Source organism: Vicugna pacos, chromosome 32 (genome assembly GCF_048564905.1).
Source record: "Vicugna pacos chromosome 32, VicPac4, whole genome shotgun sequence".
Classification (NCBI taxonomy): domain Eukaryota; kingdom Metazoa; phylum Chordata; class Mammalia; order Artiodactyla; family Camelidae; genus Vicugna; species Vicugna pacos.
In genome coordinates this window covers 16,201,302-16,457,196 of record NC_133018.1, presented here as the reverse complement: position 1 = coordinate 16,457,196, position 255,895 = coordinate 16,201,302, and the positions used below count along the sequence as shown (strand labels likewise).

Here is a 255,895-nt window from a genome sequence, read left to right as displayed (position 1 = left end):
ATCGCACATTTCAAATCTCCCTAGGTTTGGACTGTGTACCCTTTATTTTGTGTGCTCATTGCTTAAAACTAGAAATGACATTAAATGAGGACATGTGAACTATTTCCATGTTAAGGATGAAAGGCTTTCAGGAAACAATAACATTTAAATTGCAACTGATCTCATTAACCTATCCAGCTACTATTCCTTCGAGAAGCCACCTTGGAAGACACAAGGGGAAGTCCTTTCTGCCTTGCCTCTTTTGAGAAGCCCTTTGTGGCATAATAAACAATACATTTCTTCTTCATCCCTGGTTCCTGGCACGGGGCTCCTAAAGGCCCTTGGAATTTCCTGAATTCCTTGGGACTGCACCTGTGTTTATGATGCTAATAAGGTGATGGGGGAGGGTGTTGAGATTGCATCAGGATGGGGCTGGTCACCAGAGAGATCAAAGATGCAGTTGGTTCAAGGATCTAGAACATTGGCCATCTGTGAGGGGAGAGGCCTGAAGACTGGGCTATAAAAACTCTTGAAAGAGATTCAGGGAATCTTCTAGTTTGACGGATACATTGTTGTTCTGGGCTGGAAACTCTCCACCACCCCCTGTCTATCTTGCTCTATGCATCTCTTCCATTTGGCTTTTCCTGACTTGTATCCTTTGTAATAAACTGGTAAATAAAAGTAAAGTGCCTTTCTGAGTTCTGTGAGTCATTCTAGTGTGTTATCAAACCCAAGGAGGGGGTCATGGAACACCTGAATTTAGGGTCAGGTAGGTAGTGAGTAGCTTGAATACCCCATTTGTGACTGGCATCTGAAGGTGGAGGCAGTCTTGTAGAACTGAACCCTTAAACCTGTGGGGTCTGACTCCAGCTGTAGGTAGTTAGTGTCAGAATTGAATTGTGGACACCTGGTTAGCTAATTTGGCGACTCAGTCCTGGTTGGCAAACAGAAAAGACCACACACCCAGGTACGTGAAACACGGACACATCTGCTGTCTTCACTGCATCAGTTTACCGCAGAAGGACCCTCATGGGGGGTCCTCTATGCTCTGAGATTTCTTGGAAGAACTGCATCAGGCTCAGTTGGCAGCGGAGGATGTTGATTTCCAAGATCACAGATTTGAAGCCTTAGCTGAGAGCTCGTCTTCTAGGTGAACCCAAGGATGCTGAAATTGCCAGGTAAGAACCTCCACCCAGTGTCCCCTTCTCTTCTGATTAAATGTATTAAATTTATTCTTTGAAATTTGGGGAGGGCCTGGGAGGCTAAAGTTTTTTTTTTTTCGAACAAGCAGGCAGAAGCCCTGGTGGGGTGGAGTTTGTCCCAGGAAGCCCCCATAGGGTCCTGTTCGGTTACATTTCCCACCTCCTCTTAACCCTGGCCCAAGTTCAAGAACTTTTTGTCATAATGAAGCCTCAAGTTGAATCTCTGTTGTAGGCAAACCACCTATTTCTAATGTTGATTTCCTCAAGATATGTAACACAATCTTGCCATTTTCCTTAGATTTCTAGGGAGGAAATATAATACTAATGTGTGTCTAACTGACTTGGGATAGGATGTGGGCAATACAGATGGGAAAAAAGCTAAGTACTTCAAAATTATACTGCCCATTTGTCTTAGGTTGCTTATTTTCCTCATTCAAAATTTGTTAATAAGTGAACTACCATGAGACAGGATATGGATTAAGATGGGTCATTTATTGAATCCTGAATTGGGAGTTCAGGAAAAATTTCTGTGGAAAGATTTTATTGACTGTGGAAAGAGCAGAGATAAACCAACTTAAATGCAAAAGGAATATATGGGCGCCTGCTCTGATTGGGCCATGCATTCTGTCTACCTGCTCAATTATTTTCACTTTCCACTGGCTAGAGAGATCCAGTGACAACCTCAGGATTTCTGACAACCTGAGGAGTGTCCAATGTTGGCATTCATTTCCAACAGAATTAGAAAGCCTTCAACCTGACACTTCTTGTGTGTGTGTGCATGCGTGTGTGTAGATAGATGGATGGATGTCAGCGACAATCTGCTGGGGTCTTTTTTCTTTGTTTGTTTGATGGGGGTGGTTAGGTTTCTTTATTTTTGACAGAGGTACTTGGGATTGAACCCAGGTCCATGTGTATGCTAAGAATGCACTCTACCACTGAGCTCTACCCTCCCCCTGAACATGACACATTTTAATTGACTTGCGAAAAAAATCAAAGGTAAAGAAAAATCTTGAAAGCAGTCAGTTATACATAAAAGAATGTCAGTTTCAAGACCTGTGATTTCTCACCTGAAAACAGAAGCGGGAATAAGGTCTTTCAACAACTGAAAGAAAAGAACTAGTAACCCAGGACACTAATGTAGCAAAGATCTCCTCCAAAATTGACGGCAAAACAAACGTGAAAATAAAGCCAAGTCTGGTGAAGGTGAAACAAAAAAGTTCATTATCGGGTAACTCAATACAAAATGATGAGAAAGGAACTTCTTCAGGTTGAAGTCAAGTGACACAAGAGTTTCTAAAATCAGAGCTTCAGGAGGAAAGGAACAAAGCACCAGAAGTACCATCTGGATAAATGAGATAGCCTATTTTTCTCCTCTGCAATTCTTTTATTATATATGTGACATTTGAATTAAAAAGTGATACCCCAGTCTCAGAAGGTGAAGTTCAGTTCATGTTGATATATTACACATGGCTACTATAACATAAAGGCCAAAGGGTAAGAAAGTCTATATTGCTGTAAGTCTTCTACCCTTTACTTTCATCAAAGCAAAAATTGCACCCAAGAAAGTTTAAACAGACAAGGAAGATGATATCTAAGGCTATTGCAATAAGGGGAAAAGGCCAGGACTCAGTCTGAGCTCAGCTTCCCTGAAACAAAAGGCAGGGGAGTTTTCAGTGCTGAGGTGAGGTTGATCTATGGAGTGTGTCCAGCACATTGAGTTATGCCCGAGTTTGCAATGGTTTTTCTTGGTGATGAAGACATCTCTCTGTGCTATTTAGTACCCATCAAAGTTAGGCTCCTGCTCTCCCACAGACACTGGGAAATATATATAGTATATATGTCCCTCCCAGGCTACCCCAGCCGCCACTTCAGTTGCCACCCTAGCAGGATCTCGGTGGCATGGGCACTTCTGAGCGGCGTTCCCCTCCGATGGCACCCAGGGAAAGGGCGAGAGGATGGACAGGCGCTGATGCCAAAGCTGCTACCTTCTGCAGCGGCCGCTGAGCCAGGTACCCTGCTCCCCAGCAATTCCCGCTCTGCCGGGGGGCGGGGCGGGGTGGGGGGGCGTCCTGTACAGTTAGTTCCCAGACAGCTCTGGGGCCCTGCCAGGGTAGACGCTCATCGTCCTCAAGGCAAAAGCCTCTAATTCACGGACTGCAGGAGACTCAGAAGCGCCAAAGGGTCGGGGGAAGGGTGGGCGGGGTGGGGTGTGGGCACATCCCCACGTATACAGCCCTGGGCCACCCCCCACCCCCTACCGTGTCTTCTGCGCATGCGCCGTCCCGCGTGGGCCCTGTGCACAAGCGCACATTCTATGCTCACAGGTTACAGAGCTGCGTCCCGGCAACAGGCCAGTGTGCTTGGCCTTTGACAAAGTTGGCAGCTAAAGGGCAGAGCTCAGAGCCCAATTCTCTATCCAAGGACTGACCTTATCCAAGTGCTCTATAGGCAGTTACTTGGGCAGATCTTGCCCCTCGGCCCTGCCCGGGGCACCGGGGGGCCAGCACCTGCCAGGAGGGCTCGGCTGCCTCTAGCCCGCTCCCCCTGCTCGCCGATTTCCCCCGGCTTGTCCAGGTCACCCAGCTGTCCATGAGCTGCTAGCCACTTGCAGGCCAGCCTATAAGTATCCAGTGACTTTGCATCCACGCTTGGTCATAGCATCTCTGAGACCACATTCGATGATCTCGCAGACCCTGCGCTCCTTTCTGGGCATACTTAGCTCCATCTGCAGGCGAGGCCATCAGAGGAAGGCGGTGCTATGTGCTCAGACCTCCATGATGTCCTGCAGCTCAGTGACTTCAGTGGGCACAGTTACTGTCTGTGCTGTGCAGGAACAGCTACTCACCCCTAAGCTGCCCACATCACCCAGGTGTGCCCGGGACTCGTGCGCGGAGATGATATGGAGGGCCCTTGGTAAGAGCAGGAAAGGGATGGCCAAGCAGGAGAAAGACCCGGCAATCAGAGAGGAAGGAGGATCAGAGGAGCCCACATGGCACTAGGGGTGAACAACCTGAAATGAGGCACCTGTGGGTCCAAGAGGCCTCTCTTGCTTCACATGTCAAGTCCTGGGTCTCTACAGAGAAACCTCCACACCAAGAGCTTAGAAGACAGATCCAACAAGAAATCCCAGACCTCCTCTATGAACTCCTCTGCCAAAGAAATGCCATCAGGGGCTCATACAGTTCCACCCGAGGCTTCCCGCCAGTGCAGAGGAAGAGGGGTCCTGCACACACCTGGTTGCCCCCAAAGTCCTCAAAGAAAAGAAGAGAGGAGAGCCCTCAGCCTCCCTCTGCAGCTCAGGTGGTTTCCCAGCAGAAGAACCAGCCTGACTAGGATGCACATGGAACAAGAGGGCAGAAAAGAGCCTGAAAGAACTGCTCACTCACATCTGATGGGCCCAGGCCCTGAAGACGCAGGATTCCTGTTGCCACACAGGCAAGAGGAGCCCCTGAGGCTGCCCCTACCCTCTGAACTGGGTTTCTGAGTCACCGCTGAAGACCTAGACTTGGAGAAGGAAGCCAGCATTCCAGCACATCAACAGCTATGCTGCGGGGTGAGACCCAGGCCATTTGGGGCTGCGGCACCAGCACCGCACAACCTTCCTGTTCCTTCCTCCTGCCTGCCTCAGAGGCTGCTCCTCTGCCCGCTGTCCCTCCAGCCCCCAGCAGGAATCCACCGCTAGAGGGATGCAGGGGGAGGCAGGACCCCCCCCCAGCCCCAGTGAACATCCGGGCATCTGCTGGAGGGGCCACCTCGGTGCATCCTTTGTCTGAGAGGAAGCACAGCTCACCAGGCCTCCTCCTCTCCCTGTCACAGCCCCTTCCAGGCACCTCTTCACACTCACAGCCCTCAGCCCCACTCGCCTTGTTGACCTGGTGTCAGACAGGGCTGACCTGTCTGTTGGGCCCCCAGGCCCCTCGGGCTCTGCTCCCCCTCTGCCCCAGGCCTGGCAGCTGCTGACTGGCTTGCTCCCGCTGCTGCTAGGCTTCCCTCCTCCGCTTCAAGTTGAAGCCCATCTGGGAGCCTCCTAAGAAGGGGGCAGGAGGAGGCCCTTTACCACCCAAGGCCACTGTCCCCGCTGCAGTCGGTGCCATATCTGCCTTCCCTGCAGCCCCCAGCACCTCCAGAACGGAGTCCCCCTCACCCATGTGTATAGACTCTCCTGTCCTCGCCTCACAGAGTCCCCGCCATCACCAACCCTAGTGCCCCTCCCCCCACCAGCCTGCTGATCACCTCTGCTGTCAGTTCCAGCCCCTGGACCAGTACCTCTGCAGACCTGGCTCCTCCGCCAGCTCCACACACTGAGGTCACACCCATGGACACCACTCCACACTCCCAGCATCTCTCCTCTTGAGGGCTCCCCCTGCCTCTAGTGGAAGCATCTTCCCATCTATGCAGGCTCTGCAGACGCCCGCAGTGATAGCATGGACTTAGTCACCACCGCTCTGGACACTGAGGTCACCCCCATGGACAATACCCCACCCTCCCAGCATCTCCTCTTGGGGGCTCTCCCTACCTCTGATGGGAGCATCTTCCCATCTATGCAGACCTGCAGACATCCCCCAGTGATAGCATGGACTTAGTCACCACTGCTCTGAACACTGAGGTCACCCCAATGGACAATACCCCACCCTCCCAGCATCTCCTCTTGGGGGCTCTCCCTATCTCTGATGGGAGCATCTTCCCATCTATGCAGACCCTGCAGACATCCCCCAGTGGTAGCATGGACTTAGTCACCACCGCTCTGGACACTGAGGTCACCCCCATGGACACTACCCCACCCTCCCAGCATCTCCTCTTGGGGGCTCTCCCTATCTCTGATGGGAGCATCTTCCCATCTATGCAGACCCTGCAGACATCCCCCAGTGATAGCATGGACTTAGTCACCACCGCTCTGGACACTGAGGTCACTCCCATGGACAATACCCCACCCTCCCAGCATCTCCTCTTGGGGGCTCTCCCTATCTCTGATAGGAGCATCTTCCCATCTATGCAGACCCTGCAGACATCCCCCAGTGATAGCATGGACTTAGTCACCACCGCTCTGGACACTGAGGTCACTCCCATGGACAATACCCCACCCTCCCAGCATCTCCTCTTGGGGGCTCTCCCTATCTCTGATGGGAGCATCTTCCCATCTATGCAGACCCTGCAGACATCCCCCAGTGGTAGCATGGACTTAGTCACCACTGCTCTGGACACTGAGGTCACTCCCATGGACAATACCCCACCCTCCCAGCATCTCCTCTTGGGGGCTCTCCCTATCTCTGATGGGAGCATCTTCCCATCTATGCAGACCCTGCAGACATCCCCCAGTGGTAGCATGGACTTAGTCACCACCGCTCTGAACACTGAGGTCACCCCAATGGACACCACTCCACCCTCCCAACCTCTTGTTTTGGGGGCTCCCCCTATCTCCAGTGGGAGCACCTTCCCATCTATGCAGTCCCTGCAGACACCCCCAGTGATGGTATAGCCTTAGTCACCCTCACTGCCTGCCTGTTTGCGCTCATGTTATACGAACCCAGCCCACCTTTGAGACTTCCTGTTACCCCTGGAGCCTCTGCCGAGCCCATCTTTGCAGCCCCTGATGGGCAGCAGCGCAGAGCCACTGCCTGTGACAGCTGTCCCCAGTACGGAAAATGGCCAGCTCCAGCCCCAACCTGGGACGCATTCTCTGCTCCAGGTCCGCTACCCTTGCCCCCCCTCAAGCATCTTCTGATGCTCCATCACCCACAAACTCCTCTGTGGGCACCCGCGCCAGCACCCAACCGATCTTTGCTGCCACCTCGACTGTATTCCCCCCGGCTCTGCAGCTGCCACCTACGTGCCCAGCACTGTGACCAGGGCTGGACCCCACACTTGCGGGCACTGCTCAACATCTGCCATCTCAAGCCCAGCCCCCTTCAGGTTCGAGGTCTCGGCAGCATCTAAAGGCTTCAGGAGCCAAGTGGCCGACCTAGATCTGAGCTGCCCCTTTGCAGCTCTCAGCATTACAGGAGGAGCAAAGGGGAACCCGAGCACCACACACTGCTGCAGGGGAAGCGTGGGCCTGAGCGCCCAGGGCCCTCCTCGCCAGAGCACCCCCATGCTGCCCACAGGACCCAGCACTAAGAACCAGCCTGGATGTGGAGGCCCCACTGCCCCCATCTTAAGTCACATGCCCGGGGGCGCACCCAGGCAGAGCCCCTTTACTGCCAGCCGAGGGACGGCACCACCCCCAGCAAGGCTGCCCTTAGGGGCGTGTCTGTCCTGGCCTCTGCCAGCAGCCCTGCCTCCTCAGCGGGCCCAGCAAGGAGCAGTCTTGCTGTGAGGGCCCCCTCATCACCCGTCCAGGCCTTGGTTGGACACAAAACTGCTGAGCGGCCAACCAAGTCAGTTTCCTCCAGCTTGGGATCCACTCCCTTGGGGTCGAAGAGGCGAGTGATGGCCTGAACTGTTAACTCTGGGGAGAGGCATCAGTGTCCATCCTCCTTCCAGGCTGGACCTTGTGTAGGCCCCATTTGGATGTGAAGCACAAGTCTAGTCCTAACCTCGGTAATCCTGGGGCAGCCTGGGCACCCTCTGTACAGCATTCTGTGCCCGCTCCCTGCCTACGATCTTGTTCCCAAAGATGCTTGATTTGAGGCTGTTGTCTCATCCCAGTGGTCAGAGTGCTCAGGACAAAGGCCCTTGTCCTGTCCCCTCGGGTCCTAGAGCGGGGGGACACCCCTGTTGCCTACAGCTGACTCCTCCCCTCTCCCCATTTTCCCCCCACGACCCTCGTGTCGCCTTTATAACTTATAATAAAGTTTTGTTCTTGTTCTTTTGCATAATTCTCAGTCTGCAGTCTGTCGATCAAATGTGAAAAAGCACTGGCTTGTATGAGTGGTGACACGGGAAACCAGACGTGTTTACAGTCTCCTGTGACCCGGCTCATGGGGTGTGGAGAGAAGCACAGCTGATGGCTAGAAGGACTAACACGTGGACATTAAAAGTGTGTTTGGGCTTTAAAAGATGCAGCCCAGGATAATGTGGGCCCAGGGGGAGGGGTAAGCAGGGAGGATCATCCTGGTCTGTTGGAATTGCTGTTTCTCACCCACCTCTCTGACCTGGAGGAGGCTGGACCATCCCGACTGTACACCAGGAGCCCACATTCCACATGTTTACTGTTTTCTAACGTAGCAGTTTGACTTTTTGTTGCTTTCAATAAGTCTTAGGCAAATCATGTATACATACATCTTACCCAGCAAGTACATGTCCATACTACCCAAGCAGTCTGCAGATTCAGTGCAATCCCTATCAAAATTCCAATGGCATTTTTTTTTTACATAAGCAGAAAAAACAATCCCCAAATTTGTACAGAACTGCAGTAGATTTCGAATAGCCACAGCAATCCTGAGAACAAAGCTGGAGGCATTGCTTTCCTGATTTCAAACTATACTGGAAAGTTACAGTAATCAAAATAGTATGGTACTGGCATGAATACTGACACAGACACCAATGGGACAGAATTAACAGCCCAGAAATAAACCCACACAGGTGCAACTAATTGACAAGGGATCTCTGAGAATACTCAACAGAGAAAAGACAGTCTTTTCAGTAAATGATGCTGGGAAGACTGGACAGCCACATGCCAAAGAATGAAACTGGACCACTATCTAACACCACCTATAAAAATTGTCTTAAGGGGGAGGGTATAGCTCAAGTGGTAGAGCACATGCTTAGCATGCACAAGGTCGTGGGTTCAATCCCCAGCACCTCCTCTAAAAATAAGCAAATAAATTGCCTCCACCAAAAATTTTTTTTAAAAATTAACTTGCCATGGTTTGAAGACTTAAATGTAAGCCCTGAAACTGGAAAACTCCTAGAAGAGAGTGTAAAGAAAAAGCTCCTTAACTTTGGTCTTGGTGATAGTTTTTTGGATATGACACCAAAAGCACAAGCAATAAAAACAAAAAGCAATGTTACTCTGTCAAACTGAAAAGCTTCTGGAGAGCGAGCTAAACAATCAACAAAATGAAAAAGCAACCTAGGAAAGGGAAAAAATATTTGCAAATCGTGTATACGGTAAGAGGTGAATATCCCAAATCTACAAGGAACTCATACAAATCAACAGCAAAAAAAAAAAAAATCTGATTTTAAAGTGGGCAAATCAAGACATGGAAACAACTTAGTGTCCATCAACACATGAACAGATAAAGGAGAGGTGGTGTATATATACACGATGGAATTTTATTCACCACATAAAAAGGAGGAAATCCTGCCATTTGTGACAACACCGATCGATCCTCGAGGGCATTATGCTAAGTGCATTAAGTCAAACGGAGAAAGAAAAATAGTGTATGAAATAGCTTATATGTACAACCTTAAAAAAGGAAAAGAAAACAACCTCATAGATACATAGAACAGATCAGTGGTTGCCAGAGGTGGGAAGTGGTTGAAGTAGCTGGAAGTGGTCAAACGGTACAAACTTCTAGTTATAAGCTAAATAAGTCCTGGGGGTGTACTGTTCAGCGTGGTGACTATAGTTTACAATACTGTGTTGTGTATTTGAAAGTTTCAAAGAGAGTAGATCTTAAAAGCTCTCATCACAAGAAAAATAATAGTAATTTGTAACTATGGGTGGTAATGGATGAAGCTGGTGGTGATGGATGAAGCTGGTGGTGATGAAAAAACATGGAGGAAGCTTAAATGCCTATTGCTAATTGAAAGAAGCCAGTCTGAAAAGACTGCACACTGAATGATTCCAACTATATGACATTCTGGGAAAGGCAAAATGACGAAAACAAGAGGACATGTGCCCTCAGTGGGCAGCACTGTCTCTCCTTCCCCTCCTGCCTGGAGGGGAGCAGCACTGCTCAGCAGCTGGTGGACCCTGGCAGATACAGGGTCTTCTCTAAAGTGAGTGTCCGGGTGCTGCAGACATTCCCTCCCGAGATCCAGGCCTTCATGATGGACTCCAGCCACCAGAGCAAGCCTTATGGCATGGGCCCTGATGACTCCAGCTGTGACTTGGAAAAGAACACTGAAGAGGCTGGAGGACCTTATGTGGAGGATAAACTGTGCCATCAAAATAGCCTCTCAGACCTGCACCTCAAGGATTGTGACACCATCACACTTGTTAAGAGAGGCCACAAGTCCCCATGAGTGCCTACAGTCGGGCTGCTCGTGATGTAGACTTCCATGGTCCTGTCCCCCTGCCCACCCCTTTCTCCCCAGGCTACTGTGCTCTTTCTGAAGCATAAATATGAACATAACCCTCACCTGCTTAAAAAAATCTGCCAATGTGCGTTCCCTGGAGAGAGGAAAGAGCTTGACATGGTCTGAAACTGACCGATTGGGTTTCAAGGCAGGGAAACGAATGGAATCTCACTTTAGAAGCTTATTGCGTTGTCCAGGGGGAGGTGATAATGAGTTGGGCCAGGGGAGGCTGGGAGGTGAAAAGAAGTAGATGAATTCAAGGCCTATGGCTGATGGTTAGAATGTGGGACAGGAGGGAAAGAGGGAAATCAAAGCTGTCTCTCCGTTCTCAGTAGCGGGTTACTGATAAGCACGCAGTTGAAGGGCCCCTGCTGAGATACTAGAAGTGGTTTCTTATCTTGATCTGAGTGGTGGCTACAGGGGCATATGCAAATGCATAAACTCTACCCAGCCATACATCCAGGTGTCTTAGATCGAGTTCCCAGAGAAACAGATTCTGAGATGAACACGTACGTACAGGAAGTTTACTAGAGGGTAATTCTCAGGAGCAACACCTGGAAAAGATGTGAAAGAAACGGGACTGAGCAGAAAGAAAAGCTGAAGTGTGTTACAGTCACAGCAAAGACTTCAGCCAACCCACAGGAGCACTGGAGCTGTGTGATGGCCGTTCTGAGTTGTGCTCAGCTGAAGCAAGGGACCAGACCTCTAAACCCCTAATGCCAGTCAGTCATTACATGCAAGCAGCCCCAGGAAAAAGGGTATCACCATGGACAAAGCAGCCTCCCTTTAACTGAGGGTGATGCTCAAGCAGGGACCCAAGTGAGCGTTGTCAGCAGCAACACTCCCGCCAGCCGAGGAGGTGAATGTCTCAGTCCTGAAGCGGGGATCTGGGTGGCGCATAACAGTATCCACTACACTTCAAGTCTGTGCACTTCATCGTGTGTAAGTTACATCCGCTGGAATAATCAAGGAAATGGAAGGACACTCAGATTTCTAGCCACGTCTGGTGGATGGTGTACCCTGTGATTTTTGCTATTCATACTCATATCATTAGCAATTCTGATTTGAGGTTCATCTCCCCTACTGTAATAACAGCTCACATTTATTGAACATTCACTATGTACTGGGCATTAACTGAGTACTTTTCAGCCGTCATTTCATTGGAGCATCATTATAGCCCTAGGATGTAGGTATTCTTATTATCGCCACTTTTTACAGGTGGAAGGAGCTGTTATTGGCTCCTTCCCCTGCCCTCTCCAAGCTCACCTTTCATATCCCAGGGTAGAGGAAGAGGGATTTCTCTAGAGCTGTATCCTCTCTGGTCTGGGGCCAAAATGGCAAAAACAGAGAATGGATTTTGTAGTAGCAACTGCTCTCCTCCCTCCCCACATTCTTTTCTCCTCTTCTTCCACAGCAGCAGAGTTTTTAGGTAGGCACATCGCCAGAGTCTGAAGACTACATTTCCCAATCTCCCCTGTGACCATGTGACTAAGTTATGACAATGGCATTCACTTGTATTTCATGCATGAATTTGCATGTTCAACCTCGACAACCTTCATTTGTCTGTTGGGTCCAGAGTCCCCATGAGCTATCTCCCTCCTGCTTTACATCTGGCAAAGAGGATGGAAAAAAATGTTGTGATATTAGGCATTTGGCAGAATTTGGGTGAAAGCTCCTGTCCCCTGAGTAAGCTTTAAGACTGGGTATGGCTTTCCTTCATGGAGAAGGCTCCTAAGAGCCACAAGTCCAACAGAGCTACATCTTGTCTGAATACAAGATGAATGATGAAGATGAGCAGGTAACGGGCTCCCTAGTTTTCGTACCTTTCAATGGGGGAGTGTTCAGAGCTCTGCGGACCTCTGGGTGCCTGGAAGGAAACGGGCTGATATGAGGTAACATGGGTTCAACATTGCTGAGGGAGATCAGGAGTCAACCCATGAATTTGACCCAGTTCCAAGAAGAGAGTCAGAGAAGGAAACCCTAGTGTTTCGAGAAGGAAGGACCTTGAACTACCCACCCTTCCATTTCCTCTCCACCATGGATTTAATTCCTTTTCTAACCAGCCTAGACCCCACGATCAAGGCTACAAGTCACTCATTAGTTGATGTCTTCATCTTTCCTGCCCATTTGTCCATGTAGTCCATTCAGTTTTGGATCAGCAAAGACCCCTTTTGTTGCAAGTGGTAGAGACCCAATTCCAATTAGTCTAAGCAAAAATAAGTAGACTGTAATGGCCCATAAGAGTCTAGGGGTAGCTAATGTCAGGCACAGGTGATTCTCAGAATCCAGATGATGCCAAAAGTTGTGTCAGTTAGTTTATGCCACCTAACAAACCATCCCCCAAAACCCATTAATTTGCTTGTGGTTCTGTGGATCAGCCAAGCAGTTTTTCTGCTCTGAGCTGGCTCCCCCGAAGCTGAAGGTCTACAACATCCTCACTAACATGTCTGGCAATTGGCTCAATATCAACTGGAAAAACAGGAATGCCTTAACTACTTGTTCTTCATTATCCAACAGGCTAATGTGGGCTGGTTCAATGGTTACTGGGTTGTATAAGTAGCAAGAGAAAGGGCAAGCCCCAAAATAAGCCTCTTCTTGCATCATGTTTGCTGATGTCTCACTGGTCAAAACAAGTCACGTTCCCAAGCCCTGCTTCAAGGGATGGAGAAATAGGCTCTACCTCGTGAAGAAAGGAACTGCAAAGTCAGCATTGCAGAGGGGTGCATACAGGAATGGGAAAAATTTGAGAAGCTTGTTTAAAATTTCTTGGATAATCTCTCTCCACTTAGCATAGAAAATGACCCTGCTCTCTACGGGGCATTCTCCGCTGCTCCAGAGGAGCCTCTGTTGGCATCCACTCAGCCATCAGGATGCACAGCAGACATGGATGTTCCAGGGAGTTAACACCCCAGGGGGCAAGCCTTGACCAATGGAAAGACAGGAACCAGTGAGTGCATACTCCCCTCTTCCACTGCTCTTCCACCTCTCTGGTGTATAATTTTGAGGCACATTCTGCTTGGCTCCTCAGAGGGTCCCCAGTGGGATCAAACCTCAGCTGCCCACAGTAGTAATCAATTTCATAATATTTCTTGGATTGGTTTTTCCCTCCTTCTCAATTCCCCAGCCCTGTCCAACGGGATCATTTCCCAAAACAAGTCTCATATAAATCCTTGTCTCAGACTCTGCATTTGGAAGAACCCACACTCAGATAACACTCATCTTTATTTCCCTCCTTGCCAAAACCTAGTCCACACCCTCCCTACCAACTAGCTCTTCTGCCACTCCCATAGAAATGTACTCAGCTGGGTGGCATTTTGACAAACCATAAAGCCAGCATACAGCCGACTCCATGATCCCTTTTTAAATCTTGAAAGCTGCTGAACTCCCAGAGATTTCATGAAGATGAATCCAAATTAATATGTGAGGTCTCTTGAACAAGGTGGTAGTTACCAGTGGGGAAAGGAAGGGGGAGGGGCAAGATAGGCATAAGGGATTAAGAGGTACTGTGTATAAAATAAATAAGCTACAAAGATATATTGTACAGCACAGGGATTACAGCCAATATATTTTAATAACTTTAAATCGAGTATAACCTATAAAAATATTGAATCACTAAGTTGGACACCTGAAACCAATATAATATTGTAAATCAATTATGCTTAAAAAAATTTAACCAATATGTAAGGTCTGAATGTTTATTGTTGGAATAACTTTTATATTGCCTTGAATTTCATTATTTGTCATTATAAACACATGGCAAATGTTTAGAGTCTCACTTTATTGTTGACCTACATTTGTGAAATTGCTACTACTCTTCAAACTCTTATAATATGGGACTATTTAAGGACCAAACACAGGAAACAGGGGGACTTACAGAATTTGTCATTAAAAAGATGATTCTTTCCATCTGGGGTTAGCCGGTTTGAAAACAAATTGAAACGTGTCATGATTGAGCTTTGTTTTTTTTCAAAATAGTGTTCAAAACAATAAACCTATCTCTTCCTCTAGCTCACGCCCTGTCTTTGTCCTCCCTTTCATGAAACTTCTTGAAAGGATTCTCTACACTTCTGCTGCTAGAGGAAGTGCTGGGAATGAATGAGTGAATAGCACTCCCAGATTCAGGAGTGAATGGCCAGTCCAGGTAGATCTCTCACCTCCCCACTCCTTCCCCTCCCCCAAGACAGATCTGACAGCTGAGTCCTGGGCCACACCCTTCTCAGCCTTATCCTCTGCTGTGCCCTCTGCCTCCTGGCTGCATCCCCAGTCTTTTAAGACTCATCTTAAGCAGGTGTCCACTAACACCACAGGTGACCCAAAGGAAACTCTTCTGCCTGAATTTCCACCAGGTCTCTGTGCCTTTTTTTCTACCTAGCACAGGTGACACTGGATTCTCAGAGTCTCTTGGCTGCTCTGGGAGCCCTTTGGGATAGGAACCACGTCTTCTTTTGTCTTCTTAGCATCGTGTCTGGCACCCAGGGGGCACTCAATAGATGTTTATTGACTGAATAATAATACTTGCACTTACTTAACACTTTCTCTGCTAACTGTTCTCATGCATAATCTGCACAGCAACCTTTCGGATAAGGATTATTATTATTAAACCTATTTTAAGGATTAATTATGTAAGGATCAAAGAATTTAAGAGTCTGGTAAAAGGCAGACTGGAATTCCAGAGCTCGTTTTGTGTGACCCTAGAATTCCCACTGTTCAGCCCAGCCTTGAGCAAGTCCTTCCTCTTTGGGACCTGTATCGTATGACAAGGTGGGGCGATTGGATTGCGGATACCATCCAGCTCCCATCTGCTGGGGAAGTTGCCTCATCCGGGGCCAAACTCAAGCCAGTTTCAGTTTCCAAATCATAAAAAGGAAACTAAAACTTTAGAAATGAAACCTTCAGTGGAAAGGCTGAGCGAAAGCCACTCCTGTTAAGGTGGCCCCAGACCTTCCAGGCTAAACTCGGTGTCCTTCAGTGCCCCTGCTGCAGTGGACGCTCTCCAAAAAGAGGTGCCCCAGGTCAGCCAGACACCCTGGTGTCCTCTGCACTCTGGTCCTTTATTCCACAGGGTGCCGGAGGTCAGCTGAAGAGGAGCCCCCTTAAAGAAGAGGGTGTGTGCCACGAGCTGCGTAGGTGTGTGGCTATATATCTCCAACACTGGTACCCTCAGGACAGAGATGGCACTGCCACAGGAGCTGTTTGACACCCCTGCTTCCAAGCTGACTGCCTTCGTGCATCACTGCCTGCACCCCAGTCAGGAGTGGAAAAAGGAGGTGCTGGAGGTTGTGAGGACTGTGGGGCATTCCCTGAGAAAGAACTGCTTCCAGAGGAAGAGCAGCCTGGACAAGGAGGTGCGGGTGCAGAAGGTGATCAAGGTGAGACTGGTGCCCTCCATCCCTGGGCCACGCACAACCGAGCATGAGGGTCCACGTCCCTGAGGATGCTGGCAGACCTCTTGCCTCATTATCCCTAGCCCATGCCACTGACATCTCAAGACCTTCCACCTAGCTGCCGGCACCCCAATGCACTGCTGCCTTGAGCAGAATGAGTCCAGTAAGGAAGCCAATGATAATAGTTCACTTTTTTGGATGCACTAGCCTAGCCCCTTAACATGTATTATCTCTAATTTGCGTACCCTGTGTGGTATGTATTACTCTTTCCCCATTTTACAGATGAGCAAAATGGAAACTCAGTGACGACAAGGTTCGTAACAACCAAATGCAATGCAAGGTCTCTGATTGGATCTTAGTGTGAATGGACCATCTGTGAAATATAATTTGAGGACAGCTGGGAAATTTCAATATGGCCTGAATATTAGATAACATATATAAGGGAATTTTTTTTAAGGTGTAGTAGTTTTGTGGTTATGGGGGGAAATGTTCTCTTTGTTGGACCCAAATGCTAAAGTATTTAGGGACTAAGTTCCTTAGTGTCTGTATTTACTTTAAAGTGGCTTCGTTGAAACAAGTGTAGCAAAAAATTTAGACTTGTTGAATCTGACTGTTTGGCGCTATAAGTGTTCATTGTATTTGCTTTCTATTTTTCTATGTTTAAATTTTTTGATAATGAAAAGTTTTTCTTTACTGAAAGCTCAGAGAGGTAAGTTAACTTGCCCAAGGTCACACAATTAGTGGTGAAGCTAGGATTTGAACCAAGATCTATCTTACTCCACTCCAGGCTGCCTCCATGGAGATTTTTTTCCCCCAAGTCCTTCCTCCAGCTGCTTCATGTCACCTCCCCTAGCTAGGATCATAATTCAAGAGGGTCAAGCAATTAGAAAGGTGTGATGAGAAAAACAACTTTTAAGGAAAATAATTTTGCTTTCCTCGCATTTTACAGTATGATGACCCAACTCATACCCAGAATCTGGACACTTAGATAAGGGCTTGAGTTTAGGATGCCCCCGCAAGTCCCTGCTTTGCCTTTCCTGGGGCACCTTTTAAAATAACCACTTTAGAGTTAAGCTTGTGAAAAGCTGGTAACCTCCACCCCAACCACCTTATAAGTAACAGGTGCTTCTACCCTGCTCTGTGGCTCATTTCTGGCTGGGACAGAGGACTGCTCTTTCCCTGGCTCACTTGCGTCTCCTGACTTTTGGGATCTGTAAGTAATCAATCTTACGACTACTTTCCTTGTATGGGTGTATTGAAACTGGGCCTTCCATCCAAACAACTGGGTAGGTTTCATTTCCCCACAGAGGGAGTTTGGATGCTAAGGGAGCTACCTGCCCACACTGTGTGGGTGGCTTGTGCCCCCTCATTCATCAGGTCATAATCTACATATTCTTTTGGGGTTTTTCCCCCCTTTTTGGGGGGGATGCAGTAATTAGGTTTCTTTACTGATTAATTATTTCTCTATTTTAATGAAGGTACCGGGGATTGACCCCAGGACCTTGTGCATGCTAAGCACACACACTAGCTATACCCTCCCACCAACATATTCTTAATTCAATCACCAGCTCCAGTTTCCCAACACAAAAGGCCCTGGAGACAGACTATCTTGGCCAATCCTGCACGTAAACACTAAGGAAACAGAGGCACAGAGAGGGTGAGCGACTTCCCAAGTTCACACAGCGAGCTGGGGACAAAGGCAAGACTCTCATTAGGACTCCTGATTCCCAGCTCAATGCTCTAGTTCTGCCTTGAAGCTTCAGGGCCAAATCACTTCTTTACTCTTATCCTTAGCACCTGGATCCTGAAGCCATACAATTTAAGTGAGAAACCATACATTTTGACATCAGAAGTGGGTTTGACTCTTGGCATCTTCTCTTACAGCTGTGTGACCTTAGATTTACGATCTTTTCTCTCAAACCCTTAGTCTTCTCATCTGTAATTGGGGTGACACTGTCATCACCTTCATCATCTGTCTCTCATCAAGTAAATGGGGTGATGCAGGCTACAAGATTAGTCAATGCTCAAAAACAAAAACATCGATATAAGTTCTTGTTCGAACTTTCTTCTGGGCCTGGGACATCAGTGTGACTCATGTAGACCCTCCCAGACCACCCCCATGAAAACCCTGAGAATAATGGGGTTGGAGTGGGGGATGTCTGGGGATGAGAGGATACCTCAAACAATATGAGGTTTGAAGGCAGGAAGTGGTATTTACCCATCCCTCAGATCCTGACTGCAGACCACAGCCATTTCTTCATCCTTGAAACCAATCGGTAATAGAGACACCCAAAAAGCAATGGTCAATGAGAAGTTAACATTTTATTTGGGCTCTAAACCCTCCCCTCAACCCCTGAAAATCTGGTGAGCTGTGCTGGTCCACATGAGTGCGTGCTTGTCTTTAAATAGTTTAGATTCTAACTGAAGCAACTCATGAAGCCTATGCTAGAATACCCTTCTCTCTCTGCCTGTATCTTAGTACAGGGAAAGGCAAGGAGGGCAGCCTAGGAACAGCCTTCAAGGGGGATGTGCCCTTCATCCACACACAGGGTGCCGTCCCCGGCCCTCTCACATAGGGTGGAAACCCTGAGTCTGGATGCAATTGGAGAAAGAAAATGGAAAACGAAGAGGGAAAAAAAAGATGGCAGACTCCTCCTCCACAGAAGTGGGGTCTGGCACGTAGGCTTGTGTCACAGGGAAGAAAGAAGTAGAGAAACCACACCGTGTGCTCTGACCCTCTATCTGACCGTGGCTATGAGTCCTGGCTATGAGTCCATGGCAAGATGGTTAACCCCCAACTTCCTCCCTTTTCTTATCTGTACCAGGAGGATAATGATACTAGTTCCCCCACCTCAATCAGTGGGGATGAGGGTAAAAGATATCAGATGTATAAAGGGCTTTCAGTAGTGCCAGACAGTGAGGGCTCAGCTGCTGACAGCTGGGTTAGGATCAACTCCACCCACCAGCAGAGGAAGCCGACCTGAGGTCTGATGTATCCCTGGAAAATTTCACCTCCCGACCTGGAGTGAGAAAGAGAGAAGGACAGAGAGTTGGAGGGCTTTGTATATTAGAGGAAACAGGTTTGGAGAGCAAGTCTAGAATCTCAGAGCATGAAAAGGATCCCTTAAAAAATCATCCAGCTCAGGCTCCTTCTGTTCAGATGGGAAAGTTGAATCCCAGGCAGCAGAAGAGCTGATCTAAGTCAGCAAGATGAAGAGCAGGAAGAGAGATGTATTGCTGACTTTCTGAGGGCTGGGCACCACGATCTTTTCTAATCCTCCCAATAACCTGGTGACTCACACTCCATCATTTCACGTTACAGAAGGATCCCACAGCTGAGAAACAGGTGCCAGAGGCGAGGTCAAAATCGGGCTGCCCCATTCCCCAGCCCATGGCTGTTATCCATCAGGCAATCCTGTGCCCCGCTATTTAATGTCATAAAATTGCTCAGACCCCTCACTTCCCACACCCCAGGATCCTCAAACCACTCTGTGGAGTAGACAAGTCTGTTCGCTCAGAAAGGGATCACTCCTCAAATAAGGTGGAGTCTCAGAAGCAGAGCAGGGTAGGGAATAAGAAACCTGGCTGTGGTAAGTCAGAAACAGAAAGAAAAATACCATATGATATCATTTATATTTGGAATCTTAAAAAAAAAGAAAGAAAAAGATGAACGTATTTACAAAACAGAGACAGACTCAAAGACATAGGATCAAATTCTTGGTTCCCAGAGGGGAAAGGGAGTGGGAAGAGATAGACTGGGAGTTCAGGATTTGTAGATACTAACTACTATATATAAACATAGATGAACAACAAGGCCCTACTGTATAGCACAGGGAACTATATTTAATACCTTGTAATGGCCTATAATGAAAAAGAATATGAAAAGGAATATATATGTATAAATGAATCATTATACTGTACACCAGAAATTAACACAACATTGTAAACTGACTGATTTCAATTCAATTTTCTTTTTTAAAAGCAGGGGAGGGGAGAGTATAGCTCAGTAGTAGATTGGTCCTAGGTTCAATCCCCAGTACCTCAATTTAAAAAAAACAAATAAACCTACTTACTGCCCCCCTCAAAAGAGGAAAATATAGGCTGTGGAGTCAGCCTACTTGGGTTCAGACCACCCCTGTGTGACCCTGGACAAGCTGCTTGTCCTCTAGAGATCTCTTGTTTTCTCCTCTTTGAAGAGGGATGTTAGCAGTAACCACCCATCCCTGAGGGCGGTGGTGGGCATTAAACAGGATAATTCGTCCGGGTAGAGAGCCTCAGGGATTGCCTGGTCCAGGTAGAGGCCTTGGGGTGATGGGACTCTTTGTTCCGCAGGTGGGCTCCTTCGGGAATGGCACCGTGCTCAGAAACACCACGGAGGTGGAGCTGGTGGTGTTCCTGAGCTGTTTCCGCAGCTTCCAGGAGGAGGCCAAGCACCACCAGCGCATTCTGAACCTGATTTATGAAAAGCTGCTGTATTGCCAGGACCTGCTGGCCCTCCAGCTCCAGGACCTCAGGCTGGTCCGGGGAAACCCCTGTGAAGTTGTCTCCTTCACCGTGCAGACCAGGGAGACTGGAGAGCCCATCACCGTCACCCTCGTGCCTGCCTTCGGGGCGCTGAGTAAGCGGAGGGGAACCCACCCGACTCACATTCCCGCCCTCCCTGCAGGACCCTCAGCTCCCTCAGCTCCCGGTCATGGCCACGTGCAGACACCCGCATTCACGCGTTCAGCCCATGTCCTGCGCTGGGCGCTGTGCCCCCCGCAGTGCCTGGGACTGACCCAACTGTGGCTGTCCCGTGGCTCAACTTGGGAAACAGAGGTATCAAAGAATCACGCACTTAAATATATGCTTGGAGAGGAGGTGAGACCCAGGGAGGGAAAGGAGTAAGCGCAGCCCCGGCTGCTCCCGGAGCGTTCCCGGGGCAAGGGGGCGGGGCACGGCCCGGGCTCTCCCGCAGGCCGACCCTGAGACCCGGGTCTGAGGCTAAGCAGGCCCAGCCAACGCTGTCAGCGGAGTCAGGCAGTGAGACGGCAGGGAAGGAGCATTGTAAGGTGCACACCGAAAAAGTCAGCGTGGTCAGCCCCTGGGCTTGTGACCCTGGAGAACTGCGGTCAAAGTACGGAGCACCGCTCAACCGACCGTGTCCCACGTGGGATGTCGGAATGTTCCGCCCACCAGCTTCGCAGCCGTTGGCTGAGGGAGCGGGAGCCGTTAGCGGTAGTGACACCTGCCCACCTTTGAGCACATGGGCTATCTCCCAGCCCAGCTCTCTTATCTGGAACTGGTTCTCCCCTGTGATGATGGAGGTTCCAAATCACTGAGAGAGCGCGATCCAAAACAAACATTAAGGGAAACTGAGGGTGTTGGGCACAGCAAGAAAAGAGGACAGTCCTTGAGTTGCCTGACGAATAGAAAACCCACTTTTGATTCTCCCTAAAAGGACAATCGAGAAGGGAAACCTTTAGTCTCTTAGGCTATGTGGTCCCAGGCTCCCCTGGAGAGAAACTCCAGTGAATTAGGCTCTCCCCCACCAGCTAACTCATCAACCTGGGGCTTCCTAAGCCCTTACTCTCTCCCTTTTGCCTCCTCTCTCCTCAGAGCCTTATCATCCCAAATATCAGCCCCCGCCAGAGGTCTATGTGAGTCTGATTAAGGCCTGCAATGTCCCTGGAAATTTCTCCCCATCCTTCAGTGAGCTGCAGAAAATCTTCATCAAACACCGGCCAGCAAAGCTAAAGAGCCTCCTGCGGCTGGTAAAACACTGGTACCTGGAGGTGAGGCGGCTACTAGGATGAGGGCAGGAGGGGAAGATGGAGGAGGGAGGGTAAGAAAAGGCAGGAGTGATGTCTGTCATCTCAGCAAACAGCACCCAGGGGCGATGGAGGTGGGGTGGGAGAGAATGCTAGTCATTTGAAATGTTCAGTGAAATATGGGAAGAAGATGGAAATGAAGGAGGATAAGAAGAGGGAGAGGAGACAGAAACAGAGAAGGAAGGAGAAAAATAAGGAGCGTACAGTATTTCAACAAACAGTCCTTGTAATGGTCCGGCTACAGTCCAGTGCTGGCTAATGTTAGCTTCTCTGGGTTCTCTGGATGTTAATCTCAGCTGAGTCAGAACTAACAAGAGGAAAGATTCATTTAAGTCCATCCTGCACCTATTCCCCCTTCCAAATGATTGGAGTAGCATCCTGTCTCCTGACCCTTACTGAGTGAGCACATTCAGACAACAGCTTCTTTTTGGATTTTTATATTTGAGATCTGCATAGTGTCTGCCAAGTGTATTTCAAAATACCCAGATGGACAGAGTCATCTGGACTTGTGAAAGGAAGACTCAGAAACAGACAAAAAAAAGAAAAGAAAAGAAAAGAGACGCTTTCTTATTTTAAAAAATGATGAGTTGGATTTTAGAAAGACTGGCTTGATTAAAAAAGAAAAAAAAGTATTTAAAGATAAAAATCAGAAAATTACCAAAGTTAGTTTACAGTTAGTACGTTCATGATAGAAAAACAGCAGTTTTCTCACATGATTATCGCCTCAACCAAGGTTGTGATGTATCTTCAAAAATTAGCATCACCAAAGCCAAGAATGAAATTGGTTTCTTTGGTCAGGCACATAACAGCAAACGACCCTAGGTTCTGCTGGATTTGGAAAACGAGAACTCAACAAAATGATGGGGTGCTTTGCTTGTTTGTTTGACTAAGGGTACATATAATATGCACATTTATGCTAATGTCCACAGAACAACACACCAATTTTACTTCTATAGCTCTTCCTTTGTTCAAATCTTTGCTTCTAAGACAAGAATTTGACTACATATGGTTTTGTGAAACAGTTTTTTGATTCACTATTATTAATTTGACGTTTTCTTTTATGTGAGTTTTATTTAGCTAGGTGTTACAAGATGTGTTAATCAATACACAAGGACACAAAGAGTTTATATTATGCATGTTAAACAAAACTAGAGTCCTCTGATGTTAAAAAGGTTACTAGTTCATTTTTGGCTGCAGACTTCATAACGTCCTAGGAGTTGTCATTTACCTTCATGGTTCAAAAGTATTTCATGGTTCTTACCAATTCATCTGCTGGGGTCAGGGACCAAGGAACATGTAAGTTAGCATCTCTGGGTTCTATCTGCCAAATCTTACCTGTAAGCGGATATCACTGATTTCAGAAATGCCCAAGTTTATTCATGCTTGTGACCTACCAAAAAAAGTGTTCTTTTGACTGTCTGCAGTGCTGGGCTTTCAAAAGCTTTGCAACAGTAACAGTTTCCAAGAGAGACTTTATAAGAATCATTTCCACATCAAAAGAGTTGTCCTTGATTTTTTTGTTTTTTGGGTTTGGGTTTTGGTTTGTTTTTTATTTATCAACAAACTGATGTTTATTTTCAATCTTTTGAAGTAGTTAATTTAATGCCATTCTGGGAACAAGATGAGACTTTGGTTTTTTTTTGTTAATTTGTTTTGTCATTTTAAGTGTACAATTTAGTGGCATTAATTGCATTCACAATGTTGTATAAATATCACCACTATCTATTTCCAGAATTTTTTTTTTTTATCATCCCAGACAGAAACTCCTCTTTCTATCCTCCCCCTGGTCATGATAATGTCTGTTATATTTTCTGTCTCTATGAATTTGGCTACTCTAAGTACCTCTTATAGGTGGAGTCATGCACTATTTGTCCTTTGGTGTCTGATTCTTAATCATGAGATTAGCAATACCTAATTGAGATTTCTGACATGAATACAAATTTACTTATAAATTAGATGTATTGATTTATCTAATCATATCCTAGTAGGAAGGAGGACAAATTTTTCTGAACGTACATCAACACTACATAGTCCTGAAAAGGATCTTAATATAAAGACACTTTGTGAATATTCAACCATCATTCTAAATAGTTTTGTAAGCAAAACCAACTTAGATATGCTATTATTTTACAGAATAATTATATTTGTTTTCCTGAGGATTTGTTACTTCATGATCTATACTAGGAATTTGTATGGGGATTTTCAGATTCTGAGGTGTCAGGTAGAATGATCTATCATCTAAAGAATGTATCTTAGCTTGTACATGGATAGCTGTATATTGATGGTAGGAGATTCAGCAGAAACAAAGGGTTTTTTCTTCTTCTCCTATAGCCATTAAAAATAGAGCATTAACCTGGGTGATTAATTCTCATTTTGTTAAGCAATCTGCTTTTATGAATTCATCTCCCTTTTTTAAAACTAACTTATTTTATAGACTTGTTTTTTGTTTTGTGTGTATGATTTTTCTTTGGAGGGAGAGGTAATTAGGTTTTTGTTTACTGATTTTAATGGAGGTACTGGGGATTGAACTCAGGTTTGAGCATGCTAAGCACACACTCTACCAATGAGCTATAGACCCTCCCCACCCCAAGTCACCTACTTCTGAACTAAAACATTCTGGTAAATTCAAAAGTCCCTTTGGCAGCCATATGAATCTTTATCTACAAATTTATTACACTCCATTAATTTCCTATAGTGGAGTTGTGAGGAAGAGGTCTTTCTGCAGATATAGTATATCGTAATGAGACCACTCTTTTGTGAAATGCTTTTTTCACTTATGTACACAAAGACAAAAGGAACTGACAGCTTTGGTTTTACTACTTTAATTATGGGTCCAAAATAAACACAGCATAATATCTAATAGTCCATCAGCTCCTAATTTTATAGGGCTGTTTTTCAGGAGTCGTGAACACACATACACAGACACACACACACACACACACACCAATTTTTGAGTGATTTAAATTTGTAATGGCATGAAAGACAACAATAATGGAGCTCCCAGGAGATATCTGAATTCTCAAGACAAACAGACCGAAAGAGAGAGAGAGAAACACAAAAATACAAATTCTCATTAACTGCCACCCAGCAGAGATTGATTAAAAAAAAATACAAGTACAATCAAATGAATAAAGGCGTTAGATGTCTAATCACTCTACCCAGGTCAAGAAACAGAGCACTGCAGTCATCTTTCCTCCCCTCCCCAGTGTCCCCCACTGCTATGCTGGAGTCAAAACTCTCTCCCTTCTGTGGATAACCACCATCTTGATTCCCATGATAGTAACTGTCTTCCCAGCAGAGAGTCAATTCCTACCATCTGTCTCCGAGCAGAGGCCACCAGATGATCAAACCATCAAACCAGAGTCCCAGGTTGTAGTCATCAACAGGGACATAAGTGGCCCAACACAATTAAGTACAAGAACCAGAATCAGACTTGACCAAGAATCAGATTTCATCTAGAATCAGAAAGAAAACCAGAGCAGAGGTGGGGAGGGAGTAGAGCAAGTCAGAAGAGTAAAAGCTGTGGTTGTCACCCTCCAAGTTGAAACGGTGGGGCACCTTTGAATCTAAACAGCCCATGGGGTGCATTTCTCAGGCAATGTGGTTTCCTCAGCTTTGGAAATAAGTCCTCTGAAACCGTCTCAGTGGGACCTCCAACTGCAAAAAGAAACTAAGATAAAAATCATATATTAAATCAGAGAAGTTGCCAGGGAATCAGGCTGCAGAAGGAAAGTCTTGATTCAATTAAACAAATACAATAGGTGTTTAAAGAAAAAATGATCACCAAGATTACTGGCTTTAGAGCATCTCTGTTGATGCTGGGGAAAATAGTGATTTTTCTCACATGCTTATATCTGGAAAGGTCATGACACACTGTAACTTCACAAGAGTCAGAGAAATCCAAAACATGAAGAAATCAGAGCATTACTGAACATCAGCACTGGAAGGGAACAGAAATCCTTTCTTCTTTTGTTCTTAATGGACCATTAAATAGTCTATTTAAGATCCTAGAAGGAATGAGTGGCTCATTTTTCCTAAGGCTTATATCTTATGATTATAGGCATTCTGCATTTTCTTTATCATCTAAGTTTTAAGAATCTCATTAGTAAAATCTCACCAGTATTTGAATTGTATTGTCATGAGTTTAAATTCTTTTAAAAAATTATTTTATTAGTGAAGATTTACAGGTTTGTTAGGTGTGAACTCACAAAATGTTACAAAAACAAATTAATTTATAAATACATTTGAATTTCATTTAAAAGATTTTTAAAGTCAAAGATAAAGTTGTTTTTGTTAGTGAGTCAATAACTTACAGGCAAGGGGTGAGGTTTCATTTATTTGGGGGGCTAGAACTAGACAAGATGACCCTGTTCTGTTTGTTTCAAGGTCAAAGTGGGGTTTTGTCCCTTTGACTGTGGGGTGTGATACAATACTTATTTGTAATGGCCAGTGGACAAGATGTCAGTTTTGCTTCCACAAACCAAATAGCTGGAAGTTTGACAGAAATTTTCATTTCCTAGCTCAATGTTAGAGAGGTTTCTAGGCAGGAAGTGACTGATATCAGTTAAGATGCTTTCTTCTGCAATTAACACACACCAAAAAAAAAAGAAAAGAAAAGAAAAGAAAAAAACAGAAAAACCAACTCATACTGGCATAACAAAGAGAATTATCAGCTCATGTGTGAAAACCCACAACAGTGAAGAGGGGACTTCAGATGCTGTTTGGTGAAGACTCCAGCTCTGTTTATAGTACTCTCAGCTTCTCTCAATTCTTACATCACCTTGGTGCTCAGGCTGGTTTCCCTCATGGTGGCAAAATGGCCACATCTGTTCCTGCCCTCACATCCACATACAAGAGGGGACTTTTCTTCCTTCAACCACTGAACAAAAGAATTAGGCTTGACTCAAATTGAGCCAACTTAGATCACAAGGCTTCTCTTGAACCAATCACTTGGCAAGGGGAATAGGTTTGTACTGATGATCCTGTCCAGTTAAGGCCAGCCCTGCAGATGAGGGGCAGATCAATCCCATTCAAACAGCAAGACTACTATACAATGGAGAAGGAAGAAACACCTGTTAGAGAGGCAACCCTGATGCTCACCATAGATTCTCAGCTACTACCTAGTCCTGTAGTCCCCCAACACACACACTATTTTTTGTCTTTTTGGCTAAGAAGACTTTTCTTTAAAGGAAACCTTTCAGAAACCCAAATAAATTTAAATGGAGCTGCTTAGTCTGGGGTGCTGATGGCAGACCCCAACCTGCTCACTCTTTGGGACACCTCTTCATCACTCCATTCCAGGAGTAACATCTATCACAGTCTGAAACCAACTAGACTAACCCAGTCACTTAAATTCTAAAGTAGAGAAACCCATTTAGAGCCAGAGAGGGAAGGTCACTTGGCCAAGTAGGTAGCAGAGCTGGGACAAGAATTTGGATTTTCCAGCTTCTGGTCCAATGTCATCTTTACAAGGAATCTTGGGGTCTCTTCTCTTTCCATGTCTTTCAACAGTACGTGAAAGCTCTGTGCCCCAGGGCCAACCTGCCGCCTCTCTATGCCCTCGAGCTACTGACCATCTATGCCTGGGAAGTGGGTACTCAGGAAAATGAGAATTTCAGACTGGACAGAGGCCTGGTCACTGTGATGAGCCTGCTCAAGGAGTATCAGTCCCTCTGTATCTTCTGGACCAAGTACTACACATTCCAGAACACGATCATCGAGGATTTTGTCAGAAAAGAGCTCAAAAATGAGAGGTACTAGATCACCACATGCCAACCACATCTCAAAGAGGAAAGAAAGAGAGTTGAAGGAAAGGTGGCATCAGGTTTTATGGGTGGGCTTTATTCAGTAGGAAAGCTGACATCTCTCCCCAACAAGGATGACAGCTCAACTTGACTGCCTTTCAAAATTACCAGGGCCTTAGGGGCTAATCCTTTTCCTTGTTCCTGAAGCCACCACTCCACCCTACTTTAGCCCTCTTGCCCTCAGATAATTTCAGTGCTTTTTAGTGACAGTGTGGAAAAGTGGAAAGAATCATGGAGACTCAAGTGTAATCCCAGCTCTGCCATTTTCTCATCTCTGTGAGCCTCCATTCCTCACCTGCAAGACAGGAATGACTGGTATCAGTTACTGTTGCGAGAGCTAGAGGAAATATATGTAGAGGGCCTACGGTATCCAGACTATGGGAGATGCCGGATAAATGTTCAATATTATAGCACACGCTGCCAGTGCCCACTCATACTCCCTGGGCCTTTACCATTTCAAGAAAGACTGGTTCAACCTCCAACTGTCAGCACCTTCGTCCCTTTGTCTGTGGTTTTTCAAGTTCCCCCAGTGACTGGTGGAAGTTGGCATGTAAACACCCCAGCTCCCTCCCATCTCAGATGGAAAGACTCTCTCTGGGTCACATATTCTATACTGGTTCCCAGAGTCCACCCAGTGGGACTAACCCCCAGTTGCTCACAGTGGTAATCACCTTGATTCATGCCTTGTGTTGTCTCACTTTGCCAGTCCCTCACTGGTGCTTCCTGGTATCTCCTTCCAAATAAATGACCTGCACTCAAATTCGTATCCTGGGATCTGCTTCTGGGGGAACCTAGCTAGAGACAACTCTTTATATTAGAAGCAAGCAGTATCACAAGAATGTTTACTGTTCCGTTATGTGACTGTTTTTTACAAGGAAGAAAAATCAGGTCTTCTTATAAAAAGCCTTATTGTAGGGATGCTCAGAAAATTGACCTTGGAAAACCACTGGGACCTGAGCAAACGCATGGACTCCCTCTCTCTCTTTTTGCCACACAGTCCCTTTCCTCTCGCTGCCTCTGCCTCTCTCTCCACACCTGCCCTGCTCCCCTCTTACTCTTAGTTGATGAGGTTGACTCCCATCATCCCCGGTCCAAATTCCAGAGGGAACCAGTCTGTTCACTGGGCACTGGCCCTGCACGTCAGGTCACCTGGTGGGTCACTTTGAGTCAGGTGACCCTACCCCATAGGACAGCCTGGCACTGCTCCCTGACTCCTTTAGGCAGGACCATTTCAGGAAGCCAGGAATGTTGGGAGTTGAGAGCATGGAGCCTAAAGTGTCCAGTTCACAGCAATAACCTTCTGTCACATTCTGTCACATAGATAAGGTAGCAATGCGCACCTGAGTCAAAAGCTCCCAGAGTACAAGGGCCGGGTCTTGATCATGGGTTTGACATCCAACACATGTGGTCACCCTGAGCAGCCCAAGTCGGCTATTAGACCTCCTTCAAGCCAACATTCTTTAAAATATTTATTCATTTACCTAGAGGAGAGATGCTTAGAGGCAGCCCAACCTGTCATCTGTTGAGGCAGGAGAGATGGGTACAAGTCCCATCTTCAGGTTGGGAGAACCTAAGGAGGTTTGTGCTTCAGTTTCCTCATCTGTAAAGTGGGGGAAATCATCATCATCATCATCACCATAGCTCCTTCCTTACAGACTTGTTGTAGGAATTAGAATAGGTTCATTCAGAGTTTGGCCCAGTGCCTCAATAGCCCCCAGTAAATGGCACTGGTGGTATTACTATCATCCAAAGCAGTTCAGCAGCCCTAGCCTCAGCTCACTTATGTAGCCTGCCCAGCAAAACAAAAGCTCTGAACTTAAGAGGCCCACCTGCCTGAGTAGGGTCTACAACTCAAAAATTCCTTGCAAACACTTACAGTACGCTCTCCAAGAGGAATTCTTGGAAATAGAATCCTCCCTGTTCTGTTACTCTCTGGCGATGTTTTGGGGGCCCTCCTGGACTGACTGCTCTGGGCTCTGGACATAGCAGAAGCACAGAGGCTGGAGTAGATGATTGCCAAGAAGGCTTCTTCCTGGCTTACAGGCCCTCAAACTAGAGCGAGCCTGCACACCCTCTCTCTGCATTGCAGGCCCATCATCCTGGATCCGGCTGACCCCACCCACAATGTGGCGAGAGGCTACAAATGGGAAACAGTCGCTCAGAAGGCCAGACAGTGCCTGAAACAAAACTGTTGCTGTGACAACAAGGACCGAGTCTGCAGCTGGAACGTGAAGGTAATGGCTCTTCTCTGGGCTGCCAGGGGCTTGAAGCTCAGAATGAGATAACCACATAGTATTTACTTATTTACTTTGGTGTCAGTGGAGCCAATAGGGCGTGAGTGTCAGCTTGAGGCCTGGCTGCACCACCCACCAGCTCTGTGAACTTGGGGAAATTATTCAACTCTCTGAGCCTCAGATTCCTTATCTTCGAATTCTTGTTTCCCTGTTCTTTCTTCTTTCTGTAACTTTCCAAAGAATCATTGGGATTCTTTGCTGTCAATCATTCTTTGCATAAGTTGAGCCCACACAAGTCAATTCAATCAGCTGTTCTGTGCCAGCACTGGGCTGATGGGAGGTGGCCAATGGGCAACACTGGTACAGAAATAAGGCCTGGCCCCTGCCTGAAGAAACTCACCAGATTTTGTCAGGAAGCAAGTCCATGACACAAACCTGTACGAAACTGCAAATCAGAATCACCAGGGAAGACACTCAGAAAACAAAAAAATGCCATTATAATATTATAATGTGATGCCAAACCTATGGTACAAGTAAAGATTGTAATAATCTATTTTCATCACATTGTGCTTTACAATTTGCAGAGCACTTGTCCAGCAACAGTTCTGCAAAATAGAAAGGTCAAGTACTATTATTATCATTATCTTTAACATTATTATCCCCACTTTACAGATGAGGAAACTGAGGCTCAGAGAAATTAAGGTGATTAACCAAGGTCACACTGCTAAGAAGCAGCAGAGCCAGGATTCACATCCAGGTCTTTGTGGGGCTGTGGAATCAAAAAACAAATGTCATCAGAAGTCACCAAGGAAGATTCCTTGAAGTGAGGGCTTGAGGTGGGCCCTAAAAGCCAGGGAGGGATGTAGACTCAGAATGAAGGGCCCTCCATCCAGGTAGAGGGTCAGGGCAAAGGACTGGAGGAGTGTGCAAAAGACTAAGCTACTTGGAGCAGAAGGCAGAAGCAGACTCCGAGGATCAGGCACAGACATTACAAACTGGGGCCATACCAGCCAGAGGAGGCCCACAGATGGGCTAAAAAGTATATCCCTTTGCATTTTTCCTGAATATAAAAACCCTCATGCATAGATTTTCATCTTGAAAAATCAGAAGAGTTGGCAACGCTAGGCCTCTTCCTTCCTGAAAGAAAAAAGGATCAGCTTGAACGGATCAGCTAGGGGTCTGCCTACCATCCCCCTCCCCCAGCACCTTCCAGATGGTGTTCTTCTGCCACCTGGGGCTCTCGGGCCCTTGAGTGTGGCCTCAGGTGGTGATGAACAGACTTTGGAGTCTGACTGACCTCAGTTCAGATAACCTGCTCTGCTCCTTGCTCCTTTTGTAATAGGAATTGTTAGTAAATAACTTAACCCTGCTCAACCATGGTTTCTTCATCTGTAAAATGGGCTAATAGAACCAACCTCACAGGGCCGTCGCAAGAATAAAATGTGTTAAGAAGACTATGAATGGTGCCCAGCCCAGAGCCTGGAAAGGGGTTGGCATCCCCTAAATGTGTGCTGCTGCTGCTGTTGTTGCAACGATGAGGACAGGTGAAGGGAACTTTTGCACTCAGACAGGGATGTGGACTTAACCCATCTCTCTCCTCTCCCTTCCAGAGCACACGAGACATCCAAGTGACAGTGGAGCAGTGGGGTTACCCTGATTTAACTCTCACGGTGAACCCTTACGAGCCCATAAAGAAGGTTAAAGAGGAGATCCAGGAGACATTGGGCTCCTCGGCTGTACTGCGTCTGTCCTTCCAGGAGCCCAGCGGGGAGCGGCAGCTTCTCAGGAGCCGCGACTCCTTGGCCAGTTATGGGATCTTCTCCAACACCCGCATCTGTCTGCTGGAGACCGTCCCTCCTGAGATCCAGCTCTTTGTGGAGAATCCCAGTGGTTGGAGCCACTCCTATGCTGTTGACCCCAACAGCCTCATCCTGGATCTGAAGCAGCAGATTGAACAGAAGGAGGGGCTGTTCATAGAGGAGCAACAGCTGGAGTTCCAAGGCCAAGTCCTGCAAGATTGGTGGAGGTTGGGGATCTGTGGGTTCCAAGACAGTAGCACCCTTATCCTCTCCAAGAAGAAAGCTGGGGAGGCTCACTTTCTACCCAGATAGTGTCCTCTGGGAGACCTCTCTGTGCATTTCTGCCATGTAATCCAGGTCCCACCAGCTTCCCCTTACCTCGCCAGTGAACAAATGAGGAGGCATATGAGAGACTAGATGCACAAACTGACAATGGCAAGACTGCATTTGACGATAGAATTCTGACCCACCACCTCAGCAGCCACCAGCCAGGAAGCCAAACCACAACCTCTGCATCAGTCAACCCCAAACCATCAGGATTTGGTCAATAACTGCCAGCTTCCCATTTCCCCCCTTCCAACTTAGGACCAACCAAAGAAAGCCAAACATGCTCCCGAACCAATCACATAGGATGCCCTGCTTCTAGTTAGCCCGCCTCCAGCTTCCCCATACAAACAACCACAATTAGGATATACCTGAAGCCGTCCCTTTTCCCCAGTACGAAGCTTCCCCATTGCCCTGACTGTCTTGGAGTCTTTGCCAAACACAAGTGATGGTGGCTGACTCCCTTGCTATTGCAACTTGGAAATAAATAACCTTTGTTCATTCTCTTCTGGGTGGTCTTCATTTCTTTCCACAGGTGCTAAGGCTGTCCTAAGGGGTTAATGTTTAGTCACTTGAGCCTCTCAACTCTGGAAGGTGAAGACCGTGGGGAAACTGAGATGAAGACAGGCAAAGTCTGGGAGAGCGAGGATGACGCAGTGTTAAAAATCCGCTCAATTCCTGAAACAAACACACACAAACAGTACCGAATGCTCCAAGGACTTAAGGAAAGTAATAGCATCTTTATTGTCAAAGGACATCATGTGATTAGGTTTACTCCAATCAACCCATAAAAATTCCCTTTTTTCCCTTCCCCTTTTGCCCTGTTTTCTAATGGACTACTCACCATAATGGTTAAAAAAAAAAGATACTTCATAATTGGTTCTCAATAGTCTTTGGGCACTTTATCAATAATAATCTGTTTCCCACCTCTTCCGGGGCAGAAAGAGTGCCACTTTTCCTTGGGGTAGACAGGCTAGCCCACATCTTTGCATCCCTCATAACACCCAGTACAGCCCACGTTGTAGACAGTGGGCCGATTCTTGTTTCATAAAATGATGAATAAGTCGCCTTCCTCTCTTTCTTAATAGAAAAGCTGAAGCCAGAGAGTTTATTTTAAAAGTGATTTTTACACAACTTCAAATATAAAATGAAAAGAAAAGCATTACGAAGACAAAAGTGATTTCGTTCATCTTTCACAGTGGAGTATCTTAATTGTGGAGATTCTAATGTGTTGGTCTTGGGTGGATCTTAGGAGTCAGTATTTAAAAGTTTCCCAGACGTTTCCCGTGTGCAGGCAGAGTGAAGTCTTGATGTTAGAAAACCGCAGAATGTTTCCCAAACCAAACTGTGCATCAGAATCACCTAGGAGAGTGCCTCTCAAACTTTAATGTGCACACAAATCACCTGGAGGTCTTGTGTAAAGGCAAGTTCTGATTCAGTAGTTCTGGGCTGATGCCAAGATTCTGCATCTGTAACAAGTTCCCATGAGTTTCCAATGCTGCTGTTTCACAGACTGTACCAAATAGTCAACGCCCTAGAATATTGGAGGAAATACAGATTCCTGAGTCCCACCACTTGGAGACTCTGATTCGGTTAGTTTTAGTGAGACTCAACAATGTGCATTTTAATGAGTTCCCTGAAGTTCTTCCAATGCCCAGATGGATTTCGGAATTACTGGAATAAATGGAAATACTGAAAGTGCCCTGGATCAAAACCTGCAAACCAATCCTGGCTCTGTCATTAACCCCTTGCGTGACCTTAGGCGATTCCTTCCCCTGGGTAGGTCTCATTTTCCTCATCAAGAAAAGGATGCATAAAAATATAACACACAGGATTACAAAGAAAACTAATGAAACTGAAATTCAGTTGTCATTAATAGTAAAAAGTCACATTTGGGATATTACTATGTATGAGTCTTCATCCATGCATTAAAGAAGAGATTAAATCATGCATTAAATAAGAGATTAAGTCGATCTCTTAGGCCCTCCTAGCTCTCACGTTTGAGGAAACCTCCAAGACCTTCCGCGACCAATGGCGGCCTGAGGCTGAGAACTACAATCCCCACAATGCCTTGCGCTTCTCCGCTCTCTTGTAGGGTCGTGGAGGCGCTCCCCACAGTCCTTTGCGGTGGTTCAAGGTGGCGGCGCCCAATGGCACCATGAGCGATTTGGAAAGCAGCAGCAGCAGCGACGCGGAGGAGGTGGAACGATGTCGCGAGGCGGCGATGCCGGCCTGGGGCTTGGAGCAGCGCCCGAGGGGGCCGGTGAAGCCAACAGCCGGTAGGGGACTGTGTTCAGGGAGTCTGGCCGAAGGGCGTAGGATCTTCCCCTGCGGCCTAAGAGGATGGATGGTGAGGAGGGAATCACCAGGATTCGACTTCTTTCCCCGAGAAGTCTCCAGGGTTGGGAGGGGTTCAGATTCAAAGCGCGGACAAGTGCAGCCGGGAGGGTTGCTCCATTATCCCAGGGTAAGCAAGGCAACTGAGCGCCTCTTGACTGTGCTTCCTTACGTCCATCTTCACTGTCACACGCTGGGCAGCCCGCCCCCTCTCCAAAATGACTGCTACAGCCCCCTTCCTGGATTCAGGCTTTCCTAGCCTCCAACACATTCTCACATCCTGTGGCTGCCGGAGACCTGGGTCCTACACGTGTCTCTGACCGTGACTCCCTTGTGCCCTGGGAATAAATCCAAATTCCCTTAACATAGGAGTCATGGATAGAATCCGGAGGGTCCATGAATTTGGAGTGGGAAAAATGCTGCATCTTTACTCTCGTTAATCTTTATTTGAAATTTAGCGTCTCTTTCCATTATGCATGTGAGGTGCAAGCCATAGGAGTTTTGGTAACATCTGTTAGTTTGTCTTAACAAAAGTCACACATTTTTATAACCTGTTACAGTCTTTGCAGATATATCAAAAATATCATTTTCCTCACTATAAAATGTTGGGAAAAAATCATTTACACTCATCCCTGCTTTAAAATTACAGTAATTTTTCAACCCATTAGTAGATCTTATTTAATGCATGGGTGAAGAAGCACACATTAATATCCCAAATTTGGCTTTTTACTGTTAATGATAACTGAATTTCAGTATCATTGGTTTTCTTTGTTATATTTTATGCATCTAAACATTATTCTGAGAAAGACTTCTAGACTGCCAGAGCAGATCATGGTAAAGCAAGCTTAAGAACCTCTGCTTTTGTTTCAAAGGACTTATGAGCCCTTTGGTAATCCATTCCCTGCCTGCCTCTCCCTTCTTGTTCTGCCGCACTGTACTTCCTGCAGGTAGGCTCCAAACTGTACTATGCCCTCTCATCTCTGGGCCCCATAACTCTGCAGTTTTCTCTTCCGGTTCTATATACAGAAATGCCTTTCTGTCTCTGTCACTCACCAGTGGTAGGAATTTGGGCAGATACTTAAATCTCACTGTACCTAAATTTCCTCATCTGTAAAGTGAGCCTAACATAGTTCCCACCCCATAAGGTTGAGGAGTAACTGAGATGAGGCATCTGCAGTGCTTGGCACGTATTCAAGGCCCAATAAACGGCTGCAGTGATGTGGTTGGTCTCTCTTTACAGACTGCTTTCCCCCTCCTGCCTAACTCCCATGCATCCTTTAATACAGACGAGATACCATCTCTTTGGGAAAAGCTGGGGTACATGCCTTCTCTCTGCCATCGTCATACTTTGGGTGATTCCTTTCATCTGTAGTGCTTTCCTTTTCTCTACAGTTGCCTTTTTACTTATCTTGTGTTTTTTCCTTTCATCCCTGCATCCCTAGCACCCAGAGTCAACTCCATCCCATCCTTGCTCCACAAATATATATTGACTGAGAGGTTACAGGATATGATCTTCATGAGGGCTGGGATCCCTTCACCGCTGTATCCCCAGAGCCTACACAGTGCTCAGGAAAACAGCTCTCAAGTGTATGAACTTGCCGGAGAGGGACCCCTAACGAACGAGAAGGCTGAGACTCCAGCCATACTCTCAGTCCAGTTGCTTCTGCCTTGACAGAATGGATTCTGTATGGCAGTGGAAGGAAGACTTGATATGAAGTGCCAGCTCTGATACTGGCCTGGGACAAATAACATAAGTTTGGGAGCCACAGTTTCCTCAGCTATAAAATGCAGGTAGAGATAGCTTAGTGGTAGAGCACATGCTTAGCATGAGCGAGGTCATGGATTCAATCCCCAGTACCTCCATTTAAAAAAAGGAAAAAAAAATGCAGATGGGCTGTTGTGAATCTCAAACACAAACAAGCTTTGACCAACACATGAGGAGATAAACACGAGAAGTGGTATCAGCTTTACAGCTCATTGTATTGTGACATCGTAAATCGCCTGCTGATCAAAGTAGTTGTAGCTGCTGATAATAAGTGGTGGTATTTATCAAGCACCTACTGTGTGCCTGGCAAGATAATGGACACTTGATAGCCATTCTTGGGCAATTCTAATAATCACAGCGACCATGAGTTGACCCGTCCCTATGTGCCCTGTTCTAAGCATTTGCCTTTGTTGCCTGGTTTAATTTTTCCAGCAATTCTGCAAAGAGGGAACTGTTAGCCCCATTTTACAGATGAGAAAGCTGATGCTCAGAAAGATGAAATAACATGGCCAAGGTCATCCAGCTTGTAAATGGCAAAACCAGGCATAAATCCAGGTCTCTCTGACTCCAGACCCACGCTGTTTGCTGCTGCCATGCGACTCCCTGCCACGTACAAGGGCCCCTTGTGGGCAGAACTCCCACCCATTGGTCCATGACTATGTGGAAATGTGGGTCACTATTTTACTAATGTAACCTCTAGGTAGAGCTCTTTAATCCACTGATGAGGAACTGGTCGTCCAAACCCTCAGACCCCTTTAATTTTAGGGCAATGTACACTTTTGACTCCTTTTTGCAACATATATTTCACACCAAGGCACTATGCCGAGAGCTGGAGATAAGATAAAAAGAAGCAGACCGTGTACTCCAGTAGCTTACAAATCCAGGGAGAGAATGGACATGCAAACGGAGTGTCCGAAACAACATAAAACTTCATTATGTCCTCAGACTCACCCTGGAAGGTCAGTAATCTATCCCCATTTTATAGATTAGAAAAAACAAAGGCTTGGGAGGTAACATGACTTGTTCAAGGTCATCAGTAGAGGAGCCAGGGCTCAGCTGAACTCTGTCATCTGGGGCCGGGTCTGACTGCTTCTGTTCCGTGACAGAACCTCACATCCACTGGTCTGCGGTCGTGACAGAAGAAATCCTCTTATTCCTGTGATCACTCAAGAAGAAGGACCAGGTCTTTAAAGACCGTGTATCCCAGGCTTCCAAATTCCTCAAGTCCAGGAGCTTCGGGCACTTCACATCCTGCATTGTGCTCCAGAGCCGGCGACACAGACCACAGTGTCAGCTGTGTCCCCTGGAGTGTTTGATGCGCTGTGGCCCTGCTTTGGGTCGAATTACCAAGTGTCCATTTGGCTCAGTTGGCCTCTTAAAAACACAAGCACATTTTGTCCCAGGATTCACAAAGCTCAGAGCCATCTTTCACTCATCTCTCACACTGTCTGTCTAGACCATCAGCAAAATCCCATTGATCCATCTTCAAAATACTCACATCCCGAGTCCTGCCACGTCTCACCATCTCAGTCACTGCAGCAGTCCTCCGCCTGCTTCCGCCCTTGTCCCTCTACAGTCTGGCTCCTCACAGCAGCCCCAGAGATTCTGTAAAATCCTGAATGCATGTGTGTCCCTCCTCAGTGCGCAGCCTTCCAGTGGCCCCTCACCTCCCTCAAGGCCCAAGTCATCATGTGGTCTGGCCCCTACTAGTTCTCCATTTCTGCTGTTACCCCCGCTCCCTGGGCTTCAGCCACACTGGCCTCATTGCTGGTTCTGAAACACACCAGACAGGCCCCTGCCTCAGGGCCTTTGCAGCTGCTCTTCCCTCTACCTGCAAGACTCTCCTGGATAGCCATGGTCTCCAATCTCTGCTCACGTGTCACCTGTCAGTGAAGCTGTCTGCCCACTTTTATAAAGTGATCCCCAACCAGCACTCCTTACCTCCCTCCCCTGCTTTGTGTGTTTTCTCTGTACCTGTTATCTAATTTTGTGTTTTAATTGTGTGTGTTTTTTGTCATCTGTTTCCACCAACTAGAATGTCAGCTCCATGAGGGCTGGGATCTTCATCTAAGTTGTTCAGCAGCTGGAACACCAGCCGGGTAATATTAGACCTTCAGTGTTTGGTTGAGCAGGTGACCACCAGGCCAGGCATCCCCAGTGTCTTAGCTTGAAAAATGTGATCAGCATAACTGAGTCCCCTTCTCTCTCCTCCACAGCACTCAGCACACAGCCAGGTACGTACTAAGTACTCAATAAATACTGAAATCAAATGATCCTTAGACTTGCCTGTTCAACATGGTGGCTAAGAGCAGGGCTCTAGGGCCAGACAGCCTGGGTCCTCAACTCTGCCACTTATGAGCTGTTTGACTCTGGCTCAGCTCTTTTACATCTCCTTGCCTCAGTTTCCTCTTCTGCAAAATGGGGATAATTGTGACCCCTCCCCCATGAGGTTGTTAGGAAGATTCAGTGAGTTACACATGTAAATCACATAAAATACAGCACTTGACAATTGTTACTGTCATTTCCTCTATAAATGCCTCAGTGTTCTGTTTTTCCACAGGTGCTGCAAATACTCAGTTGCCAACCACCCAGCCGAGCTTCAGGTACCGTACATTGTGGGTTCAGGTTTCATGTATTTGTTCACTGATGTTGCTCCCCTGCTGTGTGGCTGAGGCTGGGTGAGACCCTGGGATGTCAGAGTAAACCAGACATACATTGTCCCTGCCCTCATGGGGACAGCTTCTAAGCTTGCAGGAAGTGAGCCTTTTTGTGTGTGTTGTAGGCACAAGGCGGATGAGCACGAACAAGATGGCAATGAGCTTCAGACCACCCCCGAATTCCGAGCCCACGTAGCTAAGCAGCTGGGAGTCCTGCTGGACAGGTAACCAGAAGCTTCTGTTCTCTTCTCCCGCCCTCCTCAATCAATACGCACAGTAATGGCTCCCGTGGGCTGGCATCCGTCACCTCACCGCTTTCATAATCACCCTGCCACATAGGGTCTGTCCAAATGTAGAAATAGAGGCTCCCCTCTGAGTAGAAGCACTTGCTTGAAGTCATAGGAAGGAAGGAGCAGAGTGGCTTTGACTCTGAAGGCCATGCTCTTAACCACTGCGCCCGGCCACTAGCAGAGTAAGAGGGGAGCCCGAGATGCGCAAGTTCCTTCCCACCGCAAGAGGGCAAGGGACCGACAAAATTACTGCTTCTTGGGTGCTTTGTGTATGCCAGGCACTGAGAGAACACAATCTGTAAAGATCCAGGCCAGCGTTCCTAAAGTGGGGGCCAAGGAACGCGAGTCTGGAGCGTGGCTCTCGACAGAACGGGTCTAGCAACAAAGAGGCTGGGAAATGCTGCACTCTGCGTGCCCCCCGTGCCCTGGAGATTTGGATTCCTTGTAGTATAGTCAAGGCTCTGAGAAGCCCTGCTGTAGAGACCTGTGTGACTTTGTGTAGCTCAGCGTCTTCCAGAGTCATGTGGCCACAGTGCCTCTGTTCTACAGGGGACCCATAGCGGGGCATGGGGCACGTTTCAGGACAGGCTGGTCTAGACCTGTCTCCGGTGGACAGAGGCCTAGCAGGATTTAAAAGGAAGATGAGGACATCCAGGTCTTTCAATTTGAAGTAGCCATCTAAAAGGACAAATGAGCCTCCCAGAGTGCACAGTGGCTGCTCCTCTGAGACAGAATGGTGGGCCAGGCCTCAGCAGGCTGCACCCCACATTAGTGCTCGTCCCCTGACCCGAGAGTGTGCTGAACGTGTTGAGGAAGGACAATTGGCATTTCAGCCCATGAGAGCGGTTTTTCTCCACCTGGCATTGCAGTGACCTACATCGGCCGTTTCCCCAGGTAGAAATCCGGCAGGATGCTAGTTACACACGGTCAGAATATTCCCTGCAGCATTTCTGTATTTCTCTCTAAAGAAATGGTGCTCCAGTTGGTCCTGTGTTACATCAGGGTTTCTCAGCCTTGGCACTATGGACATTTGGGACTGGAGCTTTCTGGGTTGTGGGGCCATACTGTGTGCTGCAGGATGGTCAGCAGCATTCCTGGCCTCTACCCACTAGACCCTAGTGGCATTCCCCCTCATCTTTTGTGACAACCAGATATATCTCTAGACATAGCCTGATGTCCCTTACGGACCAACCTTGAACCACTGCTAGATGCTCAGGTCAGAGTCAGCACTTGGTTGGCATCATCTCCAGTTTTATGTGAGGGGTCCTGTGAAGCTCATTTTTTATTTCTACGACAGTAATCGTCTTCATCCTTGTCATAGCTGCTGTTTACTGAGCACCTGCTTACAGCCAGGCTCTGTGCTGAGTGCCTCGTATCCCCTATCTCATTTCATCCTTGTGACAGCTGTAAGAGGCAGGGACTGTGACCATTCCCAGTGTACAGATGGGTAACAGAGACTCAGAGAGATGAAGTCCCTTGTTAAGTGACAAAGTCAGGATTCAAAACCCAGGTCTGACGTCTGAAAAAGGTCCATGGATTGTAGCAAAGTCGGTTTCCTGGTTGTGATGATGGACGCTAGTCACGCCCAGTATTATCACAGGGAGAAACTGGGTGACGAGTATGTGGGATCTTCCTCTGTGTTGTTTCTTGGCACTGCACGTCATGTCAGTCTGCAATTCTCTCAAGCTTTTTAAAAATTTGAAAATTAAAAACAAAAACCAAATAAAACAGGTTTGCCCTGCTCTAGGCACTAACCTCAGAACCATTTTTTCTAGATTAGTCATATTTCCTTCTTCCTGCTTGCTGCCAGGAAGCTCAGAACGCAGTGTGTGCCCTCTGTCTAGCAAGTGTATGGGACTTCCTGACCACACTCCTGGTTCATTCTGTCCCTTGTGCTCTTATTTTCTCTTTGCCTCATTTAAAATCGCACTCTTCTGTTGGACTGTGAATATTTTCAAAACTTCTTCAGCACTTTCTGGAATCAAGTAGGGTTTAAACAAATGAGGCACTGCAGTGGGAGCTAGCAAGGGCTGTAAGCATGAGCGTCTTTATCGAGCCAGTGTGCTCTCTCCTTTTGCACTTAACATCACATTACCCTGTCCCCTCCACTTAAAAAAAAAAAGGTTTAATTAAAGTTTTTTTCTTCTTGTCACCCCAGATCACATCCTAAATCAACCATCTCCTCTTTCTTCTTCCCTTAGCTCCATTACCATCTCAGTAGTGAAGGAGCCAAGAAAGGCTGAAGTACAGAGAGTCGCCCCAGAGGATGACGGTGAGCAGTTATACTATTAATAACAGCTCTCGTCTATTAAGCACCTGCTGTGAGTCTGGAGCCGGGAATACAGTTTTGTATGTTACCTTCTTTCATCCCTGCAGCCCCTGTCTGCGGCTGGTATTGTGCTGACACTGTTTACAGGGGGAGCTGTGAGGGAGGCTGGGGCTCCAACAAGTGCAGGCACTTGCCTGAGGTGACCTCGTCTGTCTGGCCCTGAGCAGGAGCGCCTCACCAGTGCATGCTACAGACGTCCTGCAGGGGTTTCTGTCCCATGCCCGAGTCATCTGCCACTTGGGAAACTGCCTGAGGCAGGAGGCTCAACTGCTGCCTTCCGGAAGCCTTAGAGGGTGTGCTGAGCTGATTTGGCAGCTGGCCTCCTCTCAAGCACCCCCTCCTCTCGCTCCAGCAGGCAATAAGCGTGCCCCTCATACTGTGAGGCACCATTCCCTGTGGACTGGGAGCTCCTTGAGGGCAGAGGCAGGGCAGCTGAGGCAGGGCAGCCTCGGCACCCGGGGAGGGGGCCCCTGGGATGCTGACTCCGCCCCTTTGGATTTCAGGCTTCCGGCTCTTCTTCACATCCATCCCCGGAGGCTCTGAGAAGGAGGCCACCCCCCAGCCCCAACGGAAACGGTTGCCTTCCAGCTCCAGGTGAGACGGCACACCCTCTTCTCAAGTGCCCTCGCTTTGGTCTGTGTTCTGAATTGGCCAGTTCTGCACCCCACCGCCTGCCTCCCCCGAATAGTCTAGCCGACTCTGGTCAGGTCCAGAAGGACCCGGTCAGGCAGCTGGAGAAATAGTGCATCAGTGGGAGGGGAAGAGTTTCCGCTGGGAGTTGGCTTTGGATGTTTGCTGCTTCTTGAGCACCCATCTTGTGCCAGACACCTCACTCCCGGGATATCCCTGGGAGCCCTGGGCTCTGTTAAGATCCTCATTTTATAGATGAAGACACTGAGGATCAGAGAGGTTAAGTCACTTAATGAGGCCACACAGCTGGGAAACAGAGAAGCCAGTACTGGAACCCAGGTCTGCTTACTGAGCTCTCTGACTGCTGCCCTCTCTGTGGCCTTTCTGGTGGCTTTGACTGAGGCAGCAAGAGACAGCCTTGGGGCCCCATCCCGACTCCAGCTGACCCGGCCTGCCCTCCCCTTGCAGCAGTGACGATGGCGGCGAGGAGTTGCAGCGGTGCCGGGAGGCGGCTGTGTCAGCCTCCGACATTCTGCAGGAGTCTGCCATCCATAGCCCTGTCAACATGGAGGAAAAGGCAAAGAAGAAGAAAAAGAAGTTGAAAAAGAAAGCCAAGAAGGAGGCCAGCACCGACATCGTCACCGCCACCACCACCACAAGCAAGGCCGCCGTCAGGAAGCAGGAACAGGAGTCCGCTGAGCTCAACGGAGACCAGGTGCCACTTGGAACCAAAAAGAAGAAAAGGAAGAAAAAGGCAAAGAGGGCCAGTGAGGCCTCCCCATTCCCGCCAGCAAGGAGTGCAACAGCTGTGCCTGCAAACTGAGCCCAGCCCGACTAGGGGCGCCCACTGGGGACAAGATATTTCCACGCCCTGCCTCCCTCTCCCAGTTCAAGGACTTGGCTGGTAAGTCCAGACTCTGCCCATGACTGGGGCTTGCCCCAGGGCCAGGGCAAAGGCGTAGCTGTAGGGCCAGAAGCCTGAGCTGAGCCCTGCCCTTCCGGGCTCCCACTGGGGCTGGGGCTGGAGCCGGCCTGTGGTACCAGAGCATTCCATGGCCTCGGGAAGCAAGAGGAGCCTCCAGTTACCCAAGCTGATGGCCAAGTTGTAGAGCTTCCACCTCCCCAGTCCTGTCTGAGGAGAGCAAGTCAGGGGAGACCTTTTCCTTCTCCTCCACCTCCTCCACCTGGTGTGGGAGATGATCTGAAGAAGACAAGGGAGGGGGACCCCGAGATGCAGAGGCCTGGAACGAGTTTTGTGCTTCTCCTGCCAAGCAACACAGACTTGATATAACATTGCCTGAAAAAGAAGGAGAGAGATTTCCCCCTCCCCTGGTTTTCCAGAATCCCCTTTCTCCACATGGGTGAATACACCACACAAGATCATGTCTCTGAGCCAACCAGATTATGGAAAATAAATTGTCAAGGGACCTAGCATGCAACAGAGTGATTTGGGTGCTGCCTCCCTGTCAGTGCTAAATCTTAATGAGCCATTTTAAGTAAGCATCACATGGGTGGGGTCTTCCTGCCTACATCCCAAGGAGTGTTCCTGCACCCCAGCTTCAATGAAGTGTCACAGCCCTTGTGGATTGGGATTCATGGACCAGAGTATTCTGCAGGAAGGAGCAGAAGTTCAAGGTGAAGGTAAAGTTCTGGCTTCATCACCTTGCCTTGGAGATTCAGCAGAGCAAGAAAGACAGGTGGGCTGTGAGAGTGTGTGTGCTAGACTCAAGCCCCCGGGTCCCTCTGCTCCCCTCTGCCTACCCATCCCACTCTGGGCAATGTGTGGACACACAAGAAGTTTCTGCTACGTTCCTCATTTGCTTTACTAAAAGTTAAATAAATGTACAGGCTCGCCCTTAGCCAGCTGCAAGCTGCAGGGGTGTCAGCTCTCCCCCTGCACCGGATGGAGGCTGTCCACGAGGGCCAGGTTATCTGCAGCAGCCCTGGGATGATGAGGGCACATGAGCCCTGGGTTTCCACGGCTGCCTTGTCCCTCAGGGCCTCAGGTTCCGGGGCGCTGTGAATGCGTGGACCTCTCCCCATCGCCTCAGCCAGCCAGGCTCCAGGCTTCCAGGCGGCAGCCTCTCCACCAGTCTTGCCTCTCCTCCCTCTGGGCACCTCAGCTCTGCCAGCTGCTCCTGCCTTACTGCCTCCTGAGCTCAGCAGCTTCTCCTCCAAACCAAGGAAGGGTCTGCTGCCCCAGGACCTCGACTTCACACCAGGCTCAGAGTCACGAGGCTCCCATAGGAATGAGGATGACGTCTAGCCCTTAGGGGGGCTTTCCAGCAGCAGCAGGATGCCAGGCTAGCATCAGAAGGCTTGATGCTCGGGGAGGGGGATGTATGTCCAAGAAAACTGGAGGTCACAGGGGCGGGGAGAGGGATGGCTCAGGACGAGGGAAGCTGGTGAGGCCTGCTTGCCCTGGGCCCCTGGCACAGAGTAGCCACTCAGACGATGCTGATGTGAGTTGGGGACAGGGGTGGGTCCAAATGGGGGTTCATAGCAGGAAGAGAGGCTGGGCAGAGTGGCCTGGTCGGGGCATAGGTGACAGAATAGGGCCATGTTGATCCATGACCTCTGTCCCTTGTGTCCTGAGAAGTGTGGCTGGCAATTTCCTTCAGGATACCAGGGCTCTTCACAGGCCCAGCCTTGGGGTACCAGAGTCCAAAGGCTGCCCCCTTTCTGTTCCAAGTGATAAGATGTACCCTGAGCGTCAGGGACAGTCCCTACCGTGTCGCACTGGGAACAAACTGCTTCCCAGCTCTCCACAGTCCCCTCTTGTGCACTGAAGCAGCCTTCTTCGGGTTGGGGCACCTCAGAATCCCCATCTCTGATGCTGGCAGAGCAGGGTGGGGACCGAGGCACCGTTTTCCAGGGGAGAGCAGCAGCCCCGTGACAGCGGAAGTTTTGCAGGCTCAGATGTTCTCATCACCCCTCAAGCAGGCTGTGGAGGCTCCAGGGCCCAGTCCATGGGAGGCGGTTGCCATGGTTACTGGGAAGAAGAGGCCATCTGCGTGGAGATGAAGGTCTCGATGACGCTGTGGTTGGACGGCAGCAGGTGGCTGTGGCCGTTGGTGGAGTCGGAGCTCTGGTACAGCACCAGGCTGCTGGAGGACACTGCAGAGGCAGGTGAAGCTGTTGGATTGCACACCAAGGCCAGCCTGACCCCTCCGGACCCACAGGGTACTCAGGATGGGAACATGGGGCCTCGCCTCCTCCTGAGTCTTAGCAGGTAGCTAGAACCCCAAAGTCAAACCTCTACCCTCAGGCCTTGTTAACCCCCAGCCAGGTTCCAGGGCCTCCCAGGAAGTGGCCTCAGCACGTTTTAGTGGAAACATCAGAAAAGCCTTGGTGAGACAGTGGTGGTGAGTTTTATGCGTCACCTTGGCTGGTGTTTGGTACCCAGTCACTTAGCCAAATGCCAATCCAAGTGTTGCTGTGAAGGGTTTTGTAGATGTGGTTACCACCTGCGTCAGTTGATGTTAAGCAAAGGGTATTTCCCTCAATAATGTATCTGGGCCTTGTCCAAGCAGTTCAAGGCCTTAAGAGCAAAAGCTAAGGTTTCCCAGGGAAGGAATTCTGCCTCAGGACTGCAGTATTAACTCCTACCCTGCCCTGCAGCTTTCAGACTTGCCAGTCGTGTGAGCCATTTCCTTCAATACATGTATGAGTGTGTGTGTGTGTGTGTGTACATGTTCTTACTGGTTCTGCGTCTCAGGAGAACCTGACTGATTCAGACGGTTGAGAGAATGAGCTTTGAGTTTGAAGCAGCCTGGGTTCAAGTCCCGGCCCCATTACCTAGTAGCTGTCGGGGGCACAGCCAAGGCCCTCTCCTTGAGTGCTTTCTCATCTGCAGAATGGGGATGATGACACACACCTCAAGGGCAGAGCATGGAGCCTGGGCCATGGAGCCCTCGGTGACTGTCCCTGCAGCCACTAGGGCTGGATGCAAGGCCTGAGGCTCACAGGGGAGTAACTTGCCCAGAGTGACACTCAGCAAGCGGCCGCTCCAGGCCTCAGAGCCTGGCAGCCTGATTCCAGAGTGCCTGCTCTTCACTGTGACATGGGGGCTGCAGACTCGGGGCGTCGGGGTGGAAAGGTGCGGGTTGGGTGGGACGTGGTGGGCTGGAGAGCCCACACTCTGTGGTTGCTATGTGGGAGCATGAGTCCTTCCGATTTTCCAAGAGAAGTCAGAAATCTGTGAAAACTCTTAATTTTTAACTGTTGGCAAGGAGTTCAAAAAATGCTAAGCCGTGAGCCAAGGCAGCACATCCCTGAGTCACTTCTGGCCCACAGCCAGCCCAGTTCTCACCTCCTGATTGCCCTTTACTGCCTCTTCCGGTTTTTTTTCCTCAACTGAGTTAATAGATGTTCCTGTGAGATAGGCCCGTTTCCTGTGGTTTCCCATCCACTCGGGCTCACTCTGGGGGAGTGCAGGTGCCCCTCCATTTACACCCGTCTGCTGCCCACAGCTTCCTCCCCAGCTGTGGAAGCAGCAAGGAAGGGGGCAGGGAAAGGCTGCTCACCGGTGGGGCTGGCACTGAGCCGATGGGTGGGCTGCAGGTGCTGGATGCCAGCAGGGTCCTGGCTTGGGATGTGGATGGTGGTGGCCTGAGATGCCGGCGTGTGAAGCCCGGACTCGCTGGAAGCCTCAGCATCTGAGGTAAAGACCTGGAGGAACAGCGGCCTCCTGAGCCCCCAGGGTGTGTGCTGGGGCTGGGCCCAGGAGGGGCCGAGGCAGGTCGGGGCCTTACCTGCTTGGTGGGTGTGAGGCTGGCCAGGGCGCTCAGGTTGGTGGTGTCGGTGATGAGCATGGTCTGCGGAAGCAGGCCTGTGTGGGTGTACTGGGCCACCTCTGGCTTGTGGCTGTAGAGGGCTGGCCAGGAGGGAGAAGAGAGGAGGATGCACACATGGCACCTGGGCTGGGGTGGACCCCTCCCCGGAGGGCCTCAAGGCAGGGGAGGGGGTCTCGGGGGTAAGGGGAGTGTGGGCCTGGTGAACACCCAGTGGGATGTTGGGGACTCAGGGCTAATTTCCAAAACTGGGAGCTCCAGATGGAGGGGTTGGATGCTTTCCCCAGCTACGGGGGCTGCTCCGCCTGTCTCGGTGATGAGTAGCCTGGGGGAGACCAGGAACCCAAACCCAGGTCCTCCCATCACCTGGAGACAACAGGGGTGAAAGGGACCGGGAGGCACAGATACTGCTGTACCAAGTACCAGCCTTGGAGGGAAAGGCCGGTGCCTCTGTTAGGAGGTGAGGCGGGCAGCACATCTCCGCCTCGAGGACCCCTCGCCGCAGTGTAACCCAGCCTTTCACCGGCGGTGCCCAGCCCCACAGAAACAGACGCCAGCAGAAAAAGCAACATAAACTGCATTGTCTCACGTGGACCCAGATAAAAACACAACTACCCATGTGCACACATAAATGATGCTCTTAGCCACAGATACTCAGGTCCACGATCCCTTGTTCATGATTCCAAATTCCAAAAAGGTCTGAAAGCCAACAGGTTTTTGTCAGGTTGGCGCTAAAGCTCACTTGGTGGCAAAATCTGACCTGAACGTGATGTGAGGCTATGTGAGTCTTTATTAGTCTACTTCGTGGAATTCTGCCTTTTGATGCAGGAATCGTGGTGTTTGATGACAGGGTGTTGCCCCAACCCTGCTGGGAGCATTGTGTAATTCATGCTATGACCACCATGTTACCTTTCTAAAGGCTGAGCAACAGTGAACCCTGAAATACATATGGCCCCAAGGGCACACATCCACTCCCCCAAACCCACGTGCGCACACACATGGCCACGCACATTCACACAGTGAAACGTGTTCTGGCCCACAGACACTCGCCTGGGCCCCTGGAGAGCCCCCCGTCAGAGAAGCACTCGCACTTGTACCAGACAGACACGCAGGCCACATCTGCTAAGCCGCCCCCTTCCCTTAAGCCAACCTCTCCCACCACCTCCCCCAGCGTGGGGCCAGGGGGCGCTTACCGTGGGGGCTCTGTAGCTGGGCCATGGTGGCCATGAAGGGGCTCTGGGCCACATGGCTCTGCACCGAGGGCATGAGCGGCTGCTGGTAGGACGGGTGCAGGGGCTGCGAGAACTGGACTGGTTGCAGGGTGGTCAGGCTGCTGCCCATGCTGTTGATGACCGGCACGCTCTGGGCCTGAGTGGAGGCCAGGCCTGGAGCGAGAGGGGCGGGAGTCAGCCAGGTCTGCCACCACTGTGGCCTCCCCGGACCCAGCCCAAACCCACTGAGGGCACCCTCCCTCCTTCCTAGAGCCAGTGTGCTGGGGGGAGGGACAAGGCAGTCGGGAAACACCCTTGCACTAGGAACTGTCACTAACCTACATGGCCCTGGCAAGCAACTCCCCTTCTCTGGGCAGGGGGTGTGTCAAACTAGATTCCCTGGAGGGATTCCACAGCAGTGCAAAGGCCCTGGGGTTAACTCTGTACCCCTCTCCTAGCAGCTCCCTATGTGTCATATATATTGAGCTTCTGCATGATAATTCCCACAAATAAAAGTCTTCCTGGACTTAAAAAAAAAAAAAAAAGAAATACCTACAACCTAGAAAACGTCAGTCCTCCTTACCGCTCTGTTTTCCCATAGCTGTCTACCTTCTAAGGCGCTCTGTGTATAATTTATGTATTACACTTGCTGTCTTCCACCCCAGTTGGGCCTCTGAGATTTTGGACTGTTTGGTTCCTGTGTGTATTGCTGATGGAGCACGGGGTGGGCACTCAGTAAATACACAAATGAATGAGTCCTGGGGCTCTAACAGTTCCTGTATTCCATGGGAGCCCCATGAGCCCCTCTCCCAGGTGCTCTCCCACCCCCACCAGCTTACCAATGACCAGGGTGGAGGCGCCTGTGTTGGTGAACGTGGGGCCCAGGGAGGCCGGCTCACCAGGCCCGATGGCCATGACCCCGGGGAGTGAGGCCATGATGAGGTTCTGGGGCTGCTGGTTAAGGCCTGGGGATGTCTGCTCCAAGCTGTGCAGTGCCGTCAGAGTGCTGACAGGGGGCAGGGGGCCCCCAGCGGCTGAGACCTTGGAGGGGAAGCCGAACTGCGTCAGGCTGAGGCCCCACCCTGCCTCCCTGGAGACTGCTCCAGAATCTCCCAGCCAAGGGGAGGTGGGGTTAGAAAGGTCTCCCCCACAATGGGGATGGAGGAGACACTCACCAGCTTGGCTTCTGTGCTCAGCAGACTGTGACTCGGCTCCAGGCCTGTGGGGGACACTTGGTGCAAGGGTGCAGACACTGTCACCAAGGGACCGCCACTGCTTGAGGGCACTTCTGCCCCCTCACTGGTTGCAGACTGTCCATAGCGCACACCTGCAGTGGAAGCAGTGTCCAGCCTCAGCACTCCACTTGCCTACCCGCCTCCAGGGCCCCCATCGCTCCACACTGCATAGGTTTGCGAAGGCCCCTTGTCCCATCTCTCTTCATGCAGCCAGCGAACTTTGCTTGAGCATCCACTTCCCGCCAGGCCCTGCGCTGGCTGCCTCCAGATCCTTGAACACAAGGGCTGTGTTTAATGAGCTCTGTGGCCCCCACTGCCTAGTGCTGTACCTGACTCGTTAGTGCCCTAGGTGCTTAAAGGCAACTGAACCAAACTGAACAGAGGCTGATGAAACCGCAGCGAACTGAGTTGAGTAGAATTGGAATTAGTTGAATGAAACTGAAGCTAGTTGAATCAAACCTGAACTGAATTGAGCTTGATTGAGTTGAATTGAATTGAACTGAGCTCTACAAAATTAGCCAGCCAAATTTCCTTGAAATACACTTAGTTAAGCTGAATCGATTGGGAATGGACTGGATCAAACTGTACCAAATTTAAAGGAACCAAATTAGATTATAATGAATTGGATTGAATTGAACTGAAATGAATTGAGTTGATTTGATCTGGAATGAATTGAATTGAAATCAACCAGAGTTGGAGTCAATGGCATGAGTGAAGTTGAGTGGTCAGTGGAGCGGAGAGGAGACCAGAAAGTAATGCAGATAGAATAGAGTGGAGCCCTACTGAAGTGTTGAGAGGTTTGGGTGGCTGCTGCCACTGGGGTGGGGCCCCCCGACTCTCCCACCTACCCCCATATTCCCTCTGCCCACTGTCCTAATACCCTTGCCCGCAAGGCACTCACCGTGGACCTTACTGGGGGAGAGGGCGGGTGGGGGCAGGCCGGGGGAGCTGTGGGCAGGGAGCGTGGAGCCCGGGCCTGGCCCGGGGGGCGGCCCACTGTATGTGTCCATGGCCAGCTTGTGCCGAAAGGCTTCTTCCTTGCGCCGATTGGCAAACCAGTTGTAGACACGCACCTCCGTGACAAGGTTGGAGCCCAGCCCCTGTGCCTGCGATGGTGACACCCCTCTTTGGATGCACTCCGCCCTGCAGGAATGACCACCCGTGAGCCTCCAGGGCGGGTGCAGAAGAACCCTCTCCTGGGGTCTGGGGAGGGTTCTCAGAAGTAGGGCACTACCTGAGTATTTAGGTTCCAATCCAGGCTGTGGTGTGACCTTGAGCAAGTGACTTAGCCTCTCTTAGTCTTTTCAATCATAAAGTGAGCACAGTACGTATAGGTTATAGAAAGGATGAGTGAGACTAGCAGCCACTCAAAGGTTGCTCGGGGTGGTGGGGGAGTGGGTACCAGGAGGTTTTAGACACTGAGCGGGAGTTGAGAACTCCTGGGCCAACAGCAGCCATGTCCCTCAGGACCCAGAGCCTCCCCCTTCCCAGCCTCTCCCCAGGCCTGCTGACCACAAGCCATACTACCTATTGCATTCCTCCACCAATGCCTCTCTCTCCTCCTTGCTGGGGTTCTTCTGCCTCTCATAGGCCTGGAACAGGATCTGCTGGGATGCTGGGCCCCATTTGAAACGATTTCTCCGCCCTTTCTTGGTTGGTAGCTCATCACCTGTGGGCTCTTCAATCAGCCCACCCTGCCCAGCGTGGGTGAACTCTGTAGGCACAGAAAGCCATGAGCAGGACGCTGGCCAATCACACCTTCCCACATCAGCTCACCTGACCGTGCCTCTGATTCTTTCTCACCCCTAGGGTGCTGAGCCAAAGGAGCTTACAGCTGGAACTTAGAAATATCTAATCCAGCAGTGACAAACACACAGCACACGCGCCACCACTTTCTTAACCTGTGTCCAAGGCAGACATCACTGATCAACCCCTGCACACTTTTCTGCTGAGCCACAATATCATCTCACAATCCTTCTCAACACAAGGCTCCAGGTAAGCATCAGCATTTGTCCGTGTTTGACACATATACCACTCCATTCTGCAGATGAAGAAACTGAGGCTCAGGGAGGTTAAATATTTTTCCAGTGTCACACGGTAGAGCAGAAACTTGAACCATATCTCCTGAGTTTGATTCAGAGCTATTTTCAACATTCCAGACTTGAAAGTCAAGCTTAAAGTGCAACTATTAGCCAGGAGAGGAGACCCAGCCACTTTCTCAGTTGGTCCTTTGGTAAAGGGGTCATTTAGCGGCAACTCCAAATAACAGAACAGCAAGCAAGCCTTCAAAGAGCGAGAGGTGGCGGGAATATGTATACATATATAGTTAGTATATTCACACAATATCTCTGCAAGGATACATATGGGACTGAGAATGCCAGTGGCTGCTTTAGGAGAAGGACATCTAATTTTTATCGTAAAAATCTTTATTTTCTTCCAGTTTTAAGCACTTTTAAACCAAGTGTGTATTGCCTTAAAAAAACTGGATAATTAATAAAAGAAACATCAAAAGCATTTTTTTACACTTAGGCTTAAAAGTATGAAAGTGCACCTGGGATTTTGTGGGGTGTGAGGCTTGAGATGTAAAATGCACCCATTCCCTAAATAATAATGTAGGAATAAAAAATTTAGAAATAAGGTTTTCCCGGGTTTGCAATGGAGGATTCCCTGAGCATACTCCTTGCCTCTGAGCCTTTACTCATGCTGTTCCTTCTGCCTGAATCACCCTTCCCTGCATCTTCATAGGTCAAAATTCAACTCACACTTTAAGACTTAGTCAAAAGATCATACTTCTAGCGCGATTCTTCCTAATGCCCCCACCTTCCTGAGGAAGAAGAGATTATTCTCTCCTCCCCCACCGGCTCAAGGCTTGGAAATGCTATCTGTAGTGCTCTGCCCACCCGGGCCAGCACATGGCGAGAAGTCCATAAACACTAGCTTTTGTGGTTGTTGTTATCACATTGTAATACGTGTCTCATCATATTAAAATGATATTTTTCTCCTACTTCCCCTCTACACAGGGAGCTCTTAGGAGGCAGGGACCCAGTTCATCCCTCTTTGGATGCCCAAGACCAACCCTCCTCCCCTCCTGCAGAGTGCCTCGTGCAGAATAGGGGAATAAATGCTGGTTGCATCCTGCCGACTTCCGCTCAGTCTGCCTGTCTGAGCTCCAGCTGGCGAGGCTCCCCACCCCGACCCTCGCGCTGCAGGGCGTCCCAGGCCCTGCCCAGAAGTCGGGGCTGCAGTCAGTCATTACTTACGCTGGGCCACCTCTCGCTGCTTGCGGACGTACCAGGTGTACAGGGCGGCTCGCTTCTGTGTCTTCATGGGGGTGCCCTTGTTGAGGTGCTGGGACAGGTGGGACTGGTTGAGGCCCGTGGTGTCGACCACCTCCCGCTGCGGGATGTTGTGCTGCTGCAGGTAGGACTTGACCATCTTCGCCACGCGCCACGGGTCCTCCCTGGGAGGAGGGCAAGGACAGGGCCTGCTCAGCCAGGGCTGGCGGTGCTGCGGGCCAGAAGCCCTGTCCACTCTGGGGGTGGGGATTGTGGGTGGAAGCAGGCGTGGAGCTGGCGGCCTGCACCCTGACTCAGGGACAAGGAGGTATGGACACTCGCATCAGGACACAAGGACATGGGGACAGAGACTTGTAGACACATACACATGGCAGACATGAGATCACAGGCCCCAAACAATCCCACACAGACATGGGAACAGATAAAGACTTAGACAGACACATGGACACAGATGTTGACATGAACAGACTCCCACCAGAAGCTACACAAGCCAGATGGGGAGGGACCTCACCTCTGAGCCTCCTTTAAAGATATTCCCCTCATTCTACCTAAAAAGGTCATTTGTGGCTGTGTCTTAACCACTGTGAGAGACTGTAAACACCTTGAGGGCAGGAACTGTCTGGTACTAAGCACCCAAAATAGGCCTGACATAGAGTATGCCCTTGATGAGTACATGAATGAATGAGTGTAGAGATGAATAGATGGATGGATGGATGACTTGGTAATGGGTTGATGGTGGATGAGAGGATGGATGAATAGACGGATTGGTAAAGGGCTGATGTTGGATGAGAGGATGGATGGATGGATAGATGGATAAATGGGGTGGCAGGTGGTGGTTGGGTATATAGACGGTTGGTTGGATGGATGAGAGAGACCAACTGGAAAAGAGATTGGGTCTGAAAACAAGAAGAGAAACATGATTCTGCCACTTTACAGCCAGGGCCTCTGAGGCTAAGAGCACCTTTGTCACTTGTATCTCTTGCCCAAGGTCACAGGACCAGCTCAGCAGAATCCCAAATAAAGGGATTCGGCTCTGAGTCAGCCTATCGTGTAAAAATCACACAGGGTCAAAATGCCTCCTGAAAATCTGCACTGAACCCTGGATGGTGGTGTAACCAGTCTTTCCACAGCACGAGGCAGGTGGCCAGTCTCTCCAGAGTCCTAGGGGAAGGGGTTGTGGGCTGGCATTCAGAGGCCTTGTTGTTGAGCATGGAATCCCACTCTGTGAGCTGAAGTTCTCTCACTAGAGGGATTCAAGGGACCGAGGCCACCTGTGGTTCCTACTCCATATGGTCCTCTGCTCACTGTGGGGTAATGGAAGGGGTCAGGTTGCCTGTACGATATAAATTCTCCTCTCCCTCCCTCTCCTGCTCTGGCTCAACCCTCCTCTCTTCCCTTCCCCCTCTCCTGGGCTTCTGTTACAACTGTGTCAGGTACAACCGTGCTGAAACAGGCAGAACCGGGATTTGAACGCAGGTCTGTGAGATCCCAGGGCCTGTGTTCCCACCACCTTGATGCAGCAGTTGGTTTCTAGACTGGGAGCCCTCCCATGCTGGCACGTGTGACAGATGGCGTGTGCAGGAGGCAATTCATCAGCATGTCACTTGCCACAGCCGAAGAGTGGAAACAACCTAAGTGTCCAGCAGAAGGATGCTGATTAACTAAATTGCGGTGCCTCCGTACAAGGCAGCTGTAAAAACCCACTGAGAAAGTTCTGGATAAGCCCTGATGGAACAGTTTGTCTGATAGGTCTGCTGTGCTGTTTGTGTAAAATTTCAGGTGGGATAAGAAAAGATTTCCACATATTTGCTTAGGTTCACATGAAATACCAGAAGGACACAGAGTGACCTGGAGATGCTGACTGGGTGCCAGGGAGCGGGTGAGAAGTGAGAGGGACGTTTTTCTGTTGCTCTTCTGTACTTAGTAAATTACATAATATAGTATCATACTACGTATACATATATAATGTTTTCAACTGAATTCTAAAAAACTGAACTAAAAGCAAAGAAGCTCCCTGGTGCTCTAAAGCCAACCCGCACTGCCTTTTCCCCGGCCCTTCCTTCTCTCCTTTCTCAAAGAACCAGCCTCGCCAGCCCCCTTGACAATGCTCTTCTGAGACAGGAGGCCACAGAGCCTTTCGTCGGCTTTGGCCCTCTGACTTCCTCCTTTTTTTAATTAGCGGTTCCTATCCAGGCAGGGAGGAAGGGAAGGTGTGGACAGAGACAGTTAAAATAATCAGCAGTCAGTCCAGCAAAGTCCCATTTGTATAAAAATGATAGCTGTGGGAATTCTGTTCTCGAGTATTTACGGTGAAGAGGTGGTCATTTAAATCTTAACAATAACCCTAGGAAGCAGGTACTGCTCGTACGCCCATTTCACAGGTGAGACGATTGAGGCTCAGAAAGGTGAGCCCTTGTCCAAAATGACCTAGCTGGGACTTGGGAATATCTCACTTTGCCAAGACCCCCCCGGACCTCTCCCTGAGCTGCATCTCCCTGCTTTCAGGGGCTCCTAGGGGCCTCTCTGCTCCACCTCCCCGACTCTCCAAGTACCAGTCAGAGCTAGGAGGGAAGGGCAGGACAAAGTCCAGCCTTGTGCTCTGTGGCAAACATGTTTATCTGATTCTGGGGCTGGGCTGCCCAATGGCCTCCCCACCCCCCACCCCCACCCCCGCCCCAGAGGCAGTCATCACCCTCCTGAGTGCCCCTCCCTCCCTGTCTCTCTTCTCCAGAGAGAATGAGCCCGATCTTCCTCTCAACAGGGCCCCTCCTGGCTCAGACTAAAGACTTACTATCTGTCCTTGTCCATATGACCCCATATGAGTCTGTCTTTGTTTCTCTCCATCTCTCTTTTCTCCTTCTGTCTCTGTGTTTCTCTGTTTTCTGCTCTCTTCCTCCCACCCACCCCCAACCACTCACACACACATACACACGCGCGCACGCACGCACACGCAGAGTCTCTACCAAGGACGTGGCTCTTTTCAGTTTCCCCAACTCAGAACTAAGGGGCCAGGTCTCCAGGCATCTCCTGCTTTCACTCTAACGGATTTGAGAGTGAAACCAACCTGGGTTCAAATCCCACTGCTGCGACCTGGCACCTGATGTGCAGATGCCCCACATCTCCCCTATAACACGACGGTAAATCCATGCCTACCTCCCAGGGCCGTTGGGAGAACTGAATGAGTTTCTACTAGGATTAAAACGCTGAGGTCAGGGCCTGGCACACAGTAAGAGCTCCGTATGTGGAAAAATATTGTCGTCATCATCAATACGATGTAGTCCTGGGAACTCCCAGCCCCACAGCTGAAGGAAGAGGGCCTGGGAGAGGTGAAAAGTCTGCCCACATCTCCCTCCTCCTGCCTCTGCCAGTCCTGGGGTCAACCAGAAGTTCAAGGCTTTGGGTCTTTTGCTCACTGGTCCCTGGGGTTTCAAGTGGGTCCAAGGTCACAGAGCTGGGAGACCAGCCTGAAGGGCCACTTGACTGGAGGGTGAGCCGAGTTCTCAGTGTGAATCCCAGCTCTGCCACTCAGTCTCCAGGTAGCCCTGGGAAGTTGCTTAATCTCTGTGTGCCTCAGTTTCCTCCACTGTGATATGAGGCTAATAATATTTCATCGGCTGTCAGGAGGAGAAAATAAGTTCAATGCATTCATAAGCCCTTCGTGTAAAATGAGACCACTAATAATAGCAATCGTCTGTTGCACTTATGTGCTATTTAACCCTGTGGGTAAGCATTATTATCAGCTCCACCTGGCAGAGGACCTAGGGCTCAGAAAAGTAAAATCACCTGCTGGAGCTAGAATGGGGCAGAGCTGGGATTTGAGCCCAGGCAGGCTGGTCTCAGTCAGGGGTGTCAGACTGACCCGCTAGCCACTTTCTTCCTGGGTCTCAGTGCCTTGGTGCTGCCTGATGGAGAGGATCAGAGACCCTCAAGGTTGAGGTGTGAGCTGCTCAGGGACGGAAGGACCTAGGAGGACACTCAGGAAGGAGCCTCCCTTAGCCAGAGCAGCAGATGTCCCCAGCGGCTCAGAGAAGCCTAGTCACTCATTCATTCTTGCTGCGTGTCAGCTGCTGGGCTGATATCAGGGGTATAAGTGGTGAACAAGACCCTGCCCTGGAAAAACTTCTGTTCTCATGGCAGGAGATAGAAAACAGACAGACAAATAAGGTAATGATAAGGGACAGGTGAAAATTAATGAAAGTCACGGAAGAGGGAGTGACTAGGGTGGGGCCTACCTTTATTTAGATGGGGTGGTCAGGGAGGACCTCCCTGAGGAGGTGATATTTGAGCAAAAAGGAGAAGGAATTGGCCCCGGGAAGATCTGGAAGAAGAGTTCTAGGCAGAAGGCACAGTGCATGCAAAGGCCCTGAGATGGGAATCAGCAAAGTCAGTGTAACTGAAAGGAAGTGAGGAAGAGAGAGAGGTCCCTCAGAAAGAGGTCAGGAAACCAAGGCTGGGAGTTTGAATTTTATTCATTGTTGAGGTGGGGAAACCGAGGCAGGAGGAGGAAGAAACATTAGCCCAAGGTCACACTTGGTCACATTTAGTTTGTGTGAGAAGTCCTGCCTCTTCACCATCCTTTCTAGCCCGCCTGGGCTTCATCAGGGGTCCCCTACCCTCTCCAGCCTGTGCCCTGGGGCTCGAGGCCCCACTTTTTCCCTTCGGGGCGTTTTCGGATCCCTTTTGTTACCTGAACAATAAGTAACCCAGGTAGTTAGTTATAAACTCCGCAGGAACAAGGAGCTGGTTGATAATTTATAGCAACATCTCAAATTTAAATGGAAAGTAAATAGCATGCTGTTAGCATTAAAGAAAACCCAATCGGGGCGGGAGGGAAGCACTCCAGCCTTCTCTCAGCTTGGGGCACCTCACTCTCTCCCCAGCCCCTTCTCCCAGCTGCCTGTGAGCCCCTCTCCCCTCCCGGCTTCTTGGCTCTGCTCTGCTTCTCCAGGCCCCTCTCTACCCACATCCTGTCTCTTCCTCCATGCCTCCCCTCTCTCCCTCAGCTTCCAGGTCTCTGCTGGTCCCCAGGGAGCACTTTGACCCCTGTTCCCCGCTCAAGTGCTGTGGATCAAGCCTTCCCCTCCACCCACCATCCCACCAAAGGGGCTGCTGGTCAAGAGGCCCCACCCAGCCAGGTAAGGCCTTTGGCACCCCCTGCCCCCACTCCCCCGGAAAGCCCCCAATCCCATCTGGGGCCCTGAGCAGGTCTGGCCCAGCCCCACCCTGTCAGGGCTGCCCTTGCCCTGGGTCTGGCGATGCCTGACTCTTTGCCCCTCCCCTGCAGACGGAGGCCCTTTGCCCTCCTCTTCCTGCCAAGTCAGGGGGCCCTGGCTGCTCCCCTGTCCCCTGCCTAGGCCCTCACGAGGCCTGGCAGACCCTGAAGGCTCCCTGTGGCAGGGATCCAGCCTCCCCCACACCCCAAGCTGGGATCAGGACCTTGGACAGAAAAGAGATGGTCTCTGGGACTCTTTCTCAGTCTCCCCAACCCACCCCCAGCCGGCCCCTGGCCCCCAGTCATGGAGGCAGAGGGCACCAAAGAGAGTGGGTGTGGAGTCCCAGTTGGGTGGCCTTCATCAAGCTACTTCCCCTCTCATTTCCCTCATCTGTGAAGCAGTTATTCATAGCTGCCTCCAGAGTTCATCTCAGTGTTGCCAGAAATCACACATGTGAAACTTTAGCACAGCGCCCACCCGGCTGTTAGGATGGAGGTTACAGAGCTTAGGGGAGGGGCAGTGCTTGAAGCCCCCAGACCCCCTTCCCCTCACCTTTACCCTCCCCATCCCCCAGCCCGCTAGGTGGGAAATTGGTTGGCTCAGGCCTCCCCAGGCCACCAGCCCTACAAGTTAATGATCACAGGCCTTATCAGAGCCTTTTGCCATGTATAAATTTATAAAACAAAAGAGAAATAATAAAGCCTGTGGGTAATTAGTAACCAGGTCAACTCTGCTGAGGAGAGGGGAGGCATCAGGCTCAGACCCACGCAGCGCTCCGGGATATGGGGAGCCAGCCAGTGGGTGGGGGTACGGAGTGGGGAGGCCTCTAACTGCACCTGCTGGAGAGGTGGGGGGCCTGAGGCTGTGCTGGAAAGGGGAGCAGCTCCTTCCTTGAGGCTCCATTTCCCTCAGGTAAGAAAGACTGGGCCCTCCTGGCCGAATGTTTGAGTTCCGGGGAGGCCAGGGAAGCCCCCGAAAGCCCAGCTCTCACTTCCCAGTGGTGCACCTGGTGCTTGGCAGGGAAGGTAGGGCTCGGGGAGTGGAAATAGGGATGGTGGCTATAAACTCCCCCTGCCCTCTGGTTGTCCGGCCACTTGAATCGTGGACTTTCCCGCTTTGTCCCCATCTTGGAGCTCCCCAGGAGGAAGGCCCCACTTCTGAAGTGCTGGGCTGAGAGCCTTGGCTCGTGGGGACTCAGAGGACCAGGTTGGGGGCTGGAGGCTCCAATTCCCGAGCCGGGACCACCCCCCCCTCCAAGCTCCAATGGGCCTTGTCCCCCTTAACCAACAGCCAGGCTAAAGGCCACAGCCATGGGACTCTGGACTGGGAAAGGCTGGTCAGAAGCCGAGGGTGGGCCCCTCCAGGCTCCTTGGGAGCTGGGGACAGGAGAGGGGTCCTTACTGCAGCAGGGTCTCCACCACGGCTTTCTGGTGGGCTGCCTCCTCCGGGCTGAGGTTCTCCAGCTCTTTGAGGATTGGCGGCGTGAAGTCTTCCCCATCGTCGTCTGTCTCGTCCTCGGAGCCCCTCGTCTCCCCCAGTCCGTTGGGCAGCTCGGCCAGCTCCCCTCTCCCACCACCACCACAGGACTCCCCCTTGTCCAGGGGGCCATCTCCGGCCAGCAGGTAGGGCGCCGGCTCACCCAAGGCCTGGATCAGCGCCTCTTTGCTCAGGCCCGACTCAAGCAGGGCGGCCAGGAGCTCCGTCTGCAGTTGGCTCAGTTTAGAAACCATGGCTCCGCTAGCGCTGGGCCACGCGGCCCTGGGCCACCCAGCCGGCCGCCTCCCCAGCTGCGTGGGCCGGCTCCGTGCTGGCTGGCCAGCAGGCAGGCCCAAACCAGGCTCCTTGCACCCGCTGCCCCCCCAAACCCCACTAGCCAAGCCCTGTGGGCACCCCCAACCCCCAACCCTGGCCCCAGTGGCCAGTGAATCAGGGCCCCTGCCCGCTCTGTTTACATTGGAGCTGGGGAAATTCTCCAAGGTTCATATTTATCCGTGTGCTTAGAGAAGGCACTGAACTTTGGACTTCACCCTGCAAACTGCAGGCCTCATGGCAGCGCCGAGGGACAGGGAGCTGCGGCCTTCACTGGGAGTAGGCAGAGCAGAGAGTGGGGGAGGCGGCAGTGGGGGGCCTAGGGCAGCTGGGATGGACGGTGCTGGAACAGGGAGGTCTTCAGGTGACCAGCATGGGTTCCCACCCCACCAGGACCTCGTCGGGGGTCAGGTTGAGGCAGGAGAGCAAAAACAGCGGGTTTCCCTTGGGAACAGAAGCAGCAGGGAGTTTTAGGCCATTGGGCCATCTCTCCTCAAGGGCAGGGCTGGGTCACATCCATTTGGGGAGCTGCCTTCCTGCCAGCCCCAACATCAGGCCTGCTGGGAGGAACACTGTGTCGACTTAAGTCTGCTGTGGGCTGGGTCTGTAATGTGCATCATTACCTCGGAGTAGCCCCTAACCACTGTGAGTAGGTACAGGAATTATGCCCATTTTACAGAGGAGGAAACTGAGGTTCTGAGAGGGTAAGCAACTTCCCCAAAGTCACACAGCTAGAAGACTTGTGGGATGGGAATAGGGTGAGGGCAGTCAGGCATTTGGCTCAGAATTTTAAGGGGCACCAAAAAACTCAGTAAATCAAGAGAAAACAATATTTGTATGCAATATATTAAAAATTCAGAATTAATGCTAAGCCCAAAAGAATTTAAGATACTACCACATAAAAACTTGCATATGAATGTTCACAGCATTATTCACAATAGCCAAAAAGTGGAAAGACATAAATATCCATCAACGGATGAATGGGTAGATAAAATGTGGTCCATCCATGCAATGGCATGGTATTTGGCCATAAAAAGGAATGAAGTCCTGATTCATAAGGGTGAATCTTGAAGACATTATGCTAAGAAGCCAGACACAAAAGGCAATCTATTGTATTATTCCATTTATAGGAAAAGTTCAGAATAGGCAAATCCGTATGGACAGAAAGTAGATTGGTGGTTGCCAGGGGCTAAGGGGACAGGTGCAGGGAGGGGCAGGGGGAGGGGGAGGGAATGGCTGCTTAAAGGCTACGGAGTTTCTTTGAGGGTGATGGAAATGTTCTAATGTTGATCCAGTGATGTTATACCATTCTGTGAATATACTAAAAATCACTGAATGGTGCATTTTTAAAGGGTAAATTTTATATAGGAATCAATAAAATATATTTTTAAATCAATGCAAAAAATCTGTGATGAACCACAAATATCAAAATGTTAAGTAAAGGCAGATTCCAACCCTCACTCACCCCCACCCACCTCTTCCCTCTTCCAGTCAGAGCCTGGACAAAAATTCCTGCAGTCTGTCCCCTGGGGTGGCCCTACGCTCCCAGAACAAGGGGTGCACACCGTTGCCTGGAGTACGCGGAGTGGGTGCTGCGGGGCTGCCCCCCAGGCTGGGGCATCTCTCAGGGGTCTGCAGAACCAGGGTCATATGTTTGGCAACAGAAGTAGGGAGAAGGTACCATTGGCCAGAAGGCCCTCCCTACAGGCCAGGCCAGGCCAGCGGAGAGGAAGCGGGGCTGAGGAAGGATGATAGCTGATCTATCAGCTCCAATCCCCCTTCTCTGTCGTCTCCCAGACCTAGTGCTCCAATCCCCCTTCCTCTGATTTCTGGCTTCATTTTTGCATGCACCTAATGTGCTGGCAAATGAGCTGCCCATGCGCCACTAAGCATTTGAAATGTGGCTGATGCCTCTGGCTGAAATGATAATATTTTGGATATATTGGGTAAAATTTTTCAATTTGAAAACTAAATTTAATGGGGGGAGGGTAATAGCTCCATGGTAGAGTCCATTAAAAAAAAAAACACAAAAACAAAAATATATATAAACATAACTAAATTTTTTTAAATTTTAATTAAAAATTATTTTTACTTGTGTCTTTTTGCTTTTTGTTTGTTTTATGAGAGAGAGGTAATTAGGTTTATTTTATACTTGGAAGAGGTACTGGGGATTAGAACCCAGGACCTTATGCATGCTAAGCATGCACTCTATCACTTGAGCTATACCCTCCCCTGTTTTTTCTTACTTTTATAATGGTACCACCAGAAACCTTTATTTTTTGGTGTATATTCTTTTTCGATTGTTTGCTTTTGTTTTTGTTTTTTATTGAAGTATAGTTGATTTACACTGCTGTGTTAGTTTCAGATATACAGCAAAATGATTTCAGTTATACATATATTCATGTATTCTTTTTCAGATTCTTTTCCATTATAGGTTATTACAAGGTATCGAATATAGTTCCCTGTGCTATACAGTCGGTCTTGTTTTTTATCTAGTTTATATATAGTAGTGTGTATCTGTTAATCCCAAACTCCTAATTTATCCCTCCTCCTCCCCTTTCCCCTTTGGTAACCAGTAAATTTATTTTCTATGTCTGTGAGTCCATTTCTGGTTTGTAAATAGGTTTATTTGTATCATTTTTTAAGATTCCATGTATAAGTGATATCATATGATGTTTGTCTTCCTCTGTCTGCCTTACTTTGTTTAGTATGGGAAGCTTTTAAATTACATTTGTGGCTCACATCTTTCTGTTGGACAACACTGCTCTGTAATTTACTTAGATATTATGTTTGTTATTTATGGTCTGTCTCCTTCTGCTAGAATGTAGGGCAGGGCTTTTGTCTGTCTTGTTCACTGCTATATTCCCAGTGCCTAAAGTATTGCCTCATCCATACATAGTAGGTGCTCAGTAAATATTTGTGGAGTGAATAGCTAAATTCCACTGCACACCGAACACGTATATTTAGCTCTGCACTAAGCTTTAGTAATATATGCAGTTCACAGACCCACCCTATGAAGTAGATACTGTTGTTACTCCCATTCTGCAGAGGAGAAAACAAGCTCACAGGGGTTGCTCAGAGTCCCCCCAGAGCCAGGCAGTCAGACTGCACATGATGATGCTAGCAGTGGCCCCTTGGGAAAGTGGGACCCCCTGCGTTTTTCCATTGCTTCCATTTTCCTCCAGTGCAGGTAGCTTTGGAGTCAGGCAGCTCACTGCTGGGGGCAGAATTTTCAAGTCCAGGCAAAAGGCCAGGGAGGATGCTGTGTGCTGTCCCTTCGTGGTTTCATGGCTCTCCTGCTTGCTGCCTGCAGCTGCCCCTTGGTAAATTTCTCCTAGAAGGGGAACCAGAGGGAGCCAGTAGGGTGAGGCCTGGATCCTCTGCACAACTTTTGAACTCATTAACTACTGGGTCCTCTGGCAGCCAGCTGGCTGAGCCGGTGACTCTGGGACTGAAGGTGGATTCAGTTGGGAGGGGGACCAACAGCGGGCTGTGGGGAGACCCTCCAGGGAGTCCAAGGAGAGAAGATCCCCCAGAACCCAACTTCAGCTCCCAGTACACAGAGAGGCTATTGTCCTGGGCCCCCTGAGTCAGATATTGATGCTTGGCAAATAGAAAGGGTGGTTCCAGCCCCACCCTGCCCTTCCCCACATCAGGGGACAAATCTCAAGGGACTCCAGAGGTTGGGAGAGGCATTTTGCCTTCTTGAGAATAGCACAGGACCTAGTGTGCATTCCATAGACCCCTCCAACACCCTAACCCCTCACTGGGTGGCCTCAGGCAACGAGTTCCTCTTTCTCGACTCATTTATAAAGCAGAAGTATACCTCTCCTAGGGTGGCTTAAGATAACATTTTGTAAAGAGCCTAATGCAGAGAGATTCCAAACTTCCTTGGTTCTAGGCACCCTTGGTGTCTCAGTAATTTTTTTTTTTTTTTGGCATCTCTTCCTACCCGCCTTCCAGCCCTAGCAAAAAAACAAACAAACAAAAAAAAAACAAAGAAACAAAACTAACAGTTTTGTTTACTTAGTAAGTAGTTAACTAATAAGTATTTATGTCCTAACAACTTAGTAGCCACTTGAAAATGCATATAACTTAAAAGAAAAAATAACATTTTCACTCCTTCTGAAATAATCATGGTTATGTACTCCGGGGACGCGTGGGTTTGTTGGGCTCTACACAGCAGCTCAAACCGTGGAATTAAATTAGACATGACCACCTTCATTTCTGGCTCCACAATAACTTTTGCATTTTAAAATTTTTACTTTTTAATCAGAACAACTACCATAAACTCAGCTTCACAAAGTTACTCGACATTCAAACCGTGAACTGCCTTGGGTTGGTAGTTTGCGAGGTGTCCGACAGATGTCGCTGTGTTCCTTTCAAAAATCCTCTTAAAATATTCTGCGGTGCCCAGGGGCACCTCGGTACATAGTTTGGGAACTGCAGACCCCAGAGGGATGATCTTGGACACAGATGGTGTTTGGGAAACCATAGCTGTGAGCTTTATCGCCATTCTCTCCTACTGAGCAAGCAGATATTTGCAAAGCCAAAGTTCAGGCATGTTGTAAAACTTCTCCTTGGCCTGAGGAAGAAGCACGAGAGGGATGCCCTGTCAGCCAATCTCAGGGCTCTCTTGGAATGTAATTAACCCCACCACCCCCACCTCAGGGCCCCCGTGTATTCATCCTCAGACTATTCTTCAAGCCCCGCTACCATTTAACCTTTATCAAACAGTCATTGGTACATGCAATTTTCATGCAATTTCTCATTTACCATCTCGACAGCCTCATGAAGTAACTGCTACTCAAGCCAGACTGCCTGGGTTTGAGCCTGGCTCTGCCACTTACCAGCTGTGTGACCCTGGGCAAGTTGCTTAACCTCTCTGTGCCTCAGTTTCCTCTTCTGTAAAATGGGGGTGAAAATACTGTCTGTCCTGTAAGTTGTTAGGATTAATGAGGCAATACACATAAAGCACTGTGCCTCGCACATTGTAAGTGCTCCTACGACTGAATGATTATTGTTACCTGATCATTAACCTGGCTGCCCTACTCCCACTGGTCAGGCTGAGTTCTCTTCTTTTGCAAAAATTCTCCATGTAAGAGTCCCTGCCACCCATTTTATGTGACTCCTAAGCCCTGATTCTGGCATTCAAGGCTATCAATACCTCAACTCCACTCTCTCACCAGTCACACTACTCGCCATCTCCAGGGCATCCCTGAAACTCTCTCTCATCTGTGACTTTTGCACCAGCTGTTTTCTCTGCCTGGAGACCCCCACCTCTTAACCTGTCCTCAAGATCCTCCAGGGTCTTCTGCCCACAGCGATGTGAGCCTTCACTAGCCAGCCTTCCCTAACTCACTGGAGCAGGACAGCAGCGACAGAAAGCCCTGGGCTGAGGATGAGAGATGCGGCTTCCGGACCCCACGCTCAAAGGGTTTGACTTAGTAGGTCTGGAGTGAAGCACACAATGTGCAAGTGTCTTGCATCAAAGGGCAGAGAATTGAATGGTGTTCTCTGCAAATCAACCATACATGTGGTGGTACGTGTGTATCTGAGGAAGATGTGGAAGAACATACGCCAAACTGTCAACATCGGTTATCTTTGGCAGAGAGGTGTGCACAAACAAAACCAAAAACAATAGTAGGGAAGAGAAAAAGAGATCAAGAAAAGAAGCCTCAAAGAAAGAAAGAAAGAAAGAAAAAAGGAAGAAGTAAAGAAAGAGAAAAAAGGAAGAAAGGAAGGAAGGAAGAAGGATAGAAGTTGTAACTATGTGAGGTGATGGTTATTAATTAAACTTCGTGTGGTAATATTTTGCAATATATACAGACATATATCAAATCATCATGTATACCTTAAACTAATACAATGTTATATGTCAACTAAACAATAAAGTTGGGACAAATTAGATTGTGATGATGGTTGCACAACTGGTAATACACTAAAACCACTGAACTGTCATTTTAAAGGGGTGAGTTTTGTGGTATATGAATTACAGCTCAATAAAGCACTTAATAAAAAAAAGAAAGAAAAGGTGCCTCAATAAAATACTGCATGTATAATGAAATGATGGGGTGTGTATATGTGTGTCGGTAGAAACCAGAGAGCCACGTCTTGTAGTTATTGCTAGGTGGTGGGATTTCAAGTGTTTTGGGGTTTTTTTTCACTTTGTTTATCTTTTTCTGTATTATTTGAATAATTTAATATGAATGTTTATGTTCATAGATATAGAAAAACAAAGTTATTTTTATTTGAGTGGTACCTCCTCCCCACCTCTCAAAATGAGCCAGACTCCCCAGGATATGGTGAGGCCCACAGTTCTGTTCCCCATCTCGGGTGTTTGTCCCTGGACCCCTACCTGGCTGTGGGCCACAGATGGCAAGAACCGTGGTATGTCTATTCCTGGGCGCCCAGGGCTCATCAGTGCGGTACCTGTACTCACGGAGCTCCGGACACGGCGCATGCCCAGGAAATACTTTGCCAGATGGAGACCCTTCCACTCTTTCTGAACAGGATTCTCATGATTCCCCGAAGTTGTCAATCTAATTAGACTGTAAACTCCATGAGATCAGAGAGAACCTTGACCTTCCTTTTACTCCCCTTGGCCCTGCCTAGCTCTGATCTAGGTGCGTGGTGACATTGAAGGTTAGAAAAAAGCCTCAACGCAGGAAAAACACCTGCAGGAGGAAGGGACCAGACCAAGACCGAGAGGGCCTCCATCTGTTTTAATGTCATCCTCTTCATTGACAGCAGAGGCCGCTCTAATTCCATGCAGCGAAAACTTCCAAACCTGCGTTACCTTTAAAACACCCAATCACCAGGGCAAAAAAGAAAAACATAAATCCAAGGCCCCGCCCCCACTGTTTCAGACTCAGACTTGCCGGCAGGAATGCCAGAGAATCTCTCCTTTGAACAAACACCTCAGACAAATTTTTTCTGGATCAAGCAAGTTGCAGAAACTGCCTCACACAGCCCTCCAGCTGTTAAGAAGACAATCTGGTTCCAACAAGCAATAGCCCAGGGAGACTTAACTATAATACAAGGAATCAAAGTGAGCAAACCAAATTCTTCAGCCAGGATGTCACACTGCTGCCCGAGGGCTAGATGATGGCACTGCCCAGAGAGCAAACTATTACAAGCTTTGCTGTGTACTAGTTGTGCGACTCTGAGCAAGTCCCATGATCACTTTAAACCTGTTTCCTCATCTGTAAAGCAGGTATAATGTGTGCCTAACAGGTTTGTTGTGAGAATTCAATACAGCAAGTAGGCATTTGGTTAAATGTCAGCTTTCATCCTAGTAAAAATAGCTAGTTTTTGATCACCTACTACCTTGCCAAGCCCTGCATAAGTGCTTTACATTTATTTTCTCCTTTAACCCTGGCAGCATGGCATGAAGTGGGTTCTGTCATCCTCCCGTTTCACAGATGAGGAAACTGAGGCACAGAGAGGTTAAGCACCTTGCCCATCGTCTCCCAGATAGGAAGTGGCAGATCTGGAATTTGAACCCGGGGAACCTGGCTCCAAGCCCCAGGATGAACTAGCCCCATGGGAACAAAACTACAGTCTTTCAGGAATCATGAAAATTGCCCTTTGGCATCTTTGGGGAAAAGTAGACCACCCAGCTGAGCCAGCTCAAGAATTAGCCGAGGGGCCAAATGCAGGTGCAGGCTGTCAGCCGGCATTCTTAGTCCTGTGAATTTTCTCTGATTGGCACCCGAATTCGTGAGACCGGGAAGTGCTGGGTCTTGCTAAAGCGGGTTCTCGTTGACAGACCGCCCACTCACTCACAGACAGGTGTCAATGCATTGCAGCCTCAACACAGGACAAGGGCAATTCCAGAAAGCCATGGTTTCTGGACTCTGCCCGCTGAAAACAAGGGCTTTGTGAGCATATAAAGGGACAAGAGGGAAATCAAGCTGAACTGCTGTCCTCGGGACCTGGCGTTGGAGTCACGTCCACTCACGTGCTTGGCTTGGCTCCCAAGTTACTGGTAAACCCAAACAAACAAACTGTGTGGTCATGTTTCTGGATGGAGAGATGCCAAAGAGCCTGGGAACACTGGTTGTTTCTGGGGAGGGGAACCGGGAGACTGGAGGAGAGGTGGGACAAAGGCTTCTCTTTTGTGCGGCTTTATTTTTACTCCCTGAGCGAGCTGGTCAGGGTCCTGGCGGGATACCGCTGGCACTTTCAAATGAGATGATGCGGGCAGGCTTTCCTGAAGGGGCTGTTTACCAAAGTGGGAGCAGAGGTAGGTCAACCCAAGGAATGGAGTATCCGGGGTGGGGCTGGGGCCAGTAATAGCGGGGAGCTGTTGGCAGGCCTGCGCCTCTTTGGGTGAGGGCTGGGAATGGCCACCAGCGCCTTGGAAAGGGCTGCCCTGGGAGGACAGAGCCGGGTGACTCAAAGCCCAGGGGTGGGATGGTCATTAAATACCTCCTCCTCCGCCTCGCTCTGGTCCTGCCCTCCAGTCTTCTGCTGGCCTCTCTGCTTGCCAAACGCAACCACTAGGCAGAGACAGGGAGACACTCCGTGGGGCACAGAGCAGGGTGGAGATGGGCAGAGAGGCACCTCTGCAGAGCAGACCGACCACTGCACAGTAGGCATGGTTACAGTGATACGGTGACATAATGAGAAATACGTATTTGGCCTTCATTCTTGGTTCCTGGCACAGAGCTCCTAAACCGTTGTAAAACTGAGTGATGGGGTGATAGGAGCATCTTTTGTTATACTATTTGATCTTTTTTCTTTCAGGTTTGTTTTTTTAAAGATATAGTTGTTTTCCAGTGTTATATTAGTTTTCAGGTGTACAGCAAAGTGATCCAGTTTTATGTATATATATATATATTCTTTTTCAGATTTTTTTCCCTTATAGGTTAGCACAAAATATTGAATAAAGTTCCCTGTGCTCTACAGTAGGTCCTTGTTGTTTATATATTATATATATACACTAATACGTATCTGTTAATCCTAAACTCTTATCCCTCCCCCCACCACTTTCCCCTTTGGTAACCGTAAGTTTGTTTTCTACATCTGTGAGTCTATTTCTGGCTTATAAATAAGTTCATTTCTATCATTTATTTTTAGATTCCACATATAAGTGATATGATATTTGTCTTTCTCTGTTTGACTTCACTTAGTATGATAATCTCTAGGTCCATCCATGTTGCTGCAAATGGCATTATTTCATTCTTTATTTTTTAAAAATGTTTGGGGTTTTTTTGGAGTGATTAAGTTTATTTATTTATTTATTTATTTATTTAAATGGAGGTGCTGGGGATTGAACCGCAGTTCCTCCTGCATGCTAAGCATTGGGCTGTACTCTCCCCTCTCGTTCTTTTTTTTATAGCTGAGTAACTTTTGCTTGACTGAATACCACATCTTTTTTATTTGTTCATACTATTTGATCTTAGTCCGCATTCCTGACATAGAGCTTCTAAGACCTTTGGAATCTCCAGAGTGATGAGTGTCTTTCTGTTATGTTAAGGAGATGATTGATTGACTAGGGGCTCCTGGGGAGTTATCTTCAGAACCAGAAAGACCAAGGCAAAGTTAGAGGGTTAGAATTTTCAGCTTCAAGTGGCAAGAATGTATATTAGGTATGTAACTAGCTACAACTAGCCCCCACCCCGACCTCTGGGGAGGGGAAAGGGGCTGGAGATTGCATTAGTCATCGATAGCTGGTGATTTAATCGCTGATGCCTAGATAATGAAATCTCCATGAAAACCACAGATGAAAGGGTTGGCATTGTTCGTGCTTGGGAAGATATTCACAAGCCTGGAGGGGGTGCACCCCAAATCCACAGAAGCTCCTACGCTTGGGATGCTTCTGGAACCTGCCTAAGTACCTCTCCCTCTGGCTGGTCATTTGTGTCCTTTATCATAAACCGGTAATAGTAAGTAAAGTGTTTCCCTGAGTTCTGTGGGCCGTTGCTGCAGATCATCCAATGTAAGGAAGGGGTCAGGGGAGCCCCTGCTTTGTAGCCAAGTCACACAGAAGCGTGCGTGCCCTGGGAACCCGATACCAGTGACTGGCATCCGAGGTGGGGTCCGTCTTGTGAGACCAAACTCCTAACTTGTGTCTGCGCAAACGCCGGGAGGTTAGTGTCAGAACTGAATTAAAGGCTGACGCTCCTAGAAGCTTCATGCGATACTTCTGCCTATGGTTCATTGAACAACATGCAGTCATGTGACCCCATAGTGATGCGATAGGGGCTGGGAGATGACTATTTTCGACAAGGAGAGCAGGATTCTGTTATTAAGAGAAAGTGGCAAGAATGTGTATTAGGAATGTAACTAGCTACAAAATGTAACAATTTCTTCTCAGTTTCCTGAGCAGTTACTATGTGGTAGATACAGAGCTAAGCACTTAATAAGTGTGGTCTGATAAACAAGATTGCCCTCTTATAGTCAGGAACACACACACACACACACACACATAGAAGCCTTTTGGATGTGGTCCCTTCACTGTGAGCCATTGATGTGAGAAGTCTTTGTAATGCGACCCAGCAGGGAGGGAGGAGTAATGTTCCCTTAGCCTAATAAGGTCAGGATTACTGGTGCTCATGAAATTAAATCAAAATCTGTAACCAGGAGGAATATGAGTTTCCCATGTAGAAGAGAAGGGGGGAGGGATGTTTTCAAAAGGAAGTTCATCTTTGTGGTTTGAGACGTGTTTGATTTTAAATATATCGAGAGAAAACCAGCCACTACCTGGCGTGGAAACCCCCCACTGTTCCAGCCAACTCCATCCTCCCCACTCCTGCCCGTAGAGGAGTCAACAAATGATGAGACCAAAGTCCCTCTGTTCCCCTCTGCGAGTCAGCAGAAACTAGGAGAAGAAAGACTTTTCGTCAGTCAGCAGACTCCGGGAACTGTGTACTTAGCAATTTACAAAAAGGGGCTTCGGCCGGGACTTCGACATTTTTTCAGAGAAGGGTAATGTTTCATGAATTGTGAAAAGGTCAGAGACAGAAGTAGGTGGTGCAGAGAGGAAGGGAGCATCACAGGGCTGCCATTTTGCACAACTCCAGGGTCACACCCACCCACAGAGAAGAGAGGGAATACTGGTTCTAAAGGCTTACTGAAAGAGATACCACAGGACCATGCGGGGAGGGGGTTGGAAGGAGTTGGAAGGTTAGAGGCTGAAGCAGAGGGAGATGCCCCAGGACTGGAGACTGGTTTGGGGTTCCTAAGGATCTGGGGAGACTGGATCTGAACTATGAGTAGCCAATCTGAACAAAGACTCCTGTACCAAAACTTGGCACAGAAATAGTGGTATTCCCAGATTCCCAAAATAATACTAATAATAATCCCAAATGTGGGCTGGCTTGATAGCATTAGGACCCCAGGTTCTCTCTATCTGCCCTCTCAGCACAGTATCAGCTTCCCTGAAGGTCAGCTCCCCTCGTGGTCACAAAGTGGCTGCCACCACTCACTGAGGCTTCTTGCTTTCCAGGGGCAGGCAGTGGCAAAGGAGAGGAAGATGCTGATCACACCTATTAGCCCAGACCAAGCTCTTCTTCACACCTCACTGGTCCACCTGCTCAAGCTTAACTCTGAATCAATCACCGGCAAAGCAAGATGGAATTACCATGATCGAGTTAGGCCAGTGGTTTTCTGTGATACCAGCAGTATCACCCTCAGCTGGGAGCTTGTTAGAACTGCAGATTCTTGAGCCTTATCCCACATCCGCCAAATCACAAACTCTAGGGGTGGGACCCAGCAGGCTGAATTTTCACAAGCTCTCCAGGGATTCTGATGCACGCTCAAATTGGAGAACCACTGCCTTAGGTAAAGTTCTTCTTAAACTGCCCTTAATGTCCAGGTGTGAGGGTGACTTTGGAAGAAGGTAGGTGAGGTGGTGCGAAGCTGGGGGAGGGGAAGAATGCCTTCTTCAGTGGGCACTGCAGCTCACACTGTGGACAGCCAGATGACAGGGATGGTGTGGACTCAGGAGTCCCCATCGGCAGTAAGGAGACAGCAAGACTAAAGTCTCTTCCTACAAACCTCTCCTCCCCGACCCCAGGGGGAAAGGATAAACCCAGTGAACAGGGAAAAAAGAAAATCTACATGTGTATCACGTCATTTGACCTCACAGCTATCTTTTAGAAGCTATGTTATTAATTTCTAAATTTAGTGATGAGGAAATTGAGATTCAGGGAAGTCACTGCTACACAGTCACACACAGCCATCCATCTGCGTCCTATCCTCTACGCCACATGAGATGTCTAATCTCTTGTCCATGTGACCAGTGCTATGCCAATGGCAGGGCAGTGGGAGCCGTTGGAAGCAAAAGGGAACACTCTGTGTAGAGAATTTTAAGACATTCATAAAACAGGCTGAAAGTTCGTCCTTGTCAAAGTGCAATAGCAGTTTTCATTATCGGAATGCAAAAGCACTTCTAAACAATGTCAGAGACAAAATACCCTTCCCCCAGTTGGTTTGGGTTCTAAAGAATTGCCACAGTGGTTATTGAGTTTTAAGAATAGACATGACGGTAGAAGAATAACTGTAGAAATAAATAGAGAACAAATTAGTGGTTACCAGTGGGGAGAGAGGAAGGGGAGGGGCGAGAGAGGGGTAGGGGATTGAGAGGTACAAACTACTATATATGAAATAAATAAGCAACAAGGATATATTGTATAGCACAGGGAAATAGAGCCATTATTTTGTAATAACTTTAAATGGAGTATAATCTATAAATTATTGAATCACTATGTCATAACCTGAAACTAACATAATATTGTAAACCAACCATACTTCAATTAAAATAAATAAATAATATAACTAGGTAAATAATGGAAGTTAAAATATAACACAAATAATATAAATTAAAAACAAATACTTTTTAATAACTCCTCTTTTAATCAACATTGTAGTCTACATGGAGGAAGCTAATTCCGAGAATGCCTGCTTATACAACCGGTCCCCGACACAGCTGGTCTCAACTACCTTGGTTTCAAAGGTAAGTTTATAATAATATGAAATCATAGGGCACAGTGTATCACTCTAGCCCCTACGGTACTACATATTCCACATTTAAACAGTTGATTTTAAAAAAAAATACAGTGATTGTAAAGATGAAGAAATAGAACTTAGCCTACTTCAATTCTGTCATTCTGTGTGGCCACTTGGGGATTTTCTTTGGAGTTAAAATTTAAAACTGTGAAACAGCACGTAAGCGACAAGGTGTAATCCTTTTGTGTGGTCAGTACTAACTGTAGTTCATGCATGAAATATTTTATGAAATATTTTACTGAATTTCAATAATGTCTTTAAAACTGAAACGTATTCCCACTTCCTAATTGTTAACGGTTTTAAAATGAAAGAATGAATCAAGAAAATGATGATGACGATTGTTACATCATTAACACTGAAAATATTTCTATCATCTAGAAGAGGGGAGTTAAAAGAGGTTACATTCTGGGTCAAGTGCACTCCTTCAAATGTCTGAAGACTGTTTCACGCCACTACTGAGAATTCTCTTTTCTGGTTAAACGGCCCTAATTTGTCCACTCCTCAGCTGACACATTTCAGACAGTCCAGTTGCACACCCCTGTTAGCTGCTGAATACGATCACGTTGTGGAGATCTTCTAAGATTGTGGCATCCAGAACAGAGGATTCTGCAGAAGAAAAGAGCAAACACAAGTTTTAGAATCAGATGTGCCTGCGTGCAAATCCTGGGTCTGGCTGTGTGACCTCAGACAGGTCATTTTCTCTCTGAGCCTGTTTCCTCATCTCTGCAATTTGGTTAAGGATCTTTACAATCTCTTGGGGTTCACACGAGGATTAGATGAGCTAGTTTATTATTATCTAGGTGTGATTATTCATACTCTCCCTCCCCACCTTCAAAGGGGGGAGGATTCTTGCCAACTCAGTTCCATCATACCTTTCCTTTATCATGCAGACTCCCAGCAAAGGGTTTCATCTTGGGAAAAAAGCGGTTGGGGAGTTCGAGACCTGAGGGTACTGCCTTCTCCAGGGAGACGACTGTAAGGGAAGAAGGAGGGTTCTGAAGAAGACTTATTCTACAAAGGAAATGCACTTACTCCAAAACCACACCTATTAGAAAGGCTAAGATTTAAAAAGACTCAGCAGAACAAGTGCTGGTGAGGATGTGGAGCAACCGGAATGTTCATGCACTGCTGTTCAAAATGTAAAGTGGTGCATCTACTTTGGAAAATAGTTTGCAGGTTCTTAAAAAGTTAAATATGTAACTATCATATGATATAGTTGTTCTACATCTAGATATTCACCCCTGAGATATGAAAACATGTGTCCAGAAGTAAACCTGTACCACAAATTTCTTAGCAGCGTTATTTGTATAGTCCCAAATTGGAAGCAACACAATGACCATCAACCAGTGAGTGTGTGAACAAAGTGTGTTCTATCCATAAGTGGAATATGACTCGGCAACAGAGCAGAATGAGTTATCTATACACAGAGTGCATGGATGATTCTCAAAATAGTTATGCTGCGTGAAAGAAGGCAGGCAAAAATGAGAACATACTGTATATTTCACTGAGATGAAAGTCTAGAAAACGCAAATTAATCTAGAGTGATAGAAGGCAGACTAGCGGTTATCGGGTGTGAAGGCGGGGTAGGCAGGGAGGAAAGGATTACAAAGCGCAGGAGGAAAGTTTTGTGAGTTACAGAAATATTCATTATCTTGATTGTGATGATGGTTTCACGGGTGTATACTTATACCAAAACTCATCAAATTACACACTTTAAATATTGTACGTCAATTATACCACCACAATGCTTTTGTTAAGAATATACTCACCCCTTTGCATTTTTTGAGAGATTGGGAAAAGATTTTCATTCCTTTCAATTACATTTTTTTCTGACAAATCAGTCGCCATGCAGAGACAAGCCCACCAGAAGCCCTGAGTGTATTTGGCTCACTTACATTATGCGTGCAGCTAGGTGCCTGGCCCCATAAATAGCCTAGATTGGGGTTACTAATGCAGTGTTTCAGGTATTGTCTGACTGGCACGGGACTCTATTTAGACCAGAAGTTGCAAACTCAGAGGCTTTTAGGGCCCAGGCAGGTGAAATAAAGCAAGCAAAGTGGGCTGAATTGGGCAAGTCCTTGGAGCTGGGGGGGTGGGTGGTGCAGAGTTTACTTCATTGTCCCAACTACTTACCTCATGTCAAGTAGGTCCATGCAACTCAGTGATTCAATAGTAACAGTTGACATTTTATAAAGTGCTTTTATTTGGTCCCCCTGACAATGCTGTCTGCTTCATAGGATTATCTCTATTTTCTAGATGAGGAAACTGAGGTTCAGAGAAGTCATCAAGACTCCCGCCCAGGCCCAGTGAAAGTAAGACCCCGCCTTGCTCCTCCTTGAGTCTTTTCGCCATCCGGCTACACCTGTGCTCGTATTCACTTTGTTTCCTCCCATGGAGAAAACTCAACTACCTCTTTCTTCCCACGATGGTCGCTTCAGGGGCCACGGATGTTTTGGAAGGAGAAAGAGCTCAAGAAGCCCTCTTGTGGACGTTCCAGGAAAGCAAAGAGTTGGAGACACACACTGCCTGTAATGACTCCAGTGTTTTGTTTTTCTAAGTTCCCTTTTTAAGGATTTCACCTGTGCCTAAATATCCTGGGGTATGATGGAGGTAGGTTCACTTTAAGAGAACTATGATGTATATAGTCAATCATTATGTAATATCTTTCTATGGTGACTGATGGTAAGCCAACTCATGGTGATCATTTTGAAATGTATAGGATTATCAAATCACTATGTTGCAGAATAGGAACTAACATAGTGTTGTAGGTCAATTATACTCCAAAAACAAACAGACGTATAAAAAAGAGATCATATTTGTGGTTATCAGAGGTGGGGGTAGCGGGAGGAAGAACTAGATGAAGGCATTTGAAAGGTACAAACTTCAGTCATACTAGGGGTATAATGTACAACATGTAAATATATTTAACACTGCTGTACGTTACATATGAAAGTTAAGAGGATAAATCCTAAGAGTTCTCATGACAAGGAAAAATATTTTTTTCTGTTTAATTTTATATTTGTATGAGTCGATGGGTATTCACTAAACTTATTGTGGTCATCCTTTCATGATATATGTAAGTCAAGTCATTATGCTGTACGTCTTAAATTTATGTAGTGCTGTGTGTCAATTTTATCTCAGTAAAAATGGAAGGAAAAAAATAAGGGTACTAATTCCATACATGAGGGCTCTGCTCTCATGACCCAATCACGTCCCAAAGGCCACCATCATTTGAGGTGTTAGGATTCCAACATGTGAATCTGGGGGAGACACACACATTCAGATCATAGTACCTTCCACCACACCAAAGGATAGGGTTCCCCTCCAAAAAGAAAGTTATTATGTAAGAACTTAAACCTGCAAAATAACGTTTATTCAGTCCACAAGTTCTTACATCAGGTGTGTGACAATCTTAACAGTTGGTAGGGCCAACTACATATCCGGTTCAGTTTTAAGTGCTTTGCAGGTATTAACAATTAGTCCTGAATAAACAATTATTTATCTGGGTTCAGTTAGGTCTTAGTCCATTCAAGCTTCCATAAATATGCCATTCACTGAATGACTTAAACAGCAGAAATTTTATTTCTCACAGTTCTGGAGGCTGGGAGTCCAAGATCAAGGTGCCAGCAAGGTGGGTGTCATTCTGAGGTCTCTTTTCTCTGCTTGGAGGTGGCTGCCTTCTTACTGTGTGTTCACATGACCTCTTCATGCTCTGGGAATGTCAGCTGTCTGGTGTCTTTCCTTTGAAGGACACTAATCCTATTGGATCAGAGCCCTACCCTTATGACCTCATTTTAACCTTAATTATTTCATAAAGTTCCTATCTCTAAATGCCATCTATTGTGGGTTAGGGCTTCAACAAGTGAATTGGGGGCTGGAGTGGGGCACAATCATTTGGTCCATAGCAGTTACCATCCTCATTTTACAGCTGAGAAAAATAAATCCACCCTCCTGAGCTTACAGTCTGGTAGGAGAGACTGATATTCAATTACAAATTACTATCATCACCAGGGAAGTGGTACCCAGCCTGGTTTCAGGAGTCAGAGAAAGGGACTTTCCTGAGGAAGTGCTGGGTGAGCAAAGAGGGGTGTGGAGTGGAAGGTGGCATGGAAAACCCAGAGGCATACAGGAGCAAGGCACATCCTAGAAACCAAAGAAATGCGGACATCGTGCAGAAAGTCAGTGGAGGGCCCAGTGGAGGAAAATGGCTGAATTTGAGGTATGTATTGAAAATGGGCAACCTGGGACAGAGGGGAGCAGGGGATGTCCCTGGATGTGTCCCTGCTTCCCTCAATCTATTACTGGGGGAAAAGCGGAAGCAGCAGCAACGGTGGGGCCCCAGACTGAGCTGCTTAGGGAGTGGAAAGACTGTGCGGCACTGGGACTCAGACAGCCTTAGATTTTGAAGCCTCCTCTCAACAGCTTATTGGCTGTGTCTTCTTCTGCAAATAGTTTGCCCTCTCTGGGCGGACTGCAGGGCATGAGGCTCTGAGCTGCCTTCTCAGCATTTCTCAGGACTTTGTAATCTGAGCACATCATGACAAGCCCCAGGCTGCGCTGACAATTACAGGAGTCCACACGCCACCACCTTCTCCGCGTGGCTTCAGAGTCCCAGGTGAAAACCTGACCCCACCCTGCCAAGCCCAGCTCATAAACAACAGAGCCCTGCGTTAGGAGAGCAATTCCCCCTCTAGAACCTCAGCTTGGTTCCACGACTTCTTCAGCCCAGCCTTGCCCTGATCCACCTCCAGGATTACTCCAGGCTCTCGTGTTTGCTAAGCTCAAATCCTGCTTCTCCCACATCCTGGCTATGAGCTTGGGCAGGTGACACGCTCTCTGAACTTCAGTTTCATCACCTGCATAATGAGGATTTGTGTGGATCCGATGAGATCTTATGAAACATAAAGTGTTCAACCCATGACCTGGTACACAGCGACCCCCAGTAATGGTTTTCATTTCATAAAGACATTTTGTTATATAATGTCTGCTACATGCCATATAGCATATTCATTTCAAAAACATTTATGAAGGACCTGCTGGGTACCAGACCTGGTTGTAGATGCTGGGAATACAGCAGGGACTTAGATCTAATTGCTGCTTTCGTAGAGCTTACCTTGTAGAGGGTGGGACAGATGATAAACAAACAAAAGCTGACACTTTCCATCTCTCACATGGTAATAAGTGTTCCAGGAAAATGTAAAATAGGAAAGAAGTTAAGGAGCACAGAGTGGGTAATGGGGGTATAATTTTATCGAGCGTGACCTTAAAAGCTTCATTGAGGAGGTGACTTTTGAGCAAAACCCTGAAATATGCTATAAAACTTAATCACAAAATGAACACCATCCACGAACAGACCTGCTAATTTATGAGCTAGAACATTATCTGTTCTGAATCTATGATATATTTTTTTTTGCATTGCTTTTCCCACGCAGAACAGAGCATTGCTTTTTTTTTTTTTTTTAAGAGAGCATTGCTTTTCAAACTTTAATGTGCACTAAGATCACCTAGGGGTTTGGTTAAAACACAGGCCAGGCTTGAGGCTCTATATTTCCAACAACAAAGCTGTGGCTTTTACGATATTTTCACTCCCCTGTTATGGCCTCCCCTAGCTTTACCCATCTTAAGATGTTCCTCCATCTTTCTCCCTCCTCCTCCACCAAGAGAACTTCCTGTCTGCCACACCTCACATTTGTTTCCTTTCTCATAAGTTCTGAAGGGCTTTAAAACAGCTTAGAAAACCTGAGTCAGGAGGTGGGTTCACAAAGAATCTTGACCACAAGCTCTCTCGGTGACCTTGAGCAAGTTGGCAGCCTGCTCTGTGCCTCAGCTTCTCCATTCTGAAAACGAGACAAGAGGCTCTTCAAGACCTCTTCTAGCTTAGACCAGGGGTTGGACTCTGTGTGTGTGTCTTTCCAGCATCTGAACCTCATTCCTGTTTCTGAATGTTTGGAAAATCCACCTTGTAGATCCAATATCAGATTTTGCATGGAACAAAAATATCAAAAACTTGTTCTCCTCAAGCTCGATCATTTGGACAGGGCCCCTCAAAACACAGACTGAGGGCTACATGGGAGGAGAGGTAGTCTAGATGTCACGTGCCTGCCAGAGTCCAGTGGGGGCAGCATGCTATTTGTGGCACAGCCCTTAGCTGCGGTTCTAGCCATCCAGGTCCCCTGGGTTTCTGCCAATTTTCTGATCCCATCTGTCTTAGAGAATTGTCTCTAAGCTTCCAGATATCCTTCCAACAAATTCCATTCTACCTAAGTTACCTCAAATTGGATTCTGGTATTGGCAACTGATGGGCCCAGACCCTCAGGTGGTCCTGTAACACACCTATGTGTCTTTTCTTAAGTGTGTCTTGCCGCTTGGATGTGTATGTCTTATGTCTCCCTGCCTCCAATCTCCCCTCCCCAGATGGAGGAGGGGTATCTTGAAGGCCCAAACATAGTGCCAAACTCAAAAACAGCTGGTTCATAGACATGGAATCCTTCCAAAGATTGGGGAGTATCCTCTAGTCCAGGGGATCAAACTGTCACCCTGATATAGCCAGCATGTGGATATCCTTTGTTTGCGAATTTCACATAAAAGTTTCAGATTTCTAGATTTTCCTGAAAAATCAGAAGCTCTGGCCACATTGACCCACAGTTCCACGTGGCAACATTTGGTTAGAGTTAAGTAACACCTATCCTCTTTGGCTGGGGTGTGACTTCTCTAGTTACCCACAGTCTCCCCTCACCCCTTCTGTGTTACAATTGGACCACTTCATTTAAATGATCTGTTTGGGTCTAGGAGGCATCTGAGTTTGCACTCCTTGCTTAGCGGAGTAGAATGTTGTAGTTCATGCCTTGTTTTCCCTGAGTATGTCTTTTAAGGCCTCAGCTGGGGATAGGATGTGGCAGGGTGAGATGAAAACAGGCTTTAGAGTCATTTACTAGCTGTATAATCCTGGCAATGTCCCTTAAGCTCTCTAACCCTCAGGTTCTTCAACTCTGAAACAGAAATAATAGTTCACCAGAATATTGTAAAAAAGATAAGTGATAAGCCTAACACAGAGTAGATATAGACTAAAAGTTTATTAAAGAGTTTTTTCATTTTGATTTTATTTTTTAGTGAAGTGTAGTTGGTTTACAATGTAGTTTCAGGCATACAGCAAAGCAATTCAGTTATACATATACATACATATATAAATGTATATACATATTTTCAGATTCTTTTCCATTATAGTTTATTATAAGAAATTGAATATCGTTCCCTGTGCTATACAGTAGGTCCTTGTTGTTTATCTGGTTTATTTTATATATAGTAATGTGTATCTGTTAATCCCAAACTCCTAATTTATCCCTCCCCCCGGCTTCTCCTTTGGTAATCATAGTTTGTTTTCTATGTCCGTGAGTCTGTCTGGTTTGTAAATAAAATCTGTACCTGTTTTTAGATTCCACTTATAAGTGATGTCATATGATATTTATCTTTCTCTTTCTGACTCCTTCACTTAATATGATAATCTCTAGGTCCATCCATGATGCTGCAAATGGCATTATTTTATTTTTATGGCTGAATAATATTCCACTGTGTATATATATATATATATATATATATATATATATATATAGCTTTTTTATACACTCATCTGTTGGTGGGCATTTAGATTCCTTTCGTGTCTTGGCTATTGTAAATATTGCTACTAAGAACATTGGGGTGTATGTATCTTTTTGAGTTAGAGTTTTCTCCAGATATATATGCCCAGGAGTGGGATTGCTGGATCATATGATGAGTCTATTTTTGGTATTTTAAGGAGCCTCCATAGTGGCTGCACCAATTTACATTCCCACCAACAGTGTAGGAGGGTTCCTTTTTCTCCACATCCTCTCCAGCATTTATTATTTGTAAGGAGTTAGAGGACTCCGAGATCTTAAATTTGGAAGGGCCCAGCAGGATGCTTGGCTGGAAGCGGGTGCTTTGAAAATGTGCTTTCTCTTCCCCCAGCTCCTTGATTGTTGGGCAGAGTTCCTGCATAAGGATGCTTTGGCTGAGCCAAGGTTGGGCAATCAGGCCACAGTGCCCTCCAGTGGGGCCCTGTGGGCTAGAAATAGGCCCGCCCCCAAATAGCTATGGGACGTTAGCTGTGAGGGGGCGGGCGTGACTGACGCTGCATGGAGTGTGGCCAGCCACACCCCCTGTTTGCATGGGTCCCATGGGCTTCTTGGGAAAGAACTGATAAACTTTCCAAGTGTGTGAAACTGGGGTTCAAACCAGCCCAACAGGCTTCAAGGGACGGACAGAAGCTAGACGGAGGGAGGAAAGGGATGAAAGGAAAATCACAGGAGGAAGGCAGCAGGCAGAGAGGGCCTGACAGAGGCTGGGCCTAGATTGAAGAGAACATACTGTCTGTCGAGGAACTGTCTGAGGCTGTGCTCCCTTCTTCGTGCTCAGGCTTGTTTCGTAGCCCTCGCTTGCTCTGAGATGGAGAAGGCTGTGTGTCAAGGCTAGAAGGGGCTCAGATGGAGCCCAGACAGCTCTGCTAAAGGAGCCCTCTCTCTGTGGAAACACTGCCAGAGTCAGCAGAAAGCCTCTACGAGAGTCAGGCCCGGGAAGGAAGCTGGCAGGAGGGCAGTGCCTGAGACCCACAGATGGTAAACAACAGCTCTAGCCACACCTGAGGCACCTCCTCCCTGCCGGGGCGTCAGAAAGAGCCACAGCACCTGTCAGAACCCAGAGCCTCGCTGGGATAGTTGGCGAAAGGGACTCATGTCCAAGATGGGGCTTCCCGCTGGCAGGATGGGGGCTGGTGAGGGGCGTGGAGCACAAAGACTGTAGGTGTGGGCGTGGCTGTAACCACGGCCCCGTAATGCGCACGCGCGTCCGCGCTTATTCCGCACCTGCTCTGTGTCAAGCTCAGGCCAGGTGTGCAGTGGGGAGCAATAAGCAAGAGCTTCCAGGCAGCAGGGGAGATAACAAGCAAGGGGTCAGAGGAGCCAAGGGAAACTCGGAAGCGATGCGTGTCCTGAAGGAAACAGGGTGATGTGGCAGTGGCTGAGGTGGGTGGGGCTGAGTGTCCAGGGCACACTTGGTCCTTGGTGTCACCAAGCGATGAGCTCGGGGCAGAGGGCCACAGCTGTTTCCTCCTTGTCCTTGTCTTCTAGGGGCCCCTGCCCCACCGAGCAGCAGGTCCAGGGAACAGCCTGCCCACGGGCGCAGGTTAGCCTGTAGCCCCCTGAGCAAGCCAACCGCCGGGGTCTCGTCTTAGGAAGGAGGCTGACTGGGTGAGTGTCCTCGGGACCACTGGGGTTTGCGATGTGCTCCTACCTGCCTAGGGAGGTCCAGGCTCCAGGGCTGGGGCGTCACCTGTGAGTCATCTCAGGTGGCGCTGGGGAGCAGCCTGCTGCACCCTACTGCCCACCAAACACACGCACACACGCACACGCGCGCTGACAGAAATGCTTACAGAAATACGGGCTTGTGATCAGAGGAGCAGCAGTCGTGACCCCCTCCCCTCACCCCACCCCCACAGTGGCCGTGATGAAATTGAAGGTTCGTTTCCACCTCTTCCTGTGGGCGGGGCGTGTGGTTCTTGAGGAGCTCCATTTCTCAGGGGAGTGGCCTGGGCTGTTTTGCAGCACCCAAAATACTTGCTCTAGGAGGCAGCCAGCGGCCTGTAGGCATCGCCTTTGCTCCTTCATCCTCAGAAGCACTTCCTTCAAAGTCCACTCGGTTTCTCCCTTTGCACCCCCATCTCATTCACTCAAACCAAGAGCCCCCCCACCATTTACTTCCTGGGTCATCAACTTACCCTGGATTCAAAGCCTGGCCCCTGTGCATTTATTAAAAGCCTGGCCCCTGTGCATTTATTACCTGTCTGCCCTTCCACCGCCTCTTCTTTCCTGCTCTGCATTTTCACATGTCCTCTTCTGTAATATAGAAAGAGTCTAGCCTCATAGGGTAGTTATCAAATTTTTCATCCAGGAAATATTGTGAGTTAAGAGATACAAAGCACTTTGAACAGTGCCTGGCATGAAATAAGCACTCAATCAATGGTTGCGATTAGCATGATTAAATATTTACCGACTGTCTATTCTGCTAGGCGTTGAGGATTCACTGGTGAGGAAAACAGACAACATTACAGTGGCTGAGGTAAGATAAAGGGTGTGTAGCGTCTGGCACAGAGATGGCCCCCAATAAACAGGGGGATCCTCCTCTCTTCCTTCCCAGGAGCATATCCCAGCTCTGAGAACCCCTCTGGTCCTCAGTTTTCACTGGAACCTGTAGACCTGACATAGGATGGAGGCTGAGTGGATGTTTCTGGCTGTCAGAAGAGTACCAGGAGTGTCTGATCATCTTAGGATGGGCCGTGTGCCGCCTAGGAAAGGCTTCCTGGGGAGGAATCCTGAGGACAAGTCAGGCAGATGCGGGGCCAGCTTCGAGGGTGGTAGTGAGTCCTGCCCAGTAAGCTTCTAGAAATGGGATGTTAGAAGCTTGCCTTCCATAAGTCCTCTTTGGCCGGGCCCACGTTCCCCTAGGACATTCTGACTCAGTTCTGATTCAACAGGGGTGGTTAGTTTCAGTGATTTAAGTCTGGTTTTGTGATTTTCACAACTCATCCTGGTATTCAGAGTTGCCACTCAGGGCTTTATGGAAGGCATGACCTATAAGGTCCAATTCACAGGCGAGAAGGGGCACAAGCTGAGGCTGAGGGCATCTTAGTCACTTCTAAGAAGCTCTTCCAGGTCTTGGCTCAGTTTAAAATGCTTCTTGCCCCAGAGCAGAAGGACTTGGGTGGGGATGGGTCAGTTGTGAGGATAGAGGTTGCGTTAACTTTTGGGAGAGGGGGATTTTGAAATACCTTGGAAGATATGGGGATGGTTTAACTCTGGCAGTTGGATTTAGGTAGGATATAGAGCAGAGTTCAATACACCAGAAAAGCTGAGGATGTGTTCACAATAATAGTTACTATCTATGGAAGGCTTCTAGGTGTCAGACACTGTGCAAAATGCATCACATGCATTATCTCATGTATCTTTACAACAGCCCCGTGAGGTTGCTGCTATTATCATCTCCATTTTTGAGGAAAGATGACAAAATCTCAGAGAGGTGGAGTCACCTACCCAAGGCTACACAGCTAACGTGACAGAGCCAGGAAGTTGATCTAAGTGGAGTGACCCTAGAGCCTTCAGCCTTAGCACCAGTGTTGCTACCTAGAGGAAGCATGATGGAAAAGTGAGAATCCTGAGCTACAGTAGACAGAGGAAAGCTGGTGGTAGGTAATTTGCCTTTATGACAGAGTTTTTTTTTTCTTCTAATTTTTAAAGATTATTTTCCATTTACAGTTATTACAAAATACTATATTCCCCGTGTTGTACAATACATCCTTGAGCCTATCGTACACCCAATAGTTTGTATCTCCCACCCCTATATTGCCCCTCTCCACCACTGGTAACTACTAGTTTGTTCTCTATATTTGTGAGTCTGCTTCTTGTATGTTATATTCACTAGTTTGCTATGTTTTTTTTAGACTCCACATATAAGCGATATCATGCAGTATTTGTCTTTTTCTGGCTGACTTATTTCACTTGGATATGCCCTCCAAGTCCATCCCTGTTGCTACAAAATGGCAAAATTTTGTTCTTTTTCATGACTGAGTAATATTCCATCAGTCATATGTGTGTGTGTGTGTGTATATATATATATGAGTTTCTTTATCCATTCATCTGTTGATGGACACTTAGGTTGTTTCTGTACAACAGGGGTTTTAAACTCTGGGCATTAGAATCATCAGGAAACAGGATAAAAGGTAGGTTCTTAGTCCCTACTGCTAGAGGTACTAATCCAGTAAATGGGGCCTAGCATCTCTATTTTTCCTTAGTTTCTCAAACGATGCTGATGATGTGGGTTGAAAACTACTGCTGTCACCTAAATAGGGGTTTTGAGGGCATCTCACCTCTTCCTATCCTTAAATATTTCCCAGTGGGCTCTAGCTGGAATGCAAACCACCCCGAAGATGTTTGGGCATGGTTATGAAGTGAAGCAAGGCTGGGGTCATGTCATTTGACTGGTTTCAAATTGTGGCTCTCTTATGAACTAACTGTGTGACCTCAGGCAAGTGGCTTCACTTTTTTCAAAGCCTCAGTCTCCTTAGCTTAACGATGGGGGCTAAGTATACCGAACTTAAAGGGCTACCGTGAGGAATAAAAGGGTTAAAGAATATAAGGGGTGGTAATGGCAGAGCAGCTTTGTCAGAATAATTATAAAATCTGAACGAAATATGGACCAAAACACCCCACTTCTAGTCGGGATGTTTTGGTCCATATTTCGTTCAGATTTTATAATTTTTCTGAAAGAAGGCTAAAGCCTGATAGATCAACATCTTTACGGTGCTGGGAGGGAAAAAACCCATTTCAAAACAGGTTTCTACTTCCAGTAAAGATATGTTTCAAACATGAAGGCAAAATGGACACATGGTCATCATTCTAAGAGAAGTAAGCCAGAAAGAGAAGGAAAAATATGGTATCACTCACATGTGGAATCTAAAAAAAGAAAAAAGAAGACACTAATGAACTCATTGACAAAACAGAAACAAACACACAGACATAGTAAACAAACTTATAGTTACGGCAGGGGAGGGGGAAGGAGGTGGGAAGGGATAAATTGGAAGCTCAAGATTTGCAAATATTTACTACCATATATAAAATATGTAAACAACCATTTTCTTCTGTATAGCACAGGGAACTATATTCAATATCTTGGAGTAACCTATAATGAAAAAGAATATGAAAATGAATATATTTGTGTATATGTATGACCTGAATATTGTGCACCAGAAATCGACACATTGTAAACTGACTATACTTCAATTTTTTTAAGAAGTCAAAAAAATAAAATAAAATAATTTAAAAAGCTCCCACCAGGCAAAATGGGCCTAGTGTGAAGTCTAATGTGGGCCTCTGAGTACCCTCAGGGGAACTTATTTTACTGTAAAAAAAAAAAAAAGATAGCTGGGAAAGCCCCAAATATTTGGAAATTAAACAACACATTTCTAAAAATCCTACGGTATACCAAAATAAGTTGAAAAGCTATGTTCACACAAAAATCTGCATATAAATATTTTTAGCTCTTTTATTCATACTTCCCCAAATTTGGACTCATCCAAGCTGTCCTTCAGTAGGTGAATGGAGAAGCAAGCTCTGGTAGGTTCGTACAATGGAATATTATTCAATGATTAAAAAAAAAAACAAGATATCAAGCCCTAAAAAGACAGAGAAAACTTAAAAGCATATTGTTAAGTGAAAATAAAAAAAGTCAGTCTGAACAGGTTACATACCGTATGATTCCAGCTATATGACATTGTAGCGGGGAGGGTGGAACTCAGTGGTCAAGTGCATGCTTAGCATGCACAAGGTCCTGGGTTCAATCCCCAGAACCTCCATTAAAATAAATTTTAAAATAATCTACCTCTCCTCTGAAAATAATTAAAAAAAAAAAAAGAATCTGTACCCAACTATACGACATTCTTGAAAAGGCAAGCCTAGGGAGACAGTAGAAAGGTTGGTGATGGCCAGACGTTTAGCGGGAGGGAGGATGAAGAGGGGATTTTTAGGGCAGTGAAACTATTCTGTATGATGCTGTAATGGTGCGTACATATCATACATTTGTCAAAACCCGTAGAATGTACACCACCAAGAGTGAACCCTAATGCAAACTCCAGACTTTAGTTAATAATAATGTACCTTTATTGGCTCATCAATTGTAACGAATGTATAGACTAATGCAAGATGTAGATAATAAGGGAAACCGTGTTGGGGGAGAGGGAGTAGGTGGGAACTCTCTGTACTTTCCCATCAATTTTTCCGTAAACCTAAAACTGCTCTTAAAAAAATAAAGTATTAAGAAATACCATGATCCGGGGGCGGGTATAAGTTCAGTGGTAGAGCTCATGCTTAGCATACATGGGGTCCTGAGTTCAATCACCAGCACCCCCATTAAAAACACACACACAAACACAAACAAAAAACCCATGATCAAAGACTGCAAGGGGCTCGAGAGCTAATAAGCTCACCATATACCTTATTTCCAATCTTCTGTCTTCCCATAATGTCTCTAACAGATTTCTTTCCCTTTGGGATTCTCCTTCTCAGTCGGGGGATGAGATGGGAGGCTGAATTTGAGATTACGGAGAGAATCATGGGAATATCAGGTAGAACCAGATGTTCTGAAAGCTGGTTCGCCTTCTCCCTCATTCAAGCATCCATTCCACAAACTTTGAGCTTTTCCTCGGAGCTGAGTTCTGCACTGGGCACTGAAGATGTAACTGGCAACAAGCCACAGTCCCTTCCCACAAGGCATTCACAATCCAGAGGGAGAGTATGATAAGTATTCAGGCAGGGACAGCTCACTGTGCTAAGTGTTATGACACGGGTAAATTCAGGGGTCTGTGTGAGCACAGGGGAGGAGTATATAACCCAACCTAGGTTTGGTCAAGTAAGATTTCCTGAAGGAGGGGCCATAGAAGCCAAGCCTCAAATTTATGAGCAGCAGTTAAGAAGCAATCAGAGATTTGGAAGCAAAAAAGAACATAGTCCATCAGAAGCTGCAAGCAGTTCACTCTGTGTTGTGTGTGTGTGTGTGTGTGTGTGTGTGTGTTGCGAGGCAGTGTTGGGTAGGGGTGAGAAATAGCCTGGAGAGGCAGGAGGGGATCAGTCAGACCTGAGCCTCTGACCCTCTTGGAAGCACTGCCTATGCAGCCCAGCTAAACCTGGCAATGCCTGCTCCCTGGAGTCTGTGCCTGAGGCAGATGACGTGTCCTGGGGAGACTCACTAAGTCTCTTTTGAACGCACTTGGTGGAAAAAGCAATCCTATAATTACCGCGGTGATAATTAGAGGAACTTCCATCGCCTCTTTCACAAACATTTCACAAGCTGTAGCCCTCTCACGTGTGCCAGGTGGGGTGTGGTGGCAGCCAGGTACCCCTCCTTGGGGGAGCCAGTGCCTGTGTCTCCTGCCAAGCACACCCAACTCCCCGGCTGAGGCCCAGGGGTGCCATAGGAACCACCTGGGGCCGCTCCATCTTGGAGCTGAGTGCTGCTGGTAGAGGGACTGAAAGTCACTCCCCAAGTGCCCCAGGCTGGGCAGCCTTCAGTCACCCCACAGACTTCAGATTTATTCAAGGAGACCTCAAGCCTGCAGAGGTCCTGAGCAGGACCTGGGGGTGTCTTCCATGTCTGGGCAATCCTAGCCTGAGATACACAAGCCATTAGGTTCTGGGCTCACACTCCATCTGCCTGGACACAGGCTTTCTGTGGCCTGACACCTCCCAGCCCTGCCAAATGCTGTTTGGCTTCTTATACATTGGCATTCACACATTCACATTTGGAGGGCCTCTGGTTTAGAGTGAGAGAAGAAAAGCTTTCTTCTCATTTCTGACCCCATACCTTCACCCAGACCCCATCTCCCTCCTTTCTTCCAATAGACTTTTCTCAGTGCAAAGAATGGTCCCTTTGCTTCTGGGAAGGCCTTGACTTTCTTTCCTTAGCACGTCCTATTCCATCCCTCCCATACCAAGTTTTCACTTGACTTTGCCTTCTGTGACTCACTGGGAACGAAAGCCCAAGTGAATTGCCCAGGGGCTCGGCGCGTCTTTTTGTTTCATTAGTGACTTGTCTTGTCTGTTTTGTTTTTAGCTCTCCAGGGAAGGAGTTTCTGTACCTCCCATAGCCTTTTGTGCCTTTCCCATGGGGCCTGAAGCCTCACCCACTCGAGACTCAGAATGACTTTGTATCACATTCAAGGGTACAGTTGGCATTCTGTAAAAGCACCTGGCCAAACCGTAAGAGCTACATGAATATCAAAAAAGTAGGCTCTTTGCTTTTCCGTCTCCCCATGATACCCCTACATCCAGTGTCATTTAGAGCTGGGCAGATATTTGCAGGCTGGTATCTTCCTGTGAATGGTCAGAGGAAGGGTCTCTGGTGGTTTGGTATATTCCTGGGGCCCTGCCTCACACCCTCTGGGGAGACCGCGATCTTATCAGCCAGCTCTTTCCCAGGGCTCTCTGATGGAGCTTCAGGAAACATGTTGAACCTGACTGGTCCTGGCTCCTGGCAGCGGGTGAAGGAGGAAGAAGGAGAGATTGCTTCTGAAGGAAAAGTGTACTTGGCTTTCCCATGAAAGGGTTCTTCCCCTTGGGGAACAGGCAAGTGGCAGATGTATGGGCAATGGCCAACTGATCTATTTGGAGATAGATTCAAGGTGTGGTATTCCCCGTAAGGCTGGGCAGGTCCTGGGAAACTGGGGCAGAGCTAGATCCCGGCCTGAAACTGGGCAAGCTGCAGAGGATCTTGAGTATGCTGGTTTCAGGTGTGCCAGCTCTGCTCCTGGTGGAGACTGGGGGTCCAAGAAGGCATGTGTGTCTGTGGCCCAGGCAAGCTTCTAAAACCTGGAGCTGCACTTGATCATTTTTATTCATGAACGTAGTAACTGGCAGGGAGGCTTAGCTAGACCCTTCAAAGTCTAGGCTCCGAGTGCTTTTTCAGTCTCTTCTCTTAACACTCGGCAGCACAAATCAGCCATCCCACTCCTGGATCCAAGCTCACGCCAATTCTTCACATCTTTGGGCCTTGCCTCATGCCATTCTCTTTCCCCATAGTCCCTTTTCTCTTAGTAGCCACTCACTCTTTCAGACTGCCTCATCCACTCCTGGAAAAGCCTTCCCCAGTGCCCTGGGGCTCAATTCATCTCTTCCTCCTCTCTCTTCCTAAGCCCCAGATTCACTCTGTCAGTCTCTGGTCTAGCTCTATTGAGTTTACTTCTGTGTCTGCCTCCCGTCCTCCAGATGGGCTGTTCCCTGAGTTTTGCCCTTGTGTGGTCAGCTCCTTCTTATCCTTCGGGTATCAGTTTAAATGTCACCTCCTCAGCCAGCCCTTCCTTCCCCACTTTATCAAAGGAATCCTCCACCCCTCCACACTCTGTCCCCTTACGTTGTTTTCATCTTCATAAAACTTAGCAGCATCTGAAATTATATTCACTTATCTGTTGGCTTGGACTATGTCTTTTCCTCTGGAATGTAAGCTCTCAGAGGGCAGAGACCCAGCAGCATGAGTTGATACACAGTTGGCACCCAATAAATTTCTGTTGATTTGATTACATGAAGGCAAGTATGGGATATTCAACTTAGCCCCCCCGGAGGACTTGGCACAGAGCCTGGGCGCAATAAAACCTGGCTGCGTGGAATATTTGCTAAACCAATGAATGAACCAACGAATGTACGAAGGAAGGGACGCAGCGTTCTCCCTGCTGACTGACAGATTGACTGACAGTTGGGAACCCGTGGCCAGAAGACTCTTGATTGATGAGTGGCAGCGAACAGACGCGCATCCGGGCTCCTGACTGGCTGGCTGCAGCAGCGCCTCGGAAAAGGTAAGAGAAAGGGGTCCGAGGCGACAGCTCCGCGTGAGGAGGGGGCGGCACCAGGCGGCGGTAGGCGGCCCAACCGCTAGCAGCGATGCGAGCAACAGACTCCGGGAGCCAAGGAACCGACATCTCCGCGCATGGGCCGGCGCGAGGGGCGGGGCGCGCGCGTCACGTGAGTGTGTTTTGGGCACGTGACTCGCGCGGGTCCAAGGCTAGCCCCCGCCCCCTCCTCTCCTCCCCTCCGCGGGTGTGAGACGAGCGGCCTCGCCTCATCGCCTAGCGCCCCCCTCAGCTGCCGCCGCCGCCGCCGCCGCTGCCTCCGCCCGCCGGCCATGTACCCCGGCCGCCGCCGCCGCCGCGCGAGCGCGGCGCTCCCGCCGCCCAGCGCGCAGTGAGAGCAGGGCCCTCTTGCCGTTCGCCCGCCGCGGGGCCCCCTTGTTCTCCGCGCCGCCGCCGCCGCCATGTTGGGTTTAGAGCCGCAGCGGAGCCGCCGCCGCCGCCGCCGGTGAGGGAGGCCGAGAGCGGAGCCCGCCCCGCCCCGGGGCCCAGGGAGCGGGGCCGCCTCGGAGCCCGGCCTCTCCCCGCCAGCCGCCTTCCCGGCCCGCCCGCCCGCGGTGTCAGCGAGCGAGCGAGCGAGTGCCCGGCCGCGGCCGCGCCTTCCGCCCCGGGCCGGAGCGAGCCCGCCGGCCGTTCGTTCTCCCGCCGCCGCCGCCGGCAGAGCCTGCAGTGGAGCCCTCGAGAGTCAGCGCCATGGCGGAGCAGACCTACTCGTGGTGAGTGCGGGGCTCCGGGAGGCCGGGGCGCGGCGAGGGTGGGGGGTCGGGGCGCCGGCCGGGGGGGAAGAGGAGGAGGAGGAGGAACAGGTGCGCGCTGGGGGGGTGCACGCCCCCTTCGCCCCCACCGGAGGGGGCGGCTGGCGCTCGGGGAAGGCGGTGAGCGGCCGGGGACCCGGCGTCCGGGGAGGGGGATGGAAGAGGCGGCGGCGGCGGCCGCGGCGGATGTCATCTGGTCTTGGGCGGAGCAGGTGATGGAGAAAGGGAGCATGACCCCGGGGGTGGGAAGCCCACGGTTGAGAAGTAGAATCCCAGCGGAACCCCGGAACTGACCTGAGGGGGTGGCTCCCAGGCAGGAAGGATTGAAACGGTGGAGAGGGGCGGGCCGGGGCACAGGTGGGCCACCCAGCTGAGAGTCATTTTCTGAGAACAGGTGATAAGAGGCCGAACTTGGAAGTTGGGAGGGAGGAGGAGCCTCACCTACTGGGGCTGCTGCTTAGCCCTGGGATGGGGAGTGAAGGGAGAGTTGGTAAGGTGGACAGAGGCCCAAATGTGAACGGAGGAAAGCCGCGGAAGGCGAGTATCTTGGGAACCCTGGAGGGGACTCCCTGGTGAAGAGTTTGGAAGGGGAGCCTCTTTGGATAACAATTCTGGAAAGGAAGTCGTTGGTAACAGTGGGGCGTGGGCAGAAATCTTTGTACGGGTTGGTACTCTGTTGTTTAGAGTATGACTCGGTACCCTGGGTCAAGTACGAGAATGGAGGATCTGCAACTTATGTTCATATTAATGGGACTTTTGAAGTTGTAAGATAGCTTGTTAAGGACTCAGAAGAGTAGTATGTAGTTTATGGTGTGAGGACATACCTATCCTGAGAAGGGAGTGCAGAGGTTTGGAGAAAGGGGGACGAGACGCCTCCCTTTAGCAAGCGGAGGTGGAATATTTGCAGGAGGGGCTGGAAGGAATGCTGATAGTATTTGTGAGGGGTGGAAATTGGGTAGTGGGGAGGAAGCAAGAAATGAGATGATTGTAGGTGCAGGATTGGAAAATCTGGTTGCAATCTAGAGAGATTGTTCGAGGATGGTTTACTCTTTGAAGTAAATGTGGTTTGGGACGGAACTGTGGCCTTTCCCTTATTTGCAAAGAGCGTAATAGAGTGGGAAGAACATGGGGTTTAGGGTCGTGTTCACTAACTTCTTAATGACAAGACAAGATAGTGAGTTCCCCATTCCGTTCGCCTTACCTACAAAATAGGGGAATTACCTTTTTCGTAGGCTGTAAAGATTAAATGAATAACTTTACAAAGCACAGGGTAAACTGTAAGATGTTATATTTTACTGTATTATAATTAGGGAAACAGCAAAGAGATGGGTGGAATCTGAAAACAAGGAATGGCTTTGGGTAGAATGCTTTAACTGAGTGGATTATTTGTAGTGGTTGGGGTTATTATAAGTCAGGAACTCATTGTGTCTTCACATAGGGAAAGAGGATTGGTGATTGAAGATTATTCAAAAGGGAACTTCAGTGATCTATGTACAATCTCAAAAAGAAGGTAACGCTACAGGAAGAATTAAAATCTTAGTGAACAGTTGTGACAGCATATGTATTTTTAAAAAAAATGTTTAAATTGCTTCGAACGTTTTGCACAACAGTGAGCTGCCTTTCAGTAACAGGTGAGATGCAATACAAGATTACAGTTCGAGTTTTCTTATGGTCAGAGTGAGAAAGGAACTGAAGGTGCCCCTGCATGCATTGTAACTAACTAGTCGTGAGCTTCGTAACATTCTGGGGGTGTTGAGAGTCCTCATGACGGATGGCCCTGCTGTTTGTACCGTGCTGTGTAGAGGCCATGGATGGTTCAAAGAGTAAACAGAGGGGCCAAGAAGTGGGGATAATGAGAGTGTTTTACACCGGTAGATTGGCCACACACCGCCTCTGTGTGATGTTGGGTGGTTCTGCTAGTTAGGGGGAATTACTTTTTGAAGTTTGATAGTTTGTAAGATTTATTCTACTAGAATACTTTCTTCCATCTCAGGTCCCTTTATTTGCTTTACAGATAAAGAAATAAGCTGCTTGAAGTCAGAATGCTTAACTCCTTACCTTTAGCATGTTTTGAGATGGAGAAAGTGTTTACATCATCTTGAGAAAGGGTGATATGTGAGGGGAGAGGATTGAGAAACCAGGCAACTTTCTTCCTGACTGGTTCTTCCCATGTCCACCGGTAATAACATAAAGAACTATCTGTGTGGCATTTATGGAATTTTTTTTTTCTTCAAGCCTTTACTTTTGAGACATGATAGGAAAATCTTACAGGAACACATGGAAAATACATGATCACAGCTGAAGGTGAAGACAATCTAATCAGAAAGCTTTTTTTTTTTTTTTTACTATGCATCCATTTAATGATCACAATTCCTTGAGGTAGGTGTGATCTTTCCCTATTTTATAGAGGAAACTTAGGCTCAGGAGGCCAGATGATTTGTCCGAGGTACTTCACCTCTGATGCTTCATTTTGTTTGATGTGAATTCTCCCATCATTTTATTCATTCTCATTGAAACAAATATGGAAAAGGTATTCCCAAAGCATATGTAAACTGAGTTTTGGATTGTCTATCATTTTGCAATCACTTTGTCACTGTTCCCTTGGTTTGTGCAAACAATCAAAAGAGTTGATTTTTTTGAAAATAGATTTGTACTTTATTTGTATGTAGCCTTTAGGAAAATCAACCTTGTGGAGACTACTGTGGCTGTACGGGTTTGACTGAGGATGGAATTAGTGAAGAATGTAGGAACATATGAAAATAGGTTCCTTTAGGATTTTTGTATAATAAGACACAAATTATAAGATAAGATTGGCCACGAGTTGATTATTGTTGAAGCTCAGTGGTGAGTCCACAGTGGTTTATTTTATTGTGTATACTTTTACATGTTAAAATTTTTTATAAAAAGCATAAAAAAAGAAAAAGCCCCCAATCATAAATTCATGCTGTTCTGGTTTCTTGTGCTTGATTTTTTTCCTAGAAAACTCTATCAAAGTTCTGTTACCCAAGGTCACCAGTTCAAATTCCACCTGTGAAGTATTTTCTGACCATCCCAACTGAAAGTGAGCTCTTTATTTTTGACACTTGTTGTTCTGTCTGTATCACTCCTTCCTTTTGTATGAATACCTTATCTCGTCACTAGATTGTAAACTCGTTGAGGGTAAGAACGCAACTATACTAACCCTGGTCCTCCCATGGTGCCTCACACGTTGTCTTGCCCATAGCTCCTGCTTAGTAATACTGAACTATTGAATATGATAGATTTTCAGAATGGTTCATCCTTTGTTGAAAGAATATTAATAAGAGGAGCTACAGATAGATGAGTATTTGTAATCCATGTATTTATAATAAAAGAGAGCTTTTGGTAACTTAGTTTCCTGGTGAATAGTGCTGTAAGAATGAAGAATAACATCCCTTAATAACATTTTAAATGAAAGCAATTGACAGAAGAAATTAAAATAATTGATAGTAACAGCACAGTTCTTTATCATGATTAACCACAAGATGATGCTTGTATCCTTTTTTACTTATAAACACTGAAGAAATAAAAGAATGCATGTGAAAACACACATTGAAAGTGCAAACTAGACTTTCCTTAATTTGAGAAAAACACCTTGCTCAATGTATATTTATGAGCAGTTGTTTTAGTGTAAGTTCTGTGAGAAAGAAGAACTTGTCTCTTGATGGAGTAGATTCGGTACTCGTATATAATTGCACTTGAATCTTGGTAAAAATTATTCATGTTAGGAGTAATGTTGGTGTAGGGGAAAAAAGTAAGTCCACATGAACCTCACTCAGATTAACTTCTTTGCCAAAGGAATAACAGTAATTTATTGTATGTTTTCTGTGTGCTGGGACTTAGCAGGCATTGCTAACTAAGGAAACTGAGGCTCAAAGAGTGTAAGTAACTTGCCCAAGGATGTAAGTCAAGACTGTTTGACACCAAGATTCCAACACTGAATCTGTCTGCTTCCTTGTGCACAGTCACTACTCCAAGCCAATTCCTCTTTTGCTTGAGTTCCCCTTTCTCCTCCTCACTGGTTCCCTCTGTTCTCTGCACAGTGGCCATCTATTCTCCTGAGCGGCCTTCTCATAACGTAACTCAGATCATGTCAGTCCTCTGCTTAAAACTCTTCAAAGGCTTTTGGCCACATTTAGAATAAAATCCAAATTCCTTAGTAGGACTCTTCATGGTCTCATTTTGTGTGTGTCTAGGAGGAATGACAGACAGTAATCAGACTAAAAATTACAGAAGGGTTAGAGTCTGTTTTGGTGCTCTGTTCAGTGACTGGCATATACTAGGTGGTTGGCAAATATTTACTGAACAAATGAATGAGCATGCTTTCCTCCGGGATGCTTGTCTGAAGATCTGTGCTAAGGACTGCATTATATTGAGGTGATACATTGTCCTGTAAGGTATTTACAAATAATGATAAACTGGAGAATGAAAAATAAAGATCTCCAGAACAAATGGAAGTTTCTTCTATTTTTAGATTTCTGTTATGTATCTCTGTATCTGTTATGATCATATCTAATTGTCTTGTGATCATTGCATCTGATGAAAGTTTTTCAGAGAGAAACATTTAGTTGAAAATGTTTGTCTAGCATTATAGACTTTATATTTACTTCTTGCTTTAAAAACATGTTTTGCCTATAGTTAAGTGTTATGATAATGTTTTGGCGATGCCATGCGTATTTAAACTGTTAGCCAAAGGTAAGATCATAAATTTGTATTGAAATAATTTTCCTCAATGTTTGATGGCAATGGGGGGTGGGGAGCTGGAGAGTTTGTAACCATGTCAGTCTGTAATTTATCAAGTAGTATTGTGAATTAAAATGTCAAATGTTCATGCATTTCTCAAAATAGATTTCCGTGATCATTTATTTTAGAGATGATAAATGTCACTGAATTGAGGTATTAATGTAGTTCTATATAATTGTATTTTATTTCAACCTTAGTAACTTACTTAGTTTTTATCATTCTTGCATTTCATCAAACCATCTCATGAAGAGTCAAGGATGTCCTAAGAAGAGAGTGTCTAAGTGCTGTTTTAGTTGGCTGTATTTAGCATCTGAAATTTAATGTGATTGCTGTCCTTGAAAGTAGAGCCATAAGTATAATTTAATTTTCAAAATTGTGTAATACATTTTCTGGAGTTTAATGGTTCCTTCTTAGGAGTTAAAGGAAAACAGTGGTTTTATTTGTTGTATGTATAAATCAAGAAATGTTTGCAACTTTGAGTTTCTATAGCATATTTTCTAATTCTCATTTAAAGAGTTAGAGGTAGAGTGCTTCTCTTCTGGAATTTTAACCTGTAAGGTGTCTAGAGGGGCTCCAGGTGACCAAATTCAGTTTTACAAGGAAAATCTAGTTAGTTCCCATGATCCTTGCAATAAATTGTTACCTCTCAGATTTTGTTAATAGGTCTCACTAGGGCCACAGCTTAAAATAAAACAGACTCACTCATTTGCTATGATAAGACTAGATTGAGCCCCTGTGAAAAAGTAAGGTTTCAAAATATTTTTAAGGCATAAGACCTATGAATGTGAGTTACCCTAACAGAGACTTGGTTTTTGGTTTGTAGAGTTCACCCTAACCTGGTGTGAAAACTTGATGATCTCTATTTTAGAGTTCCAGTATTGATAATAAAGAACCACTAAAGAATTTTTTTAATGCACTAAAATAGAGATATCTTAATTGTTTTTTTACATGTTTTTGAATTATACTGGATATAAGTGATCAAAGTATTCAATTCTGAAGGTTTGTCTTGTTTCACAATTTAACCAGCACTTAAACTTTGAGATGTCCATTCTAGTTTGAATAATGCTATATAGAAAGAAATAGAAAGTTATCATTGATTTCTGTTGTTGCCTTTGAAATGTGATGTAAGATTGAGGTGGGGAGGGTATAACTCAGTGGTCCTGGGTTCAATCCCCAATACCTCCGTTAAATAAACAACCCTAATGACCCCCCAAAATGTGATATAAGATCATCTTTAGTCACATGTTTCATAGTCTATTGCTACTTTCCACAAAACAAGAACAATGTGAACTGAATAAAGGCTAAATTTTTTTCATAAGATAATTTAATTTAATTTAAAAAATCTTTCGAAGGCAGTTTCCCTCATAGTCGTCTTAGTGGTGTGGATAATCCTGGTCTTTGCCTGTGTTTGTTTATTTGTTTTGTTTTGTTTTTGGAATGCTTAGGAAAGTTTTCTATCTTAAAATGCCTGAGGCGGGACTGTTAGCAGTCACTTATCTGTTTCCTTACTCCACACCAAGTCTGCCAGGCCCACCCACTTCCCTTTATCTGACGGCTTCAGGTTTGGGCTTCATTCTTGACCTAAATAGGACATATTAATTAATATGTTTTTTGTTTTTTCAACCTGGTTATACAGACTTTTTGACCTAAATACAATGCTTGACTTTTTGTTGTTTCTTTATCTTAATTTTTGCCCCAAATTGTCTAGCTTGACCTTCCAAACTTGACTAAATCTTCAGGCTTTGCCTGACAGCCTTAACTTTTAAAGCTTTGACTGGATTCTCTGATTTTATAAACTCCCAGAAATTTACATTTATTTCTCAAAAAAAAATGCATGCAAAAATACTGTTTGAAGAAAAAACAAGTTTTAGAGAACAAATTCTCTTACCTATGCCATTGATTAGCGTAAGGACTAATACCTTAAAAATATTAAGGTCTAATAACCTTAAAAATATTTTCAAATGTAACTTTCATAGAGCTCAGTCTCGTCTTATTATAAATACCTCCTGGAACCACAGCTAGGCCAGCTAGAGTTCAAGATTTGAGATAAGGTCAGTTACCCAGGAGGGAGAGTGTAGAGAGGACAGAATGGAAGACCATAGTTGAGGCTTGGGAAACTCACAGTTGAGAAATGGGAGGAAGGAGAGTCAAAGGAAGCTTCATCAGAGGTAGGGTAATTCAGAAAGTGCAATAGAGATGAAAGAAGAGGCAGAGAGAATTTCTAGGGGCAGTAGTGTAAAAAGCCACAGGGTTCAAAAAGAATGAAGGAAAAACAGGCTGTCGAATTTGCAAAGGAAGTCATTACTGAAAGTGCACTAATAAAGATCAGAGCAGTGAGGGTGAAAGCTAAATTAGGGATGGTAGTGAAGAAATAAAGGCATCCTTTGGGTACTGACCATTTGTTTGAGAGATGAGATGAGAAAGACATAAGGAAAGAGGGTTTGATACAGACAGCAGAGTCATAAGAGTTTTTATTTTATTTTAGTAAGGGAGAGGATTGTGTATTTGAAGGAGGAGAAATTGGTCTTGGAAAGAAATTTTTTTTTACTGTTTAAGTTTATAGAGATTTCTACTTTTTTTTTAAATCATGGATTTCAGTTAGTTGTGACGAGAATTTAATGAGGAATGAATGCTATGTGTGTACATTTTATTCTTTTTTTTTTTGTCTTTACATTGTCACTAGTTTGGATCCTATTGCATTTGGATTCCTAGGGTTTTTTAAATTGCCTGCTGTATAAAATCCAGTCTTTGTTCTGATTTTCAAAACAACCTGGCCTTGTAACCCTACTTCCCTATATTTTCTTTAAAAACTCATTATTTCAGCCAAACTGGATTAGTCACTGTTGACCTTTTTATTTAAGCTGCCCGGTATGCCTGGTTAGGCTTTCTCCCATCTCTGAAAGTTGTGAGACCTTGTCTTTCAAGGTCCAGCTGAAATGCTGTCCTCCTGTTACAGAGTCTTCTGATTGGCCCAGGAGAAATACTCTTCTGATGCCTGTAGTTCTTTATCTGATCCTGTCAGATGGCAGTGCTTTTACAATTTTCTGACCTTGTATTGAATGTATTTATGTAACTATCTTCCCACCTTGACTGTGAACTCTATAAAGGTAAGACCACAGTCATTAATTCCATGGTTTAAGGACCCATATACATGACAGATACTAAGTTGTTGTTGTTGTTTTTTTAAGAATGAATATTTTAGAGGTGAAGTTGGCCAGGTGCTGGGTTTTAGAATAGAATGTTTACTTAAAAATATAATGACAGGGCATATAGAAGAGAGGAAAGAATACTTACCTAATGATCTCACTGCTTTTTGAAGAAAATACAAAAGTAGAATTGTTACTGTTAAGTTGAGTGAAATGTTATGGCCAGATTTGCCTAACTTTCTAATATCCATAGAGCACCTAGAGAATGAAAGTAGCTCAGCCTGGGAACTTATCACCAAAGGGGGCACGTACAAAGGACCACAGGCCCTGTAGACACCTGCATTTATCTCCAGTCTTCTTCAGCTGCCCACAGACTGGCTACTGTTTATTTATAATTTATCTCCCAAATAGGTACTTGTTCAGTATGTGACATGTATGATACTTAATATAAGTGGAGAAGCTCTGCTTTTTTGTTTTTGCAATTAGCAAAACAAATTATTGTAGGGAAAAATTTTTCAAATGAAATATTTTGCAGGAAACTCCCTTTGAGGTGTGAGGAGAGCTATAAGCTATGTGGAAATTGGCTCCTGAACAATTTAACATTTTCTCTTTTGCTACTGTTTCAGAAATTCATACTTTTTGTACTTAAGCTTCTGTTTAAAAGTTAATGTTTTTAAAAATAGAAACTTGTGTTTCATCTTTTTCCTGTTTCTAAAAGACTATTTTCTCTTTTAACTCATTTTTTTCTCTTGTTTAATAATTATTATTCACAAAGGGCAATTATTAAAAAATCTGGCCTGGTGTGGGCATATTTTAAATTTCATAGATAGAGTAGTGCCTCAGTCTTAGGTTAGAATTAAAAATCTAGTCATCTGGAATAGGCATAAACCAGAAGTTTGGGGGATTATGAGTTTGTTTTTGAACCTTTGCATGCTGTGCAATGGTGAAAATAACCTACGGGCCTAATGATGTTGTATTAGGCTGGTATTCATGGATATCAAAGGTTTTCAAAGCCAAGCTAAAGGTTATCAACAAGTTTATAAAAAAAGGAGTAGCAGGTAGGGGAGAAGTGGGACAACAGTGAGTGGCAGATGTGACTCTACAGTGGAACAAAGGCCAAAGAGACTCCAGCATCAGGAACCTTCAGGTAGTGAAACAAAATGGTTTAGAGCCAGCTGCTAGAGGACAGGAAACCAAGCCAGAGTCTCCATGTATACAGGGTGCAGTTGCCCCATGCAATTCTGGAAATCCAGCTTTGTGCTTCCGTTTAGACTTAACCAAATTAATAATGAGTCACCATCTCCCATAGCTTTTGAAGGCATCTGGTTTGGGTGTCACAGCTAGAGACCTTGAAGAAATTCTCGATTCTCATCAAACAAGTCACTAAGTCCTGGTGATTGAGATACCTATGTATCTATATCCATAGCTCTCTTTCTGTAATTAGATATAATTGTTATTAACTATTATATGTTATACTTATATATGACTATATATAGATAAAATTTTTAAAATTTTCTGCCTCTTCATTCTCCTCTTTATTCCAGGATGGCCCTGCTTTGTATTCTCTTGGTATACTACACTTGCCTCTTTGAACTGTTGTTTCCCTGTTCATCTCCCTGTTAAGTTTTAAGGATGTGGATTATATTTTGTTCATGTCTTTATCCTCAGTGGTTTGATACATAGTTTATTTAAATTAGTATTATTCTATCTTTGATTTTTTGGATAATAACCCTAAAAATAAAATTAGTAAGATGGAAAGAATATATGATATCTTGAGTTGCTCTCAACCTTCGGTTTAAAAGCTTAAAGGGACAAACATTAAATATTTGAGGTATATGGATCTCTCTCTTCAGTAAGTTAATGAAACTTTTTATTCAGGGTGTTAGTCTGGAACTTGATAATCACTTTCATTTGTAGAACCTCTTCAAAATACAGTGGGAGAATTGGTTACAGTATTGGTTTAACTATTATTGCCACAATAATACTGCATAACAAATAGCCCCAAAACTCAGTGATTAAAATACTAATTGATCTGCACATTGGCTGGGGCAACTTTGCTTCTTGCTTCATATCTAAAGTCAGCAGGAAGACTCTGCTTCATGTGTGTTCATTTTGGAGTCCAGGCTGAATAGGCAGCAGGGAAGTGCTTGTGACAGTGGCAGAAGCACAGGAGAGCAAGTGGAAATGTGCAAGTCTTCTTGAAGCTCAGGCTCAGAACTTGTACACTGCCATTTCTGCCTCATTCTTTTGGCCAAAAACAAGTCATATGGTGGAAACCAAAGACAAGGAGCCACAAAACTAAGCCTTGCCCTTTTTGTGGGAGGAGCTGCAAAATCACATGGCTAAGGAGTAGATTTGTGGAGGGGTGAGGAGTTAGTGCTGGTAGTGCAATCAACCATAGTTGAAATTCTGTCTTCCCTTTCGTATGGCTAATTATCACTTGTTCATTCTGTTCTAAAATGAAGCATTTCATATTGTCAGATTTCATATAGGTGCCTTTCTATAGCATTATTATATTTTTGAAATAGCTTTTTTGAGGTATAATTTACATACCGTACAATTCACTAATTTATAATATACAAAATCCAGTGGTTTTTAGTACATTCACAGAGTTGTGCAACCATCACTACAGTTGGTTCTGGAGGGTTTTTTCTCCATCCCCAAAGAGAGTCTGTGCCCATTAGCAACTACTTGCTTTCCCACTTTTCCCCAGCCCTGGTGATCACAGATGTACTTTTGGTTTCTATCAATTTGCCTATCTCATAAATGGAATAAGAAAATGTGTGGACTTTTGACTTTGTTCACTTAGCACAAGATGTCTTCAGGGTTCATCCTGTTGTAGCATATATTAGTGTGTCATGCCTTTTTATTGCTAAGTAATATTCAGTGGTATGTATATACACATTCTTCTTATCCATTCATCAGTTGCCGGTTGTTTGGGTTTTTTCGTTTTTTGGTAGTTTACAAATAATAATGCTGCTATGGACATTTATGTAAATGTTTTTGTGCAGGTTTATGTTTACGTTTCTCGGGTAAATACCTAGCAGTGAAATTACTGGCTTTTATAGGGTTTTCTGTGTTTAACATTTTGAGGAACTACCAAACTGTTTTCCAAAATGGCTACGCCATTTTGTATTCCCACAGCAGTGTATGAAGGTTCTGATCGCTTCACGTCCTCACAAGTTCTTGTCATTGTCCATCTTTTTAATTATAGCCTCCATAGTGGGTGTGAAGTGGTTTGTCTAATGTTTATATTGAAGAGTTTATGAAAGAGGAAAAAGCAGTGGTTGAGAACTTTAGATCTGCTTGTTCTTAATAGTGTAGTACCAAAGTTGAACCTCAGTTTTAGTTACCTAAAAATCTATCATTGAGGAAAAAAGTATGATCTTCTGGCTCACAGGTTTTACCTCAAACTACTTATTTCGTTTACATGCTAGAATCATTTAGGAAGAAATTAGTCTCAGATGATTGTTAAACTAGGTTACTTCCCTTTGGGTAAGTGAATGACCAGATTACTCTGGCAACCTACTGCATCATCAGTAGTCCTGGTTTAACGACTGAAGGGGTGTGTGTGTGTGTGTTTGTGGCGGGGTGGGTGGGGAGCTGTATGTCTCTTCTTTGCCAGGAGGAGGAATTGGTTGTAAAATATGACCTTTTCTTGGGCAGCACAGTCCAATAGAAATATAATGTGAGGCACATATAAAATTTAAAGTTTTCTAGTAGCCACATTAAAAAGTAAAAAGCAACAGTAGAAATTAATTTTAATAATATAGTTTATGTAACCCAGTATATCAGAAATGTTTACCATATTATTTATTGGATGTAATCGATACAAAAATTAAGATATTTTACATACGTTTATAGTACAAAGTCTTCTCAGTTCATGCTAACCACATTTCAAGAGCTAAATGTGGCTAGCAGCTACCATATTGAACAACACAGTCCTGGAAGCCTAAGAGCTTATGATCTAAATTTCTGCTGACAGGTATGATGATCTGTGTATCTTTTGGAAAAACAGATGAGTGCTTGATCAACCTGTATTTCTGGTTCTTTAATTTTATGTTGTTACTGCCTTTTTTTTTTTTTTTTGTGGAAGAGGATCTGTAGAGGGGTATAGAGAGGCACGCTCCTTACAGCTCAAATTTTTGATTGTGAGTAGGAATTAGTTAGCAGGAGGAAGAAAAAAATTGGTCTCTGTCATCATTAAGGATGTACCAGTTTCCATAGCTCTTAGCAAATGAACGAAATCTGTTGGAACTGCTGTTGTTTGGTCTTTATTGTAATTGTTCTGTATGCTCAGGGTTTGCTTGGTTTGTTCTTTATCAGTTACACACTACTTGAACTGTTTGACTACATAACTCACTTGGTTAGACAGAATAAGGTTGTAGATTTAATCTTTATAATTAATGGATGACTTTATGCCTGCTGGGGATCTACCATAGTAACTAAAGCAGAATAAACAGGATCCTCTCTCTTCTATGAGTTTGCAATGTTGTTAGAGACTGTTGACATTTGCTGGGTCACATGCCAGCAAATGTAATTAAGACAACTTTGAGAGAAAGGAGATTTCAGAGTGGGCCTTTAGATAGTCTGTGTGTCCCAAGCAGTCATTTTATTACTAGACGGACTGAATGTAGTCAAAAGTGTCTTAATATTTGAGTACCTTTACTCATAGCATACAGTTTCTAATTTGCCCCAGTCCCTCCACTTTCTGGTCCTGTACAGTGACTCTCTACATCACTACTTTATATTATTTACCTAGCCCCTGAAGGCAGTTAGTTTATGGTCCCCTGATGTCTGTGATCAGTTCATCGCCTCAAGGATAGGTTAGGGATAAGGAGATAGTTGATCAGTGCCCCAGTGACACTAGATATGGGCATGTGCATACTTAGACACACATACGTTCACCAAATTTGACCATTGCATTAAGTATCACAGACTATTGGATACCTTAATGTTCTAACAAATATTCCATCAGCCATTGTTCTGGTGTTCTGAGTGTGGACTTGCAGTTATTTTAAATGGAATTCACATGCCTTTGGATTGGGGTCTATGAATGGTATCCTGACTGAGAGAACGGGGTCACTACTGAATTTACGTGGTATAACCTATTGTACTCATCTTTGAACTCTTGACATTTGTGATAGTGTGAACCCAGAACCCATTTGTGAGTTCATGGATTTGAATTTGAAGGCCACGTGAAATCTTGCATATTGTAGGTCTTTGGTGCACAATTGTGGAATTAAAGAATACCATGAGTGGTGTTATTTTTTTGGTCAACAGTTTACTTGGTGCCTTTATTGTGTTTTTGATACACATTATGGTTTTGATAATTTCCAGATATAGCTTGACTCTTGTTTATTAACTTCTTCATTTTTTGAAATGGACTTGAAAGCTTTAGCCTTTCTAAGAAAGAAATGTCTTTCAGTTGTTGAGTGTTAAATGCTTTGATTTGTTGGTAATATGAAATATAAATTTAAAGGCTATTTTACCTGTTCTCAACTGAGTGCACAGTCTGCAAGTGGCTGAGCTCTAAGTTGGTTGGACCAATGAGGACAGAATTGGAAACTTCACTTCTCTGGTCCTGTGGATTAAATAATTCCACTCCTCTGGTGGTAAAACCTAATTTAGATCTCTTCTGGTAGTAAAAACACAAGACTTTAAGTGATGTGAAGTTATTTACATTACCAGTTTATTCCACTTAGTGTTAACTCTTTGCTGCCTAAATGTTTGTGTTTTGACTATGGAGTACTGCTTGAGACCCTGCTGGGGGTGTAGGTAATCCTAGTATATGTACTGTGTTCCCTTTCTTAAGGCAAAAAAAGTCAGGATTCTGAAACATCTCTGGTTGCAAGAATATTAGATAAGAGATTATGGAACTGTAATACATATTATATTGGTACAGTTTTGGAAAGTGCAGGTAAACAGAAAAAGACAAGTATACCACTCATAACTCTACCAACCCATGTAAGTCCTTTATTAAATTTTTTTTTAACCATTCAGGGCTTTAAAAAAATGCACATGCTTGTGACTTTTAAAGAAAATTTTATTTACATAAAACAAGTGCATTGAAAATCAGAGATCCTAAGTAAGGAGTAATTAGAAAATTATAGTTACCTAAAACTTAACTTACCTAGAAAACTGAAAATAACATTTCATGTTACCCTTTGGGAATTATATATATAGGAACTATAGATCATTTTTTACACAAAAATAGAAACAGGTTCATACGATGTTTTCATTTTTATGTTTAATATCTACAGAAGAATGTATGTTCTGTGTATGTACGTTATGAGCCACAATAAACAAACATCCATGAACATTACCAAACAACTGAAGAACTACAGGATTACCAGTAGTCTTGAAACTGTGTACTCCTTGATGCCTCCTCCTACCTCTGTCTTCTACCCCGGCCTGGCAACCACTACTGTGAATTTTGTGTTTACCATTTCCTTGCTTTAAAAAAAAAAAAAAAGCCAAACAAACCAGTTTTATGTTTACTACATTTTTATGTTTTACTGTACAACATAATGTTTAGTTTTTGCTCTATTTTTATAAAGTTCAGTATTAAAAAGATGATATCTTCTATAATTTTCTTTTTTCAGTCAGTATTGTTTCCAAGACTTGTCCGAATTATTACACTCTTTACTGCTGCTTGTATAGTGTTCCATCCCATATATAGCCCATAATTTATCTATTCTCCTGTTAATATTTAGGCTTTTCTAGTTTGGGCTATTTCAAAGAGTTCTTCTGTGAGCATTTTTGTACATATTCCCTGTGTTCATGTTTATGAGTTTTCCTAGGGTTTATACCTAGTACTGGAATTAGTATCTTTTATGGTGAGTGCTTTTGTGTGATAAGAAATCCTTTTCTGGTTTGAGGTTTTAAGGCTATTCTGCTATATATCTCTCCTATATTTTCCTCTATGTAGGAATGGGTTGGGTTAAACATCAGGGGTAATACTTTACCTTTCATGTATTAGTTTTTAATCTAGAGTCTAGATTAAATTTAGAGTGTAGTCTAAATTAAGATGGCTTTAGATAAGACTAAATGACATCTACAATTAAGTTTATTTATCTGTGCATGAGTGAGGAATTCGGTTGTAGTACCATTTATGGAATAGTCCCTTCTTTCCTTAGTGATCTCTAAAGTCACCTTTTGAGACTCTTCTGGCGGGTGGGGAGGGGCATGTAAGGTTAAATGGCGAATACTTTGTTATAAGTGGTAAATAATATTTTGTTATCTACTTAATATGTCATGAACATCTTTTCATACCATATTATAGATCAGTTTTTACTGTGTGCATAGGAGACCATTATATTCAGCCCCTCTTCATTATATTGTGTTCATTCTTGATTACCTTCCTCTCCAAGAAAACTTGTAACATGTTTTCTCTCCACCCTTCTAGAAATGTATGTTAAAGGCACATGTATGTATATAACTCAATGTAATTTTTAAAATTATTGTGGTAAATATACAAAATTTTTCATTTTAACCATTTTTAAGTGTAATTCATTGGCATTAAATACATTCACATTGTTGTGCAGCCATCACTGCCATCCATCTCCAGAACGTTTTCATCTTCCAGAACTGAAACTCCATACCCATGAAACCCCATTTCCTCCGTTCTGCCCTACCCCTTTTCCCTGGCAGCCACTATTCTACTTTCTGTCTCTATGAATTTGACTAGTCTAGGTAAGTCATATAAATGGTATCATATCATATTTATCCTTTTGTAACGGGCTTATTTCACTTAGCATAATGTCTTCAAGGTTCATCTATGTTGTACTGTGTGTCAGAATTTTCTTTTTAAGGTTGAATAACATTCAGTTGTATGAATTTATCACATTTTGTTTATTCATCTATCAATGAACATGTTTGCTTCCACCTTTTGGCTATAGTGAATAATGCTGCTGTGAACATGGCTATACAAATATCCCTTCAAGACTCTTCTTTCAGATCTTTTGGATACATACTCAGAAGTGGGATTGCTAGATCATGTCGTAATTTTATGTTTAATTTTTTGAGACATTATCATATCATTTTCCATAGTAGCTGTACCATTGTACACTCCCACCAGCAATGCACAAGGGTTCCAGTTTCTCCACATCCTCTCCAACACTTATTTTCTAGGTGTTTGTTCTGGTGGTTGTTTTTTTTTTTCGCGTAACAGCCATCTTGATGGGTATGAAGTAGTATCTCATTGTGTTTTCGACTTCCATATTCCTAATACTGTTGATGTTGAGCATCTTTTTATGTGCTTGTTGGTCATTTTTGTGTATTTGGAGAAGTGTCTATTCAAGTCCTTGGCCCATTTTTTATTCAGGTTGTTGAGTTTTGTTGCTGATTTGTAGGAGTTCTTTATATATTCTAGGTATCAATCCCTTATCAGTTATATGACTTGTAAATATTTTTTCCCGTTCCATAGGTTGCCTTTTCATTGTGTTAATAGCGTCCTTTGATGCACAAAAGTTCTTAATTTTGACGAAGTCTCAGTTTTTTCATTTGTTGCCTTTGCTTTTGGTATCGTATCCAAGAAATCACTGCTAAATCCAAGGTCATGAAGATTTTTCCTAAGTTTTCTTCTAAGAGTTTTATTGTCTTGGCTCTTTACACTTTGGACTTTGATCTATTTTGAGTCTACTTTTGTTCTTTTGTGTAATCCTTTTTAATAGGATGATAACATACTATACACTATGATGCTTTATCTTGCATTTTTTTCCCTTAGTAATCTGTGTTAACCTCAGTAGCTTGTTTCCTTTTTGTTCTGTCTTCCAATATTCAGTTGAAATGTGTGAGCCCATATGTAGGAGAGCTTTTGAGTGTGACTAATAGTTAAATTAAAAGAAAATCACGTAGGAATGTTAAACACAGGTATCACAACTGAAAGGAAAAGACAAAAGCAAGGAGAGAGGGAGTGCATGTGACTAAGTGTCATCCACTTCTGCTTACAGAAGGAGAAAGTGCAATTTTTTTTTTTTTGGTCTGATCTTACTTATTTGTTACTCTTAGAACATCTCATTTTTGACTGGGTTCAGACTTAGAGGTAGAAGCTCTCAGAGAGGACAGCCTCCGTCTCTTGGCAATCTGTTCCTGGCGTTTTTCTTTGGCCTCCTTCATCCTCTTAGCCAAAAGTTTAGCACGTTCTGCAGCCTCTTCCTTGTTTTCCTTAGTACGCTGTTTCTTCAGAGCAATACGCTGCCGTTTGTGTTGCAGAACACATGGAGTAACAACACGCTGAATGTTGGGAGCTTTGGTCCTAGGTTTCTTACCTTCTCTGTTGAGGGGCTTCCTCACAACATACTGGCAGACACCATCTTTAGAGAGGTTGAAAAGTTTGCGGATTCTGCTAGCTCTTTTGGGCCCCAGGTGACGAGGCACGTATTATCAGTGAGTCAGGAATAGCCTTCTCACCTTTTTTCACAGTGACCAAATTGAGAACACTCAGATTGGCATCCACAATACAACCCCGTACAGATTTGTGCTTTCTTTCTCCAGTCCTCCTTGGTCTGTAACAGGAGTACCCCTTACTCAGTAGCAGGCCGACTCGGCCATGGGTCAAGACATGCTGCTTCATGGGGAAACCTTGTTTGTCGTTCCCACCACTGATTCGGACCAGATAACCCTTCCATTCTTCACCCAGAGCGTCAGCAGCAACTTCCGTGGCCATGCACTTCTCATAAAAGGTACAAAGTTTACGTTCATCGTCTGCTTAAATGAGTTTCTGGCAGCCGGTGGCCAGGAAAGAGATGTTCAGCTTCATTCTGAAGCAGCCGACTGCCTCCGAGGCACAGTGAAAAAGGGGGAAATGGCAATTTCATTGAAAGTTTACCAGATGCATTGTTAACACTCTTGTATATAACTTATCCTTAAATCAGTCCTCAAAAGTACATTGTTTCCCCCATTTTACAATTGAAAAAACTGATTACTCACCCAAGATTATATAGTTAATGAGTGGCAGAGCTAGAATTTAAACACAGGTATTTTTAACTCCAAAGCCAGGGCTCTTTGCCATTAATGGTTCTCTGAGAATAAAGGAAACCTTTGATCAAGCAAGCTTGAGAAAGACTGCGTATTAAATGTCTCTTTTGGAAATATGTAGTCTGAATTAACATATTATGAGCCCTGGTAAGTTGAGTGATAGAAAGGAAACCTGTTTAATTTTGTTTTAAATGTTAAAAGACACTTGCTCAAGGGAAGAGTTTGCTTGATATCTTAACAATATCTGAAGCAGTTCTCTCGTAACACTGTTTTGGGAAGTACCACTAACAGTTGTGTTCAGTTTCTTGGATCAAATCTCAAGAAAGACCAAGGACAGGAAATTAAATACTAACTTAGTGAAGAAAAGGAATAGCCTGTAGAATTAGCTTTTTGGGGAGTGAGAGTCAGCTTATACCCCAGAGGCTACTGTGAGGTAACTCAGAAGAGCAGGTGCTGTTCCACAGGTGAATTGCGTGTGACTGCAACTTCCGTTGCCCACGTGACAAGTAAGTATTAAGCTCTAGCTTTATTCCAGTGTGTATAATATGGTAAAGTTATAATACAATAGAAGGATTTAAGACATTCATTAAGAAATATTTAAGAAAAAATAACATTTGGCCTGCAGTACTTACTATGCATGAGCCTTGTGTTAAGGATTCTATCTTGGTCGTGAGTTGTTCATTTTAGCTGTACCACAGATAGCATAAACTATGATTTAGGAAATGAAAGATTGTCTGTTATGAGGGTACCATTTAAACACTGCTCAGAAACTGGTGTCAGAGATGGTCAGCAAATGAATGAGTCAGTAGCCTGTTTGCATTTGTTTTGTAAGGGAGTCATTTATCAGTTTGAGACCCAACCCTTGATTAGGCATTGCCTTTTCTATTCCATAGGGCTAATCCTGTCTTTTTGTTTTTACATATTGCTCTTTGATTTTTAGTTTTCATTTATTTCCCCAGGTTCTACAGTTCTGTAAAAGATCTTGCTAGTGTTTTAATTGGAAGTACATTGCATCTCTTTTTTAACTTGGACAAAATTGTCTCCTTCATGATACTATGGTATATTTCTTCTCTGCAGCTAACCAAGTTTTTACTTTTGTTGCTGTTTTAATGAGATACTGCCCCATTCTTTCTCTGGGTAGCTTTTACTGGTTATAGAAGTAGCACTCATTTTTGCAGATTTGCTTTATAACCAACAACTATAGAAAACAAATTATTCTGATCATTCTTTGCATAGAGTTTTGTATAGAATCAAGCAGTGATAAATATCTTTCAGTAATTTTTGTAATTTCTCTTGTTTTATTTGCCCCTTCCAAAAAAAAATTAGTTGGAAGTAAAGAATCTGTAATATACTGTGATAAATAACTGAATCAAGTGTCCCTTGGTCTTTTAAGTGGAAGATGTTTAACCAATCAAATTTGTGATGTGGATTGTTTCAATTATATTAAAAAAAGAAGAAAAAATCTTTACTGCTTTTTATAGAGAAGTAGTAGGGCTAAGAAAAAATTGTGAATCACTAAAAAAAGGAGTGGGATTGGTTGAATTTTATAAAAGTTAGAGTATTGCTGTCGTGACATTTTGCGTGAATCCTTTGCTTGTACGATATCAATAGTTTTACTTATTTAAAACCATGCATTCTTAGAACAGAACTTACTTAATAGTTTTAAGTAAATCTTTTGAGGTGTTGCCTTAATTGGTTGAGTTTTAAGATTCTCACATCATTATTTATAAACAAGTTTGTCCTGTAGTTTTCTTTTTAAATTTTATCTTACCGAAGACCTGAATAATATCTCTTCCACAGCACTTGGAGATCAGTATGCCACATTTTTGTTAGAAAATTTTTTTTAACATTTTTTTATTGAGTTATAGTCATTTTACAATGTGTCAAATTCCAGTGTAGAGCACAATTTTTCAGTTACACATAAACATACGTATATTCATTGTCACATTTTTTTTTGCTGTGAGCTACCACAAGATCTCGTATATTCAGAAATTTTTAAGTTTCTGTGTAATTTCTTAGGGTTTTAGTGCTCTTATGGGGTAAAGATGGGTGTTTGGGTAATTTTTTATCTTGGTCACTGTCTTCTGTTATGGATTTGTTTCATGTTTTCTCATATTAGTTTTGATATTTAATATTTTAATAGCAAATTATTCATTGAACTTAACACCCTTAAATGTATTAGCTTGTAAATGTGCATAGTATTCTCTAATCTGATCTGTTTTATCTAGACTTTTATGATTTCTCTCTCACTTCCCACTATAAGATTTTTCTTTTCCAATTTAGCTTTCAAAATTTTAGTCAGCTTTCTGAGTTAGTTACCTACAGTAAAATACACTCATTTCAAAGTAATAATTCAGTGAGTTTTGGACAAATACATACTATTAACGAGAGTACCATCACAGGCAAGATACAGAACATTTATTTCCATCACTCTTAAGCAATTCCCTCGTGTCTCTTGTGCCCCTTTACAGTTAATTCTCAACTGTCACTCCTAGGCTCTTAGGAATCACTGATTTGCTTTTGGCATTACATAATGTAATTTTGCTTTTTCTGGAATTTCATATAACTGGAGTCATACAGCAATAGTCTTTTGATCCTGGCTTCTTTAACTTAGTATAGTGTTTTTGAAATCATCTCTGTTGTTGAGTGTATCAGAAGTTTGTTCTTGTATTTGCTGTGTAAATATATCACATTTTGTTTACCATTCACCAGCTTATAGACACTGTTTCTCAATTTTTTGGCTATTATAAATGAAGCTGCTATGAATATTCAAATACAAGTCTTTTTGTGGATGCATGATTTTATTTCTCTTGTATAAAACCTAAGTGTGGGAATGCAGGGTCATATTGTAAGAATAAGTCTAATTTTTAAAGAAACTGTTAAACTGTTTCTGTTCCCACCTGCAGTGTCTGAGTTCCAGTTGCTGCATTCTCATACCAGAGAGTTCCAGTTGCTTCATTTCTCTGGTCATTCTAGTGGTGGGTAATGGGATCTCACTATTGGTTTTAGTTTGTATTTCCGTGGTGCCTGATGATATTGACCATCTTTACAGGGGTTTAGTCACCATTAATGTATCTTCTTTGTTAATGTCTATTGAAATCTTGTACCCATTTTTTCCATTGGCTCTGTCTTGCTGAGTTGTAAGAGTTCTTTATATATTCTGGGGTACAAGTTCTTTGTCAGACACATGCTCTGCAGGTCTGTAACTTGCCTTTTCATTTTCTGAACAGCATTTTTTTTTAACTTTTTAAAATTAACATTTTTATTGAAGTGCAACATTAATACAGAAAAATCACATGAATCTTAAGTGTATAGCGCCATTAATTTTCATACAATGAAAACACCTTTAAATGAAGACCAACCAATAAGATATTCCAGTATCCTAGGTCAAGAAATACTACATTTCAGCATCTCTTTCTGCCCACTTCTTGCCACTATGTTGAATGGCATTTGTTGAAGAACAAAGTTTTTTAAAAAAATTTGGGCGGGGGAGGGTAATTTGGTTTATTTATTTTTCACTGGAGGTACTGGGGATTGAACCCAGGACCTCATGTGTGCTAAGCATGCACTCTACCACTTGAGTTATACCCTCCCCTCTCAAAGACCAAGTTTTTAAAGTTCTGATGTGGTCTAACTTACCCCCCCCCCTTTTTTCCCTTTCATGGTGTATACTTTTTGTGCGCTATCTGAGAAATCTTTAAACCAAGGTCATCATAATTTTTCTGCTGTGGTTTCTTCCAGAAAGTTTATGTCCTTTGTTCAGGTCTTAGATCCATTTCAAGCTAAATTTTTGTATGATATGAGGTAAGATAATGTTTGTTTTTTATTTCCATGTGAATTGATCCAGAGCCATTTTTTGAAAAGGCTATCCTTTTCCTATTGAATTACTTGTACCTTTGTGAAAAATCAATTGACTGTAAACATGTGGGTTTACTCCTGGACGCTCTGTTCTGTTCTGTGGATCTATGTGTTTTTGTCTTTACAGCAATATTATACTGTCAATTAAAACAGTGTTAAATTATAGCTGTATGTATTATACCTATATAGTAAGTCTTAAAGTAAGATAGTATAGGTCCTCCAATTTTGTTCTGTTTTAAAATTGAGCTATTCTAGGTCCTTTCTATTTTAGAGTGAGCTTGTTAATTTCTATCATAAAAGCCTGCTGGAATTTTGATTGGGATTGTGTTGAATCTATAGATCAACTTGGGAAAATTAGCATCTTAACAATATTGAATTTTCTGCTCCATGGACATAGTGTATCTCTCAGTTTGCTTAGACCTTCTTGAATTTATCACAGCAGTCAGTGCTTTGTAGTTTTTGGTATACAGTTCTTCCAGATATTTGGTTAAATGTATCTCTTTTCATATTTCATATTTTTTGATGTAGTTGTAAATGGTGTTTTTGTAAAATTTTCAATTTCCAATTTTTCACTGTTAGTATATAGAAATATAGTTGATCTAATTTCTCTTGTACTCTGCAACCTTGCTAAATACACTTATTCTACTTTTTGGTAAATTCCTTACAATTTTGTACATGCACGATTATATTATTTACTAATAAAAATACTTTTACATAGTCCTTTTTAATTTGGCTTTTTTTTTATTCTTTTTCTTGCCTCATTGTACTGGCTAGGACTTTGAGTATAATGTTGAATAGAAGTAATGAAAGTGGACGTCTTGACATTGTTGATTTTAGGTAGAAAGGATTGAGCCTTTACCATTGTGTGTGATCTAGGTTAAAGAAGTTTCCTTCTGTTCCTACTTTGTCATGAGGTTTTATCAGGAATGGATATCGGATTTTGTCAAATGCTTTTTCTGCATCTAGTAAGATGTTCATACGGATTTTTAAAAATCATGATATGGTAAATTACAGTGATTGATTTTAGAATGTTAAACCAATCCTGCATTCCTGGGATTATAATGTATTATGCTTTTTCTATGTGGCAAGATTTGATTTGCTAACGTTTTGTTACATGTTTTTGCATCTATATTTGTGAGATCTATTGAGCTGTTATTTTTTTTGTAATGTTTTTGGTTTCAGGGTAATGCTGGCCTCATAAAATGAGTTAAGAAATGTTTCCCCCTCTTCTGGAAGTTTGTGTAGACTTGATTATAAATGCTTCCTGTAAATAGTTGATAGATGACCAGTGAAGCCATCTGGACCTGGAGTTTTCTTCATAGAAAGATTTTTAATTATAAATTCAATTTTATTACCAGAGACTGGGCTATTTGGGTTATCTTTCTTCTAGAAGTTATTTTAGGGTTTATGGTCTATATCTCATCACACTTTTTATTAGAATTGTTGGTTTGTCTTCTCATTTCTTCTATGTCGTCTGATTCTTTGGCATAAATTTATATTTTCTTATTCTCATAATATTCTTTCTTATTTTCTCAGTAAGTTTTATATTTGTGCTGTTGTGACATCTCTTGTTTCATTCCTTATGTTAGTATTTTGTTTCTTATTCCTTTTTTCTGACCAGTCTAGCTAGAGTTTTATTAATTTTATTTATCTTTTTAAAGAATCACTTTTGGTTTTTATTGCTTTTTTTCTTGTGTTTTTTTATTAATTGTATTGATGTTTACTCATGTTTATTTCCTCCCTTCTTACTTGACATTTTATTTGATTTTCTTTTTCTAGTTTCTCAAGGTGAAAGGTTCATTGATTTGAAACCCTTCTTCTTTTCCAGTATAAGCATTTAAAGCTATGAATTTACCCCAAGTACTTGTTTACCTCTATCCCATAAATTTTGATGTTTCCTTTTCATTCTAATCAAAATATTTTTTTTTCTTTTTTATTCTTAATCAAAATATTTTCTGATGTCTCCTATAATCTCATTTGAGCCATCGCTTATGTATTTAGAAGTGTATCTTTCTATTAATTTGTAATTTAATTCTCTTGTAGTTAGAGAACATGCTTTTTATTATTTCAGACCTTTTAAATTTGAGAGATTTTTGGTTGGTTTTGTTCTGTTTTGTTTTTTCAGTAGTCAAGAATATGGTCCATACTGGTGAATGTTTGAAGTATACTTAAAAAGAATGTGTATTTTGCTGTTATTGGGTGAAATATATAAGTATCTATTAGGTCAAGTTGGTTGATAGTGTTCAAATCCTTGCTGATTTTTGAAGAATTCTGTCAATTACTGAGAAAGGTGTGTTGAAGTTTCAAACTTTAATTGCTTTATTTCTCCTTTCAGTTCTTTTGAGTGTTGAAGCTCTGTTAATAGGTACATACATATTTAGGATTGTTGTGTCCTTTGATGGATTGACCCCCCTCCATTATGTAATAGCTCTCCTGATGTTCCTTGTTCCAGACTACCTTGCTGATACTTGTACCACTCCAGCTTAGTGCCTGCATAGCATATGTATTTTTTTTCAACCTTTTATTTTTCAGTCTATCTGTGTCTTTGTATTTAAACTGTTTCTTATAGATAGCACATGGTTAGGGCTTGCTTTTTTAATCCAGTTTGACAACCTTTGCCTTTAATTGGAGTAGTTAGATCATTTACATTTACTGTAATTATTGATATGCTTGTATTAAACATATTTTCCTTCTTGCTGTTTGTTTTCTATTTGTTCCATCTTCTTCCTTTTCCATTTTACCTGCCCTTTTTCTTTTAAAACACTAGCTGAGAATTTTTATGATTCCATTTTATATTTTTTCTTGGCTTAGTAGTTTTATGTCTTTGTTTTATAATTTTAGTGGTTGATAGAGGATTTTACAGTATACATCTTTAATTTATCACCATCTCTGCTGAAATAATGTTATACCAGTTCACCTGTAGTTTAAGGAATTTACAATGGTACACTTTAATTTTTTCTGTTTCAGTTTCTTTCATGGAATAATAAGAAGCCAGCAGAGTGAGTTAATTAAAACTATACTCTTAATTTTGCATACCTATTCTGTGGGTCAGGCATTTGATTGGGAGACACTGGAAATAATTTACGCATGTTCCATGATGTTTGTGGCTTCCACTGAGGCTGCACAAAGTGGGCACTGGGTTTATCCCAAGGTTTACTTACTCACATGTCAGCCAGTTGATGCTCTCATCTCATCATTTTTATCTTCTAATTCATTGTCTATATCATTAATAGGTCTGTTTCAGTTGATTAACTTTTCTTCTGGACATTGATCATCTTTTCCTGCTTCTTTGCATGCCTGGGCATTGTGAATTTTACATTTCTGGGCACTGAATTTTGGTGTATTCTTTTTTAAAAGAATATTAGGTGTTACTGTCACACAGTTTTAAGTAACTTTTGGGTCAGTTTGATCTTTGTGAAGCTTGTTTTTAAGCTTTTTATGGCAGATCATAGCAGTCTTTTATCTTTGGACTAATTTAGCCCCACTACTAAGGTGTGATCCTAGTCACTGTTTCTCCCTTCTGACCAAAAGGATCACAAGTTATTTTCAGCCCTCTGTGACCTCTGGGAATTGTTGGGTCTGTTGCTTCCCATTAGTTTGTTCTCTGCCCTTGGGAGGAAGATTTCACTTGCAAATCTGAGATTCTGGGGAACCCCTTTGTAGATCTCCAGGGCTCTCTATGCATGGAACGCCTTGCTCTTTCTTACTTAGCTGCTTCAGCTTCCCCCAACTCTGTTGTCTCCTCAATACAATCAGACCCCATGCTTTGTTTCAGTGTTCTGTCTCTGCAGTGAAGCCTGGAAGTTGCCTCCAGGCAGTAAGTTTGGTTAATCATAGAATTTACCTTCCTTTCCCTTCTCTCAAGGATCATAGTCTTGTGTTGCCTTTTTGCCCACTGTCTAAAAACTGCTGTTTCATGTCTTTCGTCTGGTTTCTAGTTATTTGTACTAGGAGGGCAGTTCCTATGCTAGTTATAGTTTTATGTTCAGAATTGGAAGTATTCCTATTTAAATTGTATTAATACTTTCAACGATTATCAATTTCATTTGCCAACAAATTTTGTAATTAGCTGTGAAAAATTTTAGTGTAAAAGGTAGGATTACTGTAACTTGGGTTTATGACTTCAGATACTGACCTCTACATAATTTAGGAGACATGCACTTAAAAGAATTATTTACGTTTTCAAGCATATATATAATGATGTGATTTTATGTTATCAGCAACTGAAATGCGTAGTGATGGAGCTGGAAAGAGCAGAGTTTTTGTATGTTTTTGTAGTTAGGTAACTAACTGTAAATTCATATTAGGATGTTATAACATTAAGATGTTAAATGGGAATCCCTATAGTAGCCACAAAGAAAAATTGGTGTGGAATATACACAAAAGGAAATTAAGAAGGAATATAGACATTTTATTACAAAAAATCAACTAAATACAAAAGAAGGAAGGAATGTAGGAAATGAGGAAAAAAATATTATAGGGCATGTAGAAAACAGAGCACGATGAGAAAAGTAAGTCCCTCCTTTTAGTAATTACTTTAAATATAAATGGATTAATCTCTCCAATCAAAAATCAGAGATTAGCAGAATGGATAAAAACAAAACAATCCAATGTCATTGTGACTTTGATTGGAATTTCATTGAATTTGTAGAGTTTTGTGTACTATGGACATTTTCACAAAAAAGTTACAAATTTTTCCAGCTTGAGCACACAGATATCTTCCATTTGTTTGTGTCTTTAATCTCTTTCATCAATTTTTAACATTTTTGTATTAAAATTTTTTTCCATTTTCAGTTTTATTAGGTAGAATTGTTAGTTTGACTGCATATATACAATATATTTTATGTAAATACATGTACACAATATACTGCTCATATTTTTTAAATTTACACATGTGTCCTGTTCATTGTTTCTAAGAACGTTCAAAGCTTTAGCTTTTTAAACTTACATATTTATCAAAGGAATAAAGCCAACCATAAAGTAAGAATTAATTCAGAAAGATACATACACCCCGCTCTTAACAGCAGCATTCTTTATAATTGCCAAGATACGGAAGCATCCCAAGTGCATATCATAGATGAACGGACAAAGAAGATGCAGCACATATATGCAGTGGAACACAACTCACCCATAAGAGAGAAGAATATTTTGCCATTTGTGGCCCTTCACTTTTTTTTTTCTATTTCACTTCAAAAACCAGAATTTTATAACTGGCATAAACATTTTCATTGCATCAAAAACAATAAAACACCCAGAAATAAACTTAATTGAGGAGGTTACCTATACTCTGGAAACTGTAAAACATTGATGAAGGAAATTGAGCCCCCGGCCCATTTATTAAATCTTGATGCTAGAGCACACATCTTTTTAATAGTCTCTGTGATGTAATGGGAAGTACGTGTAAGGCACTTGCTTCTTCTGCAATTTGAAGAACTATGTGGTTTTAACATGGAGGATTGTTTGAGTTGCATGCTGACCTAGCAGCATTTTTCGTGGAACACCATTTTTACTTGAGAGAATAATTGACAGAAAAACTGTGGTTATTCAGATTTCAGTACTTGGCAGAATTTTCTCAAAAATGAAGGAACTGATAATAATTGTTGCCAGCGATGAAATTGAAGCTTGACAGCTTCCTAGTATTTAAAGATTTCTCTGAGGAGATCAGTGGTAATGTTAAATAGGAAGTTTTAGTATTGAATTGTGAAGTGTATCACCATTTTAGGAACCACACACACAACTCTGAATTATTTGCTGAGTAAACATTGATTCAAAGTGCAAAATAGACAGGTGGATTTTAGTGTAACAGAAGACAAAAAGTTCATTGGTGGGATTTCAGATTCTACATGCATGTAACCTTTAAGAAACGACCATCAGTTGAATTTTGTTGCAGTATTAAAGAACAATATCCAGTTATCTGAAAGGCTGTTAAAATACTTCCCCTTTAAACTACAGATTTGAGTGAGGCTAGATTTTCTTCCTATACTTCATCCAGAACAAATTATCACAACAGATTAAATGCAGAAGTAGATATGAAATTGCACTTGACTTCTTTAACACCAGGCATTAAGGGTATTTGCAGAAATGTAAAGCAGTGCCATTCTTACTATCTTTTGTGTTTGTTTTGGAAAAGTTATGTTTCAGTAAAACATGTGATTTATGTGAATATGTAATGGGATTTTTTTACTTAAAATTTAACATTCTCAATTTTAATTCTAACGTAAATATCAATAGAATGTAGGTATAATGTTCATAAACAAAAATTTGAGAACAGCTTCACTAGACAACTATGGACGTTATTTTACAGTTGTACTGGTTGCATTACAATTATTGTTGACTAATTTATTGTGGTTTTTGAGTCTTGGTCCTTTCAAGCATGTTGGCCAAAATTCTAGAATTGAAACTATACGGAAAACATGAAAATATTGAGAACTGCTACTCACAGCTGTGTTACAAATCCTTTAAGAGTTCTCTCTTACCCTTAACTTCCTTATAGCCCCTCTTCTTGTTCTTTTTGGTAACTGGGAACTCCTGGGTGTGAGGGATCCAGGTCATATTTTGAAGGGTACTATGTGCTTTTCTGTCCTCTCTATCCTTGTTGCTCTTGGAGTATAGTTATTGGCCTGCTATTTAAAATTGAGAGATTGTTCTTCAGAGATATTTTAGGTATCTTTTAAGTTTCTGAATTTTATTTTTAATGGTTGGAAATCTGCTCATGGTGGAATTTTGTTTTTTATATATTTTGAGGCAGTCAGGGTCTGGTGAGAAAGTTTGAATAATAGGGGTTAGGAAATTTGAATTTTGGTCTTAAATTTGCTTTTAACCACCTGTGAAATTTGTTTCCTCGTCTGTGAAAGGCAGGTAACATTTACTCACCTTTACTCAGACCTCACTCATTCATCAAATAGTGAATTGATTGGTTGGTTGATTGATTTTATGTGTTTGGTAGAGGAGCTGCAAAGAGGAATCAGACAGGAATCCTCTTGTGTAACTTAGGGTCTAGCATGAGAAGTAATGTCATTTTTGCCTTGTATTTTGGCTATTTATAGATGTATCTTATTTTAATCATTAGAAAATAACTTTTTTGAAGGCAAAATCTTATTTTTATACCCATAATCTACCACCTGTGGAGTTTTGCACCTATTAGGCACAGATATTATTTCTTAACACAAATAATGAGGGACAGGACTAATATGTTAGGAGATTTGATTGTTTTTATATGTTATGATTTCAAAGATGTGATTAAAAAGAAAGATCTACCAGAGATTTGATTGTTTAAGCGTGGTATCAGACAGTGTTCTCCCCTGCCTGTTAAACCAGGATTCAGTCCTTTGCTAGGATGTATATAAAGGAAGACGTCTTACCTGTGTAGTATCATCATAGGTCACTATAATTTAGTATAATAAAGTGAGGATCCACCACGGCCTGATTAACATGCAACTAGAAACATAGCTGATGGCATAGCTAAATGAAATCTAGACCAGTCTGATAGCAGTCTCTCAGGACTGGTTTCCAAAAATCGTACTCTTTCCCTCTTTATTGTCAAACCCTTTCTAAAGTTCTGTCCTTTTGGAACATTGTGTGCTTTGTCTCCTTCCTCATTCTACTTTTCTTGAATGTTACAATACAGGAATCAGCAAACTATGGCCGGCAGGCCAAATTCAACCTACCACCTATTTTTTTAAGTAAAGTTTTGTTGTAACAGCCATAGCCATTTTGTTTACGTGTCATCTGTGGCTGCTTTCTTGCTATGGTGGCAGAGTTGAGTAGTTGCATCAGAGACTGTATGGCTTGTGAAGCCTGAAGTGTTTACTCTCTGGCCCTTTACAGAGAAGTTTGCTGGCTTCTGCTTCTCAAACTGGTAAAGTACTGGTTTCTCCTACCCTCCCTCCTCCCAGTGTGTCACAAACAGATTTTTTTTTGATAAAATACACTAAAAATAAATTACCAGAAAAAAAAACTTTACAAAGTGCATGTCCCAAATTTTCATTATTAGGATGAACAGACATAAAATTACCAAATTGCTGTAAAGATTTTGAAGACTTGTGGTTGCCAGAGGAGGGGTGTGGGAAGGAATAAACTGGGAATTTGAGATTTGCAGATACTAACTGGTATATATAAAATAGATAAGTTTATACTGTATAGCACAGGGAAATATATTCAGTATCTTGTAGTAGCTCACAGTGAAAAAGAATATGAAAATGAACATATGTATATTCATGTATGACTGAAGAACTATGCTGTACACCAGAAATTGACACAACATTGTAAACTGACTATACCTCAATAAAGTAAAATAAAATAAAATAGATTTTGAAACATTTATTCTGTTTTTGTGTTTACCTTGAAGTGCCTCAGTTGCCAGTGGTTTGTGAACTAATGCCAGTGCTGAACCACACTTTGAATAGCCCTTTTCTAGTAGTCAGTGCATTACTCAAAAACTTTTATATTTGTACAGTTTGTTCACTTTTCCTGCAAGTTTTTAAAAAATATTTTATTTTCTTTCTCCAGATAGGATGGGTATAAAGTTAGAAATTTTTGCCAAAGTTTAATAATACAGTAATCCTTGATTCTTGAAAACAGCCACCAGCTTTTCTGGACACACAGTTTACACAACCTTATGAGACTGATTCAACCAGAAATACGCTTTCTCAAGAAAGCACAGAGACAGTCAGTCTTTTTCAAGAGGCATTCCTGCAAGTATTTTTGTAGACCAGGCATATTATACATTTACATGTTTCTGGTTAAATATGCCAAAAATTGATGAAGATATATCATGAAAGTGATGAGAGTCTTCCAGTGGTGAGCCAAGTCCTTCCTAGGTAATTTATGTATTCTCTGACGCCCTAAAGACCCTGCTCAGTGACTGAGTAGACTTTCTGACTCTGTATGTTTTCTATTGTGTTTAAACTTAACAGCTTCCTTATTAATAGGGACAGTATGGCTGTAGGTATAAGTGTTCCGAAAATGTTTTTTAAATCAGTGATTCTTACAGGATTTCTGTTTCAAGAACTGTTGCTTTTGTTTGGAGGGGGTGCAAAATAAACTGTGTACACACACTACTATAGTATGTATACTGTACTATACTATCACAATTTTAACCTCAGTTATCACATGATAAAAGCATTTAGATTCAGCAATTTTTATCTTATTTAGGAAGATGTTAGCGCGCGCTTATATTTTGCTTATAGCACACTACATATTTTCTTTATAGATATAATCTCCCCATTGGAAAGTTGTTTTACTGTGCTTCCAAGAAACATGAGGAGACAATAAAAAGTGAAAACATAACTTTTTAATAAGGACCCTAAATACAGTTAATAAATAAGTAAAGGAAACACTAATAGGTTCTGAAAAGAAACTGGTTCTTAAAAAATTAAACAAATTTACCTTATGACCATGCAGTTTCATTCCTGTTAGTTTGACTGCCTGTAAATTCTTGGCTCACATTTGATTTACTCTGTTGTCTTCTGCCATCTAGCATTGCTGTGAAAGACTAATAATATTCTGATAGTCTTAACATTATGAGTGATTTGGGCTTTTTGCCTGGATGCCAGGACTTTTGCTTTTAAAACATCCAGTAATTTTACTAGATTATTTCTCAGAATTGGTCATTAGGGATTGATTGATTCAATATAATTTCTTTTTTTTTCCCATAAAACTTTTCTTAAATTATTTCTTATGTTCCATTGCTTTTTTCCCCTTTGGGACATTGTGACATTGTTATGTCATTTTTAAAAAATTCCAAAGCTGATTTTGAAATACAATTTTCCTGTTTTAAAGGATTGTTTTTCTAGGGTGCTTTCATTATCTTTAGGAATGCTATCTGCACCACCATCGCCCCCCTCCTTTTTTTCTTCTAATAACTTTCAGGTATAACCACATTACTTTCTCTTGCTCATTTTTAAATGAAATTAATTTTCCTAAACTATTAGAAAAAAGAGGTGAGTCTTGAGAGCTTTTCTAGCTTCATGGTTCTAGAGCTCCCTCTTCTGAATTTTCTGGTGGGGAAGAGCAGAGAGAAGCCTTGTACTTAAATTGACGTTTCCTAGGCCTTACCCCTCCCAAAGTTCCTTATCTGGGCTACCTCTTCCTGTACACTCTTGTCTGTTCTGCTTAATTTTGGATTCTGTTCCCAGTAGTTTCTCTTCGGTACGAGACTTTGTCCTGAAAGCAGCGTCGCATGGTTAGCATTGAGTTTATAGGGCCCAGAGCACTCTGTCCCCTTCAGATTGCCAGTCTCCTTGTGCTCAACCACAAATTGGAATGTGCAAAACTCCTTTCAGTTTCAACTGCTGTTCTTAGTTTGGCCCACGGCACTTTCCAGTGAGTATTATCTGTTGTCTCTCTGGGATTTTCCTAATTTCAGGCTCATCAAATACCCCATTGTTTCCCTCTGTTTTTCTCATACAAGTAGCAGTTGCACAAGAGTCGTTAGCAGTCAGTAGTTTGTTCCCACCTGCTTGTATTTTGGGTTTCATAAGGATACCTTATCACTTAGTTTTGTTGTAAATGCAGACTTTAAGTTTTGCTATTCAGATTGCTCAGTCTGTTTTTATGGGAGAATTCAGGAGGATTCAAAAATAGCTATGCCCTGGCTGCTGCCATCATTCTGGAACCCTGCCCCATAATTAAATATTAAAATTTTTTTTTGTTCAGCAGAAAGTGGTGAAACTGAGAACCAATAGTCTCTTTTTGTTTTTAATTTCAAACCTGCATGTAGTCTGTTTAACATGATATGGTGGAAAAGCTGTGGTGTGATACACTATCTTGATCCATTAGGGGTACCAAACAGATTTGAATTATTTCACTTTGGGAACATGATTTAGTCTGTGTTTATATGATTAGTAAAATTAATAATGTGTTATTGGAGTATTCTTTGGTTTGAGAACAATTAGATAATTTAATGCAAATTTTATAATTGTTTAATTTAAAACAGTAGGGAGGTGAATGGAGGAGAAATTAAGTTAGAAAATTTTTGTTTGTACCTACATCTTAATAGTGATAAGTTTAAATGAGTCCTTGGATGGTAGTGTACAGGTGGTTAGTTTACTGTTAACTATTTTATTTATGTTCCTTAGTAGTCAGGTCTTAATGTTTGCTAACGAATGATTTTTAGCAAAGTACTTACAACCCATTATTTAGGATCTGTTTGTTCTAGAAGTATTTCCTTTGAAATTGACATCAGTATCTGACCTTTAAATGCCTAAGGAAAACAGTTTACTTCATCCGCTTTTTCCTTCTCTTGTGAATTAGTGTATCTTCAGCTACAGTTAACCGAAAAGTCCTGATTTGACTGACTTAAATAATATGAATTTGTTTTACTCCTATGGGCAGTTGTGCTCTTTGCTGTGTCTCTAGTCAGTGCTTAGGAAATACGTAAATAAATGAAAGCATCTAAAACATCTTAATAAATGAATAGGTGAAATGTTGTCTCTACAACAGTGGCCAGGCAGCTCATTGCTAGTTTCAAGGGGCTGTGTTCTTTCTGTTCTTCCCCTCTGCTCTCTTCAGTGTATCTGTCTCACTTGTAGGCTTGTTGCCCTACTGTTTGCAAGATGGCTGCAACATTTCCAAGACATCGTGTCCTCAGAGGCCACATCCAGAGCCAGAGAAAAGAACCTTCTCTTGTGTGTGTCTTTTTTTTTTTTTTTTTTTTTTTGGTACAAGAGAAACCTTTTCCTCCTGTTTTGTTGGTCAGAATGGCATCATAAGCCTGCATCACTACCAAGGGGCCTGGAATCTCCAGGATTTGCTTAGATCTGTGCTGTCCAGTAAGGTAGCCACACATGGCTACTTAAATTTAAATTCATTAAAGTTAAATAAAATTACAGATTCAGGTCTTCAGTAGCACTCACCACTTTCAAGTGCGGATCTACTGGACAGTGCAGATTTAGAATGTTTTCATCATCACAGGAAGTTCTGTTGGACAGCGCTGACTTATATTAATCATGATTCATCCTTCGGGCCTTTCAGAATTACAGTCACTCTTAAGACTAGAATTCTCTCGGCTGCCTTGCAGGAACATCTGCATGGGGAATAGGCACAGTATCTGACAGTGATTCCATCATGATGTGGCTCTTGGGCTTCAGGTGCACCTCCAGTTCTTTTCAGGAGTGGCATATTTCCTCCATGTATGAAAAAGAGTAAGGTTATTTTACTGCCGGAAAGAAGACTGAATACATTTCTGAAGCAGGTGTTTTACTTGACACCAATAACTTTTTTGAAAATTAAGCTTTTAAGTCATGATGCTAAATAGCAGGGATGTATGATTTACTTGACAAAAAATTGGCTTACATGTATTTGTCAGTTTCTAATTGGGTAGTTGAAAAATGCCATTAATCTGTGTTATTTCTGCTCATTTATTGTGCTGTCCGGAAGCTCTTCTACTGGGAAGGTCTACTTCATAAGTAACTAGAATCAGCACCCAGAGGTGCTAACTTAAGTTGTTAGGATGTGAGTACTTACTAAGTTTGGATCTAACAGACTGTTAGGCATTTCTTTTGGCCTATGGCATGCCATGAGAAAGTGACCAACATTCTAAGGGAGCAGTGGCCTGAGAAAATTTAAGAATCTCTGGTGTGGTCTAAAGCTTTTTGGTAACTTGCAATTTGGACTTTCCTTATGTTAAAAATTCAAGAAAATGAGAGGAGAAAGGCCAGGGAATTATAAACAGCAGTGTGGAGGAGAAGCCAGTAGTGGCTCTGGTTTTGAGTCCCAGTTCTTTGTCTGACTTTATGATGCCCAAGAAATTAACTTTTCTAGATCTACTTGATAATTAATAAAATACTAATGATAACAACTCATAAGGTTTAAATGAAATGTTACACCTTTATAGGTAAATGTGCTTTTATGGAATTTAAAATCTCTGTACAGGTGTGTGGTAGGCTGAATAATGGCCCCTCAAAGATGTCCACTTCCTAATTCCTGTTACTTGGGAATATGGTTAAAGAGACTTTGTGGATGTGATTAAGTTAAGGGTCTTGAGATGGGGGGCCATCCAGGGTTATCTATGTCGGCCCAGTATTATCGTAGGGGTCCTTAGAAGAGGGAGGCAGGAACTCAGAGTGCATGGTGAAAGATTTGATGACAGAAGCAAGAGATGGGAGCAATGTGATGAAGGGAACATGAGCCAGGGAGTACAGGAAGGCCTCTGGAAGCCGCACATTTCTCCTCAGAGCCTTCAGAAGGAACCAGCCTGCCAACACCTTGATTTTTAGCCCTGTAACTCATTGCAGGTTTATGACCTCCTGAATACATTTGTGTTGTTTTAAGTGATTTAGTTTGTGGTAAGTTGTTACAGGAGCAATAGAAAATTCATACAGAGTGTTAAGTTCAAAAGGGGAAATTTTGTTTAAGAAACCATTAGTCCGTTATCCAAAGACTAAGCGTTCTTTTTCGTAGTGTGAAGTCTGGCATAGCAGCAGTTGACTTTTTAGACTTTCCTACACTGTGGCATAAATTTACATGGTGTGTACATGTTGAGACAATTTCCTTTGGCCTTTAACAGTCAGATGGCTCCAGAGACTGAGTAAGTAGATTTGAAAGGGGCAGTGGGGAAGACTCATAAACCTCTGGAACATAAGAGTGTTTCCAGAGGCTTAATTTAGTGGGAAGGGGTCTAGGAACAGACTTCCCTTGGTACCTTCTGGAGCTGTCCTTTATTGATCATCCATCTTATTTCTAAACCTGGCTTGGTCTAGCAAGTTACTTTAGAACAGTTTCTCCAAGCCTAATGTGTTTTAAGTTTGCACACCAGAGGGTAGTATTTCAGAACCTCTCTGAGGTACAAACTTGGGGTTTTCCTTGGCCTAACGATTCAGCTGAGGGAAGCGTCTGACCAGCGTCTGCCTTGTATGTATCTGTTATACTGTTAGGAATTTTTTTTTGTTTTTTTGTTTTTTTAGTCTTTTTGTTTGTTTTTTACTGAGTCCTTGTCAGCATCCTTTCAGTCTTAAATTTTCAAATAAAAATATTTAACACTAGAATTACGGATTTACAGAGCAGCACCTGTCATAACGAAGTGGTAAGGCTTGAGGACATGAAAACTTAAGGGGAAGGGATGCATGTGAAAAGATTTGGAGCCTGTAACCCAGAGTTGTTTTCAGGAGTCTCAGCTCAGTAGGGTTTGCCCAGTTCCAAAAGGTGTAGACTGCATGTAGCATTCACAGCTAACCAGAATGCCTAGTACAAAGCCAGACATTTTCTTGGACATATTCTCAGATGCCGCATGCAAAAACCACACAGAATATGTTGGTCTCTGTTTTTCAGAGCAATTTTGACCGTCTAAGTAATAGTCATGATTTTACCTGTATTTCCTATATGTTAGTAACCTAACTGCCCCGGATCTTCTGAACAGTTCCTGGTGTAAACAGATCACCCATTTCATCTACCTCTGTGGTGGCTCATTAATCCATTAGTAGCTACCTAAACATTAGTAGCCTGGGAAACATCCTGCCATTTGACTACAACTTTGTAGAAGTTGGTACGAATTATGTGAATTTTTTACCTTTAGAAAACTGACTTAGTTGGTTTGATACACAAAATCTTTTTAGAGTTGATGACCCCATCTCTAGTAACTTTGTTAGAGGGAAGGGAGAGTATGGGAGTATGTGTAAATGTAGCTTTAGTTTTACTTTCATTAATGTAAAAACATTTACATACAAATCAAGTTTATATTATGTCCTGAGCCCCAAAAGATGGTTAAATAAATAATTAAATGTCATAAATCATCTCTAGTCTGCTCATTTTTTGGTCATCAATGTTGTATCACAAAAAGGTAATAAAGAATAGTTTACACACAATTTTTTTGAGAATTCTTTTCTTTACTATTTGCCTACTTTCTTTACTATTTCCTTATTCTTTAGATGTAATGAGGTATTCTACAAGAGCAGTATACTTAAAATACCCTTGAAAAACCTAGCCTTTCCCTTGTACCTTCTGGATTTTGAGTTTGACTTTTGGAAATGAAACAGGAAGTAGTTACAAAAATTGTAAATTTGGCTTCCTTTACTCTTAAATATATGGATTAATTCCACAAGCCCATGTAAAATATGCAGATGATTTCAGTAGTGTAGCAGTTTTAGAATAATACTTGTTAAGCCTAGCTCACTTGGATGGTTGGGGGAGGGGGAAGGTAAATTATTTTTAATTTTTATTTTTTTATAGAAGTACAGTCAGTTACAATGTGTCAATTTCTGATGTATAGCACAATGTCCCAGTCATGCATATAAATACATGTATTTGTTTTCATATTCTTTTTCATTAAAGGTTATTATAAAATATTGAACATAGTTCCCTGTGCTATACAGAAGAAAGTTTTTTAAAACTATTTTTACATATAGTGGCTAACATTTGTAAATCTCAAATTCCTAAATTTATCTCTTCCCACTCCTTTCCCCCAGTAACCATAAGATTGTTTATTATGTCTGCAAGTCTGTTTCTGTTTTGTAAATGAGTTCAGTGTCCTTTTCTTTTCTTTTCTTTTCTTTTCTTTTTAGATTCCACATTTGAGTGATATCATATGGCATTTTTCTTTCTCTTTCTAGCTTACTTTACTTAGAATGATGATCTCTAGGTCCATCCATGTTGCTGCAAATGGCATTATTTTATTCTTTTTATAGCTGAGTAGTATTCCATTGTATAAATATACCACAACTTTACCCAGTCATCTGTCGATGGACATTTAGGTTGCTTCCACATCTTGGCTATTGTATATAGTGCTGCTATGAACATTGGGGTGCATGTATCTTTTTGAATTAAGGTTCCCTCTGAAAGAAAAAAAAAACTCAATTAAAAAAAAAAAAAGGTTCCCTCTGGATATATGCCCAGGAGTGGGATTGCTGGATCCTAGGGTAAGTCTATTTTTATTTTTAGTCTTTTGAGGAATCTCCATACTGTTATCCATAATGGCTGCACCAAACTACATTCCCACCAACAGTGTAGGAGGGTTCCCTTTTTTCTACACCCTCTCCAGCATCTATTGTTCATGGACTTTTGAATGATAGCCATTCTGACTGGTGTGAGGTGATACCTCATTAAAATTTTGATTTGCATTTCTCTGATAATTAGCGATATGGAGCATTTTTTCATGTGCCTATTGGCCATTTGTATGTCTTCTTTAGAGAATTGCTCATTTAGGTCCTCTGCCCATTTTTGGATTGGGTTGTTTGTTTGTTTTATTAAGTTCTTTTGGCTGTTTATGTATTCTGGAAATTAAGCCTTTGTCAGTTGCATCATTTGCAAATATTTTCTCCCATTCTGTAGGTTGTCATTTTGTTTTGCTTATGGTTTCCTTTGCTGTGCAAAAGCTTTTAAGTTTAATTAGGTCCCATTTGTTTATTTTTGCTCTTATTTCTATTGCCTGGGTAGACTGTCCTAGGAGAACGTTGCTAAGATTTATGTCAGAGAATGTTTTGCCTATGTTTTCTTCTAGGAGATTTATTGTGTCTTGTTTTATGTTTAAGTCTTTAAGCCATTTTGAGTTTATTTTTGTGTATGGAGTGAGGGAGTCCTCTAACTTCATTGATTTGTATGCTGCTATCCAGTTTTCTCACCACCACTTGCTGAAGAGACTGTCTTTTCTTCATTGCATATTCATGCCTCCTTTATCAAAGATAATTGACTGTAGGTCTGTGGGTTTATTTCTGGGATGTTCTGTTCCATTGATCCATATGTTTGTTTTTATGCTAATACTATGCTGTTTTGATTACTGTAGCTCTGTAGTATTATCTGTATTCTGGGAGGATTATTCCTCCTTTATTTTTCTTTAGTATTGCTCTGGCGATTCTGAGTCTTTTGTGATTCCATATAAATTTTAGGATTGTGTTTGTTCTAGCTTTGTGAAAAGTGTCCTGGATAATTTGATAGGGATTGCATTAAATCTGTAGATTGCCTTGGGCAGTATGGCTATTTTATTTTATTTATTTTTAGTATGGCCATTTTAATGATATTGATTCTTCCAATCCAAGAGCATGGGATATCTTTTCGTTTCTTTAAGTCATCTTTAATTTCCTTAATGTTTTGTAGTTCTCCATGTGTAAGTCTTTCACCTCCTTGGTCAGATTTATTCCGAAGTATTTTATTGTTTTGGATGGGGTTTTAAAAGGGATTGTTTTTTTACTTTCTTTTCCTGCTAATTCATTGTTAGTGTAAAGAAATGTAACTTATTTATGTATGTTAATCTTGTATCTTGCTACCTTGATGAATTCTTTTATCAGCTCTAGCAGTTTTTGTATGAAGCTTTTAGTGTTTTCTTTATACAGTATCTTGTCATCCACATATAGTAACAGTTTTACCTGTTCTCTTCCAATTTGGATCCCTTTTATTTTTCTTGCCTGATTGCTGTGGCTAGGACTTCGAAGATTATGTTGAATAGAAGTGGTGAAAGTGGGCATCCTTGTCTTGTTCCAGATTTTAGTGGGAAGGCGTTCAGTTTTTCACCATTGAGTACTGTGCTGGCTTAGGTTTGTTATAAATAGCTTTTGTTATGTTGAGATATGTTCCCTCTATATCCACTTTAATAAGAGTTTTTATCATAAATGGGTGTTGGGAAGGTAAATTAGTAAAAACAAACTCCATTCTCATAGCAGCACCCCTGTTCACAGCCATTCAGACTAGACAGGAAGGAGCAGTGCTTATGTCCCACCTTCCTTGGGTCTTTCCCACACTGAAGGACTTTAATTTGAGGTCTTAGTTCTGTGAGTATGAGAGTAACTCTAGACCCATACACATCCCTATACTCCTCAGTCCACACTCCAGGGTTTTAGGATCTAGTAGTTGTGGTTTGGCCTGTTTTCTCAGATTCTTTCTTTGAGATTTATATCCTGATTCTGTATATTAAGAAGAAGCTATTGGGGAAAATGAGGTTAGACATTGCAAGACTTTGCTTACAGTGCCAGCTAAAACAGCCCTGAGTTTCTCTGTCAAGGCAGTCCTAGTCATGTTCTTTTCCTTTAATAGATTCTGGCTGCCCTGTTCATCAGGAGGTGGTATACAGTCCAGATCAGAGTCTGCTCTTGGACATGTATACCACCTTCTCAGCGCACGCCAGTGTTGATGAACAAGACTAGTTTTGTTTTGTTTTGTTGCATAGTGCCACCATTCAGCTGCTTAAAAGAATCACTCTCTACCCAATCAGAGATTATTCCCTTATCTCAGCAGTTAAGGTGAACACAGTTTATACTTACTGTGGCATTTAGAAAGTAAGGGTACATACCCAAGGTGATTATTTGTGGGTCCAGGAGAACAGAAAGACCAGTGCTCTGCTATGGAACATTAATTATGAATATTGGCACTGTTTTTATTAGATTAAAAGCCAGTTCAAATGGCTACTTTAAAATTAAATCCAATCTGTATTTCCAGCCTCCCCAGAGAGACTAACTAAATTAGTTTTTTCTCTTCTTTTTTTTTTCTTTCTCTCTAGTTAGTGTTGAAAGCAGTGTTACATCTTTTTTAGGGGGACGGTAGTTATTCTGTTTGTTGGAATCTTCGTTTTCCTTAGTTTGGTTCTGTGTGTAGTAAGCCTTGAGCCTGTTGGTGCCGGTATTCAGTAACATAAAAGTTCACTTACTTGTGTTTATAAGTCAGAATCCTATTTCACTTCTTCATGAGCCTGAGGGAAGATCTTAGAAAATGCCATTGAGATTTAAGTTATAAACACACCACTTAATTACCGCACAAGCTTAAGCACAGGGTTTGCTGTCACAATCCAAATACCGAGATGAAAGCCTGAGAGAAGCCTCCACACTTCACCCCTGTGAACTCTCCTGGGCTTTCTCATCCTGCCCTCTGTCTGGCAAACAAAAATATGAAATCCATTCCAAGAGCTTCTGTGAAACTGATTTAGAAACCTTATAAATGTCTCAACTAAATGCTCAAAACTCTACTACTTCCCTGATGTCTTGCCAGGTTTCTCCAAGCCACTTTTTTTAATTAAAAAAAAAAAGAATTGGTTATTTTTCTTAAAAACTGACTATATTTTACCCCACTTGCTGCAAGTTTTTAAAACTCCATTTTTAAGACTTGTTTCTCCTTCTAGTCTTACGTATCATACACTAAATAAGCTAACCATCCCTGACTCACTCTCTGAATCCTTTATAGGATAAAACATGTTCAGGCTTTAGAATTCTCACACAGCTATTTTAAAGTGAAGTAGCAGCTGTTTAAGTAAACCAGAAATGAGGTTATTTTATCAATTTAAAACAGTTAAATATTGCTTTTACTATAATTAAATATCTATTTAAAGAGCTTGACATATACATTTGATAAAGTGATACACTGAATAAATGTGCCATACTGTGCAAGTGTTTGAAATGAATTTGTGAGATTAGAAAATTATTGTATCAGTCCCCTTAGAGTGTCCCTACTTTTCTGTTATTCAGTCATTTAAGATATGTACTGAGCTCCAGTTATGTGCCAGGCACTGTTGTAGGTGGTGGGGATACAGCAGTGAACAAGGCGAAGGTCCCCCCAGTGAAGCTTACCTTCTCTTGGGGAGCAGCAAACAAAGAAAGTACCGGGAAGGAATTCTAAGCAGAGGATGATACAGTGATTGGGATGGCCCTGATGTTAGGTGGGCAAGCAATGCCTGTCTGAGAAGGTGACATTTAAGCTGATGTCCCAGTAACAAGAGCCAGCCCTGCAAAGATCAGAGGCAGCATGTTCTAAGCAGAGGGCCTAGTCCTACAGTTGAAATGAGTTGGTACCCACAACAGAAATGTGGTTAGCCACATCATAGTGTTTGTGTTGGTTATAGCATGGGGGAGGGGGCGCCAAGGAAGGCGTGTTTCAGCGAATAAGGATGAGATTGAAGTCAGATAGGCAGACAGGAGCTAGGATTTTATCAGTACAGTGGGATGCCATTGAAAGATTTTAAACAGAGGCATATAGAATTGTGCATGTGTTGGCAGAAGGAGGACAGATGTAAGACCAGTTTGGAGGCTGTTGCAGTAGTTTAGGATAGAGAAGGTGGTGACGTGAATTGGCTTGCTTATACTGGAGATAGAAATGGAAGGATCTGGGGTAGGTTTTGGAGGTATGCTTGATTTACTTGTGTTGTAGATTTTGACTTTTGAGTACCAGGATGGCTGATGCCTTTACTGATATGGTGAAACTGGGGGAAGAGTAGCTTTTGGGGAAAAAAATTTGTTTTTGTTTTTGTTTTGTCCATTTTAAGTTTCAAGATACCTATTATTAGATAGCCAACTGGTGATCTCAAATTAGCAATTGAATATATGACTCTGGAGTTCCAAGGAGAGGCTAGGCCTACAGGTATAGATTTAGGATTAAGCAGTAGAGAGCAAGTACTGTTTAAAGCCATTTGACTTTATAAGATTATTAGCAAAATTGTGTAGATTGAAAAGAGCAGGAGAAGGAGTCAGCAAAGGTGACTGAGAAGGTACAACTATTGAGGTGGGAGGAACCAGTGGATTGTGGCATCAGAGAATCCAAAAGTTGAAAGTTTCAAGAAGGAGGGTTAGAAACCAACCTGCTACTGAGAGGTCAAGTTAAATAAGGGCAACAGACATTTTGGCTTTGAGAGTCATTCATGTCCTTGACAAGAGCATTCTCAGTAGAGTCAAGGAGAGAATAGAAGTGAGGTAGGAACAGTGATTATAGATAGCTCTTAAATCACAAAGGATTATATCAAGAATAGATATAACAAGTAATTATGTTTCTAAGAGAATAGGAATAGCAAACACATACTTTATTCCTAATGCAAATCAACAGAAATATTACTGTATAATTTATATATGTGTATTCCCTACCTGTGGACCCAGACATGTATTAGTAGAACTGCGATCCACCACGGTATGAATGCTATTGATTGGAGCATAGGCACAGAGGTCCCTCATGTAGCTGCACTCCTGGAGATGTGCTCATAACTCACTCTACTAGTCTGAGGCTGTAATTTAATATATTTCAAGCTAGAAATAGTGCAAAACATACCGTTGGAAGGGGTTTTTGTGTGTGTGTACTGCCTCTTGCAGCTTCCAAATCACTGATCAGGTCCTGTTCTTCTGCATTTAAAAAAAAATACCTTCTTGGTGTTTTTCCCATTAATTGAGTGTTTGTTAGAGCTCTTTTTGCTCTGTCTTTAATACTGTATTTTTTTCCTTTCCACTATTTTTTGAAAAATAATTTGTTTAGGAGCATTTTATAAGCTACTGGTAAGATCTCCACCAGCCCCGGCTGTATCTTGTTCGTATGTAGTATAATGTTCGGCCACTATCTTACGTTGAGGAACAAGAGTTCCTGGTAGTTGTTTGTAGATGTCTTTAACTTTGTGGTGCCAGTTGGCATGATTACTTTTATCAATCAGATAGACCGTCAGAGAGGACTTTTTGTGACTATTTTCTCTCTTACTGCTCTATCTAAAAACTGTCAACTTCCTGTGTGTGCTTCTGACCCATCACTTCAAAAACTGAACTCTCCTTTTCATTTTGCCATAGCAGTTTATAGCTGCACTTTATTTTTTATCTGAACTTCAGTAGTCCAGCTGACACAGGCAGTCTGTGTTGGTGATCAAAGTGAATTCAGCCTGCAGATCCTTAGATTTACTATCCTAGATAGTAAGCTAGTACTGGGGTGTGAGAGAAGCTTTAGGAAGTGATAGTTACTGTGTCATATTTTGCCTTAAATGCCTAATAGTACTGGTGCTCGTTTAAATGTGCAAGCCAATAGTTCTATGATTCATGCTATTGATTAGTAGTAAGAGTATAAAGACATATTATGTTGATGCTTTGAAGGAAAAAGTTGTAATTGCTAGGTAGTCAGATACTGAGACTCTCTGATCAAAGGAAAATTCAGTTATCACTCTGTGTCTGACCTTTCACTTTCCAGATTCAGAAACTGAATAGATTTGGATAACAAGGGATAGTTGTTTTTGTAACATTGGGCTAATTGTATAAAGCACAGACTGGGACTTGCCCAATTAACACATTTTGTTTCATATTCCAGAACTTCTGACTTACACAGTCATGTAATTTAACCCAATTCATGTGAATGGGTAAACTGAGGCAGTTTCTCTTTTCACTCTTTTAAGGAAAATGTGTAACTTGGCCTTTTATTTCTTATCCTCATACAACATGAAGGTTTCAGAAATCTATAATAATGAAAAACTGAGTTGCAGGGAGGAGACAACCCAGATGTTTTGCATATAAGTAGTCTATTCTTTTCACTTAAAAGTGCAAAGCAGGGGAAACCAGTAAATAATAAAGATATGAACAATTCAAAGCTTTTATTGTTTCTTTTTAAAAATAACAGCTTTATTGAGATGTAATTAACATACCATAAAATTCATCCTTTCATAGAACACAGTTGTGTAGTTTTTAGTTATGCTGCCATCATTATAACCTAATTTTTATTACCCCCATAAGAAACTCATATGTACAAGCAGTCATTCATCTGCTCCCCCAACCCCAGCCCTAAGCAACCACTAATCTACTTTCTGTCTGTATTAATTTCCCTCTTCTGACATGTCATGTAAATGGAATCATACAACATGTGGCCTTATGTGTCTGACTTCTTTCACTTAACATGTTTTCAAGATTCATCCATGTTGTAGTATGTATCAGTACTTCATTCCTTTTTATGGCCCACATTAGTCCATTACATGGATATACCACAGTTTGTTTATCCATTCCTCACTGGTGGACATTGGATTGCTTCCACTTTTGAGTGATTATGAATAATGCTGCTATGAACACCTGTGTACGTGTTATGTGTGAACATGTTTTTTCAGTTCTCTTGAGTGTATGCCTAGGAGTAGAATTGCTCCATTTTATAGTCTATCTTATTGTTAAATAACAGTTATTGACTAGTCCATTGAATGGAATACGTCATATGTAACTACATACTGAAAAAATAATTTAGCCATGGAGCTGAGGGTATTATTATGCTATTTTTTCACCTTTGGTTGTTTAAGGAGAAAGTCTCTTAAACATGAGTTGAGGAAAACTCTTTGGGTTTTTTGAGACTGCCCATTTTCTTGGAATGATGGCTTATGTACTTTGATAATACTTCTAATTCTCATTTCACATTTGCTTCTTGGTAGCTCAAAAAATTTTATCAGTTGAATGTTTGGAAGCAAGTAATAGAACAGAAAACCCAGTGGCTTAAGCAGTGAGAGGCTTTTCTAGAACAGTAACTGAAAAGGCCAGGAAGCACTGGCTTCAGGCAAGACTTGTTCCTTCACTCTTAGTGTTCCCTGGTGGCTTAGACAGAAGGCCCAGGTGCATCTCATTGGTTTTCTTGATCTGCCTTCGGTCATGTCCTTATCTTGGATCAGGATTTGGAATAAGCTCAAGCTGGCAATGGGTGCAGTCCAAGTCAGGGTGCTACTAGGAAAGGAAGAAAGAATGCATGTAGAGATACCAGCAGGCGCCCACTGCAGGATCACACCTCTCTTCCTGTAGAGCTGATAAGGAAGAAATAAATACACATTCACTGCACTCGCGTCTGTATCTGATAACCTGCTGAATTCAGAAAGCCCATCTTTCCTCAGAAGACCAACTCTTTTTCTAGCCTTTCCTGCAGATCTTTAGATGTCTGTGCCTTTTTATTCTTAAGTATCTGCTTTGGTAAAGTATTTTATAGCTTTGTTAAACAAAACTTGTTCCTTTGTTTTAAGTGATAAATGTGGTCTGTATTCATAATCACTGTATCTGAGTTTTCCTTCTGAAGAGACAGTGAAGAATGTTTTACTTTTGCTCAGTGATTGTCTTGTTTGATACAAGGATTGGGTTTTTAGTAGCTGGTACAATTTGAGTTTTGTCTGAAGCAGCTTCCCTATATAACCCTTCCAGCTAATTCTAATAAGTAACAGGACAAATCTAAATATGGTGGCTTAGACATCCTCTGGGCATCAGTGAGAAGAATGCAGATGAGCATTGAGTTTCTGCCTGTCATGTGAATTGTCTCCAGTTTAATAACTTTCCTTGTAGAACTCGATTGCCCCGCCTCCCGGCCCCCAAGCGTAACAACCTCAAAACCTCAGTGAATTAAAACCCACAGCATTTATGTTTGTTCTTATGAGTATTCAGGTTGGTGTAGTTCTACTGATCTAGGCTTTGCTCATCTAGGCCAAGCTGGACCAGGTTCAAGTCTCTTTCCTAAGTTTTTATTCTGGGGCCTAGGCTGAGAGGCAGTAGCTACCTGGGCATGTGGCTACATGTTCTCCCATAAGATCGCAGGAGTTTAAGAAGGATGAGTAGAAGCATGCATTGCCTCGTAAGGCATTTACCTATTGTAAATGTTATCTTACTTCATTTTGAAGTTTGAATTCCATAAAAAGTACAAAGAATAGGATAAGATTATATAACTTTATGCAATTAATGCTTGTTTCAAATAGAACTTCTCCTTTGCAGAGCAAGTTGCTAGAGTTCAAGTTACTTACCAAATTTAAGGATTCTCAGGGGGCCCGTGGTATTTGCAGAATAAGTGGTTGCTTGAAGTGGCTGTTAAGATGTTAGGAATGGTTCACCTCTCTTTTATTTTCCCAGGCCAGCTGTTTTCTTGTGATCTTAAGATAGCAGGGGCTTGTATACATAGTTCCAGCTTTCTATATTACTAACTTTAAGAGACATACAGATTTTTCATTAAACTTTTTAGGTAGGGCGTAAGGATACTGCTTTTCAAGATATTTTCGACTTCACAGAAAAGATCTTTTAAGAGGGTATAAGGTTGTAGAAGGAAAGAGATACTCATTTCAGCTAAGGATTTGAAACCAGAAGAGCATTTTTTCTTAAGATTTTTTTTGACTATGAAATGTTACACTTCCCTTGTTGTGAGAGTGAGAGTAGAATGGGACAAAGGTTAGAGAGTCTGGACTTCATTGGGAGAATTTTTGATCACCTCTTACACTGTAAGGAATAAACTTCCATAGAATTTGTGGAAGGAGAGAGAATTGAGCTATTGCTCAGGGAGGAATACATGCTTAAAGAGCCTCTAGTAAATTATGAGGATGATTAAGTTGTTGCTGCAGATATAGAAATGAAATTTTCACTCTGAGTTTTAGAACAATGTTATTTGGCTGAGAATTTCCTTCCTGCCTTCCCTTTTGAGTGATAACTGATTTCACAATTACTGTGCACTCACTGTGCAGGGGACACTCTTAGACATGATTTAAAGAAAGCTAGAAAAGGGTCCCTATCCTCCAGGAGATTATGGTCCTACAGGGCAAATTACATGTACACAAATAGCTGATACACAATACCAAGGTGATAACATAGAAGTTCAAAACAAGGAGAGAATGTTAACAGACAAGGTAAGCTGCCTGAGGCTCATTTTTCACCACTGTAAAATAAATGTGGACTGGTTCTCTTCCATCTCTAAAGTACTGTAATTCCGAAACATTTGTTTTGGTTATTAGTTAGAGGCTTATACTTTTTTATAAAGATGCATCAGATTCCACGTGACATGGAAGATTTATTACTGTGTATTTTTTGGCACTTTTACGTACTGTGTACACAGATGAACACTTGTTTTGTTATTCATTAATGAAACAAGAGTTACAGGAAGGGAACACACAGAAGGTTGTTTTTATCTTTGGTTAAACCAGAGCAGTTCGAGACCTTCATTTAGTGCTTTTCATACCATTCATAATGGTGAGAATAGCACAGCTGATCCTTTTTCCCTCTGATAGGGAAGGAGAATGAATTTTAAGTTGCAGAAGGAAGTATCATGTAGGCAGTGGGGAGGAAATACCTTCCTTTGTTTTGGTAGACTTTTCTAACTTCTTCTTTGGCAACATCCACTATCCTCTTTTGCTTCCCACCTCCTGAATGTTAGGTGTTCACGTGAAAGCTGTCGTGGCCTGTCTGTCTTTTGGCAGTCTCTCAAAGTGTACTTCAGAGGGCAGAATCCCTGCCAATCACCCCTACTCACGGCCCCCACCTCAACCTGTTTTGGAGACAACTGAGTGGACTCCTGGACCAGTGAGTCCATCTCACCACTCTGTTGCCCTCTTATTAACTATGGCACAGTTGGCTTGAAACTAGTTAGCACACATAGGTGTGCTGAAGGGATCAGGGAGCTATGAGGAGTAAAAATGTTACGAACTGAAGACTTTTAAACCTCAGTGAGGTGAGATTTCCTTTGTTTCCGCTTTCCAGATCGTGATTAACATAAAGCTAGTTCTAACTGTGAACTCATTAACTAGGAAGAATTTATAGGTCAAATATTACAATTTCAGGAGAGAGTGATAAGTAACCTTGTGAGATAAAGATTACTGATCTCATTAGGATCAAAGAGAATGTAAATGAAAGTGTCTAATCTTCGACACCTGTTTATTCTGAGTCTTCAGAGATTAGTGCTATGCAAATTTAAAATCACCTTCCATATGTCTGTGTTAAAATGAAATCTCATTCCTGAGCTCTAGCCCCACATTTGCAGCCCATTTTACTTAAATAAAACAAAAGTGGGTCTCACCACTTTAATATATCCCTCTTATCACTTGAAATTCAGTATATTAAGAACAACTCTCTTCCCTGCCTCTACTTGCATGCATCTGTTTCTCCTCCTTTGCTCCATATTTTCATTATTTTTATTGCTGTACTCCCACCCTCTCATTTGCCCACCTTCACTACTGTTTCTCTCTTGCTCCGCTATACCAAGTCAGCTGCCAACTGCTGTCCATTCTGCCTCTTAAAATGAGTCTGGTGTTCTTCCTAATAGCATCCCATCTGAGCTTTCTCCTGGTCTCACTCCTTTTTTAAGGCCTGTCTCCACCAAGATTAACCAGTCTGGCCAGTCTTGTTTCCCTCTATTTCCTTTCTGGTCCCCATGCTCCAAGTGATCTCCAGGTACTAACAAACCCCACACTTTCTTGTCATTATGCCATCATTCCTCCTGTATCCTTTTCTTCTGGATATTCTTCAACTCTTTTGAATTCCACATACACAGATCCTGCTCATCCTTTGAGAACGATTCAAATATCGTGTGTTCAGAAGAAGCTAATTTGACCTCTGCAGTTGGAAATAGTCTCTTCCTCCTCTCCTGTAGCTGTCTGTTTTATCGAATTTTAGATCTCTTTCTGGTTCATTTAGAGTTGTTTATATACATTTTGTCTTCCCACTTAGATTGTAATCTTAAGGTCAGGAGCCATGTGTTATCACCGTATCCCCATGGTGCTAATGTAGTGCATAAAGCAGTCCCTTATACTTCAGAAGGGCTCAGTAAAACATCTGTCCAAAACACTGTTTCTAAAGCGTCTTCCTGTGCAGTTCAGATCTCTAATATTAAACAGCAGTGTGGAAACAAGCTGCCTGTGTGCTACAGTGAGTCCTGAACTGCTGTGAGAGCAGCCTTGACATTTTCAAATAACCCACTTTCTTTAAGAGGGGGCATACCTCTGTTTTTCTTTTTCTTTTTTCTTTAATATTAGAGCCAGAAGATAATAGTATAAGGTAAAACCCAATCTCTCATAATCCTTTAAGGATTAATTAAGTGTCCTACTGCTTAGGATACTGCCTAAATATTAGTCATTCAGACCAAATTTTAGGTACTTGGTGCTTGCTTATTTCTAAGGTTGACATAATACCTCCTGTTTTTATGAATGTTTTCTTGAATGCTGACTTTACATGTGTAGAATAGGTATAATGGTAATGATAACTTTGTCACAGGGTTATTCTGAGTATTAAATGGGCTAATTTGCTAAAAGCACATAGCATAGCACCCCACATATATTAAATGGTCAGTAAAACTAAACAGTGTGACTACTATTAGGAATTTACAGTTTGAAATTTCAGATTGTTGATGGTACAGAGGCAAGTGTGCTACTGGTTTTTACATATTGAACTGTGCCAAGTAGTTTCCTAGGAGTTAGATTAGCCCTGAAACATTATGTCAGCTGAGAATTTTGGTTTCTAGGTGACAGACAATGCTACCATAAGAAACAGGACTGGCTCTCCCTTTGGAGAAAAAAACCTTTCAGTGGGAATCCATAGAAGCTTCTCTGTTTTGCTATCAGATTCTTCCCAACTCTCAGATTAAAATGATAGTCAGTGTAAAGGAGAGAATAGAGAACCTCTGCAGAAAGGATCAGGGGCTCCAGAACTTCAGAGAAACTGCTAAGAGATGGCAGAAATGAGAAGCAGTTTTTGTTTTGCTTTGTTTTTGTGGGTTAAGCATGCGCTCTGTTAGTGGAAATGAAAAACTTTGTCATAGGAAGGAAAGGCTGTGTCAGAAATACAGGTGATTCAGACATGAATTCCCAAAATATCCAACCTCTCCTTCACAGAAACCACTGGGGTAAACACTGAACGTAAGGAGTGAAATATAGAAATAGTAACATGGAGGAATTTCTTCTGAAGGGCTGTGAGTGGGACCTGATTAAAGGGGCTATAGACAGTACATTTTCCCTTTTGATAAGGAGGAGCATGCTTAACTTGAGTGTGAGAGCTGGCGGACCCATCATGCTTCGATGAGCAGAACTATATGAGGGCTGGGCTTCCTTGTGGGGTCACGAAGTCTGCATAGTAAGGCTTCCAGCTGAAATGCAGAATGCAGTGATGTTTACAAAAACAAAACAATGAGTTACGTAGTGACACTGTCTCCATTTTATAGCCGACTTGAGCTTAGAACTGAGTTCCTGATCTCTGCCCTCCTCTCCTCCACTTGTTTCATTTATAACCTTCCCATCTCAGTTGATGGTGGCTCCATCTTTCTAGTTGCTTGTGCTAAAACCATGGTACCTAGCCTTTACTCCTCTTTCTCTCATGCTCCATGTTCAATCTATCAGGAAGTTCTGTTGATTTTATCTTCAAAATATAACTAGAATCAGGTCACTTCTCACAACACCATGACTTTCACCCCAGTGCCAACCACCATCTGTCGTCTTTTGCCTGGATTACCACAGTAGCCTGTTCTCTCTGCTTCTGCCGTACCTCACTATAATCTGTTCTTTTTTTCTCCCAAGGTTTATTTTATTTTATTTTATTTTATTTTATGGTATAGCTGAGGTATAAGTTTTAGGTGTACAACATAGTAATTCATCATTTTTAAATGTTATATTCCATTTAGAATTATTATAAATTATTGACTATATTCCTATATTCCCTGTATTGTACTATATATCCTTGCAGCTTATTTATTTTACACATAGTAGTTTGTACCTCTTAATCTCTCACCCCTATGTTGCCCTCTCCCCGCTGGTAATCACTAGTTTGTTCTCTAAATCTGTGAGTTGTCTTGTTATATTCACTAGTTTGTTTTATTTTTTAGATTCCACATACAAGTGATAGCATACAGTATTTGTCTTTCTCTGTCTGATGTGTTTTACCTAGCATAATACCCTTCAAGTCCATCGTGTTGTTGCAGATGGCAAAATTTCATTCTTTTTAATGGTTGAGTAGTATTTGTGTGTGTGTGTGTGTGTGTATCCTGTATCTTCTTTATCCATTCATCTGTTGATGGACACTTAGGTTGCTTCTGTAATCTGTTCTTAATACATCAGCCAGTCATCCCTTTCCCCTCTACTTTTCTAGAAGTCAAATCTCTTAAAGTATAATTCACAAACAGCAAAATTCACTTTCTAGGCATAGAGTTCTGTGAATTTTGACAACACACGTCTTGTACTGATCACCATAATCAAGTAATAAAGCATTTCCATTGCCCCAGAGGTTCCCTTATGCCCTTTTGTAATCAATCTCTTCCTCCCATCTCCAGCGCCTGGCAGTGGGTCTCTTCTTTCTCCCTTTAGTTTTACCTTTTCTAGAACGTCATATAAATGGAACATATTTGTGGTCTTTTGAGTCTGGTTTCTTTCACTGAACATAATGCGTTCAAGATTCATCCATGCTGCATTGTCAGTAGTGTGTATCTTTTTATTGCTGAGAAGTCCTCCACTGTATTAAGGGACCACAATTTGTTTATCCTTTCACTAGTTGATGGACATTTGGATAGTTTCTGGGTTATGGCAGTTCTGGATAAAACTGCTGTAAAAATTCATGTTCCTGATTTTGTGTGGGTTTATTTTCATTTCTCTTGGGTCATATGGTAACTTGTTTAACTTTATATGAAAGTGTCAAACTGATGCTAAAGTGACTGTACCATTTTGCTTGAAATTAGGCACAGTAGGAGAATTGGCAGCATCATTACTCTTGCTCTTTAGGGGTCATTAATTAAAATAAGGGCTACTTGAATACAAATACTGAGACACCATGACAGTTAATCTGATAACTGAGACAGCTACTAAATGACTAACGGGAGGGTAGGTATACAGAGTGGATACTCTGGACAAAGGGGTGATTCATGTCCAAGCAGGATGGAGCAGGAAGGTACGATATTTTGTCATGCTATTCAGAACTGCATGCAATTTAAAACTTAAGAATTGTTTTGGTTTTGGAATTTTCCATTTAATATTTTCAGACCACAGTTAACCGTAGGTAACTGAAACTGCAGAAACTGAAACCTTGGTTGTGGGCAGTACTACAGTGTTATGAAATGGTTTAGAGCCTGGCCTCTGGATCTGGAGCCCCAGACCCCCTGGGTTGGTGGGCTAGCCCTGCTTCCTCCTTGGCCAACTTAGTTCATCTCTCTGTGCTTCAGTATCTTCATCTCTAGAGCTGAGGATAGTAAGTGCCTTTTTCAAAGGGATATTGTAAAGATAAAATGAGTTAGAGCAAACAGCTAGTACAACGTGGAACACATAGTGAGAGCCCCAGAAATGCGAGTTACTGTTACTGTGACTGTTATTATAACAGAAGTTTTATTTCTTGGTCCTATAGACCTTTTAGACAGGGCTTTGTTTGGTTGCTTGGACACTTTTTAAAGAATTACTCACCTTTTAAAGGTTGTTCTTACATTTATTATTTATGGGAGGCCAGATAACATCTGTTTGAGTGTTTGTGGCACCAAGGTATAGAGGAATCTTGAAAGTTTGGGAAATCTATATAATGCAAGCTTTTAAAACACCATAATTTAATCTCTAAACGAGAATTTGACTCTTAATAAACCAAGTTTTCTGTGAAAGTGTTCTCACAAGTGGCAGATGTCTCTAACCATAAAACAGAGTCCAGCATCCTTTATAGCTACTAACTAGAAGTAGTCTTCTTATGGTATGACTTTAAAATTTTGACATTTCCCCTTATGAATGTCTTACTTTTTGTCAAGATTAATTAGAAAATTCGTAAGTAAAATCACTCAGGGCTTCTCATTTTTAAGTTTCTAATAGTATATTTGTATTGGGGTCCCCCACCTCTTAGAGTCCTGGACAGTAGTTATTTGATCTGAATCCTTTTAGAGGAGTGAAAGTGGGTTAATTCCAGCTAAAGACCTCAGTCACTGATTCTTTGTGTATATCTCTAGAGAAAAAAACAAGGGTATTAAACATTCTTGTTACTGCTAAGGACAGAAGAGCCCTCTCCAAGCAGCCAAGTGTCTGGGGAGATATTTAGCATAGAGTACTTTAGAGCTCTGGGCTCAAATTGTCTGTATTTGAATCCAGACTCTGTTACCTACTGTGTTGTGAAGCTGGAGCTGGTGTATTGAATTGGGAATATGTATTTTGACCTGATGAGTGAGGGGACACAAGCCACCCACACGGGGTCCGCAGGAGGTTCCCTCAGCACCCAAGTTCCCACTTTGGGGGAGGGAAATCCATGGGGTTGTTCTGATGGAAGGCTCAGTTTCAGTGCACTCACACGAAGGAAGTAGTCACAGATTTATGACTTATAGACCCAGAAGCAAGGGGGCGCAGTGAGCTGGGGGAAGGGCAGTCCTCCGTCCCTGGTCACAAGCCAGCGGGAGACAGAGCAGGGTGGCAAGCACCTTTAACTTGTAAGATGATTGGGTGAAGGTTGCTAACTTTTCTTGAGCTTAACTCTAAATGATTATTTTAAAGGGTACCCTGGGAAAGACAGAGTGGAAACTTAACGGCAGGCATCCTAAACTCAGATCGTTAATCCAGACTCTGGTGTGAGTGGGGCCATCATACTGTAAAGTGTCTACACAGCAACTCAGAAAAACAGAGTTTTCTCAAAAGTTGTTTTTCTTGTCACATCTACTAGCTGTGTGACAGTGAACAAGTGCCTGGATACTTCTCTGTTTGTCAGTGTCATCATTTTAAATTATGGATAATAAAAGTTAGCTATCTCAAAGGGTAGTAATGAGAAATAATGAAATTAAAAACCATATAGTGATACTTGACACATAATAAATGCTTAACAATTATTACTTGCTATTATTATTGTGGTTGTTATTATTTGTATTTAGTTTTTGAATCAAGAGTTAGCTACCAGGTGTTTTACCTGGCTTTGTGTTGGGAAAAAGATTCCATCTTTTAGGGCAGAGCTTCCCAAAGAGTATGCTATGGAACATAAAATCTGTTTAGGTACTCTAAGAAAAAAGAGGGGAGAAGGATAAGTTTTATGGAAAAATACATTATGAGCTTCAGGAGGTTCTTAACATTTTTGTTTATCTTAGCACTTACCAAACGTACTTGTCCATCACTGTTTTTAGTCATACAGATAAATTAAATTGCCTGAGAAACTTCTGTCCCATAGAATCTGCTCTGGGAAACAGATTTATTTAAGAAGTCTTTTTGTCTGTTTTTAGTGACTTTGAAGCTTGCCAAATAAATTTTATCACCCTTTTTTTTGTCTTAAGACATTAGCCCACTGTGACTGATTAAAAATTCTGTCTTACCATTTCTGTTCCCTGGGTCACTAAATCCTCAATATAATAAAAGCAATTGTGAAGTAGACACTACATTTCTTCCTATGAGGGGTTACTCTGTGTGGTAGAAATTGGGTTGCTTTTCAAATGAGGGTAGGATGGTTTTCCAAATGAAGATGGGATGGGGCTTGGGGAACTTGGAATTCAATTATGACCTGTGTCATAGTAGCTGCTTAAAATTTTTTAGCTCCCTTTTCAAGTGAAATAGGGTATGGAAGTTTGCTGCTATTTCCTATGTGAAAAGCAGTGTCAGTAACCAGAATAGTAATATTTACCTGCAATAGCATTTAGTGCTGAATCAAGATCTAAATTTACATGATTATGTGACTAAAAAATTTTTTAAATATATCTGTAGTTGTAATGTTGTTAATGCTTTAAAAAGTTTTAGAAAACCTGTATCTTTAAGTTTGGCTCTTTGAAATAAAATTCTGCTATAGATGGGATGTACATTTAACTGTAAAACATAAGCTTCTAGCATATGGTTAAAATAAATAAAAAATATAGCCAAATCAGAAACCACAAACATTTCTTAGTCCTTTTCTTAACGTATACACTAGGATCCTAAACAAAATTTTTAAAATATTTAGTGTTATTTAAAAATTGCAAATAAAACAGAAATGTAGAAATAGTCCCATTTTCAATAAAAGTAGGATTATGTGATATTGGTCTTCAGCCTGCTTCTTCCTGTAAGAGTTTTCCATGCTGTTCTTTAAAATTTTTTTTATAGAAGGATGGATTATACAAAACATAGTGATTATAGTTTAAAAAAACACTCACTTTTTTCATTTCGTGTGTAAAATGGGGATAATAATGTAAAGCATTTAATACAGCACTTGACATGCTACTCAATAAAAGACTTGTTATTCTTAGAGAGAGGGAGTCACCAGCTCTGTAGGTAGCAGCTGGAGATGTGACAGTGGACAGTATCCCCCAAAGACAATGTGTGGAGTAAGAAGTGAGGAGAACTGGTGACAGAACCCAGATATGGGCAGAGGAAAAGAGATTAAGATTAGGATCCAGAGGGATAGGAAGAAATCCAGGAGAATATTGTGGAAGCTGGGATAAAATATTTCAAAAGGAAGTGGCCACTGTTGTCAGATCCTGCAAGGGGCCAGAGTGGGGCATGTCAAGCAAGATACTGACCGAAGTTTATTAGATGAAGCAACAAGATTGTTGCTGATGTTGGGAAGAGCATGGCCCATGAACCACTGAGGGCATGAGCCAGATTGTGTCAAGAAGACACCAATGGAGACAGCAGATACAGCATGTTCCCCTAGGAGGTTTGATAACCCTTTATGGCCTGGCTTTATTAACTTTTCTGGCTTTTGTTCTTTTCATCTGCCCCCCTTCCCCAACACACACATAAACACTCACGCACAGTTTTGTGGAAGTACATTCTAGCTCTTGCTCATTCACTGTCCTGTGTGTGCTTGCTCCCGCATATTTCTTGCTTTTCTTGCTCTCTCCTCTGTAGCCCAGCTGAACTACGTGAGTGTTTGTAATCTCCCAGCAGGCCACACTCTCACATAGGCCTCCAAGCCGAGCTCCTATACCTGTCCATGTCGTGGCTTCATTTGATAGCCTGTTTACTTCTCTGTATCCTCATTAGATAATTCTTGGTGGGTGGTACTCGCTGGGTTTTTATCTTGGAGTCTCTACATATGCAGTGATGCAAAAGATAGGATGGAACACTGAGCAGAAGCAATAATACTAGTTAGAGCTTATAACAGACATTAGATATTGCAAGATAATGGGGATATCTGTTTGGTTTTAGATGTGTTGAATTTGAGGCGACCATAATAATATATGCAGGTGGAAGTACCCCACGGGCATTGGAAATTTAGGACTGAAATTCAGTCTGTTTTAGGAATTCCCCTTGTTCTGGGACATTCCTTTTGAACTTCTCTAGTTTATCTTGATAAAAGTAATGGAAGCACTGTGACTTAAATTTTCGGCTCCTTTTTGCTTTTCCACAGAAATAGATTTGTCACTAGGAGATATTAACTACCAGGAAGTAACTAAATGTCAACATGTAGCATCCACTTTTCTAGGTCACTGGAAGTTTTCTTTTTGGAGTCCAGATTTGGGAATCGTATGGATGCTTTCAAGATTTCATTTCTAGAATTATTTCTAGAGTTGCTACAGCTATTAACAACATTAAATGGCAGAGAAGAATCTTTTAATGAGAATGAAATGATCAGTGTAACCCTTCTTTTAAAAATATTTTTATTGTGATAAAATAAATGTAACAAAATTTACCAGTTTAACCATTCGTAAGTATACAATTCACTTGCATTAAGTACATTCACTTGTAGTGTCACACAACCATTTTCACTATTTCCAGACCTTTTTCATCATCCCACACAGAAACTCGGTACCCATTAAATAATAATTCCCCATTCCACTTCCTGTCAGGCCTGGATGCCTCTCTTCTACTTTATGAATTTTTCCTATTCTAGGTCCCTTATATAACTGAAATTATGCCGTTTGTCCTTTTGCACCTGGCTTACTTCACTTCGCATGTTTTCAGAGTTCAACCATGTTGTAGGAATTTCTTCCTTTTTAAGGGTGAGTAATATTCAGTGTCTGTATATGCCACATTTTGTTTATACTTTCATCCATTGATGGACATGTTGGTTGCTTCCACCTTCAGTAACCACCTGTGAATAATGCTGCTGTGAACATAGATGTACAGATAACTGTTCAAATACCTACTTTTAATTGTTTTGGGTATATACCTAAGCCTTACTCGGTTTTATGGGCACATATCCTGAAAGACTATTTAGATATTCAGGAACAGTTCCTTTATGAAATGTTAATACTGACCAGCATGTTAACACAAATTTCTGCAAGTTTTTAAGAAAATGTATTTAGTTCAAGTTCTAAAGCAGTCTTGGATAGTGATACAAAAATGTCTTCTAAAGCTGTGTTGTAATTTTCTTTTCTGAAAATGAATCCCTTGGTCAAATAAAAATGCATTAAACCACTTTATTCCAGCTTTTACCTATATACTTGGAGGAAACCAACTGTCCAGTTTTCCGCCTGCCTTATAAATATGTCTGTTACAGCCAATATAGAGCTATTTCTAGCTGCTGGTGTTTTATTACAGGAGTCACAATTAGGTTGCTGGGTGTATTCTCAAATCACTAAAAAAATGCACATACATGCTTTTGAAATTATAATACGAGGACCTATCTAAGAGAGGAATTCACAGGAGAGAAAAGAAGCATGTTGCCATGGAAGCCTTCAGTGTGGGGTCATCTTTCTGCTTCACCAAAACCCGGTAAATCCTTTCTTATCTTTTCTAGGCAATAAAATACGTCTGGAAACAGAATGACTCCAGATCATTTTTACTGTCTTGGAGACTAATGCCTTTCTTGGGAATTTGCTTAGTCACATTTTGTATCTCTGATGGAAGTAATTATTTTTTCACTGTACCAGTTTGGTAATATTAACATATGGTGCATCTCATATATGTTTTTTTCCATAAAGTATTTGGTGCTAATGAAGGAATATGAAGAATGAAGATTCTTCCTTTCTAATCCAAACTATTCTGATAGTGGAAATCCATCTCATCTTTGTGGTGTAACTCAGAGATGTTCATGACTGTTCCTAGCCTCTACACACACATACCCTTTGTGCAAAATAGATAATAATTCCTCCCTGGCCAGCTGGGCTCAGGCTTATAAATATCACCTTTGTGAAAGGAAAGGATGCCTTTCCTCCAGGTGGCTGCATCAGTCCACTAGGACATAATGCTCTGCTCACCAAAGCGTGCCCAGTGTGGAGGGGGATGCATCCCTCGGGAGGAAAGTTGTGAGTTGTATTTTAATGCTTCTGGCCAGGTACCATCATGCAGTAATGACAGTATACAGTATATGACGAGGATTGGCAGACCTTTTCTGTATAGGGTCAGATAGGAAATATTTTGAGCTTCATGAGCCATATGGTCTCTGTCACACCTATAGTTGACCCTTCTGCAACGTGGGTTTGAACTGTGTGGGTCCACTTAGAGGCAGATTTTTTTCCCAGTAGCAAATGCTACAGTATTACATGATTTGCAGTTGGTTGAATCCATGGATACAGTTGAACCGTAGATACAGAGGGCCAGCTGGAAGCCAGCACTCCTAACCCCTACATTGTTCAAGGGTCAGCTGTACTCAGCTCTGCCTGTGAAGCTCTAGAGCAGCCATAGACACCACCTGAATGAATGAGTTTATTGGAATAGCAGAAGCCCCTGATTTGCCCACTCCTGGTGTGTGGCAACCCCAGAGCACTTCCAGAGCACTTCATTTCTCTGTTAACCATTACACTCTGGCACCCTATATCATGTGTCTTTATTAGATTGTAATTTTCTTAAATGACTGTCTTAGTTTTTGTATTTTACACGCACGTAAAGATTTAATTTAGGGTTGGGTGTAGCTTAGTGGTATAATGTGTGCTTAGCATGCGTGAGATGCTGGGTTCAATCTCCAGTACTTCCATTAAAAAAATTTTTTTTAAGATTTAATTTGTTAAAATTTTATTTGATAAGATACCTATTCCACTACTGTGCTGAGAATACATATTTGCACATGAAAAAATGCTCAGTATTGTTAATTATCAGAGAAATACAAATCAAAACTACATTGAGGTATCACCTCACACCAGTCAGAATGGCCATCATTCAGAAGCCCACAAATGTTATATGCTGGAGAAGATGTGGAGAAAAGGGAACCCTCCGACACTGTTGGTGAGACTGTAGTTTGGTGCAGCGATTATGGAAAACAGTATGGAGATTCCTAGAAAATTTAAAAATAGACTTACCCTATGATCCAGCAATTCGACTTCTGGGCATATATCCAGAAGGAAGTCTAATTTGAAAAAACACAAGCACCCCAATTATCATAGCAGCACTATTTACAATAGCCAAGACATGGAAACAACTGAAATGTCCATCAACAGCTGACTAGATAAAGAAGTTGTGGTTTATACAATGGAATACTACTTGGCCATAAAAAAGAATAAAATAATGCCATTTGCAACAGCATGGATGGACCTGGAGATCATCATTCTAAGTGAAGTAAGCCAGAAAGAGAAAGAAAAATACTATATGGTATCATTTATATGTGGAATCTTAAAAAAAAAAGAAAGAAAGAAAGAAAGAAAGAAAGAAAGAAAGAAAGAAAGAAAGAAAGAAAGAAAGAAAAACCCACAAATGGACTTACTTACAAAACAGAAACAGACTCACATAGAAAACAAACTTACAGTTACCAGTGGGGAAAGAGGGTAGGAAGAGATAAATTGGGAGTTCAAGATTTGCAGATACTAACTACTATATATAAAATAGATAAAATAACAAATTTCTACTGTGTATCATAAGGAACTATATTCAGTATCTTATAGTAACCTATAATGAAAAAGAATATGAGAATGAATATATGTATGTATATGTATGACTGAAATGTTATGCTGTACACCAGAAATTGACCCAACATTGTAAACTGACCATACTTCTATTAAAAAAACAAATAACTTGGTTTTTTGCCTTAAAGTAAGAGAAAATGTGGAAGAGAATTATTGTGGACATACTGATACTCAAATATTTTAGATAAAAGTGCAAATTAAATCCTATTTCAACATATTCTACCATGAAGAGAAAGATTGTAGCATTTCTTAGGCATGGAATGTAAGTCATTTTCTGCATATTATATTTTATGCATTGCAAATATTTTGCATTGCAAGAAAAATTATAGCTACCTCTTAGTATTTTGTGATGTGTTAGAATTCAGATGTGTGAGGAAATAGTAGCAGTTTGTAGAGCCACGCGTGTGGGTAAATGTGTAAGGCAGCAGTTCAGAGTGTGGCCTGCGGATCACTGGGGGTTCCTCTAACCTTTTCAGGGGGTCTCTAAGGTCAAACTGTTCTCATAGCACTACTAAAATTATTTGTCTTCTTCATTTTGACATTTTCCCCCCTTATGCCAAAAAGCAGCAGTGAGTAAAAAAACCACTGCTGTGCTGTAACATGAATCAACATATAGTGACACCAAACTGTAATCATTGTACTCTTAACCACCATGCAGACACTGCTTTAAAAAAAAAAGAGAAAGGCAGTTTCACTTAGGGCAAAGCAGTGAAAATTGCTTTTATTAAATCTCAACCCTTGAGCACACATTTAAAAAAAGTAAAATGGAAAATTTCCTTTGATTAAAAAATGGGCAGAGGACCTCCTTTTCCAAAGAGGACATGCAGATGGCCAATAGGCACATGGAAAGATGCTCAACATCACTAATCATCAGGAAAGTACAAATCAAAGCCACAGTGAGAGATTACTCACCCCTGTCAGTGGCTGTTGTCAAAAAGACAAGAAATAACAGGAGTTGGTAAGGATGTAGAGAAAAAGGAACCCTAGTACACTTTGTGACAATATAAGTTGGTGCAGCCACTATGGAAAACAGTATGGAGGTTCCTCAAAAAATTAAAAACAACTACCATATGATCTGGCATCTCCACTCCTGGCTATTTATCCAAAGAAAACAAAAACACAAATTCAAAAAGGTAATGCCTCCCAGTGTTCATAGCAGCATTATTTACAATAGGTAAGACATGGAAGTAACCTGAGTGCCCATCAATAGATGACTAGATAAAGAAGATGTGGGGTGTGTATATATACAGATACACACACTGTGGAATATTACTCAGCCATAAAAATGAACATTGCCATTTGTGACGAAAGGAATGGATCTGGAGGATATTATGCTTATTAAAATAAGTCCAAAAAAAGACAAAACACTGTATGTGGACTCTGAAAAACAAAAGAAACAAAACAGAAACAGATACAGAGAATAAACTAGTGGTTACTAGGGGCGAAGAGTAGGATGAAATAAGTGAAGGGGATTAAGAGGTACAAACTTAGCATATAAGTAAGTCACAGCACAGGGAATAGAGTCAGTATTTTATAACAACTTTGTATGGTGTGTAATCTATAAAAATGCTGAATCACTTTTGTGTATCTGAAACTCACATTTTAAGTCGACTGTACTTTAGTAAAAATAAAACAAAAACAAAAAAAGAAAAAAAAAAGGAAACTTCCTGTTAAGGATGTCTGCAATATGATAAAGTACCATTGGTTTTATTAAATCTTAACATTTGTACATTCATTAAAAATGCTACCTGAACTATTTGTTTTTACTTGACAAATGAAAAGAGGACAAACTAGAGTTACTCACATTTGGGTATATAGCAGACAGTTTCTAAAAAATGAATGAAGTGAGCCTGTCACTTGAAGGGGAAAAAAGGTTATTTTTGCCAATGATAAAAGTTGAACTTTTAGGTGAAAATAGGAATTTTGAAAAATTTGTACCCATTTATCATTAGCCTCAAGAATGAAAATTTTTTTAAAATGAAATTAACAAATGTGATTTTTCAGATTGCATAACTCAGTGACCAGTTATCTTCCAAATGACCACTGCGTGATGTCACAGAATCATCCATGGGTAAAAGGTCCATTCAAAATACAGCATAGTTCATGGGATTTTAGCATAATACAGGCTTTAAAAAAAGTTCTGATGTGGTTTCAGATTACACATTGCAACTAAGTTGTAAGAAATTACCACTTGTTGAATTTTAGTGTAGTATCAAAGAAGAATATTCTCAGTTATCTGAAGAGGTTATTACAGTTCATCCCTTTTCCATCTGTACATCTGTGTAAGGCCATACCCCCCCCCCGCCCCAGTTCACCTAAAGTAACATATGGCAACAGACAGAATGCGGAAGCAGATATGAGAATCTGGCTGTCTTTTATTTAAGCCAGACTCTGAAGAGGTATGCAGAAATGTAAAAGTATTTTTTGTCTGTTTTGGAAAATAGTTATCTTTCCTTTAAAAATCTTATTTATGTGTCCATGTAATGATTTTTCTTTATATTTCAATGAATTAGTAAATAAATATTTTAAACTTTTGTCATTTTTAATTTCTAGTATTGTGAATATCAGTAGCTATAACCTACAGGGACAAAAGCTCTCAGGGTCCTTGATTTTAAGAGTGTAGATGGTCTCAAGATGAAAAATTTTGCAAAGTGCTATTCTAGGTCAGTTATCTCTGCAGGGTTGGAATAGTGGTTGCTTGGTTTGTTGGGTGGACAAGAATGCTTTCATTGTATAGCTGGAAGGCTGACACATAGAGCACGTTATAGAACAGTGCTCTCTGTGTCTCAGTTTGGCATGATTTTTAGCAGGATATGTGTCTAAGCACTTGCTGGTAAAGCAGCTAGAAATAGATGCTTGACTATGGAGCAGCTACTAAAATCCAGCCTGGTTCTAAAAAATCTTAGGGTGTAGAATATAATCTTACATACCAGAAAACTTTCTAGTAGCTCTTTGTCTATGAACGCTTGGGAGAATGTAGGTAAAGAATTTTCATAATGGTTTTCATAATGATCGTATAAAACACTTCAGCTCAACAGCAGACCTGTACTAATACATCATTTGGAAAGTCTTCAAGTCTGTTTTTAGTACGTTTGGCTAACCTGATTTCAGCGCGTCTCGAATGCATGTATTTAGTTTCTTTTTGCATTTCTGTAAGAATTCCTTATTTCAGAGTGTAGAGTAGTTCCTGTCTTTAATGTACATCCAGAGTCTCTGGAAGCAGACACCTCAGTAGGAGGGCCTGAGAGATGACACACTGCTGCTGATGCACTGATGGAGCCTGAAGTGTAGGATAGGGAGAGGCTGCGAAATAAATAAGATTGCAGGACTTTGATTTTCTAGAATTGGCCAGACTACCCTCCCTGCCTACCCCATTCTAGTCCTACCCTAAAGCCCAGATCCCATTCCTGTAGGATCTCTGTGGACTTCTGAAGTGCTGATGACTCTTACTTTAGTTCTTTAGGCAAAGAGAAGAATAGAGAGAGATATGGGTGAGGCCCTCTCCCTCCCCTCCACTGTCAGCAGTGAAAACCCTTTAGACGTTTTAAAAAATGCTATTTGGTAATTTTTATGATCTTTTAGAGGAGTTAAAAAGTGAGCCTGTATCCTACCAAGGGCGTATACATATATTGGACAAAGCAATCTCTTTGGCAAAGGGAAAAAGGAGCTCTGGGTTAGGCCCCAGGGCTGGCCACATTTTTTAACAGGTGACCCAAGAGAAGAATTTACTCTGGGATGATTAAGCCCACAAGAGACTCTACCCCTGTAATAGCTTACCTTCATCTGTCTCTGCTGGAATAATGTATGATTTACAGAAATCACTTTTAAATCTGTAAATATTGGGTGTTTAAAGGAAGAAAGTTAATATTCCAGTAGCCTGGAAACAGCATTGTCTTTGTCAGTACTGTTTTACCTGTAACATGCCAGTGATCAACCAAATGAAAGACAGTCATATTGTAGAAGGGTATTTCTGGTTTCCCTCCCTCCTTCACTCCTTCCTTCTCACAATGTAAAAACCTGGAATCTTGAAAATAAAATTTAATTGGGCCTTCCGGTTCATCTAGGCCAAAAGAGGACTTTATATAAAGACCAGAAAGATGTAAAGGCTTGCCTAGGGAAGATCAAATCACTGGATATGGTACAATTAAAGACAGAAGCTGGAGTCTCCTGATTGCAGATTTGTCATCTGGTTTAGGGTAGATGAGGAAGTCAACTTGGGAGACTCTGGAGTTAGGCTGCCTTCTCTCAGAACTGTACCTGGCTTCTCATCTCAAAAAGGTGGTAGTCCACAATTCCCCGAACCCCAAACCCTGAAAACCTCAAGTTTTTCTGTAATTCATTTGGAAGCAAAAGCTGATCTAAACTGATATGAAGCTATTTATAATCTTTATCTTACTGTGACTATTCATATGTTTTCTTACAGAAATACTAATATTTGATTAGCAAGTACTGCTCCAGACCCCACTGGGGATGCTTTCTTTGCAAAATCCAAAATCTGAATTCTGAAACACATCTATTCTCAAGCTATTTTTTTGGATAAGGGGCTGTGGACATGTAGGACTTACTTCATAAAATGGTTGTAGGTAATTAAATAAATGCTCAGTAAAATGTTAGATATTGTTACTGTTACTACCAATAGAACCCCAGAACCTAAGTTTTGAAATATATATAACACATGTATCTTTCTATACAGATGTATGTCAGCATAGTCACTAGAACTTTCTGCAGTGATGGAAATGTTCTTTATCTGGCCATCCAGTACAGAAGCCACCTGCTTTAGAACACTTGAAATTCAGCTAGTGCAACTGAGAAGCTGAATTTTAAGTTTAATTAAATTTGAAGTTAAATAGCCATACGTGGCTAGTAGCTGCCATATTGGACAGCACAGCTCTGTAATGATTCATCTGAGTTCATGTTCCATTCAAACTTCACTTTTGCTATTTTTAATTATAAAAAATGATCTCTTTCTGTTTATTAAGTACACCATGACCTAGCAGATTTTTATTGGTTCAGACAGCTAGTGTGAGAGGGAGAACTTGTGTTTCTAAGTCCTAGGCTTATCACCAGCCAATAGTTCCTTGTATCTCTGAGGGTTTTTAAAGACTTAATAGTTAAGTGTAAATATTTCTACTAGAACTTGACACAGGCAACCTCTAATGAAATCAGCTTAGGTGACTCATAAAATATAACACATCTATGCCAAGAAGTCCCTAAATTAAGAGAACTTAAGTGGCAGAAAGTTTTCTGGTAAATGAGGAAAAAGAAAGACTTCATTATAAAGTTGTTTTAGGATAGCAAAATGTACTAACATGTTCAATGTTGGTAATAAAATCTACTAATATGTTCACACTGAAGCAGGTGTTACTTTCCAAAAATGATTTCTATACACATTTAAAATGTAACATTATGTACAATATTAGTGCTTTTATGAGTCTCGTCTAGGCTAGACTGGAGTTGTTATGGTTCATCTACCAAAGTACAAGATGGACTTCTTCCTAATATTATTTCACAGAGATTTGAATGTTCAGTATCATGATACGGGCATTACCTTATATCTTTGGGATTCTATGATTTGCGTTTGATAAAAGGGCAATAGAAATGTTTGTGTCTTCACTAAATCTTAAATTGACTAAAAAGAATGACTTAGGCAAAGGGATACGTTTGTTTCTATTGAGGTTAGAAACAACAGAATACCCGCCTCATTCAGAAAGTCAAGATGAGTAAGTGTGAAACACTGGGAGATACCACTGTTGTTAAGAACTCAGAAATGAAGATTTCTAGACAGTGTTCATGTAGTTAAAAGTTGTGTTCACTGAACCTAGAAGATTCCTCTTTATTAAAAAAGAAAGAGTGCTTTCTATAATGTCAGGTATTCTGTGTCTTAATTTCATAGCAAAAGGCCAGTAAGGTAAGGCCATAGAAAACAATAGTTCCTTATGCACAGTTGAGTTTTAAAAAGAGCAAATCAGAAGAACATGTGTGTTTTCATTTTTACGGTGTGTATCTATACTGTGCACACAATTTATATGTAAGTATGTGTACACCAAACTGTAAACAGTGTTAGTCTTCTTGGGAATAGAGATGCAGAGAGGGGAGGAGAGAGGATGCACTTGTACTTCTGCTTCTTAACTGTTATTTGAATTTTTACATGAACAATTATTTTCATAATTTTTAAAAAGAAAACTGATAATAATTTTAAAATGGAAATTGGCTAAAATTAATTTTAATCCATGTTCTGTATTTTATAATAAGTTCTTTCTGTTAAAGGGCTTTCTGTAAAACTTTCGTAATGGTGGTTTGAGTTGAAAATACATAAAATTTCAAATAACGCCATGAAATAAATTACAACTTCTAATTAGGTGACATTGGGTACAGTTTACAAAGTTGTTAAAACTTTTTGTTAAGTTTTATTTTAAATTATAAAATACCATGAACTGTATTAAGAATCAGCATTAACCAGATTTTCTTGGTATAGACTTACTTGAAAATAAAATGGTCCAGTATAGAAGAAACCATGAAATGAAACATCAGTTTTTTCTGAAACCACGCACATAGTTCTGCAGGGGTGACATGCTTCTTGCCAGGAAATGGAGACAGGACCTAGTAGCACTCATCAGCCTCTTCATAAGGTATTCTGCACATAGTCAAACCTTGACATTGAAAGAGACTTTCTTCTCAAGAAAGTCAGTGACTAAGGATGGTCAGTCACACAGACTAGAGCACAGCACAGAGGATTTTTGAAGAAGGAAGAGCTGGTTTCACAAAAATTGAACCCAGACTTCTTGAAGTCTTAAGCGACAAGTCTCTGGAGAGTCTCCATTGAGTGGATAGCAAAAGGAATAAACAGTACCAGAGCTTAAGACACTGCGTTTGGGAAGTTTAGCCATTCAATCTACCTTTTATAAGGATTGACAGTATGCTTCAGAATACAAAGAGTACAAAAAGCCAAGTCACCCAAGTAAAACACCAGCAAAGGAAAGTTAAAAAAAAAAGGCTACCTTTATGTTTTGTAGCACAGGAGTCTGAAAAACTTTTAAATTGCTTTTTAAAATGCCTACTGGTCCTTAGTCTTATGAAAAGCTGTTCAAACTCACTTTATTTTAAAATTTAGTTACATCAGAACATTAATTAATACAAATGAAAGCCATATTCAGATACCAGTCTTCATCTGTCAGATTGGTAAAACTTCAAAAGTTAGACAGCAATCACTGTTGACAAGGCTTTGGGAACCAGGGATGCTAATCTATTACTGGTGAGCATGCAAAATAATATAACCTCTCTGGAGGGCAGCTTGGCAACATCTATCAAGTTGCAAGTGCACTTCCTCACCCATCCCTCAGTCTCACTTTTAGGAACTTCGTTCTACATAGATGTGTCATTTCTAGTGTGCACTGTGGGTGTAATTTATAAAGCTCTTTACTACAGAATTGTAACAGAATTTTTGGAAACAACCACATCTAAAAGGGATTTGTTTCTTGAAAAACAAAAACTGGGATATCCACATGATAGAATACTATGCAGATGTTTAAAGAGAATAAAAATAAAGAAGAAAAAGATCTCCATGTACCAATCCAGGAAGATCTCTAGGCTATAGTTTAAAAGGGGAGGGGATGTGGCAGTATAGAGTAGTATATTTAATGGTCTGTCTTTTCTGTAAGAAATAGTGAGAAATAATATGTTTATACGAATATATTTTAGAAGGCTAGACAAGAAACTAATAAAATGGTTTTCTAAAGACATGGGGGAGGGGCTAGGTGGGACTGAGACTTCTTAGTGTGTACTATATGTAGTTTTGATTTTTGTGCCGTATGAATATATGAGCTATTCCCCAAAAATATTTTTTAACTTTAAGAAAATATTCCTTCTAAACAGGTTATTTATTTTCAGAATTTTGAAAGATATGCACAAAGATTATGGCATAGCAAGAAATAATTTTAGACTAAAGAGAAGTTGAATCAATCTTCCTAATGTATGAAATGTACTGTCTCAGGTATCTCTTGGTGGGTAAGCCCTGTCTGCATTGCATCATCTGGTTTTCTGAAAGAGGACACCCTGGCCAGCCACAGCTGCACTGCTGGACAGGCTTGCAGAGAGGCCGGCGGGTCCGCCCTGTCTTGTGCATTCCCATTCCCTTTGCTGACAGAAATTTCAGGAAAGGATGGTTGCCCTCTGTGGGATGCTGTGGGACAGAACTCATGACCCAGAACATACACTCCTGTGTTCGTCTGCCTCTCATGCTCTTCATTGTCTCACTGTCTCAGAGACTTTGCTGTTTAAAAAAAAAAAATTTTTTTTTGCTTTTTTTTATTGTGGAAGTTTTCAGAACACACAGAAGCAAGGAGAAAAGTATAATGAACTCCCAGACACCTATCATCCCAGCTTCAATAGTTGAAAACAATTTCACCTTAAAAAATGGTTCCTCCTACCCGTTTTTAAAATTCTGGAATATTTTAAAGCAAATCTGAAATCATATCATTTCACCCAGAAATACTTAAGTATATATCTCTAATAACTAAAGATAAAAAAATGACATTACAGACCACAATATCTTACCATGAAATTTCATTATATTTCATGTTTTTTAAGAAAGATTAAAGGAAACTTATCCCTCACTGTATTCACCAGTCTTTCCTCTTCACTGGGATAATTTCTAGTCAGCATACAAAAAAGACTGAGTATTTTCTGTCTTTAAAAAAATATTTAAGGCTTCCTTACCTTACATTCCCCTCTAACTGCTATTCTCCTCTCTGTACTTTTCATAAAACTGTCTGTATCCATTTCCTTAGCTCCTCAGCCCGTTCTAACCTGACTCCCATTCCCACCACTCCACTAGAACCGTTCTTGCTAAGGTCACCAGTGACAGTTCAGTTTTCATCTTTCTTGACATCTCAGTAGCCTTCAACACAGGCTACCTCCTAAAATGAACAGTGAACATTGAGTACTTACTTGTTCAGCTCTGTGTATGAATCATCTCATTTAATTCTCTTACAGCTCTTTGAGGTAGGTGTTGTCATTATCCTCATTTTATAGATGAAGTTGCTAAAGCTTAGGTTAAGTAACTAGTCCAGCAACTTGTATGGAGTAGAACACGTTCAGGCACCATCTCATCTGATCCTGCTGCCTCTTTGACAACAATTCATCACTTACCTTGCTACCTTGGGGTTTCTTCCTCTTTCTCTGTTTCATTTTTATTTTCTTTGCAGCTCTTGCTTCTTCCTGATCTTTAAATTTTTTAATTTTGAGGCTTTCATCCTGACCCTCTTCTCACCCAAATCCATAGCTTCATTTACCATGTAGAAGGTTATGAGCTCCCAGTATGTGTCCTTAGATACACATTGTGTGTAGCTTGGAGCTGCTTCTGAACTCTAGACCCAGAAGTCCAACTGTTACCTCAACACATCCCAAACTTAACTTTGAATCTGCCCCTACTGTATTGCCTTTTTTGCCAAATGGTACAACCATCTACAAGCTGCTTAGTAGAAACCTGGGTGTTCTCTCTTAGCTCCCATAAACAATCAGCACGTCTTGTCTCTCTCTCATTCATCTACCTCCCTGAGGAAAGCACCCCCACCTCCCAGTTCTTAGATAGCGTCCACCTATTATACATTCTCAGGGTACCCTGTACTTCTCTTTCTCCCCTTTAAACATTTTCAACAATAATATTCACTTGCTTATGTTAGTTTTTTGTTTTCTTCCTTTAGAACAAAATTTAATTTTTAAATTCTTTTAGGAAAGACATCCAGGGACAAGACAAGACAGTCTTGTTTGTTGCTATATCCCCGGGAGCTAGCAGAGTGCCAGGCACAGAGGCATCATTAAATATTTGCTGAATGAAAAAAAAATGAAGAGGAATTTGTTTTACGAAAATCCCTAACAAGAATGGGTGAATTACTGAAGGCAGACTAGCAGATAAGGTTTCTGATTGTCAAGCCATAGAAGGGAGCTGAGGAACTGGCAGTAGGATTGAGAGAAGTAAGGTATTTGGGGACATGGAAGTTGTGGGACTTGCTGCCTGTCATCACATGTGGGAAGTAAGTGAAGGGGTGTCAAGAATGCGACAGATTTCTAGCTTTGACAGCAAGGGAATCATGTTATTATTCCTTGGGAGGGTCAGGTATGATGGGATAAATAATGACTTCAGTTTTGGACCTGTTGACTCTGAAGAACCTCCCATAGGACACCCAGTTGGAGAGAAAACCAGTAGATAGTTGTAAAAATGGAACTAGAATCCAGGAGAGAGATACAGGCTTTAACTTCATCACTGAGTAAAACCAGTAAAACACTATTGCTAATTCAAGCGTACTGAGTTGGTACATATTTTGGTACTTTTTAACTTGGGAGTGGATGTTACAAGCACCTACTGTGTATCATACAGGGATAGGATATTTACACTGATAACATTTTAACACCCTATGAGTGTTAACTAATAATAGCTGTGAATCTGTACATTTATTTTTTATGTTAAACTAGCAGATCTATTTTAATTATGTATTTTGTTAGTGCTAATTTACACCTTTTTTCCTTCTTAAAGACAAAAATAAAACTTAGTGGGGTTTGTAGAATTTGTTAGGCTGTAAACTCCATGAAGATTTGTTGCCATGTCTTAAAATTTTTTTTCCTCTTATTTCTCTAGGGCCTATTCCCTGGTGGATTCCAGTCAAGTGTCTACATTTCTGATTTCCATTCTACTTATAGTCTATGGTAGCTTCAGGTAAGATGCTCTCAAATGGGATTGATTTCAGCTGGAGGTGGAAGAAGCATTGCTCTGAATGTGTTGGCACCAAAACCTATTGCCTGAGGAGGAGAAACATGACTTTGACAGGAATTGAGTTGAACGGAATAATTCTGATCTTTATGCTTTAGTTGGCTGTTGTTAAAATGCTTGGTTTTGCTTACTGCTTTGGGCATTTTAATGCAAACAAGCAAAAATTAATTGTTTAAATTCTGGTTCTGAAAATAATGACTCACATAAGTACAGTCATTAAGAAGGTTTAAGGAGAGGACCGTGATCCTACAGAGTCTCAAAGGAAACAAAGTTTTTCTTAATAATAATAAAAATAAAAAAGGCACTGACCTAAGTTGAGCCATATGAAACTGCTGATAGTCAGCTTTTTTGTCTTAATTTCATATGGTTCAGTCTACTGTTATGAGGATTGTGCATGGTAGCATTTACCAAGTATGCTCCCTGCTGACCTTAATGCTGAGGCTGGATCTTCTCAGGATTCCCATCCTAGCAGGCAGCCGTAGGAATACAAATGAAAATCAGGAAACTTTTCACTTCCTTCTTTTCACTACTCTTACTTGAGAGGAACTTTAGTGGTTGTATAACTCAAGTAGCTATAAAGTTATGGCTGATACATTTAAAAATGAAGGCTGCTTGAGAAATTTTACATTGAAAACATGAAAGGGAGTAACAGTGACAAATGAAATAATCAGGCATAAGGATTTTGAACTATCCAGGATCATATCTGAACTTTAATGGGTGCTTTGTAAAATCATAGACTTCCAGGCTTTATCTCAACTCTGAGTAGAACAAGTAATGTACTGCTGGTAATTCCAGTATCAGGTGATAAAAGTTTTCATCATTGAGACTTCTGCGGAGTTCCCTAGGTTCATAACCACTCTTAGGAAGCATTAGGCAAGCCAGAGCGACTTAGAACCTTATCAGCATAATCCTGATATTTTGTATCTTTATCCTTTGGACAAGTTTTTTATTTTTTTGAGTATATAATATGTCAGCATTTCAAAAGTCTTTATAATTAAAAAAAAAACTTTGGACTCCTTTCATTATTTCAAATGATCTTTTATATGTCATATACTTACATACTGTGTACATTTTTATAGTTTAAATCATTCATATTCTGATTATTTTTATCTAATAAAAATATTTTCCACTGTCATCTTCACACTGATTTTTAGTAATTTGATATTTCTTTGCCTTCCACTCTTTTTGGACGTATGGGTTGTTAAGGTGACCGTCTTTTTATGTATTCTTTTGCTTTGGTTGAAAAGTATCCCTAAGAGAAATACCAAAAACTTGAAAACCTCCAGAAAATATAAACTGGCTCTTACTACATATTGCCTTGTTGTTTTCCAGAAGGGTTATACCAATTTAGAACCTGGCAGTTTCTAAACAAAATTTTATGTAGTAAATGTACTGTAGAACTGTATCATATAGACGGAAAGGATTTCTCTGGTGAGTCTCCTTATTTTACAGATGAGGAAACTGAAGCCCAACGAGTTGAGGTAACTTGACAAAGATTGTATTACAACTAGTTGGTAACAAAGTCTGGATTGAAACCCAGTTCTCAAAACTTGTGATCAATACCTTATGTATTTTTACTTTAATAATGCACTTTCTGCAAAAAGTAAATCATGTTGCCTTTAATTACACATTTAAATTTACCTCACTGAGTAAGTTTGGAAGTATTTCCACCTCTTCTGTTGTCTGAAAAAGATTGTTTAGAATTGTGTTATTTCTTTTTCAAATCTTTGCTAGAAATCACCAGCGAAGCTGTCTAAAGTTGTGCTTTCTTTGTGGGAAGATTTGTTTTTGTTTTTGTTTTTCCTGCTTTGTTTATCTTTTTTTTCCAAGTATTGGTAAGGGCTTTGCTGTGTGTGTGGTAAAATATAAATAACATAAAGTTCACCATTTTAACCATTTTTAGTCATACAGTTTAGTAGCAGGAAAGGGCTTTTTAAAACACATTGTCTCTTTACTATACCCATTCTAGTACTAGGGTGTGAAATGATATCTCATTGTGCCTTGATTACATTTCCCTGATAACTGAGATCAGGATATTGAAAAGATGGCAGGCATCTTTTAATCTGTTTATTGGCCATGTGTTTTTCTTTTTTGGTGAAATGCCTGTTCAAATCTTGACCCATTTTAAAATTATGTTGTCTTATACCGAATTGTAACAGTTCTTTAAATATTCTAGATACAGGTTCTCGCTCATTCATATGATTTGCAGATATGTTTTTTTCCGATCTCTAACTTGCCTTTTTATTTTCTTGATAGTGTCTTTTAAAAATATAAACATCTTTAATTTTGATAAAAGTCCAACTTACTTTTTTGTCCTACGGAGTATGCTTTTGGTGTACCAAAAAACTCTTTGCCCAGTCCATGGGCACAAAGATTTTCTCCTATGTTTTCTTTAAGAAGTTTTATAGTTTTACTGTTTACATTTTAAGTCTATAATTTCATTTTGAGTTGATTTTTGTGTATGGTGTGAAATATGAGTCTAAGTTCATCTTTATGACTATGACTATCCAATTGTCCCAGCACCATTTGTTGAAAAGACTATCCTTCACCCATTGTCAAAAATCAGCTGACCATAAATGTAAGGGTTTGTCACTGGACTCCCCATTTCTGTACTTGTGATCCATATATCTTTCTTTATTCCAGCACCCTGGAGTCTTGATTGCTATAGCTTTTATAGTTAGTGTTAAAATCTAGTAGTGTAAGTCTTACAGTTTTGTTCTTTGTCAAAATCATTTGGCTATTCTGGAGCCTTTGCATTTCTATATTAAATTTAGATTCAGCTGGTCAATTTCTACAAAAAAATTTCTTCTGGGATTGATAGGTATTGTGGATCTGTAGATTGGTTGGAAGAGAATCACTATCTTAATAATACTGAGCCTTCCAATCCAGAGACCTGGAATGTCTCCATTTATTTAGATCTTTAATTTTTCTTACTAATATTTTGTAATTTTCAGTGTACAAAGCTTTCAGTTTTTTCCCTTGATTTATTTTTAGATTATTCATTGCTAAGTATGTAGAACTACAGATGATTTTTAAATATTAATCTGGTACCTGTAGCTTTGCTGAACTCACTTATTAGTGCCATTAGTTTTTTGTGTATGGATTTCTTGGGGTTTCGTACATGCAGGATGATGAGGTCTGCAGGTAGACAGCTTTGCTGCTTCTCTTCAGATCTGAATGCCTCTAAGTTTTCATCTTCTCTTTTTTTTGGCGGCGGAAGTGGGGGTGTCTTACTGTACAGGCTAGACCCTCTGGTACAGTGTTGGAGTGACAAGAGCACACCTCCTTCCTTGCCTTATTCCTAATCCTGAGGGGAAAGTGTTTAGTTGTTCACCATTAAGTATGCTGTTAGCTGTAGGTTTTTCATAAACCGCTTTATCAAACTGAGGAAATTTCCTCCTGTTTCTGGTTTGTGAAGAGTTTTTATCATGGATGGATGTTGGATTTTGCCATATGTTTTCATGCATTTATTGAGGTTATCATGTAGTTTTTGTCCATTATTCTATTAATATGCATATATCATATTAATTGATTATTTAAATATGGAACCAACCTTGGTAGTCTTGGGATAAATCCCACTTAGTCATGGTATGTAATCATTTTTATATGCTTCCAGATTCCATTTGCTGGTATTTTGAAGATTTTTGGGTCTGTATTCATGAGGGATATTGTTCTGTGGTTTTCTTATGTCTTCTTATGGCTTTTGTATCCAGGTAATATTGGCCTTATTGAATGAGTCAAGAAGTGTTTCTTTTTCATCTCTTTTTCTGGAAAAGATTGTGTAGAATTGTAGTATTTCTTCTTTAAATGTTTTATAGAATTTACCTGTCTAAAGCCAGACCTTTTTTTGTGGGAAAATTTTTTGGTTTTGTTTTTTCCTGCTTGGTTCACTGCTTCCCATCCCCCCCTTTTTAAACAGCTTTATTGAGATAGAATGTACGTACTGTAATGTTCTCCCATGTAAAGTGTACAGTTTAGTGGTTTTAGCATATTTATAAAGTTGTGTAGTCATCATCATATCACACCAATTTTAGAACATTTTCATCATCCCCAAAGAGACCTCGTACTCATTAGCAGTCATTCCCCTTTCCTCTCTCTGTAGCTCTGGGCAACCATCAGTCTCTTTTCTGCTCTCGATGTGCCGCCTCTGACATTTCATAGAAGTGGAATAATACAATATGTGGCCTTTTGTGACTGGCTTCTTTCACAAAGTGTAATGTTTTCAGAGTTCATCCATGCTGTAGCATGTATCAGTATTTCATTCTTTTTTATTGCCAAATACTCTTTTGTTTATTCATGCATCAACTGACAGATGTTTAGGTTGTTTCCACATTTTGACTGCTGTGAGCATTCATGTATGAATTTTGTGTGGACATCTCTTGGGCAGATACCTAGTAATAGAATTGCTGGGTCATGTGGTAACTCTGTGTTTAAACATTTTGAGAAATTGTTTTTTGAAGCAGTTGCACCATCTTACATTCTTAGCAACAATGTATAAGGGTCCCAATTTCTCTTATTATCTGTCTTTTGGATTCTAGATACTCTACTATTCTGGTGCATTTGAAGTGGTACCTCATTGTGGTTTTGATTTGCATTTCCTTAATGACTAATGATGTTGAGTGTCTTTTCTTGTGCTTATTTACTATCTGTGTGTCTTCTTTGATGAAGTGTCTGTTTAGGTCTTTTGCCCATTTAAAAATTAGGTGGATTCTTATTGTTTTCAGAGTACTTTATACAGCTGACCTTAAAACAACGCAAGGGCTAGGGGTGCCAACTCTCCGCGCAGTCAGAAACCTATGTTATAACTTCATAGTTGACCTTCTGCTGCCATGGTTCCACATCCCAGGACTCAACCAACCACACACAGATCATGTAGCTCTGGAGTACATATTTAGTGACAAAAATCCATGTATAAGAGGAACCGTGCAGTTCAAATCTTATTTTCAAGGGTCACCGTATGTTGTGGATACAAATTCTTTATCAGATAAATGCTTACACAGAGTTTCTCCCAGCCTGTGGACTTGTCTTTTCACTTTTTGCTTGTTTATGATTGTTATGTTTTCCTGGTGGCCTGGGTGAGATAAAATGTCCCTCTTTATTTTTAGTAACAGTTTTTGTCTTAAAAGTCTTCCATCGGTTGTTAGTATAGCCATTCCAGCTCTCTTACGGTTGCATGTGGGAAGATTTTTAGTTACCAATTCTGTTTCTTTACTTCCTGTAAGTCTACTTGGATTTTCTGTTTCTTCTTGAGTTTTGGTCATTTTTATCTTTCTAGGATTTTTGCATTTCCTCTAAATTGTCTCATTTGTTGGCATTAGTTTGTTCATGCTGTTCCCTTATAATCCATTTAATCTCTGTTGGTCAGTAGTGTTCCCTCTTTCGTTTTCTATGTTAGGCATTTATGTCTTCTAGCTAAAGATCAGTCCAGTTTTGTTGATCTTGGCAAAGAACCAACTTCTGCTTTTATTTTTTTTCCCTTTTTCCTTTTTCTGTTTTTACTTTTCATTGATTTCCACTCTAATATTATTTCCTTCCTTCTGCTTGCTTGAGGTTTAGTTTATGTTGCTTTTTTAAATGCTTAAGGTGGAAGCTCAAGTTACTGATTTGAAACCTTTCTTCTCTTTTAGCACAAGCAGTTAAAGCTACAAATTTCCCTCTAAGCACTGCTTTAACTGTATCATAAGTTTTGTTATGTTGTATTTTGTTATTTTGTATTGTATGAATTTCATTCCATTCAAGATACTTTTCCCGGTGATTTTTTCCCCTTTGACCTATGGTTTCTTATTTTTTGGGGGGGTGGGTAATTAGGTTTATTTACTATTTTATTTTTTTGATGAAGGTACTGGGGATTGAACCCAGGACCTCATGCACACTAAGCTCGCACTCTACCACTGAGCTATACCCTTCCCCTGACCTATGGGTTCTTTATAAATGCACTTCTTACTTTCCTAATAATTGGAAAATTTCAAAATTCCCTCTGTTGTTTAAAAGAATTTCAGCAGCCTAATTCAGTTGTTGAATTCTTGAATTGTGTTGAGAGAGATACTTTTCATGACTGCAATCCTTTAAAGTTTTTGCAGCTTGCTTTGTGGTATAGCATATGATATGTCCTGGAGAATGTTCCATATGCACTTGGAAAAATCAGCCTTCACAGAGAGTTGAATGCAGGGAGTGACAAAATCTGGTTTGTGTTTTAGGAAGATTGTTCTGGGTTCTGTGTGGGAAATAGCTTGTTGAGTAAGAGGGAAAAGTGAAATAAAGGAAACCTGCTGCCCTAGTAATAGGCAAAAAGTGATGGCACTTTACGCTAATCAGGGTGGAGTGAGGTATCAGTGGATTTAGGACAAGATTGCTGATGGAGTGCACATAGTGTGTGTGAGAGAGAAGAGTCAAGGATGACTCCAAGGTTTATGGCCTGAACAACTGGAGCCAGTGGTAGTGCCATTTTTGAGGTGGAAAACGCTTTTAAGAAAAACAGATTTTTCATGGAAACTTGATAAATGGAGCCGATACAATTTGTCAGGAGACTGATATGGTTCTAGTTTGGCTCTTCCCACTGTTTAATTTGGGGCAAGTAACTTCTGTGGACCCATATCATGACAATTGTTATTTCATTAGTTATGACATAATGATAATTTATGATAGTAGTAGTGTAGTGTTAACTATATTCTGGCTTGTAATGCTCTCCAAGTTTTCTAGAGTGATTTGTAAGTGCACTGTTTTAGTAGTGCTCAAACACATTTTTACAACCAATTTTCACATCTCTTTCTTTCTAAGTATTCAATAAACAAACCATACTGAGATTACTGTTTTGATAGGTCAAAACTTGTCAAATATTGTAGTTCAACTGATAGATTATTTTTACTTATTGACCTGGGATCCTGTGGAGGTTTTTAGGAATGCCTCTTTTAAGAAAATATCTCTGTGGTAACAGAAATGAAAGTTGCAGAAGTCAGTGAAGTAAAACTGGTAGCAAAGCAGTCTCCTTGATTCTTGCTTTAACATAAACAAGGGCTAGCTGGGTGAAGAACTGGCCTGTGACTTACTTGGACATGGATTTCCTGATGAGAATACTTACAGGGAGTTTTCCATTAAGTCATTACCAGTTGGGTACCGTAGGGTGCTGAATGATGCTTCCCAGGCTATCCTGCTGTCTGACTGCTACCATTTTTATCAGTTTAGATGCCTGTTAATTGTTGTGAGTGACTTCTGTTTCTTACTATGAGGCGGTTAGATAGAGATGCTTGATTTTTATTGGCTATTATAATTTTTTTTAACTTAGAAATTGACTATTAAAGAAACCTGATGAAGAAAATAGCTAATATTTTACTGAGCATTTATATGCCAACTGCTTTATATAAAGTCTCATTTAATCCTCACATCAATTCAGCAAAAGAGATGTTGCTGTGCCCATTTTACAAATGAGGAAACTAAGGCCTAGAAATGTTAAGTAGCTTACCCAAGTATAAGTGGTGGGGCTGGGATTCAGACTCAAGCTGTACTTTACTGCTGCTGGCTATTGAGAACAATAATAAAATTTCAAATATGAAGCAAATAAATTGATTTGGTAGTAAAGTCAGAAGGAATTTCTTAAAAACCCCTTTTTAATGATTTTTCCCCCTACATTGGTGGTTCTCAGACCTTATTGTGCATAAAAACCACCTGGGGAAGATTGTTCAGTAGGCTTAGGATGGAGGCCCAGCACAGCACCCTAGCCTCACTCAGGTGACCTGCACAACACACTTTGATAAACTCTTTCCTAACAATTTTTTAAGTTGCTGTTTCTTGATTGCTGATAGCATTTTAAGGACCCATTCACTGATATGTTATTTACCTCCTACCCTGTTGAAAGTCTTCTGAAGTTCTCAGAGTTTCTCCTCTTGCTAAGTCAAGAAGATTTCCCCTCAGTCTTCATCCTTGATAAGCCTTGGTGGTTTACTATCACTAATGTAAATTTCTCCTCCTTTGGCTTCCATTGTTCACTTTCATGCTCCCTTCCAAATGGGACATGCACAAAAGTGTTTTCTGAATTTGAATAGCTCTGTTCCTATTGCCCCCCACAACCCAAATGCCCAGCCAAATATGTCATCTCCTCTGATTTGAGACCATAAAAATACATCATTTGCTCATTTAAATTGTTACATTTTATTTAGAGCTGTGAAGACATGGAGAAAATCATCAAGTACAGGATAAAAGATTTGTGGATTGTACTGGTTATTCCCCACCTAAGCTTTCACATTTCTCAGATCAGAGAGGGAAACTGTGCCAAATAAAACTAGATTCTAAAACCCCAAACAAATCTTTGATTTAGGAACCCTTATGTTTGCCATCTCTTGGCTGAGTTTTGTTTGCTAGACTTGCTATATTACTTAAAGATGACACCTGTCTCTCCTTAATCTTTCCAGCTGCTCAGGAAAAAAAATAGCATAATTACACATCTAATCAGTATGTCCCCAAAGCCTTTGACAGACCAAGAGGAGAACATTAATTGGTGGGTGGGGTACAGGGAGAGAAAGGGACTGTTCTGATGGGCACATAGACCCAAGAAGCACAATGTGAACATGGCTTAGAACTTCTTAGGCAGCTTATTACTGTCAAGACACTTAAGTTCTGTCCCATCAGGAATGATAAACAAAAAATAACAGCTTTGCGGTAGAGCTAAAAGGAAATCAAAAGGAAGAAACACTTCATAATCTATAGATTATATAATTATATCTCTATATATAAAGTTGATATATAAATTAAAAACACTTTTATAGAGTAACTACTACCCTTTTTTTAAAGGCAAGTACTCACCTGTGCTTTCCTTAATGATGAGGGTAGTTTATTTGTTTATACCCAGACCTACTCTAGGAAGACAGTGTCAGCAGGTTAATAAGACTGCAGAGATAATAAGAAATGCACTTTCTATGATTATGTTACCCTTCATACTAAATGCATATAATTGTAAGGTTAGACCAGGTTAACCAAAACAAATCTAACTATGGTTCATAAATGTCATGATATGTTCATCTTTTGAGCTGTTCTCTTTGCCATCTCTTAACCTGTCTTACTTTAAGAAAACATATAGAAATCTGAATGTTACTAGATACTGTAGGGAATGGTTATGTACATTGTAATATATATGGACAAGGTCCCTGATATATTTAACAGTTTCATCAATTCCTTCTTCAGTGTTCCATTTATAAAAACTGTAACTTATCTAGGAACACACACATTTAGTTTATAGCCAAGGTCAAACAGAGTGTTTACCTTGACTGAGTGAATTCTCCCCTTTAGTGTGCTTACTTCCAATATTAGGATAATCAAAAAACATGATATTCTTTTAAAAAATGAAAATAAAAAATCGATTTGCCTTTCTCTTTCGGCATTCACAATTGTACTCCGTTATCAGAATTCAAACAAATGAACAAGTATAACTCTCAGTAAATATGATCTCAGCTCCGTTTTGCTTCCTGCAATTCTTTATTTTTGCTCTGCTCTGTTCAGAAGGATTTGACCATTCATTAAGTTTTACAAGTTGTGATGAGATAAGGTAAATTAAAATGGGGCCAAAAAAAGCGAAAAGTATGGGTGGAGACAAAGTAGAGGCAAAAATAAGTCTAAAAATACAGACCACATTGGCCAACACCCTTGCTCCTGGTGGTCCACAAATACCACAGTAAGCTTCCTAGCAGACAACTTTCAGAAGAAAGAAAGAAAAAAAACTTTACAGTGCCCTTGGATAAAAAGAACCCAGTTGTTTAGGTGAATTGCAACTTAGTCTTAAGATCAGACAGACCATTGTCTCAAAGATACTCAGAAAGAGGATGCAACATTGAATTTCATAGCATTTCATAACAGGCATTCATTGTTTGTTGAATGAATTAAAGTACCCTGCAGTATAAGCTGGTGGCGTTTGTGAAAATAGATTTCGGCAAAAGCTACAGTTGGAGACACAACCAGCAGCAGAAAAGTGTGGTCCAGATTGCTAGCTTACTGTGGTCTAATGTTACATTTTATGATATCTGGAGAAATGAATGGGTTACTAGTTCTTCAGCTGATTATTCCTCAATATTGATCTCTTGATAAATGTTGGCAGCAGTCCAGACATGTACTCTGTGGCCAGCTGAATACTGACCTCTTTGTCTTAATAGTTCTCACAGCATATTTGCATTTTTTTTTCACAACTAAGGAACCTAAAAAAACCAAACTGTAAGCCCGTATTTCCCCTTGTCCCGAGCAAGCAGTGGAAGTTCTCATGGGCCTAGGACTTACTCAGAAAATTCTTTATAATCCAGTCTAGTGCCTAAAGATATGAGTAGTTGATTCCTGAAGTTCTATTCCTTATAGCTGAATTAGTTTTAGCCTGAAAAAAATTGAGAGCAAATATAACCAGATCTCCATCTCAGCCAAATATCTTATTAAAGCACTAAGAGAATGTTAATCTACTTCCTGATGTAGTGTCTACGATAAACTGCTTGTTATACGTACATCAGAGTGACCAAAAAATGCACACTGGGATTTATACCTTGAATGTTGATCAATTTCTGACACTAATTATCTGCCAGGCTCAGTTGCATTTATACCTCACCCAGTTCAAGATCAAACCGTATTATCTGCCTAATAAAAGGTTGCTTTTCTTACTATTTCTCTCTAATTAGGCAGAATAGATACAGTTCATCCAAAAGCGATATCAAGTTAACTCAAGGAGAAATGTTCTTAGCTATTTTTTTTAATGAAAGAGGTGTGTCTATTGATGAGGAAAGATATGGTTGACATAGTATAGAATGAAAAATTAATTTGTGAGATGGCGTATATTAATCTTCATTTTTTAAAAAAAGGCAAATATATGCCAAGTTTATGTATCTCTGGGATAGGGATTATGGAGTCTGTTTTGTAGCATTCTTTGTTGTTGGAGGTGGTAATCATATATATTACTTTTTTCAGAAAAAAAATAGAAGTTTGTTTTGTAAAGGGAGATAGTACAGTCAAGGCAGGGTGGTGTAATAAGAACCTTTGGCTCCCTTATTACAGGGCTAATAATAGAGCATCTCTGTACTAATTTGCCCGGGCTGCCATAACAAAGTACCACAGCCTGGGTGACTTAAACAGCAGAAATTTATTTTCTCACAGTTTGCGAGGCTAGAAGTCTAAGATCAAGGTGTCGGCAGGTTGGTTTCATTCTGAAAAGGCTGTAGACGTCCACCTTCACACTTAGATGGTGCCCTTCCCGTCGTCTTCTCTCTGTGTGTGCATGTGTCTGGTGTGTGTGTCTCTGTCTGTCTCTGTCCTAATCGTGTCTTCTTACAAGGACACCAGTCACACTGGACTAAGGCCCACTCTAACAACCTCATTTTAATTTAATTACCTTTTGAAAGCTTTTTCAAGGCTCTGTCTCCAAATGCAGTCACATTATTAATTATAGTATTCTATGAATCAGAAGTAATGTTGCCTGTGAAGCACCTAGTGTAGAGCCTGACAGTTTAAGCTCAATAAAGTCTAACTATTACTATTTTAATCCTCAGCTGCTTGGTCAGAAGACCATCTCTTCTACCTGGATTCTTAGTAGTAGGTTCTTAATGTAGGTTCTGTATGAGCATCAGTAATTGGAAATTTGTCTGCCTCCTACAGCTTGACCCATAACGATTTTCTGTTCCATTATAATTAATGAAAATAGCAAATAATATGCTATAATTTAGGTGGCTTTTTCTGGGATGGTTCATGGTTGTCTTTAATGGAATAGCCATAGCTAAAGTCTTTCTGTTAGTATTTAAACATTAATTTCAGTAACCCAGACTTGCTGTTTGTTAAGCACATAGCCAGGATGCAGTTTACTTGGAATATCTAGTAATAAGATTATGATGTATTAATATCACATCATATATTATTGCACAGTAATAACAATAAGGTTGTGGTGGCAGGGTGGACGGGATTGAAGGATAGTCTTCTGTGAAGATGAAACACACTGTTCTAAGTCAGGCCAAGCCTATGTTAACTCTGTAGAGTTAATACAGATTACCAAGTAAGTTGGGATAAAGGTCCGTAATTCAAAATGGTCCCTGGTTCACTCAGGAAGCAGGGTCTTCAGCAGAGGCTTTACTTAAATAGCTTGAGTTTGCTGTCAGCTATGCAGTATGGGTAACCGTTACTGGACCCCAGCACCGTGGCCTGGTATCTGCTAAACTTAGGTCCACTGATACTGTTTGTAAAGCTGGAATGTATGAATCTTCTCTGAGCAAATTTGTGGGGTCCTACACCTCATTTAGCCAGATTACTGTTTTGTGAATAATGACCCATGGTCTACGTCTGATGATCAGTGCTTGATTTGAGCTAAGCTTTTTTGAGGCAATGAGAAATTGAAAGAAAGCTTTAAATTATATAAGCGCTTGTCCTCCACTCCCCGATATATTATTACCTCATTAGCTTGCCTAAAGCATTCATGTCCCTGCAGCCATTCTTATCAAACTAGGTTCTAAGGAAATGGAACAGCTAAAATTGGTTTTAAGTTAACCACACCTACTGGTACTTGGAAAACGGGGAAATTCTTGCCTTAGAGCAGCCAGAATAGAGTTTAAAATAGTCCTCAACTAATAACAGATTGAAATGGAGTTAGATAACCCTTAAGCCTATCCTACATAACTCTCGGCACCCAGTCCCATTTACCGAGTCTTAGGAGAGAGGCTCTGAACAGCTGTGCCTAGGGTCAAACCAGAGATGATCGGCAGCTTTCCAGTCCAGGACATCAGTATGCCAATGGAAAGCACAGGAGAAGCTAACAGTCTGTAATAGCCAGCCCCCAGGGTAGGGATATGGGTAACTGTTTCTGTAAATTTACCATGCTACCTCCAGATTCTGAGCAGCAGAGTGGGCATAACAAGTGTTGTTGTTGTCGTCCATTCATATGTCAGGGAATTCGAAAAACACAATTTAAATTAATACAGGTCTTTTCCAAAGCATGCCCACAGGGAAGAAGCAGTCTTCATGTTCCAGTGATTCCAGACAGGTTCCCATGAATTGCATCACCAGAGAGTTGAGCTCTCCAAAAATGATTAGCTTTCCAGGAAAAGCATGAATTAAAGTTTAAAGGATCATAGCAATGAAACCATGTACTGAAAACTAGAACAGTTTTCTTAGCAGGGAAAATATACTCAAAACATTATATCTAATTTGTATGGAACAAATCACAGTTGACAGAGAAAAGTTCTCAGGAGCTGACGAATCACCATAACAATTCTCCAGGGTTGACTGAGGTGGGAGCAACTAGTGTACTTTTTGATTTCTGTTAAGGTGTCTTCTGATGGCAGAAGAAATATAAGGCCCCAAAAATTAGATACGAGAAGTTGAATGTTCTAAAATCCAAGGCTTTTTAAAAATTAAAAACTCCCCGGAAAGCCAGCACATCAGAGTCCTGACCATATACAGAAGAGGAGTTTTAACCACACTTCAGAGTTTAACCATGTTTCAGGCATCGAAAAATATCCATTCTTTGGTCTTACTGGGGAATTTGTCACCCATTAGTGCTGGCCTTCTAATGGAACAGTTTGCTAAATAACTAATTAGCCAAATTTATAGGGGACAGGGTGAAGTGTGCCTAACCAGTCTGTGCTCCAGGCTTTCCTAGGCAGGTCACCAGTGCTAACTGAAGACATAGCCAGTTGAGGCTTCTTCTGCACCAGTAGTTTCAGACAGTGGATGACAGTACAGGAAAGCAAATGGCAGACAGAGTCAACCTGTTGTAGTAGAAGGGCCATTCTCTTGAGTCCAGCAAGAGATTTTGAGTCACAGGAGTAGGAAACTATGAAGTGAAGAGTATTACTAGGACCTGAGCCTAGTGATTTGCTTGAGAGCCTCTTCAGGAAGAATTCTGAGCTCTTGAGGATAGAGGGATACTCTGTCCTTAAACTCTCCTTAAAGAGAGGGATTAAACTCAACCAGGTGCCAGTACCCAGCAGGACTTGTACACGGCATAAACAAATGAAAGGAGACCTCTCCTTCACTTCAAAAATCTGCTCAGTTTGGAACCTGAGTATTTAAAAGAACTATCTAGAGGCGCTTCTAATTCTAGCCAAGCTGAGGTAACAGAAACTGGATTTGCCATTCTGTTCTTCATAGAAAAACAGAGACTATAAACAATCTTCCCAGCTGTCTTAAGACAATTTCTATTGCCCTTCCGACCCCCCACCAGAAAAAAAGGTCAAACTTACAGTTACAGAGGGTAGTAGAATGGTTACTAGAGTCCGGAGGGTAGAAGAAAAGGAGAGGGATTGATTAAAGGGTGCTAACTTTCAGTTAATAAGTTCTAGAGACCTGACGTACATCATGGTAACCATAGTTAATAATAATGTATACTTGAAATTTGCTAAGAGAGTAGAACTCAAGAGTTCTGACCCCACACATACACACACACAAAAGTTAACTATGAGAGGTAATGAATGTGTTTGACTGTGAAAAGGGAACTGCAAAGAGAGAAGACCCCCGCGATCTGCAGGTGCACCTCTTGAACATTCATCAGAGTATATGGTCATTGGAGTCCCTGAAGGGAAGGAGAAGAAAGGGACAGACTAAAAAATGCTTGAAGAATTAATGGACAACATTTTTCCAAAACTTGAAGTAAACTACAACCCACAGATCCAAGAAACTGAATAAAACCCCATAGCACAAGAACCATAAAGAAAACTACACCAAGGTGCATCATAATCAAAGTACTCAAAACTAGTGATAAAAGAAAAAAAATCCGAAAAGCAGCTGTAGGGTGAGGAGGCTGAGGAACTGCTAGGGGGCAGGGGAAGGATCAGATTTCTCATTGAAAACAGTGTAGATAAGACAGTGGAACAGCTGCTTTCAAGGACAGAAAGAAAACACTGTCAACATAGAATTGTATGGCAAATACATCTTCCAGAAATGAAGGCAAAATAAAGATGTTTTCAGACATACAAAACCTGAAAGAATTCTTTACTAACGAACTTAGACTACAAGAAATGTTAAAGGAAGTTCTTCAAGCAGAACTTTAAGCAGATTAAAAATGGTACCAGTTGGAATTCTGGGTCTACACAAAGGATTGAAGATCACCAGAAATAGTACCTACAATGATAAATGTGAAAGGGTTTTTTCCTTATTATTTAAAACTCTTTAAAAGATAACTGACTGTCTAAACAAAAGTAATAATACAGTATGAAGTTTGTATCATAACATATAAAAATAAAATACATGGTAATAATAGTACAGAGGTTGAGAGGGAAATAAGCTGTTGTCAGGTTTTTATACTATACATGAAGTATTGCCATATAACTTGAAGGTAGACTGTGTTGGTTAAAGATGTATACCATAAACTTTACAGCAAACACTAAAATAAAAGAACAGAGTTACAGCTAGAAAGACAACAAAGGAAATAAAACCAAATCCTAGAAAAATAACTGTATTAATCCAAAACAAGGCAGGTAAAGGGAAGCAACAACAAAAGAGATAGAACAAACTAAAACGTAGCCTCAAAGCTAATCATAACAATAATCACATTAAATAAATTGGCCTAAAAACTCGGATTAGAAGATGGAAATTGTCAGATTGAATTAAAAAGCAAGATCCAATGATATGCTGCTTACAAAAAGCACGCTATGTATGGGTATAAAGCCAGAAAAAGGATTTAAAGTTAAAGTTTGGGAAAAGATATCCCCTATACCCATCAAAAGAAAGCTGAAGTAGCTGTATTAATATCAGACAAAGCAGCTTTCAGAGCAAGGAAAATTACTAAAGACAAAAAAAAAAAACCCTTATTTCATAATGATAAAGGGATCATTTAAGCAGCAAGACATAATAATCCTAAATGCATCTAATAGAAGATTTTGAAAATGCGTGAAGCAAAAACTGATACAACTTCAAGGAAAAATAAAAGAAACTCACAAGTGTAGCTTAAGATTTTCATACCTCTCTCTCAATAACTGATAAAGCAGAGTGGTCAGAAAATCAGTAAGGAAGGATATAGTGGCTTAAACAATATTTTTCAACCAGTTTGACCTGACTGATATTTATAGAACATTCCAGCAATGGAATGAATACACATTCTCATGTGCACCTGGAACATTTACCAAGATAGACTGTGTTTGGGGGACATAAAACAAGTCTCAGTAAATGGATTCAAGGCATACATAGTATGATCTCTGATCTCTAGCCCGCTGGGGCTGCCGTAACAAAACACACAGACTAGGTGCCTTAAACAACAGGAACTTGTTTTCTCACAGTTCTGGAGGCTGGAAATCCAAGGTGGGTTCTGGTGAGCACTCCCTTCCTGGTTTGTAGATGACCGCCTTCTCGCTGTGTGTCCACATGGTCTTTCCTCGGTGTGTGCAAGCTCCAGGAGAGAGCAAGCAAGCTCTCTGTGTCTCTTCTTAGAAGGGTACTAATCCCATCCCGAGGGCCCACCCTCAGGACGTCAGCAAAATTACCTCCCAAAGGCCCTGTCACCAAATACCATTCATCACATTGGGGATTAGGACTTCAACAAATGAACCTTGTAGGGGACACCAGCATTCAGTTCCTAATGAATCACAGTTGAACACAAAGATGTCTGGAAAATCCCCAGATATTTGGAAGCAAAAATAACACACTTCCATGTGTTAAGAAATCAAGAAAGGAAATACTTTTGAATTAAAAGAAAGTAAAAACACAACACACCAAATTTATGGAATGCTGCAAAAGCAATATTTAGGAAATTATAGCTCTGAATGCCAAGGTTGGAATAGAAGAAAAAGTATCAGTAATCTAAACTTTTACCTTTCTTAATAAACTAGGGAAAAAAAGAGCAAGTTAAACCCAATTAAGCAGAAAAAAGGTAAGAATAAAGATCAAAGCCATGTAGTAACCTGTAATAAAAAAAATGTGTTTGAGTATATATACTTATGTGTGTGTGTGTATGTAAACTGAATCACTGTGCTGCACACCAGAAGCTAATACAACATGGGAAATCAAAAAATAAAAATAAAAGAGGAAAAAAAAGATCAAAGTCAAATAGATTTTCTCTGTTGGAGAAAAATCAGTGAAACTATAAGAGCTGATTTTTAAAAAAAATCAGTAAAATTAGTAACCCTCTAGCCATACTAATTAAGGAAAAAAGACAAATCTACCATCAAGGATAAGAGAGCTGGTAATACTAGAGCCTACAGATATTAAAAGATAATAAGAGATTAATCTCTGTGCTGATAAATTTAACAACTTAGGTGAAATGGACAAAATTTTTGAAAGACACAGTCTACCAAAGCTCACTCAAGAAGAAATAGATAACCTGACTAGTGCTATATTTATTAAAGAAATTGAAAATTGACAGGCTGTTCCAAAGTGGTTGTGCTAGTTTACATTCCCACCAGCAATTTTATATGCTTGCTAACACTTGGTTATTATCTGACTTTTTGGTCACAGCCACCCTAGTGGATACGAAGTGAGTACCTCATTGTGGTTTTGATTTGTATTTCCCTGATGACTAATGATGTTAAGAACTTTCCATGTACTGATTAGCCATTTGCTTATCTTCTTTGGAGAAATACTTACTCAAAACTTTTGCCCATTTTTTTAATCATTTTTTTTATTATTGAATTGTAGGAGTTCTTTATATATTCTAAATACAAGGCCCTTATCAGATACAGAACAGCAAATGTATTCTCCCTTCCTGTGGGGTTGTCTTTTCACTTTTTTGGAAGTGTCTTTTGCAGCATACAGGTTTTAATTTTGATGAAGTCTAGTTTATCACTTTTTTCCTTGTGTTTTTGGTGTCATATGTAAGAATCCACTGCCAAATCTAGGGTCACGAAGATTTACCCTATATTTTTGTCTAAAGTTTAATAATTTTAGCTTTCAAATTATTTAAATTAATTAAAGTAAAAGTAAAATGTAGAATTCAGTTCCTCAGTTGTGCTTCCACATTTCAAGTGCTCACACGGCTCACATCTACCAAATAGGTCAGTGCAGATACAGAACATTACCACCATCACAGGAAGTTCTTTTGGACACACAAATGCTTTAAAGGAACACAGCAGTAAAAAATGAGCTAAGGACTTGAAGAGTTATGTCACAAAAAAAGACAGACATGGGCAAACTCACGTACATAAAATTGTTCAACAGTTAAAGAATTCTAAATTAGAACAGAAATAGCATTTTTAGTTCCCCAGATTGACAGTGACTACTTCCTTCAGGTCTTGACTCAGAAGTCGCACCAGTGAGGTCCTCCCTGTCCACGCTGTTTAAAATTTCAGACCTACTCTCTCCATTTCCTGCCTTTTCTCCTTAGCTCTTAGCATTACTCTACCACATATTTAACCTATTTTTCGTGTTTACTGTTAGTTTCCCTCACCCAAATGTAAAATCCAGGAGAGCCTGTTTTACTCACTATTTATCGTCTCTTCAGTACCTAGAACAGCCCCAGGTACAGCACAGACTCGGGTATATGCTGTTGTTGAATGAAAGCTGGCCAGGTGTAGAGAAACAAGTGCTGTCATACCTGCTGTCTGTCCGAGAGTAAACTGGTACGCCTTCCGTGGAAGCAGTTGTGTAAAAGTCTCAAAATTGTGCTTGTGTTTTGACCTAGTATTTTTCCTCCTAGGCATTTAGCATAAGGAAGTAATAAAGATGTGCACAGAGATATGGCTGGAATATTCAGTCACAATGGAATGCTTTTATCTGCAGTCAGGAAAACTCTTGAACTGATGTTAGAAGGAATATAGACAGTTTTTTTTCAAAATGTGGCATCAAGAACTATTCTGCAGATCTGTTCCAGAGAGCTCATGCTTTGCATTTAAAAATATGTCTCATTTGCTGACTTTTCTGGTCAATTTCTTAAGCAAAACTAAAACTTACCTATTCAATTTCTCCCACAGGTCCCTTAATATGGACTTTGAAAATCAAGATAAGGAGAAGGACAGTAACAGTTCTTCTGGGTCTTTCAATGGCAACAGCACCAATAATAGTAAGGCATTTTGTGTCAGTTGACTTTCATACATGTAGTTGTCTTAATTTGATTCTTTCTGTAACTCCAGTTGATAATTTACTGGGCTCAAGGATTATTTGTTATAACGATAAAATCTCATCTGTATCGTATAGTTTGTTAAAGTCTTACATTCTGAATCTGAACTACAGAATTCTTGTGTACTGCTTTTAATTCATGCCTAAAAGCTTGCTGTCCTGATTCTTTATTTTCTTAAAGACAAGCAGGATAGATAGGTATCTGTCTGCTTATGTCTTCATTTGAATCCTTTGGCGAGGTTGATAATTTTGTAGGGGTTGATCATAAATTTTTTTAGTGACTCTTAAAAATAGCTACGTGAAGTACTTGTAAAACTAAGTATTGTGAGTGTCTCTCCTGATATTTAAGATTTTATAAGAATATTTGCTTTAAAAAAAATAGAAGTGTGCTGTTGGCAAGTGTTCAGCATTATTCATAATAGTCAATAAGAGGAAGCAACTGAGAGACCAGTAAACTAGTTAATGGATAAGCAAAATATGGTGTATCTATACTACTCAGCATTAAAAAGAATGAAGTACAAAACATGCTACAACATGGGTGAACCTCAAAACTTGTTAACTAAAAGAATCCAGATGGAAGAACTCCATATTGTATGAGTCCATTTATATGAAATTTCCAAAAAAGGAAATACATGGAGGCAGAAAGTAGATGAGCGGTTGTCTAGGACAAGAGATGGGAAGGAGAATTAATGGTAAACTGGCGTGAGGGATCTTCTTGAGGTTATGAAGACACTCTGAAACTAGATTATGGTGATGGTTTCACACGGTACATGTACCAAAAAAAACTGAATTGCACAGTTAGGATGGCTACATTTTATGGAATGTAAGTTGTGCCTTAATAGAGTTGTAGAAAATTGGTGATGCTTATTATAGAAAGAGAACTGAATTAGAAATAAGGAGACTTGATAATATTAAGACATTCATATTGGGTACCTCCCAATATGCACTCAGCATTTATTAGATATTTTGAAAGATGCAAAGTACAAGAGCTTGTACCCAGACTGTCACCTAGGCAGTGTGGCCAGAATACTTTCCAAGGTGTTAATATAAGTGCTAAGACAGATCCCAAATACCACTTCCCACCCTGTACCTAGAGCAGCTACTTTTTCTTATGGATTCTTACCATAGCCTCAGGATCCTTCTGAACAAATATCTGCTATCAGTAGATCAGAGTACACACTAGAGGTGAAGTCATTTAGACAGCCAGGTACAAAGAGAGTAAAGAGAAAGACAAGCCAGGGTGAGCAACAGCGGATCAGGTTAGTAAGGGACTCTTTCCGGCAGAAGGTGAGTTTGACTTGAAGCAGTAAACTTGAGTTGCTGGAGAAGTCCCTCCAGGTAAGAAGAACATGTAAAAACAGACCCAGAGAAGGAGGATAGCGGGACTTACAGGGCAAATTAAAGTTTCCACCTAATAGGGAGGAAAGACTGGAGATCTAATATAAAATTGGCTAGAATATTGATGGAGGATCTTAGAAATTAAATTGAAAAGAGATCACTTAATGCCTATTTCAGTTTCTCTAGTTATTTTAATATTCCATCAACCAAATTATGCTTGCCCAGTTTTTACCCAGTTAAATGTGTTTCATTGTCCCCAGCAGTATAAAGTGGACATGATAAATACAGTAAGTAGAATCATTTAAATATAAGGAGCCTTTTGTTAAATTTATGACACAGATCCTTGCATAGTAAAATACCATACCAGTAACTTACCAGGAACCAGGTAAAACCCAGTGTCAATATCCAGTTTTCAGGTTAAATTATTACATAGCAACTTTCCTTCTATCAGTATTTTAAACCCAGTCACTCCATACACTTTAAATTCCTGTGTTATACAGCATATATACAAATGATGTACTTAAAACAGATTGTAAATCTGTTGTGCATTGCATCACAGAAACCTGAGAAATCAATAGTATGTGTTTAAGTACAATTTTACCTGCAAATAAATAAATGGTTAAGTCATTCCACACAGTGGAAGGAATTTACCTGGTGACATTAGTTTTGTATTTCTCATTGTTAATCAATAACTAAAGAGTAGTAGATGGTTATTTAAATGGTCATTTTCTTAAATCTGCCTCCTGTGATGTGCTAAATTATCCTCAACAAATGTATTTCTTCAGTGCCTAATCTGGGCCACGGATACCAAAAGGGCTAATAAGCACAGATCAGGATAGAACGCAGTCCACGCAGGAAAAATACAGAAAGAAATGACCATTACAGAGAAGGCCAGTACTTGATTATGGAGTATGACCCCATTCCAGATTGGAGGGGTGGCATGGAAAACAGGATGCATTTATCAAAAATCAAAGAAATAATAATAGCCAGAGAAATGAACAGAGGACCTTGGGATTGTGTAGGTGCGAAGGAGATTGAAATACTGAGTGATGAATAATGTAGAAGAATTGGGGGGAAAGTTCTGAGAAAAGGAAGGTATGACTTTAGTATTAAGATTTTGTCAAGAGTGTTGTGAACTAATGTATGAAGGAGAAAGTGAGTAGATAGAGGGTTTTTTTTTCCTTTAAGTTGGCAGTTGCCTACTCCCAAGATAAATAAGAATCAAGGAATTTGTGGAAAAGACATGAAAATGAGTGAACTACAGCTCTATATAACAGCATGGTTGTTTCTCACAATGTTGAGTGAAAGAAGCCAGACCAAAAAGAAAATACATACTACATACTTCAACGTATATGATAAGGAAACAGGCAAAACAGATAATAACATTTTAGGATGCATGCTTGGGTAGAAAGCATAAAGAAAAAGTATCATGAAAGCTAGGGAAGGAGTAGTTCCCTTTGGAGGAAGGAGAAAGAATAGTGATTGGGAAGGGCGTGAGAAAGACGTCGGACCTTGGCACGGGTCTATTTCTTGACCCCGGTGGTATTAGCCATGTGATGATTCACTGAACTCTTATTTTTGTTTCATGTACTTTTCTCTGTGTGTGTTATGTTCTACAATAAAAAGGGTTAGAAAGTAGGGGTGGGGGGAGTTCCCTCCAGGTCCTCGCTGATTTTCCCTAACCTTTTTTCTAACTCCTGTCTCATCTCTACATCTGCCCCAGGAAACCTATATAGAGGTTCCCACCCACCGCCACTCCCAGCACACCAGTCCTGCACTTAATTAACATTAAGTGGGTTTTCTTTAAAAAAAGTGACTCCCCTTCTCTCCCCATTACCTGATATCTTGAAGTCCTTTTCTTGGTTCCCATATAATTTATTTGGACAATGAAGACTGATGGGGATGATGTACAGTTGGAATTCTCTTCATTAACAGAGAAACATAACTTAATCTCCCCACCTAGACTGTAAACTCCATAAGCTCTGAAAGTGACTTTTTAAATCCCTTATGTTGCCTACTGTGTAAATGGTCAATAAATATTTTGTCAAGGCATGCTTCTCTCATGGAGGTACAAAATCAGTAACTTTTTTAACAGTTAGCAGTACTACACTGGTGTATGGCTCCACATCTGTTTCATGACCAGACATATATTTAGTCTGCAGCCTTGTTCACTGAATACAAAAAATATCTCTGTACATATTTTTAATTCCATCACCCTGCCTATTTCTTAAGCTAATTTTGCCTGAAAAGATAATGCAACTGTGTTTGAGTAAGTCTCTCAGTTATGACCGTTCTGTTTTGCTTTGCTCTGTTTTGTTTTAAGTCATTGGAGTTTGGCTAAAATTTCTGATTAATTAGGTCCTTCCCCTGCAGGACCATTATTTCCAGATCTTTAGGAAGCGCAGTATTAAAGTTGTATGCATTATTTTTGGTAGCATATTATCAGCAACTAAAGGAGTTCATTGCTGTTTGATAAACTCTCTTGAGCATCCTTCTGTAAAACTAATGGAAACAATGTCTAATGCCTACTGGTTTAAAATCTATGCTTTCAAAAAACAGAGATCTGCTCATTTTGTCTAAATATTTTTTAGAAAGGTTCTTTGTGTTCAGTTTTGCATTTTAATTGCAGACTGAACTTCTAAAACTTAGGTGTATTATAAACAAATATTTCTCATATACCTGACTTAATGAACATCATTTATTTTAGCCAGTCACTTGATTTCTCTGTTCATGTTTTAAACCAGTATAGTTAACCTGTGGGCTATCTGATGCTTTGTTTTACAGAAGATGGCGGTGTGGGTGTGTATTTTTAAGATTTATAGATTTTTTTTTCAAGATTTGTTTCTTACATAACAATTTTTTTTGAGAAACCACTATTTTCTGTTGTGAAAGGCCCCTAAAGTCTAGTTTTCTCAGGTAGTTCTTTGAACTATTGTAGAGCACCCCCAAGTTAAAAAAATTAGTGAAATTTAGTTACTGATTTCATAGTTTTGCCTTGTAAATGCCCATAAGACACTTGTGTCCCTGTGCCTCCCCTCCCCTGCCCCAGGTGGATTTGACTGAAGTTCAGGTCAGACTCTTCTCCAAATCATTTCTGTTTGTCTTAACACACAGATCACTCTTCCTAAATTGAATTGCCCTATTCCTAAATGAATTATTTGACCCAACTGCCTAGCCAATAGGAAGCAATTTTGTTCTGTAGAAACATTTAATACTTCATTTCACCAGAATCCCTAAAAATAACTTTCTTGGGGACAGGTAAATTTAAATACTGAAGAGCAGTTTTTAAATGTTGGCTGATGATTGCAGCTCTTTGTGTCTAGTTATGTTCATCCTGGTTGCACAGTATTTTATTCATCGCCTTAATTTAATGAAGAGAGGCTTTTACTTGTAATATTTCTTTAATTTGAAAATGTCTTCTTTGGTTTCTTCCATGAACTTTATAACATTTCAGCATGGAAGTAGATAGCACATAAGTTAAAATGGATAATCTTTTCTTTTCATTCAGTGGTTATCAGATTTTGCCGTATGTTCCTTCTCTAACAGATAATCTGATAATGTTTCTCAACCCTGGATGCAAAATAAAATTTTGTGGGGCATTTTCACTGGGCCTACTAGCCCCCAGATATTTCATAGTTTAGTTGATCTGGAGTTGGGCTTGGGCACTGTGATTTTTTTTTTTTAAAGTTCTCCAGGTTATTCCAATGAGCAGCCAAGACTTGAATACTACTGTGCTAAATTTTGCTGTGTCTTTCCAGGAGATTCTATTTCCCCCATTTATCTCCTATTTATTTCTTAAAATGATCCCACAAAATAATTTTTTTGATTTGCTATTCCCAGGTATATCTTATTCTCTCCTGCTCTACCCTCCAGCCAGTCAGGCTTCAACTGTTAGCAACAATGGGAAAGAATGAACATAAGTACATTAAATCCACCAATGATGAGAAATTATTTTAGTCGGGGAATTTAAACCACCTCTTTTACCAAACCTATATATACAAGACCACAAATATACTCAAATTAGCTATTATGAAATTTTACTACCTCTTACTGTTCTTGATTTTTGTTTGTTTGTTTGTTTGTTTTGGTACCCTGTCATCTAGATGGTTAGCACCCAGAGGTAGTAATTCAACTCACCAAGTATTTCTTGAGCACCTACTATAAGAAGACACTATGAGGACAGCAAGGAGCTCATGTCATGGTCTCTTAGGGATGGAAAGAATCAGAGGGCCTAGATAATCTGCATTTTATATGCTAATCCCTAGAACTGTCTGCATTTTAATGAGTTAATGTATCCAAAGTACGGGTACGGTGCCTGTTAAGTAAGGTGTTAATATGTCCCTTTTTGTCTTTCAGGTATCCAAACTATTGACTCTACCCAGGCCCTGTTTCTTCCAATTGGAGCATCTGTCTCTCTCCTAGTAATGTTCTTCTTCTTTGACTCAGTTCAAGTAGTTTTTACAATATGTACAGCAGGTAAATGAGTGCCTCTGTCTATTCTTAACATTAAGCTAAAAGGAAAATTTTTATTCTTTTAAAATCATCATTCAAAAATGAAGATTTATACGCGATACCATGGAAGTTTTTGTTGATAGTCTGGCTTTCTCCTCCCTCCCCCCAACCACTTGATGCCCATATCATTAGTTTGGACCTGCCAAATGCAATCTGAACAAAAGGCCAAGGGGTTGAAAACTCTTGAGTTTTGTGACACCAGAGCAGGATTGCTTTGGCTGTGGCTCCTTGTCTGGTAGGTTACCAGAAGGTCCAGTTTGGCAGAGTAGTCATTAGCAACCCTAACCCATGTTTCTGCAGATAGAAACATTGATAGCTAATCAAAGTAAAATAGCTAATCACAGCAATTCAACTTAAGCTATCCCATCAGTTTGCAAGCTGAGCAGTAATGGACGTGTATAAAACATCAAAATACTAGACTTGTTAGAAGATCATAGCCTAGCCCACTATTTCTTTTCTTGCTGACATAGAAGAGAATGAGAAAAACCTACCCATGCTTCTCCTGTTTCAAATCAAGTGCTTTTTTTTTTTTAAAGAGGTCATCTGTGTAGTTATAAAGGGAAGCTACTTTTCTTATTTAGTTAACATTATTGTATACAGTTGTTGAGAAAAGTATTTTGGGCAATACTTGTTTCCATAAGTCATTGCAGTTTTTCTTATGATTAGTAAAATAATAAACAAAAAGAATTTAACCATACATCTTCTTTCTCTAGTTCTTGCAACGATAGCTTTTGCTTTTCTTCTGCTCCCGATGTGCCAGTATTTAACAAGACCCTGTTCACCTCAGAACAAGTAAGGACCTGGGATTTTCCTCTGAGTTGTAAACTTGTGTTTGTTTTTCTCTCATACTTGATAACAGTATTAGGAGTCTAAATTTCTGCTATTGACTGAAGCACACAAATGCCTAAACACTGGGAAGTGAAATGTTTGATCTTTAAAAACTGGAAGGTAGTACTTCTTTTTTTACCTTTTCATAGCAGAGGAAATACAAGTAAGTCTTAAGAAGTCAGAGGCAGTGTAATATGCTTTCTTGCTTAGATTATTAAAAGATGAGCAGTTCCCTTTTGAAGCAACATTTTCATTCCTTTACTAGTGAGTTAATGGAATACAAAATAGTGCTTGACTCAAACATTCTTCTTTGCCTTTTGTCTTTGGTGACCTAAAATATATACTAGCCACTTAGGGTTTTTGTTTTGTTTTGTTTCGTTTGTGTGTATGTGTGTGTTTCTGGCTATTTATTCACATATTTTTTCTCCTATTACGATTTTTTTTTAAAACATGTTTTGTTTAATTGATGTGTAGTTAGTTTACAATGTTGTATCAATTTCTGGTACATGGCACAATGTTTCAGTCATATGTATACATACATATATCCCTTTTCCTACTCTGTTTCATTGTAGGTTACTGCAAGATACTGACTATAGTTCCCTGTGCTATACAGTAGAAACTCCTCGTCTCTCTATCCTATATGTAGTAATTACTATCTGCAGATCTTGAACTCCTAGTTTATCCCTTCCCATCCCCTTTCCCTCCTGGTAACCATGAGTTTGTTTTCTCTGTCTGTAGCCATTCAGGTTTAATCCCAGTGTTCACACCTTAACTCCTAAAGCCATTGCTCCATGGAAACAAAATGCCATCTCAGTGGAGATGCTCTGTGCACTTGGGAAATCAGTCACTTGGGGCAGCTGATTTTTCCAGAAATTAGTGTTAACCAAATAGATGTACCATCTTAAATTTTATTCATTCTTGCTTAATGAATTGAGTTGTTGACTTTGTTCATTTTGTTTTCCTCATAAGAATTAAAATTTCCCCTATGCTTAGATTCTCCAAAAATTGATATTAACATTTTAGACTCTCAATATCCATGTTGATAATTTGGGGTGAAAATGCATTTTTGAATGAGTGCAGAAGGGTAATTCTTTTGAACTTTTTGTAGTTTATTCCAGAGAGATTTGGGTATTTTGGATTTCTGGGTATCTAGGTATTGCCTACTGTTCTAATCGGGCTGTCGTGAATTCTGATCATGAAGAGCCAAAGGAGTCTTTGGTTATCGAATGCAATTTGTTGTCCATGAGTCCAATAAATGTTGTGTGTTTTCCAGGATTTCCTTTGGTTGCTGTGGGCGTTTCACTGCAGCTGAGTTACTGTCTTTCTCTCTGTCTGTCATGCTCGTCCTCATCTGGGTTCTCACTGGCCATTGGCTTCTCATGGATGGTAAGTAACTAACGTGACCAGTTGAAAATGTAATATCATTTATAGTTAAGTGGTTACCAGAACTGCTGTATTTCCCAAATCGAGTGTTTGTGCTTTCAGTATTATTGTGGGTTGGTGTGTGATGCTTCAGTGCTTCTTGAAGGTTGATAATCAGAAGAGGAAATTACATCCAAAGTCACACAAGCTGCTTGCCCAGCTGATAGGAGAAGGGTAAATGGCTGTTTTATACGCACTAGATGTTAAGAGTAGTAACGTGGCTGGTTTGTGGTCTGAGGGCTCTGTAACTACACTCCTGAATTTTGGTGGCCCTGCTCTCATGGAACTCTTTAGTCATGTGATACTGTTTACAGGTTTTGCTAAAGGTTTTAAGTTTATTAAGCTACTGACCCAATTTTGTCTTTTTAAGTGAAAGCAAGTTTATTTAGAGAGAGAGACGGATACATCTCAAGACAGCAGGCAGTTCTTAACTCTCTCTTTTCTCCCTTCCCCGAGCATTACGTAGAACAGAGGAATACCAAAGTAGTGTATCACTAAAAAAGAAAAGTTTGGCATGAGGGAGGATGGCATTCTTTACAAGATAAACTGATTTACACAGCTGTCTGAAACTTGTATTGGAGAGCAAGCAGGCCAGCAGGGTTTGCCTCCCTGCACCCCTGTGCAGGCAGGGGTGGGGATGGGCTGAGTAGCCTCACTGCAGGAAAGGAGAGTCGGGTAAGCAGCTCTCCAGCAGCCATTCTCAAGGGTCCGTCTCTCTACAGGATTCTTTCCTCTAGACCACAGTCAATAAATATTGGCCATAAAGGACAAACTTTTATTTTCCCAGTGACCAAGATCAAAAACAAACTTCCACTGTGAAATTCACCCCATGGTTGTAATATTTTGAGTGTTCAGGGAGGCTCCCCAAACCCTTACTGGCCCTAACTTGTAGACTTCTATATCATTTTCTGTCATTTTTGTTACCTCCCGATATTTACTTGTCCAAGGATCTTTTCTTCTTACAATTTACACTAGTTAAACTGCCCCTGTGGCCAAGTTTAGAGTTTTCCCTCAAAAAAACAGAGAGCGCCTTTGAGCTTTTTAGTTTGTTTCTCAGATTAGTGTTCGACATGTGTTTGCCTTGTTTCCTGCTATTGCAGAAAGGAGCTTTCTAGCCATGTGTCTGTGACATTGTGAAATGTGTTCTTTGACGTGTGTAAATTGCCTTTCCAGACTTCTCTGCAGAATCAGAAATCATTTCATAGGCAGAAATAATGTGATTGTAGAGTTTTTTAAATGAGTGTTTTTTAGTTAAAGCCTGTTCTTTGAAGTTAATTTACAATGACAACAATGTTAAATATGGTTGTTTTAAAGGGCAAGGCATAAAGTATATTTTCAAGGTTATACCAAGAAGCATTAATTTTGAGAAGAGACTTCAGAGTTTTCTTGAACTAAATCTATAGTTTTTTTATCTACTCTACTCAGTTCTGTCTGAAAAATTAACCTTTTAAATTTGGGAAGACTTGAAAGGATTTGACCAGTAACTGGGTTTGGTATGTTGGCAAAAGCTGAGGAATCTTGTGCATGCACACCCTGTGTTCGTGGACCACTGAGCAGACTCCAGTCCGCTTCCCCTGACCAGTTCAGGGCCTGCAAGAGCCCTGACAGATGTCTCTCTTTATAGCACTTGCTACTAACCTGTAATTAGAAAATATTCAGTCCCAGAAATCTAGCAATTGATTTTTTTTCTTGTTTTAAGATTCCAGACTCTGGCCCTTAGTCCACATCAGGCTTAGCTTCTCAGGGATCTTTTATTTTAGAAGTGAGCCCTGCTTAAGACCTTATAGATTGAATAATCCTTTTAGAGAACATTTTAGCTTGGTTTAGTGTCACTGTCCCTGGCCCTACTGTTTGTGGAAGACAGAGATTATATCAGTAATATATTGGAAGTAATTATAGCTAAGTGGCTGAGATTAATTTACTTCCCTAATACTTTAGGTTAATTTACATTTAACCGAAAGTTAAGCTTTTTGGTAAAGCTACTAAGCAAAGTCTTAGGAGTTTCCCAAGCAGCGTATCACAAGGGAAGTTACCACCTCTCTTCATTTTGGCTTGGAAAAGCCCAAAGGAGAAAGTAAGATTTTTAAGGATTACTTGAATGAAAATATGAAGAAAAAGAGAGGCAGACTAGATGAATAGCAGAGAGTGTGTTTCGGGGACCAGTCACCTGCATGAGTTGCAGAGGCATATACGTGCAACGTTGGAAGCCTGCCCTTTGGCCTGTCTGTCCATTCGGTTTCCATATTCCTCTCCTGGTTTCGTCAGTCAGTCCCCGGACCCTCACTGCCCACACACTCCTGTCTGTCCATCTCAGGCCTTCATTTCTTCCTTTGTTCTTTTGACACTTTGTTCTCCACATACTCACTTGCAGGTTCCTGAGCAGATCAGCTGTTGCTGCCCTACCGCCATCGCCCCAGCCGGCATTCACCCAGCATTTTTGACCTGTTGTCTGGTCGTCAGTCCCAGCCACTGTGCCAGGGCCTCCCACCCACCGCTTACCACAGTTGTTCCTCCGGCCCACTGAGCTTACCCCTGCCAGCATCCTGTGTATTGATTCACAACACAGCAAACATTGGTTTCCTAAGATAACTATAATGGGGAATCCCGTTACTTAAAAATGGGCATGGACTGGCTGTGACATGGGCCTTCGGCACATCTCAGCACTGTACTTCAGTTGTCCCTTTGTACCTTGAAGGCTTCAGTCTCCTGCCAAGCCTAACTGATCCTAACTGGTTAATACAGTTCACTACATTCATTTCAAATGGCATGAATTTGCATACATTTTACCAGTTTGGTTCTGTTTTCATAAAATTTTTTTTTTAATTAAAGGAGACCCTAGTAAAATGGGCATCCTAGAATATATAAAGTCAGGAGTTATGTCTTGACTGCATCAGTCCAAAACTCATATCGCAGTACACGCTGTGGACCTCAGTGGATGCTTGAGGACAGCAGTGATGGGGGTAGAGATGGTTGGTTCTTCTTCCTTGTTCTGCTGCCTTCTTCCCAGCCCTTCTCTCTTGTAGGGATAGGAATAATTTTTCTTCTCTTGTTTATGCAACACCATACCCACAGTAGGAACTCATTAAATATTAGTGTCCAGGGTCTGCCAGGCTGCTTTGTTTGCCCACCTTGCTGCACATACTGACAGTTTACTGCCAGTTTGATTAAAATGAGAGGCATCTGTATCATAGCTTTACTTGCTTTTCTTACTTTGTTTAGAAATTATAATTTGAAATTTGAAGTTGATAAAACATAATTTTTCATTCATTCTGCAGATATTTATTCAATGTCTACTAAGTGCTGGGGATCCACAGAAAAAATGAGCCATGGTTTCTGTCTACTAGGAGCACCTAGTTCAGAGAATGAACTTACTTTTATATAATCCCACTATTATTAGAGTGGATGGATGAGTTGAGGGAGATTCAGAGTTCAGTGGCATCACAAATCAGAAACAGCTTACTCTGGTTAGGTCAGGAAAGACCCCCAAGCAAGGGCTTTCTGACATGGCTCTTAAAGAATGAGGATGAATTGCCAGGTGAAGCCCAGGACAGGGCCTTTTGTGTAGAGCATGAAAAAACATAGGATGTGTTGAGAGGTGTGATCATATTTGAGAGGCTAGAGAACAGAGCAGCAGGAAGTGCAGGCTCAGGGCAGGAGGGGTTGCTGCGCTGCACAGCAGGGAACGCCCTCCTGTACATCCTGCCAGTGCCTGGCCCAGGAGTTCCACTTCCGTCCCACCGTGACAGAATCCGTGGGAAGAGTCTGTAAGCAGCTACGTGGCCTGATCAGACTTGTGTTTTCAGAAGAGGGGAGGGAGAGAACTGAAGGCAGTGAGAGACCACTCATCTGCCAGGCCTGTTGTAGACTCCATGTAGACTCCAGGGAACCATGCCTTCAGGGACCCTACGTTTCAGTTGAAAAGATTTTAGTTGAGAGATAACTTTAAAAAAAAAAAGAAAGAAAAAAAGATCCTACGTCAGAGTTTGATTGGTATAAGGATAGGGAGGAAATACGAAGACAGGGAGAGAGGAATGAATTGTTGGAACAGCGAGCATCCTTAAGTAAATGAAGAGGATGTGATCTAGGGTGTGAGTAGCTTTAAAGGAGCAAGGGTGATGCATCCGCAGTGATGGGGGAGGCAGGAAGCAAGGACTGTGAGGTCCCGAACTGAGCTTGGCTTAGAGCTGTATCATTCAAAGTGGAGAGTCTCCTGGGTCTTCGATGTTTGAGTACCATTTACAGCACGAGAGAAGGGATTTCCTCAAATTCCAACCAGTCACAGTGGACTAACTGGGCACTTTGCAGCAGAGTAGGGTGTAAATGTCTTAGACTGGACTTAGCACTGCCTGATCTTTTGAAGGACTTCGACTCTGTTAGGTCTATGAGCTGAACAGCTTGTGGAGAGAGGCTGAACCTTGCTCTACACTGACTGCTGTCTCCTCCCCAGCCTTGGCCATGGGTCTCTGTGTCGCCATGATCGCCTTCGTCCGCCTTCCCAGCCTCAAGGTCTCCTGCCTGCTTCTCTCAGGGCTTCTCATCTATGATGTCTTTTGGGTGAGTGTCTGTTTCCCCAAGGCTGCCGCTCTCTTTGGAACATTAACTCCTGAAAACTGTTAACTGTAAGTATTCAAAGTCTGCCTCCCGTCTAATACCACTCCTCCAGTCCTGCACTGTACCTGTTAAAAGCTGAGCAGGCAGCCGTCCGCGCCTTCGTTTGCTGAGACTTGTTACTGTAGATAGTACGTGTGTGACTCTTGGGAGCGGGCAGGCAAGGTTCTCCGCCCTGGGAGCGCTGCCGGCTCTACCGTAAGGGGTTCATCTTGGGTGTGGAGAGAAGAAATCTGCAGATACGCACAGGAGCAGAGTTTCTTCCTCCTCAAAGCACACAGTCAAAAAAGCTTGATGATGTAGGACTGAGACTCTTCTGTTAGGAACAAAGAGGGCTGGTGCTGAGATGAGGGTGCTTCCAGCTACCTGTGTTAAAGGTCGCTCTCCACTCGGCAGGTGTTTTTCTCCGCCTACATCTTTAATAGCAACGTCATGGTGAAGGTGGCCACGCAGCCGGCTGACAATCCCCTTGACGTTCTGTCCCGGAAGCTCCACCTGGGGCCCAACGTTGGACGTGATGTTCCTCGCCTGTCTCTGCCTGGAAAACTGGTCTTCCCGAGGTAGGACTGGTGTGTCAGGCCTTGTCTTGTGATGATGAAGACACTGACTTCCCCTGCCCCTGTTCCTCCGTTAGTCTGTCTTTGTCATCAGCATTCTGATTCTGGGCTGGAAAAAGGGGTGTGAGTCATCTCCATTTTACAGTGAGGAAGAGAACACTGACTTGACTTGCAGAGATTGATCATTAAGTGCTACAGGTGCTGCTTTTTATTGTTGCTGAATGTTACCAAACAACCATATGTCACTGCTGTTGCCATAGTTCAGAGTTGGCTGGAGGCCATCAGCAGGAGAATCTGGATCTTTTTTACTTCTAAGACGTTTGTAAGAAAATATGTCCTAATGCTAAAATTATACAGTTCCTGGAACTATAATCTTGGAAAAATTAATGTGCTGCTTTAATCTCCCACGTCTGGTAGTAGGTGCTTATTTGAAGTCTTAGCAGTGAATGTGTGACAAATTGTGAATTGGTTGACGTTTCTACAGGAGGCAGTCTTCCGCAGTCAGTCGTGTGGCGCTCTCCTGAATCACTGAGGGGTGGGGTTGAAGACCTCTTTTGCCAGTACTCTTGGGATTTTAATCTCTAAACTCAAAAAAACAAACAAAAACACCTAGTTTTGTTAAACCAGTAGAGATTTCTGTCTCTCGTTCAGAATAGTTCTTTGATTTCATAGAAAGCGAACAGACTGCACAGGAGAAAGGGGGTTGTAGAGGGTGGCACCGCTGACACGTGACACTACATTCCAGCTCCACTGGCAGTCACTTCTCTATGTTGGGCATTGGAGACATCGTGATGCCTGGACTCTTGCTGTGCTTTGTCCTTCGTTATGACAACTACAAAAAGCAAGCCAGCGGTGACTCGTGTGGTGCCTCTGGACCCGCCAACATCTCTGGACGCATGCAGAAGGTTTCCTACTTTCACTGCACCCTCATTGGATACTTTGTAGGTAAGAGAACCACAGAGGCTGCACGTGATCTCCCCTCTGGCTCTCCTCCAACCCCTGGAACTAAATCAGATCTTCCAGCTGCAGATACTAGATGCAAGGAGAACAGTAACTCTGGTTGCTGTTATAAACAACCACAAAGAAAAACAGAAACACTGGCCCTTCAGATCAGAGATGCTCTCTGTGTTGGCCAGCAGCCTGCCCAGTTCCCAGTAATCTGTCTAAAGAACACTAGAGGAAAAGTGTGGTCAGACCTCGAGGTTTAGAACACCTACCACACAATGATTGTGAATCAGCCTGTGCTTAGTTAAATCTTCAGCTTGAGTGTAATGAATGTCATATCTATTTCCTGCTTTATTAGACAGATACCTCCCCTTCATCTGCTCTAACGTTTCTGTCATCTCTGATCTCACTCTTCCTGTGCTAGTCTTTCTCTAGCCAGCTCTGTTACAGGCAGACAGGAAGAGACGGTTGTAATTCGCTAGGAACAGTAGAAACCTGTCCTGCAGCAGCTCCGTCCAAGTGAGTGGAAAAGAGCAGCTCTCTCACCTCCGTGCCTCCTCCTTAACATCGGCACGTCACACTTCCACAGGCCAGGCTTCATTTCCACTCCACTGCAAACACTCTTGAGAGGGGCAGGGCAGCTGGTGTTACCCCCTTAGACAGATGAGGCCGAGGCTTAGAGACGTGAAAGGCTTTTGCCAGGGTTACGTAGCTGTTGTGAGCAGCAGAGTTGGAACTTGAACCCAAGTCTTTTGCCTCCGAGTCTGACATCATATACCACAGGAGACGGGGCGGGGCTGGGCGCACGTGGGGTTGAAATGAGGGCTGGAGCCAGGGACCTGAGCACAGAGTGGGACTTGGGCCACTCATGGGTCCTTGGAATTGTAGGTTTTTAAAAACTGCTGCTCCCTGTTTCTCTACCTGCTCAGGCGGGGGCATCTCACTCCCTACCGTTGGACGGAGTGTCACGTTGTGCTACACAGTCTGAAGACTGTGCCTAGAACCGGGGACAGAGGCCCCGTGCTCACGGGGCTGCCCCTGGGAGTCACTCTCCCCCCGCAGGTCTGCTCACGGCCACTGTGGCGTCCCGGATCCACCGTGCAGCCCAGCCCGCTCTTCTCTATTTGGTGCCGTTTACCTTATTGCCACTCCTCACAATGGCCTATTTAAAGGTGAGAAAAGCACTTGTAAACCAGTGAAAGCAATGACGTGGCATTGACCCTGAACTTGGGTACGTATTCTTCCTGTTGGAGGTGGTTCTGCTTAAGACTCTAAGCTCTTAATCTTGATAGTGGGGTCTTTTTGTTTTCATTTCTGTTTTTTGTTTGTTTTAGGAGGGTTTGTTGGTTTATTTTTGCTAACCTAATATTAGCAGCCTCTTCCAGATTCTTACGGCCATTGGCGGAAAATACTGACGAGTAGACCCCTGCAGCACCTGGTCGTGGGCCAGTTAAATCCCTAAGGCCCAACCGCAGAGACTTCCTGTTTCTCTTTAAAGCAGCGCCCTGCTGCCCTCAACAGCTCTAATACTCTGCATTAAAGTTTGGACTAATTAAGAAATGTATTTTTAAAACTAAGAGCATTATCTGATTTATAAGATTTAAATTATCATCTGCATTTTGCAGATAAGGAAACCGACACAGAGGTTAATTAACTTGCCTAGGTCACCTGCGCCCTAAGTGATAGCCCTGCCACCAGGACAGAGTGGGTAAAAGCCCTTCCCTGCTCAAGGGGCCTGAGAGCTCTTCTAGTGAGTTCTTCAAAGAATGGTGGGTTACTTTTCAGTGAGTAAAATTCGAATGTTCTTTGATTCTCCCAGAAGCAGTCTGACCAGAGACCAGGAGTCAGAAAGGACTTGTAGATATGTGTGCCTCGTGTTTAGACCTGTAACTTAGTCGTGTTCCTTCTTTCCCAGGGTGACCTCCGGCGGATGTGGTCTGAGCCATTCCACTCCAAGTCCAGCAGCTCCCGATTCCTGGAAGTATGATGGATCACAGAGAGTGACCAGAGTGGCCTCTTTGTCCTTTTCTGTCAACGCGTGGTTTTGTTTCCTCTTAGAGCTGGCCTGGTACTTGGAGACATACCTGTCTAAGGACTGACGTGTGAACGGATTTTGCATTTGCAGGAGCGAGGTGCTGGAGCCCTGCGTGGTTTCCTCTCTCCCTGCTGTTGGAGAGGTGCAACCCCTCCTGGAGTGACAGGCCCTCCCCAGCGCTCCGTCCTCCCCTGTTTTTATGGATCTGCACCAGACTGTTACCTGTGGGGGATGGAGACGTGACTGTTTAAAACTGATGACCAAGAGTCGTTCTATATCTTTTGAACACTAAAATGATGAAAAACATTAGCAAATTTGTTTCTTCAGTGAACCCTCAAGAACTTTGGGACCAGTTTCCTATGGGGGACTCAGTTTCAGAGAACTAAGACAGAAGCTCTTCTGTCGTTATATTCCTCTTTCCTTTTTTTGGATTTATTAAATATTTTCTGTGGTGTGAAGTGACTTATTAAATCCACAGACATTGAGTGACTTCTTACAACATACACATAAGAATTTGTTGTAATGAGTTCATGTCCACCCAGATATCGTGTTGGCAGTGAACGAGGGCACGGTTTTTATACCTACATACATACACACACATGCACATAAATATATATGAATAAACAAAAATTAAAACTGCTAAGATCATGCTGTGTAGCAGACAGGGGCTTGCTGTAATTTTTAGCATGTAGAGCAGTTCACTCTGGCTTCCTTGTATATGGATAAGCTGCTGTCTTTCCCTCCACAACTGAACGTGCAGTTAAAAACCAGTATAGTATTTGTACTGATATACTCATGGACTTTAGGGGACTGTCATTTGGTTTTGATCAGTGTAGCAAATTAGGGATGAAAAGTTAAAACTTTTTGGCCCTTTTTTTGTTTTTACAGGCTTCTCCCTTGCAGGGTTTTTGGTAATTTCTTCTTGAACCAATGCATGTATTATAGCAGCAGGTGTCTTTGTGCTTTTGGATCATAGTAATGTACTACTTGTAAATACATTTTTCTATTTTCTATTTTTTTGTATTTTTTTTTTGGCATTTTTTGTTTCATTGGTGTGCTGTATTTTCCATGCCCTAACTCCTTTAAGAAAAAAAAAGGAAAAAAGCAACATGATCCTGTCCTTGCTGTTGTGATTATAGTCTGGGCTTACCTGTGGTGACAGCTGGGTACTGGGGACAGATGTCAAACACTCCCCGAGATGGGCCCTGCGTTCCAGGAGTCGTGGGACGAGCAAGCTGCCGTGACCCTTAGACTGACTGTGTGCCGTGGCCTCCGCTGGAGGGCCGTGTCCTGGCGGTCCCTCGTGTGAGTATGTCCGCTTGCCTTTGTCGAAGCAGCCACAGCTGCGAGATCGTCTGTTGTTTGGAGGCAGAGAGAAACCTGGGATGGGCCTGCACACCTGAGAGCAGGGGTCGGAGAAGGGCCTGCATGCCCTGGTTTCTTCCTGAAGCAGGTGACCCTCCCCCTGTCCTGCATAGCGACTACACGCTGGGAGGGGTGGTGGGCGGAGCTCGAAAGTGGGGAGCCCCAGGTGGACAGGACGCCGCACTCCTCCCTCGTGTTCAGATCCTGTTGTGGGCTGGTGGTTTTGTTGGTTTGGTTTTTCGGTTTTTTTAAACAAATGACTCCTTCTAGCTTTTGTTACCTTATTCTCACTTTTGGTTGTTGGTACCAAATGGAGCTCCTGTCACCTCCTGCCTGCTCTGCCTGTTCAGGGGACTGACAGGAAGCCCCTGTCGGTCTCTAGACCGGGTCCCTTGCAGCTCTGGTTCTTCCTACAAACGTCAGAGAACGGAGGCTTCTGCTGGCCACGCAACTCAAAACAGCCTCCAGGTTTGGTGAAGACCAGAAGTACACCCCTGTACCCCCTGCTTAGTGGCTGTACTTGAGCCCTGCAGGATGCTAACGGCTCAACGGGGCAGGGGGTGGAGGGACTTTTCCAGAACGACTCTGATTAAGGGTAAGTGCCAATAACAGTTAAAAATAATGTCCTGGCAGTTTGTCATTTTAATTTTTCTAACTATTCATAAATACTCAAAAATAAAATATTTCTAACTTTTCATTACAAAACTAAATTCCAGACAGAAGGAATGTTCAGTTTTTGTCATCCTCACTTCTGTGTGGGTTTAGAGCTGAAAATATGCACGCATGACTCCTGAATATAATTTGGATTCCAGTTCTAGTCTTCAAAGCCCTTAAAACTTTGGCAGAGGAACTGCAAACACCCCTTTTGTTTTAAATTAAGGACAGCAGACACGCTGGACTTGGTCCGGTTGTGACGTGCAGTGCTCTCCTGACCGGCAAAGGTTGAGGGGAGCTGCAGGTAAAGCACGTGCTTTTAGTTTCTCCTTACAGCCTCCCTCTCGCCTCTCTGCCCTGCCTGGTGTGTTTACCTCCTCATCTTATTTTTCCCGGTTTCTCAGATTCTTGAGTTTGGGGGTTTTCTAACTAAGAAGTCTTTTGCATTAGGAAAGAAATGTTGACAAAGTTCCAGCATAGACCCCCACCCTCCCTCCCTGGTCTGAGGATCTTCCCACAAAGAGTCTGCATGTTGGAATTCTCACTTATTGACAGTAACTTTCTTCTTTGTAATTTGAGCTAATGGAGATAGGACAGCAAAATTTATCCAAAGCCTAGCATGTTCCATTACAATTAATTACCGCTTATGCCTCTTCTGAATGAGACAGCCACACAGCTCCCTGTGTGAGACCAGTTCAAACTGGGGGAACCTGGGGTGGGGGTCGGGGGTGTGAGTTGCCTTTGCGGCATGCCAGCACAGGCCTTAGTTAGGCAGGTAAGTCATGTTACTCAGAAGAAAAACAGCTTTTCTGTTTTCTAAGGGTGGAGGGAAGGGAGTCCTGTTTTGCCAATAAAGTGTTAAAAATAGAATCTGCCGTGTCTGCAGAGCAGCTGTCACATTACTGCCGACCAGTTCCAGTGCTGTATGTCAATGTGTGTGTTTCATAAAGCTTAACATTTACGTCAGCGCCTCAGAACGTGGCAGTTTTCCGCACATGTGAGTATCAGCTGTGCAGTTCTCCGCAGCAGCAGCACAGGCTCAGAGGGAAGCAGCCCGTTCTGCCTTTGGTCTTCCCGTGCATTCTGGCCCGGACAACTTCCTGCCTTCACTCCCATTTCTTTAGCAATTTCCAGCAGTGAAATCTCTGCAAGCTCCCTGGCTCCTGACTCAGGTGTCGGCCTTGCCGCAGGAGTTGGTACTGAAGAGCCGCAATTCTACTCGTAGAACTTGGGCCCTTCCCTTTTCTGGGACGGATGAGCCAGGTAAGAGTTGTTTATTTGTTTTTTTGGGGGGGGGGTTAAAACTTCATTATTACTGTCTTTTAGGAGAGAGGTAGTTAGGTTTACTTATAGAGGAGGTACTGGGGATTGAACCCAGGAGCTTGTGTATGCTAAGCATGTGCTCTACCACTTGAGCTATACCCTCCGCCTGTTTGTTTTTAATCCAGAAATTATTTCCATTCCTACACAATTTGCAGGCTGTTTTCTACTTGCAAGACTTAAACGCTTAACTTTGGGTTCAGACTCCAACTTCTCATGTGTGTGGAGAGGAGCCTCTCCCAGGACAGTACTTTTTCCCACTCCTTGTGGCTGTCTCAAGCCACAATCTGTTTCCTCCTCCACCTTTCCCTCGGAATTCAAAGCCCTCTTTTTCCCATCCATCTGAGGTAACTCAGTCACGTTGCAGCCTAAGCTGTGTTTGGCACTGGGTGCTCCTGGAACAAAACCAGACATCCTGATCCCTGCCCTCGTGGTATAAGGCAGGCCTGTTCCAGCTGGCGTGGCCTGTGGGGAAAGTAGGGTGGTGGTCGTCCCCCCGCGAGGTTACTCAGCCCCGCAGCACAGAGCAACCACCCACAGCTTTCTGTGTGCGACGCTGGGCCTAGTGGCAAACAGCAAAGGCGAGGCTGGGAACACTTCGTAGGACTCGATGCGTCTTGCCAGGGGAAGGTTAAAAGCAGGTTCGTAAGTGTTGTGGGCACACGACAAGGCAGCCAGTCGGTGGCATGGTGACACGCGCGAGTTGGTAAAAGAATTTACCAGAGATTAAGTACAAGAATAGAAAGGAGTTTATTAGGGTACACCGTCATAAGGAACAGCTGGCCAGACAAGGGGTGCGTGTGTGAGCGCTGCAGGCCAGTTGTTGGGGTGTTTTGTAAGGTCGGGTCACAAGGTGCCTGATCGGCTTGTGTACAAGTCTGATTGGTTGTAGGTGAGGAAAGAGGCTTAGGGTCTGTCAAGGGCCGTGGGGTTTGCTCTGATAAGGTAGGCATTACCTGGGACAATTAGTTTATTGGGGGAACATGCCCAGTAAAGAATGTACTTTACCTGTTGAGGGATCACATAGATCTGAGCCCAAGAATGGGAGTCGTTGGACTTTGAAGGACATGAGTGGGCCCAACAATAAGTGCTCCTTTTTCCTGTACCATTGGTGCAGCTGAAGCCCAGTACTCCTGATGGACACAGGCCAGCACGGGACCAGACGTACCAATGACAGCTGAAAGCAGCGCCAGGCATGGTTCGGAAGCCTGACTTTAAAGCCAGCAGTTAGCGGGCACTTTGTCAGGGTCCCGCGGCCCATTGTGAAGTTTGAACTGGATGCAGCTGGAGCAGTGACCCCTCCACTGTGCTGTGGAGATCTTGGGTATCTGAGTTATTAAAGATTCACGTGGAAGAGGCAGGCTTTGCTATGGTTCTGATGCAGGCAAAACGGATGTGGGGCTTGAGGAGGGCCGTGTCCCAGGTCTCAGTGGGGCCCCTGGGACGTGCCCTGCCAGGTATGGGTCCTTGGCTTTGTGCAGAAAAGAATTCAAGAGCGAGCCCCAGTTGAGTAAAGGTAGATTTATTTAGAGAGATACATACTGCATAGAGTGTAGGCTGTTTCGAAAGGCCACGAGGTGTGGGGGTTGGGTGCTCAGGCTCAAGTAAAAGTAGGTACACACTCCACAGACAGGGTGCAGGCCGTCTCCAAAGAGGGAGCAAGAGAGGTGGCCACAGGGCATGGGGTTGCCAGTTTTTATTAGTGGGAGGACCATTCCAACTACCCTCGGGGAGGGGCTGGGATTCCCAGGAATTTGGGCCACCTCCCACTCTTTGACCTTCTGTGGTTGGCCTTGGGACAGTCATGGTGCCCGTGGGCATGTTACTTACCACGCTAATTTGTTACTGTGAGCACACAATGAAGCTTAAGGTCTCTCTGAAGTCAAACCTCCTGGCCATGTTAATCCTCAAGGCCTACCAGGAGTTGAATCTTCTGCCGTCCTGGTGTCAGTTGCCGTCCTTCCTTGAATGGCTGCGCCCTGCCCTCTGCCCTCCTGTCTGAGTTCCTTTTGTTTGGATTCCGCCCAGTTTAAGTTCCAAGAAGTCTGTCCCCTATTGGGTCAAGCCTGTAAAACCTGCCACTGTTACTGAGAAATCAGCCTCTAAACCCTGAAAAGTGAATTCAAACTTAGAGGCAGAGTTTTGGGAGCAAAGACAACAGCGGCTTTCTTGCTTTGCCCGGCAGAGGGAGTCACAGCAGGCTGCTGCCTTAAAGACTGTGAGCCCAAGCTGGGGTTGGGGTCCTGAGGTTTTATAGAAAAACTGGATGGAACAGAAAAGGTGGTAACAATCAGGGCACTTTATAGGGTGCTGTATTCCTCTTAACCTCAGTGAATCTTCAGGAGGAACTCTGGAGGGTCTGTCCACTCTTCTGAGATTATCAGCCTGCTACCTCCTTCCTGGAGCACAGCCTCTGGGTTAAAGTTACTCTCAGCACAGAATGAATCAGCACACAGTTTCCCATCGGGAAGTCAGCTTATTAGTTTGGTTTGTGCTCCTTCAAATCCCCGCTGTTGGTTAATTTTTTCCATTTCTATGGAAATAGGGAAACGGGCGTTGTTCTCCTCTGGCTGCTTGCTCCTGGACTGGGGCGTCATCTGGGGCACCTGAAAACCAGTCGGAGACTTTGACACTCACCTCTGATGCACAGGCCTCTGCATCTCCTTGCTCTGAATTTGAGATCTCATATCATTTAAAAGTAAGTAACATTTCTAGACTCATCAGGTACAAAAGTACAACAGGCAGGCAGTGTGAATCCCAGTACAAGTTCCCTCTTGGGAGGCAAAGTGAAATACCCGAGGCCATTTGGTTTTGCAGTGCTGCCTTCCTCCTCAGACCTTAGTGTTCAGCAGAGAGAGGCTCCCTTAGAAGCCTCTCGCATTAAAGAGACTTTGGTGTTGTGATCGCCCAGGTACCCCCACTAAAGGAATGGTGGTCTTGCTTAAAGAGGCTAATTTACAATTTAGAACAGAGTAGGTGGCTAAGAAATTCACCAACTGAGACCCCACAGTTAGTTGTACCCAGAGCTCCTGTGAAGCTCCGGTTACTGGGGTCTCTAACACTGCCAGGAACCCTGTGTTCCCTTTACTTACTGTCATCATTCATTTTATCTCTTGAGTTACCATGACCTCTCGGGAAGTCTTGTTGCTTTGGGAAGACTGTTGTGGGACACAACGGGGTGGCAGGGTCAGTGAGCCAGTGACACACAGGTTGGTAAAAGAATGTACCAGAGATAAAGTATGGGAATAGAAGGGAGTTTATTAGGGTGCGCTGCCGCAGACAATGGCCGGCCACACAGATGACTGGTGAGGGCCAGTTATTGAAGAGTTTTATAAGGTAGGGTCACAAGGTGCCTGACTGGCTTGTGCACAAGTCGCTGATTGGTTGTAGGTGAGGTAAGAGGTTTTGACTCTGATAAGGTAGGCATTACCTGGGGCTGTTTGTTAGGGGAAACACACCCAGCAAAGAATGTCAGACATCTGAGAGCCCAGAAATGGGGGTGATGGAACTTTGAATGACATCACCCAACAGAGACTTATAGCCAAGTAGCCAGTTCTCTAATGCCAACTTTTGATGTGGTATTTACATATACATAATAGGAGCTATGACTACTACAGTTAGTTTTTTTCTGTTTTCTATTAATATCTGATCTAAAGGAATTTCATTGTCTAGAAACTTAATGAGTACAAGAGAACTTAAAGCCAAAAGGTTGCAACTACAAGTTGCCAGCAGACACTGCTTTGAGAATGGCTGGTGGCGTCCCAGGTTTGACACAGCTCAGAAAACTCAAGTTCTCAGCAACACACAAACGTGTCTGAAATCACACCTACACTGGTCGCCTAGTTTTACCTTGAATGTCTGAACTAGTTATTCCATTTTGATTTTCAAATGCATTTCTCTCCTTAATGGCCAGAGCAGATGTCAATAGTAATGGTTTTATGGGTTTTCTAGTGCTAAGTAAAAATTGGCACCTACCATCTACCTCTGCTTGGATTGACTCACGAGCTGCAGCAGCTTTCAGCACTCCCTGAAAGGAGTTCAGGATGGAGGTCAGGAATAAGGCACCCTGTGTTCTGGGAAAACTGGCTGAACAGGCCTTCAAATAGTTGGATATTTTGAGGAGAAGGGTTTATAAGCCCAAATTCTTGTGTCTCCTTGTATCTAGAAAATCACTAAAATCACTAACATTGACACCTGCTCCTCGTGACTAGCAGCAAGCCTCTGCCCAGATGTGTGCTTGACTGCACGTGCCCCGCTTCACTGAAATCATACTTAACACCGACTTCCCCCTGCCTCTCTCAGACACTTTCTCACAGCTATCTGAGATGCTGTCTCCCGGCTATAGTCCTCATTTTGCCCCAAATAAAACTTAACCCACAACTCTCACGTTGTGTGACTTTATTTCAGTTGACAGTTTTGGCGACCCCACGAAGGGTCCCAGAGCAGACTTCTCCTTCACCTGAACTCTGCAAGGAACCGGAGCCTTGGTACCAGCAAAGGCCCTTTGTGCCCATCCCCCTCCTCAGGGAATCCTGACGAATTTGGGTGAGTCTCTTCTGGTTCTTGGATCTCCCATGGTTGATGATCCTGAGTTTTATTGGGCAGTGTATCCAGGTACCTCGCCCTCCAGTTGAGAGATACTGGGGAGAAATACCCACCCAGTGGAGATGTCCTGGGTGGGGCTGGTTGAAAGATACCAGGGTCTGGACTGAGTGGTTAGGTAAGAGGCTGAGCTGACACTTTTTCTCAGTTTGGCTACCTGAATAGAATTTGCCAGGGATAAAAGTGAAATTTTATCCCAAACAAATTCAACTGAAAAATGAGAAATAGAGTTTTTCAAACAGAAATGAGGGGTGTCAGAAAACCAACCTCCAACTAACACCCCAGCCAGATTGATACACAGAGCTCGTACTTGCAAGCACCTCCTTAACTGGGGAGAATTCTACTACAGGAGATCTCAATCTAAAATGGCCAAATTTGGGTTCTTTCGATACTCCAAAATTGATGTTTTTGTGTACAGTTAGAAAAGGCTGGCCATAAGATCAAATAGACTGAATGGAATGCTTATTTGGTATTTAGAAGCTTCTTAAAGAGAAAATGATGAAGTAACTTCTTTGCAGGAAACCAAGAAATTGCTTGAAACTGTACCAGAACTAAAAAAAGGCCTCTAGCACTGACACACTCTCCCTCTGTTCCCCCTGCGTGTCCTCTCCCATCTGAATTGCCTGGTCCAGACACTGTCTTTTTCTCTTGCGTCTCTTCCACCTCCTGCTGTTCCCTCTTCCCTGGTGGAGGAGGATTAAAAATCAGAAGTGATGATAGCTCCCTTTAAGGAGAAACTTACTACAGGGGGAGGTGAACTGTCCTTAGTGCTTATGTACACATCCTGGGCCCAAGCTGAAGTTAGAGCCTTGGCTAAGGAATTTCCCAGTCCAAGTCAAGATCCATTGGGATTTGCCAAGGAGTTTGAGTTTAACCATCGGGAACCTACAAGCCTGGGTTTTCAGATCTATATCGATTTCTGAAAGCACAGCAAGGGAATGGACAGAGAAAGCATATTGGAAACTACCTCTAAAGGACTTTGAATTCCATAGTCCACAGGCTCACACTTAAAATGCAAGGAATTAGCTCAAAAATTACTTAAACATATCCCAGAGCTTTTTCCAGAAACCGTAGATTGGACAAAGATTCAGCAGTGAGAGCAAAGACCCGATGAACCAATTCCAGACTCCTACGAAAGGTTTGAAAATACCATTAAGCAGTATTCTGGCTTGACACCTGAATATTCTCTAATCACCAAAATGATCCTTTAATTAACTCTGCCTTTTTAGAATGCTTAGATGAGGAATTGACTACTCTAGTCAAAAGACAATCTAGGGCGGTCCGCATTACCTACAAACGCCCTTGTTACACCGGCTGGCCAACTTTTCAGGAACATTAAAAAGAAAGAAGGGGGATAACCACAAAAATCATGAACTTACGGCTGCACCAATTAAGTACTCAGTGCCAGTTGAAGTTTAACAGATCCCCGTTCAATCCACAACTGATAGAGAAAACCAAAGTTTACTGCAGAAAACCAGGGCATCAGAAAATGAATTGTAAGTTAAGAAGGCAGAAGCCTAGAAGGAAAACTGGATTTTAGACCAGAATTACGAGTTAAACAAGAATAGGGCTGGGGAGTCTTTCCCCTTCTCTCTGACACCTAGGAAAAGTAGAAATGGTTCTACAAGGAAAAACAATTAAAGCCCTGATAGCTACAGGGGCCACCTTTTCAGTTTTGAAACCTACCAAAATTAAAGGACCTTTGCCTCAGAGGATTCCTCAGTACACGTGGTAAGGGTTTCTAATGCAGCTACTAAGGCTTTTAAATCATTACCTATAGAATTCTACTTAGGGGAACATAAAGGAAGGTACCCCTTTTTCTAGTAGAAAAGGGCTCCCGTTCACCTGATAGGCAGAGATCTATTGGAAACTTATGAAGCCCGTATTTCCTTTACTCTTAAGGGAGAAATGTTTCTAGATCTGAAGGACCAGTGAGATTTCCTTCACCGTATAAAGTTCGTGACTCCTAATGAGGATGATGCTGAACAAGACAAGTTGCTAGGCTTAGTACTTAAAGAATTATGAGAACTTGATTCTGCTGACATTGGAAGAATACATTCTGCATCACTCATTAAAATATTTGTCATTCTATAGTACCAGACCCCCATACTTTATTGTCCATATTCCTAAAAACAGTAACTTCTTTACGCCTTTAGTTGTACTGAGAGGCGATGTATGTGGACTGTCGTGCCACAGGGCAATACTGAAAGCCCCCCTTCCCCCAGATACTAAAAGCAGACCTAGACAATGTTTTCAGAATATTGTCACAGGTCCTTCTAGGAGAACTTGCTTTTTTTGCCCTGCGGCTTAGGACCAGGGCTCTCAGGAATATTTATTTTATCCAGACCATCTCTAATTCCTGAGACTGCAGAAAGAAAAAAAGGCAGCTTTTTAAATTTAGCCTATTCCAGCTGTGAAGACTAGGGAGTTTTATGTTGCAGTGCCTGACCTCTTGACCAAGTTTACAAAGTGGAGCTATGGGATCTCTGGTTGTATCTGTCTGGATGTCCATATGTCTATGTGTGTGTTTACCTTTGAATGGTATTATCAAATTTAATTTGTAAATGAGCTCTACTTAGTTGCCCTAGAGAAAATTAAGTTTATATAAATTCTTTTATAGAAATATAAAAGGAAACTGGCCAGAATGAATTTCAGGTTCTTGTGAACTGGGAAACTATTCAATATTAAATCAATACCCGTATTAAAGTTTGCGACTTAATTAATGTAGATATGTCTTCCTAGTCATCAACATTAAGTATAACACCTTTGTTGTACCTAGGTTTAGTAGAAGTCAAATAAGATCTTACTATACGTTGCAAATTTGTCAGCAAGAAAAATAATGATATTGTGAAATTTTTAAAAGTAGGTTGAATGCAAATGAGATAAGAGCCTTTGGATGAATTCTTTAGGAGTAATGTATTTTAGAGATGTCTACTTCAATATAATTTCTCTAGATATTTAATAACTTGAAATTTCAGAGTTGTGCTAAATTAAGTTAAATGACGGAAGTTTATTGAATAGTTAGGTTATTCCCAAACATAGTATTGGCTTCCGTTTGCAGAGAAACTAAAGGTATCTAGGAATATTAATATGTTTAGTGCCAAAATGAGATATTTTCTATAAGAAAACTTGTTTAGAAATTTATTGATGTTTGTTTGCCAGTCAACAGAATACTAATGTAAAAAACAGTTCATAATTGCTTACTTCTTAGTTTTCGTTAAAAATCTCAATTTCTAAGAGTTGAGGATTCTATTTAAAAATTTTAAAGCTACTAGGAAAAATAAACATTTCAGTATACAGTAGGAAAGTAGGATATGTGATTCAGTAAAGAAGTTATGAGGAATGGAACTGCATTTTGTTAAGGGAAAGTAAAAGTAGGTTTATCCTTTAGCTGGTTGTTTCCAGATGGAGAAAAATAAGGAACAAACTAATATGGATACAGAAAGTGATGAAAGGTTTGTGGAAAAGGAACTCTAAGAAGAGAGCTTTGTGCATCATCAGGATTGGTTACATTTAGATTTAATTTAAATAAGTAAATGGATTTGGTTGTTAAAAGTAAGCTGGTGCAAACCTTTGAATTTAGTTTTTCTCTGTTATCAAAAATGGATCAACATTTTATGAAAAATTTGTCCTCTTATCACAGAATCATAAACCTGTTATAACTTTCCATATTTGCCTTTGAAATGTTTATCACTTTGGCTAAGGGAATAAGTATTGTTTCACAATGATCTATGAGCCTATCTGACCAAGTGTTTTAAAACCCTTTTGATATATTTTTTTAAACAAATTTCTCATATCAAATTTTAATGAAGTTTCTTTGACCTCTGGCTAACTTTGGGGTGCTTCAAGGGGCCCCTGAAACATCCCCAAAAGAGATATTAAACTAATTCGGTTCATTTGGTATGTTAAATTGCATGGGAGGTATTGTCAAATAAGTAATCTTCTTAAGTTATATTAGGAAAAATGTTATTAATATATATATTCTAAAAATTATGGAATTCTTTAAAAAGACATCTGATATATGCTGGCAAAATGCTATCAATCATAGTTCTAGCTTTTATCTTAAAATACTGTATGTCACAGCAGTACCCAAGTTTGTCACAGTTGCATTTTAATAAGGTTTTTTAACTGTGCCTTAAGTTTTTTTATCATTCATAGATATGGTTTACTCTGATGCCTTTGCAAAATGCCACCTCTTCAAGAATGTTTATAGAAAAGACTTCTTTAATAAGTACAAATTTGTGTTAACTTTCAGACCATAATGTTGAGCTGAGTAAGAAATTAAAGAATTCTAATAGAAACCTGATGGGTTCATAAAACTGTTAAGAAAAAGGATTAGTTACATAGGACTGAGTGAACTGGTAAATAATGGTTGTAATTTTTATGATTCCTGCCTGAAATATTACTGGCTTTTTTTTTTTAAACTGGTTTTAATCTCTGTTTTCCAGATACTTTAAAAAAAAACCTTCTCCTTAAGCTAATTATGATCCACAGCAATTTGGTAAATTATACCTATGTAAGCCAACTTGGAATGGTTATCTTTTCTCTCTAAGGTTCCTAGTGGCTTTATCAGATAAGTTAGGAAGACCACCTCCTAACAGGTATAGGAATCTCAAGGTATTTGGGGGACCTTGAAAAGAGAAGAATGTACCTAAGTCTGTAAGGCAAAATCTGTGACAAGCCCTTGACATGGCTTTCCTGGCCCTAGGAGACCGTATTAAAAATTTCAGCCTGAGACACCTTATGAAAAGTTGTGGCACAGCCAATTTAAAAGAGCCTAGACGATCACATAATCAGACTTAATTTGCAGACAGATTAAGCTTGATTTGGCTACATTTGATAAAAATGAGGGTAACTTTAGAGAGGAAAAATTATATTTCAGTGAATATTAAATTCTAGTTTTGTTAATGGAGGTCTGCATTTATGGCCTAAGACTCATTTCCCAGGTAGTTCTTTGCTGTTTTGTTACAGAACTATTAAAAGGACACTCTAAGTTTGTTTCTGAAGCTTATCTCATAAATATCTTTGGATAAAGATCCGATGCCCCAGGACCTGCAACCAGAAGATTATGCATACTGGAAGAGACACAATTTAAGGACTGTCTCCAGCCTAGATGGAAGGAGCTTTGTCAGGTACTCTTCCTTAACTAGCTTATTATGCACAGTGAAATTGAACGAACTGACTCTTACAAAGGGCCTCTGCAGTAGCCAGTTTCTTTTATATTTCTGATTATTTATATAAGCATTTAATTTTCTTTAAGTCAATTAAATAGAGCTCTTTTACAAATCAGTTTTGTCAATACCATGCGTCTGTGACACACAAAGCACAGAGACCTCATAGTTCTCATTCCAAAATGCGAGCCACGGATTGGGTACATAACATAAAACCCAACATCTAACCCATCAGTTAGAAGAGTTTGGATTCAAATTGGGTTTCTGGCAGATGGAACAAATCAAAGTTGCCTGTCTAGATGGCTAAACATTTTTACTAATTTCTATGGAAGACATTTAAGATTTCTATTTATCCTCGACAAGCCAAGTTCCAAATTACCTACCCACTTTCTCAAAATTTGCATTTTAAAAGGATGGCAGAGACAGGGAGAAGACCAGGTAGAATATTTGCATTTCAAAGGCATAGAAAGGTACATTCTTCCTGGATGACTTCTTTCCCTTGAGGCCAGAAAAAAGGTTTTATTTTCCCTCAGTACTTAAAAGTGTCTTAAGTAGGGGAGGTTTTTCTGTTTATTTTTCTTTTCCCTCAAAAAATTGGGTGGTCCTTGATATCAAAGGACTGACACACCTATTCCAGCATGTTGGACAGTTTTACTTCCCCTCCCCCCAAATTCCTGTCAGGCTCTCAGTATCAGCCGCGGTCAGCTTAGTCAGACCAGTGCCCTCTCATTGTGGTAATCCACGTACAGACTCTTTTGAGGATCCTCCCTGGGTCTAAAGAGTTCTCTTAACTGTGGCCCTCAGTACAAGCCTTTGACGTGAAACGGCTTGCCTATAACCTCGCATGCTCCCATGTAATAGTGCCTTCTGAGTAGAAAGGCAGTTCAGAAGAGTACTAGAATGAGTACTGAAAGGGTAGAGGGGAGCAGTGTTCAAAATTTCAGGCACCTCATACAGCATGGCTTCTAGCAGCCTCCCACCGCAGGCCTTCCAGGAGGCTACGCTGGGCTTGAGGCCTCCGGGGACTTCCGTGTGCCAGTTACGTTAGGGGCGGTAGTTTAAGAGCTCTCTAAAATTAACAGTTTGGATGCTTCTCCAGTTCAAAGGCTCCATGGAGTTAGCCTTAACAAATATTTTTCCATGCTAATCTAATTTTAGAATAAAAGAAAAACACCACTGTTGTTTCCAGTAAACTGCAAGCATAGAAGACTGCTAGTTTTAACTGAGTGCTCAAAATTTAGTTTTGGGGTGTCAAAAGAACCCCAACTTGGCCATTCAGTACTTACAAGCATGTATAAGCAATGAACCATTCAAAGGCCATTCTCCTAAGTGATTGTACAACTAAAATCTTTCCAGTCAGACAGACTTCAGCCAAAAGGGCTCTGTGGTGGAACAGAACCAGAAATTCCCATTTTACAAGACAGAAGGGTAATCACAAAACATGAGACAAAAGATTCAAAGCTCACATGGCCATACACACAAAAACACAAACAGATCCAAGGGACTGTCTGATAGAATTGAAACGGTACCACCCATTTTGTCAATTTATGCACACATCTGCACACAGAAAACTTCAAAGGGCTCGTATAAATTCAAAACTTACTGGTTGGTGGAAGCACTAGACCGAAATTTCAGATCACGGAGGCAGGCTTTACAGATAACCGATTACAGAAGACAAATGCCAGCAGGAATTCAAAACATAAGTACAGATTCCAAGGGGCTTCCAAGTTCTCTAAGCCGATGACCTCCTATCCAGTTGGCACCTATTCAATCAGGAGTCGCTTTCAAAGAAGGCGACTCCCAACAGATGGGGATTTTTCAGCCTGCCAGGTGAATCCCCAGATACGGTCGAGGGGCCTCAGTCGTCGCTGGGAAACTTCCCCTAGTCTCGGCCGAGGAGTCGCTGTAGTCCTAACAGTGGTCTTTTCTCTCCCAAAGATGCGTCAGAGTCAAAGGTCCAGGCTGGGGCCAGAAAGCAGAAGGAAGAAGTCCCCAGAGCAAGGAGATTCCAGCGGCTGCTGGGGCTTGATCTGTCCTGTTCCCGTTTCCCCACTCCGGCGCGGCAGACCCTGGGGGCTCAGGCAGAAATGCCCTTCTTAGAAAAGAAGGGGGGCCCAAGGTTTGTTACTGAAAAATCAGTCTGTACCCGGAAAAGCGAATTCAAACTTAAGAGGCAGAGTTTTGGGAGCAAAGAAAATAGCGGCGTTCTTGCTTTGCCCGGCGAAGGGAGTCACAGCAGGCTGCTGCCTTAAAGACTGAGCCCATCTTGGGCTTGGGGTCCTGAGGTTTTATAGAAAAATTGGATGGAACAGAAAAGGTGATAACAATCAGGGCGTTTTACAGGGTGCTGTATTCCTCTTAACCTCAGTGAATCTTCAGGAGGAACTCTCTCCTTCCTGGAGCATAGCCTCTAGGTTAAAGTTACTCTCAGTAAAGAGTGAATCAGCAAACTATTCCTCATCAGGGAAGTTAGATTGCTTTATGCTCCTGTACCACTGGTTCACAGGCAAACAAGAGGCCCTGCGGGGGTCCTGAAATAGGGCAGCCTCTGAGCTCGCTCAGTCCCCACTGAGTCCTGGGCTCTCACTTGCCCTAAAGAAGACAGAGGAGTGGCAGCCAGTGAGGGAGAGGAAGCCCGACTTGAGACTAGGAGTCGCGAGCTGGGCCAGGTGTTGTGCCACAGATTTTGGCCTCGTGAGGAATGGAAGACAGGCAGGAAGTGGGTGTGCAGAGGGCAACAAGGTGGCCCCTGGCCAGCATTCCAGCCTCAGGATGCTGAGTGCCAGAACTTGCTACCACATCAGATGCAGAAGGTGGGGACCAGAAGGTGACTCTGGCTTTTGACCTCAACCGTTAATTGCTACAACTGAGATAAGGAAAAGATAAGAGTTCTGTTCTAGCCAGTGGAGTAACTAAAGCTAAAAAATTTGGATGAAGGCACAGAAGTGGTATTTAAAGGCTTGAGCAACATACAAGATGTTCTTAGCAGTGAGGGGAACTGTGTGTTAAGGCACCTGCCAGCACATAGCCCTCTCACAGTCCCATGTGACCTTGCCTTAGAGCCCCTCTGAGCCTTAGTTTCTTAATCTGGAATGGGAATAAAGATGCCTTATTTAAAGTATCAAATGAATTTTAGGCACTGTTCAGGATTGTTGAGTTTTCATGTTCTCCACAGACAATTTACCAGTCTTCGTGGAGTTAAAATACAATTAAAATATTCATTTAAACATATATGCACTTTCTTACTTTATTGTACTATATAGCTGATGCTTGTTCTGAGGGAAAGGGTAACTGCTACACTGTAAAACTACCCTCTCAGTCATTGTGAACCTGTGTTCTCAAATCTGAAAGCTTTTCTTGAACACTCTTGCAACAAAAGACTCAATGGCTACTCCCTCACACCATACACAGAAATAAACTTGAAAATTGCTTAAAGGCTTAAACATAAGACAAGACACTATAAACCTCTTAGAAGAAAACATAGGCAAAATGTTACCTGAAATAAATCTCAGCAGTGTTCTCCTAGGGCAGGCTACCCAGGCAATAGAAATAAGAGCAAAAATAAACAAATGGGACCTAATTAAACTTACAAGCTTTTGCACAGCAAAGGAAACCATAAGCAAAACGACAGCCTATGGAATGGGAGAAAATATTTGCAAATGATGCAACTGACAAAGGCTTCATTTCCAGAATACATAAACAGCCCATACAACTTAAGAAAAAAAACAAACAACCCAGTCCAAAAATGGGCAGAAGACCTAAACAAGCCATTCTCCAATGAAGACATACAAATGGCCAATATGCACGTGAAAAATGCTCAATATCACTAATTATCAGAGAAATGCAAATCAAAGCTACAATGAGGTATCACCTCACACCAGTCAGAATGGCCATCATTCAAAAGTCCACAAATGACAAATGCTGGAGAGGCTGTGGAGAAAAGGGAACCCTGCCACACTGCTGGTGGGAATGCAGTTTGGTGCAGCCATTGTGGATAACAGTATGGAGATTCCTCAAAAGACTGAAAACAGACTTACCCTGTGGTCCTGCAATCCCACTCCTGGGCATATATCCAGAGGGAACCTTAATTCAAAAAGATACATGCACCCCACATGGAAACAACTTAAATGTCCATTGACAGATGACTGGATAAAGAAGTTGTGGTATACTTATACAATGGACTACTACTCAACCTAAAGAGGAATAAAATAATGCCATTTGCAGCAACATGGATGGACCTGGAGAATGTCATTCTAAGTGAAGTAAGTCAGAGAGAGATCACTCATATGTGAAATCTTAAAAAAAAATAAAATAAAAAAGACACAAACTTACTTACAAAACAGAAACAGACTCACAGACAGAAAACAAACTTATGGTTACTGGGGAGGGAAGGGGTGGGAAGGGATAAATTAGAAAGGAGTTTGAGATTTGCAGATACTAACTACTATATATAAAATAGAGAAACAACAAGTTCATGCTGTATAGCACAGGGAACTATATTCAAAATCTTGCAGTAACTTACAGTGAAAAAGAATATGAAAATGATTATATGTATGTTCCTGTATGACTGAAGCATTGTGCTGTACACCAAAAGTTGACACATTGTAAACTGACTATATACACTCCAATTAAAAATATATATATATATTTTTTAAATGACTCCGTGGGCCAAACTCTCAGCCTGTTTTCAAATAAAAAGCAGTGCCATTTTAAGCCTCGACTCAAGTCAATCCACAAGATAGGAGAGGGGCAGGAACCAGACTAGGTCTAGGTGTAGACTTCAACAAAGCATTTGAAAGATTCTCCATCCTCTGGGTCAAGGTGGGGAAATCAAGGCAGCAAGCTATCATGAATGAAGTAGATTAACAATGAGCTGAATGACTCTTTTATCCCAATGAGCAAAGGGATGGCCCTAGCCTTTGTCCTCAGCCCCGCCCTGCCCAACATTTCTCTTGGTAATTTGTTTGAGGACACAACTGCCAGGCTTAGCACATTTGAGGAGGACGTGAGACAAAGAGAAGGAACAGAACCATAACTCAAAGAGAGCTCCCAGGGCTGGGACAGGGGGTCGAGTCAAGCACAGGGAAGTTTGATGGAGAGAGCCCCTCCCCTGCAAATGAGAGCCACATCCCCAACATCAGCGACAGCCCACAGGAGCCCTCCAAGGTGGGTGCTACCACTGTCCCCAGTTTTACAGAGGAACTCGCCAAGCCCCCAGATCACTGGCTGGTCAGTGGCAGAGTAAGCTCTAAACACTGGCCGACTGTGCGCTTACCCGCTGTACTTCCTCCCCATCATAGAGTTTCAGATAGCCCCCACCCTCAGGAAATACAGGGAAGTCTTTAAACACTCTGACAGCTCGATGGCCTACTCCTGGCTCCAAAACACTTTCAACCCAGCCACGGCCCGTTGATTGTTACAAGCTCTGCCCTGGTCTTCCCAAATCCAGTGTACATCCCACACTGGGGGCCAGAATGGTGGTCAGCCATCTCAGACTTTTAATAAAATCTCATGATACGATATAGGCAGGGCAGATTTTATTATCCATTTTATAGACCAGGAAACAAGTTTCAAGGCCAACCAATTCGTCCCAGGTCTTTCTGCCTCCAGAGCCTGAGCTCATTATCAAAAGGGAGTCACACCCGGGTTTTGTTTGGCTTCAACAAAAGCAGGGAAGTTTCTGTAAACAGGGAAGGACTGCAAACACAGTTGAAGTGCGGGACCACTGACCCTATTCGGAGGCAGGGAAGAGCTGGAGTTCGGCTGCCTGAGCCCTGTGCTGACCCAGCTGCCATCCAGAGGGGCGCGCCCAGTAATGCTGCAGCAACATGGACTGCTCCTCACTGAGAGGTGCCGCCTCACGGGGGCCAGTGTGCACACCTCCTAGCAGCCAAACCAGCCAGGTTTCAGTGTGAAAATTAGGAACCCCCCATTACTGTCATTAAAACAACAAACCATAAGATAAATGAGAACAACTCTCAGCTGCTGTTCTGATCTCCAGTAATGGCAGACTGATTCACATCAATCCTCCTGCTACAGTGACCTTAAAATGTAGATGAAGTATCTTTGGAAAAGAGATGGATAAGATTCTGCTTCTGCTAACAGTGGAGGAAAGAACTCCTATTCATCCAGCCCTCCCGCAAGCGACAAGTATAAATTCTCAACAAAATACAGAAAGCAGCTACTCCAAGGCAGTGAGGGGCAGCCGAGCTCAGGAGAAACAGGACGGGAGCTAAAGTGGCTCTGGGTAAGTTTCCATTTTTATGGCTTTTTGCTTGAGGACAGGCCCCGACAGACACCAATGTGGGGTAGTTAAAACTTGTATAGAAACTTGCGATCTTACCGGCTTCAGTAAGCAAAGGAAAGGGTTCAAAATGACCCTAACCCAGCACCTAACAAGTAAAGGAGTAAATCCCAGAAACGAGCAACGGAGCCCCACATTCTGTGTGCAAAGTCCACCCAACTCCGTGATCCCTAAAGACACCCTTGTGAAGCAGACGCCGAGCAACCAGCTAAAAGAACTAGAGAGAAATACTACTTGCTGCTGCCCACCACAGGGGACAGAGTTTTAAAGTCTGAGTTCAGCCAAGTTAACTGCCTCCTTTAAAAATATTAATTCAGCAGAATTCCTACCACAGCAATATCCAGGATGTAATTCAGAATTATTACACATAGGAAAACACCAGTGAATGTGATCCATACTCAGGAGAAAAAGCAATTAATGGAAACTGAGATGACCTAGATGTTAGAATTAACAGTCAGGATTTTTAAATGAACCACTATAAACATGCCCAAGAATATAAAGGAAAATACGCTTATACTAAATGCACGATAGTTGTCAGCAGAGAAATAGTAACAAAAAGATAAATAAAAATTACGTACCTGAAGTAAATGTAATAGATGGGATTAACAGCACACTGAAGATGACAGACTAAAGAATCATCAACCTTGAAAAAGAGCAGGGGTTAGGAAACCTTTCCTTAAAGAATCAATAGTAAATACCTTTGGCTTTGAAAGTCAAAGGTCTCAGTTACAAATACTCATCTCTGCCATTTTAGTGTGAAAGGAGTTCTAGTAATCAGTGGGGATAAACAGATTCAATCTGGGGTGGTCTGCAGTTTCCCTGGCCCTGAAATAGGGCAGCAGACATCCAAAATGAGGAACAGAGAGAAAAAAAAAAAAAGATTGAAAAAGTAATCAGAGTCTCATTGATCTGTGGGACAACATCAAGCAGCCAAACTTACATAACTACACTCCCAGAATGACAGGAGAGAGACAATTAGGAAGAAAGAAATTTTTGAAAAGAACAAATGGCTGAATTTTTCCAAATTGAGGGAAAGTTTAAGAATCACAGCAATAAACAAGTTTCTACCGTACAGCACAGTGAACTACATTCAGTATCTTGTAGTAACTTATAGTGAAAAAGAATATGAAAATGACTGTGTGTGTGTTCATGTATGACTGAAGCATGGTGCTGTACACCAGAGATTGACACAACATTGTAAACTGACTATGCTTCAATTTAAAAAAAATTATATATATATATATATAAAAATTGGGGGTTAACAGACAGTACTATATAAAAATAGATAAGGACCTATTGAATAGCACAAGGAACTGTATTCAGTGTTTTATAATAACCTATAATAGAAGAGAATCTGAAAAAGAATATATGTATACATATATACACATATATATATAAAACTGAATCACTTTGCTGTACATCTGAAACATTGTAAGTCAGTTTTACGTCAATAAAAAAGGCAGTACTGGACTCCTATAGATGAAAACAAGCATCACAGTAAATGTTGAAAGAAAGGAGCAGAAAATGAGTCTGAGGAAAAACAGTTACTCAGAAATCCATGTTTAGGGGTGAATTTTGCTCATGATTCCTCTAAGCATTGCTTTAATCCACTGTATGACTGACATTGTCAGATTTTTTTTCTTACATATGCTTGCGCTTATAATCATCTGTAAAATGTTTTAGGTATAAAAATAAACTTACAAATTCTAAAAAGCCACAAAGGAAGGTTTTAATTGATGGACTGAATTAACAAGAGACTGAACTGCTAAAGCTGAGGAGATTGCCCAGGAGGTAGTACAAAGGGAGATGGAAATATGAACAAGAGGTGGAGAAATACAGGCGACAGAGTGGGAAGGTCTGAATGGCATCTCCTAGGAATTGCAGGTGGAAACGGTGCCCTCCAGCCAGGTGTGTTCTGAGAATTAGAAGAGGATGATGAACATAGACGCTCACACGTATAATGTTTACTCTGTGCCAAGGATGCTCCATGCAGTCATCACTGTAGTAAAGATAAAAGACCTGATGAAAATGCCCTTCAGTCAGTGGGTTTAAGTCATGGTACGTCCATAAAAGTGCCATGGAGCTTTTTTTTTTAAAAGAAGTACAAGGCAGACCTACAAGTATTCATTTCTAAGCGATCTTTAAGATGCACTGTTAATGGAAAAAGCAAGGGACAGAACAGTAGGTAGTGTGGCCTGTTCATGAAATGATACAAAGCACAGGTTCCACCGTCCAGGCACAGACGGCTCTGGGAAGTTAAAAGGATGTGACTTACAAGGTGGTGGTCACTGCTCTGCCGGGACGTGGGACCAGAAGAAGGCTGGCTTCACTCTGGGCACTTTTGTACTGTTTGAGTTTTTAAATTCGTGCCTGTATCAAGTAGTAAAAGACTTTATTAAAAGAAAGTATTGCCAGGTGGTGGGAACAACCAGTGCAAGGGCTGGGAGGCAGGAAAGAGCCAGTAGTCACTGAGTGCCCACCACCGCGTCTGTGCCCCCAGGAAAGCCCTTCCATTGACCACAGACTCCTGGCCTGTGTGCTTCCCGGGACTGAACGGGTCCCAGCCGCTTCCCCTCCGGGCAAAGGTGCCTCAGGCCAGTCCCACTCCCAGTGGTGAAAAAGAGCAAGATACACTCACTTCCTCCTCCCAGAAAGGCATTAAAAGTCATAAAATGATGTCTCTTGTCATCATCCCTGAAGTAGAAGATACACGATGCAGTAATAACTGGGGCAAAAGCAGTCACACAGCAAAAGTGTGAGGTGACAGGCAGAGAAGGAAGCAGAAGTGCACAGTGATCTCTTGTTTCTGGGAGAAAATACCCTGTTCCAGTGCTGAGGATGACAGGCTGGAAATACAGACCTAAGTACGTGATTTAAAGTTACAGACAGGACACAACCTAAATGTCCATAGACAGATGACTGGATAAAGAAGTTGTGTATTTATACAATGGAATACTACTCAGTCATAAAAATGATAAAACTGCCATTTGCAGCAACATGGATGTCCCTGGAGAGTGTCATTCTAAGTGAAGTAAGCCAGAAAGAGGAGGAAAAATGCCATATGATATCACTCATGTGTGGAATCTTAAAAAAAAAAAGAGTTTATATATAAAACAGAAACAGACTCACAGACATAGAATACAAACTCGTGGTTGCCAGCAGGGAGGGAGGTGGGAAGGAATAAACTGGGAGTTTGGATTTGCAGATACTGACTGGTATATATAAAATAGATAAATAAGTTTATACTGTATAGCACAGGGAACTATATTCAGTATCTTGTAGTTTATGGTGAAAAGAATATGAAAATGAATATATATATATTCATGTGTGACTGAAGCATTGTGCTGTACACCAGAAATTGACACAACATTGTAAACTGACTATACCTCAATTAAAAAAAAAGTTAAAGATAGCAACAAGAAGAACTAAAAATGCCTTAATTCCCAAATTACCCAGGGGAAGACATTACAGCAAAAGATGAAAAGCAAAGAAAGCAATAAGGAAGCATTAAAAAAGGAGATAATATGAAAAAGGGGAAAGTTAAAATCAAGAACCAGTATTAATGGAGGTGGGATAAAGTCATTTATTAGAAGAGAAAATTCATATTTGACCAAAAAGATAAATCCAAGTACTTGTAAGTGACTCAGTTCCCAAGTAAAAGTTCGAGCAAAGATACACGAAGTAAATACACATGAAAGGAAAACAAGGGCGTGACAGGCACATCCAGCAACGCTGAGTTTTGCTAAAAAGCAGTAAATACAACAAGAGTTTCATAAAGGTGAGGACCACAACCCACACAGGATTTCATCATGCAGCCTAAGCTGTGAACCAGTGTTATGTTCAGAGAGGGAAATGGGGCTGGGCGTTAAACATACAGACTGTCCCATAATTTCATACCTTTAATGATAACATTTTCCATTATTTCTATAATGATTAAAAGTAGAAATCTTAAAATCACATTATGAACCTTTGCTGTCAAACATACCAAACTATAAGCAAAAATGCAAGATAAAAATAAAAATGTGGTTGAAGAATTACGCAGTCTCTTTCAGTCCCGGACAGTGCGAGCAGGAAAAGGAAAAAGTCCAGAAAGAAAAAACTCATCGCGCCTAAGCCAGATCTTGTGCCCTCCCAGCACCACCTCCAACAACGGCGTCCCTCTTCTGCACGAGAGACCCCCCATCCGTGCAGCTGGACGAGTCCCCCCACCCCCATGACCAGTTAGTCCATCACTGGCCCATTTAACCTCCTCAGTGCCCTTGGCGTCACTCCATTTCTGTCCATCGCCTCTGTTTCCGTCTGATTCAAGATCCTTCCATCTCCCATCACCTGCTTTGGACACCACAGAGTGATCTCTTCAAAATGGACATATTCTCATACCCTTCCTCTGGGTCCATGAGCCAAGGGCTTCCCAAGGCAGAAATCTGTTACGTCCCCGTCAGCGCCCAACACGGCCCCTCCCAGGCTCCCAGCTCCTCGCACACCAAACTCCATCGCTCTGCCCTCCAGACGTCCTTCCATTCCTCAAAGAACACACTCCTCTCCCACCACAGAGCATTTACCTCCACAAGCCACCCCTAGACTTGGACTGTCCACCTCCAGGCTCTTTGTCTCCCTTCGGCCAACTCATCCTTCAGAGCTCACTCAGCTCACCTGGACAGGGAAGCCCTCCGTGCCCCGCCACTCTAGCTCTAACGCTCTCAGAGAACTCTGCCCCTTTCCTGCATATTTCTTACCCCACTGAGGCTATTACTTGATTAATGTCTGCCCCCGCCACTACCCCCACCACTAGCCTGGAAGGACTGTGAGAAAAAGAATCCTGTTTTTGCTCTCCTATTTCTTCCAATGGTTTGCATGGTACCTCAAATATAGTAGCTGCGGCAGTAAATGTGAGTACCATGAATGAATCTGAATCAAAGTATCAATATTTATTAGATCTTATTAATCTCTGCTTACTGCCCTAGAAAACATAACCTTCTTAGTTCTCATCGGAATATAGGTGGAAACTGATCATAAATTAGATCTCCTGCTCTGAAAAATGGAAACAACCGACTGCTGTCTCTGACCCTGCCCAACACGACTAGAAGTACACATGAAAACTAGAAACTGAAAACGGCAAGAGCATTGTCATTCACTGCTGTACCTCCAGCACCGGGAATAGACACTCAATCCATATTTGTCAAATGAACAAATGAAAATACAAAGATGAAACTGAAGACACCCCCCGAGTGTAGGACAGAGAGACAAAGAAGGAAAATAGGAGAGAAAAGAAAATTAGAGGTTCAAACAAGAAGGAATAATAGGAGTTTTAGAAAGAAAACAAAAGAGAATAAAATGATCAAAGAAATAATATAATTTTCCAAGAAGTTAAAAACATGCATCTCCAGATGGAGGGAGTTCACCAAGTGCCAAGCAAAATGGATGAAAAAAAAGATGTGGTACAGATACTAACCACTCTATATAAAATAAGTTTCTACTGTAGAGCACAGGGAACTATACTCAATATCTTGTAGTAACCTTTAATGAAAAATTACAAAAATGAACATATGTACATATGTATGACTGAAATATGCTGTATACTGGAAATCGACACAGCATTGTAAATTTTTTTCATATACACATGAAATGGTTTTCATATATACATATATATACAATTGAATATATATATAATGTGTGTACACACAGAAACACAAATGGAATACTACTCAGCCATAAAAAAGAATGAAAATGCCATCTGTAGTAACATGGATGGACCTAGAGATTATCATACTAAATGAAGTCAGACAGAGAAAGACAAATATCATAAGATATCACTTATATGTGGTATCTTAAAAAATGATACAAAGGAACTTATTTACAAAACAGAAATAGACTCACAGAGAAAACAAACTTATGGTTACCAAAGGGGAAGGGGCTGGGAAGGATAAATTTGGAATGTGAGATTAACAGATACACACTATTATATATAAAACAGATAAACAACAGGACCTACTGTATAGCACAGGGAACCATATTCAGTATCTTGTAATAAACTATAATGAAAAGAATCTGAAAAAGAATACATATTTACATATATATGTATAACTAATTACTTTGCTGTGCACCTGAAACATAAATCAACTATACTTCAATTTAAAAAATTAAAAGTAAAAAAAGGTTTGACAAAAAAAAAAAATCTTCCCTTTGAGTGCAAACACCCTGTATGACCCTATAAAGGTGGGTACACGTCATTATCCATTTGTCCAAACCCACAGTACATACAACACCAAGGGTCCTGTACTATAAACGCTGGTGACTCTGGGTGATGCCGGGTCAATGTAGGGCCATCCCTTGTAGCAAATGTCCCCCTCTAGTGGGCATGTTGATAGTGGAGGAGGCTGTGCATGTTGGGAGCGGGTGGGATATGGGAAATCTCTGTACCTTCCTCCCCATTTTGCTGTGAATCCAAAACTTCTCTAAAATATAAAGTCTTAAAACTGAGTTTAAAAAAATCCATCCCTTATCCATAAAAAAGCATCTCATAACAAGTGTGAGTGGGGATGTGGGGCAACTGGAGCGCACTCTCTCATGAGCGGGAGGGTAACAGATACAACCTCTGTAGAGAAGCAGGCAGGACCTCGTAAACCTGTGTGCACCCCAGGACCAGCAATCCACCCCAGGCAGACATCCAGAAGAACTCAGTGCTGCGTTCCCAAAACACAGGCAGGAAGGCTCATGTCAGCGTGATTTGTAATAGGCAAAAACTGGAAACAAGCCCCAAATCCATCAGCAGTAGAGTGGGTAAATAAATCCTGGATAAATAGACAAACTCATACAGCAAATATACAGCTAAAAACAAAAGAATAAACTACTGGCCGTAATCTGATGTCACGGATGAATCCCATAGACAATGTTGAATGGAAAAAGTTAAGACTCCAAAGAGTTCATGTATCACTGTAATTATATGAAGTTCAAATGCAGGCAAAGCCAGACGGAAATTAGATGTTGTCCTTGTTGCTTAGATGAAATGGCTTTCATTTTTAGATCATCCAAACATACTTAATACAAAAACCGTTTAATACACAAACTGTAATCACAGCAGCATCCACGTACCAGCACGGAGACAGCGCACAGCCGGGAGCTTGGCAGGGGCTGGGGGGAGAGTTTTTCACCATCCCTGCTGCTTCCCTCGCCCACAGTCACGCTGCGGCCTGTGAGAGCACAAGGTCTTAGCGGAGGGCAGGTCAAGGCTGCCAGAGGCAGAGGGGCCCTGATGTCAACACTGAGACGGACGGAGCACAACAGGCCATCCTTCCAGCGTGCCAGCCTCTGGGGAAAGCCAGATCTAGTCAGGGAGTAACAGGAGGTGGCTGTGACTGAGGGGAGAGTCTACCATCATTCCTCAGCAACCTGCTGATCAGGAATCCGCAGGAGACAGAGCTTTCCAGGGACCCTCTGTGAACCACAGAGATGTGAGGTACCTGCCCAGGGAAAGCCACTCAGGTCTTAGACCAGAGCTCTTACGAGAAGGTGGTCACACTCCTCCTGTCTGACCGGCCATGGTGACTGAAACTTAGGGCTCCAAACCAGGCACCAGGTGCACATCATCAGCCTTAATGTTTACAGTAAGTATTCTGACATCTGATCATCTGCTCCATCAAATCCCCAGTGCCTTAAGCCTACAGAGCAACGTCATTAATCGACGGGAACATTCCTAGGCTTTAGTTCTCAGGGCTCGTCCAAGGGTCAGTACCGTGGCTCCAGGTGCCACTGGAGATCAGCAAAGATTGAGTAGAGCCGGGGAGCTGCATTGACTCTGCTTGCAGTAGAAACACAGACTGGGGAAAACCCTGGGCTCTGCACTTCTCTCTCTGCCCCATCGCTCTAGCCTCTTCCCCACTGAGGGAAGAGGGAAAGCAGGGGCCCCAGCTGTGAGATTGTGTGAAGGGTGGATAAGATGGGGGGGGGGCGATTGAAGAAGGGGGCCAAGGCCACTCAATGGGGAAGGGACAGTCTTTTCAACAATGGTGCTCGGAGGACTGAACATCCACATGCAGAAGAATGAAGCTGGACCCTTCCTTTACACTAGATACAAAAATTAACCCCAAATGGATCAAAGTCCTAAGTGTACGAGTCAAAAAAAGAAAAGAGGAAAAGCTTCATGGCATTGGATTTGGCAGCAGCTTCATGGATAGAACACCAAAAGCACAGGCAACAAAAGAAAACAAAAAGATAAATTAGACTTCATCAAAATTCAAAACTTTTGGATATCAAAGGACACTATCAGAGTAAGAAGGCAACCCACAGAAAGGGAGAAAACATTTGCAATTCACATGTCTGATAGAGATTAATATAAAGAACTCCTGTAATTCAGTTAGCAAAACCACCACCACCACACAACCCAACTGAGAAATAGACAAACATGTTCCTCCAGAGAAGACACACAAATGAGCAATAAACACATGAAAAGACAGATGATCGACATCCTTAGTCATGAAGGAAATGCACATCAAAACCACAGTGAGAGACCGCTTCGCACCCATTAAGACAGCTGTTATCAGTGTGGTATTGGCATAAAAAACAGACATATGGATCAATGGAACAGAACAGAGAGCCTGGAAATAAACCCACAGACCTATGGTCAATCTTCAACAGAGGAGGCAAGAATATGCAATGGAGAAAAAGCCGTCTCTTCAGCAAATGGTGCTGGGATAACGGGACAGCAGCATGTAAATCAATGAAGTTGGAATATTCCCTCACTCCATACACAAAAATAAACTCAAAATGGCTTAAAGGCTTATAAATATAAGACAAGATACGATAAATCTCCTAGAAGAAAACATAGGAAAAACATTCTCTGACATAAATCTCAGCAGTGTTCTCCTAGGGCAGGCTACCCAGGCAATAGAAATAAAAGCAAAAATAAACAAATGGGACCTAATTAAACTTACAAGCTTTTGCACAGCAAAGGAAACCATAAAACAAAACGAGCCAATGAACCAACGAACCAACAGAATGGGAGAAAATACTTGCAAATGATGCGACTGACGAAGGCTTTATTTCCAGAATACATAAACATCCCATACAACTTAAGAAAAAAACAAACAACCCAGTCCAAAAATGGGCAGAAGACCTAAACAAGCCATTCTCCAATGAAGACATACAAATGGCCAATATGCACGTGAAAAATGCTCAATATCACTAATTATCAGAGAAATGCAAATCAAAACTACAATGAGATATCACCTCACACCAGTCAGAATGGCCATCATTCAAAAGTCCACAAACGGCCCTCCTCCTGACCCACACTCTCACCACCCCTCCTCCCCCTAAGCAAGACATGATCAGCATTAGCAGCCCAGAGTGACCAGGGTTTGCAGGGCTCTGGATCCAGGGGAGCACTGCTGGCTTCAGTAGTCAGTGCAGAAAGTAGGTAGTTGATATATTGAAAAGTTAAAAAAAAAAAAAAAAAAGCCTGCCAACTACTGTGTTTGAGCAGAGGAAAACAGCAAAAGCCCTTTTACCAATTTGTTTCTCAACCACAGTGCACTACTCTCTGCCCTAACTACATTCTGTAGTCGTACTATGTGAGTAGCTTCTTGGCTTCTTGATTTGCCCATTCTAGGACTTTTTCTAAATAAAAGTTCAAGTAATCTTTCAAAAAAGAAAAAAAAGTCCACAAGTGGTAAATGCTGGAGAGGGTGTGGAGAAAAGGGAACCCTTCTACACTGCTGGTGGGAGTGTAGTTTGGTGCAGCCATTATGGAAAACAGTATGGAGATTCCTCAAAAGACTAAAAATAGACTTACCCTATGATCCAGCAATCCCACTCCTGGGCATATATCCAGAGGGAACCTTAATTCAAAAAGATGCATGCACCCCACATGGAAACAACCTAAATGTCCATCAACAGATGACTGGATAAAGAAGTTGTGGTATACTTATACAATGGAATACTACTCAGCCATAAACAAGAGTAAAATAATGCCATTTGCAGCAACATGGATGGACCTGGAGAATGTCATTCTAAGTGAAGTAAGCCAGAAAGAGAAAGAAAAATACTCTTTGATATCACTCATATGTAGAATCTTTAAAAAAAAAAAAGGCCACTATCAACTCACCTACAAAACAGAAACAAACTCACAGACATGGTAAACAATCTTATGGTTACTGGGGGAAGGGGATGGGAAGGGATAAATTTGGGAGTTTGAGATTTACAAATGTTAGCCACTATATATAAAAATAGATTTTAAAAAAGTCTCTTCTGTATAGCACAGGACCTATGTTCGATATCTTATAATAACCTTTAAATTAAAAAATACGAAAACAAATATATGTATGTATATGCATGACTGGGACATTGTGCTGTACACCAGAAATTGGCACATTGTAACTGATTGTACTTCAATTAAAAAAAATTTAAAGACAGGTGTTATCAAACAAATGAACAAAAAATAGAAAATAACAAGTGTTGGCAAGCATGTAGAGAAATTGGAACCCTTGTGAACTGCTGGTAGGAATGTACAGTGGCATAGTCACTGTGGAAAACAGTTCCTTAGAAAATGAGTAGAGAATTACTACATAATCCAACAACTCCACTTCTGGGTATACATACCCAATTGAATGGAAAACAGGGAGTCATTCATTAAACAGATATGTGTACATCCATGTTCATAGCAACGTTATTCACAATAGCTGAAAGGTGAAAACAACCCAAAAGTCCATCAGTGAAGGAAGGAATAAACAAAATGTGGAATATTCATACAATGTTCATACAACAGAATATTATTTAGCTTTAAAAGGAAGGCAGTTCTGACACATGCTACAACATGAGGGTACCTTGAGGATATTACGCTAAATGAAATAAGCCAGTCACAAAAGGAAAAATATTGTATGATCTCACTTATATGAGGTTCCCAAAGTAGTCAAATTCATAGAGACAGAAAATAGGATGATGGGTGCCAGGGTCCAGGGGCTGGAGGAGGGTGAAATGGGGCGTTACCGTTAAATGGGTACAGAGTTTCAGTTTGGGAAGAAGAGAAAGTTCCGGAGATGGAAAGTGGTGATGGTTACCCAACCATGTGAATGTACTTAATGCCACTGAACTGTACCCTTAAAAATGGTTAAAATGGTAAATTTTGTGTTACACATTTTTTCACAACGTTTTTTAAAAAAAGGAGTATGTGTAGACAGGCTGGCTGGCCCACGAGCAATCTCTCTCTCTAGTGCTGGCCAATTCTTGGTGTGTGTGTATGTGGAGGGGGGGATCTTACTGCTAAAGAGAGGTTCAGAGAGGTCACTTGGTATTAAGGCCACATAATACACAGAGTATTCATCCCACTTGTGGGGGAAAATACAAAACTGAGATGTTCATGGATGCACAGGAAAAGGTCTAGTTTCCAAACTAACCCCCGGAAAAGGGACTGTCACTTGTGACCATGGAATGTGTATCTGAAATGTTTGCAGGGTATAGTTACAACTGCTGAAATTTTTTTTTTAAAGTCTCAGAGTGGTCATTAAAATGTAAAATCACTTTAAAAAGTGAAAGTTTATATCACATTTTATCAGTTTTTTTTTTTGCAACTATACAGCTGGCAGGTGATTAGCATCCAAAATACCCACGTGGGATAATTACACACCAATAAGGAGCAGATAACCCGCAGAAGAAACAAAGGACGGACATGGCCATTCACAGCCGGAGCCAGAATGGCCGACCAGCGGCGGAAATACAGGCAACTCCTCTAGCAACCAGAGAGACGCAAGGGAAAAATCACAGTCAGGGTGAAGAAAAATTGCAAAATCTGATGCTTTTAAGGTCCAGACCCTCCCCTCCCCGGATAGAAGGCTGTGTGCTGATCAGACCACGGTGGAGGGCGATGTGGCAAACACCTGTAGTGCTGAAGAAACAAACAGCCTAAGGCCCAACAAGCCTGCTTGTATTTAAATTCTCAGATCTCACACATGAACGAGGAGACACCTTCCAGAATGTTCCCTGCACCACGGATTATAACGGAGAAACCGGAAACTACCTAAATAGAGTATGTTTACACAGGGGGACACCATACAGCGATCAAAATAAATGAACTAGTGCGCTGGGTATCAACATGGAAAAAAGAATCTCTTTAAAAATGTTCAGGTTTTATAAAAAAAAAAATGACACGGGGCCATGGTGCAAATATCAACAAATTTCAAAGAATTTAAATAATGCAGAAAACGCTGTGAGACCACAATGCAATTAAGGTAGAAATAAGTAGCAATGGGTACGGAGTCTCCTTCTGGGTGATGAAAATGTTGGGGAGCTAGCCAGTGGTGATGGTTGCACAACTCCACATGTAACTAGATGCCACTCAATTGTACACTTTTTTTTTTTAAGAAAAATGGTTAAAATGATCAATTTTATGTTAGGTATATTTTACCACAATTTTTTTTAAAAAATCGATAAAAACCTTGTGTTAGTAAAATAATACTCTTCAAAATAACTGATAAGTCAAAGGAGAAAGAGTAATAGAAACTGAGTGATAATGAAAATACAATCTATTGCCATTCACGAAGTGACGTTAAAACCATGCTTAGAAAGAAATGCCTAACTTTAAATTCATTTCTTAGAAAAAAGACTGGAAAAAAAAATAACATTCACCCCAGGAAGCTGGGGGAAGGAAGAGCCAATTAAAGCCCACAAAAGTAGACGGAAACAATGAAATGATCAAACTTAATGAATTTAAAAACCACAGTACTGAATGTCAGTAAAGCCAAAATTTGGTTCTCTAGAAAGATGAAAATGATAAACCTCAGCTTTATTAAGGAGAGAAAATACTAATAATCGTCAGGAATAAAACTAGGACCTCAAAAAATCACTGCCAAACACACCACCATGAAGATGTCACCAGACTGCTGCGGACTGAGGGCCAGTCTACAAAATTAACTGGCCTGGACACTTCAAAAATGCCAGAGTCATAGGGAGAGGGTATAGCTCAAGCGGTAGAACTCAGGTTCAGCATGCGTGAGGTCCTGGGTTCAATCCCCAGTACCTCCTCTATAAATAGAAAAATAAACCTCCCATCAAAAAAAAAAAGGCCAATGTCACGAAAAACAAATTCAGTCTGAGACCGTCCTAGAATGAAAGAAACAAACTTCTCAACTAAATGCAACGCGTGATACTGAACGTCAGAACGCTGTGAAGGGCACTGAGGGCTTGCAAATGTGCAAGGCCTGCGGATCCCACCACGGTTAAGCCTCCCAACTCTGGTAAGTGTCCGGCTGTCGTGTAACTGACCGTCCCTGTTTCTCAGGAAGTACACACTGGGCACCCGGAACAAGGCCACATGACGTCCGTGACCTACCTGGTAGTTGAGGTTCAGGGGACCCGGGGCGAGTTCAGCATTCAATTTGGAGCTGGAGAAGCTTCAACTAAGGGCGGGCTGCTCTCCGTCAAAGCCAAGGAGTCGTGGTTGACTCCCTGCCTCCGCTGGCCCAGCCCATGGCCCTGGAGGAGTGCGGTGGCTCTAGATGGCCGGCTGCGGGGGCCCTTCAAGGCCCAGAAGCTTTTTGGCAGGTCGGGCAAGTGAGCCTTAACACCAAGCCAGGAGGGGCCGGAGTCCTGAGCACAAAAGCTGGGTTCCCGGCCTGAGTGTCCCCACCTGGGACTCGGGCTCAAGTTGGGCTCCCTCTGTTCCCCTGTGAGCCTCAACCCCGCTCCCCACCTCCAGTGCCGAGAGGAAAGGCCCGGGGACAGCTTCAGCCACGTGCCTGTGCCCTCACCCTAGTCCAGGCCAGGAGCCATCTGAGCGCCCCCTCCCCGTGTTTCTGGGATCAAAGGCTCAAGGAGAGGCTGTCCTTCCTCTGCCTCCCAGGTGGGATGAGTCAACCTAGGCTGCTCAGGGTCGGGGGTTCGGGAGGGTGTGGAGAAGCCCTGATCCCAGCCTACTCCCCGCATCTTCCACCTGCACCCAGGGCCCCCCAGAGGTGAAAGCTGGGTGTTTACCTGGTGAGGGAAGAGGCGCAGATCGCCCGGACCTCCAGGCAGCGGGAGAGCGCTCTCTGCCCGCCCGCGCCCGGCCGCGTCTCGTTGGCGGGATCCCGCACCTGTTGCCCATCCTGGCCCCGCGCGGCTGCGCAGCGGGGGACACCTGGTCTCGATTAGCGCGCAGCGCCTCTGCCCTGCGGGCCGCGACCCGCCCCGCAACAGCACGTGTCGCGGAGACACGTGCGCCCCAGCCAGCCGCTCGCTGGGGAGCTGGGGAGCAGGGGAGCCTCCTCTCCTGGGCCCCGGAGGCCGGGCTGGAGGCTGCCTCCCCCGGCGGGGCGGCGCCCAGCCCGGAAACCCACGTACAGCGGCGGCCCTAGGGGTTGGTCTCTCTCTCTCTCACTCCTTTCCCATTTTCCCTTCCAGCAGCTCCACTCTACGCTGGGCCGCAGCGGTTAAAAGCGAGGGCCCCGGATCCATAGGACCCTTGGCCCAAAGCCAGCCCCGCTGGCACCTGGACTGAAACCGAGTCCCCCCAAAACCAACTTCCCTTCCTGAGTTTATGATTAATCTCTCTACCCAAAACTTCATTCCCTGACTCCCACAATGATTAATCCCAGCCTCTGTTCTTCCCCTTAGAGCAACCCTTAACTCAAAGTTACCACGTCAGAGTGGATCTGAGGCTTCTCTCGCTCCCTTGCTGGGCGCCCTGCAATAAACGCCGCACTGTCTCCACCACAGCCTGCTGTCAGTAGATGGGCTTTGCTGCACCTTGGGTGCGCAGGCCTGAGTCCCGTTCCGTAACAGGTCCCTCTCACTGCAGACTCCGTGCCAGCCCTCGGGCGACAAATAGTAAGCAAAACGGATGCTTTTAAGGTCTCCATTCCCTTGCGCCTCGGTTGCAGGCCCTTTTCAGCTTTGCTCCTTCCCCAGCTTCCACCCCCAGCCCATCTGGCATCCTCCATCCTCCTGCTTGGAAGCTGGGCCCACAGGCACTTGCCAGCCCAGCACGGGCCGTGCCCTGGCCGGCCCTCCCTGCTCGGCGGTCACTCCCAGACCCCCGCACCCAGAGGACCCAGCTCCTTACTCCTCAGCTTCATCAACCTGCCTCATACTGGAGCCCTCCTGGGGTGGAGATGGACTCTCCTGCGGCAGCCGGGCGCACACACTCACACAGGGTGGGGTGTGTAGGAGAGCAGGTTAAAGGCCCGTCTTTCCCTCCCCAGCAGCACCCAAGCAAGGACACGAGGGCTGGGGGCAGGTACGCTTTATTACTTACACTCGGTTGCCACACATGATTATCCCAAAGCACGAATCATTACACCCACCCGCACTCACTTATACTTGACAAAGAACAGGCTAACGAGGCCCAGGGGGGCTTCCACAAAGCCCCAGCCTCAAGATGGCCTTAAGGCCTGGTCATTCTCGCCCCCGCCCCACATCTCCTGACCCCTGGCCTCAGGGGAAAGAGCAGACACTGCCAAGAGCGGTCCCAGCTGAGCACCAGGACCCACAGAACAGAACAGGGGAGTCCATAAGTGGTCATTTCATTCTTCCCACGGCCCCGCCACCGGATAAAGAAAATAAGGCACAGTTGGTAGGTGGGAGGGAGCGAAGCCAGGAAACTGAGCTGAAGATGCTGAAGATGGGTGTCCTGAGCCCAGGTCACAGCCCTGCCTTCCCTTCTCCGAGTTGTACTCCCAGGCAGTTTGGTCTAAGGGAGGGAGGTGAGGGCAGAAGGTCCACCCGGAGGGGCTGGGCCCTCCCTGGGTCCTGGCAAGAGGAGAGATGGCCCCCGCCCTTCTGCCCCACAGTCTCTGCTTGGGAGTCAGAGTGAAGGCCACGGGGCTCCCACCCCACCTTCCCACGGTCCTCAGGCAGGCACGGCTCCCGGTGGGCACTGGTCAGCCCAACAGAGGGCTCAGCTCCGGTAGCTCCTAAGCAGGTGCCCGGCGATCACCAGCCTCTGGATCTCACTGGTGCCTTCGTAAATCTCGGTGATGCGGGCATCACGGTAGTGCCGCTCAGCCGGCATCTCGGTCACATAGCCCATGCCACCCAGGATCTGCATGGCCTGTGGTGGAAGGCAGGGGACTCAGGAGGAGAAGACCCTCACCGGGTGGGGAAAGAAAGACAGGGCAGCACCAGCCACTGCCGCTGAGAAGGACCCATTGGGGGAGGGGCAGCTGGCACACTCACTGCTACTCACCCTCGGGGCCTCGCCCAGGCACCTGGTCCACATACTGGGGACACTCACCTGGTGGCTGATACTGGTTGCGGCCTCCGATGCAGCCAGCTTGGCCATTGCCGCCTCCTAACCAAAGGGAATGGTGGTGTCACACACCCTACCTGGAGGGGAGCCCCAGCACCTGGCCCCACAGCAGGGCGGGCCTGGGAAAGCCACCCCTCGAGCAGTAAAGCCAGGGGCGCAAGGAACTGGGACCCCACCCAGGGCATCTCCCTCAGTCCCTCCGCCACCAAAGCCCTGGGCCATGCCCAGGGACACCCCAGCCAAGCAGGCACCTTGATGAAAGGCTTCTTATTATCCTTCAGCATGGCAGCACGCCAGGTCAACAGCCGGGCACCCTCCAGGGCCAGGGCCATGTCCGCCAACTTGAACTGCAACAACCCCGCCCCGCCCCACCAGTCAGTGGTCGTCCCCCCTCCACGCTCCCTGCAAGGACAGGAGGGAGGAGGGCGGAGAACATGGGAGCTGGTGAAAGCCGTCTGAGCGGCAGAGAGGAAAGGCCAGAATCCCCTCCCTCCAGCATCCAGGCAAGGCTCCGCCTCCTCACCTGGATGGCCTGCAGCTTGGTGAGTGGTGCCCCGAAGGCCTCGCGGTTCTCCGCGTAGTTCGCGGCACAGTCGAGGGCGGCCTGGGCGATGCCCAGGGCCTGGGAGGCGATGCCGATGCGGCCCATGTCCAGGGTTTGCTGTGAGGACCGCCCGGTCAGTGGCCGGCCAGCCAGGCTCCAGGGCCTCGTCCCAGGGTCCCTGCCCCGCTGGCCGGCTCACCATGGCGATCTTGAAGCCCATCCCCGGCTCCCCCAGCAGGTTGTCCTTGGGAATCCGACACTCTTCGAAGATGAGGTTGGCAGTGGACGAGGCCCGGATGCCCAACTTGTCTTCCTTCTTCCCCAGCGTGAGCCCAGGTGTTGGCATGGGAACCAGGAAAGCACTGATGCCCTGAAGGGCAGACACCCAGTGACTCTCTCAGAGGCTACCCAAAGCCATGCCCCTCACACGGACCACCAGGGACACAAACTCTGGTCCCTTCTCTCCATCTCCCTCGGAATCTGGGCCGAGACGCCCTCTGCTGGCTCCTCTGGGAAGGTGCAGACTCTGCCCCAGGCCACCAGCAGGCCAAGGAGGGAGAGGGCCACAGAGAAGTACCTCAGAGCAGGAACAGCTCAATAGGGCCGGAGAGATTTGGATCCAGACACTCTGAACGTCTCACTGACCCCCCCTTTCGGGTTCCCACCTTGTTCTGCAGAGATCTGTCCGTGCTGGCGAAGACCACGGCGGCTGAGGCCTCCCAGGCGTTGGTGATCCAGGCTTTGGTGCCATTCAGGACCCATGAGTCACCGTCTTCCTGGGCGGTGGTGGCAGCGGCTCCCGCGTCGCTGCCATTCCCTGCCCCACACTTAGACTCAGATTCCCCCTGTTGCCTCCACCCGCCAGGGCACTGCCACCAACTCACCCGGGGAACCAGCCTCACCCTCAGCTGGTGAGCCAGACCCCGGTCCAGAGGATCAGGGTCTGGCTCCCAAGAGAAGGCTCAAGGGTGGTGCCAGCTCCAAGAGCTCTCGGGGCTGGGGTGCGGCGGGGAGTGTCTTCAAGCCAAAGGGACCCCAGAGCCCAAGGTCCCTCCCTCCAGCTCAGCTGGGCAGGTCCCAGCAACCGGAGCTCAACCTGCTCTCCCCACTCCTCCTGCCCAGGAAGCAAGGAGCAGCGGAGCCGGGTAAGCCTCTGCCCTGGGCAGCCCGGCTCCGGCCCGGCCTTAGTCGGCCACTCCGATTCTGAGGTAAGGGGACAGACCACCATTCCACCGTGGTACCTGGTTCACTGAGGGCAAAGCAGCCGATTTTGTCACCGCTGGTGAAAGGAGTGATCCACTGCTGCTTCTGCTTCTCAGAGCCGAACTTCAGGACCGGCCCCAAGTAGAGGGACTGGGGGGGGGGGGACAGCGGGGGGCGGTCGGAGGCCTTGCAGCCCAGCACCCCTGCTGGCCCGCGGCATACCCCGACCTGAGGCTCTCCAGGGGCCCATGGGAAGGACCAGGTCCAGAGGTGGTGGTCAGGGGCTGGGAACCAAGGCCAGGCTGTGCCCCGGACGCTGGGCCTTGTGGCAGGGGGCCCACCTGCCCACAAGGGCCTGCCCACCACCGGTGTATCCAGGGCCCCGGCAGGAGACTCACGTTGTTGACACTCATGATGACGCCGGTGGAGGCGCAGCCCCGGCTGATCTCCTCCATGGCGATGGCGTAGGCCAGGTAATCGAGGCCAGCACCGCTCAGCTCCTCGGGCACATCCATGGCCATGAGCCCCAGCTCGCCCATCTTCTTCACCTGGCCCCAGGGGAGGATGTCACAGCCAGGGCAGCTGCTGGGGGCTGGTGCCCACCCTCTCCAACCCCAAACCCTCCTGCGCCCCCTCCCCCGGACCCAGCGCCTGCAGAAACTCAGGTCACGTGGCCCCATCCACCCACCCGGGATCCCTGAGGCTGAAGACGCTGAGTCTGCATGACAGTACCATTCACTCAAGCTGTCCTGTCCCCATATTCCCGCCTGAACTCACCTCGTGTCCACAACCACAGCCACTGAGCAGGCATAAGGCACAAAATGCCTTTAGGAGCCTCCAAGGGAAGGAGCAGAGCAGGGCAGCACAGCACCACACTGACCTTCTTTCAGTCCCTTACACGCACCACACACTACCCTCCCCACTACAGGGCCTTTGCACATGCTGCTTCCTGTCAGTAATGCCCTTTATCAAGTAGTTATTATCTCCTCCTGCCCTTGGATCTCAGCTTAAGCATCCCTTCCCCTGGGCGCCCACCTCTGATTTCAGAAGGTGTGCCTCTCCTCCGAGGTGCTTGTACAGCTGAAATTTCACACTTCTTCATGTGATTGTTCTGACTAAGATCTTTCCCCCCGACTACACGGGCAAAGACTGTGGGGTTTTGCTAACTGCTATATTCTAATGCCAGTGAAAGAATGCATAAAGAAAAGAGCTTGGAATTTCTGATTTGGAATGTCAGTAGTGGTAACAGTTACTTATCAAGTGCCTTCAATATGCCAAACACTCTGCAAGAACAATGTGAGTCAATGTCACAGATGAGGAGACCGGAGCTTGGGGAGGTGAGACGACCAGGAAACAGGGACCACGACAGAGCCTACGGAGCTTCGAGAAGAAACAAGAAAAACCAGTGGCCTCTAGGGAGCAGGCTAGGGGAGAAGGGAGAAGGTCCCTTTTCATTAGAAAATCATTTTATATCATTTGATTCCTGTAACCATATTCTGAGACTTTTTTGACTTAAGTGAAACAAATCAACAAACTTTGCCGTATTTTCTCATTTGTCTATAATTAACATTACTTCTGTGATTATAAGTTTTACACCCCCTCCCCAAACAGGACTTACTTCATGAAACTATTTTAAGGACTGACTGCGACAACATATATAAAACACCGAGCCCAGTGCCTGGCCAGGGGTGACTGATCAGTGAATGGCATTCGCTGTCATTAAGCGGCTGACAAGCTCTTGTCTCGGCAGTGATGTCTGGAAGAGGGGCACCTGGGAACCTGCCGTGCTTCCATAATAATTGGTGTCCCTCTCTGAAACTGCTTTTTTCACAGGGCAAAGGGACTTTGTGGATGAGATTAAGTTGAGGAACCTGAGACTGGGGACTGCCCTCCATTATCCAGGGGGGCCCTGATGTCATCACAAGGGTCCTCGTAAGGGAAGGAGGGAGACAGAAGGGGCAGAGAAGGAGATGGGACAGTGGAAGCCGAGGTTGGAGTGACCGAGAGGCTGGCTGGAGCAGGGCCAGGAGCCGAGGGAGGCAGGCAGCCTCCAGAAGCCGGAAAAGGCTGGGAAGTGGTTCTCCCTCAGAGACTCGCCCCAAGAAGGCACACAGCCCCGCCCACACCTTGACTCTAGCCCAGTGAGACCCACTCTTGATTTCTGGCCTCCAGGAACTGTTAGATGATAAACGTGTCCTGTTTTAAGCCACTGAAGCTGGGGTAATGTATCACAGCAGCGGGAGGAAGTCCACTGCCAGGGTTGTGCCATTTGGAGAATCACTTAAAAAAAAAATTTCTGTGGTCACCACACACCTGGCGGATGTGGGCGTGAGGCTGCTCAGAAAACCTGCATGGTTTCAGCTGGCAGGAGTCAACGAGGCGGTGGGAGCCGAAAGCGGAGCACAGTTGACACGGAGCTGTGCTCCGGACACGACCTGGGGACTCGGAGCCCCAGGGCCAGTAGACACGTGGCCTTGCAACAGAACACCTTGGCAGCCCAGGCTTTGGGCATCCAACAAACCTATTCCAGGGTGAAGAGTGTTTCAGTAGGGCTGCCTGTGCTGGTCAGGAACCAGGTGCCAGACACGCAGGTGCCCAAGAGTCAGGCTCAGGCCAAGGCAGGAACCTCGCGGATGGGCTTTCTCTGGCCAAAGAGCACAACCGACTGAGCTAAAAAAAGCCCCCAGTGTCTCACTCGACACGCCAGTGTCTCCCTGACACCAGGACATGCCCTCCTTCTCACCCTGTAGCTTCAGAATCCAACTCCGGAATAAACGATGGATTAGCCCATCACACTGTGGCTCCATTTCACCCCAAGACACAGAAAGGGAACAAAACCTCCCAGGTGGAGGGAGTGTACGCAGAACGAGGAGAACCCCGGTTTCCTTTTACGGACGGGGGCTCACGCCCAGGACCCTCAGAGTCAGGGCACCTCGGGGCTGTGAGCTCCCAGCTGGCACCGTCTCTCACCATCCCTCTGCGTTACCACCACCGCCCTCCAGCTCTGGGCCAGGGTACCAAGTTGTAGTTCACAACTACAGCACCAAGTGACTTCACCAGCATGCTGTTTCCCCCAACCTTTCCCATTCTGAAATACAGCTCGAGATCTCTGGCAGCATGCCATGGCCAGCCGCAGGAATGTTCTAGAAAAAATTTTTTTGTTCTAGAAAAAAAAAAATTGGAGCCCAAATGGCAGTGGGGAAGAGAGACAATATGATGAAAAAGAGGAAAACAGAAACAAAATAAAAAGCAGCACAAAAAAAAAAAAAAGCACACCCAATTCTACAAAGCATTTCTGGTCCAAGCACGTTGATGGTGACCAGCTAAGAGCAATCTGGCTCCCTAATGTTTCATCCGAGCAGCCTGACCTTCAGAGCTACCACCCACGGGGGTGACTCTCGGTCCTTTGCATCTGTGACCCAGGAACCACATCTGCATCTTGAGGACAGGCATCCCTGACTAGGCTAAGCCTAGTGGTCTCTAAACTCCCAAGAGAAAATGTGAGAAAGAGCCAGACCCCTTTCTCAGCAGAGCGAGCCATCAGTGCCCGCTGCCTTCATATCTGGGACACCTGTAGCGGGTACTCCGGATACACAGGGTGCTTTAGAGTGGCTTCAAAAGCGCATGTTTTTAAAAAAATCAAATTTATCCTGAGGGTGCCCATGCTCACTAGAGTCAAAACGGACTCCCTTGAGAGAATCACATTTCCTAACTTCGTGGAGATTTGCTGCTTATTCGAGGGGACGAGGCCCTGGGAGCCGCCTCCCCAGTCCCCACTTTGTGCTGGTGTGTGCTGAGTGCTGGCACAGTAAGGACACTCAGGATGGCGTCCATAGAATTCAGCAAACCCCTGGTGAGGGCCAAGCACTCACTAGGTGTGAGGTGTTGTGTTGGACAGGGAGGTATGAGCATGAACAAGACCAATCCCGCCTTCAGCAAGCTGACTGCTGGAAATGACCGTGACATAGGACACGATCGGGTGATAAACACACCCAGGGACTTAGAGATTATGAACGGACCACTGCCGGAACACAGAGAGATGAACTGTCACTGGGAGAAGTGGGAGGAGGGGCGCCCAAAGGGTGGAATTAACAAGAGTCTGTGTGCACAAGGAAGAGAAAAATGATTTTTCAGTGGCTATCATCTGAGACAGGGCAAGAGGAGAAAAAGCGGGTTTTGCACCTGATACATTAAAGTTATTCAGTAAATATTCACTGAGTAAAGGAGCAGAAACTGGGTTCAGTTTTATACATATAAATACACACATGTACATTTCCAGGTTCCGGAGTCCAAAACTGGTTTAGAAACACCATCCTATTTCCTATTTCCCTGTACAACTAGCATTGTAAATCTGTAATTGTTCCTTTCTTTCTTTTTTATCTCTCTCTTTTTTTTTTTGATTTGGACACAAAGACTAAAGTTCAATTCAGATAACAAAACGGGCCAAGGGGACAGCAACTGGCACTAGCCTTCTACCTCATTCACGGACTGCCCACCTCTCAGCTCTTCTGCCCTTGAGCTTTGCCCCAGTAAACCCACTTTTCTTGGCAGAAAACATTCTTCAGGGGAAAATAATATTAGAAATCACTAATTAAGCACCTACTGTAGCTGGAGGTTAGCTCTGAGTCTACATCTGGCTCTTCCGATCCCAGCTGTGTGACTGTTGAGCAAGAAATCTAACCTCTGCGGAGGGTAGAGGGTAGAGCTAAGTGGCAGAGTGTGTGCTTGGAGTGCATGAGGTCCTGAGTTCAATCCCCAGTGCCTCTGTTAAGGGATTAAAAAAAAAGAAAGAAAGGAAATACAACTTCCGGTTCCCGTTTCCTCGTCTGAAAGCTGAGATCATTTAAGTGACCACCTCACAGCGTTGTGCTGAGGATGGAATGGATAAGCGCCTGGACTATCTCCAAATGACAGTTACTCTTGCTATTATTATTAGCATGATTTAAAAACACAAATGGCATTATTGTGAATTTTGCAACCTTCCCTATTACCTGGGTGTCCAGTTCTTTGATCCTTCTGCCTGTTTAAGCCCTGGATTCCTGCCTGTAACTAAGAGCTTAGCACCATCCACAGTAACAGAGACAGTGATAAAAGCAAAATACCACCGGGGTTTGATCCTTAGACAAGGGAAACAAACAAAGCTGAGTAACCATTGGATCCCATCAGCCAACAAAAACCAGAGTCCAGTTCATGAGTCCAGCTCGTGCAGGCAAGATTAGGGAATGGAGCACTGTTTCTCTGAGCTCTACCACCCTGGGCAACTCATACAACTGCCCCTTCATCCTCTGAAGGGCTCCTGACAACCTGGTGAGAATACAGACAGGAAAACACGTGCCCAAGAATTAATACAGGATACCACTACTAATCTGTCGCTACTCTGCCTCCAGTGAATCCTGGCTGAGCCAGGATTCTGCTGCTTCTGGGTGCCAGAAATTCCTGAAGGGAAGGAGGGCTTCTTGCCACACCCACTTCTGCCACTTCTGTTAGTGGCAGGATTTACTTGCACATTCCTCAGCAGATAAAGCAAGTAAGAGACTACAAAGCCAGAGGGCTGGTTAAGAGTCTGCTGGTAAAAAGTCTGGTTCTACTGCCAGCTTTTTTGCCCAAAGCAAGTCTCTGTCTGTAACAGCATAAATAACTGGAGAGAGTACAGAAATAATATATAAAAAATAAATCAAGTGGGCGTCGTTTGGCAGGAAAAGCCCCAGCGCACAACTGCTCGGGGGCAGCAGCAGTGTGCGTACGGCGGATACAGGGGCAGTGCAGGCCCTGGACGGTAACATCCCAACGAGATGAGGCTTCCCAGCCTGCTAGCGGGGCCTCGGGGACAACCAGGGGCTAGGGGGTGAGGCGGGCTTTCGAGCCGACCACACTTGGGGTCCGAATTCTAACTCCATAGTCCACTAAACTGTGGAAAATCTTCTCACCCCTCTATGCCTCCATCTCCTGGACTGTAATGAAAATAACAGTATTAGTAGCGACTGTTTTTCAAGCACCAGGCACCATGAACTTGACATATGTGATCTTGCAAGCCGTCCAGGACACTAAATGGAGATTAAAGCTGCAGGCAGGATGTCCTTAGGACTAAATGACGTATCGCGTGTTCAATGCTTACCACCTACAAGTCGCCCAGCTGATCTGGGTGGCTCACAGTGCCACCTGCCTCCTCCACTTTGAGCTCCTCGGGTGTTCCCAGTCCAGGCCCAGGGCCTGCTCCACTGTGAACATGTAACATTCACTAAGCGGGGGAAGGGGCCCCAGAGCCCCCGAGCCATGTGAGTGGCAACCACAACTCCTGAATTCTTCTGACTGGAAAACAGACGTGGAGAAGAGGCCAGGAAGGTTTGTTCTTTTGCAAATATCACAACAAATATCTCCTGAGTATTTGTACTGTGTGCAAGACATCTTGTCAAGCCAGGGGATGGATACAGCAGGAACACCTCAAACATGTCATTACAGATGGATGGACACAAGGACACAGGAAGGAGGGCACTGACTAGGATCTCAGCGGCTGGCACCAGACAGACTTGGGCTCTGGTCTCAGCTCCGCAACTCATTAGCTGCGTGACCTGGGGCACATTATTTGAGCCTGTCACCAATCTGAGTCTCAGTAACTGTACAACAGGGTCTGATTTAATGGTGTCTTCACCTCAGAAGACTGTTGGGAGAAGCAGATGAGCTAACCCATCTCAGCGCTGAGAACAATGCCGAGCATCTGGGAAGTGTTCCGTCAGCATTAACCATCATCATCACGATGCCCAGTACGTAGGACGCGTACCCACCACCCACCACCCACCATTACTGCTGTTACTCCAGAAGTCAAATTCTGGCTCTAGGCCTCATGCTGGACCAGGGGAACCTCCAGAGCATTTTCTGGGCCCCAGGAACCCGCCTCAGGGTTCTGTGGCTGGAGTCTCAGTGACTCTGGCTGTCACTCTCACCAGTCGTCTGGGAGCGGGAGCCGAGAGCACAGCCCATCCTGGGCTGCTGAGGTTGGAACTCTCACCTGAGCTGCCGGGAAGCGATGTTCCTTGTCCACCTGGGCCGCAATGGGAAAGAGCTCCTTCTCCGCAAAGTCCTGGCATGTCTGACGTAGCATCTGGTGTGTCTCGGGCAGCTCCACAGACTGGTAGATGGTATGTAAGAGGCGCCAGTCCCAGGGCCGGAGAGCTGCCAGTAAAAACAACAGGAGTCAGTAGAAGGGGAATGCGAGAGGTCTTGTGTGATGACATTAATAATTAACCGTAATAATAATAATGGCGTTCCACTAACTCAGTTCTCCTCCATAGATGATTTTGTGCCCCCAGGGACTACTGGCAACGTCTAGAGACATTTCTGGTTGTCTCAACCGAAGGGTTGTGTGGAGTGGGTAGACACCAGAAATACTGCTAAACACTGTACAGGACAGATCCCATGACAAAGAATCATGGGCCCAAAATGTCAGCAGCTCTACTGTTTAGAAAAGAACTGAATGTTTACTGTGCTTGCTAAATACTTCGTACAGCTTAACCCATTCAATCATCAGTGTAACACCAGTAACAGTAAGAGCACAGGCAAGGATGTTAACTTCATTGGTTTCTCTAAAATGTGGAGGCCAACAGCATTTCGCTCCTGGGGTGGGAGGCTGAGATACTAACTGTAGCACTTGGTGCAGGGCCTGGAGAGACACCTCTCAATGAGGGTCCCCTTTATTGTTATTATTCAGGGTGAGTGGCTCTTAACCAGGCAGAGGAAGCCCTGGCCACGTGTCACTGCTGCCACAGCTGGAGAGAAATGAGAAGACGGGAGAGGTAGTGTATGAAATCATCTGCAAGTTCTAATACTCACTAAGCACCTGTAATATGCCAGGCCTTGTACCAAGTGTCGCGCACACCCTCTGATTCAACCTCTATAACAGCTTTACAAGAACAGCAGTAATGCATTATTGTGGCCGCTTTACATAACGGCCAGCTTAGACTGACAGGAGCAGTGTCTGGCTCAAGGTCACAGGAGGAAGGGCGCACCTTGAACCTCCTCCGAAGGTGCAGTGAGGGGAGGGGGATGCGGATGCCGCAGTGGGAACGGAGCTGGGGGTAGGCGGTCGGCGCGGGCGCCCGGGCCACGCAGGCGCGAGAAGCAGCCTAACTGGGGGCAAAGGCCGCGCGCTCCCGGAGTGGGCACCGCCCGGCCGCCGCGGAGAAGGACCAGCCGCCGGGAGCCGTACCCGCTCGGCGGACCCACGGCCGGAGCGCACTCACCTCCGCGGACGGGGCCGCAGGCCCGGGCGAGCAGTGCGGCGGCCATAGAGGACGGAGGCCAGATACCCGGGACGGTGCTGGGCTTCCTCTCTGCTACCTCGGGCCACCAGCAAGGGCTCCAGGCTGCGGGGGCGGGGCCGGCGCAGGTCATAGGCCCCGCCCACCGTGGCTCAGGGCGGGGCCGTCCTACGCTCACGTCCCGGGGGCGGGGTCTGCCTCTGGTCGTTGTGAGACCTGCTTCCCTCCCCGGAGGTAAAACCAGACTCTCCCGCGCATTTGCGGAAGTCGCCGAAGTCGGTTCTCTTCCGATCCTGAAACCTTTCGAGAGTGGGCCTATCTCTCCTAAAATCCAATTCCGTGGCCTAAAAAGCCCTATAAGCCTTACCCCGCCTACCTCCCTGGTCCCACGCCCACCACCCCCTTGCGGTCCTTGCTCCAGCCTCACATGGCAGCTCCAATACCTCTAGCTGGTTCCACCCTCCGGACCTTTGTGGTCATCGTACCCTCGCTGGAACGCTCCTTCCCTTCCTCACTCACTGAGGCCTGCCCCGACCTCATGAGGCCAGTGTTTCCACCGCGCCCCACACTTCCCATCCCATTGTTTTATTCCTGGCATCATCTGAAATCTTAACAAGTCCCCTACTAGCCTGTGAGTTCCAAGAGGGGCAAGGGTCTTGCTCTGGTACTCAGTACTTAAGCCCGGGGAGTTGGATTGATGTGAAGGTGGGCTGGCACTGCTGCTTGCCTGAACCTATGTGGTCTCACCGTCTCACTTCCAGCTGTGGGGCAGAGCCCCCTCAGAAGTGGGGGCACTGTGCCCTACTGCCGTGCATTTGTTCCTCAGTGTCCATTAAGATGCCTTCACCCTGCCTCCCAAAACTATGGCGATTTCACTTGTCTAACAAGGGTCTTCCATGGGCACAGGTGTGAGTCAGACTTCCCCAGGCTCCGGGATACCACCGACTTGCACCCAGGCACCCACACATCCCTCCAGCTGCCTTTTCCCCCCATAACTCAGCCCAGCATCGACCCACAGGACAGAAGTTCTGTCTTCCTTCAAGAACTTGCTCTGCTTCCTGGAGATCAATCAAAATATGTGGCAACGTCTTTCTGATGTTACCTTGCACTTAAAAAAAGAAATGCATTCAAACTACTCAGCGATAAAAAATAAAATAATGCCGTTTGCAGCAACATGGATGGACCTGGAGATTGTCATTCTAAGTGAAATAAGCCAGAAAGAGAAAGAAAAATACCATATGATACCACTCATATATGGAATCAAAAAAAAAAAGACACTAATAAACTTATCTACAAAACAGAAACAGACTTGCAGACATAGTAAACAATCTTACGGTTATCGGGGGGAAGGGGGTAGGAAGGGATAAATTTTGGAGTTTGAGATTTGCAAATGTTAACCATTATATGTGAAAATAGATAAAAAGCCAAGTTTCTTCTGTATAGCACAGGGAACCATATTCAATATCTTATAACCTTTAATGAAAAACGGTATGAAAACAAATACATGTATATATGTGCCTGATTGGGACATTATGCTGTACACCAGAAGTTGACACACTGTAACTGACTATACTTCAATTAAAAAAAAAATGCATTCAAAAGAAAGCCTCTAAATCCATACTACTGTAAAGCCAACAAATGACTATTGTTGGCAAATGATCCGAGGCTTCCTAACCTTTCATCACCCAACCTGGCACCAGCCCAGGGTGGAAGAAAAGAGGAAAAAGCAGGAGAGGGGGGAAAATAAATGAGTGGTGTTTGTGGGCAGAAGCCTTCAGGTGCCACAGACCATCTAAAACAGATTTATTTTTAACTCATACTGTTTGTGACCTCAAACATGGATATAAGTTTTATATTAAAAGTGTGCAAGTTCTCCAATAGAGACAGAAATCAGAAGATGGTTACAAGGGACTAGGGTGAAGGGAGGGAAGTGGCTGCAAATACTAGGAACTTGAGAGAACTTTCTGGGGTGATGGAAATGCTCTGTATCATGAATGTGATCAGGAATCCATTTGTCAAAACTCATCAAACTGTACTCTTACATGAGGTGAATTAAATCTTGGAGGTATAGTTAAAACTCCTCTTAATGAACCTAACTTTAAAAAACATGTATATACATTTTTAATTCTCAAAGCACCCCAGCAAAATGTAAAGCAAAAAAAATTAAGCCTAAAGCACAATACTATGCACTAATCACCCCAGAGACCAGCTATGCTCATTAAACCAATATTTACATAAAGGCCATGTAAAGAAACTCTGAGCCCGCCCCCACCCTCCCCCCATACCTGCTCCCCCACCGACACAAGGGGCTGCTCAGGAGATAAGAGGGGGTACACATACTGTGAAAATCTTTCTTTTATTACTGTCTCTTGTGGCAAAATAACATTTTATACAAATAAGTCACCTGGTTTACTTTGGACACAAAGACAATACAAACTGGAATGAGGAGCTTGGGGGAGGCGGGGAAGGCAGATCAGGTCACTGACATTTCTTATATTCTGTGAAAAATAGATTTACAGGGAAAAAATAGACTTTCACAAGTTCAATGACTTTACATGATCCTTTGTACAACAAGGGGTAAATCCACCTCCACCGGACCCTTCTTGTTCCTAAGATGTCCTGTAACATGGAATGTAAGTAACACAATGATTTGATGACCCAGCTCCTATGCCAGGTACAGCGGCACCCTCTGCATCCGGGATCCTTGCCCACAGGCAATGAGTCTGTGCTGTGACTCTGAGAACTGTCCACATCCCCCTAACTTCACTGAAGTCATAGTGACAGTGGCCACCAGAAGAAAGTGACTTTACAGAGGAAAAAAAAAAGAGTACCCTGGGAGCCTACCAAGGGTGGTAAGACCTACTAAGGCAAAACGCACCCAATTTGTACATTAGACACAGCCTATTAAATCCATTCCAGAAACGAGTCCCACTTCAACTGAAAAAACCAGTTGAAGATTCCCCCAACTTTGCCACACAAGAATCTCCAGTCTCTGGATCACCCCAGAGTCCCCAAATCACTGCCCCTATTTGAGAATCAGATGGCCCGAAGACTGTGGGTGTCTTCAGGAAGTCTTCCATGCTCCTGAAAACTGCTTCCCTGCAAGACAGCATTGAGCTAACACATGAGGAGAGGATGACCTACTTTATTCCAGAACTACTTTTAGTTATTTCCTCTGTTCACTCTTTAAAACGTAGAATGAAACAAACCAGGATCTTCTTTGCAGAAGCCAAAAGGTCATCTTAGCCCAACTGCTCTACAGAAGAGAGGTGCTCTACCAGGAGGTTCCAAGGCTCCAAGGCAGAGGGACAGGAGCAGGACGGGAGAGGGAGGGCAGGCAGCAGGCCCCCTGGCGCCAGCTGGGCCTGCCAGTCTGCTGGAATGTGTTCCCTCCAGGAGCTGCCTCTCAGGGCATCGTCTCCCCAGGAAGGCAGGTTTTTTCCTCCCATTGCATCACCCACAAGATAACTGCTACCAGTGGCCCAGATTCCTTAATAACACGGCCTCCTGATTCAACTTCTGATGAGTTCAGCTACTTTCAGAGGAAGTGCGACTTCCACCTCTCTCTCCAGTTCAGACACCAAAGCTTGAACTTCCAACTTACCCTGCTGGTTACCACCTCAGAGTTGTAATGCTCCTCAAGGTTTCGTGCCTAGCTGGACACACGAATGCAGAGTCTCAGATACAGAACACCAGACCTCAGGAGTAGAGAAGGGCAACTCCCCATCCTGCTGGCTGCAGACAGAGCGCTCAGGCTCCAAACGGTCTCCAGTGAGATGGAGGTGAGCTCTTGGGGAGAGGGATACAGCACTATTATGCCAGAATGCCTGCCTTCTCTGCCCTCCTGGGCCTCCTCTCAGCAACAGCTAACACTGCAGATAAGAGACAGCCCACCCACGCACAAGCTGTGGTCTGCCCTGAGACACGTTTCCAAGGCAGGCTCTACAGAGCAGAGCTCCGGGCAGCTCCAGAAACCACACCCTAGGTTATAATTAAATTTCAAGAAGTAGAAATTCTCCCAAATGGACTTCTGTCACAGAGAGAAGGGGCTATTCTGAAGCTCAATGAACACAAATCCGTTAAAGGAGCCCCAGTGAGAAAGAAGGGAGAGAGGCAGTGCTGGTGTCCGTCCGTCAGCATCTGGACGGAGCCACACATAAGGCACCTGGATTTGTAGCCGACTCCAGCTCTCGGATTCACCCCATCTGGGGATGTGCAGCCCACAGGGAGCTCAGTCTCCTCTCCCTCAGGGGCTGGGTCCAGCGCCAGCACACAGGGCTAACCAGGGTTTCCTCAGTGAGCAAGCTGCCAGCATCTGGTACAGCCCGGACTCTGGCCTGGCGCAAAGCACTGGACCAAGGTGCAAGGCCATTCACACTCTAGAATCCAAACAGGGAGCAGCACTGGTCAGTGAGTGAATGCACAGGGCCTTCTGCGGCCAAGTGCAGGCCCTTCTTCCCCTGGCCCCAGCTGACCTTTCTTCCTAGCCCCTTGGGAGACAGCTCTCCTGTCACAGAAGCACACACCTGGGCCCTTCCTGCCGTGACCTTTCTAACAAAGCTAAATCCTGGCCATAGCAACCATCTCATCAGAGGCTCAGGAGTTTAGGCTAAGCATCTAAATCCACCCACACAGCCAGGCAACCCTAGGGATCTGAGGCAGGGAGAGTCTATCCAATGAGGGTCTGAGGGATGTGCAAAAAATCTATTTGAGAAACACCTTTCTGACAGGCCACCTCAGCTAATTTCCCCGGTTCCCACCCAAAACCATTCCAATGGGCAGTCTGAAGGACCAGAACACACATTTCTTAGGTCTGACCTGCCAGGATGGTTCCAGGAACTACTTCAGTACAAAAGCAGATGGGACATGAGCCTGGTTAATACTATTAGAGGTCTAGCGACACATCACATACGTTGGGAATACCACTGACATTCTATAAAACCTCCCCCTCAAAGAGCCTGGAAATAAAAAAGCCAAAAACACTGAGACCTGCTCTGACCTTGAGATACTACAGTTCCCAGAGCAAAACTGACGCATTCCATTTCAGGAAAAACTCAAAAGTCAGGAGCCAGGAGAAGCAGAGCCAGCTCATCTTTCTTCCAGAAGGAGAGCAGGAAGGCGCTGCCAGGCTGGAAGCACGGTGCAGCCCCGGGAGGATTGGCTACGACCCCTGGCGTCAACGGATGAACAGCTTCTGCATAAAGGGCTCTTGGTCTGGCCCCTCTGCCCGCCCAGCGCCTCCACTCTGGGCACCGCTCTATCCTGCCGTCCCTTTTCAAGTTTCTTTCCAGCAGCTGTAGGACCACGCGCAGGCCGAGGTCAGAGTGTGCTGATGGTGGCCCCGAGTCAGGAGGCCTGGCGTCCCTGCACCTGCAGAAAAGCCTTCTCTCCCCAGCACAGCTGTGCTTGGAGAGACCCAGGCTCGTCAGGACAACCAGGAGCGATGACTACCTGAAAATAAACTTTCTTTTTTTCTGGATTCCAGGAGTCTTACCCTAATTTTTTACTTTACTGTAGTACCTCTGTGACCTAAGGGACAGGGAAAAACGGGAAGAAAAAAATACCAGGGAAGGAAACACAGCACTGCTTGGCACCTCTCTCGGAGCGCAGAAAACTGCCGCCCCAGCCTTGGCTTCCGGGGCCGGGTTCCAGATGTGTGTTGACAGGCAGCAGCTTCAACTGCCTCCAGGTGCCAGGACCTCGGGCCGCAGCCAAGCACCTCCCCGTCTGCTCCTCCCGCAGCTACTGGCCCCCATTATAGGCATAGTCAGCCTTGTTGTGCATTATCAGCTTGTTGTCGACGAAGTAGAAGCTGTCAGAACGGGTCTCATAGGGATTTTCAATCATCAGACGAACTGCAAGTGGGGGAAAGGGAAAAAGCAAAGACTCATGTGTGAGTCTGCCCTGTGGGCCAGATGAGGAGAAAACTTAGCACCCCCTCTAAAATTCAACAGCCAGCCCTTCCCAAAAATGTGTATTCACTGTCAGAACAATGAGGTCAGAACAGAAGGAGACAGGCCTTGAGAGCTGGGGAGAACTGGGGACCCCAGAGGCCCCCAAACTGAACATGCGATCCACTTCAACAGAAGGATGCAGCCCGTTCTATGGCCCGGCCCTCTGTAGCCACCGCCAGCCCACTGCTCATCAGAACCCCAGGGAGGTGTGCTCACCCTTCTGCCAACACGCACCACGGCAGCCTGTTTACTCAGTGCTTCTGGTCTATTCCCCACCTCCAGACACTCAGAAAGCTGTGCCTCACTGTGCCCACTTCCCAAAGGCCCCCAACAAGGGAGTCCTAGGCATGCGCCAGCACAGGGGCACAGAGGGCAAGGAGACTTCTTCAGAGACAGCTCAGGGTACTAACCCACAAATGGTCCAGCGAAAGATCTGCTTGTCTTGGGAATCAAGATTTAAATCTTCTGTTTGTTCAGGCAGTTGCCCTGACCTCTTTAACCATAACTGGAGACTCCAGGGAATTAACAGTCACTACCTCTGGTCAGTTTCGAGGTAATGACTATGTGCTATTTTGAATCCTCTGGAGGAAATGCTATTGCTGACCACAGTTCTCAAAAGGTGAATTGACTGTTTCAAGTTCTTTGAACCCACCCAAGCCAAGTTATTTAGTTTATATCCAGATACTGACCCCCACCCTCTTTCAGCTTATTTGGTTTCAAGAAGAAAAGCTATACGGCCTTGGATAAAAACTCAAAATGCTATACGTCATCTTTCCTCGCAAGTATCCACATATTCCAGCCCAGCCTGGGAGAGGACTTTAAACCAGGGTCAGATGTTGCCATCAACACCCTGCCCACTTCTCAGCAACCCTCACCTGACCTGGGAACAGCACTGCCAAGTGTGTAAAGAACACCTGTCAGAAAATGACAACTTTAAGGACCTGGCATTCTGAGAAGACTAGTTGGTGCATGTACACCCTTCCTCACAATCCAACTAAACTCCACCACTATTCACAGGATCCCACAGCCTCATTGTTCTGGAACAACTTTCCCTAATGCCTCGCAGCGGGTGCTAACATGAGAGAGCCAGACCAAAGCCATGGGAACTGATTCCACCTGTTCTTTCTCTGCCAGGAAGTCCATCTCCTCCCTTGCCCAGCCTTCTCCCTCAGGCGCCTTCCCCAGTCCCTCTTCCACAGAACCACAGGGTTACTGTTCCCAAGACGCTGCTTCCATCCTGCCACTCCTGCTTCAAATTCTCTAACAGCTCCCTATTTCCTGCTGGCTCTATTCTAACAGTTTACCAAGTGAACTTTCAACTTAACAGAGAAGGAGAAAGAGGTGGTCCTCAGACCTAGAATTTTATTTAGCCCACAGTTTCACATGCAGCTCTGATTAAGGAAAAAGCAAATGCTAACAGAGTGCTGAGCAGGAGCTGGTGACTAGAACACAGTGAGAACCAGGGCTGACAGTGGGCAGGAGAGGTGCTGTGTCTAATCGGAGCATCTAATCAGGGACTGGGCCTACTCTTATCTCCCTCAGCCACTCCCCTTCCCGCAGCAGGCATCTAAACAGGAGGCCTGTATCACTAAAACCTTCGGTGCTCCCATCCAGGCAGAGCCAGAGTTTGAAACTTGAGTCAGGAACCTGAGGTCAAATGACTAGAGATGCGTCATGTCCCTATTTCCCTCCTCTGCCAAACAGGGGGGTTGGACCAGATGGAGGTCAAGCCTGAAGAATCCAGACTGCTGTAAAACTCAGGGGATACGTACTGACATCCTCAGAAAGCTGGGGAAACTCATAGATGTGTTCACAAGTGTTCCTACTGCTGGGGATGCAGAAGCCGAAATCAAAGTCAAAGGTTTTCAGCAGGCGTTCCCGGAAATAGTGCCGTTCGATCATCCGGAAGTTTGACACAGGTTTGTCTCCCACCGTGAACTCCACCCTGCAAAATAAATCTCTGTGAGCCCAACTTTGCCTCCTCCCTCCTCTAGAGCCAACCCCAAACCCAACTGAGAACATTCTTCTCTGTGAGCAAGCAGCCGCTCTCCCCTCAGGACCTGCTGGTACTCACGTGGCCCCCACGGTCCGGAGGCGGAGAAATGCTGGTGTGAACTGGTAGCGGACAAAGCGGCCTGCGCTGACATCCACATCTCCACCTGCTTCTTCCTCCTCCTCCTCCTGGTCTGAAAGAGCACACCGAATCGTGAGCGCACCATCTCGGCACCTCCAGTCCAGACAGCACAACCACTGAGCAGTCCCAACACCGACAGCAGGCCGGCCAACCCTCACTGTGAACCCGCTGTAATGCCGGACCCCATGCAGACACCTCACAGAATCCCAACACCCCTGTAGGCATTGTCTCCGTTTTACACATCAGGAAGCTCCAGCTCAGAGACTTCGCTGACGTGTCCCAAGTACCCCAAACACAGGCAGACTCAGAGACACTGCGGGTGCAGTTCCAGACCACCACAATAAAGCCAGCCACGTGAATTTTTTGGTTTCCCAGTGCACATCAAAGTTATGTTTACACCGTACTGTAGTCAATTAAGTGTGCAACAGCCATCTATCTAAAAAAACAACGTACATGCCTTAATTAAAAAATGAAGCTGTTGAAAAAGTGATGCCAATAGACTTATTCAATGCAGGGTTGTCACAGACCTTCAGTTTATAAAGCAAAGTGCAATAAAATGAGGTCTGCCTGTAGTAAATGGAGAAAGCAGGGATTTGAATCCAGGTCCTTAAACACTAAGCTTTTTGCCGTTTATGTAACTTGGGGGCTTGGGCCGTATGTAACAGTGATGTCTGGAACACAGGCTGCGTCCTGCGCCCCTGATGTAGTCTGTGTTATACAGACCAGGGCTGCTGTTGATCAGGTTAAACTGCTTGCCGCTAACCAAAAGAATGCGACCACAGAAGCTAAAATTAGTCAAAAGGCATCTTCAAAGAATGCAAAAATTTCTGACAGGCAGAAAAGACAAACTCCTAGAAATAATTTTGCTATTTAAACAGAAGGCACTGACCTACAGCCTCGGGATACTGTACATCCTTGGACTAATGCCTATTCCAGCCCAGGACTAACACTCCGAGCACCTGGGAAAGGGTGAGGCTGATGGGCCATGAACCGATGTGTAGGGCCTGAGTGAGGGTCCGCAGGGTAACCATGGCCTCTGGTCTAGTCCATCCTCAGCACAGGAAATGAAAGATTTGAAAAATTAATCCAAGAACCATTCTAATGTGAGCAAGGAGTTAGTTCCTTCTAGCAGCCACCCAGTGTCCAGCAAGGGTATTTTTTCCAGGTCTGGGCCGAGCATATGTGCAGTATCAAAGAAGCCTTTTTTAGCGTCAAACATCTCTGCCTGTGATAAGCCCAAGAGCAACTGAGCAACCAGACTGAGTAGGGGTTCAAAGCGAGGGACCCCAGAGCCCTGGCTCCAACAATGCAACGCAAAGAGAATCAGATCAAATCTTCTCAGGGATTTGAACTCCTCAGAACAGGTGCCACAGGAGGGCACTGGTTCAGTGTGAGCATGTTCTTAGTGAATCAAGAGCCTTAAAGGTCAAGACTGGACAGGTTGAAAATTAAGGTATTTTTACAGTATCTGCAGTTGACCTTGAGACAGTTCAGTTTTGTACTGAAATGACTAATGTGAGCCCAGGCTCAGCCAAATCCACACACCTCAAGTAGCTCCGGGCGGTCCCTGGAACATTCTAAGCACTGAGACGTGCGGCCCAGGGCAGTGAACAGCACAGACCCAGGAAGCCGGCTGGCTCTGACCCTCCCAATACATGTACCCATAAGCTCAAGCCCTCAGGTGCCCCGGTCAGTACGAGGTCATGACAACACAAAGAACATGGGGTGGGCCGAGGAGGCCAGCGCTCTAGCTGTGAATGTGTAAAAACACGAGCTGAAACTTTTTCATTAATTACCTGGGATACTAACAACCATCTTATCAAATTTACTGGCATTTTCTGAATAGCAAATCAGATGCGAAAAGCTTGGCAAAAAGAGTTATTAACACAGACCACGGCTGATCCTCTGAAGGACTATGTTCTAATAGACTAACTCCAGGGGGTGCTAGATCTCCAGGGATGAGCTCCGAAGACTTGCGTGTGGTCCCGGTCTTGCAATCAGGCACCCTGGGACTGTATCCCAAGCACAGGAAGTGCCTGTTCAAAGCGGACTTAAGGAGTCCTAGGTAGATGAATTCACAGGTCTGGGTCTCTGTTCATCCAGAAAATGGTGGACATTAAAACCCAACTACGGCTTTCTGGGAAGTCTGAGACGCTACTTAGAGGAAAGAGCGTGCCTCGTGATCTGGACTGGACTCCGTATCACCCTCCTCAGTGTCCCCAGGACTCAAGGCTCAGGCAGGCTCTACTCATTGTAGTTTAATTTCAAGGATTCCTTTCCTAAGTGGAGGCAATATGGGAGGACAAAAGAGCACAGGACCTTAGGAAAGTTACCTGGAAATTTGGGGCTTCTGTTTCCTTATCTGTTAAAATGAGGATAGTAACTCCTCACAGGGGTATGAGGATCACAAGGGCAGAGGTAAACAGAAGGATGGGGAACACAGTGATTAGCACAGAGCAGATACTCAAAGCACATCAGCCTCTCCACTCAGCTTCAGGCCAGCACGCCCGCAGGCCAGGCATTAGCAGGAGGCACGGAAGCGGGCCTCACTGGAGTCCATGACACAGGATGCACACAAAAATGAAGCTTCAGTGACCTTTTGCTCCACCCGTCAAGTGAGCGCTACAGTATTGAGGCCTACCTGAAACACAAGGCTTGGCAATCTCAAAAAGCACTGTCCCTGTCTCCAAATCTCGAATTTTGAAGCGGGTGAAATCAATACTGTAGACGTTGTCTTCAGGTTTACACAAATAATCTGAAAATGAGAGAAACCAATGCCATTAAGTGACCCTCCAAAACTACCATTTCTTCCTCAAGTTTCGAAGCAAACTCAGGGTTTTTTCTTACGTAATTTACTTAAAATACACCCCAAAACTTCCTCTTATAAGTAAAAGTTGTGTGGAGAGAATTAGGGGATCCAAGGAAGAAAAAATGCATGGACTTGGTTTGGATGAAAGATTATTGTGACACTTTAGGAACAGGGATGGTAAAAGGGAATTTCTTTGGAAATACCTCAAAAACGGCCTGCAGACCTTTCATGACCTATTAACCCGGATGTCACAACAGGACAGAATTCTTTAAGAAATTCATTTAAAAACATGTATCCTGATCTAATGGCTAATACAGTGCATGTCTGCTGACTGTATTACGAAGCTGGGATCAGCAAACTTTTTCTGTAAAGGGCCAGATCGTGAATAATTGAGGCTTTGAGACGAGTCACAGGCACAACTATTCAATTGTCACTGTAGCAAGAAAGCAGCCACAAACACACAAATGAGCATGGCTGTATTCTAATAAAACTAGAGACACCGAAATATGAATGTTTAATAACCATGTGTCCCAAGATGTTTTTTTACAAACCATCTGAAAAGGTACAAACCGTTCCTAACTTGTGAGCTGCACAGAATCAGGCGGTGGGCCACACCCACGCAGGCGGCAGGGCATGTGGCCAAAGTGCAACAGGGCCTACGACAGCCCGGTTAGCTAAACGAAACAGTACTGATCACAAAAAATGTCACTGATTTCTTTCCACCACGACTCCCGACAGCATCTTCTCCACAACTCACTTTGGCACTTCATCTCATGTTACCTGCTTGGGTTAGTTGTTTCAGGTTTTACAAACTGTCTCTCCAGTAAGACGGCAAACTTGATCGCTAGTGTTTATTATGTAACTTGTAAAAGGGCTGAGATTGGTTCTGTATCTTTAGAGGGTACTCAAGTAACACGCTGAATCGAACAGACTTTAAGAAGTACAACAAAATCCAGAGGTCACCAAGCTCTGACCTGTGACTTTCTTCAATCAGCTGCTGAGGTGGGTTTGAGCAACAGCACCAATCTCAAGTTCCTACACAGGAACTGAGTGCCCACAGAGAGTGCTGCTTAGGGCCAAGCATTAGAGGGACCTAATCTACCCTCGATATCAGGAGAAAGCATGAGGTTAGTGAGGTCAGGTGATAAGCATTTCTGTACCCTGAGCCCCAAATGAAAACTGGGTCAGAACAGAAGCAGCTTTTTCACAATGTTTCAATGAAACAGAATAGCAAGACCTTCTAAAGATATACTCAGGCCTGCAAAGAACAGTCCCAATTCAAACAGTGATGGAAAATGGAGATATGAAAATGCCCAGAATCAAATTAAAGCTATTTCAGGAGATGGGCATTCCCTTTCATACAGGCTGGACCAAGGCCCGCCCCCTGCAAACTGCCATCCTCAAATCACTGGAGCAGCCTCCAGCTCCCTGAGGTACACCTGAGCACCCCTGGGCTGCCGACTCAATCAGTGCAGCAGGTAACAGGACAGCAGCCTAAATCCATCAAGGGAGTGCTCCTGTGTCAAGGTTAGGTCTGAAGAGAGAGGATGGGTGGGGCAAGCAGGGTCTAACCCACTGAGTGCAAACTCTTACGGGGACACAGCAGCAAGAGAAAGGGCATCAAGTCAGGGCTTGGCCTAGAAACGTACAGAAAAAGGGAAGAGAACCACGACAGGGGGTGGACAATCATTATTTCCCACTCTGCCTCCCATCAATGAAAAGATGTAGGACGGTTGCATTTTATGCAAGAAATGTATTTCTGACACCCTGCCATGTTCTTAATTCACTAGAACAAGTGTCAAAAGCAGGATTCACATTTTGGATTTTGTACATAAAGTGAAACTTTACTAACATTTATTTTTTAAGGCGGCACAGTTTTAAATTGGCATGAAATGCCACGGCAGTGTATCTGAGGAAGAGCCCACCTGCACACAAAGCGGGACGCTTGGGACCCAAAGAGGCAGGGGGCGAAGGCAGGTGGGAAAGGGGGAGGGGCCGGAGTGGAGGGAAAGGCCGAGAAAGCAGGTATGGGTCTGGACTGGCAGAGGGCTGCAGAAGGGGGCAGCAGACGCGGTGAGGGGGACTGGCTGAGCACGAACTTCACTAACAGCTGGGGGCAGCTTCCAGGAATGAGGGAGTAGCGGCCCATTTACCAGGGCCGGGAGGATCCGGTTAAGTTAAGGAGGCTCCCCACCTGAACAGATCCAGCTGAGAACGGCCCGGCCTGAGGGCCCAGCGGGGACCGGTCACGGGGAAGCCCGGCGTGGCCGGATTCAGGGAAGGGCAGTCAAGCTCAAGGAGAACCCCGTCCCAACCAGCTCTAGGTGAGGGTGGGGGGCGCAGACCCGGCCGGTCGGAGCAGTGGGCAGCGCGGCCTGGCCGGCCCGCCGGCGCCTGGTTGGACCAGCGGGGCCGGGCGAGCGGCGTGCGGCCGGCTGTGCTGAAGGCTACCCGGGGCCCGGGGCCCGGGACCCGACGCGAGGGGAGGGCGCGGCCGGCCCGCACTCACTCTCGGTGACCCGGCCGAGGCGCAGGACGTGCTCGGGCCGGATGGTGTCCAGAGCCAGCAGCTCCTGCTCCGTGACCGCTGCCCCGATGCCATCGTCCGCCGCGTGGTGGGGCGCCTGCCGCCGAGCCTTCAGCCGATTCAGGACGCCGCCGCCCGCCTTCTTCTTCTCCTCCTTGCCAGCCACCAGCGCCCCCGGCCCAGCCGCCGAGCCCGCGGACGCAGCCTTGGAGTTCGACCCGCTCATCGCTCCGCCGCCAAGATGGCCGCCGCCTCCGCAGCGCCGTAACTATGGAGAGCGGGGCCGGAGCCGGGGGCGGGGCCGGGGCGGGGCTGCGGGCCGCGTCGCCCCGCCTCTCGCCCATGTTGGTCCAGCCAGGTGGCGGGCATCTTTAGCGCTCCAGATTCTCCATCAAGCCCCCAAGGTCAAACTAAAGGTTTAAAAAGTATTTCGTACGGTCAAATGATTTTTCCGTCATATAAACTGTAGATAAGGCATCTTGAGAAAATGTTTTTTCATCTGTAGCC

At 43.5% G+C, this 255,895-nt stretch overlaps 6 protein-coding genes, 3 long non-coding RNA genes and 1 pseudogene across 17 annotated transcripts; 5 read left to right on the top strand and 5 right to left on the bottom strand.

The window, feature by feature from the left end:
* The first annotated feature begins 15,535 nt into the window (after positions 1–15,535).
* OASL (2'-5'-oligoadenylate synthetase like) lies at positions 15,536–32,225 on the top strand. 2 transcript variants are annotated; one of them, XM_015239708.3, is made up of 6 exons: positions 15,536–15,733; positions 20,081–20,366; positions 21,347–21,522; positions 27,070–27,311; positions 29,452–29,596; positions 31,207–32,225. In XM_015239708.3, the coding sequence occupies exons 1-6, from the start codon at positions 15,536–15,538 to the stop codon at positions 31,705–31,707; spliced, it is 1,548 nt and encodes a 515-aa protein (XP_015095194.2). In that variant the 3' UTR covers positions 31,708–32,225. The 2 variants fall into 2 exon arrangements, with proteins under 2 accessions (XP_015095194.2, XP_072809408.1); XM_072953307.1 differs by lacking the exons at positions 27,070–27,311; positions 31,207–32,225 and having other exon boundaries at positions 29,452–29,590.
* Positions 32,226–33,839: 1,614 nt separating this feature from the next.
* C32H12orf43 (chromosome 32 C12orf43 homolog) lies at positions 33,840–43,628 on the top strand. 4 transcript variants are annotated; one of them, XM_072952863.1, is made up of 8 exons: positions 33,842–33,998; positions 36,928–37,004; positions 38,038–38,055; positions 38,382–38,424; positions 38,604–38,702; positions 40,970–41,040; positions 41,601–41,691; positions 42,196–43,628. In XM_072952863.1, exons 1-8 carry the CDS (start codon positions 33,928–33,930, stop codon positions 42,548–42,550), a joined length of 825 nt encoding a protein of 274 aa, XP_072808964.1. In that variant the 5' UTR covers positions 33,842–33,927; the 3' UTR covers positions 42,551–43,628. The 4 variants fall into 4 exon arrangements, with proteins under 4 accessions (XP_015095192.2, XP_072808966.1, XP_072808964.1 ...); XM_015239706.3 differs by lacking the exon at positions 36,928–37,004 and having other exon boundaries at positions 33,840–33,998; XM_072952866.1 differs by lacking the exon at positions 36,928–37,004 and having other exon boundaries at positions 33,991–34,069.
* Positions 43,629–44,716: 1,088 nt separating this feature from the next.
* HNF1A (HNF1 homeobox A) lies at positions 44,717–59,205 on the bottom strand. Its single transcript, XM_072952867.1, is given in 10 exon segments — positions 44,717–44,844; positions 46,254–46,437; positions 46,440–46,603; positions 47,714–47,905; positions 48,571–48,772; positions 48,907–49,058; positions 49,868–50,109; positions 50,494–50,680; positions 52,227–52,426; positions 58,877–59,205. Coding segments are annotated over 10 exon segments (1,980 nt in total).
* Positions 59,206–70,939: 11,734 nt separating this feature from the next.
* On the top strand, positions 70,940–74,663 carry LOC116276575 (uncharacterized). The gene is made up of 3 exons (XR_004186043.2): positions 70,940–71,074; positions 72,163–72,248; positions 74,558–74,663. It is a non-coding gene; the product is annotated as an uncharacterized lncRNA (long non-coding RNA).
* On the bottom strand, positions 72,628–75,990 carry LOC116276578 (uncharacterized). Its single transcript, XR_004186045.2, has 3 exons — positions 75,696–75,990; positions 73,174–73,274; positions 72,628–72,907 (listed from the first exon to the last, which is right to left on the bottom strand). It is a non-coding gene; the product is annotated as an uncharacterized lncRNA (long non-coding RNA).
* Positions 75,991–81,183: 5,193 nt separating this feature from the next.
* Positions 81,184–196,804, top strand: SPPL3 (signal peptide peptidase like 3). Of its 5 annotated transcripts, XM_072953186.1 has the most exons (13): positions 81,184–81,336; positions 81,442–81,561; positions 89,594–89,705; positions 160,970–161,047; positions 179,944–180,032; positions 185,783–185,902; positions 186,652–186,730; positions 188,040–188,152; positions 192,636–192,742; positions 193,193–193,356; positions 194,099–194,298; positions 195,361–195,470; positions 196,214–196,804. In XM_072953186.1, the coding sequence occupies exons 3-13, from the start codon at positions 89,638–89,640 to the stop codon at positions 196,283–196,285; spliced, it is 1,200 nt and encodes a 399-aa protein (XP_072809287.1). In that variant the 5' UTR covers positions 81,184–81,336; positions 81,442–81,561; positions 89,594–89,637; the 3' UTR covers positions 196,286–196,804. The 5 variants fall into 5 exon arrangements, with proteins under 5 accessions (XP_072809287.1, XP_072809291.1, XP_072809292.1 ...); XM_072953190.1 differs by lacking the exons at positions 81,184–81,336; positions 81,442–81,561; positions 89,594–89,705 and adding an exon at positions 90,339–90,472; XM_072953191.1 differs by lacking the exons at positions 81,184–81,336; positions 81,442–81,561; positions 89,594–89,705 and adding an exon at positions 91,024–91,048.
* On the bottom strand, positions 107,409–108,184 carry LOC102528007 (small ribosomal subunit protein eS6-like; annotated as a pseudogene).
* Positions 196,805–199,621: 2,817 nt separating the features above from the next.
* Positions 199,622–212,676, top strand: LOC116276574 (uncharacterized). Its single transcript, XR_012066336.1, has 4 exons — positions 199,622–202,370; positions 204,080–204,217; positions 209,225–209,406; positions 211,384–212,676. It is a non-coding gene; the product is annotated as an uncharacterized lncRNA (long non-coding RNA).
* Positions 212,677–230,942: 18,266 nt separating this feature from the next.
* ACADS (acyl-CoA dehydrogenase short chain) lies at positions 230,943–242,105 on the bottom strand. The gene is made up of 10 exons (XM_031670037.2): positions 241,947–242,105; positions 240,716–240,879; positions 234,108–234,257; positions 233,748–233,859; positions 233,172–233,323; positions 232,706–232,876; positions 232,486–232,623; positions 232,214–232,309; positions 231,948–232,004; positions 230,943–231,764 (listed from the first exon to the last, which is right to left on the bottom strand). Exons 1-10 carry the CDS (start codon positions 242,095–242,097, stop codon positions 231,612–231,614), a joined length of 1,344 nt encoding a protein of 447 aa, XP_031525897.2. The 5' UTR covers positions 242,098–242,105; the 3' UTR covers positions 230,943–231,611.
* A 2,196-nt stretch (positions 242,106–244,301) lies between these two features.
* On the bottom strand, positions 244,302–255,661 carry UNC119B (unc-119 lipid binding chaperone B). The gene is made up of 5 exons (XM_006204818.4): positions 255,371–255,661; positions 252,694–252,807; positions 249,993–250,104; positions 249,691–249,863; positions 244,302–247,819 (listed from the first exon to the last, which is right to left on the bottom strand). The coding sequence occupies exons 1-5, from the start codon at positions 255,612–255,614 to the stop codon at positions 247,707–247,709; spliced, it is 756 nt and encodes a 251-aa protein (XP_006204880.1). The 5' UTR covers positions 255,615–255,661; the 3' UTR covers positions 244,302–247,706.
* Between the last annotated feature and the right edge of the window lie 234 nt (positions 255,662–255,895).

Coding starts and splice junctions, on each gene's coding strand:
- OASL (XM_015239708.3), top strand. CDS start 15,536: ATGGCACTGCCACAGGAGCTGTTTGACACCCCTGCTTCCAAGCTGACT. Junction 27,312..29,451: donor AAAGAGCTCAAAAATGAGAG/GTACTAGATCAC, acceptor TCTGCATTGCAG/GCCCATCATCCTGGATCCGG. Junction 29,597..31,206: donor TCTGCAGCTGGAACGTGAAG/GTAATGGCTCTT, acceptor TCTCCCTTCCAG/AGCACACGAGACATCCAAGT.
- C32H12orf43 (XM_072952863.1), top strand. CDS start 33,928: ATGTCGCGAGGCGGCGATGCCGGCCTGGGGCTTGGAGCAGCGCCCGAG. Junction 38,703..40,969: donor CTGGGAGTCCTGCTGGACAG/GTAACCAGAAGC, acceptor TTCTTCCCTTAG/CTCCATTACCATCTCAGTAG. Junction 41,692..42,195: donor CGGTTGCCTTCCAGCTCCAG/GTGAGACGGCAC, acceptor CTCCCCTTGCAG/CAGTGACGATGGCGGCGAGG.
- SPPL3 (XM_072953186.1), top strand. CDS start 89,638: ATGAGTGGCAGCGAACAGACGCGCATCCGGGCTCCTGACTGGCTGGCT. Junction 161,048..179,943: donor ATAGTCTATGGTAGCTTCAG/GTAAGATGCTCT, acceptor TTTCTCCCACAG/GTCCCTTAATATGGACTTTG. Junction 195,471..196,213: donor TCACAATGGCCTATTTAAAG/GTGAGAAAAGCA, acceptor CTTCTTTCCCAG/GGTGACCTCCGGCGGATGTG.
- ACADS (XM_031670037.2), bottom strand. CDS start 242,097: ATGACCTGCGCCGGCCCCGCCCCCGCAGCCTGGAGCCCTTGCTGGTGG. Junction 234,258..240,715: donor ATCGCTTCCCGGCAGCTCAG/GTGAGAGTTCCA, acceptor CCCTGGGGCCAG/GTGAAGAAGATGGGCGAGCT. Junction 233,860..234,107: donor TCATCATGAGTGTCAACAAC/GTGAGTCTCCTG, acceptor CCCCCCCCCCAG/TCCCTCTACTTGGGGCCGGT.
- UNC119B (XM_006204818.4), bottom strand. CDS start 255,614: ATGAGCGGGTCGAACTCCAAGGCTGCGTCCGCGGGCTCGGCGGCTGGG. Junction 249,864..249,992: donor CTCCGGACCGTGGGGGCCAC/GTGAGTACCAGC, acceptor TTTATTTTGCAG/GGTGGAGTTCACGGTGGGAG. Junction 247,820..249,690: donor CCAGCTTTCTGAGGATGTCA/GTACGTATCCCC, acceptor CCCCACTTGCAG/TTCGTCTGATGATTGAAAAT.